We start from the raw sequence: 288,358 nt of genomic DNA, 5'->3' as shown, positions 1-288,358 counted from the left end.
ACTATCAGTAGCAATAGATACCAACTTAAAGTTTACTGATAAGACATTAGAAAAAATATATGGCTGACAATTTAAAAGGGAAAAAAGATCAAATTTAAATATCTATTTCAGGAGAAAAAAGATTTCTTCATACAAACTGGTATTTTTAGAGATGACATATAACACTAATGGGCATTCATTAAATATATTTGTACTGTAGTATTGAAGAAGTTTGACATTATGATTATGTCAACTAAGTAAAATATAGAAGGAGGTGTTAGAAAACATATAATTAGAAATGGTACTTTATAATCAAGAAGCCTAAAGTATACCTGATCAGAGGACTTACAGGAATGTATTAAAGATCTCTCTTACTATTGCTACAAGGAAATTTCAGATGCTCAGATGCATGCTACTGTTGCATTAAAATAAAAAAATACTAAAAAGTTAAAAAATTAAAATAATTAGAAGGGATGGAAGCAATCTTTCAGACTAACATGAATACCATGGAAAATATGGAAACACTAACATGGGAGTCAGTGTTCAAAAACTATAAGTATAAAAAAATATATTTACAAAATCACAGAATCACCAACATTGGAAAAGACCTACAAGATCATCCAGTCCAACCACCCACTGTCACCAATAATTCTGTTGTATATATACACATTATCAGTCATTTTTACAAAAATGGCATTCACTAACTTGCACGTTCTTTGTTGTTTAATTACATGGCTTTGTTAGTTGAAATTTCTGGTTTAGTTGATAAAACCAAACAGATGCAATAGCATCTGTATAGCATTTGAGTTAGTACTGTAAGGTAATCTGATAGGAAATTAATACAATATAATACCTGTAAGGCTTACACAAAATAGAACAAGAAATGTCTGACTGAAAGACTTTAAAACAAACCAAACTATTTCTGGTGGAGTTTATCTGTAGATCTAAACACAAATCCTGAAGCCATTCAGTACTTTCACTAATGAAGCAAATAAAAAATTGCTCCTGATAAAATCTGCAGATGAGGAAAAGCCTACAGAAGATAACTAATAAAAACAGCATTGCAATCATACATATCAATGCACAGATACTCTATTCATGATAAACTCTGAAGAATAAAATGAGAACTATCTGTTTTCAACTGATTCTGAAAAAAAAAAAAAAAAAAAAGATGAAAATGTTTGCATTTTTGCATACTGCCCCAAGTATGTTATTTTCAAATGTAGAAATGTCAGTTTCATTTTGATATGCATGGCATTTCAAATACTCAGTGCTTTGATGTTATATGGTTATGTGGAATTAAAAATTTAGAATATAAATTCAAAAACATTGATATGAAATTTGGGCTATATTTGAGAGAATAACCTATTATTATAATTTTTGAAAGGTTACCTACAGACCAAGAATTTATTTTTCATAAAATGCTCTAAAATTTCCTAGTAATGTATAACCAAGAAATTGGAAATCTTGGAGTTCAAGATTCATTCTTACAGCATTTCTATTCCATTACTTAAGGATCATAAATACTGCCTGTATTAAATATGAAACTGAAGTTTCTAGTGTAATTTCCACTGGGGACAGAAGCATAATTTGTCCCCACATTTATGTACATAATATACATATCAGCTTTGTCATCTAATACATCCTTCAAAAACTATGTATGTTATAAATTTTGATAGTGTCCATAGCTATCTATTCTGAACTTATCCTAGCTGCAGCATCCACGTGTACCAAATTTCCACTCCTTCCTCTTTTCAGAACTGAAAACCAAGAAGTCTTGTGCTTAGGAGTGAGAAGAAACCTGCCTGCTTCTTGTTACCTGCCAGCTTCCTAATATAATGAGAGAATATCTGAGTATACCATGGAAAATATGTACTTGTGAACCTGGAGGTCTATCTATTGGTCCTACGGTGTGTTAAAAAGGAACACCTGATAAGGAAATACTTTCTTTTGAGATACTTCACCTGAGTTTATATCGTTTGCAACATTCAAGCTTGAGTTACAGAACTGGTAGGCTGGTAAGGAACTTCCTCATTTTTTCCCCCTTTTACATTTAAGTTTACCTTCTACAACATATAAAGATACACAAATAAAATGCAGTCATTTTTAAACAAGAATACTTCTGTAAATCCTATCGCTGAGATAAACATAGATCTTGCATTTGCACCTCATGTGGAGCAGAGTTAAGAAAGAGTAACTATTTAAAAATAATAAGTAAAAACCATACCAAATCCCAAAGTAGAGAAAACTATCTGTGCGCAAGTACTGATGTGAAAAGAAATTAAACAGACGTTTTTCTCTCTTGCCTAGAAGAACTATGAAAAGTATATTGCTAAAGACTCTGACAAAATCTAGCATGTTATTCATACCCTGACAGCCTTATTATACTATTTCAGTTGTATTTTCCCAGATATCTGTCAGGAAAATCCCTCATCAACCATGCCTCTTCAAATCCCTGCTTCATCTCCCTTTACTGTCCTTACTTCTACCGCATGATCACAAAACTGCAGTGAAAGTGATGTTTCATGCTATTCATTTACCTTACAGACCCTACAGTTAAAAGTTGACCAACAATTTTGGAACAGAAAAACAAACTAAAGTGACTGCATACACTGTTAATTTTTTTGTGGCACAAAAACAAAAAAACTTGAAGGAGTAAACAGAACTATTTTGTTTTGGAAAATGTTCAGGTTTCATTTTGATAAACATTCGCTTTTTAAAAAACACTAATACTATAAAAGTACTTCTATTATTTGATTAATTTAAATGAACATGAACTGTTGATGGCCTAATTACCCCACATATCAAAAGTTGCTGTTTTAAGTGGGCAAGTTTCAACCAATCCAATAATACATTACTAAGTGCAACCACTGACCCTTGTATCCTGACAGAAACAGTAAAGAAAAATAAGATGCTGACTGATCAGCAATTGATTATTTGTGGATGCCTTACGTATTTTTGTTCATCACAAAATAAATTACATGTAGTTACATGGAACTGATACTGTTTACATGCTATAGATATGGGTACAAAATATCCATATTTTGTTCATCTATGGCTCTGTGCCTTCAAATCCTATTTCCTCATGACATACAATGCCTTTAAGGTTTTACTGATTCAAAAAACAGCAACCACCAGTTCACGAAAAAGTAGTGAAGAAACACTCCTCACAGGCTTTTTTCATCGATTTTGAAAATGGACAATTGGGCAAAATCCCTCCTTCTGGGAAGAAAAAGTCCCAGATTGTTGGCTTTGTTTTCTCTCCCCATTCTCTGAAAATAATGAAGTAGGAAAAAAATGAGGTAAGAAGTGGGTTAGGATAAACAAATCAATGTTGCCTCAAGAAACAAAGAAAAACAACACGAAAACTCCAAGATCCTTCAAAGCAGAAAACCAGAGGGCTTGTTGCCAAATGCAAGAGAAATTGTTCAGTAGTGCAGATTTAACACCCTGATGTACAGCACCAGCAGGAAAGAAAAGTAACAACCCTTACTAAAGTGTTAGTGAGTGATGACATTTTGCAACAGGTAGGAGTATTTTTGAAAGATCAAAAGTTAAAGAGCGAAATCAAATGCACCTTTCAAATATATTTTGCAGTGTACAGGTCTCTGTACAAGTCCATAAGTGAACAATTAAAAGTATTATTTAAGTAGAGTCTAAGGTCTTCATTGCTTTTTTTCCCCCCAGTTCACTGGATCATTTCCTATGTTAAAAACTGTAACTACTTACAGACAACTTTAATAAGGGATAGCTTTATCAGCCTACATAGAGTTCTGACTTACGTCCAGTTCTTCCTTGAAATTCTCACAGATTCCTGTCTTCCATCCTTCTTTTATCCAGCCAGGTAAAAAACACTAGGGATAAAAGAACTTACACAGATTCTTGAAACAGAATTCTTAATACTTACTGTGTACTTGTAGACAGCAATTCATAGCTGAGCACACCAATTCTCATGCCAGATGTGCAAGCTTAAAAATAATTTCAGGTAGTTTGCAAGTTAGCAGTAGGAAGACATATTCAACTAATTGTATATTCCATCTTGAGCTAATAATTGCTAATATTAACCTTTGTCAAAAATGTATGAGGGCCACATCAAAGTTAATGTCTTCCAGTTGATGGTCAGCCCACGACCCCAGAGGCAGATATTGGCAGTATGACAGTAGAAGCTGAATCTTCCCACCAATATTTCATTAGATTTTGTTGCCATGTGACAGATGGCAGCTGAGGGGCATTCTAACAGAATGACGGCTAAAATGTAAGTGTATATAAAGCAAAGGTGTGTTACTGAATTCCTCCATACAGAAAAAGTCGTACCATTAACATCCATTGACCATTGCTGAATGTTTATGGAGATCGAACAACAGATGTGAGCACAGTGATGCACTGGATCATATGTTTCAGCTGTGTTGACAGCAACATGAAAGACAAGCCACATTCTGGACAGCCATTCAGATGTTCAAGTGCAGCATGCAGGCTCTTGTTCATTGCTGGAAAAAATGTAAAGCTAATAGTGGTGACTATATTGAAAAATACTGTTTTGTAGCTGAGATTTTTTTTTCCATGTGAAATAGTGTTATTGTGCTCTTTTATCTGTTGTAGTTTCCGTGGAAATAAATAGGAAATATTTCTTTTCAAATGACTTATGTAAGTTACACAGGACAAACGACAACAAACTTGAATGATGAGAATGACAAACAATGAGAATGCAATCTATATTCCAATATATAACCTCCAATTATAACCTCCTTTAATTTTTGGTAATTGAGCTGAATTACACTTTTACTATATAATAGCATAGAATTAGTTGGCCAATATTAAAGAAAGGAATTAAATAAGCTGAGTACTTAAGATGATTCACATGGTGCTAATAGCATAGGCGCAAACAAGAAGCAGCGATGAACAATGAAATGGAAAGAGACAAGTAACATTTTGATAGCATGTGCTGAATATTATCCATAGCTATTACAGTGCTGCATGTAGCACATACAATAGATGCCTCAAATGTTATGAATTCCCTATCACTTAAATTGTTTGTGGGTATCCCACACTCTGAGATTTTAGCAGCAACTCAGCTGCTATCCTTTTGTTTATTTTGGGAAGAAAAAGTAGAAAGATATACATACAGATATACAACAGGGAGGTTGGTTGCATGTACTTGAATGTATTTACCATCAGCTTGACCAATTTTTGTGAGTCCAATGGGCATTAAAATTCCTTTAACATCACAATCAATTTGATACAAAGTTGATGAAACTCATAATACAAGATCTCAGTGTGATCTGACAGTAGCTCAAATTTGCAGATGGGTTACTGATTTTTTAGTTCAGTGTACAACCAGATCTGTCTCTGCCTCTAAGAATCCACACAGGCAGAGACTTTCATCTTCGGTCTGACTTCTGGGCATCATATCAGCAAAGGTAACTGTGTACACAGATCTCCCATGCTTCAGTAGCAAAGTTCCCAAAAGATAACTGGAGTATGGGGCTAAAGCCAGTAACACCATCATTACTACATTGTCTTCACATTGTACTCCAGCAGTAAAATTTTGAACAGAGTTAACTACTGAAAACATACACTGGTTTTTGCTCCTCAAGGGACAGTTATGACAGGTTAGAAATTATGTTCACCTTCTCAGCACTTCCTTATTGGATAATTTACTCATCACACTGGGATTTCAACTGGAGGCTTACACTATACACTTACATGAGAATGCTTGTAGACATCCCCTTTTCCAGATTCTGTCCTGAAGTCCAAGCATCCAAATGCCTACATCTGAATTGCAATTATAAGAGTCTACATACCTTGTGGCATATAGTTTGTGATTTGTTGGTGTGTTTATGGTAGATGGATCTTCTTTCCCTCATTCTATTTCTTCTTTCTCTGCTTTATTCTTTGTCAAATGAAAAGAAGAAAAAAAACACCCTCATTTTAGGGGTGTAACACTAGCTGTTGATTATACTACCCAAATCCCCACAAAGTTACCTAAATTAAATGGCTAAATAGCCAGAACCTGATAATAATTCATTGGGCAATCAGTTCCTTAACACCCATAAGCACAGATGCTTTATTTTCCGTTATAAATATACATGATATTTTCTGTGACATTCAGTTCTCAAGGTTCTATATATTTTCTTGTGCCATTATTGTTGTCTAAGACTGTGGTTAGTAATGCCATTTCACTGTTGATGGTGGCAACAAAAATTAACAACCATGCATTCACTATTTCAGATGTAAAGTAGTGAATATTTTCACCTGTGAAAGTCAATTTTGTAATCTCATTGCAATTAGTTGAAAACTAGGTCAACAGCCATTCTAGACAGTGATATGAAAAGGGAGAGGGAAGGAGATGTCACACAGAAATAATTAAGCACTTACTATATTAAATTGATTAAATTATAATACTATTCTTTCAACTGCACCTGCTGACATATTTGAAAGCAAATTCTTTTGCTTCATGTTATATCTCATTTCAGGACTGCAACGCATTAAAAACATCACTTCTCTTTGGAGCTTCTCTAATTGCTATGTGATAAACATGCAGGCATACTGAATGCTAATGAGTGGACTTATATATAGCAAGTAGTAATTAATGTAGTTTTTCCAGTGTTTTTTGTTGTTTTTTGTTTTTTTTTTTTAACTACTTTAATTGGTAGATAATTTATGCACCTGATTTTTTTCAGGTGCTTCTGTATATACTCATTAAAAATGACCTCCAAGAAAAGCAGGAAAACTGAAAAAGAAGACAGAATGACAGGTTAGCTGCTACCAAGTGTACTACTACCCTATGTCTGAGCTGAGAAGGGCTTTCTGTAGGAACTAATTATAAATGATGGAAATAATATAAGTTTAAGAAACTTTTCATATTCAATGAAATAACTGCACTTGTTACAGAGTTGTAAATATATTTTTTTCTAAGTTCCTGTTTACTAATTTGTTACCAAATTCACTATAGCCTGAAACCTGCTTTGTACTGTTAGGTCCTGGAAAAAGAACAGTTTTGTATTTTTTTTCCCCTGAATGTTAAGAAATTGCCTCTAATATTTTAATTTCATGGACCAAGCTAAAGATCCCCCATTATTCAATGCAAGTGGGCTAAAATTTGATTTTTAAAATAAAATGGTGAGGCTACATAAAACTAGTCATAGCACATGAGCACTAATTTCAAACCAGCACTTTAACAACCTTAAAGCTGCACACAGAATAGTAAACTGAGGTACTGGCTACCTTGCTAAACTAATTCATACTTTTCACATGAGAAGTGCATAAAAGTAAGTCTTAATTTTACACAATAAATCTTTAAGGTTTAAATATATGAATTGGAAGGGACCTTTAAAGGTCATTTAGCCCAACTCCCCTGCAATGAAAAGGAACACCTACAGATCCAACAGACTGCTCAGATCTAGAACAAAATATATAGCTGACACAGTGGCTTTACAAAAAATTCCAAAAGGTACAATGTTGTCTCTCAGCAACAAATATATTAACAGGCACATTAAAAATTCCCTGTGCATCTGATGTCAGGGGCAACCACTTCTCTCACCAATGATACTACTTAACAGCTACATAACTGCACCAACAGAGCTAACAGCTGCACATTCTGTCCAATCAGAAGTGCATACAGGAACTCCAAAACCTTAAATGATCTTCTCCAACCACTGCTCCATCCTTGCTTTGCCACGTGCATACTTCAAAGAGCTCTTTCCACATTAAAAGACATCTAGAGAGGCAATTGTGTGCTTGGTAAAAGGCAAACATCTACTATTAGTGTTTTGGTTTTTATCTAACTGTGGTTTAGTTCCTCACTGCTAAAGCAAGAATCTCAGTTCTGCAGAGAATGGCAATGACAATCTTTTTAAGCTGTATGAAATATTTCAATACTCTACTCTAACCCATCAAAAAGCCTTTGGAACAACTTCAAAAACATTAATTCCAATAGAATGATTTCTTAAGGTATTCTGCTATATGAGCTGACACAAGAATGCTAAGATCTTCATCTTCGAACGTGTTCAATGGTAACATAAGAACAAATAATAAATAGGCCACCCTAATATGTTTCACCTATTTTTTCCAAAGCTTAGTAAAGCATTATCATTCAAATACATGGTGAACTTTAGATAAAGGGCCATGCTTTCCAATGTACTTGTATGGCAGCTAATACAATGGCCTATAATCAGGGCCATATTGAAAACTAAATATTAAGTAGAAATAGCAATTCAATACCACCATCTCTTGAGTGCTGTATATTGATTGCCTTGTACACAGGATAATTTAAAAAGCAAAATAAAATGTACATGTAGAATCAAATATGTAATAACATTATGTACAGTACAAGCGTGGCAAAATGTTCTCTGAAGGAAAATGCATACTAATATCTAAAGCTTGCTCTGTTCTGATCCTTTTTTTCATTATAGCTGATGTTTCATTTTAACATATGTGTTTGAAACTCACTTTGTGTTTTAATGGAATGCTGTGGGCCAAATTGATCCCTTGTGTAATGTTGTGTGTGCATGTGAGACAATTATTACAATTTTTAATGGCATGAGTTTGGGGTGATTGCATTATTCATGCTGGGCATATCGAAGAGAAGGTCATACAGGTCACTGCAAGAATTTCAAATACTTCTACAGTTCAGATGTACTTTTTACAAACATACTTTTCAAGGTGTGAACTTACTTGTTTTGTTTTTATTGATAAGTACTAATATTATTTATTTCACCATCAGTCAATAAGGTCAAATTTCATTAGCTGCTATTTGCAGTCTCACAACAACTACAGTAATCCTAAAATTAGAAAATCCCAAAAGAAAATTCTGTTGTTGTTGCAGATTGTCACTCTCTTAGAAGATTAATGGAGCAGACTTGTACTACATTTTCTGTATCCTGTGGCTATCCGTTTAACATATTCATTATGCTGGACATCACATTACATTTGAACATTTGCAAGAACCTGATTTTCTTTCTTTTTTTCCCCTCCAAACAACAAAGCTCTGAACTTTCTTCATTATGGAAGTATTGTTAGGTTGTTCAGAGCTGTCTGTAAGAAATACATTAAACAGTTTGTTATATTCCAGACATAATTTATAACTATAGCCTGAAGATGTGTTTTATCTGTTGTAGTGACTCTGCACCCTTTCTTCTCTCAACTCGTGCCATAGGGGGTGCAGCTAAGAAAAAAGAATTATCACATCAATATTGCTCATAAGCAATTTCTACTCTCCTTAAAGCTATGGTTTTCATCTGTGAACCAGAGGAACCCAAATAGTTCTTCTGATTTACATCATGGATTAGAATACCCACAGGCAGCTACCAGTATTTGGGATGCAGAAACCTGGTATAGAAACCATGCCAAAATTTTATAAACTACAATCTGAGCAGAATAAATCTTACTTTGGGTGGAGATACACAGGAAACATCTTTCATTATACATAGTAGCACCATATGGCTTTGCCTTGACTGAAGGCTAGTTAACAATATGAGCCATAGTCAACAGACATTGCAAGCAATGCCTAAACATAATAAGTCAAGTGTAACATAGCAAGGCAAGCAGAATGTGAATGTAATGAGCCTTGATGCAAGACACAGATTGAGAAGTGACTGAGGAATGATATCTGAAACTGATGAAAGGGTTTTACTATCTGTTTGGCAGCATGTGTCAATGTCCATCTATAAGGATACTTGGTAGTAGAAGCTGGGGTTAGGGGAAACATTATCACAAGGACATCCAACACTGTGTAGAAGCAGAGTGCCTGAAATGGAACTTGCAGGTGCTGAGACCCTGACCAAATGCTTGAGACTGAACCTGGTCAGTGGGTGTGACACCAGCTTTAACTGTGCTGCTTTGCTGATAATTGGGGTGAGTTTCAGTTGTGTTTATATGTATTTGTCTTATAAGCTTTATCTGACACACTCTATTCACCACTTAGCCTGCTTAAGTTGACTTCAGCAACATCACAGTGTTCAGACTTCCTTTTTTCTTAGTGACATCGTTCCATTCCTGTTCGCAGTATTTGGGAATGGAACATACAATTTAGGCTTCAGTCACATCTAAGAAGCAATCATCATCCCTTGCAATGAACACCTCAAATCACATTAAGGAAGGACACTGGCCTATAGAGATTAAGTTCAAGTGCTCCAAGAATAGCTGGAGAAATTTGTTGTTTGGGGGCATTTTGTGACATTCAGATACAACAGTATGAAAAACTTAACATCAAACAGAAAATGAATTATAAAAAATCTTAGTGAAAGATATGGTTTATATACTTAAAGAAATGGAAGGACAAATAATAACACATTAATGCTGAAGAGCAAGAATTTAGAATTTTTTTTTTTAATTTTTTTTTTTTTTTTTTAATTTTTGACCATCTTAACTATGTTTTTTTCATTATTTATGTATACTTGCAAGCACTATACTAGGGCATACCAAAATAAGTTTTTTAACTAAATTACTCATCACTTCTTTACTCTTCCCTCTTAATATCCCCTGCATGTTCTTAATATTAATCATGAAAATCCTAAAGAGCAGCTCTTGTAAAAGATACAACTCAAGAATTCAGCAGTGCCCTTTTATATCTGGACACTGATTTAAAAGCCAACACAGCTAAGAGCATGATAGTATGCTGCTGTAGCACATTAAAAGGTCAAATATGAATGAGTTCAAGGTTGAGATGCCATTCTTCAGCTCAGGAAGGAATCAATTTTAAACTCCAGTTAAACACATATGCAATTAGAGAAAAATAAATAAATAAATAACCATGAGTCATACCGATTCATTTAAGTCATAATTATACCAGTATTAATAAACAACATCTAACTCCTAACCAATCATATCATAAATAAGAAAATTTAAGGTTTGCAAAACAAAGTGTACTTACTAGTGCTTGGAGGGCTGCCGTACAGTAAAGGTTTGATATAAGTGCAATAGTAGTTCCCAAACTATTTAGTCCAAAGTAGAATCCTGTTCTTAGTAAGCAGTGCAATTTTCCAATTACGATGATTTTAGTAGTTAGACACTATTAGATAGGAAGCTGTCAAAGGTAAGACTAGTAATTACTGTCACCGCTTCTGTTGTGGGCCAGGTCTCACTCTGATTATTGCATTTAGAAGCCTGTAAGGATAAGTGACAGCAGATATAGCTGGTTTAAACCACTTTTGGATCATCCAAGAAAGGTAAAGGTTACAATCAGACAATAAAAAAGGAATTGATTATCCCTTTCCAAGGATCAAGTCTCACCAAACACTCCAAAGGAGATGATCTCCAAGTACAGATGTTTCCCTTGTGGTTGACAGCCCTTAAATGAGGTTAGAGAGGAGTGGACCCTGGCTCCACCCCTTCATGTTGTGCAGATGAATTGCTTCCACCTGTGCTCCCAGGGCTACCTACTCCCCTTCACAAGGTTCTCAATGACTGGTTTAGCTGTTATGTAACAGTTCATATGCAAAGGCCATCCATTTTTCTTAGTTTCCTCCTGAGGGATCTGTGTTAGATGTAAAACTATCAGATTAAGAAGCCAGGTGGATTTTTTTTAGGAGATTTTTCCCCTGTTGCTGAGATTATTCATTTGTGGGGCAATCACAGAATCACTAAATTATAGGGATTGTATGTGACCTCTGGAGTTTGTGTAGTCCAAACACCCTGCTGAAGCAGCTTCCCTGTAGCAGGTTGCACAGGTAGGTGTCCAGGCAGGTCTTGATAATCTCCAGAGGATCAAACCAAATCTCTGTGACCCCTCTGGGCAGTCTTTCCAGTGCTCAGTCATTCTGACAGTAAAGAAGTTCTTCCTTGCATTAGAGTAAAACTTCCCTTGTTCCAGTTTCTTCCTGTTGGTCCTTGTTCCACTGCAGCATACCTCTGAAAAGATTCTGGCCCCATCAACTTGACTCCTACACTTTAGATTTTCATAAAGAGTGATGGGTTCCCCTCTCAACCTTCTCTTTTCCATATTGAAGAGACCCTTTTATCTTGTGTTGGAGATGCTCCAGGCCCTTAGTCATCTTTGTTGCCTTCCACTGGGCTTTTTCTTGCTATTTCCAGGGGATTCCTGATTTTTTTTGAACCAGGGAGCTCAGAACTAGACTCAGCATTTCAGAATGCCCTAATCAGATCTCATACTAGGGTCCACTGTGTCCATGGGTGTTCACAGCAAAGACAGCACATCTCTTTAGTAGTGATTCTCCAGGAAAGAATGAGTTCTGTATACATAAAGCTAAAATAAAAAATAAAAAATAAAAAAAAAAATCAACAACATATCTTACTTGTCTGCAAACTGCCATCTGTGTGTACATATATTTGTGTGCATTTCTTTATGTATATGTATGCATAGACATATAACTGCACACCAAGTAAGATAAAATATAAATAAAGTGAATAGGGGCTCTAAGTATTTCTTCAACTTGTTTATTCTGAACAGCAGCATCTTGCTCCAGTGGAATCTGTTGGACTTTTGCCATTGACTTCAAAGGAATCGGATTCAGGCCAGTAAGACCAGCAGTTTTTAAAAAACAACAATATTATAAAATCTTGGCTTTGAAAGTCATGATATGAAGCTCAGAGTTTACTCTCCCCTACACAGAAATAACCTGTAGGGGGGAGAATGGGATCTTTAGATAATTAACTATTCAGTAGTTCTTAAGCATCTCAATAGTGCTTTTAATCTTCAAAGTGCTTTATAAACATTAACTAAGTAATCCTTTCAATCCTCTGAAGTAAATAATTTAGTATTTATTATCCTGGTTAAGAACTTCTATTAAATAAAAGGAAATGCTGAAAATAGTATTTTTCATTTACAGTTTTTTTTCTTATGTAGGGAAAGGAAAAAAGTACAAAAAAAAAAAAAAAAAAAAAAAAAGCCAGACTCAGACTCTGAGTCTACAGTCCCTTGGTACTTACTCCATATTTCAGCAGCTACCACTTGAAACCAAAAATATAACCTGTATGACTTCACCCATTGCTAGAGATAGAAAACCCACTGTGAGAAGCAGCTGCCTCTGAACTCTTCTTCTTTCCCAAATAATTGTATTTTCTAAATGAATTTTCCTGGCACATGCTTCAAATAGATTGCTGCTATATAATCACTTAGGTTAGAAATGACCTTCAGGATCATCCTGATTTGTGGAAAGATTGTTGACTGAAAACTGTCATTGTAGATGAAATTTCATATAGAAAAGTGGGGAGTGATACAATCGGGGGTGGGGGGAAAGATCAGCTCGAAAGAGAATTTACCACTCAGGAGTAAGATCCCGTGACTGTGATGCACATGTCCATGAAAACATCACCTTGATGCTCAACAGCATTAAAAATAGCTAAGAACTATTAGGAAGGGTTCACTGGGGCTTACTTTTCAGCCTATGTTTCAGTTGATAATCTGGCCCTTCCCACATATTTACAATTACATATATAAGAGAAATGGAAAACAAACGTCTTATTTGTAATTTCAAGCAAACATTGTTTCTCTAACAATTGACAACCTACTACCTACACTCAAGCCTCCTAGATTTGTCACTCTATTAGAAAGACTGAGAGAAAGTAAGCTTATCTATCATCATCCAGTAGATATGTTTGCATTGCAAACATGAGCATCACATTAACTTACACTCCTACAAAATGCAAAATACCAAAATACTAGCTAATAGATTTCTAATTAGTATTACTGGGCATGTTAGTACTGCTATTCTGTTGATGCAGAAACAAAATACAAGAATAGGTATCACAGAATGAATTTATATAATATTTCTATAAAATTCTCTCATACTATATTAATATGGTAAGTCCGAACGTTATCTTAACACATATATGCATGGTAGGAAAAATGCAAACACAACCTTTTCCAATTATAATATTTCAGTCTGGCAAAATCATATCTTTCCACATTTCTGCTGAATTGCATACATATAAAATAAAACTAAGAAACAGTTGAAAAAAATCTTCTGATGTTGAATTTGTATTTTAATAGATATTCTCACAAGGAGAAAAATCGGGTATAATTATTTACACTGTAGCAATGAGAGCTGAGGCTTAGTACTAGTACAGTGAATGATAATGATTAGAAAGAACTTGTCCAACAATTGGGCAATTCATTCACCATGAAACTGAGATATAGAAGACACTTTAAGGGGATCTTCCCTGAGCAGTGTCATAAAATATTCACAGGGTGCCTCTACATCCAGTTGTAACTAGGATACCGTTTCTTGGAGATATCATTACAGAAATACAATATTCAAAATATGAACATCTGGTAATCAAATGCATGTCAGTGTAGTACTTACATATGAAACATGATTTATTCCCAAGGAAAGATATTAATTCTAAACAGAGGACTTCCAGACTTTCTGGAAGACTAAAATAGGAAAGCAGCGTGGAGAAAGTAGAGCTGTGTGTATCAGGAGAAAAATCAGAGCTGAAAAATTGTTATAGTGAGCCTCTGAGAAATATAATGAATTAATCTGGGATTAAGCAACAAGGTAAAAAAGAGAATAAGGATGGCACTAGGGAGGTTGTACAGACCTCCAGGGCAAGAAGAAACATGAGAATAAAATGTTGTTTAAAGATGAGGTGAGAGAAAGATGTATATATATAAAAAACTCCACAATGCCATAAAAATTGGTAATTCTGATCCTCTAATTAAAAAATAAAATAAAATAAAATTACCTCAGAGACACAGTAGAGGAGAAATATGGGAATAAGGATGTCGCAAATGACTACGTCTGTCTTAATTAAAGACACAAAGACCAACCTGAATGCAAACACTATTGTCAAACACTTGTTTAGCATTACGTAGTGACAAAGAGGGCATTAAAAGTTTTTCTTTTTGTTTTGTTGTTGTTGTTGTTTGTTTTTTAAAAAAGGAAGAAAATAATAAAAGAAAACAAAAATAGAGAATTTGGGATAATTTTGCAAAATAATTTTAGGAGACAAGGTGACAGGCTTTCTTCATCTCAGTATAGTAATATACTGGATAAAACCTTCAGAAATAAGCCACATGAATTCATACAGGCCAGCTGGAGAAAAAGAAAAAAGAAAAAGAAAAAAGAAAAAGAAAAAAAAAGGGAAAAAAGAAATAAAAGAAAGAAAAATGCTAAGGAATGGACACGAAAGACAAATTCTTTGTCTCTGTAAAATAGTGCAGCTCCATTAACTTTTTCATACAGTTCAAGGCAGTAAGGATCCATTAGATCATCTATTCTGACCCTGTATATCATAGGTCATTAAATTTCATTTTCGATTGTGCTCGGCTCAGTAGTTTATTGTTAACGTATTACAGAAAAACATCTAGTCTTGATTTGAAGTCAGAGAGATGGAGAATCAAGCAGTGCCCTTGGCTTTTTGCTCTGAAGGTTAAATACCTTTGCTGCTGTGAAATTGTGCCTTATTTCTCATTTGAATTTGTTTGGCTTCAGCTTCCAGCCAGGAGTTCTTATTACAAGACATTTTTTTTCCTTTCTTTTTTTTTTTTTCCTTTTTTTTTTTTTTTTTTTTTTCTGCTAGCTCAACTGATCTTTTAACTCTTAGTATGTTTCTTATTGTTATCTTTATATAGATTATATAGATCACAAGCAAGTCACCTTTCTTTTTGAAACCATATAGAAGATTTCTGTAAAGCTTTTTCTCCTGCTTTGGTAACGTATCCTTTTCTTTCTCTTCCAATTATTATTCAAAATGAATACAATTGTACTGGTCAACATTAAATTACCTTTTTATCCACATTCCTTCACCCTTAGTATATTCTATGCAATAATAATTTTGACAGCGTTATATTGAAGACTGATTTAAGCTGTGAATCTACTGTGTCTTTTGAGGGATCAAAGTTCAGTTTTCAATGGTCTACATTTCCTACATACTTAATACACAAAGACATTTTCCTTCAGGGGCCAAACGGCATTCTAAATGAGTTACCTCCATTGAGAGGAGAGGCTGACTGAGCTTCTTACGTGGAAACTCTCCAATACTAATAGGAAACTGTAGGATCAAGGATACAAATGTAATTCAGCCCTTTACAAATTATCTGAAAATTTATCTTTCCTGATGACTTCTACAGTCAGTAGGGTGAAAACAAATTCTAGTTTCTCCTCCTGATCAGTCTGCTCTCCATCATTTCCTCTGATACAGAAATGCCCATAAATTCTTGAAAGCAGGATGTCTGTAGTATCTGATGGAGAATTTAACAAAATATATGAACAATTTTTTAACCTCCATCTCTTCTATCAGGCACAGTTTCCTTTTTACTTGTATTAGTAATTAAAGTTTCAGGTACATTAGTGAAAACTACAACACAACCCTTTTTCTATGTGCACTTATTTCTTATATTCAAACTCCTTTCAGGATCTAGCACTCACACTTCAGCCAAAGTGCTAATTTTCCTTCAGGACTTACTATAAAACATTACAGTTCATCAGTGCACAATCTACACCAAAAAATTGTGTTCCATAAACAAAACATGTAGAGCACAATTTATTTCTACTGATGGCTTTCAATAATTTACTTCCAGTTCTGTTTTGTTTGCTTGATCACTCATGAATTATAACTATAACTCATGGAAATAAGTGTTGTATCATGACTCTTCCTTTTCTAAAATATTGTGATAATGTATTTAACTTTATCATTTGGATTAGTTTCCTTATAAGAGGGACACAAGGTTGTTGATGATGTATCAACATTTTAAATTATTGTAGACCATGATAAAGTAAAAATGAAGCATCTCCACTCCTATCCATTTCTATCACCAAATATGACTATGTAAATATTAAACTGTGAACACTACAATGTTGAACCCCAAAACAGAGTGCATCAAGAAATGTCTTACTGAATTGGAAAAGAGTTGCTACCTTAACCATTTTCCCCACATGAACTTCCCTTTAGAACTATACACTATAGCATGATATAGTTGGAAGGGATCTTCAAATACTGTCTAGTCCAACTGTCTGACCTTTTCAGAGGTAACAAAAATTGAAAGCATATCGGGGAAGGCATTGTCCTAATGCCTCTTCAATGGTTTTCTTAAATTCTGTTTTTTCTCCTCTTAGTCACTGAAGTAAATGATGCTGGGAAATAAATAAAGGAAAAGTCAGACTATTTTTCAATTTCTTCCCTTAAACCTCTCACACCTCATCTTAAGCAATCAGATGTTATTTACTTACAGACATAATTATAAGAGCCAAACACTATTAGCTTGCCATCTCATAAACTAAATAACAAGGCATTTACACACCCTGCAAACAATCTTTGATGTTACCTAGGAAAACTAGAGTTTTCCACTAAATTAATTACTGCAATGAGATCAGATGTCTAAGCTCCAGATGTTGAGTTTGTTTATTCTTTCAGATTTAGGGTCACTTTCTATTTTCTCACAATGCAATGTGAGAAAAAATTAAACAACCTGTGGATGATCAGAATTCCAGAGTGCCAATATAACAGGAAGGGTGATGAGAGTATATGTAAGCACTGGGCTGTCTGGTAGATGTTACCTTCTGTCAGTGCAGGATCCCAGCTCCACAGTTCAGACAACCCACATTTCACAAATGCTGCAAATCAATGTAGGTAAGAGGGAACTAATTTGTCTCAGAGTTTTAAAAATGTATTTAGTGATAATGACTGACCTCTGAACCTGAAAATCTCTGTCAAACCCTATGTAGTTCATCTCAGCTGATGTGACAGTAAAAGGAAAATATAATGTTGTGAAGATGACTTCTGTTAAATCAGATTGTAGAAATACAGTTTCCCAAGAAACAGCCTCTGCAAACTTCTCCAGTGATTCTGAAAGAAAGAAGTTGCAATCTTCTTAGAAAAATGCCCTTAAATTGATAAAGCAGGATATTTGTCTAAGTGTTAAGGCAAACATCATGAACAAGAATAAAAAATAAAGTTGCAGATAATTGTAAAATGAATTCACTTATTCTCAAATTTATAAATAAATTGAAATTCTTAAAGATAATTTTCTTAAAATGTATGGCAGATTAAATTAAGTAGCTTTGTACACTTGATACCTCACCAGTTTATATAAGCTTGCTCATTTTAATGAAATATTTCATTTTTGAATGCTTAACAAATGTTAGGTATTTAAATATTGTTTTTCAAAGTCATTAATGACACAGAGCAGCAGTATACAGCTCTAAAGGTCTCACTCTCAATTATTTTTCTGTCCTTGATCACACAGTAGAATTTTGAAGAGTGTTTAAATATTGTTGATTTATTTTCATTGGAGAAAAGCATCATTTCAAAATCAGAAAAAAAACAAAAACAAACAAACAAAAAAAACCTACGAACTGCTAGCTAAGACTATAAAATGTAAAACATGATTTTTGGTCAATTTTCTCAGTTTTTTTCCACATAAATTTTTTTATTAACTTTGCCTAGAGCACTTAGTTAGTTATCTGAAGAATTCTGAAGGCAAAGTACTGGAAATACTAACTTGGCAAAATAAAAAGGTGTTATTTTCATAGTGACAGTCTTTATCTTGAAGAGATGAATTGGTACAATGGGCTTCTATTTTTTAACAAAGAATGCAGCACTGGACAACATAGAAATTTTCACTTATCAAACTTATCAAACAATTCTTCTGTTATGCTTGCAAGCACAACTGGAGGAAGAGGATTTTTCAGAAATGTTTCTGCTGGAGGACTGAGGTTTCCACAAACTACCTTGTCTGCATGTCGGGGACATTTGTGAGTGACCTTGTTGTAGAGATGATATTACACTTCAGTGATATCTCATTAGTTATTCAAAGTTGTGTGGGCTGTTTCATTCTCTGTACACTGCAGACAGAGGAATTCACCCTTTACAACTTCCTCCCCCTTCAAATTGGAAAGTGACTGATTCTGTCTTATGTATAACATAAAATATACAACAATGAGAAGAAAGTCACAAGTTTCTTTTAAAATACCGAAAAACAGCTATTTTGTTCTTATGATTTGGGTCAGTTTTCACCTACATCTTTCCAGGTAATTAGCAATGAGATATAGCATTGAAAAAAAGTAGGTAGGAAGAATTTCAGAACATGCCTCTAAGGAATAGCAATAATTTAATAAGGGATAACTAGCATAGTGCAGCATAGGGAAAATTCTACCCATCTAACTTTGTGGATATTATAGTGGAACTTACAGGTTTTCACAGCAGATGAAATTACTTATTTATATTTTTAGAAACCCTTTGATGAAGTTCCTAACAACAGACTTCTATTAATTATAGAGTTTTAGAGTTGGATGGTGTGAATCAGAATTTAATTAAAACATATTTAAACACCCAGCATTCTAGCTCACTGGACACAGTATTTGTTCCTGTAAGGTCAATATTCAAGTCCCTTTTTAAGCAAACATACATTGGCAGAGGAAGGTTTTTCTTCCTCACTTAAATTTAGCAATATTATAAACAAGCTAACTGAGCTCATTGCCTGGGATTTCAATATAGGTACTTAACAGGGAAGCAGGGAACCTTCTGGTAGCTCCTATTTCTCTCTGCTGATTATCTCAGGAGTCTTGGTGACTAGCAGAGTGACAAATAAATATTAGTTGATTAAATTAGATTAGATAACTTATCCAGGCTTGGAAACCCTTCCTCTGAAAAATAGTTCTCAGTTACTCAACAGTAACTGAGTCTAAAGAGCATCAATAATCAACAAAATCAGGAATCAATAGGAATGGTTGTATAACTATTTGTCACATTCAAAGTGGGGGATTAATTTAACATAACGGTACAAAGTAATCAGTGTACAGCAAAATGCAACTGAATTTAGGTGAATAAGTAGTATATTCTGTCGAATTAGAACACATTCTGCTAATACTTGGATACATTTGAATTTAAAGGAAGGAAGTGAACTCTCCCTTGTTAAAAAAAGGTATATTTTGCTTTCAAGGAACTGATGCTTCTAGGAAGAAATTATGCAACTTGTAGACTAGAATAATCTAATTACAGAACATTCAAAACTGCAATTTTCCTTCTGAAGAAACAAAGATTATTCTTGAAAAAATCAAATTAATTGTATGGCAGCACTAAGAAACATCACAATGTTTTCAGTAAGTACATTCAACAAGTATAAAGAAACATAGAAGAAAAACTGAGCAACACTTCACCAATTATCCCAAGTACAATTTAAATAAACAAATTCTGATTACAAAGCATTTCACTTTGAATATGTTAACAGCATTTTGATTATTCTAAAAAATTAATTTAAAAAAGTTAGACTGCAAAAAAACCCCAAGTATATACAACTGAGATAAACAAGAAAAAGTATACTCTTCAAAAAATCTAAATTAATTATGGAAAGCACTGACATGGCTACTACCTATGAGTTGCACAAATCAATGGTTTTCATTGCAGGCAGATAAACTGAACAACAGGATTATTCTGGAGGGGAAAAAAAAAAAAAAAAAAAAAAAAAAAAAAGGCAGGGAGGGCAAATAAGGAGATAAGTACCATTACACAGAGGACAGAGCATCCTGTCTGAAAGCAATAAGTACTTTCTTCAATTATTTGTAGTCACTGATGAATGACATCTATATCATCTGAGGAAATTGGTTGGATTCTACTGTTAAATTTACTAATCATTGATGACAGTGGCAATTTCAAATTAGTCAGAAGGGAAAATTGATAATATCCTGAAAACTTTCTTCTTATATCCCAAATTATTTCACCTTTCTGAAAACCCAGAATTATTGAGAAGCTCAGGAGAGGTAATGTCAGCAAAAGCAAATTTCCAAATATGTAAATCAATTGAATGTCTGGGCAGTTATCTGACAAAGCTGTCTGAACATCAGCATTCTGATACTTTCTAGCTAAATTATCCCTTCCATACAGTTAAGCAAATAAAATCCACTTTCATCATTTGGTGCAGTTTCAAATTATATTAAAAACACCCAATGACAAGATGCTACAGAAAGGGGCAGTTCTGCCTGCACTTTTCTCATTCTTTGCAAAAAACAAAAACAAAAACAAAAACCCACAACCAAAACACTTCTATCCAGTCTATTCAACTTATGATTAAACAGAACTTCACTCTGCAACAAATTTAATACCAAAAATGTAAAATGAAAGTCCCCCAAATATTTGATTTTCATCTGATCTCAAATGTGTAAGAATGGAGGAAACGAACTGTCCACTTGGGGGAGAGACTATTGATAGGTAGGCATTAAAAACATCCTATGATTCCTTAGATAGGGTTAATCTTTCCCAGAGTTAATATTTAGATACACAAAGTAATCTGGGAATTTAAATTTTTTTCTGATATCTGCCACCACTTACTGAGCACCTTTCAACTCTCACTGAAGTTAATGAGGAATAAAGGAACTCGCTACCATAGAAAGCAAAACTCACAGTGGGTCAAAATCTGAGATCTGAGACGTCAGAAACAGCAGGCACTTGTGGACTTGCAGTCTCTAGCTGCTCTGATGCCATCACAAGTTTTGCCTGATTTAGGGATAAGCAGACTGAATTGGCTGGGACATCCTTTGACATACTGAGTATCTTTATCTCCTTGTAAACCTGATCCAAGTTGAAAGTACACATATTATTTCTGCATCCATACAAATTATTCACTTTAAAAAAGAAAAAAATATAATTTGAACCCTGAACCTTTCCTGTTTTAACAGACAGAGAATACTAAGGACTTGTTTGTATGAATATCGGAGTGAACACTGGTGCACAAAGAGAGGGAGAAATGTAACAGGAAATAATGGTAAAGTGACATTTTTACTAACCTTGTTAGCAAACTAAACACATGCTGTTACTTGCATCAAAATATATCTACAATCTAATGAGATCTAGAACATTATTTTACAGCGCCCAAGACTGCTAGCAGCTTGCAAAATAAATTAAGAGACAAAACTCACCCCAAAGGGAATTACAGTGTAATTTTAGATGCAGCACAGGGTAACACAATGACAAAGTAGAAAATTAGGGACAGGAATGATAAGTATTAGACGGTGTTGTGGTGATCAGTGATTACTTCAGATCTTTAAATACAATTATGTTCCTTCTCCTGTAGCTCTTTTAATGCTGCCACTCTTCTGTGGTGACATTGTGTGAAATAGAAGTTTTCTGTCATCAGTACTCAAAGAGGTGAGCCAGGCACCTTCAGCCTCATCATTTTTGATGGGATGCTTAGTTTCCAAAATTATTTCACCTTATTTTCCAAAAGTATTAATATCCCTCATCTAGACATAATAGAGTATCACATTAATACTATACCTGCACTTCGGTGTCTAATGGGAAACTGTTCTAGCAAAACAGCTAACAAAATATCTGAAATACTATATCTACTTAGTCTGAGGCAATAGAAACTTTTTATTTTTCTTTCGTGCATCTCCCTTCTTGAAAAGGACTGTAATGTTTTCCTTCTAGTCAGCCTTTCCTTCTTTCCTTGCACATAGTAATGTTTTTACTTTCTAAACATTTTTAGAACACATCAATTCCAATTATTTTTTAACCTTTTTTCCTTTTTTCCAAGCATATATCTCTACACTATTCCTGTCATTTATTCACAATCAGCTTTTTTTTTTTTTTTTTTTTTTTTTTTTTTCCTTCATGATGGTAAGGAATTTTCTCACTTAACTTCCTAGAACTTTAAATCTCACTAACATTTCCCACTCCTCAAATGAAAACAGTGGGTAGAAGAGTAGAAGTGGTTATATGTTCCCATTTCGAGACAAAACATGTTACAGAAATTGTGTTCAGAAAGGTACCTTTTCTCACTACTCAAGAACTATTATTTTATACAGATTGAGGAAATGCATATCATATTCTTAACACAAAAATTACTACTACATTCCCAACAATTTTTTTTCTTACATTATTTTCTAACTCTCAAATTAGTATAGAATAGAAATGTTCTTCCTTAAGTCAGTGAAATCACTTCAGATATGGAAAACAGTAAGGAAAACTGGAAAAAAGTTTAACATGTGTGTACTAGATAGAGCTTTCAAACTTTGCAAAATATACAATTCATACTAAATCAATACAAAAATATCAGTCTCTTGCAGAGATCTGTCTTTGTACACTATTAAATGACTATACAAATATGAAATAAAAATTACACTTCTGGCAACAACACATTGTAAGTAACTTGTAATGATACTAAACTTTTCAGTGACAATTCTAGACACAGTAGGTATCTTACATTATGCATTAACAGCATACGATGACCAGTAGTAGGGCTGTTGCATGGAGCAACATTAGGATATGTAATAACAATATGCAACAATGGAATCTTTTTTTTGATTCAGCAAGTTGTTTCAGGATTACAGGGGAATATTAAACACTTTTTTTCAGTGATCATTTATTGCCTGCATTTTTTATATGGTTGTTCACCATACAGAAAAGAAGGCCCCATGGTCACCTCATGTCTACCTTCCAGTACTTAAAGGGGCCTAAAAGAAAGATCGTGAAAGACAAAACAAGGGCTTTGGGCTACCTGATTTAATGGGTGGCAACCCTGGCAAGGGAATTGGAACTACTGGTCTTTAATGTATTTTCCAACCCAAATCATTCTATGGCTGTGTGATTCCATTGTACAAGTTCACTACATCTTCACCCCCCAGATAAAGAAGAGGAGGAAATAACAAAGATTTGACCAAAGCAAAACCATTGAAAATAAGTTACAAACTTTCTGTTACCATCAGTGTATTCTACATTATGTTTCTCCACAGCTTTGGTAAGAAAGGAGATTAAAAACAATACATGAAAAAAATCCACCAGAATTTAGGATAAAACCAGAAATTTGCATTGATACCTGACGGTACATTGATACCTGATACAGATGGAACTATACATATTAACAGCAGTGATTTCCAAGAATTGTTCATTTGTTTAAAACCAAACCAAACCAAAAAAGAAAAATAAAACCCACAAAAATATGAACTACTCATTCTTTAATCTTTAAATAGGATTCACATATGAGAATTAACCTTTAAGCATGTGAATATTTTCACATATCACTGTGTAATTACTCTCCATTTAGTAATGATGCTGTCATTTCATCCTTCAATACAGTATTACCATTGCTAATAGCCAGCAAAAGCTTTGTACTAAATTAGACAAGGTGTCAGCATCAAGGCTTGTCAGTCTTATTCTGTCTGAACTTTTCTTCTGTGCTCTGTGTCTTTCTTTTACTTTTGACAAGTAAAATACAAGTCATATTTAGCTGTAACATTATTGTCTCTAGTATACCATATCTATGGCTAATCAGTTTAATTATTCTTTTCTTATCTTCTTAAACACTGCAGTATGTGTAGCAGGTATATAATTCATGATACAATCCAGGCAATCCACATGCCCTTGAAATGAGATTAAAGTCAGCAGGTACAAGACAAAAATTGGTGCATGGGGTATCATTTAAAATAATCTGGAACATAATTTATAATGTCTGATTTCACTTATAAATGAAATTAGGGATGAATATTTAGCAGAAAATTAACTTGTTTGTATCTGTATATTGATGAAACATTAAATGCTAAATATGAGCTGCATCTTACAGGATTAATTCATAAAGCTTGCAGACAAGTGTAACTTACACATAACAGAATAGTGGTGATTTCACACTCTTGTAACTTCTACTAAACCAAATATTATTTCTTTTAAAGACCGTGCTGGGAAAAGCTTGAGTCATGTGCTATATCTAGTCAATTTATTGTGGTTCTCTGCAGCTGTACACTAGTATTTTTATGTTCTGAATTATTTAAGTATTTCAATATAATCTAATGTTATTTAGCTGTTGTTTTTTTTTGTTGTTGTTTTGTTTTGTTTTTTCCTTTATCTTTCTTAGGTGATATCAATCTCACACGTTGAAAAAAGTAAGGTCTATATTATTCTGGTGACAGACTGAAAAGAGTATCTCTGTGTACTCCAGATCTGTTGTTAAAAAGTTAATTGTTCAAAAATTGTTAGGTGGAATCTACTCATGGCCACAAAGGATTTCAATCCCACCAGATCTCCTTCTTGGGAATAGCAGTTTGGCTGAATTCAAAAGAACTCTGTCAGCTGAAGAAAACTGCAGTTTTGATTATACATAGGGACAACAACATAAATTCATGAATGCATCATTGATATTCATTCCAATTAAACAGAATACTTTTCCCACCATAAAATTAAGTATCATTCCATAAGTATTACATACATTGTATGTTTATATTACACAGTGATAGGAATTATTTACCTATTGATACAGCAACCAGTGGAGCAGCAACAAGGCTACATGCTATAAAGCTCAATCAAAAAAAAATTAAAAGCCATAGGTGGGTGAGCTGGGAATATATTCCACCTACTGCTCATATAACACTTCCTGTCATTTCAAGTTGCAAATAACGAAATGAATTTTCACAGGCAATTAGTTGCTAGAAATACCTGTGAAAGCAAGTCTACTCCCAGTGTCTCTAAGTAATTTAGACCAGCAGGTGTTGAGGAAGCAGAACATCCTCAATAACAAAGAAAAAAGTTTCATGGTACCATTTGTAAGACAAAAAGAAATTAATTTCAGAAGTATAAGGCCTATTCTTTCTATTTTGCATTTAGACAAAAACTAACCAACCGAACAAACTATTCTCACATAATCCATAACACTCTTTGAAATTCTGTAAATCATACTCCTCACTTGGAAGACTATTTCACTATGCAGTGCAATATTAATGACACCATATGAATAACCCAATGAATAAGTAAACAGAGCTCTTTTTCCAAGAGTAAAATAAAATAATAACACAGAGCCTTACTGCAAGAACCACTAAACATCAGAATATGGTTCTGACTAGTGTTAAGTATAAAAATCCCAGAGTATTTATTTGAAAATAGCAAACTGGCGTGGGCACATCATACAAAACTGGAAAACAAACAAACAAACAAAAAACAAACAAACAACAATAAAAAAACACTTATCAGTGTATGCTTACCCATTCAAAAATACGTGTGCTTAAATACAGAACATTTTAAGACAAGAACTGTGAATTTGTGATCTGGGAAGTAATGGATTCATGGCAAAATTCTTAAGTAGAGCTGACATCCTGTTTTCTGTTATAGCACCTATTTTAAAAAACAAAGGCTCATCAGTGTGCACCTAAAAGGTATCTGCTATTTTGTGATGAATTAAGTTAGAGTCCTGAACGGTACCCAGAAATATTTCTATCCCTCATACATAAGTATAGAGAATCTTTTGGAAGAGGTTTATCTCAAGGGTAAAAAGCTGATTCTCTAAAATCAGCCACCCTACAAAGATGATAGTTTTATTGAGAGAATCTTGATCTTCTGTTACAACTGGATCTAGCTGAGAAATATCTATAAAGTAATTTATGACAAAATGGTTGCTATAATATTTTACAAATGCTATAAGTATTAATTTGTAAATGGAAATTATAATAAATATAATATACAATTAGAAATATAAGTTTATGTCTATTGACTATTTCAATAAAAAATTTAAAGACGTTGGGTTTTCTTTGGAAAGTCTTATGACAATTTCCTTTGGATATTTAATGTGAATAAATGTAAAGCCTTCTAATATGGAAAAAGAAAACACTTTAAAATTTGATGTAGATTCTGTAGATTTCATTTACTTTGAGATAGAAATATCTACACAAATAATAGATGGAGATGGAATTATTAGTTTTTTATTTGAATGGAAATAGTCAAATATAATTTTGATGCAGCAGATGATCTGAAGAGAAATTACTGCTTCACTACATGACTCTGAAGTTCCCATGCAGTTTCATCATGGAAAATGTCCATAGTTTAATGTAAATAATGCATTAACTGATTTTTTTACATTATGCAAATAGTTTGAGATAAACTTCTATATAAACATTGAATTTTACTCAGTGATTTTAATATACATAAATCTGTAAGTCCTGCAAAAAGAAAGCGGCTTGTCTATAGGAAATTGAAGGTATGCAGGAAAGAAATACAGATTCCCCCAGTTGTTTTAAAGACAGGGAGAAGGCTTGTAAGCCTTGGCTCAGTCATATTTTGTTCTGTTTTGCTTTTGCCTATTATTAGCAAGTTTGTTTTAAATTTGAATAGAATAAGCAAACCTAACTGTTTCTGAAAAATACTCAAGAATTTTAGCATGTTCTAAAAGTCCTAATGATGTGATATTACTCCTGAATTAGTAACAATTTTTGGCACCTTTATCAAGCAATGTGTGTGACCTTGATATAGATAGTAAAGTTCTGGTCCAAACAATACTGAAAGGCCAATGAATATGTACTGTATTTCAATAGAGCATTTTTGTTACTAAGCTGAGATTAAGAACAGAATGCAGAAGAAAATCAGTTATGATTGTATGTAGTGATTGATATTAAAGCTCCACTGCAATTATCTGAAGAGATAGATCAATAGTCCAATACACTAAATAAGTAAGTTAATGTCATTAACCACCATAAATTCTTTTGAAAAATATTGGCAATTATATGTCAGGATCTGAACATTCATCATGAAGAATTGAAATCGATCTGAAATATTACTGAAGTGCTTTAGATTCTTCAAAAAACACAGTGCAAGATGATTACAATATGCTACATCTGAATATGAACAGTCATATCCATCTTATTTCATTTCTTTGTCTTAGCAGTCCTGTCCTGTTAATTTATTTTCTAAGGACTATAATTCATGCATTTGGTTTTGCTGTAATTTAGAAAATCAGCTAATTGTAAATATAGTCAAATTATTTCAGTTAATACTGAAAGTATTTATTCCATTGAATTATCTGACACTTGATCAAACAAAGTAGTAAAGGGATATTAAATGCAGAGTAAAATAACCACAGTAGAGCAGACTGTTTATGCTTAGCATTTGTCTGGTTGAGTCAAGAATGTCTCGAATGATTTCTCAACCTTTTTTTTGTCCACCTGGTGAGCCTGTTTACTCCCGAGCTGGCTGGAGTGATCTTTCAGGAGCACGTGACAAAAGCTTAGACAAAGTCAAGATAAATGTATCAGTGTCCCTCCCTCAACCACAAAGCCAGCTGACACGTTGTAGAAGGTGACTGGTTTAGTCAGGCAAGAACTTTTCTTGGGAAATCCACCTCAGATGTTTAGCATCCCTTTCCTGTCCTTCAGATGCTTTGACATGGCTTGCAGGGGAACCTGTTCCAGAATTTCTCTGTGATCTGAAGGCAGTATGTAATTCTTCACCTTCAGCTCTTTCACTTTGAAGGGTAGTGTGACACTTGCTTTTTCTCTAGTCCTGTGGATACCTTCCTTGATTGCCACAACCTTCCAAAGCTGATAATGAGTGGACAGCTGCCTCTGCAAATGGTGTTTTTGTTTGTTTGTCTTTTTAATTCCAAACTGAATAGTCCTATAAACTTGTATGTATGTCTTTTTAAAATACTTTGTGCCTGCTGTACTACAAAATCTTTATCATGAGAGCAAGAGTAACCTTTACTGACTAAAAAGGATTTGAATTGAAAAGGAGTTTCTAAAACTCCTTATCTGTCACTGTTGTATTACAGAATTTTGCCAGCATACATTCTATTACAGAAAATCAATTCAAAATATATGCAAAACTTTACTACTTCACACACTCTATTGAACTACAGATTTGCAGCTACAAAAATAAAGAAATCTATTGCAAATCAAAACAGTGAAGTGAAAGCTACAAAATAAGTGTAAAAATACAGGTTTTCAATATGAGCATATAAAAAATATATATATATATATACTAAGTATACAAACAGACTTATAAAAACAGTAGGCATTTATATTTTCCTACTATATCCTTGATCTTTCATATTTCATTGATGCTTTGTAGGTATCCAGCTTTATATATGAAAAAAATTATATCACGCTGCATAATATAAATGCATCTTATATTACAGTTATTGTTATCCCAAGTATTTATTTTATACAGATAGCCATGTGGACTTTCAGAAAAAAGAGTGAACAAGAAAGGTTTATAATCTACACCAAAAACCTGCAAAATTCTTGACCTAGACTCTGAGCAAGTATTGCAAAAAGGTGTGTAGTCAAGATGAAAATTGCCTTATTTCAGTCAACTGACTCAAAAGAAGGCAAACATAACATCTGCTTACGAATCTGTGCTTAATTTAGCATGGAATTACACTTAGATTCTGAAGAGGAAATCTGAGCATAAAGAGATGCAAAGGTACACAGAGTTTTCCTTTTATCCCTTTGCCTCCTCCTAAGACTTCATTAACACAGAGATCCAATATCCCTAAGATTAATATTGTCAGAATTCTTTAAGGATTTTTAACCTGACAGGCAAACTCTCCCTAGTTATTACCTTCAACATTGTTACATTTTCTGGGAAAAAAAAAAAAAAAAAAAAAAAAAAAAAAAAAAAAGTTATAAATCCCCAGAAATAACTCTGAAATAATTACATGGCACAAATGCTTTTCCCTAATGAAAAAGGAAATATGCCTCACATTGTAAATGGAAACCTCTTGCACTGATAGGAAAATGGCAGCCTAGTAGGTAATTTTCAGCTCTTCTCTACACAAAGATATAAAGAATCTTCTTTTCCACAGTAAAGAAAGCATCTTTGAACATATAAATTAAAATGAAATGCAAAATACTTTCTGTACTAGAGCAATAGCATTTCCAGTAATTGCAACTTCCATGCTTTTAGAATGTAGGTTGTAGAAGGAAAAACAGAACAGGTGCAACACCTATAAAATGAGCTGAGAACCAATGTTTTCCAAATCTCTTTAAAGAAATATAAAAAATCATATACCTTTTGTTTCTTTTTAAAATCATGCGCATAAGACTGCACCCTTTGTAAAACATGAAGATGACGTTCTAGTCAAGAAAATCCATTGTGGAACACAAAGATCAGGAAACAGAACTGTTTCATTGGAAGACTTTCATTGAAATTCTGATAAAATACTTTCTTTTTAACAGGAATATCTACAAATTGATTTCACATTAACTCAGTTTAAAGGGAAGAAGGGGGGGTGTTCCTATGTCAGCACGTTATCAGTTTTGTCATTTTGTGGATAGGACAGTTCTTTTCTATTATTATTTTTGAGCTTGTTCCATACCTAAAAATAAATAAATAAATGAAAGTCAAGATCAAAGAAAATTACTTAAAATTATCAAAGCATAGTGCTTTTATCCACATATGAATTTTCATAGGAAATCTGAACTGCTTTCATGCTATACTCCACAAAGAAAAGTCTGAAGTAATAGAAAAAGACTTGTATTTTCTATATTCTCTAGCTAGTGCCTTCCTCAGTAGTAACTTTGTATACAACCTTGGGAAAATTTTTTAATCTCACTCAATTCTGTCTGGGAGAGTAATAGTTCCTCAGATGAGTGCAGTGGATTGGAAATTAATTGGTTTTCTGAGACATTCTGGTAATACAGTGGTATCAGTACAGCATAGCAGAAATCATTTGAGGGTAATTCTTCAAGAATTGGAGTCTCACAATTTTTTAAGTAAAGCCATGTCATTTCTCCAGCAAGATTTAACAGGAATGTTCTCCTTCCATTGGCTTTCTGGGAAGAATGAGTTGGGCCCCTGGTGAATTTAACTGCTTTCTTCATGCTACTACATCCTTAAGAAAACATCACTATATAAAAGAAAAAAAAATACAAAAACATTTAATAGTATTTTCATTTGCAGATTACTAAGATGGTATTTGAAGATCTGCAAAAGCAACATCTTAATTCACAAGAGAAAGCAGGAAGCAAATTAAACAGGTTTATACTCTATGAAATACCACCTAAGGACTCATTAGTGTGATTTATATGATTCATTGACCTATTTAAGTATGAACATTATGAAATCCATGCCTTTCTATTTGTTTTTAAATGTAAATAGTTTAAGGGTTCTTCATATCTTGAGTCAAATTTGCTAGAAATACTGAACTTTATTTGTACATTGCAGTAACTGAGAAAGATCAGAGCTGGATAGTGAAGTTTAACATGCTTTCACTTCCTCATACTTATTTCAACTGAGCAACAAATCTTATGAATTCAGCGTATAGGTGCAGGTACTTGAGTATAATTTGTAGCTGTTCATCAGTAGCCTAGGATTTAAATAGCTGGAATACTCTAAATCTTAACTTAAATATCATAAGATATCTGTATCTTTAGTAAGTGTTATACCATGATATTTTATCTACTTTCCCCCTGTGGACAGACTTAGCAACTCTGAATAACATTTATGAATTTTAAAATCTTTTGCTGTTTAAGTAACTTAGAGTTAAATCAAGCAGACTACTCAGTGAGATTGCTGTTGAATGAACCCGAGCACAGAAAAAAATGGTTTGGTCAGTGACTGCTGTGGTTTAATGAATGTATACACTTTATCTACCTGAAAACCCTCCTCTTTTCAGCCAGGACTGTTGATACAGATGAGCAAACTCAACACTTCATTATCCACAAATAAGCAGATTGATACCCTTTCAGATGTATACAAGTCATACAATATTTGTTAAATATTGAATCGGGGATTGATAAACACGGATTTAGAACAGGAGCAATAGGCTCAGCACACACAGGTCTAAAAGGATAATACTCAAAATTAAAGTCTGTAATCTTTTGATGCTATCACAAGTTGCATTGTAAAAACATAAATATGTTATTAATCATAAAGGTAAGAATGAAGCATCATTGTCTTTTGTTGTGACCCACATCACTTAGCCCACAGTTTTGCACTAGTTGTATCAGCCTTGTAACTTTCTGAATTTTCTGTAACTTGTTAAAAACAACCAAACATAATAAAACCTCATCAAACCACCAAAGCCAAACACCCAAATAAAAAATACACCTTCCAGAATTAAATGCATGAAGAAGTGAAAAGCACACACACTGTATTGCTTTTCCAACTCTGATAAAGTATGCATTCTGTACCTAATCTAAATTCTCCTTGTTTCAGATTCCAGCCACCGGGTCTTTTTCATACATTTATCAGATGAATCTTGATAGATGAAATAAGAGCACAGACCAGTGCTATCAGCGTCCAGGTAATAAGAGTGGTCTGTCTTTTTTAGATTAAATAAATATAAGTTGATTGAATAGATACAAGCCTTAAATATCAGTCACCAGACTAGCAGTTCTCAATTCTCTCATATCTGGATTGAATGTTAGATAAAGGAATGACTGCGTACTAAGAAGAAAAACTGCAGAAATTATAGTCAAACAACCTTTCCTAGTAAGAATAACCTGCTCTTTTCCTTTTTTTCTCCCCCTACTCCATTTTTGGGGGGAATTGTTGTTTAATTTAGATGGACAGTGTTACGACCAATCCAGCAGTGAAGATAAGAAAAATTATATGAGAATAATAAAAATGCCTGAGGGACAGAAGATGTTGCATGAAGATATAGCTGAGTATCTGCATCCCTGTAGGGGTACGCAAATATTGTCAAAAAATTTGGCCTTTGAGGAACAGTACTGGGCCAAGGTGGGAGTGCTCTGAGGGATATCAGAGCTGAGCTTATGCTTTGTAGGAAATTAAAAATCCCAGAGCAGCCCAAGGTCAGAAACTGACCATCAGTGCGCAACTTGCAGCTAGACAAGACTAATATAGTCACTGTTGGAAAAAGACAGTACTTTTTCTGCTCATTAGAGTTCTGCAGTGCAGTGATGACTGAAAGGACATAAATGCATAAAGAATTAGAAACATTTTAAAATCTATTTATTTCCTCAGTTGCACAGTGCTGAAATGATAGCAGATTTAGATAGGGACTTTTTTGATGCAAATATGATTAGTCAAAAACTTACACAATACAGGAGAATTCTTAGTTGAGAAATTCTGCTGATAGTAAACCAAAACAGAATGGGAGTCAACAAAGAGACAAAAAATAAAGGTGTTTAAAAAAAATAAAAAAATAAAAAAAAAAAATCAACCACAATGTTTCGTAAGTGACTTCTGCAGTATTTCAGCTTGAGGAAACAAAATTGTAGGCATAACATACTTAATATAAGTTACCTTGTGAATCTAGCAGGAAACACTGAAGAACATGTAGAATAGAAGTTGTTAGAGACTGCAGTGCAGACTGCACAACAGAATTCAATAGTGAATTTGTCAGAAATCTTGTTTGACAGGCTATAAAATGAAGGAAAAAAAGTGTGAGAAAACAGACAAAGAAGTGAAATTCAAGAAGCAAAGGGGATTTGGGGAGTGAGGCAGTAATAGGATTTTCAGGAAGCTGCTCACCCCTGGGAGAGAGCGAAGGTGATGACATTGACAGGCTATGATGAAGGGTTGTCTTATATGCCTGACAACAGTGGGGAAAATGGGTGTGGAAAAACTGGAGCAATGTAAGTTTTAAAAATAAAGCTTTAGTAAATAAGGCCTGAAGACAGCAAGTTGCTATGAAGTTAAATAGAAATGGAAGTGCCATGTAAATGAAAGGCTCCTAAGGAATCAAATCTATGGCTGCGATAATCCACGTCTCAGTATCACTAGCAAGCAGCCTGTCTGTTTTTGGAGGGCTGCAATAGACAAGACAGTTGGGAAATTCTCTTCCATTGTAGGACAGATTTAAATATGGTGCAGGCTGCTTTGTCTCATAGGTAAGCTCCTCTCATGTAATCAGAGAAATCCTCTTTTCTGAATCTCTTTAAGATAAAAATGTGACATTGCAAAATCAAAACAGATGTAGGAAGCCTCCATTGCAAATATGGGTTTTAGTGGCTAAAATAGGATCAGAGAAATTAATGAACATTATACAATTTACTTCAAGTTATGGAGAAGTATTTTTCTGTATCTTTCATGCTAGTTATATTCTGTAGTTGAAAATGGTGCATTATTTATGGTATGCGTAAATCCCGATTCTCCAAAGTTTGTTAAGAGCTGCTTTTTATTAAAAAGATGTGCCAGCATGTTCTGTTTCTTGATATCATACCAAGAGCAAACACTGAATTCATGAGTGCTGTTACCCATATTGATTAGTATCAAGATTATATTTAAAATTTACATGTTTTTGTTCTTTTTTAAGATCATGATTTTAATAGTCTTTTGGATGTTTAAACTGTGAAGGAGGGCAGGATGGTTAGTTTTTGTTTGTAAAACTCTTAAAGCTAGGAACATAATATAAATAATACAGTGTGTTATTTTCAACTGTTTGAGAAACAGAACAGCAGCAGTTAAAGCAGAACATTAGTTTCTATTCATTACCAGGTTTTTAGGAGAAACTATGCTACTGCGATGAGAATATTACATACAAATTCAAACTATACATTTAACATAGCCAGTAGTTAAATTTAAAATAATATGAGGTATTTAATGTTCTTACTGTGGGAAATATATGGTTCATGGTTTTAACCATTAGGCAGAATGCATTTCTAATAAGGAATGATCTTGTAGTATGGTAAATTACTGTTTTAAGTTGGTGTCCACAAGATGTAATTTTGACCCTTCTGAAACATATGTACTTGTTTCCTCTCTGCTTGTGTTCCACTTCTTTCTACTTGCTTATCAGTTATAAACAAGGTGATTCTCATTTCATTTTCTTAAACATTGCCATTTTCAAGGAAGCCATAAAATAAGAATTCTCAATGAACTTGTAATGTGTAATATTAAATATCTTTTTGGTTTGCTTCTTGAATTCTCCTTTCTTCCAGTCCCTCACCCTTCATGCCTCAACTGCCTTGTCCTTCAAACTCCTCTTGTTTCATCAGCTACATGTATTTCATAATAATGTGACCAAAATAATTTTCTTGTTAACATCTTTACTATAAGTGCTGTGAACTCTGAAATATTTCATTTGTTGTAAAACGTGAAACTTTTAAATGACACTCAGATTATCAAAACTTCACTGAGTAAGCAAGTGACCTTTTAAAATAATGGACAACATCCAAAATCTTGCTAATACTTAAATGCTCTTTACAGTATAGGCTGGTATGATTACTTTCATTACATAGCTTAAAAAACTGAGGCATGGAACTATAACCCATTGATCAAGGTATGTGGCAGAAAAGTGGAACTGTCTTGAGAGTTAGTCCTAACTTTGATAAACAGGGCAACATCAAGAAAATATGAATTCTGAATATGCTAATACTTTATTATTTGGAACACATTACTAAGACTTTACCTATGTAGAAACTATTTGCATATATATATATATATATATATATATATATATATAAAACTATCTTGTCAGTTATATTACTGTTCATTGATACATATAACTTCAAGTTAAAACTTAAAGAATGCAAAGTCATTTTCTCTGTTAAGTAAATTCAGTAGTTAAGTAAAGTCAGTAATGGAGATTTTTGTCCCAAGATCCACTTCTGTTGCATAGTTTTTGAGTACTTTAAATCCATTGTATTTGCTGTTTTAGAGGAATCTTCTGTTAGTGCTCCAGAACAAAAGGCCAGAACAAAAACCCAGGGGTTGCCCTTGTGAGAAGTTCCAAATTCTTTCATCCTTTTACTGTAAGATTAAGGGATTTGTTCCCTAACATTGTCATTGAGTTGGAAGATCAAAGTTATGAGCAAGCACTAGCCTTTTTTTTTTTTTTTTTTCTTTTTTTTTTCCAATTGGAAAGAATACGTTCTGTTCTTTTAGAATAGCAACCTGAGACCTCTGCTTATGGAAGACAGGACGGTACTTGGGTTTAGTGTAATCATCAGACATGGAGAATATTAATTAATTCTAAAAGGATGAGTGGTCTCTGCAAAGCTTGTCTCAGATAACTGAACTGTCACAAATTAAATCCCCCACTGCAGTTTTCTGTGAGACAAATATTCTAGTTTTCCCTCTCAAAAATACTTTTGACATCCAGATGAGAAAGCTATCCAAGCAATGAAGAGCAATCAACCTCAGCACGTGTGTGTGTTTCCAGAACTCATCCAGTGGGGTGAGAATTTATACAGGAAAAAAAAAAATCTAAAAAGCTTCAAATAGCTGACATGATGTTGTTCAAACGTTCCCTACAATGTTCCTCCTTAACCTACAACAGGAGAAAATTACGCTTGTTCAATGATTGAACAGTATTTAAACTTGAATCAGTTTCCTGGTATGTGACAACCTGGAAGGCTAAAAGCTGGTGGACTATTGTGAGTAGAAATTGATGGCTGCAAGGCTCCTGGGAATCTCATTCATTACAAGTGATAATCAGCTTTTGTTTCTCTCTGTGATCCATAGCAAGGTTTTTAATAAAACATGAAAATAGTTCCAGACAAAGGATTTAGTGATCTTTAACTCATTGTTCAATTTGCTTTTCAGGAAGCCTCCATGTTCACAATTATAGGGCAAATAAAACATTACTTTTGTAGGTGAATGGACTGAAAGCAATTGACTGATGCTTTGAACATTAGTTTAAAAGAATAGTTTTTTTAAAAATAAAAATCTCTGTAACAGTTCTAAGAATTGTTTATTCCAAGTAATTGCCCAAGAGAAGTTTGATTATGCCAAATTTATCAATTTCTTGCTACACAGTTCTAGAACTTTTTACACTAAAATCTGTTTGATAATATAGTATGCACTATAGTAAAAAATAGCAAAAAGTAAAACACTGGTAGCTGCATAAATATGATACATCTCTGTAAATATTTAAATGAACATTTAAGTAACCTTTCTAGTTTTTATCAATAAACAGTGCAAGCTAACAAGTATTATTGCTCCAAATGTGTGGCTTTCTCAGTTCATTAGTTAACAGGAATATGATGGATTTTATTTTAAAAGAGGATTTATTTAAGTGTACTGTTTGTTTTCAGGGCACTCCAAGATACTAATTGGATGTTTCTGAAGCATTTGTAAGGAAATGTATCTCTACCCCCCACCCCTCCCCTGACACGCCCCTGGGAATTAAATAAGCATGCAATTATGTTAGTATACTTTTTGTCTTGGTTGCTAATAATTCTTGTAAGTCAACAAATTTCACATCTCCACCTTTCTACCAGCTTTCTCTCAGAACCAACATGTTGGTATCACACTCAAGCACAAACTACAAATATATGGAATCATGAGTTTGCTTTCTAGTGAAACCAGCTGAAATGGACTGATATTCTTTAAACTTGCACCAAAATTGCTGTACATATGCTTTCTGATATAAATAAATCCTAAATCTGAAGTGTTCAGAGAGTCTGAATGTACTAGAAACTAGTGAAGAACAGCTAAGAAGAGGAAATAAGGTGAAATTACTCAATTTGATACTGCTGTTTCTTAAAAAAACATATAAAGTAGAAAAAAGGGCCACATAAACAATTGCCCTAACATTGTTTTGCTTTAAGAATGTATTTATTATCTCCGAATATCTATTTGACTCCAAACTTGGGGTAAGCCATTCAATGATGAGGAAAGTATCATCAGGCTTATAAAAGATCAACCACCAATATGTTCTACCCTTAATTATTTCATCCACTAATGGACTGAGTACATTTCTCCTTTTTATAGTGCTCTTGCTTTGCTTTATTCTTCCAAACAAAACATGCCTGAGCCATTAATACTGGTTATTTATTTATATATTATTTTCTTTTCTTTAAGAACAGAGCTATCTTCTTTGAATCGATCCTCTCAGTTATTCAGTGATGATTCCTTCAAGTATATTTAAATGAGAGATGACAATACTGCGTAGCTACCCCCCAGTTTTCCACTCCATGTTCAAATTCCATTATAATGAATTCTGGTAGACCAAGACCCTTGAATGTAACACTTTAACAGTTTCATTACCATCTAGCATATTAGACCATGGCAAAAACACAGCTTAATGAAATGTATATCATTCACTGTTACACTGAATGATCACTTGGCAACACTGGTTATTTTAAAACTTTATCTAAGCTCTGTAAACTAAGCTTTCACCATCTGTTCTACCTGCTAATTATAAATGCAAAAAGAACATAAGTCACAAGTGTATCATAAAAGTGGATAATGCAATTGATTAAATTGTATTGCTTCGTGTATATGTGCTTGATAATTTGGTGCCTCTATTTCATCCTAATAATTTCACCCTAATTTCATCCAGCTTTCTTCTTATGACCTTTTGTATGACATCTGTGCATTGTTATGAGTTGAAATATTGAAGTTTCATTTTGGTATGTGATCTAGGTGCTTTTACAGCTTTCAAAGATAGTAGAAATAGAATTTATTTTAATATGTGCTAAGAGCAAATCTAACTTGGGCTGTGGTTGGAAAGAAGCACACACACACACACACACACACACACAGAACACACCTGTATAGTAAAGAAAAAAAGTTAATAAGTGGTAAGAAAAAGTAGTTGTAGCGTGTTACCTCACAAGGCAAATAACTGAGTTTACAGTTTTCAAATACTAGTAAAATCTGAAGAACAGTATAGCCTTTAAACTGATTAACTTCCTTGAAACTAAGAGGTTTTAAGGAATCTACAGAAAATTCACCTTGCAAACTGATACCCCAACCCACAGTCTGTCTTCATGAGAATTTGTTTATGCAGGATGAAATGAAAATTTGAAAAGATCCTGTAAAACTCTAGGAAAACTGTAAATTCTGTGTCACATGGCTGAAGGTGGCCCTGATACTAACTGCCCTTCCATTTTCAGTGTCTCTGTAGAATCTTTTCTCTAGTAATATGCATAAAAAAGCACATATTGTCACACAAGCTGTGGTCTAAGTGTGTACATACTGCAAAGGCATGCATTTGTATGAATGGATGACAGAAAATACTCATAATCCTATCTGCTTTGAAAAATGCTTGAAATTTAAGAAAATTTCATGTTTTTAAATAATTAATCTAGTTCATTCTATTTGTTCCCTAGTTCCTGTAGTTCTCAATTTTTAGCTTAATTCCTCCCAAACAGCTCTTCTGGATTGTTATTTTTGACCCTTGATTTAAGAAGATAGGAAGACAGATATTTATGACATTAACGTATATTTAATCCATATCATTATTTCTGAAGTTTGGCCTCAATCATTTTCCAAGCACTACAGTACACATCCCATCCTGTCATGTCTTCTGCTCTTTTTGTAATGTCTCCTTTCCTCATTGTGACAGGTAATTTAGAAAGCCTGCCACATACTTTCCTTGCATCTAATTCCACTTAATCTGAAGGGATTGAATGATGGAATTCAGTGGAACAAAACTATCTGTAGAATGCTTGAGTATTTTCATAAATATTTAAGAATATTTGTATTGACAGTGCAAGGATTTCCTAAGGACTAGCAATACAGACCACATACAGCAATAATGGGATTTTGCCAGAAAATAACATGGTTATTTCCTCAAGATTTTGTTAAATATCAATAAATAATGCTAGTATGTAAAATGTAATTTATGCTTACTGTGTATTTGATTCAAGGTAGCATAAATCTACAATTGAGAGGTAAACAAACAAACAAAAAAACAAAAACAGGAAACAGAGAAGCTTAAAAACCCTGCTAAATCCCTTGGTGGATGCATAACATGCTCAACCATAGTGCCAGTATTTTTGTTAGTTGTGAACTTTTCTGCAATGATGTACTGCTCAGTATAACAGACCAAACAGGCAGGTATCAAACTCGGTGTATATATAAAATACCAAAATTATACCACTATTATGCCTCCGGTGGCGCAGTGGTATAAGTTGCTGCTTGCAACACCAGAGGCCCGGGGTTTGAATCCCCCCTGTGGCGTAAGTGGCAGAAATGCTGCTCTACTACACAGAGGGCTCGAATCCCGGGAGTTGGACTCAATGATCTCTAAGGTCCCTTCCAACTCGCACGATACTGTGATACTGTGAGGTACTTCTCCTCATTTTACTTTTATTTCACAGAATCACCAGGTCATCTAGTCCAACCATCCTCCTGTTACCATTTCACACCCTCAGAAATGAGGATTTGAAAAATCAGCCTTCCTGAGGCATAGCTGGTGTCATCACACCTTCTGAAGTGTGGGTGGAAGTGCCACCGCCATAACTGAACCCCTGTATGGACCAAGACTATCATGGCTCTTCCTATGGAACCTGCTGCTCCTTCAGCCCTTCCAGACAAACTGCTCATGCATAGAAGCCAAGTGGTTTCTCATGATGCCAAGACAGGTTTGAAGGTATCCTGTGATAGGTTTCACCCTAAACGAGGTCTCCTTTTTAGGAATGATGTGGTCTGTATGGAGACCTGTGTAGTGATAAGCCACTGGAGTTGAGTTTCACATTTCTAAGTCACTTCTAAGTAGTCAGCAAATTTCAAAGTATCTCCCCCATTTAAGAAATACAAGTACACTTTTTATGTCAATTTGCCAGTTAAATTTAAATGGGTATGTAAATCACATGAGCTTTGATATACTTTATATATTTGACCGTTAGTACTCAAACTCACCATGAGTACTGAAAAGACTTTCTGAATAACATTCTGAGCATACAAGAGATTTTGCTTTCTGTGTACCAATTCTTCAATTGGAGTCATACATACTGATAATTAATTCTGACATACTTAATTTTCGGCAGAAGGAATCTGCAAAAACATCTTTAAAAAGAGAAGAAGAAATGGAGTTGGCTAGGAAATTGAAAGTACAGTATTTCTTTCTTTCCCAGCATCAGAAATGAGTAGTAAAATAGTTTGCTTCACCTACTTCTCACCATGCATTCAAAACTATGTTGTATTGTTTGAACTTGAATGACCTTGGCTGCAAGACCTGCACTGATACTTGAGATTTCTTAACAATACTTTTCAGTTATGTCAACATGATTCATCTATAGCTTCAAGTTCCATGAGGGTCATCTTGACCACTTTCTGAGTTTGATAATATATGAATAACCTTCTTAAAGTAATACTAATTAACTTTGTACAGTTTCTGCTGTAAATTATTTTCTGAGCCTCTTAGGATTGTTCTGAGCCAATTGCATACACGGCAAAAGGTTAATTGTTTGTGAATGACAAAGAAAAGGGCACCTCTGTGACTCTCAGTAGAAATTAAGAGAATAATGAAGTCTTCCTATGGGAATTCACCTGCTTTGTGAGGAGTACCAGCTGCAGAACTTCTCTGATATTGAAACATTCATTGTAAAAAAATTTCTAACAAAAAAAACAGAATGCCTATTTATATTAAAAAAATAGCATGGATTACTGCTTTGTTTAGAAACTTAGCTTGCAACGAATATGATAATTTAGGCTGTTCCATTTTGAGAGGAATGGTACTATGGATATACATAAATCTATGTAAAAATGCCCATGTATTTCCTTTGCTGATCAAGGCATGCTGGGTTATTAAAATTATCCTGCAGTGCACAGGAAAATAATACCTATGTATGTGGCAACCATTATCAGACAAATAAGAATTACATAATTATTGTCACATTAAATACGTATGGAGCATATAATTTTCAGAAAAGCGATGAATTGCTAGTTGTAACCAGTAAATGACAAAAGGAACAGCATGTGATGCCTCATAACAATGTAGAGTATTTTAACTTATTTTCAGCTCATTTCTGGTGAAGAATTTATGTAGATATCTTCACTTGTTTTAAGAATTTTTAATTTTTTTTTCTGACTTTTTTTTTTTTTTTTTTTTTTTTTTTTACAAAGAAACTCAGCTACAGTGGTATTTGTTGGATAATTCTGAAATCAGATAGAAAATGTTAAAGAAAATAATAAGTGCTAGTTGAGGGGAGGCAGAGGGTGATGGTGTGGGAGGGAATAAAAGAAATAATGTGAGCTTGTCAGGAAATTATTTCTTTATTCTTTACCCAAACAGCCTTTCTTCTGTTCAAGGAATGGTTGTTTTCTTCTCCCTCATGCTGCTATTTGGATTCATACTATCTCCTCTGCTAGTACTTATGGAATTGATTGTGTGAGGATAGCTGAGACATCTCAGCACTGATGTCTACATAACCTTTGTGCAGTTTCACATTCTCGGTTATCAGTTTGTGACTGTGTCTTCCATATCAGCATTAGTAAATTAAATATTTTTTTCCCCCTCTTTTCATTAAAATACCAAATTTTATGCTTGTATCTATTTACTTCATTATTAATGAAGATTAAGAATAAGAAAGCAAACAACCTTGTAATGAAAAACTACAATTTCTCTCTTGGCAGCTACTATTCCCAGCTGCTGCAATTTTTCTCTAAACCAGCAGACTTGCTGTTTCCTCAGCATATGCCAACAAATCCTCCTCTCACCTTTAGATGTTTCCAGCAAAATGAGTGCCTATAGAATCAGTAACACCAATCTACAGAACTTGTGAAACAACTTAATATGTGAGTAAAATTTGAGTAAACAACATTAACACTGGTGTATAGTTAAAATAATGAAGTATAGGCAATGTTATCCATTCTTAAGAGAGTATTTTTTCACATGGAACTTTGAAACCAGTCTTCCTTGGCTGGAAGGAAAAATTAATCATTCATAAGCTAGAGGCAGCAGAGAGAAACTGCAAAGCCAATGACTCCTACTGAAAATTTGATAATGAGACATACAATGTCAGTCTGAATTGAGAATGACAAAGGTATGGGCTTCTGGATAAAGTCTCATTTGAAAAACTAATTGGATAGTCAGTAAGTGTACAGAAGTTAGACTTATACAGTTGTTTGGTTGAGTAAGGTTATCACAATAGAATGATAAATATTAATAAATGAAAAAGACTTACCAACATTGAAGCCTCTCAGTAAAAGTCCACAAAAGAGCAATCTCCAGAGAAAAATACTTCCTTAATGGCAGTCAGTCCTTAAATGAGAGGTGCAGCTGGGCTCCACCACTTCCGGTAGCACAGCTGAACTGCCTTCACCTGTACTCCCAAGGCTGACTCATTGTTTGCCTCAGGTGATCAATCAGAGGTTTAGGCAGTGATCAACAGTTCCCATACACTAACTTAAGAAGATTCAGGAGTATCATATAGTGAATACCTTCTATGATCAAAAATGGGTTGCCTGATTTTGCTGATGTAAACCACACAAACACTGTTTCTTCTTTTTCTTCTCTATGGAGATCAATAAGTGAAGGTCTGATTACTAGAGGTTCTGAAATTTGTTTCTGGCCATATGGGAAAGTGCAATTTTCTGAGGAATGGGAAAATCACAATAGAATATTTAGAACTCTTACAGAAAAAGTTCAGAAATTTCTTCTTACTGAAATTGCACCTACCAACTCACTAGAACTGCAGGGTGGAATCTTTGGCAATTGCAATCTGTGCAGTTGTGCTGCAGAGAGTCAAAGGTGTACCTTTTGTCACTTAATTTTTACTTTTCACTACTTAATCATATCATATCATAGTATCATAGTATCGTGCGAGTTGGAAGGGACCTTAGAGATCATCGAGTCCAACTCCCGGGTTTCGAGCCCCCTGTGTAGCGAAGCGGCACTTCTACCCCTGCACCACAGGGGGGGGATTCGAACCCGGGCCGTCCAGTGCCGCAGGCAGCAGCTTAAACCACTTCGCCACTGGGGGCACACGATTAATCCCAATGTTTGATTCAGAAAGAGTTGCTTTTGTTTTTATTTTCCCTGAAAATGCCCCAAAACTTTATCAGCAAGTACCTAAAATATAGTTGCACTAATTTCCATGGAAGCTTATATCTGAAGCTTGGTTAAAAATAATATATTTCAAAGTTAGATGCCTGATTAGAAATAGGTTAGCTTAGGATATGGTTAAGGATACTGTGCTTCTCAAGTTAGGTGAAGTTCTTGGTGAACTGTTCGTATTACAAACTTGTATGTAATTCTACTGTTGGCTAAAACAGATGGGAACATGGCTTAATGTATCATTAATTAGACAGATTTTATTCTTTGAATTCTGCAGATATTAAATCCACATTACTCAAAACTTCTAAGGATTAAGCCTTCTTTCTAAAAATGATAAATATAATAACAGAATTCACTTGCAATTGGACAGATGTCTGTGTTTACTTACTGTTAGTATTTTTGTATTCCTTCTGTAATACCAAAGATAGCAGAGTGTTGCTGACTTTATTAGTTTCAAAACAGTGCAATTTGCTGCTGAACATACTGAGAAAATCACAGCTTTGATCATGAAAGATGGAAAGACAAATGCTGCAATTTTCAGTAACACATTTAGAGTTTGTATGTGGCAGAAATTTTAACACGTTACATTCTGACATTTTTGTTAGTGCTCTGTATATTAATATAAGCATATAAATCCTAAGTAGGAGTGGTTATGTGTATGTACATATAAGAAAATTGATTATCATTTCACATTTCATATTTTAACCACACTATGTTAAGTTATATGCAGAATATGAATCTCACCTAACTTCTTTACAAGCCTGTTGTTCTGCAGAAGTTAAAGCAGTGAGGTTGACAACCTGAGTAATCAAAGTCTCATATCATCTTTCTCCCTAGAATAAGACAGACCTCTGTTTAGGACCAGATCTAAAAATAGTGACTGCTTGGATACCTCTACTTCTTTTATGAGATTTTATTCCTAACGGTAGAAATCAGTTGTCATTTCATTTTAGGCTATGCTCAGAATAAAGCTGAATATTTGAATTTTAGTTCTGACTTGTGTATAACTGAACAATAAGATTAAGTTTTGATATGCAGGCTTGAATTCTTGCATGTCCCCTACTTTATCATCTCTAATTCACAAGCTGAATACATTTATCTGGCCTACACCTCTTTCCTCGTCTTCCTCCTTGGAGAGAGATTTATGCTTACATACAGCTTAATTACATCTGCTAAATCCATTCTTTGCAGCCTCTGAAACAATCTTAAAATAGAGGTCTTGTTTTTTCAACAAATAATGTTAATACATTTACAGAGGAAAAAGTCAACTATGATTTGTAAACAAATTTGATCTTTCAAAATATTATTCTTACTGTCTTTTATCATTTTCCATGTCAAAACAATCAGTCTGTTCAGGCCACAGAAGAAATGCTTTCCAGTTCACCCAAACTACAATCAGAAGCTACTGATGTGTGGCATCATTTAAAAACTTCTCAGAAACAAAAGCAATTGGGAGATTTTGCTTTCAAGTTCAAGATATTTCAAACAATGTTCTTTGTGCACTTTGTCTGAATCACTTTATGCTGGAGACAAAATTTTCCATGCATAAAAGTAGAAACTGCTTATCTCAGTGGTGAAGGAAGTCTGTGCCTCAAATACAAATGAATAAATAAACTGACTTCTGAAGAATGTTTCCTGGTGCTGTGAAGCTGAGTAAGTGGAAGCTGAGTTTTTGGAAGATTGTGAAAGGTGGTGTTATTAAAACCCTGTTTTTCCCTTTCATTTTTAGTGCAGATGGTGCAAACATTTAATCTAAGTTGAATGTATTGTTGGAGTAGTCTAGACAGGGTATGATCAAGAGGCTGCAAATGGGAACAATTTGATTTTCAAAACTTTTTATCTGATTACAGGGATAATGACTTGAAAATCAACCTGGCAATTTTGCGTGATTAGAAAAGTGATATTCATGTTGATTTCTCATCATGTTTCCAAATGGAAACAGATTTCTGCTACATATTACATATAATTTATCTCACAAATGACACAGTTCATATCAGCTGCAATCTCTCAAGTCTTAGTTGCTCCATGCTTGCAGCTATTCTGCTGTTCTGCCAGGCAAAGAAATATCAAAATCATACACTAGCTGCTTTTCCACGCTAAATTTTTATGAAGAGTTTAGGAGATTGAAACCAGATAAAGATATTTAATATTTAAAATATTCAGATTAAATCAACTTTGATGTTTCTGCAAAAACATACTTAGAGAGCTGGTTTATATTGACATAAATACATGTATTTATTTTAACCAATTGAATAACCTCTTAATTCAGAATCCTTTATTTCCACGTTGTGCAGTTGCATTTCTCTCATAAACATGTTTCTGGCCCTATGCACTGTTAAACTGAAAAGAAATAGAGACAATGCTGCTCATCTTGTTTGTTTTTTGTTTGTTTTTTTTTTCTTTTCCCCTGGATGACTTTCTTACAGAGTACAGTTGTGACATCTATTGATTCATAAAGTTTAATGTGCTATATGCAGGAGGGAGAATCTGGTATTAGTGTAGATCCATGAAAATGTCAGCTCGATATTCATACACACACTCACAAAAATTCCTAAAAAAAAAATAAGAGTACAAAACTTAGTACATAATGATGATAGAATATAAATCCATGCCTTCACTCCTTAACGGTTGACTGTTCTGCTCCTGTTATTTCAAAAACAATGTAGTCAGAAAGACAGGCAGAAGGATCAGAATGGTGGAACAGTCTCTACAGCAGTAAGCTCACAGAATTTGGTAAAGGGGGATGCTTAGAAATCCAGAACTGGTACATTCTCTGTTAAGGGCTCCCTATACTTTATTCTTGGATTGTTCTCCATTCTGTAAAGCTAATATATTTCTCATGGATTAATTAGTATTAAAATTTCCTCTGGAAATTTTCTGTTATTATTTCTATTACTATTACTCTTGTTATTTGATTTCATTTTCAGGAGCGTACAACCATCAGGTGTTTGAGAAAAGTTATCACTCATGCTTCCTGTTAATTAATTAAGAATGCATCCTAATTGCACTTTAAGTCTATGTTTCTATGTATTTTGCCTTGTTGTATTACTTTGCTCTGTGGAAATGAAAGAAAAAACCCGTACAGAGGGCCCAGAGCTGCTGGAGGTGGTGGCTTAAAAAGTGGTAATATACTTGTGGAACTAAAAGACGTTGAAGCAGTGTATAAAAAAATATAAAACTAGGAAACAGTTACAATTCTTGTACTATATTTGCAGGGTTTGGGTTTTGTTTGTTTGTTTGCTTGTCTTTGCTTGTTTGATTCCTTTTTCTTTTTTTTTTTTTTTTTTCAGTTCAAAAAAGACTGTGGATTCACACTGGGTGTTGGGTTCTAAAGATTAGGACAAGACCTACAAAATGATAAAAGTGTAATTTTTACATAGCAGAGACAGAGTTTAGTTAAAAATATTGCTCAAAGAATCATCTGAGGACAAAAAGGAATCTACTGTTCACTATATGTCAGACTTGGATCAAAGAACGTAAAATCAGAATGTGGTATCTCTGGAGTGAAAAATGAAGAAATCATTGCTCATCATACAATCATAGTAACTTCTTACTTTAACTGCGCTCATGATGAAGAAGATTTTCAATTGCTTGAGTTTGTATGAAATTACTTTGTAAATTCTCTACCACTGCAAACTGGAGCAAATAACCTGCAAGCCCAGTATCATATCTCTGTCATGGTGTATACTAGCTACTTCCTTTTCATGATGCAACTGAAGTAGAACATTTCTTCTGTCATATCTTCACTGATCCTTATACAAAATCACATACAAACCAACTTGTATGGCTTTACTATTAGTATGTTTTAGGATTTCCTTGGATATTTATTTATATTTGTTATTAGTTCATCTCTAAGTTTCATGCGTTCACTTTCTTAGCTGTATTTCTTCTTTCTGTGACTATTTGTTTTTGCTTAAAACTTGCATAAGAAGTAAGGCTTTTAAATCCAGTTGGGAAGGACTGTTGAGCTGTTAAGTTTATTGGCTTTATTATTCTATATTTTGGTTCACCTAAAAAAGGTCTGTGAATGATGACTAAGAAAATAAAAAAAAAAAACTGTTAGTACAAGAGTCTCCCTTTCTATTAGAGGGGGTACAATGTTGGGGATATAATTTGAAAATGGATGAAAATCACTGTTAGATTTAAATTCACAAGATTATTTCAAATGAAATAAATAAACAACAAAACCTCTATGCCTTTTTTTCCTCAACTTTTTTATGTCTAGAAAATAATTACATAGCTTTAGCCTGCGTATGTTGAAGTGAGAATGCAATGAAAAGCCCATGTATTCTTTTTCTATCTTCTGAAAAATGATAATTTTACAGTTGTTAGAATCCATCTTCTTTCAGAGATACTATGACATGTTTTCCTCTTATCTCTCCTTAAAACATTAAATCTTTTATATGAATTGGTTGACAGTTTTTGAAGGATAACCTTTTCAACATCATAAAATAAATGAAAGTGGTGAAGGATTTAGATTCAAAATGCTTTTCCAGTGCACTAATAATTTGATGAGCATCGCTATCATTTTTCTAAAATGGCATAAGATTAAATCTTATTCATCCAGCAAATTCTTTGAAGAGACTCGCCTTTAAAAGTTGATGACACAAACCAGCTCAAAGATGTTATTGTGGTATTTGAAATACCCTGTCTCTAGAGTCAATTATTTATGATGCATCATAAATGTTTCCTATTTTTCCTTACAAATTTTGTTACTGTAGTATTATTAATATGTAAACTAAACCTACAAGTACATGATATAGTTCTGTCCCAAAGTAAGATTTCATCTCTCATAACATAGCACGTTTTTCTCCTGACATTCATGTAAGCAGCACACAACCATGATGTGAAAGGAAATTGCTTCCAACGCCTCTAAAATTGCTTGCTTGGCTTGAATTAATCTTAATCGAATTTCTGTCTGAGACGTTTAAAAACCTTACAGAATCTCATAGTTTGAGCCCAGCCTTGCTAATTTGATTCTACATTCCAAAGTGGCAACAAATTCTGGAGCCCTGCGGGACTGCTGTTGCTGATAATGTTTCCATGCAGGTGGCATGAACTGCACTGTTCATTAATGTGACATAGCTTTATAATGAATGTCCTTATGCAATAGTTAGAGATGCAAGTTCATAGTTTTCATATTTAACTGTGTTGCCTACTTGTCAAAAGGTCCAGGTGCACAGTCTTGGAAATAGCAAGCAATATGCATGTGCTTACATTGAGAAGAAAGCCAAATTACTAGCTTATAAATGTCATTATCTTTTAGCCATGTTAATTTAAAAAAAAAAAAAAAAAAAAAAAAAAAAAAAAAAAAAAAAATTGATTTACCAGACTGTATGGTATCACCAAATGACATGGAACTGACATCACATTTTGTAACCCATCAAATCAATTTCAGAGATCTGATAAATTCACCTTTTCTCAGTTTCTATGTACCAAATTGTGTGCAATTATCTTATATAGTTCTAAATTCAAAGTATTTAATTGTACATTTATTTAACTTAATGTTTAAGATGTTCCTGAAGATATATTTTTTTAAAAGTTGACTTCTGTAATGAAAACTGTTCCTATTGATATCAAGTTGGTCACTGAGCTGCAAACAGTGTATGTTCCTTTTTGCCATAAAAATAAAATGTGGTTAGAAATAATAATCTGTCTCATTAGAACTCAGGGAAAAAGTTCACCTGAAATAGGCTGCTCTTATTTTAACACAGCACTAAGTGTTCTATCTAGTAATAAAGTATATAGAATCATCCATAAAGAAACAGCTGAGATATACTGAGAAATGAAGTATCTGGTCTAAATTTCAATTTTCTGTTCTCTGCACTGATTATAAGAGCAGGGAAAAACCTGTAGTATTCTTTCTGTGGAAGAGATTCTACTTGCTGTAATATCTAATATGAAATAAAGCTGACAGAAACATGCAGCATATTTTCCTTGACTTTGCCTGATTTTTTGTCACCTGTGGTATATCCTATCACTGATTAATACGATGTTGTGTAAGCATCCTAATTTAGCTAGGAAAGTCAGATGTGCAGTTGCAGCTAGAAAAACTTATCATTTTTTATTGTGATACTTACCTAGCTCTTAACTGTATGTAATACAAGTAGTTCTTAGCTTTTTAGGTAATTAAACTTTGACATACATCCGTGGGACTAAAAACAAATATATTTTTCGAGATTTTTTTTTATAACTCCCTTGAGCATGTGTCCATACACACACACACACACACACACATTTTTTAAATCACAGAGAAAAAGCCATACTGTTTAAAGGCAGACTTATACTTCAGTATGTGTTTTCCCATTATAATTGGTGAAAAGTGTCTCTGATTTTGACAGTGATAGAAGAGTTGTGGTTCCTGAAGTTGCTTTAATGGTTTTATAGTCCTATTTTCTCTGTTATGCTTGGATCCTTTTACATGAAGCAACCAGCTTTTCATCTACTGTGTTAGGCCGTATCCTGCTCTTCACCACACATCACTGCAATGAGATATTGTTCTGTAAAGCAATATCCAGTCTCTTCTTTCTATGTACTCCACGGGGATTCCTCAGTTTTGATGAGCTCATTATTTGGCTGTTATCTTTTTTTTTCAGTATGTTACTAAGCTAGCAGTCCCTAAGTGAGTGGGGAAAAAAAAAAAAAAAAAAAAAAAAGGAGCTGCTTATGTTTTATGACTTTATAACTTTTTAAATGTAATTTGTTCTAGACAATTTCTCTTTTAACTTTGTTGCTGTTGACCCTGCAAAGATAGAGTTGACACCATACAGCTTGACTGTGGTACTGTAGTTTTCCAGGAAGCCTGCATTGACTTCAATAGCCTGCCTTGACCCTGGTATCTGCAGAGAATGAATTGAGAAAACTGAGTAAATCTCCACTTGGCTTATCATACTGACTTCTCAGGCTTGAGAAAGTGGTTTAAAGGGCTTGGTAGTGATGTCTGGAGAAGAAGTGACCTTTGAGTACTGGAAAGTAAAAAGCCCAAAAAACACTTACCACATTGGTTTTCTTTTCCTCATTTCTTTATTCCATAGAAGGTGCAGATATGAAGCATGATAGTGTTAATTCCAGAGTGAAAGTCCTGTGTTTTAAAACTCCACTAAAAGATCTGTCTAAAGGCCCACCCACCTACCCCCCACCTCCCAAAATATAACCACCACTACACCATTCATCACTGTACAAGGGTTAATTATTAATTGCATAGGTCATATTTCCCAAAATTATATGAGTTGAGTGAAAGGGGCTAGCTACATGAGTTGTTTATGACTGCATTTGGAATCACTGCTAACCTTTTCTTGTGAAGTTGGCTTTGTGTTTCTTGCAACTCAAACCAACTGGATATGTTTAATTATTTGTAATTCCCCGCTGTGTTTGGCAACACTGACAAAATAACTTCACACAAACTGACTGATGATGATGATGATGGTAGCTCATTTATGACAAAACACATAGAAGACTGCTTTCCATAGCGAATGCACAAACTTAAGTATAATATGTTCTATGAGAGAAACTGCTATGGATTTAACTGTTTTAAATAAACAAACAAACAAACAAAAACACAAAAATGTCTAAATATCTTCAGGTTAGAACTGTCATTTTTACTGGGTAGAACAAAAAGCTGTTCGATTAGCATGAATAGCCAGTTCATCCCAGATAGTGAATTTCTGATGCTCGGCATAAAACATTATAAATTAAGAGGGATACCTAATTACAGTGGACATCTAGAGCCCTCCAGAACACAAAAAAAAGTCTGAGTAGTTAGATTTTTTTTTATTTTTATTTTTGTTTTTTCCATACTTCTAAAAAAATCTTCGTGACTTGCCCACACTCTACTAAACTTTTTAATGCAGATATTTAGGGAAGCCATGTTTCAGGTTGATAGCACATTTTTAAACAACAATGCTGTGTTATTCCAGTAGCACTAGCTCACGTGTCTTTGAAAATTGCCTTTATTGCTTGCTAAGATGCAGTAACTGGTTGGACCACGACAAATGGTATTGCTTCCTGCTGCTGTGAGTGAGTGCTTTGAAGATCCTTATGCCCTTTTAAAGCTGACAGACCCAATATTTTCTTTTCTTTTTTTTTTTTTTTTCTTTCCTTGTATTTTCAGAGGATAGTTGGATTTTACAGTATTTCACATTTAGCTCTAAATGCTTTCAGCCTAGCTGTGTCTTAGCCATTTCAGAAATCTGCACATTCTTCAGAACCTCTAAAATTCCGAAGGGCTACTACCAGTTTAGAACTGTATGTAGCTATTAGAAGACTTGTTGTCCATCTCACATCCCACATACCTCAGTGATGTAATTAGTCTAACTTGGTAGTGATCCTGTGAGCAAATGCAGAAAGGGACTCACACATAAGTTAGGATCTTCATAATCCCTTTTCAGTTTGCATTTCTTCTTTTCCCCTCTTATCTGATACTGGTTCTTTTACTAACTAAGCCTTTTTTATTTCTTCTGTCCATTCTGTTATGACAAGTACAGCCAGAAAAAATAAAATCAAACTGGTCTGTATTTGCTTGATATAACACAATATTTATAGAAGTCTGCTGTTCTGCTGTTTTCCTTTTTTTTTTTTTTTTTTTTTTTTTTTTTTCCTTTTTTTCTTGATTGGAGTATACATGAGGTACTAAGATATAAAATAAGTCATGACCTACCAGGGAGTAAAGTGTTCTGGCAGGTGAGCTGTGAGTCAAACTAAGTTTTAATGCGAAGTTAACCATTGTTTAGAAATTTCTTTTTTATCTGGCAGAAGGGAATAATAATTAAGCTTGAGCAGATTTGGGGATCTTTCCCACCTTTGGCTGTCTGGGCTAGTGAGCCTCAGAACTGCAATGCTCTGAACCTGTCACATTTTTTGTACCACAGTTGTGGGATAGTCAATGTACTCAATGTTTCTGCTTTTAGGAAAGAAAGGGACATCATAATCTCTTGATAAATAAAATAATAACTGTCATGAATTCTCAAAGCTGCTCTTCAAACTGCAAGCAGTTCATTTTTCTGTTGCTTATTTTCATTTCTTTTTATGGGGTTCTCTAGCTCTTTGCACAACCCATTCATATCTCATGAAAACAAGATTTAAGTAAAATTAGCGCAGTGAAATAAATGTTGAAATTCAACTATTGCTTTTTACTTGTCCCTGTATTAGTATGGCTTTTCACCCCCTACCATGCTCACATTATCTCTTTTTCTCATCGTGTTTTCATATCATCCCTTTCCAATGACAGACACAAAGACTTAAGTGGAAGAGCATCTGACAGATAAGTCATAGGAGATGAAGGATCCACTCTTGATCTAAACGAAGAAAGCTACTCTAAAACACTTGGATTTCATGGGAAAAGTTTTTTTTCTAAAAGGGCAAGTCCAACTCAGGTAAAAAGTTGGAAACTAAGGATGGAATATAGTGGGGGCAGAGGAGGGGCCAGGGTGCCACAGTAAACTCTGAATTATGGTCACTTCACCTGTTTCTGCATACCAGTGTTAGTCTGATAGGATCTCAGTTATACTTCATTGCTGCTTTTCACATGTTGCAATAAACCTCACTATCTCACATTAGCTCTTCCAGTTATGCTGATTTGAAGCATTTCCTCTGAGCTGATTTAATCAGCCAGAATCCTAACAAATAACCTGTTTCACCCAAAATTAAACTTAAAGAAAATAGAAGGGGAACAAAAGGGTGCATCAGAAGAAGACCCTAATTAACAAGGGGAACTATTCTAGGAAGTGTTAGTATGTTTGCTTATTTCAGTATTCTAATTTGCCCAATGTCTGGCTCCTACAAAATATTCATGTTCCCAGAGTCTCCTAAAGCTTACAAGAACAGAACATATGCACAAATCAGTGATGATATTTGTTCCCATGCCTTGCCCTGGCAATTGTTACATACGCTGAAGATGATGTGTCCTGTCCAACCGTGCAAAATACTTGTGCAAGGTGCTTGGCCACCCCTCTTAGCCTCTACATTTTTCACCTATGCTTCCCATTCAACACCATCAGATTACAGAATGAAGAGAATAAATTTCCGATACCACTAGTTCCAGACGTTGCATGTTTTACTTAACATCTTTCAAGTTTTCTCAGTAGAGAAGTAATCATTTTGTTCACCTGCAACTGAACATACTTGCCCCACCTTAGCAAACGGAGCCTGTATGCCTTGAATCCATGCAGATCTGTGTGTATACAAAGAGACTGAACTGAAGTAGATTTTACCACAGATGTTAGTGAGGCCCCTCTCTTTCTCTGATATGCATGGTGTTTTAGAAAAGGTTTGTCCTGTGTAATCTGTCTTGATGCACTTTATGAATGCTTTGGAACTTGTTGAAGGTCTCATGAGAGAACACATGGAAGTTTTATCAAGCTTCAGAAACTCTCCCAAGATTTTGTATTAAGAATCCAGCAAGAAGTAATAATTAAGAATTAACAAAGATTCTGTCGTGTTTGAGCAGAACAGATTTCAGAAGAGATTCTGACAGTAGTTGTCAGTACCTTTGACCATGTTTGGTAATTCTGCTTCTCAGCCACCATCACTTTTAATTGTAAATAAAGATACAGCTTTCCAATTCCCTTCCTGTTGTTGTGAATGGTTAATGTGTAGGAAATGAAAAGGAGGTGTGATTAATGCTACAGCTAAAGAATGCTTCACAGTCTGCTTCAGCTCTTCTATCACTTTTTATATAATTAAAACAATCCTATGATTTTCAGAGACAACAAACTTTGTCTTGTTAAATATATTCTGCTACTCAGCAGGAATCTCTGCAAGTTCTCTCGAGCTGAAGCAAACAAATTTAGGTATATCTGTGCAGATCTTTAAATTGCCTTCTTACCATTTATTTTTCCTACTATGCTGATTAGCGTTCATTTGGAATTTGAAAGAGAGAAATTATGTAATTAAATGGGAGTGGATTAAAACAACAATAAAATCTTTGTCCTAGAAGGTTTTTTGTTCTTCAGTTTTCTCCTGAAGTATATAAAAAAAGTAGGTAAATGGGAAGAACAGCCATTCCTGCTGTAATTTTGAGAGAATTCTATATGCAACTACTGAACTTAGGAAATTAAACCTATCATTTTCTCTACCACTGCCAAGAAGTGGCACACAAATATGAGGGCTAAATAGCAGATAAATGATTAATAGGATAAAATGAACATGGCTTGACTTATGCCTAATGAAAGGGTTTTTTTTTTTTTTAATAATCTACATTTTAGTCTGCAGGAAATAAACCACTACTACCAGAAAAACCCATAGCCTTCGATACTCTCTTCTAGTGCACAATCTGAGGGCAATTAGAAATAGTAAATGACTAAATTTGAATAAAGCTACAAATTGATTAGGCAGAAACAATTATATCTAACAGTGAGTTATTCTGACATGTTCTCTATAATTCTATTAAAGCAATGTTTCTGTTAATTGGCTGAAATTCAATTTCAATAAGAGAATGGAAGAAAAGTTAAGCTACCAGAAGGAATTCCCTGGTCATTATTTTCTTGTGATGTTTTATGTTACCAAGTCATTTACTTTGATTTATACAACATTCTGGGCTAGGACTTAGATACTTAAGAATTGGTGCCAGACCATACCTACCCCCAAAGCATTTAGGACATATTTGTTATTTGCATGTCTACTATAGAAACTAAAAGGCTAAAATAAATCTGTATTTCCAAAATCATAATAAAAATATAGTAAATAAAACAAATGTTTACAGAAATTCAGACTGTTCATTTCTCAACTGGTATAAGTAAATATATTCTAAAGCTATTCTTTCATGTAATCTAAAATAATGGACTGTTTATCTTCTGCTCTTTAGCATAAAATCTTGTATTATTTCTAATAACCTGAAATACAGCTCCATCTAACAGTCTTGCTGTCTGTAAGGTGGAGAATATAATAACTTCCACTTGTGATTTTCCACTTTGCATTACTGCAAAGCCTGAGATGATTGGTTTCCAGTTCAGAGCCAAAACCTGCAGAGAAAGCCTGAATCTCTTTGAGGTTATTTCAGATCACAGGTGTCTTAAACCTTATATTCAGACAAAAAGAAATACCACGCATAGGGCCAAAATCCACATTTACAGAAGTAGTGAATGAATTTATATCTAAATGCCAAACTCAATGTACACCTTGGTAACATATTTTTTTTTCTTCCCACTACCTTTGTCAGTAACTTTATGTATTGGAAAGCTTTGGCTTTTATCATTCTTCCTAATTAGGAGTTTTTACTGAGCTGAACTAAATACCATGTATAGTTACTGTATAGTTACTGCAAGAGCAAGTTTGCTGCCTGCAGGTTCTGTGGGGGCAGTAGGCTACTTTTAAGGAATTCACACAGGTAAATAATGAAAGCAAACTTACACATGCTAAATATCAATTGATATGGTACAAAATTAAATTACATATAAATGGGAAAACCATGGAGGTGAAAGGGTAGAGGAATGAGGTAGCACACATCTAATAATAAAGAGATTTTAAATGGTCTGCATTCATCTAGTCTATTATAAAACTTGTTCCTCTCAGTGCAGAGAATTCTGAAGTTCTAGAAGTGTGCCTGAGATTCCAAAGAATCTGAATAATTCCCCTGTACCATGCCAAACTTCCATAGAAATTTTTTTAACAGTAAGAATTCCTTTCTTTCACTTAGATATGTTAAGATAGTGCTTAAATGCTGACAGCAGTTCTTTAATGAATTTTACTGCTTTGTGTAAAAGCCATATAAAGGGAAGTGAGCTTTCCTCTAGCACTTACTGGCTTGTTTAATCATTTTGTTATTATGTGCTTAGTGAATATGAAGAACATTCCCCCTTTCACAGGGGTAGTGAGCTACCCATATTTCACCTTAGCACTACATTCTCAGAAATATCTTCCAAAAAAGGTAGAGTTGGCAACTCACAGAAATTAATGGAAAAGTATTCAGTTCCTGCTGAACACCCTTATTTCATATTTCTCTTTTCTGGGAAGAACCTATTCATCATCATAGACAAAGAAAGACATTTTGTCCAAACACTTTGTATAACCAGGAACAAATTTCTCTTCCTTTATCGAGTGTGTCATAGAGGATTTGTCCGTTATTGTAAAACATTTTTAATGCTATTTTTTCTTCCTTGAAATGCTGCCACATGGTTTGCTGATGCCAGCAATCTCTATGTGTAGACAGGTTTGCTTCAAACGTATTGCCTGAATGTATTCCTAATATTCCTTTCCTACTTTGAATTCACTTGGTAAATACTTATTAGCTTTTTATACTCTTTATTTTCAACATTCTCAATGAGTAGCATGTTTCAGTAGATGTGCCTCCTATTCATATTTTTCCCTTCATTTTTAAATTGTATTCTATGTATTACCCCACATTTTTAAGGATACTCTTTAGACGTGAAATGTGTTCTCAGTTTTATATATGTATTTTTGCATTGCACAAGTACCTTATTTCATACTTCATGGTTTATTAGATGATGCACAATCCTTTTGCATGATCGTTTTATTTCCTAGTTCACTTTGACTGTCTCCAGATACTGACAGTTAAGTCAAAATAATTGTGACAAAATATATTTGTAATTACAATAAATCTTGTAAAAAATAGTCCATTTTCTCTATTAAGCGTTATTTTATCATTATTTATGTTTGACTGTCATCTGACCTGGTATCTACTCAGTAAATAGCAGTATTCCACAAATAATAAGCTTTTGGTCACTAATTGTTTGGATACTCACTTTGAACAACTATGATGCCTTACTGGCCACTCGTCTATTATTTTATTGCACCATGAATGAAAGTTTTTGACCAGAGGGACAATGAAGAATGAACAACAAAAACTATGCATTCATTTATTGCCCCCTTCAAATGTACTGCTCAAAGAACAAATGCTAAATGAAGTTTTCACACTGGCTAACTTTATTTTTAATTGCATTTAATTGCAATGCTTATATTAGGAACTGTTCTTAGTAGTTTAAAATAGAATGGGGAGGCACAAGGGTTCATAATCACATTCTGGGCTTTTTATTGGAGCTATTAAACATTTATACTAAGAACTGAAAATGAAAAAATGCAGAGCTTATACAATGACCTTGAAGAGATATATTCAGTAAACTACCAAAACCTTTCATTGTTAGTGAGTTTAACAAGCTAGATCAAAGCTCTTTATCTGCAGTGTATAAAGCACTCAAGAAATTTCAGGCTGCTTACAAGCTTAGAAAATAACTCTCATTTCCTCTGTGCTGAAATTCAGTAGCCTTTAAGCAAGATCTTTATCTATCTCAACAACCCTTTACAAGATTCAGAGCAGAAGACAATTCACTAAATAATTACCTGAAACTAAGGTACAAAATGTATTTATTTTTATTGTATTTTGTAATACTCGCATTGAAAAAAAAATGGCACAGAATTTTCAGTAAGCATAAAGCACTTCAAATTTATTGGTGTTTTATTAACATAGCTGTAATCAATCTCTCCACTATTGCTCAAGCTGAGAGACTGTTATTATTGCTATGTTTTGAGTCAAGACATCTGGACCAGGATGAAAGGAGATGTCACTTTGGCTTACAGAGGGAGACTGGAGGGAATGGTCATATTGAGTACAGAGGAGTTGTGGGAAGGTGGGTGGTTTGCAGTGAAGCTGTAGAAAATTACAGCGCTGAATAGGCTTGCATCAGCTTTTCTCTGGGCTGTGGGAAGCTGGTGACAGGCAGGATACATCTTGAAGTGCAGAGCAGGAATCCTCTTGGTCCTAGCTCCATACCTGGGCTGTTTCAGAGCAAGAAAGCTCATCTAGCTTCCTACACTCTCTGAGCGCAGCTGTCTTGTTGAGTGTGGTAAACAGGATAGGGAGAAGGATCTGAGGCAGAGGTAGGATCCCTGCTGTATTTCACTTCTGATCTGCTCTCACCTCCCTAGTGATGTTACTTTTCTGTTCAAGTTCCTGGTTTATAACAAGGAGTATAATTAATGCATTAACTCCTGAAATTCTAACTCGGCACTCATGGGGAGAAAACTTGCTTAATCAATGAGAATTAAGGCAAAGGCTGAATTTGACCTGCTTAATGAGTATGAGAGAACACAGAACAATAATGCCAAGTTTATTCTTACAGATAGTGTTTCAGATTTTGGGGTGACAGTTCATGAAACATAGGCTTTCCCATGTTCGTGTATCAGAGAGAAATAAGCAGGGAAGGGCCTCTGAGAATTATCTGCATGAATATCTGTTTCTCACTGTGCTCCTCCTCTGGGGGTATGACACCTTCAGGTCTTGAGATGGTAATAGTTTGACATCCTAAGGGCATGGAAGGATGCCCAGAAAGAATATACAGATTTTCCATTTGGGTTAGATCCCTGCTGGATTTCAGTAAATCATTCTGTTTGTTCTTACTCCTTCATGTCTGCCACTAAGTATTTTAATAAGCAAGAATTTTGAGGCATGAAATTTCAAGTCTGCTTCCTTCTGGGCTTTTTTTGAGATGTATAAACCCACATACAAGCTTTTCCAACTTTCTTTTTCATCAGTTTCATAAAGAATAACTAATACACTTTGAAAGGATTAAACCCTTTAAAGGGTTTTCCCCAGCTACAATTAGAAAGGTGTATTTCTCCATTCTTAACTGCCCTCTTTCATATTTATGCTATTATTATTATTGCCCAGCAGTCAACGCATAACTTTTTCATGGCATTCCACTTTCCCAACTACATGAAGGGTTTCAATTAAAATCTCTGCCAAAGGCAATAGCCTTTTATTTTGCACCTCCATCACACATGTTATACAGTGTGTATTATTTAAAAAGGAGGAGGGAGAAAAAGTTCAAACAAATCTCCTTTCTCCTGTATCAACAAATTGTGTTACATACCCATAGCAATCACTGCTTTGGCCACATTTCAGTTCCCTACAATATTTTCTTTATTCAACTTTTTCATTAAGATATTTGTCATAAAGAAAATTCTGGTAATTCTGCAAAAATGTGCCAAGAAATAATGTGAAAGTACTTTTTTTTATATCTTACTAAGTATCCTCTTTAAATTATCCACCACATGACTGTTAAAATTTTCTTTCAGATGCAGTTGATTGTGTTTGGTAATGACCTTAAAAAGTTCTCATCCTAGTACATTTTAGTCAGTGCTTCTAATTCTCTAGAAAAAAAAATAAAAAAATAAAAAAATCTAAGCTAAAAATGGCGAGGTAAAAATACACCTAATAATATTACAAATAACATGAAAGATAACGCTGGCCTTTTTCAAAGCTGTTAACCTGTGAATCCATAAGCTGCATGTGGTATTACTGCTTAGGAACTCCAGAGTCCTTGCCAGAGTCCTTCAGGAAAATGAAGAAACTAAAGATCTGATATTCACAATGATCAAAATTTGGGTAAACCTGGACAGAGTACATTGCTTCTAACAGATGTCACCTCTTTATTAATCTCCTCTAACAGTGATAAACAATAATTTTTTCCCATTTTTCCTGTTTATATTATCTACTGATACAGTGTAACCTACAAGGTGTGCTCCAAAAGTAATGCCTCCAATTGTATTCTGTTGGCAGACTGGGTATTACACATGCAGTTCTCCTGCTTAGGGGAAAAGTGCTTGTAAGTCATGGGGTGATATAAAGAAAGACAAAATGTTTTAATACTTTATCCACAACTTTTATATGCAGTTTATTTATGTTTTTAACATTTGTTCCCTCTTCCCTTTGAAGACTTTTCCCTTCTCTGAAAAATCTGACCATTCTCCTCCTTTTGTCCTATGCATTGTTATTCCATTTTCTTTTGTACTAAACAGGATAGAAAGGATGATCTCTATCCTTTTTGCATTGTGCAGTTGCAAGGCTGTCTGAGGTGGAGGTTCTCTGTGAGAAGAGCACTGCTGCTAATTTCACATTGTATTATGCCCCTTGAAAACATAGCTCATACTCCTCAGGAGTACATGGAATAATTACATCTTGTTACTCCTTATACTATTACCAGACAATAATGTGTATGAACAGATACTGCACATGCTCCAAGTGGGAAAGTATAAGTGCTCTCCACATGGTCAAAGTATTTCCTTTAAGTTAAAACTCTATTAGTTTGGAAGCATAGAATTACATGATCTCAGTTCAAATCAAAGATGTGAATTACATCATGCAGTTTAAAATTCTTGTTTCTGACTACAGATTGAGTTTAGGTTAGGAGTGGAGTTTGCATCTCAGGAACATGTGGTCCTCCGGTTCCTGATTTGAACTGATTTTTGAACCAATAATGGAAAAGTGATTTCTACTGATAAAACTCTCAAATTGTCCTTCAGAAGGTTTTACTATAATTTCCTTTTTGGCCTTGGGCTTTCAGAACTATATATTAAACTGAGTGTAAATTACCTCCAGAGTAACGAACACAGTCTTACACTGAAATGTGATCCTGTAATAATTAACAAGTTGCCCCAAAGGGTTCCCTGTATTGTGATACACTTTCCTCCTCAGGCACATTAATGGTCCTTGTGATTCCTTGTAGACTACAGTGTTGTTTTTATGCAGATGACATTGCAATCTGCCTTACTGGGCCATCTGCCACAGACCTTCCAGTTGAAGTACAAGGTAATTTGAGCCTTGTGCAATTGATTGCCTGAAAAAGTGGATTTAACAAGCTGTTCCCATTTCATCTTGATTTTATCATCTGAATTCTGTAATGCTTTTTGTAAAATATGCCATTTGAACATTGTTCTTTTTGGAAAATACATTTTTCTTTTTCTACTAGATTATTATTTTCTTCTAGCTTTTTATGCATTTGGTCAGTTACTTTATCAATGACTACTGAATAAAGCTAGATGATTTCTCTATATTAGGAAGATGAAGTTCTTGTGAAAGTCATTTAGGGCAGGTTTCCTAACTTTCAATTCAACAAACTCATCCCAGTGATCCTATACACAGTGTAATTTTTTATTTTATTTTGGTCACCTTTACCTAAAAATCAAATTAGTGTCATATTTTGTTTATTCTCTTTGTTGTTCCCTGAAGGACCCGTATGTAGACTGAACTGATTAAACTGAAATGAAGATGTACTTTATGTTAGTTTCAGTTAACTCATTGATTCATTTATAGAGACATACTTATCAGTAAGATTCTAAAGCATTGCTTTTTACATGTCAGTATGCTAAAACCACTGATACCAAATGAAAACTTTCAAAGGTAGGATACCATTTATTTAAGCAGTAGACGCTGATATTCCAGTTTTATTCAGTTTTGACATTTAGTTTTTATTTTTATGTACCTAGATGTACCTAAATGGACATACAGTATTGCATATTCAATAGGCATTTTGAACTATTTATTTTGACTACTTATTTTAGGCCTTAACTTTTAGGATTGTCATTTAAATGAATGCATGAAAAAGGCCTCCTCGGGGTTTTTTTCTTATTTAAAAAAAAATTGAATTGGATTGATTTAGTGTTCCTATTACACTCCCTTAAACTTACTCAGGCTGCTAGAAGACATAATGTCATTGGGTTTTAGTATGAATTACAATGGAAAAAAAAAAAAAGCTATCTGCTCAGCATGTTGTTTTGACATTAATCCATCATTTATACAACATGCAGAAAGTGCTCCTTTCACAGCATAATTTTTGATCCTGTTTAATTATCTATTATGTTATATTATTGCAAAAAACAAATCAAATGAGAGATTTTCAAATTTATTTTACTTACATAGTTCTTAGTTTTATCTCAGGATAGCTCAAAATATGTTGTGGAATGATGAAAGAAGCTACATATAGTTATTTTAGTCAAGGAGAGAAAATAAAAGTAAAAAAATTTAAAAAGCAGCTATTTAAAATCCCTACTGGTATTCCCACGGAGAGATTGTATTAGCAAAGGGCTGGCTATACTTCCACATCTATTTGTTGACAAATTAGAGCTTATGAACAAAACAATAAAACAAACATAACCCCCAAGCCTCACCCCCCCAGTGAAAATAAAACCAAAAAACTGCTGCTTGCATCTTCTCTGGAATTTTCTAAGCCTCTTATGCTCAATAGCAGAGTTATTTATAGAGAGGATACCTGAATAAAAAAAAAAATCTCAACACCAAAGTTTTGTTTTTCAAATGGGGTACAGAATAAACTACATATTCCATGAAAGATTCACAGAAGGAAAAACTTTAAGCTAGGACTACTAAGACAAGACACATGACTCAGTTATGTCACAGATAATGGAGCAAAAGCAGATATTTGTGGAATGCTGGCAGAACAACTGGACAAACCATATATAGCAAGTGTTTAGACCATATACAGATCCCTTTCAGTACTGTGAATATCAATTTACTCAATATAACTCTTACAACATAGCAATATTTGGAAGCAATACAGTTTAAGAACTATTTGCTTCGCTTCTTTTTAAAAGTCTTTTATTTTTGCAAATGTTTTTCATCATGTGCTTGGACACTCACTACCACGGCAGGTGACTAAAGCTGCTCCCTGATGAGCACTGACACGCACAGATTTGTGAGACACTTCAGTTGCCATCCTTAAGGATAGATGCATTCCTCACATAGAAAACACATACAATAAGGAGTATCAAAGACATCAACAGTACTACAAAGAACAGCGGGGTGATGAGCTTGCTCTGAACAAATAGTTTAAACATATATATATATTTTGCCCCCTGCAGCACTCCTCCACTGATATCTGTGCCCTGAAAATGAATGTGAACATGTTGGAAAACTGAAGAAAAGAAACAGTGACATGCAAGGATGACACTGGAGTATAAAGCTTAAGAGCTGCATGAAAGCAATGGGGAGATTGACTCTGAAAGCCTCAGAAGTGTTCTTGCAGAGAATAATTACAGAAGCCCATATCTCCTTGAGCAAGGCTTTTCATTCTTCGGTACTATTCAGAGTAACATCAGCATTGTGCATAGCAAAGAATGGCTTTTATCACCTGGCTGACCAACATTTGCAGATTAAGGTGTTTAAACAAGTAGAACCAGCAAATCATTGCTAGCACAAGCATTATAGTTTCAGTTCTTTAGTAGCAAGTTTTAAGTTTTTCCTCACAATGTAGAAAAGAGAAGTTTAATCTGAAACAAAAATCCAGACTTCTAATGAGTTTCCTGCCTTTTAAAGTAGATGTTAAAGTACACATCTCTGCATACTTAACAGTTATACTCTCTGTGCTTTCCACAGGATGACAAGGAATAAACAGAAAGGTGTCACAGACACTCCTGAAATCCTGTAGTTGCCACTCAATTCTACAAGAAGAGTGCAGAGCAGTGACTTTCCAAGACTTTCCCCTCTGTCTCATCTGCCATTCAGTAACAAATAAGTAAACTTCATCTAAGCACTTAAAAAAATAAATAAAAATAATTAAAAAAATAAAATCAGTTGAATAAATGAATCTGAATACTCTAAATGGAGAAAAAGTAAAAGATAAAAAGCTTTAGATTTTACAGACTGGCATGGCCCATTTTATCCCTGAACTACTGTCATTTTCCATAAATGTTATGTATGTTTTTATATAAGACATAGTTATACTCATCCATTGATGCTATTTATCATTATTAAAAATACAACTGTGATTTTGTCATTGATAGAGATGAAAATAGATGTCAAAAATCATTATTTCCATTCAATAAATCAGAAAAGACTGCCAATTCCAACAGCATCACAAACTGCAGCATCATCACCACAACAAAAATTCAAGCAGAGAAACTCCTGCTGTAGAGACACACTTTCATCCATGCCTATACTATATCAAAGCAACCCATAACTGCAGATTGATGATTACAGAAGTCTGTAGCTGATTTAGCAAAAGCCATCTGGATGGGAGATGGAACAGTAATTTCCTTCGCCATTTCAAAAATACTTTCAGCTGAGCTTTTCCACTTTTCAACATAAGAAAATAGTTGAATGTCTCTAACACAAGATGTTGTCAATGTCTAATTTATTTATTCCATACAGTATCTTAACATATTACATATCACATAAGCTCCACAGTTTACATTTGCCAACAGATGTTTTTCTTTCTGGAGCAGATGGTATATTGAGTGTACTGTGACATAATTCACATTTACATTAGCAGTCATGAATGTTACTGTTTTCCATAAACTGAGTTTTCCTGATTTGCTAAGATATTTTTAATAGCCATAACATCAATACCTGGAGAAATTCCATTGGCAAAAAGGAGGTCTCATCACAGGAAGTAGTTTATACAACAATATTCTTATTCATTTTGTAGAACTGTGTCTACAGAAACTTACGTTCTTTTCTCTTAGCAAATTCAAATGCATTTTTAACATAATTTACTTTGTAATATAAACACTCTTCAAGTAAGTTCATTCATTACAGTAAGAACAAACAACAATATTATTTGCCTTTTTTGTAATGAAATGCTAAATTTATAGAATCTGGAATATTTTGAAGAGAACATTCCCCTTTTCCACTTGTAGACCCTTAATAATGATTAATACATTTTTTTTTCTTGAATTCTGTTAATATGGTTTTATTTATTCCAGCTCTCAAGAGGGCATATATTACTGTTTCACAAATACTTCAAACTTATCTTAAAATTTGTATATCGTAATAGCTCATCTCCACACACCTTCTCTATTGCTGCTTTTATACATGTAAAAATGAGCAACAGCTACGACTACCTTTGACTAATTTTCAGGCTAGAAAGTTATTTACAATACAGTAGCAAAGAAGGAATAACTTACCACTGTCTGAAGAACAGGACCAGCTAGAAATTCCAAAAGAAGCAACTTCCAAGCACAGATACTTTTACTTTGGTTGCCAGCCCTTAAATGAAAATAGGGAGGGCTGGATCCCATGCTCATTTCTTCCAGTCACACACTGAATTTCTCACACCTGTGCTCCCAGGGCTGGCCAAGCCCAGCCCCTTCACCAGGTGCTCAATCACTGGTTCAGGCCATAACCTAGTGGTTCCCTTACAGTACATCAACATTTGATTTAGCAGGATTTAGTCTGTACCTATGCTATTGCACAAGAGAAATCATGGCTTCTAAATGGCATTTACTGCATCTCATTGAGTTTCTGTTGATTTTTCAGGGGATGGAACTACAGCAATATTATCACTGACAGCTCTAATTATTATTTTTACCTCTCCTCCCTTACATTCAAAGAATACTTATTTTGTGTTTCTTCTATTTGTGATTCTTGATTTGTTAATAATTTTGTATGTTCATGAAAGCAGTTCAAAAGTTTCTTGGTTACATTTTTTTTTTTTTACTTACTGGTGGATTTTAGGCATTAAAGTATAATCATTTATCATCTCATTAGGATCGTCATGGCAGCCATCTGTCACACAAAACTCTTAGCGAAGCAGCTCACTCACCTACACTTTCATTTTCACTTGGTTACTTTTGAAAGACTTTCACTGTGTACGCTCATATAACAGAGTAGCTCATAGCATTATTTTTAAAACACTTGGTTAATTAAGCCCCAGCTATTTGGATTTGACAGAAATTTGCTCATTGATGTTCCATTTCCCAGTTTCTGATTTTACACAGAAAAGGAAACATCTGTATCGTGGTAAACAAAGGGATTGCTATTCCATTTCAGTAAGGGATGGGAGAACACTACAGTAGTTGCAAGTGATGTTCTTCAGATATAAGTCCTGTTAGATCCTGAAGTTGGATCTAACTGAGCTTAAGACAGGGTAAGAGAAAAGTGTCAGCATTCCCTCTGTAATACTGACATTTTGTCCAGTTAAAGTACTGGTACATGGATTTTTTTTTTTTTAGAATTGATATCGTGAGAGATTCAAATAGTATCTTCCACCAGTTATGAAGAGCCCTGAAACAGTTACAGCCATGCAACTAGACTGTTTCCAGGAAAAAAAAACAACACAACAACAACAACAACAAAAGCACATACCAATTCAAAAATAATATCCAGCAACCTTTAACCTACTTAGAATTACAGAACAAAGGGTCAAAAAACATTAAACTGTATCTCTTACAGTATAGTTGTATTTAAACCATAGAAAATCAATTTAATTGCCCCTTCCATGGAAGCATTCAAGGTTAGGCTGCATGGGTCTGTGAGTAACCTGGTCTGGAGGGAGTTTTCCCTGCCTGTAATGGGGGTTGGAAAGAGATGATCTTTAAGGTCTCTTCCAACCCAAACCATTCTATGATTCTATGTGTGTTCAAATTAAGGATCCCTAGAACCTGAAAATCTTAGCTATATTGCTCAATGTTGTTTTTGCATCTCAGAATACAAAAACAGTATTTTCTAGCCATTGCATAGTGAAGGGTGGAGTTCATAGAGTATATTTATGGAAGCCATAAGACCATATGGTCTTTCACACCATCCTTAAGCTACCAGAAAGTGATCACTTTTAGACTTGTTTCTAACTGCAGAAACACTCCTACCTAGCCAGACAACTGCTTAAACTTATCAAGCCTCATTTTGGAAGTTATATAAACTCCTCTGACTCTCTACCCTGCTGTGGCAATTTCAAACCACCTCTTTATTGATAGCTAGAAATGGACAAAGATTACAATTTTATCTTCAGAGTGCTGTGATAAGGTTTTTATTATTTGCCTTTTTTTCTCCAGATGTTGCAACCATCAATTTCTGGAATATAATCTACTCTTCTCCTGGCAGAGACATCTCCAATCCTATAAAAGTGGATACCTTCCTTGTTATTTTCTGTTACGTGGTAATGCATAGTTTCCTGAACAGAAAAACACATTGAAGCTGACAGAAAACATATAGCAATTTGTATATAGAATGTCTACATGTAGCTATAAATACATGTAATTATGCTACTTCTGCTCAAAAGGCTTTTTTTATTTAGTAGAAATGCTTACGAGACTGCTTTTGCCGTATAACTTCAAAAGTAATGAGAAAGGAACCGGAAAACTCAGTCATTTCCAAAAGTTCCTTTGAACTGATTTTGAAAAGGACAGAACACAGAAGGTAACAGAACACGTAGCAGCACTCTTTTTGCACAGTAACAAAGAGACTAGAATCTAATGCTCCCAACAATAAAAATTAAAAAAAAAAAAAATAGCTTGCTTTTCAAACAAACATTTTTACTTACTAGTAAAGTCTTAACACTGACGTATCACATAAGTTCTCAGAGTCAATCATCAGCTGCAAATTATCAGTGACACTGATCATCCAGGTTATGTAACATCAACCCACAGCACCTGTGATCTGTAGTTCAGTTGTCCTCACAATTCAAATCATATATCTTGTCTTTACTATCAATAGCATTTGATAATACTGGAGGCATTAGGTAAAAAAACAAGGTTAGATTTTATAGGTTACATATTTAACATGTATTAAGAAGCATTATTACCATTGATTCCAACAGCTCCATCACACGGGAGATTTCATTACTCTCATGGCTCCATATCTTTTCAGCTAAGGTTTTATTCCTTTAAGCTGTTCCTTCTCGGTTCTCCAATATGACTTCTGCCTTTTCTAGCATAGCCTCAGGCAACTATCACTATCAACCACTGAAATCACAACGGGCCTGAGATTGGTCAAAATCAATTTAACTATTGCAAGAAACACCGTGTTGTTATTTAGAATTCATTTACTAAAAAGACAGAAGTTCATACTTTTTTAAATTCCTTATCACTATATTTTACTTCTCCTGTAAGGAAATGTGCATGCATGTACACTGTATCTTTTCTTAAGTGTCATGTAATAGGATTTGAAAAATAGTCTTGACCTGAGGAACATTAGATTGGAGATTTAATAAGAGCTACTTCATAGATAGGTAGGAGAACTGGAACAGGCTGTGTGGGGAAGTGTTGGAATCTGCATCCCTGGAGGTATTTAAGAGATGCATGAACACGGCACTCAGGGACATGGTTCAGTGACAGGACAAGACCATCAGGTTGGTGTTTGGACATGATGACCTTGAAGTTATTTTCCAGCATCAATGATGCTTTGTTCCTACTGAGTCTTAAAATTTTCTTATTCCCATGTATACTTAATGCTAGCTATGTCTACTGTGTCTCTTGCTCTGCCATTGCTCAGTGAATTTGGCTAGTGCTATCAAGAGATTATAGTAACTGAGGTAGCAGCTTCTTCAGTGAAGATGCTCATAACAGCAGCAACATTCCTAATAGTCAGACCATCCTAGTCATCTAACCTGATCTTCAGTTTAATCCAACATCTCATTAAAGAGTTAGCAACCATTTTTTTCCTAACCCTGTCAAATATATTCTAAAGGAAGCTCATAAAAACTAAGTGAAAGAAAAGAATAACATGGTATGCTGTTTTCTTCCAATCTTGAAGCAACTGATAGAATTTATGTTTGGTATCTTCTCCCCTACAGGTGGTATAATTATAAGTGATGCATACACAGACAGGATGTGAGTTATGAATTTCAAATGTTTCTTTACATGGAAATCAGAATATTTCATATTTCCTCTGTGCCATGAAGTATGCAGAGACAGCACAGCTGGAATGTATAATTTCTGATAAATGTTGGTCAAGTAAAATGTATATTTAGGTAAGGCACTGTAGCTTTTGTTCTCTTCCACGAGGACTGAAAAATCTCATTGCTACTCAAGTGTCAGCATCCTGTTGCAAAACACACAGAAGGTACCTCATACATCACCATGTTAATGTAGGAAGTTATGCCAGTGCTTTCTAGTTAGAGCAATTTAGAAAGTGACATTGTATTTTCAGCTCAGCCAGCAAAACTACACTTTAAAAGGATTATTTTATTGGCACAGGCAAAAAATAAAATTCCATGCTGTTACTACAGTTTTCTACTTCTCTGATTTAGGTTTACAGTGCAGACTTTTTAAAAATTCATTCTCAGTTGAATGAAACCTGTAAACAGTCAGTATACTCTTTCTAGATGTCATATAACTATCTGGAATAAAACAAAAAATAAACAAAAACAGTCTTCAATACTTTTCTACTAATGACATAATATTTGTTTTAAATTACAGAATTTAATTTCATTGTACCATAAAATTAGGAATATCACAAATTATGGAATAGATCATACCATATAATGAATTTCAGGCAGTAAGCCTGATAGTACCATTCCCATTTAACTTTTGTTTCTTATTTGCTCAAGTTTAGGAATTCTTCTCACAACCCATCAGCCAGATGGTTGTGTTCAGTGAATAGTACAAGATCCTTGTTGGAAAAAAAAAAAAACAAACCTGTTAAGAAACATTTTTTAATTTACTACAGTCACTACCTCTGGAGCAGATCTTACATTTTACCCTGATGAATAACTATATTAAATTAGAGTATTTTTCAATAGTACACTAGAGGAGATGGAAAGTGGGATATATAAACTGTACCCTGAACAATCTGAGCATCAGCTCAGTGTTGGAATCTGCTTATCAAATAAATGGAATTTTTACAACCACTGATACAAGTGTTTTTAAAGTTGTGAATCCAGACAGTATAATGAATGAATTCATTTCACAAAAATGCAACTACTAACCATTTTAAAAACCAGAAATGTGTGTTTGCATTTAAAACTGTAAATAGGAACTTTTGTTAACTCTTGTACTATATTGACTACTATATAAATAAAGCATCCTTTGGAGAAGCGGCTTCTTAGATGTGCCTATTTAACCAGCAATAGCCTTGGCACTTGCTCTTTAAGTCATTCATCTTGTGGTTAAGCAATATAATTCTAAGTCTTGGCATATTTTATGCATGTGTTGAACCTTGATGTCTATGTTGCCATGGAATATTGCCATCATTTGAATATGAGATACCATTACTGTCAGTAATGATAGTTGTGAATGGCCTCATCAGTGCCATTCTGACCCTAGCATGGAATCAGCCTTAGCAGCAGAAAAAAGTTCAGCCTGTTAAGAAGAAATTTATTTTGACCAGTCATGGTGTTCTCAGTCATCTTTATTCTACAAATGACAAACAGATGGTCAGTAAGTAGCTTCAAGAACTAAAGCACTAAATGTCCTTGTTGATTAAAAGATGAATGCATTACAAATTCTCCATTATCATTACAGCCACAGGAGCCTCGGGGAAGTTTGTAAAAACAAAACATTTCAAAGCATTGCTTTCATCAGAAAAGAGCTCTCACACCAAAAACGAATTTTTGACTTTAAAAAAAAGAATACCATTTTAGAAAAGCCAATTGCCAAACTTCTCATACCAATGCATATGTAGGTACTAAGAAATAACTAATATTTCAGCTACATAAACTGAGCATTAATAATTCAAAGCTTTCACCCTACAGCAGCCACCAGTCTGACTGTTAAAACAGTTGTATTCATGTAGGTTATGATTCAAATTCCCAACTAAGGACAATCGCCTGAGTCTTCCTAAGTCAAAATTAGTTCTACAAATTTATAGTATTTTTCCACAAAACTGAAGATTGCTACCGAGTAAACTTTCATTCCATGGTCCCTTCCAGCATGTTTTTAAATCTGAATTCTCAGCTTGATTACAATTTTTGTAGAGTTCTGACCCCATGAGGTAAACATTATAGCTGAGGCTCACTTGGCTGAGACTGCCAGACTAAATCAGGTCTTTAAACTTTATAATCTTTATATAGCTCTATATGCTACAGATTTTGTATATGGATGTAGCAAAGTACTTAAAAATTCAGCTAACACTAAACATCTACTTTGGTAATTTTTGGACTCAGCTGAAATGTTTTCTATTATTTAGGTACTGCCATAGCTGACAGTATTTTAACAATCATGTATTATTCACAGAAATTTTAAATTCCTATTATAAGCAAAAATCTCATCAGATAGTTTTCCCCTGGAAGGGGAAAAAAAAAAAAAAAAAAAAAAAAAAAAAAAAAAAAAAAAAAAAAACATGCATATACCAAAAAAACAAAACAAACAAAAACAACAAAAATACTGCAACCAACACATCAAAGTTTAAAACAGATAAGACTGGAAAAGATTCTGAAGAACTCAAACTTTTCTTTTATAAGAACATCAATGTGTTTAAGGGATTCTAACAAAATATTTTTCCTAAATTTTAATTGTCACAGAGATATATGTAATGTACCAGACTGCGAGATAGTTAGAAGGATCACTGCTGTCAATTGATGAATGTACACTGGCAATCATTTTAAGCATTCCTTTCCCATGGTTCAACATAATCCAAGCCAAGATGTGCAAAGATTTCCTCCTCACTTCCAGCTTTGAGAAAGACCCTCTGTGAAAGAATTTTAAAAAAGAAAGTCAATAAGGGTGTTAGAAAGAAATTTCAATTGATGCTTTTGCTGTTAAAAAGGAGATAATTTTTGACAGTTTGACCCATTGTATACTCTACAGAATACATTCTCTTCATCAGTGTGCTCAAGGGTGACCTTGAAGCGTGAAAGCAAGTTAGAAAATAATTCTAATGCTACTTGATGCTTTCAGTTTTAATGACTTGTTTACAACACTTGGTTTTGATTGGTTTTTCAAGTCTCAGTGTGTTAGAACTCAAATAAAACCTGTTTCCCTTCAACAAGGGTCAATAACTTGACTTTGTTGAAATAATCATCAGTTTTTTATAAATTAACAATAGTAATATTCTCTATAAATGAATTTAAGATGATTCATAGGCTACAATTATTATGCATATCTAAACATTAAAAGTGTCAAAGCTTTCCAAATTTCTATTGCTTACAGAAGTATATCTGAAAACAAGAAAATCACATCTGTGAAAGCAGTGGAAAAATAAGGGTTCAACAATGGCATCTGAGGTATTAAATGCACTTTCTTAATGAATGTTTTACAATAAAAATAATTTTTTTTTCACATCTGCTGTTTTGATAACAGAGAAGAATATTTCTGCACAAGAACCATCCAGAAACTCTACCTCAATCATGAAAACTAATGTAGTAAAATATATTGTCTTACATATTCTTTTTATCACTGAAGTACAGTATTAATTACAAAAACAAAACAAAAAAAACAACAAAAGCCTGCTAAGGTAGATGAATATTCAGTCTGGAAACCTCAGTGTTCAGAGGATATTGGAAGCAAGACCAAGTTAATTATTGTTGGGGGAAAAAAAAAAAAAAAGTAATATTTCAGCAGTTCCTGGATAATTTTGAGTTAAGTCTTACTGTGTTCAGCTCTATAACATCTCCAACTCCTGTGCAATGAAAACTTCAGGGTTAAGGTTTCATAATCTTCTAGATTTAATTTCTACTATGAAAGAGGTGAATCTGAATAGAAAACTACTGACTGCTGAATCCTCTTTTGTTTGCAAAATCTCTGATTACAGTAAATATCTGTGCCAGCACATACAAGGCTCTGATTATTCTGTTCCAGAATTACCAACAAGCAAAGTAGGTAATTTGAGGGCAGTTGTGGCTGATATCCTCTTGAATCCATCCAAAGTTATGAATTCACTTCTTTCTCTTATCAAGTAATTTCTTCTCAGTAAAGTAATAAGGAATATCTTCATTATTTTATTTTGAGATAGATCATCTTCAATTAGACAAAAAGCTTAATAGGCAAATATTTAAAGTTAATGGTAATTATGGCAAATAAGTACTCTTTCAGTGCTATTAATGAGAAATACACAACAAATATCAGCAACTTTTAAAACGGCATCAGTTACTGTACTGTCCCAAACTAAAACAACAACATCAACAACAACAACAAAAACTCACTGAAAAATAATACTTCCTATTGAGATCAGTGGAAATTCTACTAAGTTCTACTACAGATACACTAATTTTGGTCAGTAAAATTTTCCATATGGATTAAATTTGCTTTAAAAGTGCAATGAAAAAGTACTTAACAAGGAAAATAAAATCATTTTTCCATAATGAATGCTAACTACATAAAACCTCTTTCATATTCAGGTACAGCTTATCATAAATTTGAGGGAATAATTTGGCCCACAGCTTCAGGATGTTATACTTTTTAAATCAAATTAGGACAAATGTTTTTGATTTTACACGTGTAAAGTAAAAGCAATCTTCTGCGCTCTTACACTTCTAGTCAGATATTACAGATACTTTCTAATAAAAGCTCTTCGTGTTTCTGGAACCCCAAAATATATCCCATTTCCTTTGTTCTGCCACTTTATGCTTTGATGCAAGCAAAAGTCATTTCATTTGCTTGACAAGGAAAATTTCTATTACAAATTATCTGATGCTGAATACCATTTTCAGTAGCTACAAGCCATGCTTTTAAATGAATCTCTAGTTGATATCTGCCAACTGCTTTAGCAGTATTAGTGTTGCTATGGTTAATCATAACTTACTATTTCACCTCTTTGTCAGTCCATGCAGAGCTTGGTGATGCAAATTTGATTGGTTCATTCAGTACTGTTCTTTATTTCATTTTCCTTTTGCTCAAGAGAAGTAACTAATGAATTTATTTCCCAGTTGCGATTTTTTTGCAGCTTCCTACTAGTATTCCACAGACCCAAGACACCCAATCAACATCAATCAGTCTTCCAAAAACAATGCTCTGGTGCAGCTGGTATCATTCTACTCTTATTCCACTTAATCAATTCTGTTATTTCAAATGATGTAAATATTACATTTGTGGTTGCAAACATGACTATTAACTACACATAATGTAGAACAGTTACCATCCAAATGTTTTCTTATGTGAACTGCTACCTCTTATTTTTCAATTTAACACTAATGCTCAGTGCTACTTTTGATTAAAGAGAAAGAGATAGTGAAGGCACAAAGTGAGCACTATTTGGCAGCTCCCTAACTAGCACTGACAAAGTTCAAATAGATCTTATACTACTATTGTCCTTTGGTTTCATCTCACATATAATTGAGACAAGCCAAAACTACTAGTCAATGAAGTAGAATTCTAGCTTTAGTTACACAGATTAGATTACATACATATTCCCTCTGGGGGCCAAATACTAATTTGATTAATTTTGTATGTATGTTATTTAAATAATAAAACAAATTGAAAGCACCTCAAGCCCCCTTCTCTCTTTCAAATACAGAGTACCTCCACCTGTCTAAAGTAATTCTTGTATAGCTCAGCCAAGGTAGGTTGATTCTAAACACCAAGATGGGAAAATGTAACAAAATATCATTAGCAATTAGTGCAATAAAGAAGAAAATTATTCAAAGAAACCAGAAATAAATGGAAATTACTGTGAAGAAATTCTAGATTTTTATGAGAAACATGGAGGATCTTACTATTATTGGAGCATTTTCACCACTGGATATGCACTGTTCTAGTTTATTAAGCAACCTGTACTTTCAGACTGGATAAATTAGGCTGTTAAAATGAAACTATATGGCTTGGACACCCAGTCCATACTCTACTGTGGCCATCCATCTTCTTTGGCACTGTTTGATTGGGAAGGAAAAAAACTACAATGATAGCAACACTGCACTGAACACTGAGCAAAGTAATGCACTGCTGAGGGTGCTTTATCAGGAGACAAGGAAGTTGCTGCTCTGCCAGCAGCTGCTCTGCACACTCCTGAAACCAGACACTACTCATGCTCTGCATCAGTTTCAACTCACCTTTCTTGAAAAGCAAGCATCTCAGCAGACTCTCCATAGCCCTGTATCTCACTATTTGTTGCTAAAAATCTTGGTGATAATAGCATACTGCAAAATACCAAATTGAGTAAACTATTATAATTAATACTATGAACAAGTCTCAGCCTGTTATTGTTGCATTTTCTTGCAATTTTCCCCATCTCAGGGTGAATATAGAAAGTTTGAACACAGGTACTTCAAAGTAGAAAGCCAGTAAAACAGTATAACTGATGAAATAATGATTATGGAAAGGAAAGTACTTCAGGTTGAAATATAGACAGCACATAACATGTGTAAGCCTCAGTCCTGAAGATAAGACATATGTTGGAAATTTTTTTTACACATTTCCTTAAGTCTTCATCTTTAGTATTAGCTGAGAAACTTGGCTATGAAGTTTCTTAGTTCTTTATTGGTCTGACTCTACTTTCTATATTATTTGCACATTTGTTCTTGAATAAGTCATAGCAAAATCATGCACTTTCAAAGACCACAGATTTTTTTTTTTCCTATGCCCTATTTTCCCTGCTCTTTTCATTGTGAAGAATTTTGGTTTCTGTACAGCAGCAATTCAGAAAGAATGCAGTCATACTCCAGTGGATTTCATTATCCTTTGGAAAACCATGACACTGTGTAGGAGGCAAACCCCCTCCTTTTGCAAAAGAGCCTTAGGGACAATCAAAATTAAAGACTGTCTATGCTTCCGACATAATGTTTCATCAAAGAAAATGTGGGGATGAGGATGAAGGAGTGAGGAGGCTGGAATACTGCCAACTATATATTGTTAATGAATTACAAATTACAAAACTGATGCAATGCTGCTTCTACGCAAGTATTTGGGAATGTCATTCACATACACATTTATTCTAACCTTTGCTTTATTTCCTGGTAATATTGCATATTATAAAAGAACAAACTTAAATAGAGCAATTAGTGATTTTGTCATTTAAATGTGGTCTGGTCTCACTAACTTCATATGGTGTCCGGCATGTGACATCTGTCTACATCAATTTAATTGCTTTGATATTTCCTTTCCTATTTAAAAAGTATTAAAATGGAGATATGAGGGCAGTATGATCATTTCTAACTCAGTAATGATTCCAGTATACAGAATGATAAATACCAAGCAGACTAAACTCCCATTGTTTTATATGTCTGGAAATGTTACAGTGGCAGTAAGCATGACAATGATAAATGAACAGTGGAAAAGAAGAGGACAGACTGTCATTTGCAGAGTTGGAACTTAACTGTTCACTGTGCTTGGAAGAGTCCACTCTAAAAATACATTTTGTGGGTAAAGTCTATTGTAGATGAATGACAGCAACAGCACTTGCTTAATCAACCATAGAAGAAAATATATCATGTAACTTATATTTATTTTACACATTTGTCACATCAGTGTTGGGTTTATCTTCACATGAAATAAGTTACATGAAGTCAGGTAAAGATTTTTTTATTTTTTTTTTAATAATTTTTTGAGACTAATGAAAAGATTATTTTAGCTACACTGGTTACAACATCTTAAAAGGTGTGAAACCACTTCTCTAGATATGAAAGCCCACTGTATTTAGTTGAACAGTACAGACTTAACATCAAAGACCTGCAACTTATAGAATGTGATAAGATCGCTTATTAGATAACCAAGATGTTAAAAATGGCTTAAACTTCCTTTTTTCCATGATTCTTCTTGCTCAAATGTCATTTGTACCCTGTAATAAATATTTAGATATCTGTGAATGAACGTATCTGTCATATGTGCATAAAGCAGGGCTGCTATTTGAATGATAATATGGTTCTTACATGAAATAAATCCTTGTTCTAATTAAAATAAATAAATAAATAAATAAATAAATAAATAAATAAATTAGATAGTTAAGAATGTCAACTGTGAAGAACATCTCTGCCAAACACTCAGCTGACAGCAAGTGAGATGAAATAAAGGCTGGATTGTGAGAAGTTATTTAGATTAATAAAATGAGCTACAGGAAAAAATAATGAAGGCAGAAACATAAGTAATCTATCAAATAGTTAATTGAAAGAGACCCATAAGGATCATCTAGTCCAACTCCTGGCTCCACAAAGAACCATCCAAAAGACCCAGAAGACTATTAAAACACAGGAAAAAAGAAATATAGCAAAGTGGAGGAGAATATTACTGAATTTGCTTGACACAACCTCCTGTTGTACCTCTTCTGCTAAAGCTAACACCAACATGATGATGAGTTTCTACAGTTTGGCACTTTTATAAGGAGGTGGAGTACAGCACATGCAAGAAGTCAAGGTGGTAAAACTAAAGAAAGGAGTGAAAAAAGTATGTCAGGGGAATTTTGATTCTCACCTTGGAATTTTAGTTCAGACATTTTGGAATTGCTTCAGGCAGATGCAAACTGAGACTAAAACCTCTAATCTCACTGACTCAGAGTTCTTCCTTCAACAAAATGCACAGGACAAAACAAATTTCCTCCACCAGCCAGCTAAGAAGCATGACTGAATGGGCACCTAGAACTGAATGTTATGAAAAGAGAAGATGGGGGAGAAGCAATAGTGTTGAGAAAGATCTTTCTTTGGGTCTTATGAGAGCCCTGTAGCATTCATAAACTAATGAATCTGTTTTGGTTTGATCTTAATGGATTTCTGGGAGAGTGAGTTTCCAAGGGGAAGGTGCAGGTGGTGTCTGAGAAGTAATTTAGCAAATACAGCAGTTGCTGGAAGGTTGAGGAATAACTGCAGTCTTCCAGTATTTCCATCATTTTCCATTCAAAACTTGTTTATTCATTCAGTTATTCCCTATGCACTCCCACTTTCCCTGCTGCCAAAAGCAATCACTTGCTGGAGTGATTTCTTCAACAGAGAGTTTGTGCATTAACTGGGTCAGCTTATAGCTCTGAATTGTATTATCCACATGGCTTAAGGAAACCTCAGAAAATACATGAAAACTCTCCAAAGCATAGATGGAGATGGAATAGATTTCCATTTCTGGTGGAAAACATAAATCAGCTCTGAACTTCAATGTAGCAAACAGCTTTACAGTTTTAAACCAAGATCCAGAATTATGTAAAGCAACTGTAGATAAAGTGTTACTGTAGATCTATAAATTCTTGCAGTACACTGAGTAATGCAAGATTGAATGCCTTTAATCTACAATGAAAGTATGGGAATACAATGCAACATCAACCTGTAAACTGGTGTCTACTTCTCCAAAGTCATTATCTGACTCATTCGGGCAGATAAATTGGTGGCAAGAAACACTGAAATCAGTAACATTCCATGGATAGCTAAACGATTTTTGTCAATTATGGATGAACAAGGGAAGGAGAGGAAGAGAAAAACATCTGAGCAAAGAAATTTCCAGAGGAAAATGTACAAAATTTTGTCATTGCAGAAAAGGTTTCAAGTCATTGCATTCAACATCTATCTGATGTATTACAGACTGTCATAAAGTAGCATGGAAAAATGAAACTTCTTCCTTGTCCTGATCCTTACACTGCTAACTGGCCTGAGCAGGACAGTGTTTTACTCCATCAGTAGTTGGTAAGGCAACATTCTCAAAATAAGGCTGCTTGATAATAAAAAAATTGTAAGAATCAGGCTCTATGGAATACCCATTAATATTTTTAATTCTTCACAATGATCATTGCCATTATAAACAATACAGATTTTTACATTTTTTAAACTGGTGTAATATGAAACATCTGATTCATAAGCACTGCATTGCTAAGCGATGCAGTTAACAGCTGTGAGTATGTGAGTTGGAGGTGTTTTTCCTTCCATGTTTTTCACCAGTTTTCTAATTATTTTATTTATTTATTTATTTATTTTTATAGTGGGTAGATAATGATAGGACAGGGAAGAAAGGTTGTGAACTAAAAGAGAGAAGATTTAGATTAGATGTTAGGGGGAAATAGCACTGCTGCCCAGATTGCTGTGGATGCACCATCACTGGAGGCATTCAGAGCCAGGTTGGATGGCCCCCTGGGCCCTGATCTCATGGTCAGAAACCCTGTCCAAAACAGTCAGTTGGAACTAGATGATATTTGATGTCCCTTCCAATCTAAGTCATTCTGTGATTTTGCAGGAGTTGCATCTAAGACAGGGTGCTGGTGATTTTTACTTTGTTCATAATTAGGCTTTTTGCTAAATATTTATGCTATGCTTATGAATGAGACTCAACATTACAAACAATTTCATGACAATTATAGAGGATAAATGTTGAAGTACTAATTGTGCTAGAAATGTGAAGTGTTTCATCAAGTTCAGTAACAATATTCCACAGCAGTGTTTGTTTTTCTTTGATGAAATCATAACAGATTTCAGTAGCAAATAACTTGAAGTCATTCTGACATTATATTATCTCCAAATGTAATTTTCATGTCAAATGTTTTCTATAATAATATTCATATCACAATGTCTGCTTTAAAATAAAAACTAATCTGTTCCTAATCCAGCTACAAATAGGATGATAAATAAATCAGAGAGAAAAAAAACAAAACAAAACAAAAACAAAAACAAACAAAAAAAACCAACGACACTTTGAAATGACATTATAACAAACCATGATTGAAAAAAAGCAGTATTACAAGCATTACGCATTCACTCAATAGCCTCAGGCAAAACTATGTGTAATGGTGTTGATGCAAAATACTGCAGTACAATTTATTCTAACAATTCTAGGGATTAATAAATTTTGAAGGCAAAATAAACAAAATTCATGACTCCTCATTTCATTTTACCACTGGAAATGTCCTGTACTTTTAATGAGAAATACTGTGCTCGGGTCTTTCTCTTACAGTTATTCTCTAATTATAAAATTATTCACATATCTGAATTTTTGAATATCCACAAGTGGATCCACTGAATACAATAAATTTCTCTTGTTAATATTAGTATATTCTAGGCAGCTATTCTATACAGTTTCATAACATGGAATAACAAAATCTTTTCAGTTTTTCTTTGTGCAAAGTACCTTTAACAGCTTAGGTAAAAGAAAAAAAAAAAAAAAGGAGAAACAAAGACTTGAGCTGAAGAGCTGACATTTTGTAAAATAACATTCTAAAGAAAATTATCAACTAAATTAACTGAATGAGCACTTTTTATTTGTCAGAAGTCAATTTGTAAACAGGACCGTGTTGAGCATTAAGTGCAACTATTCTCCATTTAAAATAACAGATGTGCTGTTATTTTGTTGCAAGACTCTGTAGTTAAGTGCTCAAACTTTCATTACAATTTTTAATAAATAAAGACATTCCACAGTACATAAGAACATCATATACAACCATGCAGACTACATTTTTAGTTTTGGGCACACAAAAAGAATACAAACTTGAAGTTTTTTGTCTGGCAACCCAGGTAAAAATTATCAATGCATTAAGTAGCATGTTACTGCAATTAAAACTGAAGCTTCCATAATGACAGGAGCTCTGTACCTATTGCCCTCTGTGGTTCTCTGACAATTTGCATCCAATCAAAAAGTCATTAAAATGATAGCTAGGATTATTTCCCAGCTTTGGCTAGAGTTCTTTTTGCTTTTAGACTATGACATTTGCAATAACTTTGCCTTGTACAATGCTTTCATCGCATTGTATTTGCCTTTATAAAGCTTCATATGAATAAACGAAACAAGAAAATGCTCAGAATCCTGAAAACACAGTTGAGTGCAATTTATAAACGAGTATTATAAAGTACTTTAGAAGCATACTATTGAGATTGCAAAAATCAAAGACTTGAGGTTTGAGAAATCCTGGAATGTGGTTAATTGCACTTTAACCTTAATTTGATTTTCTTCTGTATATACACTGAAAATTCTTTTTCTCCAAAGAAATATAACTTCCTTCAATTCCTGTAACAAACTTAGGCCTCTTTTACTAGAGGAGAAATATGCACTGCTACAGAGCTTTTTGCTGACATTGACAACTATCATAGGCTGCAGGCTAACATATTACTAACCAGCCTTTTCTTTGCAAGTTGGTCTTCTTCAGTCTCTGTTTTAGCTTCATCTCTTTCCTACCTCCCCATCTCTCTTTCTGATTTCTAATTTATCTTCAGGTTCCACTCATTTCATATTCCAGATCACAGTAAGATAAACACTGTTTACTCAATTATTTGGGGTGATTGGAAGTTTACTCATTTCTCATTGCCATTTTGAAGCATTAATGATGAATTTATTTATTGTTTTCTTTCATTCATCTCCTTCCCCATACATAGATTTTCATGTCCCTTTCCATCTGTTTCTGCAAACAACACATTCGCCCACCCCCAAAACATAGCAGATAGCCTTATATCCCCTTTCCTGGGGATTCTCATTTCACATTGCTTTATCCAGATACTCTTTATCAAATCTGTTTATCCACCACAGTTTTCCATTCTCACTTCCATTCTATTTTCTGATATCTCATTTTCCCCTCTGACACTTGAGTCTTCCCTCTTCCAGCTTCCTCTCTACCTTGCGTTTCAATGATTTCTTTTTATAAGAGGAAATCTGAGACTATGTCCTCTAATTTATAACTTATCCAAGCATACTGATTGCATAACTGAATCAAAACACATGGAAATTGTTAGCTCTCTAAAAATTAAAATGAAAAAGAAGATACGTTCAAAGTGTTTTGAATCTGCTCCTATCCATGCATTTATGTATCTCCCATTTCTTCAGCAATCCAGGTTTCACTGTTGTGTTCAGAAAACACACCAAGGAAAGGAAGCAGAAATTAGAGGCACTTATCTTTGTGCTGGATGTACAACTTGCTATTACAAAGGCATTGAATTTCGCTGCAAAATCTACAAAGATTACATGCAGCCTTTGTAAAAATGAACTCTCATATGCTGTTTGTGAAATATTTAAACTGCAAAGAGCACAGAGAAGAAGTACAGTGGATGAAAATGCATAACCATTTTTAATTTATTCAAAGGGTAAAAAAAGTTGATTACTTTAATTCTTAAATTTTATAAATAGAGCAGGTGCAAAAAGAACAAATCCCCCAGATCACATCTGCAATTGCCACTGTCCTCAGAGAGGAAGAACTGAAACATAAATGAAAGTGTGTACATCTGTTTACAGTGGCTCAGTTTTTAACTGTAGTAATGATTATGTGAACAATGGATCACCCAGGAAATCAATACCATAAACTTTGGATATCTATGTTTACTTTAGCTTTAATCCAGTCATTATTGCAGACATCTAAAGCAAACTCTGCAGCTGCAGCATGTTTAATTCATTGAGATGTTCTTCAGGGTGACTGTCTCACTGTTATAACTTCATAATTTTAGAGCAGCATCTGCCAAAATATGTCTATAACATCCCATTTTTTAGGAATCATAAAAATGTCTCTTTAACTGTGCAAGTAAACTTAGGCAGGCTTCTTCGAGTGATAGAGAGGAGTAAACACTCTCACATGACACAAGAAAACTGATTTTGAGACTCTAATTGTGAGACTATAGCTGTTGAATATACAATTAAACAGACACAACTATTATGTCTTTATGTAACAAAGCAAGGGTACAGAATCAGAGCCAGCTCTTCTTGCCAGCGTATTGGGTAGTGACAGAAAAGAATTGCTGCTGGGAAAGGAAACCCAGCTTTTTGTTAGAAGATCTGTTTATAAAGATGTGGGAAGTGCAGGCAACAATCCAGTCATCTGCAGTCTGTCTGGCTTCTTCAGTGTTGTCTCTACCTTCTGCAGTCCCAGCTTCTGTGCAGCAATAGCTTTCCTTGTAACCACTTACTCATCTTCAGTTTTACATCTGCATATATTAACAAGCCAACTCAGCATACAGATGCAGCCTTTCCTACCAGTATGACCAATGCCAGGTAAGTCTTCTCTCAAAAGATGTTACTGGCTGAGTGGTGTGACAGTACCACGGCCTTTGGCTTAGCCAGAGAAAAATGTGAATGCCATGGGAGAATCTAGAAGGCCGAGTATATTGCCAGGCAGAACAGGCTGGGCTGCCTGCTTGTACACCACGGCTGTCTGTGATGCAGCTACTTAGGCAAAAGACGGGCGGCAGCAGAACTCAGCATGTTTACAAACACTATGGAGCCTCATAATTACAGTCATATAAGTCATTTATCTGGGTTGCAATCATCTCTTCATTTGGACCTACACATATAAGCACAGAAAGCCAGGGCAAGCCCTCCTTGACAAGTTAGTTAAGGATTTCCATAAATAGGAATACTTTCTGCAGGTAAATAATAAAGAATTGTGCAATACTGTTGCATGGAAGTGATCTTCACAGTATGGAAGCAAATAAATACTCATAAATTACCCCCTTTATATGTTTACCACTTTCATTAGGAAAAATAATATTCTCTTTAAAAAAACTGGGATCATAGAGCTTTACTGTTTTCACCATAGCTCTATAGCATGTAGTGTTTTGCAAATCTGAATCCTGATATGAAGTTTTTAGGGCATCTTGTGACTTTACCACTCAAAGCAGTTACATAAACTTCCTCTCTAGCTATTCACCAACTAAGTAACATTTAATGTCATTCAAATCCACACAGTGGTTATTAAATGCAAAAATATCATCAGTCATATTCAGTCCTCAGCATAGTGTCAAACTTTTTTCCAGTGTTCATTTAACAACAGAAAACATTAAGACAACAATTTCCCATCTTAAATTTTCATAGGGCACAAAATTAATAACCTCTTTTGGCTCCAGTGGCTCTTCAAAATAACCCTGAGCTTGTGACCTTCCTCTTACAAAAAAAAAAAAAAAAAAAAAAAAAAAAAAAAAAAAAAAAAAACCAACCAAACAAACAAAAAACAAAACAACAACAAAAAAAACAACTTGCAATGTTAGTACAATAATACTAATATGCTAATAATTTAATCAATTTATTACACACTGGAAATGCCAAGAAATCTTTTTCTATTACAAAAAATAAAAGATAATTAAAAAATTAAAATAGCAATGCCAATCATTTACATCACTTCATTTTGCTGCTCTGAACTGCTTAAAGTAATACTTAGACTCAAGTGTTTTTCTTAAACACTCTTGTTAATATATCTGGATTTAGAAAAATCTAAATCTACAAGATCCAGTCCTCAGATTGCACAGTCAGTTTGAGGCTACAAGCAGGGAAATGGTTTGATGAAGGTACAGGAAAGAGACATTCCTACAAGGCTACAATCCAAACATGAAACTGTTGCACATGACATCTCTAGAAATTTCTCACCATGAAGCAGGTATACAGAAGAGTACCAGTGGCATCCTAATGTTTCTAGCTCATCCTCTTTTACCCCATCTCTCATTCAGCCCATTTCCCCAATGCTCACTCACATTCTCAAAAATACACTGATTGGGAAGATATAAAACTCAGAACTTCTGATATGAACCAGTTTTATCCAAGATCTTCTCTTATGAAATGGAAAATGATTATAGCTCAAATGTAGAGCACAGGAGACTTCTGCCAGGGTCATTGGCTTTTAAAAAACTGTCGAATGGAAAATGGCATCAAGAGCAACTAATATACCTTGAATGAAAGCAAAGAGAAATAAGAAATCCCACCACAGTTGAAATTATGTGAAAGAAGTTTTAAACACCCCTATTTGCTGTAGCAAATACAAGAAAACAAGGAATTGTTTCCTCCAAAATGTAAAAACAACTCACAAGTACCTCATTTTCTAACAGTGGTTTCCAAGTATTTGTTAATGGTACAAGTTTTCAATTAATTCAGACAAAGGAATTTATTTAGAAGTAATAGTAAGGTAAAGGTTGTGAAATTTTGCATTTCCTAAAACTCAAATTTATCCACAGTACAAGAGGTGGTGCTGGACTTTGCATAGTACAGTAGATCTTCCGGAAACATCTTCTGTACCTAAGAAGGCTTGGGCTTCCTCACACTCATCTCCACAGGGAAACCATTCATATGATTTCAGCTGTTTAAGAAGAGCTGGAATGCAGTTTCCTGTGTTTCCCAGGAAGACAGTTCTAGTGACCAAAATTTCTATTTAACAAGTATAGTTATAAAAATAAAATACGCCACTGTCATGTGAATGGACCTACTCAGTAAAATGCTAATAGATTTTATTTTGTTGGAACTATTCTACTCACTTAAACCTGGTACTTCTATAAAACATTGCTCTGAAATAAATAAATAAATAAATAAATAATCCAAGTTACCAAGCATTTTAAAAACTGTAAGCCTATTTGAGCTCCTGTCAGCTTGCCCATCTTCTCAACAACCTGCCTGACAGGCTACTGGGAGCCTGAGTTCAAATAAGTCATTCTAATTACATCAGAGCCAGTGTCCCCAGGGCTTCTTGGCTCCAAGAGCCTAGAGAAGCCAGCCAAGCTGAGTGCTTCAGAGCTGGCAGCCCCAAGAACTGTCTGATCTTTTGAGATTTAGAACTGTCTCATCTGTGGATTGTTTCCAAATTCAAATAGTATTTCCATTTGCAGAAAGTGTCAACTGATTAAGAGAATAGGCATTCTGAATGATCAAAAAATCTTCATTAAATAATTGCACTTTCTCCTAGTTTAGAGGAAAAGACAAAATGTTGAGTAATCAAAATCTTTCATTAAACAGAACTAGTTTCTTGCTACAGTGGTTAACTACTTATCCTTACTGTACTTCTACATCATGGGAATTTGGCCTTGCTGTTTTGAAATGAGATTAAGGAGCGTTAAAGGATTTGCTTAAGAGTATATAAATATATATGGCCACATATGGGATCCAAGTTGCAGGTTAATAGCCAAACCTCTGGACTACCTCCTCAGGCCATGTTATAGCAATTTTTGCTTTCTCCAGCTCATAAAATTCACTTATTTCCAAGTGTCAAAAATTCTTTTTCCTTTTCACAGCACTTCTTTGAGAGCCAAATCAGATTTAAGATGTGGTTCAGAAAATTTTCAAAGGACATGAAAATATGAAAGCTGTTTGACTATGTTTTTCAGCATCACTCACTCATCTGAACAGGTACGTGATCCATTGGCTGTCTCTAACTATATCAGTCTCTCAGCTCAGCACAATGCATTCCCTGTTACAAAGTGATACAATAGAAATGTGTACTGGGCAAGAACAAACATATCACATGGCAGAACAGACCTACTGCAGATGTAATTTTCAGCTTGCATATGACTGCCATCCCCCTGTACAGCTCTTCCTGGTTGTTTTCTCTTTTGATTCAAAAAACTAGCAACATGTGCAAAATTTTACACATAAGTTTCAGAGTGGTTTGAGTGCTCATTTATGGCATTTCTAAGTTCAAAGCAGCATATACAGCCTTGGAGATTCAAAGTGATAAAACTCCACATTGTATTCAGCTTGCTCATGCAACCTTTCCTTCAAATCTATACTGTCTTTCCTCAAAAGGAATAGAAGTTGGTGGGACAGCTGTCTTCACTGTCATCACCATAGGCAGGCACATCAGATATCAGTGACAGGCACAGTATCAAAATAACCATGTGTGTCAAGTCTTTTGGAAGCTGAAGAAGGACCTTTTACACCCAGTGACTGCAAAGGGAACAGAAAGAGCATCATACAGATAGACTGCAACAAATCTAAGAATGTTTATAACAAAGATTGAGTATCTGAGTTTGACCTCCAAATGGACAAGCCATGATAAAGAACAGGATTGGAACAACCTACGATTTATGAACTGCAAGATGCAGCTTCAGATAACATTCAGGGACACGTGGAGGGAAAAAAAGAATCCAACATATTCATGTTCCTGTGGATTATTAAAAGTAATAACTGACAAAAAGATTTTTCGGTAACGTCATGAAACAGCTAATAGGAAATGTCAGAATATTAGAATTTAAGAAAAATAAACAACAAAACAAACAAAATGCAATAAGCAAACAAAAAAGCCAATCAATGTAAAGAAAGAAAAACAGCTTTTCTTGATGATGAAATTTTTGGAACTTGAATTCCAGTTTGTTGCTTACAGTCTGGAACCTCAGCAATGTATGAACTTCTGATTTCATCAGGAAGACATCATGGGTTACATCTTGCAGTGTTACAGCAGCTTTCTTGGTCACACCCAAAAGTCTGTCCAATTTTTCTTATATGAAGACAAGTAAAGTCACTTCTCAAGCTGACCTCTTACACACATGGCAAGTTGCTGCCTTCTCTATTACAATCATTCCCATTACCGTTAAGTGATGTTAATAGCACATATGGGAAAGTAAACAGCATCGGAATCTACAAAACCAGCCCGTCAGTAGAATTTCATATTATGGAGAATGAGAAAGATTTTCTTTAAGGAATATTCTTTCTGAAGTAGAGCACATACTCCTCTCAAGAGTGATTTCAAGGGAGAACAGTAATTTCAGTAGAACTGTAAGCCTGATCCACATTAAAAAATGTAAATGTAAAAATCCCAAACCATGAAGCCCAGCTTCAGACACCCCTCTCATGTACCTCTCCACATGTCAAGAGTACTCTAGCTAACATCTTCAGAGGTTGGTAAAGGGGCAACTAACAAAATCTGCTGTTCCTGAATCTTATTCTAGGTTGCTGAAACTATTTAAGTGGAGAAACATTCATACTTCAAGGATAGCTATTGCTTTAAGGACAAAAAGCCTGTGGCTTGCCAGCCACTCTAAAAATCACTTCAAAATCAGCAAACATTGTAAGTGAAAGTAAGTCATACATTTGTTCTCTCTCTCATGCAAGCAAATGATACTCCTCTTATGTGCTTAGAAATAAAGCAGGGATTAGAGCAGTATCTTCTTTAGTTTGATCCACTAGGATCACCTAAAGAGCTGCCACGATGCTGTCAAAACTTGCCAATGACTGCCATAGTACATCACAAATTTTAATCACTGCAAAGAAATGTCTTTCAAATCTCAGGATGTAGCAAACTGTGCTATACATATGCAAGCTAAAATCTGAAGTTCAGACAGTGATCTGATGACCGCACTACATAAATACATAAATATGTGTTTAAGTACTGGTTTCTATTGCTTCTGATTACATCTAGATGTAATGTGTGTTCTAACAAAAAATCCTCTGTGGTGGGTTACCAGTGTGCCTGAATCCAAGATACAGGGGTATAAAAACAATGAGTTATGCCATAATTTTCAGCTAAAAGACCTGAAGAGCTTTCAGATTTTCTCAGGAAAATCAGTGTCAGTTGACCTGACTTACAGTTTACTTACAAAACCAAATTCTCTTTGGAATTGGAAATGGCTTGGCAACAAAATCATATCTACTTTACTGATAGAGCAGATGATTGATTCATAAATCAGGAAAGCTTTACCCTGAGAATTTTAGTGGCCCTATAAATGTGTCAAGCCATTTGTAATCAGTGTAACAGCAGTAATAATATTGTAAGACACTGAGTGCATACAAGTTCTCTTTCTTCCTGATTGCTGATCAATGAATTCCTTAATTCCCTGAGCATGGAAATCAGCATAACATTTGACCACTAGCAGTTGTAAATCACAGACACTTCATACTTCAGGTTGGAATAAACAAATGCTGATTTGTAAAATGTATGGGTAGAATCCTACAGAAGCATAGATTTGGACATCTAATCACCTCATTGTGATAGAAGAGGCTCTTTGATAATTAATAGTGAAATTTCAATTTTTTGCATTACAATTTTCCTACCGACTTTTATGCAATGCCATCTTATTTTAGAAAACAAACAAATCGTCAGTTTGATAGCTGCACACTGTCTTCTGAAATCTACAACAGTAAGAAAATTATTCACAGTAGAAGGGGGAGGAATATAATAATCAAGGCTGAGGAATAATATCAGAGTGTAACTTTGTAACGAGTCCCTGGAGGAAATACCTGTTCATTTTGTTCCCCTCTGCAAAGCTATGTAATTGATGTCTAACTGCTATGCTAATGTTCCCTGCTTCTGTCAGAATCCCTTTGGAAACACACCAAAGTAACCAGGGTTCTCTCCTTGTGCTACTCCATCAGCAAGAGAATATGGGATTCTCTGACACATCATACTTCAGGCAGTAGGACACAGTAGAAGCTCCAGTGCCAAAGGGCTAGTATTAATATAAAAGAATGAAATATCCTAACTAATTTTCAGAATGTAGAGCAAACCAGTAAACTGTTTCCTTTTATAGTGAAGGAGTCTTACTTACTCTTACTGCTACATTCCATTAAAAATAATAATTTTTTGAAAAATGAACAAAGCATTATCTGCTATAGTGTGGTTTATTAACTTCTTATAGCAGACATCAAAATTTTAAAATGATGACAGTTAACTGCAACCAAAAAAAAAAAAAAGGATTTGGTCCTCATTAGAAGGCACAGCTCATTTCACTTCCTGACTTTCCTATCCCTTTCACTTTACACACACACACACGCAGACACACATGCAGTCAGCAATGGAAAAACAAAGCAGAAGTGATTTGTCCCAGATCCTGAACCACACAAACCACGTCTGTTACTGGGCCATGCATGACAGTTGGTCTGGACAGAACAGCGACCCCAACTAACTCTGCCAGTTTGCTGGAGAGTCATAATTTGGAAAAGATGTGATTCAGTTTTTATTTATTCATTTATTTAATTATCATTTATTCATTTATTTAATGTTACCTAGTGGAATCCTAAGCAACCTTCATAAGCCTGCATGTTTGCTTTCTGATTGTTTTTAGCTTTGTGAAAGCTTTAATTTGAGAAAGGAAGATTTCCTCCTCAAAGGAAAGTGTCATTGTGACACTGGATCAATTTTAGCAGCCACACATCCCAGACATACAATTACTGCAAATGTCTCCTCCTGTACCATGGGTGGTCATCTCAAGTTTTACAGCTGCAAACACCATTGCTCAATTATGCAGACTCCTGGCTTTAATACACACCGGATGAAACTGTGGAAGGCTTTTTGTCCAGAATGTATTTTATGTGAACAACTTCACACAGAATTGCAAAGTTAAAAATCAGAAAAAAATATCCTGTGAATTCAACACATTTGATTGTAATAGTGGAACACTTAGGCAAGGAGGGAGTATCTCTCTTTCTGCTTATTGTTAGAATGACACTACATGATAAATGGTCCTGTTTTAAAAAGGTTATGTGTTCAGTGCTTCTTAGTACAAATTTTTCATATTGTGTATCTGTCTCAAAGAAGGCTTTATTTTGTGGAAAACTTAGGGTACTTCTGAGAATGCAGGAGAGAAAAGAACAGTATTGTATTGTTTCAAAAGACTGTCATTACTTCTTGTTTCTGGAGTGTGCCCGTATCTTGCAGTAGAAAATAAAATTTGGAAGCAAACTGGCTATGTCTGGGATTAAACAAGAAAATAAAGATGTAGGAATTATTTTGATGGAAAATAATAATAATAATAATAATAATAATAATAATCCAAATCAAGAAGAGCCCAGCCAGAAAGGAACATTTGATCAATTTGTGCCATTCACTTGATCCTAGATTAAGGATTTCACATTCGGGTCATTGAAATTGCCCATCTAGGCTTGGATTTTCTTTTCCTTGCTCTTGTCAAATAATTACTGCATAACAGTAAGGAAAAAAAAAATAAAAAAAATTGTAAATCTAGCTTGTAGGTCCCACCACTGATTTTATTTCTTCATCTTTGGGCAGTACAATGAAGAATCATGACTTGAGAGTCAGACATAAAGAAACTCTGGAGATACAGCTATATCTTATAGTCTTGAGAAACATGCCATGGAAATATACAGTTCTATGTTTTTTCAAAGTCTTGAAGAAGATACCCCATAGGATAAAATCCAAGACATATGCTGACAATACAGAACTCTTACAATCAATGTTTTTCTAGGGCCTTAAATCTCATTATGCCTCATCTGAAAATTTGGGAATCCAAAAGCAGCTTTCTTCCCAGATGCCATTGTGAAGATAATCTAATCATTTTCCTGTGCAATGTCCTCATTAGACCACTAAAATTCCCATGGAAACATGTATCACATAATGATATATACTTGTATCCTACATGTACAATTTTTGCAGGACATTGTGAGTAACACTGGCGTTTCTTTGTAATTCACAAGGTTAGTCATCTGTCACACTGAAAAAGTTATCTAAGAGAGCACATATGAATCTACAGACAAGAATATTTGCTACACTGTGTTGCTGCAATGAGTTTATATTTTCAAATCATTTAGGATATAAAAGGAAAGCAAGTAGTGACATCACCCCTGAGTTCACAAAGAAAGTTCTCCCTTAGACATGTATTTGCATATTTATCTACTATGCAATTTTGTATTATCTTCTGAAGCATCTAGTATTGACAACTGTTGGCGACAGAACATTTGACTAAATGGATCATTAGTCTGATAGTGTCCCTGGGTTTCTGTGTGAGCTGAGGATTCTCTAGCATCTGAGCCTTACTAGCACATATACATACAGCTGAAATGGACTGAGTGCTTAGATCACTGCTGCATCTCATAAACAATGAGCAAATGCTGTATGTAAGTAGAAATGCTAAAAGCAACCTCCTTTGTATAAGCAACACAGAGGAAAGATTAATGTAAAAACTTGACATGGTACTTTTGCCTTCCTCTATAATGACATCAATAAACATCTTCAACATTGATTTTGCTTCTTATTAAAATGGCCTATTAGAAATACAGACATTAAACCAGATAAATGCAGAGATCAGTATACATGCAGCCAAAAGCATTTAGACTAAAATTATTACCGTTTCTCCAACACGCCTGGTAAAACAACTGCATGTAGAGTTCTGAAAACAGATCTTTAGAAGTTTGATGATCACTGATTTCCTCTTGGTGTCATTCTGCTCTGAACCAAAATTTCCTGAGGCCAGTAGTTGAGCAAATACTAGTCAGAATCTCTTTTTTCCTCCAAAATGTTAGTACAGTCCCCACTGAAATTGTGACTATGGCAGAAAAATGACCTTTCTTTCTGAAACCAGACTATAAACTGAACAATAAATGTTTGCAGATGCATTGTTCTCAATTTTGTGAAGGCTTCATTCCATTCATTACCTCAGCTAGGCCAAAGATTTTCAGATTTACTGGTTCAGAGTGAATCAGGCTGTTTTAGTAAAACTAAATCTTGTGAAGATGGGACTATTATACAGATATAGATTCAAGCTAAAATATTTTATATATCTGAATATAAAAATTGATCTGAAAATACAAGCTCAGAAATAAAAATCCAGTAACTTATTTTTGAGGGCAAACAGTACCTTTCTCTTATCATATAAGGCATGGTTATCCAACATCATCTTCTTTTCATGAGTAGCATACCTCCGCAAATCACGTCCAAATTGCTGTAAAAAAAAAAAAAAAAACAAAAAAAAAAAAACAAGAACAGAACAGAACTAACTGTGACAAAACGAAACTGTTACCTCTCTATTAGAATCCTAACAGCATACCAAATACTAAATGAAAATGGAAAAATTACCTCTATTAAAAGATAGCATCCTGAACAAATGAATCATCTGAAAGGACAATGATTGGAAATGAGCCAGGAGTTGGTTGGTTTGAGAATTGCTGGATGCTACAAGAGAAAGTAAGGCTACACACAGCATACTACAGACTCCCACAGTCACTAGGTGAATTATCTCATCAGGTAGCTGGAGCTAAGCAAGGTAGAGAAAGATGAACTCCTTGATAACAAAGAGCCTCTCAAACTACATTTTCAGAGCCCACATCCACCCGCAGAGTTGAGCGCTTTTCAGTAGCCAGACACCTACTGGATATGATGGACCCCAAAATTTGCAGCACTTAATCCAATATCCAAGTAAATACATTTTATCATCTCAAAATAGAAAAGTGGCTGAAGTAACTCATCAGCTCAGCAAGGGAACATATCAATAGCAGTAACTAGCCTCATATAAAACACTCTGCTTCCAATTAACTTAAGTAGAATAGAGTGGTAATGCTTCTAGCACATAAAAAAGCTCATTCAGAGCAGGTTTAGGAGCTCTTGGTGACACCATGTAATATCAGAGGGAAAGAATGTAAATTATGTACTAATTTTGTCTGGAGAAAGATTAATTGTTTGAATTTTGAGGTTGCAATTCTATATAGAATTTATCTTGAAAATATTTAGCAATTTTATGTTACACTCACTACAACAACTACTCATTACAATGTCTATTATGAAAGTACCTATCATTTGAACATTTCATTATGAGAGTACCTAACATATGAACCTATCATATTAGAATGCTAATGAAAAAAATATATTTTAGTTCAAAACTAACAAGTAAATTTTAAAGTTTTATTATTTTTAACAATACACAAAATAAAACTGACACAAAACAATTTCATTAATCCAAAGAGAAAAGAGTCAAACTGTTTTCAATTTCCTATGAAACAAATTAAGTTCCAAATCAGAACATTTTTTTCCCCAATAGTAAATGTCCCATAACATGCTTATGATAATTCTGTAACACTTTCCTGATCACCTCTTTACTCAGTAACAATTTAAGCTGCTTGTTAACGCTAGCATGATGTAAAATTCAGTCATGTAGGAGACTGAAAACAAGCTTTTGATTCAATAAACCTAAACACTGTGCTTCAAGGAAAGTGCATGTTAGCTACAAACATCAGTGATGAGTTCAACAGCTCCAACCTAAGATCACTGATTTTGAGATGTGGAGAACTGGAATATTTTTTAAAATTCCACGAATTCAGAGTAGTCCTTCAAAAGCAAAACTATCTTAGCAGTGCTATGATAAATAGACTGTCATGGTTACTTACCCTGGAGCCTGTCCAGCCTAACAGAGCATATGCATATTGCTCAAAGGGGGTTATGACCAGATCCACACGGATTGCCTTCCAGTCTTTGACTTCTGCCATGTCACATTTTTTTGACATATTGTAACTGCTGTTGACTACTCCTGGCTGGTATAATTTTAAAATTGCAAAACACTTCTGAAAATGATCCATGGCATCAACATGCCTGCTTGGGATCTGTTCTTTAACAAATGTTGATTCAACTATATCGCAATACAGAAGTAAGCCCTAAAAAGAAAGCATTGCTTGCATTAAATTATTGCATTGAAATGACAGACTTTCTAGATAGCTATTAAAATTTTTTGTAAAATGCAATGTCAGTAAACACAGAACTATGAATTGCCAAGTCTGGACAAAATTTAGACAATAAACCAAGTATAACTTTTGGAAAAATATTATCTGAATCTTGAAGGTAAATTTACAGTGGTAGTCATATAATAGAGACAATATCCTGTCTTATACTAAGAAGACAATATTTATGATTCTTCCCCTCCTTGCCTTCCCTCCCCTTAAGGCTTTTGTGATTGATGTCAAGAAAAATTCTGGAGTAGCAACTGATGCTTTCTCACAAGGCAGACATCTAGTAAAACACATTAGGGGAGAGAACAATCTTGGTGACAGCTTCCAAACAAAGAATTTGGACTATCTGTTGTGTGAGATTTCCTTGAGACACAGCCCTGATCATGACTTTTGTTTGAGGGGAGTGAACCATAAAACGTGCTGAACCAAAATAGTCAGAAGTTATTAAAATATAAATGCAATTTAAATAGTAAAGGCAGGTCAGAGTAAGAATAAAAATAGAAGTAATAGAGTGTTGTGAATGAATTCCTAGTAATCCAGCATTGCAGGAAAGGCTGGGCAGAAGAGACAGTGAAAGCTCTGTAGCCAGCAACCTTACAACAGTTAGTAGGGTTGCAGTAAATTCTGCACTATTCTCTTTAAGGTCTTTAGGAAAAGCATCTTTCTGACATATCTCAGCCCTGTTTCTGTGTCTTTTGTTTGCATTTCTAGGCAACTTCCAAGGCTACTGATTTCCCAGGCTTTTCAGACTTACCCTGTACTCCCAAAGGTTCTTAAATCAATCCATGTTCAGTCACCCTCAACTGAAGAGCAATCTCCCCCTCTCCCTGCAGCCAGAAAACTTTTCCTCACCTAAAGCAGAGCACCTGGGATGTGAGAAAGACCAGCCTCCCTTTCTCTGCTACCCAGCACATCATTATTAGCAAATACAAAACATCAAATACACAACAGCAAAGTAATAAAGTAGATATTGACCATAACTCTGCTTCCTTCAGTCATGGTTGGGATTTCAGAATAGAAATGGGGCCTGATATGCAGTAATATAGCAATGTGCAGGATCACAGACTCTATGTCTATCAGAAGGGCTCAGATGGCAAAAAGATTCCACTTTCTGTGCACGGTTCCAACATAATGAAAACACTCAGATGTGTGCTTGACTCCTGGTACTCAACCTTAATTGAGATTTTATAGATTCATAAAATACAGGAGACCACTCCAATTGCATCTCTCTGCACTGCTACACAAGAAGTAGAGAATGCTGAGATTTGTCTTTGCAAAAGAAATGTGTTTTTATCATAAAGGTTAGCAACAGTAGTGCAGAAACTGTTTCCTCCATAGATTAACACGTTTAACTATTATTAAGTAAAATTACTAAGCTGAATTTACTAACCATACTCAAGTTAAATGAGCCTGTTAGTTTTTCCTTCAAGATCAACAGGCCAAACAGTAATTTTGAGCTTATCATAGTTGTTTCTCAGTTCTTTAAATCTACATATAGGTCAAACACACTTCTCACAATTCTGTGGTAAGATGAACAAACTGATTTTTAAAGTTTCCATCCTCAGGATTGTTTTATGTCCTTGGATTAAATTTTCTCTCTCCTCTAAATTCCCATAAATGTGTATATATACTCCTTCCTATTCTCTAGGAATTTTTATATTAGTGTCACCACAAAAAACAAACAACAACAACAAAAACAAACAAACAAACAAAAAAAACCCACAAACCTGACTTTTAGTTAACATATTGATTATTTTATGGTAAAGAAGAAAGAATCACATCAGCTTTTATTATAGGGTTATTCGTTTTAACTTTTATTTTAAAATCTGCAATGTTGAACTGAAGTCATTTAGAAGTCGTTTTCTTAGATGATAATACATGGTTAACGACAACATTCTCTACATCAGACCTCTTATAAACCCAGCTGATAATGAATAGATTTTTGGAAGGATACCTCTATTAAAAGTAATAGCAATAATTTTATATATATATATATATATATATATATATGTATGTATGTATATATATATATATATTTTAGCATAGTGAAATTATGATGACTTTATGGGTTTTTTTGTTAAATATCTTATAAAATACTTCACAGCAATAAAGTTACTTCCATTACTCAGAGCTAGTGCATGGGGGAAAAAAAAAAACTTAACAGAAACACTTAGGAAGCTGTGAATTCCAATTCTCTAAAGAGACACTGATAGGTCTAATTAGATTTTCAGCCTTCATGTTTTTGTTGAAGATGGTTCCAAATTAACAATCCCATTATTTTATTAGGGATCAATCATAGGCCATTCTATGAGTCACTGGTCCAGCCCTTTTAATGAAAACTATTTGCCTTGGATCAACAATCTTTTACTTCTTTGGAATTTTTCCTGATTTTTAAAATTGTCTTAAACCAAACTAAGAAAACTCCTTATGTAGCTCCCACTCTGGGATTAATAGTTTCCAAGTCTGCTGATTTTAAAAAGTTTATTTTTAGCAGGTGCTCTCCCACATCCATCATTAAAAGTGATTATAATTTTCACTTGGTTTTCCCCAATGTCAAGGGCACTGATGCTTGCTACTTCAAAATTTAAAAATATAGTTGTAAATGTAAACAGAGTAAATCTGACATGTAAGTCTTCGCTGTACTGTACACACTAAAAATAATTATGTTCCCTCTGCCTAAAGTCACCCAGGCTATCACATCTACTGAAGGTTCTGGCCTCTAAGTCTCCCAGCTGCTTTAAAGTACAGCATTTAAAGATACAACCCACCCATTTGTTTGCTGGTGAGTTGGTTGTTTTTTGCCCTCTCTAACTCTCACTATTCTTCTGTTTAGGGTCTTCAAAGGAATGCTTCTTGTGCATCTGAAATCAAGTAATTACGTCGCAATTATAGACTCAGTACTGGAGTGAGTATTCATATGTTCACATGTTAAAGATACTTAGAAAAAAATATTTCAGAACTAGATATCTCTGGGTTATTTTTTAGTGCTTTTTCATAATTTTTTGGTTGGGCAATTTCTAAAGCTGGTAGGAAATGCATAAAATAATATATCCTGCTGTAAAAATTTATTTCAACTTCAAAATAATTCACTTAGGCAATAATTACATAAGTGCTGAGTTCAAAAACCAGACTGAAGGCCAGAATATCATCTCTAAACAGGAGCCAAAGCCTAGCTCATATCCACTGGGATGTTTACATTTACCTGATTTGACTAGGCACTGGGCTTCACCATCTCCCCATAAAGTACAACTGAAATGGCATTTCTGTACATTTTGAAAAAGTATGACTTGAAGGGCAGTCAGCTATAAAGACTGCACTAAGTTCTGTCCACTGCTGGCTGAAGAACAGCAGCCTTTGCATTAGTCTATGTCAAAGAATCTGCAGCAGTTTGCAAATTTCAGTTTGATCTTCAAACCATACCTTGCGGTAGAACTTGTTTATGCAATCAAGTTTTAAAACGTGGGTATTTTCATGTCTCAAATTTACAACACCATCAAAATCAGATATATTTTTAGGGCTATTATGCCAATAATCACAACAATTTGCCCTTTTAAAAGCAATTATGCACACTTAAATAGTCTGAGTGCTGGCACACCAATAGTATTGGAGACAACTCATGATCAAATTGGGGAAAAATGTGAATCAATAGCTAAAGAATCAATCTAAATACAGTCTTTACCACTCTTAATTAAATGAAATTCCCATTTTTAACAGTACAGTTATTATTCCTAATAATGGTAGGTGAATTAATTCTGTTAAAGCTAAGTAATATACTGTTTTATGCCATCTGAAAATGTAATCCCACATGTTCTTCTGAAATAAAGATATGCTTTTGTTCTAAATTACCTTTTCAGTTTACTGAAATAGAACAGAATTATTTTCAGTGAAATATCTACAACTAATCCAAAGTAGGTTGTAGGCATGTTAGTTCAAGGTTGTAACACAGAAAAATCCCTACTTAGGTGAGGCAAATGGAGTTCTATATATTGGAACAGCTCAAGGAACTGATGCCTGGGAGCAATCAATGCAGCTAGAGTGAAGAATCATTAGGAAATGGCATCAAAGGCTCAATCAGCAATACAAAACTTTACAGCTGCTGCCTAATCACGCAGCTGCCTTTGTCCCTTTTATGCCAGTTTTACCAACTTGAAGAACTTGAAATTCCCTATGCAGAAAAATGGTCTGAAATTCCATGCATTTCCTGAACAGCTTGGTTTTGACAGGAATGTCCAGCCCAGCATCAGAGTTCAGGAACAAAGATGTTTCCCTCTATGCCATAAGCATTTCTACTGGTGGGCAAGAAAGACTGATGGAATTGCACACATTATATGGGGGACCTCTCAGGTGACCAAGTGTTGGAGAAGGTAGTCCAGAAAGCTATGAAGTTACCTAGAATTGAGGAAGAGATTCAATTCTATGCATCTGACAATTAATATATACATAACTTTGTCCATACACAGGTTATATATACATAAGGGAAATATACATACATGCATACATACTAAACCACATATAGATATACGGAGTACATACCAGAAATATCAGACTTCGTAAGAACTGCCACTGCTGCTGGGACCTTTATGTAAAACATAACAGGAAGAGGAACACTTCTGCCTATTTTATACAATAATTTCAGAGGCTGGACATTCACACTCAGCCCCATTCTCTGCACAAATAAATTTAAGCCAAATTCTCTTATGTCCCTCTGCTGTGCTCCACTCACCATTCACTAGTCTATTTTAGTTAAGAATGCCCTCAACTTCTTCTGAAGCTGAGCCAAAATGCTCAGTCTAAAATTCAGTATGTAAAAGGCGAGGCAACATTTGTTTACATGGAGTGAATACAGTTCTGCACAAGTTTGTTCTGGCTTCGTAACTGTTTCTGTATCTTGTCTCAAAAACGGTTTTTATTGCTACTGAAATCCAGCTGTCACTCAATAATCCATGCACTGCTGTTCTGTAAACCCTGTTTACAAAAAACCTTCTCCAGTAATGAAAAAGCTAAATCACTCACTTTTTCACTCACTTTTTCCGCTCCACCCACCCCAATGGGACATCAGGCCTTTCTTTCCCCGACCTGTTCACTGCAGCAAAGGTGAATGACAGAGTCTAAACCAGACCACAAAGTGCTGGAATATGTATACACAGGAAGGCATCCATATTCTCCATTTTTTTAAAAGCCAAAAGAAAATGGAAATGGCAATGTGAGCTAATGCAATATTATACTTACATAAATAAAAAATAAAAATAAAAAATTTTTAAAAAGTAGAGCATAGCAATGCCTGCAGTAATGCCATCTCTTCTTCCTCTATTCATGGTACATACCTAACAACAGTAACAGTGCTAAATATAGCTCCATAGGTTTTTAGCAAAAAATAAAATACTCTTTGCACAGAATGAGAATGAAGCCATATTGACACAGATGGCTCAGCCTGTTTGCCTACAAATTTCCATGAAGCTCTATCCCACAGACAACTTAATTTCTTAATTCGTTGAAGAAGTTTCCTGGAACCATTAAAACCATAACCTGTGTACTGCATTGCAGCTTTTCCATTTAGCCTTTGAAGTTCAGCAGAGATTCTGTGTTCTCTGTTCTTCAGCCCATTCATCCCTGATGATGCTGCATCAAAAGCATAATGATATTGACTTAACCACTCAGTTCCCAGCAGTTTCCAAAAGAAGAATCTAAACTAAACTTTCCAGCTAAGAAAAAGGTCCTTTTAAACTATTCAGATAAGGGTGGGGTTCATAGTTTAGGAGTTAAACATTGCAGAATCCTTCACTAAGTGTTGCTGAAAAGAAGGCAACATCATGACCTCCATGACATTCTTTGATGAATCTGGGCTTTGAAGCAGTAGCACAAAACTGGAAAGCTGTGAAACAACCGACAGGTGTACTGTCAAAAAGTATTACAGCGTTTTAGGTTTCTTCTTTTTACTTTTTTTATTTTTTCCCTCTTCAAAATCAAAGCTAATAAAAAAGCAAGAAGAGTATAATTCCTCTCTTTCTTTTTGTATTCTGATTTTGCTGGCAGCTATTTTTTCTCAGTAGTGATGGTAAAAGCCTGTATATTGCAACTACCACAGTAGAGGGTATATAGAGTGTTGAAAGCCACAGAAATTCTAGGGGAAAAAAAACAAAAAAAAAAAAAAACAAAAAAAAAAAAAAAAAAACAGAGCATTGAAAATGTCTGTCCATAGGTTTAAACAATCTTATTTAGGTTTGATTTCTACAACCACTGTGCATTCCTCTTCTGATATTTTCTTCATGCTGGGATCTCTAGAGAAATCCTAATCTTTACACCAAACCCTTGACCTCCTGCTCTCTCACTGCACTCATTTCTGACAAATTTCATCCTTCAAAAAATATATAAATAAAAAAATAAAAATCAACAGGAACAATTTATTTTCTATGTCTTTCCTCTCAATTCCATTTAATGAAAACACCTTGGGGTGACCTGAAAATCTTCTACCATTGACAGACTTCTCAGACAACCACTGCTCTCGTTAAGGTAAGTGGAATATGATGGAATGGGAGAAGGGATGAAAGCCTGCACTTGGGGACAGACCCAAGAGCCACAGGAGTTTTTGGAGGACTGAGGCACATAGCTTCCCAGAAGCTCAAGTCTGCTTAAGAAGGTGAAAGCACAACCTACAAGAAGAAATTAAGCTTTGCTTGGCATTAAGGAAGTGGGATAACTGAAGAAGATTTACATAAATAATAAAGAGATAAAAATAGAGTTGCTCCTCAACAGTCATTAATTGCCACCACTTCATTACTTTTCAGTGCAGCATAAAGTCTATCTGTAAGTAGTCTACTTCAATACATACACTTTCCATTTATGACAAAATTAGTGACAAAACTAGTAATATTCTTTTAGCATTTTGAAGACCAGAAGTCAGCTAAAGGAAGTGAAATCCCACTAGAGCTGTATTAAGAAAGATCAAGTTTGATGCCCTGCCATTAAATCCAGTGGAAAGGCTTTAAAACATAACACTTATACCACCAGATAAATTTTTGTTTGTTTGAGGAATGTTTATTAAATCACTTAACCCGTTATACATTAATTAAAGTCCATGGGTCAAGAATCAGTTCAAACGCATTCTGTCTAAGCTATCTGCACTGAAAGCTGACTTTGCTTAGCAGTAGGACATTTGATGATTCACTTCAGACGGAGTGCTGCTCTTTGACATGTTGAAATGCACTCAGTTCCTTTGAACAGTACAAGTAGTAAATGTCAAAAATGTCTTAGCTGGACAGAAAGGAAGAAAAAGAAACAAAACTTATTATTTCCAACATGCTGTATTTCTGACCCAGGAACATTTTGAGGTACCTCAACCTATTATAATTTAATATCTTCCGAGTTTAAAGCTGCTTAGAAATGAAGAGAACTGAACAGAAAAAAATCTTAGATGAACAATCTATCTGTGAAATGTGTGCAGTCAAAAAAATACAGACATAATAAAGGGCTACAACAATTCTCACGATGGAAGCCAGAAAAACTGCTAATCTATGGGCTGATAGGAAGCCAGAATTCCTGGAACTGTATACCCAAACTTTCAGATTAGCTCCTATCACACCATATGGTAACAGAAGGCCACTATAGTTAAAGTAAAAATCCCTGAAGTAAAAACAGTAACCTGGGAGAAACTACTTCCATTTCAAGGAGAAAAATAAATAAATAAATAAACACACACACACACACACACACGTATACATGATTTTATATATATATACAGTAAATAATAATAATATGTTTTTTTGAAGTATAAGAACAGTTTTACTGTGCCACCCAAACCTCCATGTAGCCTAACTTCTTACCTCTGACCAACTTCAGATTCTTATGGGAAGATATAACAGTGTAGAGTACCCCTGATATAGCCTTCAACTGCAACATTCTGAGCTGAAGGACATATCTAGATAATCGTGATTAATAAACACCTAGAGTAACATCAGATTTCAAAACAGTGAAATAATATGGGATAAAGAGCCAACTTAAGTACTGCATAGGCTTAATTCAGTGCTTTTAGAACACACACACACATATGTATATATAGCTAAATGTTATTATGTTCATACCTGCTTTTTCCATAAGTTAACAACCTTATGCAGAAGTTCATCATCTTCTCTTTGTCCTGGACTGGTGATCAAAAAATCAATATCATGCCCAATCTTCTTACCCCTGAAAGCAATAAATAACAAGAAGAATAAAAGAGCTAAATTCTTGTTGAATTTCACACTACTTTCAAAGAGAATATATGTATACTTTTCCTGAAACACAATCAAAATTGAATCTTCTCTTTCTTTTATCAGGTCTCTATCAGTTTTCTCTGTTAAATAATAATTTAAAGTTTTGATGCATTTTCTCTGCTGTTCAATTAGATACTGCAGATCTATTTAATGATCTTAAATCTCTTTCTTCCCCTTAACTCTCAGAAGCAAAAGTTTCAATCATTGCTGGAAAAAAAAAAAAAAAAAAAAAAAAAAAAAAAAAAAAAATAAATCATAGTCAAAATACCATAATATATCTTAGGAATCCAGAATACTAACAGCTGAAAAAACTTGCCAATCTAAACAATGCAGTCTTAAACATTCTTATTTTGCTTTTGATGCACATTTTAATGCAAAAAGAGTGATTTTTTTTTTTTTTTTTTTTTTTTAATGACAGGTATAAAGGTATAATCCCTGAATATTTTAGATTTCTTCTCTTCTAAGTATAATGTTGCGTTTTGCAGGGATTGATCTTGGTTTGAATTTTTATTATTCAATTGTCCTTTTTTGGGGGTTTTTTTTCTTAGAACAATTCAGCCCTAATGTGACTAAGGCCTTTTACCAGACTTAATAGGAATTTAGAATTATATCCATATGCACAGTTTAATCATAAATGCTCTTAAAGAAAAATGATGTCATAACCTTTCTTTCCCAGATTTAAATCTAGACATTCAACTTGCTTTTCATCTAGTTAAAAATAATGTTATGTATAAATCGTAATAAGATGCAGTTATCACTGGAAAACAGGAAATAGCAAACTATCTGGATTGTTTTCTTTCAGAATCATAGCATACTTGAGAAAGACTTAAAATTTATCCTGGATCGCAGAATATCTGAGGACTGCAGGACCAATACAAACTATTCATTGTGTTTGAAAAATTGCAATAAGGACAGTGCACACATTTATTGGCTGTAATCAGGCCAGCCTATGGAGAAAGCAGAGTCACTTCTGTAGAGCAGATGTTTCTGAAAATAGGTGCAGTATGCAGGAGATGGAGTAGACAGATAGAATCTGAAGTAGTAGCACTTGAACTTAGCATAGCTCCAAAATCTGCTATGTTACTTAGAAAGCCTGCTTGTGAAGCTATTCACAAGGGTAAGTGATGTCATAGCTCAGATATGTTTCAGTTCAATTTTGTTTCCAGTATCAGAGAAGTTGTAAACTGTTACACAAAGAGTGAAAGTTGGAACTATCCAAAACAAAATATTCGCTACTTTGTATTTACTGAAATGATTCCTTCTCTTGAAGTGGTGTATAAAACTGAACTTGATTTCTTAGACTTGGAAGTCTGTAGGAATAGAACTGATTGGCAGATGTCTACTACCATTTATGTGACAGAAATCATCCAACTGATGGATAGTAGAACAGTGTTAGCAGCAAAATATAAGGAAATGAAAACCTAGGTTTCACATTTGACAAGCAGTCTAACTCACTATAATGAAACTATTGTGCCACGTCTGCAGCAAAGTCAAAACTGCTTAAAGAGGTGGAAATGATTTCAAAAGAAGTTTCAAACAAAGCATCAGTCTAGCCTTAGAATCTGAACAGCAATTCAAACTCGTGAAGTCAGTATTCCAAGTAACAATTTCTAAGATGTTTCTGTAGGATGACATTCATTATCTCATATATTACCATAATAATTCAAAATTCTTACATAGCACTTTTTATTTAGCATCTCAATTTTTTTTATTTATTTTTTTTCAAAGGGAAGAATCTTCATGTTCCTATCTCAAAGATGCAGAAAGTGGTATAAGAAAACTTGCCTAAATTATTATAAAGGACAATAATCAAAAGAACTTGAAAACTGAGGGAATCAGGAGTTGATTCCTAATTCTTCCTCTGGTACTCAACATATATGCAATACATGCATATTTTAATCTTGTCTACAGCTGCCTGCCTTAAGCAGGCTGTAATAAACCCAAGGTGTCCAACTTGCCATCTATTCTGCAGAACAGAGAGCTGAAGTTACAATATTTAGAACTGATTCAAAACCATGCAATATAAAATCACTGTTACTGTCAACCATATTTCATATTTCTCTCCTCAGGCAGTCCAACACTCCCTCCCAACTTGGTGTCGTCTGCAAACAAAATATACTACTCATGGCTTGTAAGTTGTGTAGAAAATTGCATGTTGGTTTAGACCTTCGTTCTGATGAATTTGAAGGGGACATGGTCATTGACTACAACAGAGTAGAGCTTTTCCTCGCATATACTATTTTTGTATAAGTTTGTATATTTTTGTATTTATGTATATAAACATATGGCCACGGATACATGTAAAATCATGAAAAGAGCATTTAGGATCAGATAGAGCCAAGCTCCTCTGTCCAAGCTCAAAAAGCATACGTATATGTTTATCAACAATTATCTCCATATGCATGCCAAGTTTTACTGAAGTTGAAGCAAACTGTATACCCTGATATAATAAAGAACTTGAGTTAAATACTATGGTGCTGATATCTGATCCTCAAATCAAACTTTGGAGCACTATGTATGCAGAGTATTTTGAAACCTCAGGACATTCTACAGCAGCTAACCAATACCGGTAGAAAATCTGATAAACTGGTTTTTGCTGAAGAAAGACAGACAGACATTTCTCTACCACTAACAAAGCTTTCCTATTGGAAGAGCTTGAAGCACCTTTTATAGAGCAACGAGTAGTGTGTCAAAACCCAGAAAATCAATTAGAAAGCTTTGAGCTTATAAAGTGTTCAAGAAGATGCCTTATTCTCATGTCTTCTTGCATTACTTAAAAGTGCAGTCTTTTCTTAACCTTGCAAGTCCTTGAAGCATGTGAAGTAGAAAACGAACATCAACAGCCTGTGTTCATAAGAATAACTGCATTTCATGCTCAGTATTTTCTTGGAAACATAAGCATCAAAGAAAAATCACAGGAAGCACAATACCTCTGGAAGGACCTGGAATAACAATGATTTATTATTGCCTTTACTATTGATGCTATGTTAAGCATAGAAAAATTACATCACAGTGTTGCAGCCTTGCCTGCAAACCAAGGAAAGAAATGTCTTCTTCAAAATGCTGCAGTTTGTTCACCACCACTTTCTATATCTGCTCCTTTCAGTTGTGAAAACCACCTGCAGTAGCAGCTCATTTCTTCAACTGTGGTCAGATGGTATCTCCAATATCTGCTTACAGCAGTACTTCCAGCAGTTACCATTTACCGGTATATTCTGTCCTCAGTTCCCTGTCAGGTTCTTGTCATATTGACCTACAATATGCTTAATATGCTTTTCCTCTCTCTCTCTCTCTCTCTTTCCCCCCCCCCCCCCCCCCCCCCCCCCCCCCCCACATTATTTTGTGCTCTGTTACTATGATCTCACTCTCGTATATTTGCTTGGAGCCCACAGAAATGCCAAGGAAGAATACAAGAATACTCACATACAGGTATTTCTGTTCAACCTGGAACCTCCTAGCTTGATTTTATAGTCTCTGCATTGTGATGATCTGATGACCTTAGAGGTCTTTTCCAGCCTTAATGACTCTATGATGGAACTGGATTATATTTATTAAATAAACAGAAAATTCCCAATAATATTAACTATCAGATTTAGTAGATTGAAATAATATTAAAAATATTAATGGATGTTTTACCTGTCTGAATTGCAGCATTTACACTGAATAAGCAAAAATCTACTGCTTCAAAATAGCTGTGTGAAAAATGATGGCTATTGGGAAAGATAGCAAAAATACAGGTCACTGGGGACTTCTATGCAACCAGTAAAAGTGGTAAAAATTTTAAACTCTTACTTCCTTGATCATTTTAGTATTTAAACACATTTTGGTACAGAAGAACAGGAAAATCAGTAAAAAAACTCGAATCAGTACTACATGTAGTAGATTGTGTATGAAGAGTGTAAACAAAATATCATGAGTTATAAATCTCCCTTTCTTCTAAAGAGCTGAGTTCAAAAGGAATCCAGATGAAATTCATCCATAGAACAAGCTGGACACTGGACAAATGCTGAAAGCCAAATCTGAAAACTAAGACAAATCCTTTATAAATAAAGGATATATATATATATATATATATATTCTTCCTATAAATAGGAAGAAATACAGGAATTCATTGTATGTTAAACTGAGTGCTGTCTTTGCATTCTTGTTTTGGAAAATGCAGTGAGGACAGCTTCTAAACAGACATTCCCGGGTGATTTGAAAATGTGAGTCCATTTGAATATTTCCTTGAATTTAGATGAGCAACATGCATAAACATCTAGGAAGACCAAATGAAATTGCTGAAGCAACGGTTGTGCAACAATGGAAAAGGAATTAAATGTTGCAGAACATTATACATAGCTGCAAGAACAAACTACAGAACAGCACAATGAACTTTTGCTTAGGTAGCAGAGAGACCTAGGATAAGAAGTACGATCACCTCTTTAAGACATAGCAAACATATGTACCATAAAAATATATGATCCTCAGGGAGATGTACATTATTATTAGCATGCATGCATAGTCAAACATACAAGTACAGCTATATTGAAACACCCACACATACACAGTTCAAATATTTCTGACTCTTCCAATATTTATGTCATATTTTTACACTAGGGAGGCATCCTCTGCATTGGGTCTGATCAAACTCCCACTGTAACAACAAATTTCTGTGCGGTATAAACTGAGTTTGACCACAGGGAAATAGCATGGTAATTCCGTCTCTATTAACCACAGACCTGCTTAAGGTACCACTACCAGTCTTCCACCAGCATAAGCTTTCTCAGAAAAGGAGGGAAAGAAATTCCAAATCCTGGGTACTTTGCATGTTTGTGAGTTTGCTTATTAAGCAGACTTTGATGAGACATGAAACCAGAGAAGAATAATTTCTTACAGTCAGATATGAAAACAATTCTGAATTATTTTCATTCAAACTACAAATAGCTATGCTCTTCTGGTGAACCCCACCATAAGGGAAAAAAAAAAACAAACAAACACTAGGACACTAAAGGTAACATCCTGGACAGCTTAAAATTGAGAAGAATGAAAAAAATCAGTTCATTACAAAGTAATCAGAAATAACATTCATGAGTTTTTCTTGAATGAAACACTACAGATTTTAATGCCATTATGAACAACTACGCTAGTGCTCCCATTCAGGGGTAAGTTACAAGCAGTTTAATTAAAAAAATTCAAAGTAGATTAATAAATAAAACTGACAGATTTTACATAAGTTAATTTACTGAATATTAATAATTAGAATAATTAGAAATTATTGCAATACACTGCCTTCTGAGATATTTTTCAGAACTGAAATCTGGACCTAGAGTCGGCATCATGGATGCAAAGGGTCATTGACCTCTGTGAGGTATATAGATAACACAGTTCTGAGGAATAGAATAGAAGCAGATCTGTAAAAGGGCTTCTGCAATGGTGATTTCATGGTGAAAGATTTTGCTGAATAGAAGAAATGACAATGTTTCTGAGCATTTGCAACAACAAAATCTGGGTAAACAGCTAAAGAAAAGTTTTAAAATTGTCTTTTTTGTGACAGAAATGTTCTTCCTGTTTACAAGAAAATGCTGTAACATTTGTTTGAGGTTTTTTCCTCATAAACTCTCTATTATGTATTCTGATCAATACTATACAGAGTATCAACAGCCTGAATAAATGATATTAGCCAGTTGCTATCATAAGTGAACCCAGTATGCCCCACATGAACTGCTCTTAAAATCACAGTCAGCTTTAGCTTTAGTTCTTAATATTCAGGTCAGCTTCACGTTTTCAAAACAGCGTTTAGATTCAAGTGTCAGTGCAACACTGATTCACATACATATAGAACAGATAGCAAGAAAAGAAATGCTCACTGAAGTGCAAAAGCAGCTCAACCAAAGTTAACAGTCCAAAAACACTGACACAGAGAAAACAGAATGCAGAGAGTAACTGTTCACAGGTCTAACTTGCAACGTGAACCCATTACTTTGTCAGCAGAAGGAGGGTGGAAGAGAAGCATTCAGCCAGAATAAACTAAGGGCACTTGACCATGTCAAACTCTACCAACAACTTATTTTGCTCTCTAGGCTCATGATCTTTATACTTCCATCTTATGTGACAGAGATGCAAGACTGCAGAAGACACTAGTGGCAATATTTCATTTTATAGTTCATCGAATTTGATGAGTCGGAAGTCACAGTGTACATCTTCCACCAAAGTGGAGAGGTAGTAAGATTACCCACAGCTTGGGGTAGTTACACATACATTTTACATCTGTATTCTGATTTGAGTGCCTGACATTTCAGACACCATGGTGGACTGAAGAGAAAAATGATTTCAATATTTTAGATCTAAACCCAAGCTGACCCAAATGCTGTGTTCAGTATCAAAATAAAATGTTGGAACCTCTGTCCTCAGGGATAATTTTTCCCTGGTTGTACATCACAGGGCTCCTTGGAGGCTTAGTTAATAGCTGTAAGATGTTTTAATAGGATGCTGATTAATGGCTGAAATGGCAATAATCAAATCAAATTAACTGAAATAAATTCTGCCACCAGCAATGACAATTAAAAGCAAATTTGACTTCACAATACATCTAACTAAAAAAATAACATACAGTTATGAGGTATACTATGACTTCCTTGTAGGCAATTTTCCGGTAAAAACAGAATGCTGTAGCTTTTCTTACAAAATAAAGCATTGTAGCTCATTCTGAAGAATTATTTTTACATCAATTTATGAATAAAGTAATTTTGGATTAGGCTGCCTCCAAAATGAAAACAACAGAAACTGAGCCAGTATTCTCCTGGACAGCTACAAATCAGGTTTTTGTTCTACAAAGGTTTAAATTGACAAAGATAGTATTTAGAAGCTTTTTCACACAGGCAAGTTGTCCAACACAGACTCAGCTGAGCTGTGTTAAGTATTTGGCAAAGGTTAACAGGTGTCCTCTTTGGATTATGTGAGGATGGACACTTCATTAAAATGTTACTTTTCTTGCCCAGTGTATAACTAATTCTAATTAATCAGAGGCAGAACTCTATTTTCTATAGCTGTGGAAGCCATTTATTTTATTTTTGAAGTCAATTCAACTCTGTGCTGAAGCAGCTGTGGAAAAATCCTTTTCACTCTAGGAGCAGAAAGTTTATTTATAAAACATAAGGGAATATAGTTTTAATATAGCATACACAAAACCAGCACTTTCACTTCTCTTTATTCAGCAGGATATGAATGCTATGGAGCATTATTATCTGCTGTCCAAAGAGAACTTTAGGAAACACCTAACAACACAGACAATGCATTAATTGTGATCATCTTTCTTGTCTCAGCTTGGGGTAATGCGTCACCCACTGTAGCAGAATGGATCACATCTTGGCATATTTCTGTGAGTTGGGGTCTGACAGGTAAAAAATCACAGAGGCATGGAGGCTTAGTGCAAAACCTGTGCAGTACCAGTTAAATCTTACATAAAATCTAATTTCACCCTCAGTGACTACACTGCCTCAAAGAAGTATAGCAACATGTGCCTGATCTCTCATTAAATACACTTTCAAAGACCAAGTGTATGCTATGCCTGACTGTGTGTGCCTTTTAATTTTCTGACCCATAGACAATATTCCTCAGAACACAAGACACCTGGGTACTCCTCTTCATGTCGTGTTGATGTCTTTTTTCAAGTTTACTTTAGCAGATATTTGATGTTACTTTCTCACAGTAAGGAGAAAAAAAAAAAAAAAAAAAAAAAAAAGGAAAAAAAAGAATACAAAGAATGGTTATTCGCTGAAAGACTTAAATAACTTATTGTATTACTAAAAGCAAATTATCCACTGATATCATTAAGCTACAACACATCATCTGTATTAAAGGTGACTTAATATGATGAATAGTGACACTGATTACAAACCCAGTCCATACCAGCTTTGTTACTCCTGAGAGGCTGCAAAATATGTGAATGGCCACGCAAGAATTTAACGATTTGCTTCTTAATTAGAAAGTATGGCTATTTCTAGGTTTTTTAACAGTTGTACTACTTAAATGACACAACTGTCTTCCAGCTTTCAGCAACACAAACATCTGAATGTGGTTGTCATCAATTATACCCTGATGATGAATATTTGTCTCTGGCTTGTGCACAACACTTCTTGCGACTAACAGCTCTAGACTGCCTGAATTCTGTATTTCACATAAATTCACCAACCAAAACAAAGCTATGCTTAAAGCTTTGATTCACCAAGAGTGCTGTCTCAATTTATGTAAATATTGCAAATGTACCTGGAAGCTCTCCATACAGTTTCAAACTTTTAAAGCTTATGAAATGTACCATACTAATCTGTCACAATTTTTTTAAAGTAATAAAATGCCTTGCTTAATTTTTGTTGTTGCTTTCTTGGCAATTCCTTTAAATTATACTCCATTCCAATCAAGAATTTTAAATGACATCATAGAAACTTCCTGCATGCATAAATCAATGCTGAAGCAAAACCCTTTCAACTATTTGAAAAACATATTCACTGATGTGGTTTTGAGAGTTCATATATTCTGCTCAAAGCTAAGGGCATAGAGATGACGCTTTAGTCTTAAGCCATCAATCTAGTTTGCAAGTGCAAATTCCACTGTCACCATTTTCTATGACAACATGCAGCAACTCTCTATGGCAGAAATACAGTAACTTTGGTTACCAAGAACAGAAAATTTTAATTATTCTGGTATCTGAAGTAGGAAAATGGAATTCCGATACGTATGAAGTATTAAGGAGAAGGTGCACACTAGGCTTTCTTAGATACCTTGAAATACCTAGTGTCTTCTGGCTTAATTCAAAGGCTTAAAGACTGGAATTATGCAGACTGAGAACCAAGGAAATAAAACTACTTCGTCTTATAAGGAATACAACAAAGAGATTAGTGTACCCCAAAACACTACTTGTCTCCAAGAACACTATGACCTTTTTTAAAAAATAATAATGATAATAATGTAAAGGAAATGACTTCTCCCTCTCTCTGCCAAGAAACATGAGATAATTAAAAGGCAGCACTGAGATTTTTAGGACTTCATCTGGTCTTCCTCAAGAAGAATTCAGAATGAACATATGTGAACATTTATGCTCCCTGACTTCTTTGGAGATAGATGTTTTGCACTTCTCAGGACAAGGTCCCAAAATCTGGGATAGTTGGAATCTTCCAGATGTGGATTGACTATTGTATAGAGATACTGCTCTGATTCAAGTGCTACATTCACTTTTTCATGGTGTTCTGCCACAAAGTTGAATTTACCATCATAATGTATTTAGATGTGGGAAATCAGGCTGGCTATAGATAGCACATGCACTCCAACTGCCTGCAGGTGGAATCAAACAGACAGAATACATTGATATTCTGGGTTTGTAAGTCATAAAATTTTCTTTGTTTGGTGTTTTTGTTGTTGTTGTTGTTTGTTTGTTTCCATCTCAGCTGTTACACAATCTACTGAGGTGACACATTTTAAATAGCATTAGCTGCAAACTGCAAACTCAAACCTCAGCTAAACAATATATATATTGCTAGAACAATAATCCAGTGACATCCAGAATCATTAATAATTCAGGAAGGAAAACAGAAAGGTCAGCTGCATTCAAATTATTTACTGAAATAAGTAGACAACAGTCTGTAATATTAATTACAAAAGCTGTATATTTTAAAAAATGCATTTATGAAGCTATCTGTCGTATTTATTTATTTTTTTTAACAGGAAATAAATGATTTTGCAACTAAGGAAATTTCCATTTACTAGTTTAGATTTCATTGTCTAAAACAGAATTGGCTATTTACCTAGAATCTTATCATTAAGACATATAATTTTTAAGACATTATATATTCTTTTGAAAGAAGAAAGAAAAAGGGTGTTATAATGTCACTATAAGAAAATTAACAAAGTTTTATCTCAATATTTTTGTTGTGTCGAACTTCTGGTTGTTTGAATTAAAATTCTGCTTTCAAATCCACACGAGTTTGATTCTCTCTAGCTAACTCCCTCAAGAGTTTCAAATGGATTACTTACCTTTGCTATACTCCTTTTACTCCTTTGTTACATAAACTTTTGTCAAAATGTTCTTTACTATGCATGACTGCTTTGGCATTTCCAAAAATCAAAATGTTCACTTTGCATGATTTAAAAGACAAATATTAGTACTTAGGAAGGAAATGAGCTTATTTTCAGGATGTCTGAATTATAATAGATGTTAAGCCTGGATTTCACTTATTTGGAAGTGATGGAAAATTCTATAGAATCAACCCACCATAAAAAGAAAGGTTTCTATGTGCTTCCTGCTCAGCTGTACTGGAAGTTATATAAACATGACAGATTTTCTATTAAAATTCCTTGAACTGAGAAATAAATTACTTGCATCCACCTCAAGGAGAAAAATAAAATAAAAAAATGACAGTAACATCTCACCCCATTCCAACTCCTAAAGTAAAATAAGACTGAGACTTCTGTTTGAGCTAGTAATACGATTGCTGTTGGGTTCGAGTAATTGTTCATGTATGTGAATCAGTCTCAAAGACAGGACAACCTAATTCATGAAGTCAAATTCCACTTAGTTGTGATTGTTTTAAGGTATTTTAATAATCCATTCCATATAATGGCACAAAATATCTGTTAATTTAAAATTTGAATAGTATTATCATAGTATATACAGCCACAGGCTGATGAGGTTGAGTCTAGACTTCCTGTCTATCATGAAAATGATTACAAAAGTACTTCTGAAAAAATATTACACAAAGTGTAAACCTGTTGCATATGAAGTACAACTTTGGTTTTAATGACTCTGCTATCTTCCTAGAAATTTTCAAGTGAACAGTTTGTTATTTTCAGGCTGACATTTTCTATAACTACACTTACATATTCCTGTTGCAAGTAAGGTACATGGGAACCATCTAGAGAAAATGAACTAGCTGTCTTTTGAGACATAATTTGGACTGTGTAATCTACTAATTTGGACTGAGGAAAGCAGAGCTTATTCTTAACCTTTGGGATTAATTTAGAAAAATGAACTGTTACAGGAAAAAATAAAATCCACACAAAAAAACAATATTTACAATTTAAGGGAACATACTTTACACCAGAATCAAGAAATACAACAAATATGCTTATTTCCCCATAATTTTTTCAAATATAAACTGAAATTAAAAACTTGTCAGCTGGTCTGCATCAGTGTTTTGCCAAGATAGCCACATTGTGTGATTTCACTGTATCAGTCAGCAGTTTCCTGGAGCTGAAACGGTTATACTTTTTGGGCTGAAGGAGGTTATTCCATTTTAGAAAACCATTTAAAGAGCAGAGGCAAAGGAACAAAGGAATACTCCATCTCCGCAGAGAAAGGTTACTAATATACTCTTAAAGTATAAGCATACTGGAAAACTCTTTTAAAGTGCAAAGAAGGCTGTCATTAAATCTACCTCCTACCTTAAATAAATCGCACCACAGTGAAATCTTGTTACTCTCCTTTATAAAAGTCCCTTGCTCTGCTTCAAGGCTTAGTTGATCTAATACTAAACTGAAATCTTCTGTGATTATTCTTAACCAAGTTTTTTAACTCCTAAACTATGTCAATGAGGTATTCTGTATAAACCTTTTGAGAGTTCTCTCTGCGGCCTTTTTCCTGATCCAGACATCATAGAGTTCTACCCACATATTTGTAGAGACTCTCTGAAAGAGTCAGTCATGTCATATTTCTCTAAAAAATTTGATCTGATTTCTTTCTGAATATAATCTTTTTAAATCTGCACTGGGTTGCAGTAAGCCCAAAACAACAGGACACCCTGAGAGTGTCTTCATGTTCAGACTGTAACTATATTTGTCTATTTCTTTAGGTGAAATATGAAGATATATTTCCTGGGCCACTACTTCTTGCCATGCAAATCATCATTCACATAAAAAAAACACCTTTTTTTTTTTTTTTTTCCTGTTATGATACAACTGAGATCAAGGCTAAGACTCTCACTGACATTTTAAATAGAAGATATCAATAAGTTTTCAGATTTAATTTATGATATTTAAATGACATTTACTGATTTGGGATGCAGTACTCTTAATACTAGAGACACAAACATACAGTACAAAACCAATACTGAGACATTTCATTACAGTTTGATGAGGATATTGTCACCAATGCAGACAATCTGCAGGCAACTGGATGCAGGAACCTATACAATGGGATCAAGTAACAAAGAGTATTTGCTCTGATTACTCACTTGAACTACGTCTAGATATAAGATGCCAAAACAAAACACATTTTCTGCACTTTGACTATTAACGTAAAATAAAAGATTTAAGGCTATTATTTTATGAAATAATTTATGAGGTTATTAGTTTGTAAACTAAGATTTTAAAAACTTGCATCTAAGAGACATTTCATTAGGTTTCAATGGCTTTTGCTTTCTTCTCCACAATAATTCTTTATGAATTCTACAAAATGTCTATCATAGCCATTGAGTATAATTGAGCCTATCTTATCAGGTTCTGCTGCTCTCTATTTAGTGCAGATTTTTTCATTCTTCTATAATATATCCTGATACATATCCATGCAACTCCCCCACAACATAGCAACAATTCATGATAAATTCCACCATCCTCAAATTAAAAGCAACAAAAAGGACTATTTCTGACTACCTCCTGTAGCAGACATTTCCTATATGATTTATTTTTAACCTTTTTAATCTTATCCTTGTTACATGACATGTAGAAAATGTCTTTTCTGACTCACATCCTAACCAAAAACATTTTGCCAGCAGTTACCTCCTCATTATCATATCCACACACTACTAGCATGATCATGTCACACTTAATTACAGTGTTAGGGCTGTTCTTGCTCACGGGGATCTGTGAAACATACCCTCTGGTTGCTCTAAGCATAATACAAGGTCACTGATGCTTGCACCTTTCCTCACGATTATCTGTCAGGAAAACGTCATTCTTTGTGCTGTCAGCTGTCTTCACAGAAGCTAATCAGTCTTCAATAAATTTTGACTTCTACCAAGCAGTAAACATGCAGTGAGTAGGCTGTGCTACAAATAGCCTGCTCTCAAGCCAGCTTTCTAGGAATAAAATCATAGTAAAAACAATGCAGCATATTACATATTTTAATTAGAACCATGTTCTAATCTCTTTACTCCTAACAACAGGCATTTGATCCTGCAAACACTGACCTGCCTGGCATCTAAGGCTGCCAAATCTCTTTGACAAACAGTGAATCATAGCACAACATTAGTCAGTTTAGTAACTTCTCACTAACAAAGACCAAAATATTCTGAACAACTTCATCTCTAGTATATGTGCCTTCAGACATTAATGAGTAAAACATACTAATAAATCGAAATATCTTACCATTTGAACAATATACTTGGAGACATATGATGCAACAGAAAGCTCTCTGTGTAAGGAATGCCCATTGAAGGAGAACCACAAAGACAAAACATAATAAATTGTTTTCACTTCTGTCCTGAACTGCTTAGGGGCACACTCCAGCTTTTATAAGCAGAACAGATGCTTAAGTACTGTTGTCAAAGTAAGTGAATACATAAATAAATAGATAGACACTTGCTTTCTGTTAAATCTATACATCTGATTGCAAACTAAGCATCATTAAGACTGCTTCTTTTGAAATCTCTTATTTAGTGCTACAAATTAAAACTGCTATGTTTTATTGCTGGGAACTTAGCGTGGGACAGCTGGCAGTTTTTGTCTGATTTCTGTTGAACGAAAGTATCAGTTTCTTCTGCAGGTCTCTCGATCTTACAAAGATCCATGCCGCAAGAACAGAGAAGAGACAAAATTCAGTGGGATCTTTCTAGTTGCTGTCACATTTGCACAGGAACTTTAGAGCACAACACATGCACCAAGCACTCATTCAGAGAAGTCAAAGAAGGCAAAAAAAAAAAAAAAAAAAAAAAAAAAAAAAAGCATTCAGCATTTGAACTTGATTTGCCAGACTTCCTCAGAGACTCTATGTTGGACTTGGTTACTGAGACATTTACTCTGTTGTAGCAGGTCTTCTTTTCCTGCTTTCCTAAGCAGCATCCTATATCCTTCAGGTGCATATGGACAAGAGCCTAGGGACAGCCACAAAGGGGAAAAATGATGACAAAGGAACTGCTAAGCAGAGCTCAGAATAAACCAAAGGTGAATCAAAGTCCCATAAACAGTATATCTCAAAGAAATCTTCCTGCTTCTTTGGACAAATGTTCATATACCAAAATAGAACTTTCAGCTTTTACTAGCACTTGGACCCTTCATGATCTAAGTGAGAAAATAAAGTTCAGAAACGGTAATGAGGCCACATAGAGCATTTTCCACCATCTCCACTTGGTTAAAGGATGAGCTCATTAAGGATTCTAAGTGTGAACTAGATTTTCTCCAAGTTGTCTGTGTGGTCTGCTGAAAGAGAAGGGATCATTTTCAATTGCTCTAAACAACTTTTTAATTACTATCTGTCCCCTTTCATTGCATCCCCACCACAAGTTGCTGGGATTTTGGAAGGCATCTCTTCTAGCAAGCTACCCCAAGGAAATTATTTTATAGTGGAATCTCTAAGAAATAGAATTATCCAGCAACCCACACACCCCATCTCATCAAAGTCATGCACATCTTGGCTTTAACCCCTGTTTTTTATGGTTTTCTCTTATGTTGTCACTTTTTCTGACATCTATTTTTCTTTTTAGCATCCTATTTCGTTTTTCCCTGAATACATTCCACTCTCCCCACTATCAGAAGTCCTTCTTGAACCTAGAGGTCTATAGCATTAAGATTTTTCAAATGCCATTGCTTCACAGAGGTTTCTGTACCTCTGACCACAGTTTGCAGACTGTATATGAGCACAATTTTATGAACTTCAAATTAACTGCAACACAAATAACACAACTCTGCTACAGAGTAGCTCTAAGGTTATCGTCACTGATCTTGCATGAGATTTTCTTATAAAGTGATACTTTTTGTTCTCACTACAGATTTTGAAAATTAAATTTATTCAGTCTGTGAATAACATCTCTGTTCATAGTAACATCGGGTACCAATTATTTGTACTACTTCCTTTTAATCAGAAGAGCTTTTATGCCCACATGGCATATTGTACTAACGTACTCCCAAATAACCAAAATATTCAAAGAGAAACAATTCACTTTTAGCATAGGAAAGAGATTTTTCAGATAATAAAATTAAACTAATAAATCAAGTTTAGCACAATCAGTATGCTCCGTAACATGCAACACCTGCCTCCTCTCCACACCCCATCTCTAGACAGTAACAGTAACAGTGCCTGTGGACACTGGTTCTGATTGGAATTTTTTTGAAACAAAATGGTACCCTATTCAAACTGTATCAGCACAATGCTGTATCCCATGGAAAAGACAATTTGTGAACTTATTTAATAAATGAGTGTCCTGAAAAAGGACACTATCTGGGAGAAACCTGTTCAAGAAAATGCAGAGGACATTCCCTTCCAGAATGTACCTCTTTGTATAAGTCGTCTTGGAATTTTGTTATTTACATCTTTTATTTTCCTTATAATAGAAGTAACTAGTACTGCATATGCCAGTTGTTCTAACATGCTGAATAATTTTAACATGAACCTAACCTAATAAATTTAATCTAATAAAAGCACAATCATTTTTACTGCTACTTGTATTAAAATGGGAATGATCAGTAGAATATAGGTTATTAAGTATACTTATAAGTACACTGGAACGATATGTAGGTGTATAATGTCTTCTCATAACTTCAAACCATTCACTTTGGCAAACACACAGAAAATTGTCTAAATAATGGAAAACCTGTTTTAACATTTTGGAATACTTTACAGCATATTATCTTAAAGAGTGCCACTGCAATACACAGCTGGAGTTTGGAGTTCAGACTGCTATTATTTGTACTGACAGCCGTCACTGCTTCTTTACACTTAGGTGATTCTAATGAGCCAGCCATCAGGATAGATTGGTATTTGTTTCAGAGCTAGGACTTCACATCAGGAGGAAGCAAGGTACTTGTGTGCATGCTTATAACTTGATATTCCTACAAGCATCTAAAGGGCAAAACTGAGGTCAGGACTGAAATCTTCTCTAGTGGATGACATTAACATTCTCTTACACTTTGACAACCGAAGCAAATGGAAATGATACATCTACAGTACAAATCTTCCTCATCCCAGCTCTTTTAAATAGCAGACAGCCTAGACTGCTTTTGTTGTATCCCATGCTGAGCATTTAACCCAAAGGCCTCCTTCCCCATGCTTGCCCCCACATACAGTGAAGGTTTTATCACAGTGGGTAGCCTCTCTTACACAGTGAAGGTTTTGAGGAACCGTCTTCCAAAAACAAGAACAATTACACAGCTACAGAAGCATAAAAGATGCTTTTCAATGAGCTATAGTAAATTTCTAAACATAGAATAACCATACACATTTTAGAGATTATTTGCTAGGTGTCAGAATAAATTCAGTATGGAATTCAGCACTTTAGCTAATTTTTTTCCTGTGATACCTTCTGTCTCATCTCCACAAAATCTTCACCAGCACTGGACAAAGAAATTGTTGTTCATTTGACTTTTACATCTCAGTAGATAGGCTAAATGAGCTGTGAATATCAACATTTAACCAATAAAGTGAAATCTTTGTTTATTTAAAATCTATCAGATCTGCTTCATCTATAAGGCTAATTGAAAAGGCTATTCAGGTCAGCTGTGATATTAGAAGACAACTGAATCACATTCAATGCTATTTAAAGGACATGAATGGACTAAAAGAAAAATTAAACCACGGCCATTAAGATTTAATTTGACTTAGTAAAGACATTAACATTTTGATTTTATGCAGCAGTAAGCATTCTGAACATATTTGCATGTAATTCAGAAACCAAGAATTGTCAAATCCTTGACCCTTACGTAACAAAAATTATTGAAAATACCTTAAAGGGCAAATAAAAAAAGCAAAAAGGAGAAAATCTCTTTGAACACTGTGGTTATGTCATTCTGCATTTTCTTTACACATAAGCAGTCATAGTATGTATGTTTAAAACTACGTGTATACACTTACATCCAGAAATTATCTACTCATAGTGAGTCTCAGTTATTCTGGCTCACTCTTCTTTTGTTATAGCTACTTTCAAACTCTTATATCTTACCTTATCTATCAGCAAGATTTTCTGTAACTGAGCAATTCTGCCATGGATAATGGCCAAATTGATCTATGTAGTTACTTTAACAACCTCATCTCAACTGGAATTTTTCTTTCGTACACTAGTTTATGTAACTTCTTATAGGATACAGTAAAGCAATCTACCTGCTATTTCTTATCAAGCCAGTTAAAGTCCTATAAAATTTAACTTTGTATTAATTGCATATGTGGATTGATATGTGGATTGAGCAGTGCAGCTGACACCATAGAGGGAAAGAATGCTATCCAGAGGGACTGGGACAGGCAGAAGTGGGTCCATGTGAACCTCATGAAGATCAACAAGGCTAAGTGTAAGGTCTTGTATCGGGGCCAGGACAATCTCAAAAACAGAGACAGGTTGGGGAGGAGCTTTCTGTGAGGGCATATGGTGACAGGACAAGAGAAAGGGTTTAAAACTGAAAAAGGGTAGATTTAGACTTGATATTAGTATGCAAATCTTTACTGTGAGGGCGGTGAGACACTAGAACTGGTTCCTCAGTGAGGTTGTAGATGCTCCCCTCCCTGGAAGCATTCAAGCATGGGCTGCACAGGGCTCTGAGCAACCTGGTCTGGAGGAAGGTATCCCTGCCTGTAACTGCAAGGCTAGCCAAGGGAGTCTATGACAATGAAGTAAAAACTCCACTGTCACACTGGCACTGCCATTTCTGCTCTGGACCCAGCCCTTGAAAAAGCTTTGGAAAGAATAGCTACAACTAAATAGCATCCTTCTTATAACCTGATAAACCTCTGAAAATGGCAATTGTTTGAGTAGAATAGAGTAGGGCATGTGAAAAGCTTAGATCAACAGAAAAGCTTCCTGAGATAGATTTTGAGAGAAATAACTGTAGTGAGTAATCAACCATATAATCAATCCACATAACTTATAACATATAACTCCTAAGTAACTTATTCACTGGTTTCTACTTCATGGTTCATCATTGCTAATAATAAATGAAATGAGTGGGAAAAATAATGAAAGTTCTAATGACAAAATGAAGTTACTAAATTATTCCAATAGATTGCTTCTAAATTGGCTTGGTAAGCCATTAATTTGGAAAGAATTCTCAGCTTCTGTCTTAGAATATTTTTATTCAGGACACCCCAGTGTCTGAAGGACAAACATTTCTAAACTTCTGGAGTGCAGCATGGTAAAACTGTTCTACTAAGCTTTTGGACAGACCAGATGAGATTACAGCATCTCTGGGTGAAAAGCCTCATCCAGTGTGGACTATATTTTCTACAGATACATGAATGACTCCACCCATGAATTATGTCCAATCTCTTCTGAAGAAATGCCTGGAGCTGCTGGAGCTGAGTGCATGGAAAAGGAAGATGAGCTTCCTCAACAGGCAGATGATCTGTCTTTTAGTCTGGATGAACTAAATGTTGCATCATCACCTGAGTCCTCCACTGTCTGTCCAAATCAAGATTATCATTTAGTGAATTCTCTACTAAATCTCACCAAAAGTCCGGTGAGTGATTTTTATTTTGTGCAGTGTGATAAAATGAAGTTGTTTGGATGCAGTTTGAAATAGGTTTTTGAAACTGGAAGAACTGCTAGATTCTTCCAGGATGCGCTTAAATTAGAGAGCACACCAACAACTATCTCAGCTCAAATTTTCAGTGAGCAACCTGTCTCAAAGCTCTCAGATTTGTCTCAGACAAAATGGAATAACAGCAGATAAAATGTTACTTCTTATAACTGCAACAAAAAAAGCAATCAGAAACTACATTATTTGTACAGCCATTATTACAGTTTGTGCTTTGGTGTAAAAAGCATGGAAATACATCTAAATATTGAGTAAATTTAGGTGCTAAGCTTATGCATGTAAAGAGATACTACAATACCAGGCAGTGAGTGGAACAAGGGAACTGCTATTGGGTTAGTCTAAAATGTTAACGAAAGAAATATTTGCAAGATTAATTAAAGTAAGTTGAAGTCTGGTACTATTTTAATCCTAAATTTGAGCAGAATAGAAAAAAAAAAAAAAAATAAAGTGTCATAAGCTTTGAAATATATTTATTTCTCAGAATCTTATAAAGATTTGGAGTCACATCAAGGGCTTTGGCTTCTACTTCTGCTGCCTGCTGTAGCTACTGAACAGTTTTATTAGAACGATCCCAATATGACAAGGTCAAATGAAGCCTTTTATCAAGACTTATCAAGGAATTCATGCAGAGGCCACATGCCTATCTCAGATAAAACAAACTCTGGAGCGTAGTACCAAGAGCTTAGTAAATACAATACACTTCACATATTCCATCCATAATTCCGCATTTTCTGATATATGAGCATGTGTCTGTAGAGCCAAAGATATACCACCAAAATAAAATTTTTAAAAAGTGGCAGATTTAATATACGGACTAAGGTACTTTTTTATGAACATGTCATGCTCTAAGTAGTGACATATCAAGGGATTGAGTTCAGAACAAGAAACTTAATAATAATAATAAAGGCAATTCCTAGTCACACCACTTTGCAGTGTAGCTTTAGGAAAACTCTCCAGGAGGTACTGGAATAAGTCATTTATGTGCTGAGCAACAGTCCCAGAGGTTTAGTTTTACAGAGCAAACCGAACAGCTTTAGGAGAAGTAATCAGAAAGAAAAAAATGAAAAAAAAAAAAAAAAGAAAAAAAAAAAGAAATCCTCCAAGACCTTCCTATCTATTCAAAGATTGTAATACATTCAGCTTAGTCAGTACTTACTGCAGCATATACTTCAAACACTACCAGCTGCATTTCAATCTCACATGACAAAGCTACCCCCAAAAAAGCCCTAAAGCTATTGCATCATTGTTTAAAGCATGCTTTACAATAGACTCCGCATTGGGAATTCAGATGTACCAAAAAAGAAAAAAACAGGCTGAAGCACAGTAAGTAATCTCAATATCATTTTTCTAGCAAGCTGGTCTTAGATGGATTTTGTTCTGACAAACCAAGCAGTAATAATAAAGAAGAACCTAGGAAAACAAAAGATTGCTTTCCTATTAAAATTTTAAACAAACAAAACAACAACAACAAAAACACAAATTCTGATACTTTTCCACTGGGTTTCTTTGATTTATGAGACAAAGATATTATTTTCTGCATATCCAAATGAAACAAGTGAGCTCATTTGTTTTCACTCACCTTCTGAAACCACCAGTTATGGTAACTAAAGCATCTGGTAGAAACATACACACAGTATTCTTGACAATCAAGCTTACTGCATCCGCTTCTGCCTTAGATACACAGCTAACAAGGTCCTCATAGTAGAGAAACCCTGGAAATCAAAGGTTAAAAAGTGCTGATCACTCTGTGAAATCATCAGAATCTATGTAGTGTTATTTAAGCCCAGTGTGAAATATATAGTCACCTCTCACCAGGAAGTCAAATCACTTAATTTGTACTAAGGACAAGGAAATCCTAGCTAATTAAAAAAATAAAGAAATATGTGACCGTGAATCAGAATCTATAGGTTTGTTTTAGAACATGTTATGTAAAGGAACAGATTTCTATCTTCACACCATTCCTACAGTCAGCCTCCTACCTTGGATTTGATGGAATCACATGCAGAAGTTTATTCCTTGGTTCATCTTCATTGTTGTAATTTTTATAAATTTCATTGTTCTTACAAGCAGCAGTTATAATAACATAGCAGTCGGAGTAATAGTATGTGTTCCCACTTGATGAGATCCTGAATTAGGAACCTGAATTATTCTTGCTTACCTACCAGTTCCCATCAGTGGCATTTCTGTATGTACCACTTTAAAGGGAACTCTTCCTGAAATGATGGGCTCCTACCCAATTATGGCCCCAGAGGATTAGTGGGTATGTAAAATATTGCAGCTTTCTTCATGTCTGAACAAAGTCCTTGTATGAAAAGAGCCCAATTCTACAGCTTTCTTCAACAATCTGAGATAACGTATGAGTAAAAGAAGAAAGAAAAGAAAGAGCATGCCAATCTAAGCTACAAAATTTAAGTGACATGATGATAATGTAATATTTTGTTTTCTTAATTTAATGGATTTTTTTTTTCTTTAAAGGAGTTCCTTTACTTAGAGAAATGGCACAAAAAAAAATGGCACAAATTTTTTTTTTTTTTTTTTTTTTTTGGACCAGCAACACTGTTCATCTATGTTGAAACTCTGAAGATATACTAGGATTATAAAGGCAATAAAGGCAATTATTTCATCACAGATCTTAATTTGTCACTAGAGTAGAGCTGCACTGAACAACACAGGCCACCTCTTGAAAAGCAGTTCTGTTCTTTTCTATTGTTGGAGTTCTTTTTCCACAGCCTGTGCAATAATGATGCATTAATGGTTTTGTGTATAGAAACATTTCATTGTGTACCTGTGCAGGTTATTTAAAAAAACACATTCACAGCTATTGAATGACATCATTTTTAGAGGGTCCTAATATACTAAATATTGTTTTAATCTAATAAGTTAATATTCAAAGGATTCTGTGTCAAGAAATTGAACTCACAAATGAACTGTGCTACCACCACCTCCTTCTCTCACATTGTCACAGTACAGAGATACTGAGTTTTTAATGGCACTTGCACCTTACCTGCTTTCTGCATTTTTGACAGCTTCAGAGTCTTGTCAGCTTTTACCTCTTCCACAGTTCGTAAACCCATTCTGAACCATTTCTCAGATGTCTTGACTCCCACTCCAAAGACTGAAGTAAATTGCTAAAGTCAGTGAAAGAAAACACATTTCAGGTATGTCTGAAAGAGAAGTAAATTATCAATGAGTTGCTAACAAGGTGGTTTCACAGTGAAAAGAGTGGGCAGATTGTATCCTAATCTGAAGTTTAAAAAAAAAAAAAAAAAAAAAAAAAAGGAGAGAGTGTACTGCAAATACACGGATAGAGCTTCCTTTCTTTGTATAGTTATATTCAGCAGAGAATTGTTTTTAAGTGTAGGTAGTTCTCATTAAAGTGAAATCTACACAACAATAAGGTAGCGCCCAGCATCTTTATGTAATTTAGCTAAACTATGCACTCAGAGGTTCAAAAAAAAAAAAAAAAAAAAAAAACTTTGTTTCCCTGGAAATTGAGACGTACAAACAGAATCATAAGGTAGCTGGATAACCTCAAACCAACTTTATATGTTAGGAGGTGTCTCAACTCTGTTCACCCAATTTGACTGAAATTACAATTTATTTTTTTGTATTTTATGCACTACAAGATATCACTTGCACACATGAAGGTGGCATCACTGCACTCCCGAGATATAGGGTAAGCTATCACTGATGTAAACCATTGATGTATGCAGTAGATCAACATCACAGATAAACAGCAGTATGAAAACATGAGGAAAAGCCCTCATCCCTGCTGAATGCATGCTCTTTTTCTTCACTTTGTCTGTACAGAAACTCTCAGTAGTTTCTTTTATGTAATTTAAAGAATAGCTATGCAAGATGTGAATAGCTGCTATTTTCCACTGAATCTACAATCCCTGAATTCCAACCTTGCTATTTTGTGTTTTTCTAATTATACTAATTCTTTGGAAATAATTAAAGAAAAGAGTTAAAATCTTGGGTAATATTAAGTATACATTTTGAACATAGTGGATGAAATTACCTATTCTTTGTCTGAATCATGGTCATTTATGAAAGAATGATTCTAAATGCTTTGATCACTATCTTTTAATTTGTCTGCCTATATTTCCTCCTCAAAAGGGCCTACTACTGGATTCAGAACTATTCCAAGAAACTTAATTAATATGGAGAGAGAGAACTTAAGAAAGTGGACTTCAATGCTGCTGCTTAAATTTTTAGGGAAAAAAAAAAAAAAAAAAAAAAAAAAAAAAAAAAAAAAAGTATTTCTTCCATAATAAAATCCATTAATATTCATTATCAATTTGAAGACACTGCTGAGTGCAGTGTATAATAGGCAGAACACTTCTTCAGTGGCATACACAGGAATTCCAATTTTCGTCTGGTAAAAGTGAATTCTGTCAAGTTGTTCTCTGCAACACTTCCATAAGGAGGAGAACTGACCATGTCATTCATGTACCCTATATCTAAAACACAGACTGCATAATTTATTTCTGTGGATTAACAACTGCAACATTGTGACCAACCGTGATCATTAAAGTCATAACGAGTAATTAGCAATAGTTACTAGAATCATGTTAAAAACTGAAAATTAGGAAATTGCTAATACTGTGAGATTCACCTTCACTTGCCTAGATACACATTCAAAAAAATAGTTGAGATAAACTAGCCACAGCCAGTTTAGACAAATGGTCAAGGTTGCACTCAGCTTTAAAAAAAAAAAAAAAAAAAAAAAAAAAAAAAAAGATCCACATTGTTTTTTTGTAATTCGGCACATGAAAAAAGGCATAAAACATATTCTCTTGCAGGTTTTGTTCTACACTCCAAAGACATTTTCCTTAACTCTGATGTACAATATAAAATTGTTGATCTTCAATTTTTACTACCATTAATAAGTAGTTCTGGTTCCTGAATCCTGCTACACATGAGAAACTACACCTCTGTTCTGATCATTATAACTGTATCTGAATGTCCTTTCATACCACTGTTATGATTCAGAAAGAATGGAAGTGCCTTTAAATAGCTGAAGCAAATAATACAGAATTAACTAGCCCCACTCCTTTTATTCCCCTTATGATTTTTTTTTTTTTTCTGAAAACACAGAGGATATTTTTAGAAATTAAAACTTCAGATAAAATTGAAAATATGTATTTCCATTGGAGAATATTTAAGAAATGGGAATTGCAGTATTTATTTTCTAGATTTCCTGTAACTATGCAGAAATGTGGCCATGACTGAATCAACAAGATGCCTGACAAAGAAATATCACCAAGGCCTCTTTCTTTTGCTACACACAAAAGAGAATTAAAATAGATATGAATAATCTATTTCATCTGGTATTCTCTTAATACCAGAATGAAATGGTATGGTACTATCGCAATAACACAACAGGGGAGGGAGTAATGCTAAAACAAACATTGTATTACAGATAAATCAAAGAGAATGCATTAAATATGTTTTAAGGAAAAAAAGAAATTGCTCACTTCAAGCTTAAGAGCAGCTATGCATGCATCATATTGACTATAAAGGTTGCTGATTTCACAGTTATTCCATGCTCTCTTTATTCAATATCTATTCTTTATTTATATTTGATGTTTCTTAATTATACAACAGAAGGTTGTAAGGAATTTACTAATCAGAAGGAAATATATTCAATTTTCAACAACAGTAACAAACCTCAAAGATTTACCTTAAATGATTTGTATCGTTCATCATTTAATACATCTTTAGCCCTAGAACTTTCTCCTTCTTCGATAATCTCCTAAACAGATAAAAGTATTATTTTTAAAATCAAGATGTAATAAAATAATCTAACGAAAAGTCTTATCGACCTGTAGAAACATTGAGAGCAAGTTTAACAAGTACATTGTTTTATTCCATCAGGCTGAAAAGCTGTAGTCCTTTCTGAGACAGAAAATTACTGAAGGATGAAGGAGAAACTGAGACCACAGAATGAATTTCACAGTACTTATTTACTCATATATTTACTCAAAGATGAAGTAGAAACTGAGACCATGGAATATATTTCACACTGCTTATTTGCTCATAAATTCACAGCCAGAAATTAGATATTTATCGTAAGCTACCATTGTGTTTCTATGAAAATTAAATTTCATTATTTGCTTGAGTTTCCTTCTCTTAACAGTAAAAGTATTTTAAAACCAGATTTTTTTTTTCTTGAATGTACGGTTTCTCAATCTCTCTGATAAAAAGAGGAAAAAATAAAACAACAACAAAAAATAATAATGAAAAAACCAAGACATTTTTATAACAACAAGTCATTCTACTTTCTGTAGGGTCATAACTGAATTCCCAGCCCTCAGGAAGCAGGTACAAAAAGCTCTTCAGAGGCTACATTCTTAACTGGTGGAGTGAGGCAGAACAGAAAACAGAGTGTATCACAGTACCCAGCAATGACCTCTGCAGGCACTGGAGACACACTGATCAGCGCCTGTTGCAATAACAGTACCTGAGATTTGGGGTCCTGAAAAGGCCAAGAATAAAAGAAAAATGCAGGGAATTCTCACAGTTCCTATAAGAATGTAAAATTAATCCTTCATCTAGATAAAAGGCTCTGATGTGATTTAGAGCAAGTTAGGATTTAACATTAAAGTACTAAAATATTTACCAGTTTGGCAAAATTTGTATTTCCAATATAGCATTCAGGTGAGAAAAGCGATGTTCCCATGGGTAGATGCTATATAAGCAATAATATTACTACTAAACCATCACGCTTAAATCAGAGCAGGTCCTTAAAAATTGCATACAACTCTCACACTGCATTATTTGTTTGTATTTATTCATAATTTAACTTTTATTCATAAGAGAATGCATTCTGTTTCAGAACTTTATGTTATTATAAAAGGATTCAAGGAATCACTGAATTCCTTGTATCAAGGATAACATATTGCTACTAAAGTAAATATACAGTTGAGTAAATGCATACAAATATCAATGCTGCATTCTTTGACCTCTAAAATTAGATCTGAAACAATAACTGGCTGCGAATGCAGAGGTACGTTACCTCAATAACATCTCTGACTCTGTCTCCCATACAGGGCAACCCCTGTATATCTTTCATTCTTGTTACTGGAAATGGAAGAGATTTCAGCACAGAAGCTGCTCTCAGAAATTCCAGGCAGAATATTTCATTTTCTTTGAATTCATAATTTTCTGCTATTACCTCAAAGGCATCCTGGGAGAAGGGAAAGAGTGGGGTAGAAACAAAGTTAGTGAAAGCTATTCAATACACTCCTTAGAAGGGTTACTTTGTATGCTAATTAAAGAAAGACTTATTTATAATAGTGTGAATAGATGGAGTTCATCACTAAAATTCAGCATCATTATATAATCACTCTAAGATAAAAAAAACTTCTGAAGGCTTCCAGCTGACTAGAATCTGGAAGACTGAGTTCTTAATGAAGCCTTCCAAAGCTGCAAAATTAAGTGCTTTCTTCTGAGATTTTCAGAGAGTTCTGGTTGTTCAAAATACATATCATACAAATCCCACACCTCGTGCTTAGGGATGACCCTGTGCATCATTCAGATGGCACTGGACAGGCTAATTACAGACCACAAACAAACACTATTAGGAAGCCTTCTGAAGCTCCTGCGTGGCAGTCTTGCATCCCAACAGGAGATCCCATTCTTACTCATCAGATTCTAAAGAGTCGCAAGCTGATCCAAATCTTGAAAGCACCACACATCCTGCTATATTTACGAGCTGCTGAGTATCCTTCCTGCCTTCCAGCTTACTCCTGCTCATTCTTTAACCAATAAGACATTACAAAACAATAAAGAAGTGTCTGTCAGTGTGCATCTGCCTGCAATTACATTTCACTGAGATGTATTTCAAGAAGCTTGTCAGAAAAGTTTTAAGAATAACCATGAGTAATCATCCTGTGATACAGATACCAGGAGAGAGCAGATGAATTACTAAAACAATGACTAAAATGAACAGTATGAATGGAAAAGATTAAATGGATTTTTCCAACCCTCAGGTAAGTAAACAGTAATTAAATTCACCTTTCTACTGTTTTAAAAGTCTTACATTTTACTTTGAATTTTATTGTTGCAATAACATGCTTTGTATCAGAAAATAAATTCACAGGCCCTGGACATCCAAAATACTACGTGCATACTACTACCAGGTGAATTGGAGTCAGTTCCAACCCCACACACTGCCATGATGGCAAACACAGTGAAGCGATTCATTACATCCACAGGGTTGAGAATAGGATTTCACACCATCAAAAGAATGCAGCCTGATCTATACACCACCACCACACTTGAGCTACTATCTCTTAGATCATAAAAACAGAAAACTTATTAAAATTGAATATGCTTTTCACAGTGAGTGTAGATTGTTTACTTGTTATTTTTAATTCAGTTTTGTGAGTTCTAGAAAAACAGATCATCTGACACATAATGTTTTTCAGACTATTAATAGTATGGTCTCAAAGTAAAAGAAAGTCTTCGCTTTGAAGAAAATGCATCTACTTGACCCTAGAATCCACAGTGCTTTCCTCTTTTTATTTATTTATTTTTTTTCCATGCTACCATGATAAAGCACTCTGCATTTTTCTCTTCACATCTGTAGAAAATGCTATGAAAATACTGAAGCAGGTATTTTACTAAAAGTTTGCATTCCCTTTATGGGTAATTTATTTTTATTGTTCTCTGGATCTTTTTGTATTCCCAGTTAGTACACAGTCAACCAATGGTACTTTTGTATCCAATTTATCAACTAATTCATGTGATAGCTATTAATAGAACATTAATGAATAAGCTGATCGGTTCTCAGGCTCCCCTGTTGAAATAGACCTTTTAATCTTTTCTCCTATAGAATATTCCAGACAAACCTATTTATCTTCTAAGGAGAGCTCTTACGTGCAGTTCTGTTCAGCTGGTTGGTTCTAATGAAGACTTCCCTTCAACAGGGTTCTGTTTTCTGAGTGAACTCTCAATAATAAAGATTGTTAAAGAAACAATTCAGACTTTGTGATTAAAGAATTAAGTAGTCAAGAATCTCTAAAGATTGTTCATCAGTTGTCCATCTCACCTAAGGAATCCTCCATTTACCTGCATTCTTATTTAGCAGCTTAATAAGTGCAGTACAATTCAATTTTCGTAACAATTCATGACAGACATCTTGGGAAAGAGAGCTGTTTAGTAAGATGCAAAATGAGGGAGTCTCTTTGGCTATCCCTCTGCAGTGCAGAATCAAAGGCATGCAGTGTTTCCTGTGCTGTTGTGTTTATTTTGTTTGGGTCTTCTTTCAAGATCTTAATCTTTTTAATCTTTACCAGTTTTAAAGAATCTTTCCTACCATTTTGGAAAATATATTTGTAGACACTAGTACTCCTAACACTAAAGTCACTACTTTTCTTCAAGTAAGGTTTACATTTCCACTCACAAAATTGGTTGTTTTTCTTCCTGTTCTCTCTTGACAATGCATGCTCAAAAGCACATGAACACTGAAGAAAGGAGTGACTTGAAACAAGTATCTCAGTATAGGTTGACACTATCATCAACCAGGGATAGATCCAAAAAGTTATAGTAGCCACCTCCTTTTAAAATAATCTATATAAACACACAAACAGAAAACAACTCTTGTAAGTACTTGTTCAGCAGGATGCAGTAATAACAGACTAGGAAAGTCATCTTCTAGATTAGGAAACCTGAAAAGTCTATGGAAGTGTCTTCGCACTCCCAGTAGTAGTACTAAAAGAGTGGGCATTTAAACAAACATATTCTACACAAAAGAATCAGCCATAATGATAAATTTGTCTGCATATACTAGCAACACTATTTTATAGAAGTACTAGGCCTTTTCTACTGGTGTGTGGACAGTTTTTCTGTAAATAAACTGTTATTGAAAAGTGCATCCACATGTAGCATTTTACTCAAAGACTGTTGACAGTCAGTCAGTGTGAAAACATAATCAAAGCATTTTTATTATTCTAGTTTTCATTATTGAATGTTTTCATGCCTTCGCAAAGCTCATTAGGCTATTTTAAATCAGCAATTAAATAGTACTGAATATGCATTATTCCCTGTACAAAACACTGAAAGTACTGCAATTAATTACAAATCTGCCTTTTTACATAAAACTGCTTTTGAGATTCTTTTTGATAAAATCTTTCTGCTTTAAAAAAAATATATATAAAATACAAGTAACTGATCTCCAAGTGGAGTTACAGCCAATTCAGTGCTTTAATACACACTGCATAATATTCCTGGCGGGGAAACCACATGCAATTCTTACATAAACTGAGACAAAGCTTGCAATATCGCAGAATGGCACAGGTTGGAAGGGATCTCAAGGATATATTATTTAACTCATGTATAATATATATTTTATATATATAACTCAATATATAACTCATTAAGTCTATCTGTGGTGATATAAAAAAGAATGCCATTTACCCCTAATGTTATTCTAAGCTTCAGTACTTTAAACAGAAAGCACCTTGTCAGCTTCTTGATCAGTTAGTTGCATACTCAGATTAACAAATACTAGTTTAAAAAGGAAAATAAATTTCCAAGACTTCTAATGTGGAGAATTTTCATAAGCTCTGCAGTATTCTGTAGAGATTTCTTTAATTAAATGTGAAAGATAGCTAAGCTACCTTTCAGTTTTTTATTATTTTGAAAGCTATTTATCAAAAATCCATCTGTGCCTGCAGCTGAAGCATGTGTGAATGAGACTTTGGCTATGGAAATATTTTGGGACAGAATGGGCTTCCAGATAAATACTGGTCAGATGCAAAAGTACAAAAAGATCTTGATGAATTACATTAAAAGAGGCTGGATGTGTTGAAATTTTGAAGCTTATTTATTACTTAATTCTTAAATATTAAAAATTCCATAACATGAGTAAGAAACTGGCACAAGTAAATAGGCACCAAAAAATATTAGATTATAAAAGCTAGAAATTACAGTGAAATCAGAATACAGAACAATGTTGCCAACTAATAGATTAGAATGATTCTAAAAGAACAAAACAAACAAACAAAAAAAAACCAACAACAAACAAAAAAAAACAAACAACTTTTAGTGTGTTGCTGTTTTCTGTCTCCAGAAGCATTTTCAGTATGAATATCAGAGTGCACGAGACCACTCACATTTCAGGAAAGTAAAACATTTAATAGTTCCAGGTTATGCTTCATAATATCCTTCTTCTAATGTTAAGACTTCCAGATCAGTTCCATTGCTACTTGCAAAATTTTTTAAGAACCCGTCTAAAATCTTTGTAAAAAGAGACATTTCCATTACTAAATTGAAAAATATCAGAGGGAAGATAAATATAAATTAAACAATACATTTTCTTTCAATCTGAATTCTTCTGATTTTTCTGAATTGAATAGAAAAGCTCAATACTTGCTCAAGTCCGAAGATTTTACCATGTCATTCTATACATCAACTGGATAAACAAAGGAAATGAGAAACACAGAATAACAGAAAAACCATTATGTGCATTATAACGTTCATGATATTACTTCATTGAAGTTAGCTATGTCAGTAAGTCAGTATGTGTTATTTAGTGTGTATTCAGTTAGTTGGTTTTCTACCTACAGATATCTCAAGTTCATTAGACTCTCCTGAGGTTTGACTTAAAATGGAATAATAGCAAGTGCTTGATTTACTGGTATATACTTTTTTAGGTACAAAAAGAAGAGAAAATAAAATACAGATAACTTTTTTCTCTAGCAAAATGGAAAGAAAGCCAAGCATCTTTTCCATGCTAAATATTTACATTCTCATTACAATGAGTAACAGCCTATGCAGAGTAACACTCGGAAGCATTAGCAATAAGCCTCAGAATCACAGAACCATTTGCCTTTGGCTTAATTAGTTTCTTCTGTAAGAATTTGATTGCATTTTCTTCACAGAAGAATTTCTTTATGAATTTTGTTGCTTCCTGGTATTAATTTTCAAATCCAACAAACCCCCTTGGGTGAAGCAGAATGACTTCATTTATTTTACCAGGAGAAAATACAGCACAGCCACCAAGTGTATATTTTCAGCAGGACAGGAGAAGAATGGCTAGCTATTTACAAAAGAAGCAGAGAAGAATGTTATAATAATATTACCAGAGAACAGCATTAATGTTTAAGGCAAACCTAAAATAAACATGCTATGGTACAAACTCTGGGTGAAATTATTTGCACTTTTGTTTTACATGTTTATTCATCTGAACAGCTACAGTCCAAGCTACATACTCAGGTGCACCCCTGAATCATGCGGATCAGTAACGCCATGGCAATATGTTCCAAGCTGCAGATCATGAGGCCATAGTATGTGTGGCACAGTGACAAAAAAATGCATGAGACTCACAAATTAGAGGGAGTTTGCTTTCCATAAGCTGCCACACAGTGCCACATTCTAGTCCTTCACATGTAATTTGACATATTTGATCTACTTTTTATACAAACAATGGGATTTAAAAATAATTTGGGTTGGGATTTGCTTCAAGCAGAGCATAGTCATGAAAACCTGCACCATTTTTTGCCAACCACTCTGTAGCTCCTTCCATGACATAAAATTGATTTGCTGCAACATTCTGTATGTTCTTCCCTGGCTCTTACACTATAATGAAACATGAAACAGCTGAACATTGAAAATTAACGTGTACTAAATCATGTCTTTGTCCTCGTTTCTCATCAAATCTCACTGTCATTTGATTTTCATAAATGATATTTTATTCTGAAATATATATAGTATTTACTTCCAATAAAAACTTATCACTAATGGCAGTTTTATCTCCAGAATTAGTCTCCAGCATGTTTCTCCCAAGAAATTCAGTGCCCCTCTGTATACATGTCACTGCTATATTAGTGACTGTTCTCTTGCCCTTAAAAAGACGTCAAAATAAATACTAGTCGTTCTCAAACTTAACTGTCGCTCATTCAAAACAACTTGATAGAGAGCACCAGGACAAAGTCCAGAAAAAGAAAAATCAGTGAGTTCACCCAATAATGCATAAGCAAATAATACCTTTGTGCCCCTCTACTAGGCAATATCAAAACCCAGAATTTTCCAGCTAACAGAAGAAAACAGAAAATCTCTAAGAAAATTGAACTCTCTCTCTCAATTCTGTCTCACAATATGAAGTTGTTATAACAAAATACTATCATCAAAACATAATTCAAGACTGATTGGATCTAATTTTCAGGATGTACAGCACTGAGCCAAGAAAAATCTGTCATTTAATGGTTGGCTGCCCACAGCATATACAAGTGAATTATACCAACGCTTCAGTGCATTTGCTGAGAGCTTCCACTGAAAAATCTTTTGGAACAATTTTACTCAAGAATATGAATCACAGGTTTAATACAAAATCCACAAAATAACAGGAAAAAAATGGAAGCCAAAATCCTGTGACATTATGCAGACAAACTGGCAAGTCTCTAGGGAATGGGCAGACTGCTGCAGTCCATAAACACCTAGGACTTCAGCTGCCATTGCAAGCTTTGGTGGTGAAGAAAAAGAACAACAGTCCTAACGAGTTGCGCTATGACTCTCAAGATACAGATGCTAGACAGGTATTCAGACATTATCAACTTGTCCAGAGCCACTTCCAGAAATAAAATACTGCATGAACTCAGAACAGTTTATCTCAAAGTATAAGATTGAAAAACTGCCATCTTTGTCACTGCAAAACCTAATTTCCACTCAGATTCAGAAATGTTTGATATCTTGGATATCTGAAGGAAGTCTCAGCTTATTAGTTATTGAACGGAATTAAAGGGATAATGTATTCAGCTAAATTTATTCATCAAATACAAGTTATAATCTGACATTAAAGTTGCTGAAATTATAAACCTGGAAGTAATTTTGGGACTGCCTCTCTATTGAAACACAAGTGTAACAGAAATTGTTCAGTTTGAACTGAATCTTGGACTACATTCAGGAATTCAACAATGTAAAGATAAGCCCTATAACTCACCAGAGTTATAGTACTCAATATTGGGAAACTGAAAAAAGCAATGTAAAAACTTGCAAGTAAATTTCCTTTTAGAACCCAATCTCTTAATTTTTAAATGTATCCTCATAAAATGAATGTCATTTTCCAGATCCTTTTGTGACCAATATCTTAAAGAAGTAAATATCACTTCACCTTCATATCTTATAGGAGTGGCCATTGTACATGGTTATTATTCATCACAATTACATTTTTCATCTTCTGAATGAAATGACAATGTCCCACTACAGAAACTTCAACAAAAAGCCATTCACTTTCAGAAGGACTACTGCATTCCACCATTTTAAGCAAGCGTAGAAATAAGGCACTCTTCATGATTGCCATGTTTTACAGAACCTTTAGGCCATATTACATCTTCTGCTACAGAGGCATGAACCTAATTTTTGTAATTAGAATTAGGAATGACTACTTTCAGAACGTTAAACAATAACAATAATACACAACTTTGTCTTTTCAAGCAGGAGGCAAAACACACTAACCAATGGCAGCAGTTTTGGTAATGTTGGAATCATAGAAGTTGGAGGGGACCCCAGTAGGGTTTATAGTCCAAGATCATAATCAAAGTATGATCAAATTCTGATCAAGTTTCTAAAAAAGGAAAAATTTTGATGAAACAGCTTAGTTTACTTGTGTGCTATAAGTGCTATTATATAACTGGTATACTTGATTATTACTTCAAAGAAATGCTAGAATGTAAAATTCAGGTCAAATTTGAACTGTGCATTCCAGATCAAGACAATTTGGAATCATTCCTAGATTTAGCGTTAGTTCCAAATTCCCTGGGCTCTTCAGTATTTGCATCATAAATGTTATTTATTCTCAAATAACTGTTACGTGGTGCTATTCTTTTTATCCAAATCTTATAAATATTACTAATTTGTATGATTTGTATGTACACATAGTCACAAAATATATATATATAAATTCTAGCATGACAGTTATAAACAATAACTAAACAAATAATAAAACTAAGGGAGGTTGAGAGGAGTTTTGTATTACTGTTGAAGCATGTGCCAGATCTATTCAGACTAAATTACACTAAAGACTCTGTGAAAAATGTTTCCTACTGACTAGTCGTCACCAACTGTTTAGAGACAGACAAGAGGAGCCATTACACACAATAACTTACGAGGAATTTAGACCACACGACCCAGATTCTTCGTGCCTACTGAACAGTGTAATGGTAAGAACATTAAATAAGATATATAGCAGTTTTTAAATTTCCATTTAAATGAACAAGGTATTTATTTTCTTTCACGTAAAAGTAATTATACCGGTCTGTTTTCATAACTAAGTAACTGTGGAAATCTGAAGCATACACTTAAAATTACTGAATATTTAGGTAAAAGAGAAGAGAACAAAGAAGTTATGAAGTACTGTGAATTGACCAAAAGCAATATTTGCTTATCACCACTTCCATCTTATCAAATAACATGATATTTTCAGAACATCATTCTATCATTTGTTTTAAAATATATATATATGCACTTACAAGCCATTTGTATATTTAAAGATCCACAATATTTTCAAAAACTCCCAAAGAATGAAATCAAGCTAGCATTCAATTTTAATCTAAATATGGCAGATTTATAACTTCTTTTATTGCTACAATCATATTTTATAACTCATGAATTTGATGAGGGTATCATAGATAGCAGGGATGTATTAATTATTTTACTTAATGTTTTTTTTTTCTTTCATGGAAGAAACATGACTTACTGTGAATTTCTTGTTGCAGTTATTTAATGTTGTCTTCCTTTGACACGAGTACTGGGATACTTTGCTTGCTGTAAATGATGACACTTCAGATTCAGGTGTTTTCAGACTAGGATACTGCCCTTCTTGTTCCTATTAAGAAAATAGTCAAATAGCTTAAAATGCCAAAAAAAAAAAAAAAAAAAAAAAAAAAACTAACACCACATTAACTGAGCCTGAAATATATAGCTTTTAATGCAGCTAGAGAATAATAATGCTCTTACCATCTTCCTAGGAAAAATATTTAGTATCAGTGTCTGCTCCACAGACATTAAAAGTTTGTCTGTTGATTACCTGAATTTTTCATTTTCTGTGGTCTTGCAGAGAGTTTTCAATGGCACTGCCATTCATTGCAGTAAAACTGAAAAACTACAAAAGTTGAGAAGTAGATAACGTTGTAAGAAAAGAGGTATTTTTTGAGAAAAAAAAAACTAGATTATTTGAGAGAAAATCAGGAATGTTACTCAGAGAAGGAAAAAAATGTAGATAGTTGACTTTTTGATCTATATCTATATTCAGTGGTTGGAAAAAGACATACTGACCCAACTCGGACATTATTTTCAGGTGTCCATCTGAGCAAAGAAAAGGTGCCAGGTGTGAAATTTTATATGGGAGGGTTTTTAACTGCCAGGCCAACGTGTTCATTCTCTTTTGCCTTAATTTTGTGTCATGCAAAATGGACCAGGGTCAACAAAAAGTCTGTGGGCGAGTCACCTCAGGAGACTCTGTAGGAAGATGCAAAGGGAATTCTGCTGAAAGTTAGGATATGCAGAGTCACATCCCCATTGGCAAAAGAGAGTCCTCAGTGTGCAAGCATCCTGATCTGTGTGCAACTGGAAAAAGACAACCTGGCAGCAGCTTTTCTGATGCTTTATGTGACCAGTATTTCAATTCCTTTGCTTTCATAAGAAGTACTGAAATCTCAAATATTTTGAAAACTCCCAAAGTGTTCTTAGGACTTCTATGGGTTTCTTGCTATTTGTCATTTTGTCTAAAAAGATTTGGCAGATCTGTCAGAAATATATTGTATTGTATTATCCAAAAACCACAGGGAAATGGTTCAATGAAAAAAAAAAAAATTCACACAGATACACTGAGAAAATTTTCACCCCAACAATTGAATGATGGCCCCTTTCTTCCCTTTATCAAAAGAAATGCAGGCATAAGGATAACATCTATGCTAGGCAAACCTTTAAATATGTGCATGTGCGCTATACACACAGAACATATAATTTCACGCTAAATTGCCTTTGTATTTGATTCAGAGCACTGAAATAATAGTATTCACACACACAAAAGGCACATGCTTGCACAGTTGAAGGAGTACTGAATTATATGGCAGTTTTCATAGTAAACACTGAAAGGAAGTTATTTTGTGTGTAAGACCAAGATGGGTTTCAGTCAGAATCAACAAGACTACTCATCTACTCCTGCACACCTTCATGAATTATACTTCACAATTGATTTTAAGTCATGTAAACTACGACTGATTACTGCTTGAAATGACAGCACCAAATGAAAAGACTGAACAGCATTTTACTGAATTGAAAATATAATAAGCTATTATTTTCATTAAGACCTAGACACACTAGCTAAGAACAATAGGCCTACATGTAACATTACCTGGCTAATATGAATTGAGGATTGACAAATTAATGCAGTAACTATGTATTTAAGCACGAACATCTTGCACCTGCCCTAGCAAAGATATCCAAGCATTTTTCCTACTTAGCAGTCATTATGATTCTTGATTATATGAGATACTCAAGCTAGAAACCAACATAAAAAAGGTTTAGCAAACTGTAATTACTATAGTTTGATTTGTAAGAAATATTATGATGCCTGGATGAGGACCACAGAGATGATCTCCTATCACCAGCAAACTAGGATGTATATTGCTTATTGGTGGGAAGAACAGATGGGAGAATACAATTTGTACAGATTATAGGACAACCCTAAAATTTAGTCCAGGGGAAACTATAGCCTAGTAGAAGCAATCTTGGAAACCCACATTACCTCAAAATAATTGGTAGTATGGATGAGAAAAATACAAGCTTAAAAAAATCATTTTTATATTTTTTCAAATATCTTCAGTATGTCAAAGAGATATTTATGGTAAATTACAAAGGGACAGACACTGAAAAAAAAATCCAAACAGGTAGGCAGATTTCTTGCTAGATGTAGTCATTGTTTACACCCCATGTCTGGGCTGCTATAACTGTGGACACCACTGCCATTCCTGAACAGTGACATTTCCCGCATGGCAGAGGCAAGAAAGTCAGCATTAATTTTTTACAGCAGACAGGCATAGGTGCAAAATTAATCTTATAGGGGATTACTTTACTCTTTGTCAACAAAATTTAAAAACAAACAAACCAACCAAATAGCAATTGAAATATAACAGAAATAACGAGGGAAAATGCAGCAGCAGTGAATAAGTCATGCATATACTACAGGCTGCATCAGGCCACATTATTCAAGAGCCAGCAGCTTTGTGAAGTCCACACAGCATTGATCAAATAATAAAGTCTGCTGATATCCAACATTTTATGAAGAGAAGGCAGCTAGTTGATAAGTTTCTTTTTATTTTCTGGAAACCCAAACTTGTCAGTATGAAGGATTTCTTCCATTAGTTACAGCTTCTTCTCTTTCACAGGGCGATAGAGTGAGACACACAGGAAAATGTTAAATGTGAATAGCCTGACACATGATGCAGCAGGGGATCAAAATACATGGTACCTTTTCCTAATAGGTAGGGAGATCCTTTGTTAAAGGAAATAAATCTGTTTGCCTTCCAAATGAAATGAAAGGGGGGGGGGGGGGGGGGGGGGGAGAGGGGAAGCTGAAGAGAAAAGAACAAATTTTTGGGGTTCTGAGTGAGGAAAAGGCAAGGAGAGTTTAGCACAGAACAGCCCCCAAGGCTGGTGTGGGTGCCCATCACTGGGTTTTGTGGGTTTTTTTGTTTTGTTTTGTTTTTAAATCAGTCTGAAAGCTTCCCCTCTACCTCTTCCTTTTCTATAACCTAGGAAGCCGCACTACCTTCTAATACTGGAATGACCTCACAAAGCCTTTGTTTCCTTTCAGGTTATTGACCAGAATACCCACCTGCTGGATTTTACACTGAAGATTAAAAAAAAAAAAAAAAAAAAAAAAAAAAAGCACTTTTTGCTCAGTGGGACAAAGACATTTCTCAAGTAGAGAAATATTTTTATTTCCCTTTGAAGAAGATGGTCAGATACCACAACATGGGGCCTGAAAAATTAAGTGGTGGCTATTGACTATAAAAGTCAACTGTTACCGAATGAACCACCAAAGATTCAGACCAGCCTACATTTGGTCACCCAGCCTTTTATACTATATGAACCATTTAAACACCAGAGCACTATTCACAATCAGAGAAAGGTGTACTATAATGACAATTATAATTAATATATTAGTTAATGGTCTGTAACACTGACTTCATTCCCCTTGCTTTGCATGGAGAAGGACATGTCTTCTCCACAGTGCATTAAAATTAGTGTCTTGAAGAAAAAAAATACCTTCCAAGTACTCTACTACAAGATCTGATAAAATCTCATTGCTATTGATATTAATGGAAATTTTTGCCTCCAACCTACCTGTAATGAAACTTCATCCAACACATTCACTAACTGCAATTCATTTCTTTTACTTCTAAACCTTCAAGACAACTTGAATTAAAGGTTTGTTAATTTACTTTCATTTCACGTTGTACTAAACTGACAAAATGGACCAGATTTGTCTTCAGTGAAAATCCAGTTAAGTTAAATTATGAATAAGCTTAGCCTGGTATTAAAAAGAAAATTAAAATTTACTTCAGTCCTTCCATCTTGAAGCAGAAAAATAAAATCATTGTGTTAAAAATTATTTAAAGTTTGCTGAAATTCTAGAATCTTTTCTATTCCTTCCTTGATTGCTTTACAAAATTGTTTATTACTTGACAGCTACTATATAATTAAGACTTGTTTTAAAGTTCACATTATAGCTGTTAACTTGCTTATTGAACCACATATTTACCAATATTTAATCTTAATATTTTAATAAAAATAAAAGCTTACAGTTGCAGAGCCAGAGTTAAAGTATAACAATGGTCTTCTCTAGTAGTATTCCAAAAGGACATTTTTCTATAAAAGAAAACCTATCTCATTTATTTAAATAAAATAAAAATAAAAATAAAGGACAAAGAAGAAGAAGCAGCAGCTTTGGGATAATTTGAGACATTCTGGAGAGAGACAAAGGGAAAAGGATATTCAAAAAGGGATAACGATATTTCCTGAGAAATCCAAATCTATAGGTATTTAAGAAGGTGTTTTAGATTACTTTTAAGTCCTGATGTAAAACTTTCAACAAAAAACACAACATTCCATTCACATTTAGGATTTGTTTCTTGTCTTTTCATTCCCAGTATTTGTATTTTTACGAACTTATTCTGTGAGATTACATAGATTTGTTTTTGTGTGTTTTTTCCTGCTCTGTGGTAATTACCTGAGTATATTCTCCCTTCAGCAGATTCACAGGAAATACTGCAAACATACTGCAAGAATACTTAATTGGAAGGATTGCAAAAAATAAACATATACTCTGTCTTATGGAATTACGTTGCATCTGAGTGCAACAGTTCCATCTCATGTATTATTTATTTTTAAAATGTTATTAAACAGTAACTCTTAATTGGAAGATGCTGGGGAATATTTCATGGCAATTAAAACTGATTGAAGAATAATTCAGAAACTACATTTTTTATTGGTGAAAGGTGATGCCTATAAATCATATTTCATATTTTAAACATTAGGATGAAGAAGAAAACAGGGGGATATTGTTGCTTAATATTCAAGCATTCTATGCCTAACAATAAGATACACTGTACATGCTTCTCTGGTTCCAGCATTCACAAGTGTTCCCATTATTATTTGCAACAGGGTCAACATTCACATAGCGCCTAATCTAGATCCTCTAAAATCAGCAATAACCCTTCACTTCAGAGTTAGATCATACTTGCAACTCTTCTGATGCATAAGGTACCCTTCTTTGCCAGTACATCTCCATTGGTGTGAGGCTCAAGTGCTTGTAGAACAGTGGAAGGCATCCATCCTGGCACAGCACAGGGCCTATTTCACAGCCCAGTGGCAACTTGATATTGTCATGCTGTGCACAGCATTCATGGGCATCACTGGACACAGTTATTTACAGTCTGTACTGGGGATATTGAATATCACAATTTTTCACACTATCCTGCAGTTTGAGAAATTAGAACACAATTTGGTCAGATATAGATCAGAGTAAAATGTATTGTCATTCAATGCTTCAAGGTCAAACACTACCAAATAAGCAGCCTCATATTTGCAATAATCTCCAAATTGCAGCTCAAATTGACAGATAATGCAATATAATGATACCTTTATTACTTATCACAGTTTTATTCTATGCTGCCAACTTTTGAATACATATGTCTGCGAACTGCTGCAGCCCTCACGGGTCCCTAAACAACCACAGTTAACTGATCATTTCAAACAGCAAAGGTTTTCTTGTTTTCCTACCATTTTGAAGATGCAAAGTATTCTACCAGGAGGCCATGAGAATTAGAATACATTCCTCTCAGAGGGACATTTACAGTGATGTTAAAGTGTTTGTGGAAATACCACAAGCACCACAACAAAGCACGCACTCTATTGATGGATGTTTCCCCTTTCATTGCACCCTTGTTACAGGGATGATGGATATAATTTCAGTTTGTAACACATGAGAGCAAGTAACTCAGCATTGCCAGACAGAGGCTTGGATGCTAGAAAAGGCATGGTGGGTCTTCCTCTTAATTTGCTAAAGCAGTGTCATTTAAATAACTCTATGAAAAATGTACTTAAATTCTAAAATTGCATTGCAATTCAATTGTTTATGTATATATGTTAAATAAATAAATCACAGTCATTCACTTTGAACAACACTGCATTCACGCTACAGTTACACCAATCTTACCACAAGGCGATACTTCATTTCTGAATCAACTGGTCTTCCCATTTCCATGCAGGCTGTGAGCCAGGAAATATCCAATATTTCAAATCTGGAGCTGTCACCCACATCTTGCCTTTTCAGCCAGTCCAGCACCTCTGAGTAAGAGTTGTTTTCAGCCACAATATGAGTGACAGAGTCACTGTCAAGAAATACAGAAAAAGTAGTTTTCTTCCTGGATCCAGCAAAATACTGCTACGGAAATGCTATTTCCATGTTTACCTACCATGCATTTCCTAAAAATTGCTGTATACATTTTATGTTAGGTTGTGGGAAGCAGATGCATTTTCATATCACAATATGTCTATTGCAGTTACTGAGTCTCCTTTGAGGAAAGACTTTATCCTGACAACTCCTATAAGTGCAGCATTTTCTTTCTTTAGGCACTACAGTAAGATACCATCTTATTACTCGTTTTTGCAACTCTGAAAATATTTTGCTTGCACAAGCATCATTATAATGAAAAGGCTTCTTTACCGTACCTGACAACCTTCCTCTCAAGATTTCCAAACAATGAAAGAAAGCTTCGCACAGTATTAAAAAGGCTGTTAACAATCATTCTTTAAAGCTTTGCAGCTGGTAATATTTCTTTGAAATCTATCTTTTATGTACTTGCATTAAGCTCTTTACACATAACAAAGTTAAATCTTACAAATTATGTGCTCACTCTTCTTTGCTACTAAGATGTCAGACTCTTACAAATTTGATATCCAAGATTTGTATAACATTTTCAGTTTGAGTTACTGTTCAATAAATTACAAAGCAGTTATGTGGACACTGACTAAAAATATAGTAGGACAAAGGTTTTTACACTATGTTCATTTAGTTGTATCAGAGTATCTTTGGAAAGAATACCATCATAGTTTATTATTAAAATGACATTGCTCTGTGCTTTCTACCAAGAAAGAATGAGAGGGTCTAAGTTCATATTCCATGAAAAAATTACATATATAGAGTGAACTCTAAATTTCTACCCAGCCTGCTGATGTTCCTCATGGAGTTAAGAAAACTACTAATTTGGCAGGAAATTTTAAGAGTGCACTTCCTGATGATCCCCTCCAGAAACTTGTAGGATATCAATATCTGAAATCTCCATGAAAAATAACTCAATCGTCAAGAGATTCCTGGAATTTTTGGAGGAAATTGGCAGACAAGTACATCATTATTTCACCTTGCTTTTACAGAAATAAGCTTTGACTTTGAATATAACTATTCCAACAGCAACAGCCTCCACTTGCAGGACTTTGTTATCTGCCTGCAAAGCTGATGCTAGTGACAGTTTCATCCACATGCAGGAATTTTCAAAGGGACCTCGAGCCCAATCCTCACGCACCTAATGGACTGCTTTACAACCTTTCCACAAAGGCCTGGAGAAGTTAAGCCATCAACCACACCAAGAAAACAGAGCACCACTACAGAGATGGCTGGTGAGTATGGACTTGCAGTACAGAGTTACAACACCTGTGCTAACTGCTAGAGAAGAGGCAGGTTGCCTGCAGAACTTTTCCAAGCATAATACATTCTGGAAACCAACAAAATGTCTTAGTCTGCCCCTGTGATAATCACTAACTTTATTAAACATCTAGACACAGCTGTAGATCTATACCAAGAAAAGCGTTACCATATAACTCTCTCTGATGTAAAGATAAATAATTTGTTGACTATGCAATGCTTTAGAAATAAGAAAAATGTCATGGCATAGCAAAATCTCTCTCTTCTGCCCAATGTATTTTGATGTGAAAGACAGCAGATCTAGGTTATATTACTTGCTATTAAATACATTTTTTAATTATTATTTAACCCTACAAGGTTCTACATCAATTAAACTGTCATATCCTTACTTAAGTAGTAGGGGGGGGAATCAGTTAGAGACATAAAACTTCTGCTTCCTGTGGTTTATTTCATTTTATATAAAATATTCATATGTAATGTATTTGTACCAAGCTACAGATCTGGGAACTTTGCCATCACTATGCTTGCAACAGCTGTTTAGCTGAGATGCACCAGTTTCCTCTGGTACCTGCACAGCTGTGCTTTCCTCTTGGCACAGAATGTAATAAATTTAGCATTTCCTCTTGCATTTTTAAAAACAAAAATCAAGAGTTAAATAGTTCTGGTTTACCTATTAGCAACTAAGTTGAAATTAAACACAGCACCTGAGTTGCATACAATTTGCAGAATGTCTTAAGCACTAGCAATAAATAACTGTGCCAAAGCAGCCCAGATAAACCCTCTACTCAGTCCTCAGATTATTAATAAAGGATATAGAATAAACCAGTTCATTTTATTTCCTGAAAATTCAATTAATTTTGTATCAGATGCTAATTGCCTATTTCTGTTTAATACCAACTTGAAACTTGCTTTACAAATTATTTCTTCCTTCCTCAGTCATTCTAAGTTGATGAGACTGAAAAATCTGTGGTAATGACTTCTTATAGGAAAAACCTAGATATATACTATGTACAAACAGATGCAGAGATATGATCAATACTCTGTTTTCTTTCAGCTTTTCAGAAAGCCTATATAAGGATGCAGATTTCAGAAAACTGCATAACGATATAACTAGTGCTCATGAAAAGCACTACATGGAGGAAGGCTTCCTTCAAAACAAGTAGGGTTTATCTAAGCACCACCATATAAACCTATCACTGAATTATATCTTCAAACTGGAATGCAACACTTACAGTGTTTTATTCCTAGGCCTTTCCTTTGTAGTCTCCCAAATTGTACTAAAGCCTGAGCCAGTAACCACAAACCTCACTGGAAGGTATTACTAAGAGGAAGATCGGATAATAGAATTCTAGAGATGTTGTAGGGAAATGCCCCTACAACAACTGCATTTTTCGTCCCATATATTTATTTTTATTTCAGGAACTGGACATTGAATTTATAATAAAAATAACCTGAATTCAAGGGGTAAACATAGCAGCTGATTTAGGTCAAGTAGAGAGATTTCATTGTTTGCTTGAAATTACACAAATGCACAAAAACAAATCCCATGAGAAACATTCTCATGCTCAAAATTTACATTTTTTATTTTCCTCATGAGAAACAGCAGACTGAGAGGGGCAAACATGTTAAAATTGACAGCCCTGAGATAAATCAGAACAATTAATTTTTTGAAGTATAAACAAGAATTTTTGTTAGTGTTTGTGTTCTTCTAAATCTCTATCCAGAAAATAGCAAAAATGAATCATGCTTTAGTAATATAGACTGAAAACTGAAGCATCACTATAGTGGGAAGAGCAAAGTACATCCACAAAAATATATAGGCAAAGACTTCAACTGCAGTCATTTGAATTATTGCATTTACTGCATTCAGACGTTTCAAGCAGCATCACTACATGTTATTTCTAAGAATATAAACATTTTCCTACCTTAGCTCACTTTCTACTCTGAAACCTTTGCTCCTTGCCAATTCCATCAAAAATGTCCTTCTGGTCATCCCCATCTTCCTCTGCATAATAAAAATGACAAGCTTACTGAATTTTATTTCATAACCGCAGGAAAGTTTTGGGGAATACATTCCCTTCTTCCTTTTCCTCTGGGAGACTAGAGTTGGAAGTCTGATCCTCTCCATGGTGCAAAGTAGAAGTGTTTTCACTTCGGTAAAAGGAAACTTGCAAGCTTTCAGCCAGACAGCACCTGTATCTAAGGTTGCCACCCACTGAAGTCATTTTACTTTGTTTCCCCTCTGAAACCAAAAACAAATGCTACATAAGCAGGAACACTGACAACTATCATCTAAAACTACTTGGACAGAGCAACTCCAGAGAGATGAAAACTATGGTTTAATTCCTTAAAACAGACATTAATCTGTGAAGGCTTCATCCAAATAATAATATTCATGGAAAAAGACTGTTCAAAATAACAGGCAAGATCTTCTGGTCATTTAATTGCACAATTCCATTAGTTCTGCTTTCAATGTTTTTCCAAGCCTTACTTTTCTAAACTTCCTAACTGCAGGGAACACTGATTTTCAACATATTAATAAAATCTTCCTATCATTTCTTATGAGCCATGTCTTAGAATACATCCTAATAACAGTATACAAATATGTTTTAGAACATTAAGTCTGTATAGTTGTTGTATCTATGTAATGAAGGCTTTACGGCCACTGATGACTTTACTATCTTGACTCCCTAGAAGCCCACAGCCAGGCCAATTACCGAAGTGACACCAAGAGAAGGGTTTAAACATAGCTTTGGCACACACTGCTGTCAATGCTTTCTACTACCTGATCTAGAATGCATTGCTATCTGTGCCAGGAACAGTAGAGAAAATTAATTCCTGCTTTTAAGCACCCAGTGACCCCCTAAGTACAGAGAAGATTATGAAGGCTACATACCTGTGCACCCTATTCTAGAGCAAGCAGTATTGGTCATCAGAAAACTTCATTAAAATTTATTGCAGACATGCTTCTTCAAGTTGGATCCATTTAGATACGACCCTGAATTTCCAACAGAACAAAGTGAGTGCAAACAACCAAGTTTAGAGTATGTGCATCTATTTCAGCACAAATGCTACTTCAGTGGTAAATAGCCCCATTTCTATGTCAAGTTGGATTTTTATTTTTACTGTAGCAGAGAATTTAGATTTTGCCAGTCCTTCAGAATGTGTCAGAAATGTTATATCTTGCAATTCTCATTGCTCATGTTCAGCGGAGAAGCTAGGTGAAAAATCCTGCCTAAGTCAAATCTATCAACTTTATTTTCAGTCATTTTATCATGGATGGATATAAAACCTGAGTTGTGGAAAAATGACTCAAAACCTGTTTCCTGCAATTACGGCCACAAGTTTAAAATTAAGTTATAAAAAGTACTACTGACATTCTCCCAGCCCTATAGCTGATGCAGTTTCAACTGTTATATCACTGATATAAAGAAACAGTTTTCATCAGAGTAGAAATTAGCCACCAAAAATTAATACAGAGCTTTTACCTCTGAGGTCTTCTTCCTGAGGCCATGAAAAAAACATATGTAGTTCTGTACATACACTAGATTCCGTTCATTTCTCTAATTGCCTAAGGATAACCCAGAAGCCAAAATATCTGTTCCTCTTTCTGGTTCATAACATTAAGATTGTCAAAATAAATCATTTCAAGGTTATTTTTTAAATTATGTGAGATATTTTCATAGGAACTAGAAAATGAACAAGCAGACTAAGAGGCTTAAGCAAAAGAAGCGCAACAAAGAAATAAATTAGTATTGATGGGTTTGGCATTAAGGTTGAACAATCTGTTGTCGTTGTTCCGTGTCTGTTTTCTAGACAACTGATCAACCATTGAAACTGGCCATTTCCTATCTACATCCTCCCTGTGCTTAAAAAATAGTTTATCTTGGACCCTACAAGGAATAATGTATTTGAGAACAGATTCCTTACATATGTTAAACAAAGTCTTATTTTATGTTATAATTAATTCAGGGCTCTCAAACATGCAAATCTAATTTCCCCCAGTGTAACATCAAGATGCTCATTGCCAGTAAAACCCTTCTGGCATGAAAAACATAAGCTACTATTCCTTTGTGTTATCCTTATAACTCTTGAGCTGGATTTTCAAGGATATTTAGGTGCAAAAAAGATGCAAATGGAAGCCTACTGAGATTTTCAAAACCAAAGCCAGTTAGGTATCCAGCTCCTTTGGAAATCAATTTCTTTCTTTGAACCTAATGAAAAAGGTCTTCTTTGTCTAATAAGTACAGCATAATGTCATGGAAATGTCTCTGCCGGTGATGCAATTTTATTAAGCATAACTTCTAAAATTAACAGCATTTCCATATCCCAACTGAGCGAATAATCTGCTCTCCTACAACTGCGCATTATAATATTTTTTCAGTAACACTGAAAATAGAACAAGCTTTAGGGAAAGAGCAAATACAGCAGAGAAAAAAAGCATCTGTCGTTTATGATGCAGCATTCTGTTGCCTGAGTCACGGCACCACACATAACACTTCACATTCTCTGTGTGGGATCAACAGCCTAAAGCCACAAGCAACACCCCATCCCCACTATACATGATAAGTGGCCTAAAACTACAAGCTTTCTCTAGCTCGGTGCAACTTTTCCAGACTCCTGACCTTTAGGGCGGCTCAAGTCCCTAAAGGGAAATCCAGAGCATGTTTCTCCATTCAGATGTTGTTGCTGCAGATCAGTGTCATGAACTATCAAAGGCACAGATTAAGAAAGAGATGTTTCAGTGTGAAGCAGCAGCCAGCCAAGCAGCCTGCAGGCACTGCCTGTTGCAGGGCTCAGCCTTAGCCCTCAGTGCTGATCCAACTCCAAAGGGAGTTGCTCAGGGGAAAAGAGCAGTTTCTGGGAAGCACAGTACAGCTGCTCTCAATGTCCGTACTCACACATGCTTTCACTGCACCTTCCGGATTTCTATCAGATAATCTTTTAGTGCCCTGCTTTCATATGAACTGCACTGTAAATATTTTATAAAATGTTACTTACCCATTTTATATAGCTTTCCTGTGAAGAGTCAGAAGTGGTGGCAGGTGCTTTTAATGCAGCACAACAGGATATCAACCTTCAGGAAAGCACCTCTTCAGCACTATCAGTGAAAACTAGAGAAGTGATTGCACACCTCTTTGGGTTTTGATTTAACATCAGTTTAATACTGCCTCACACAATCGTTTCACAGATTTACTTTTCCTTAACTTTTTCTGTTCTAGAATCATTGTCTGACACAACACATTGTCTGATGTGGAAGTGCAAAGGCTTGTCAATGAACTCCTCCATGTGGAAAGAATTGCACCTATTCACATATTTTGAAGCATATATGCTTGAGCAAACACTGTAATGCATCCAGGTGACCAATCATTTTGAGAAACTGATGATGGGATGCTTTGAGTGTGATTACTTGGCTGTATCATAGTATTTGGCAAGAAAAACAGAGCAGGCGTAGGGAGGACATGAAATCTAGAAGACGTTGCCGTCAAATGTATAAAATTTCTGATGCACATGGTTAGAATAGATACTTATCTCTTCTTTTTCTTCCCGTACTGGGAATGAAAACCTGAATAAGAAGAATGAATTTAGTGACATATCTCAGAAATTGTCCATGTAGAAATAATATTAGGAGCTGACAGCTTTTTTAAACTGCTTCTATGCGTAGCTGTGCATAGGGAAGATTTTGTTCCTATAAGCCCTTTCTGAGGAAAACAGGGAAGAGTGATATCACAGTGATAAACAAAGCAAGGGAATAGGGTACCCCCTTGCAACATGGAAAAAGTGATTGGTGACAAACCTTGGCAGGTGACTTCTTGGCAGGAGTTAACTTTCTGTTCATGCCTGTAATTCCTGGAAGCATTTCCACTTTGTCTGCAGTAACAGACAATTGAAATCTTTGATTGCTCTGCTAATGGTAGCTGCTGCTCCTTGTTGAGGTTGTTATTGGACTACCCTTCGATTTTTGTACCGGTGCATCAGTAATTTTCTTTATGCTGTACTCTCATGAGAGCCTTGAGAACCTCTCAACAATAAAAAGGCGTATCTGTGTAATCCCATTCACATGCATGTTCAGGTAGGCCCTTAAACAGTTACACACACAGTTTACAAGGGTACAGGTATTCTGGCTTGTTTCATTTTAGATTCAGTGTCTTTTCTGAGAATTAACAGACATACAACAAACGTTTGCAGATTAGGTATTACATGAATGGCATTGCATGGCCTGTACTTGAACTGAAAAGGTTATTTCTCTTTCTTGGTGATGACTAAATAATGCTTCTGGACATTTCATAAACTTTTTATATAAAGGTAATACTATAAATGCAAAAATTCTTATCCTATGAATTTATTTCTTTCTCAGCTCCTATAGTATCATACTGCCAAGAAAGCAGCTGTTTTGGCCATGCATCCTCCTTTAATTCATTGCTACAATAGTTTGTACAGTAGGCATCTTGCAGTAACACTGCAAATAACGCAGTGGTGTTTACACTACAAAAATATGTAAACAGCACTGAGTGGGATTTACATATAAGTACATATTTACTTTCTAACCTCAGTTGGCTCATTCCAAGGTATTTCAGGCTGCTCTTCTACAAGCTTGATTCAAGCACTACATCTGAAATGCCACCCAGCTTTCACCACCCAAAGCAAATGATTCAATAGAATGATTTAGAGAAATCCGTAGAACTCAGTGGTTAGGCCAAACTACTCATTTGCTTACATGAGGCACTGAGAAAAATACTCTAACAAATACAGATAGTGCTCTTGTAATCTTACCCATCTGACTGTGCAGTGCAGCCTTACTGAATAGAGCCCCTGAATATCCCCACGTAACACACCCAGCAATGGCACAGTGAGCTTCAGTACATCCTGGTTTCTTCACAGACTGTAGCTTTGACAGCTGAAAGTGAGTGCCTATCAAAATTGTGTCACAAAGAATATGTCTGCAGAGGAAGATAATTCAACAGCATTAAACTACTAACATGAAAATAATGGTGTAGTCATGTTTTTAGACATGTGGGAATGCAGTCCAAGATACCTTCCAGGTAATTACTAAGAAAAATCTTACTTACATAAGCAAAATGGGACTCAATATAAAAACCAAATATGCAGATTTAACTAAAAAAAGTTACACATTGCATATAGGTGTCATAATCCATACAGTGAACACCAATACAATTATAAAAGTCAAAAGGTTTTAGCAAATTATATCTACAGAAGTTTGTCAGCCTCTCCATTATCTTGCATAAGCATCAAAAAAGGTGCACAACCTGCAGAGCATGTACACTGTCATCCATAATAAATTCAGAAAATTCCCTGTCAAAAGTAATTCCATCTTCCCCTTTGTGCAGATTCATTGGCTTCCTGGTTACTTTTTCAAGTGTTATATAGGTTACATGAGGTAAAATATCTTCATCTTTTCCTCTCTGTTGTGCAGGTGTTGAAAAATCAAGTATGAGGTAGAAAATGGTGAGCAATGGAGCTCAGCTCAGCAGACCAGAAGAAAATATAAATACCAGCTATGCAGTAGCCTTTGCTTTGCTGGTTGCATCTGACTTTCTGAAAGGGAACAGAATCTAAGTATTTATTGATGAATTCTAATAGAGGAAAGATAAAGGAACTACCCAAACCAGACCATAAAAGCATGTGTTTCTGAGACAGAATTAAAAGCTTCAAATTTGAGGGAAGGAATGTTAGCGGAAACAATATACCTCACCAACATACTGTCAGCGGAAAAAGATGGCTCTATTCAGGAAAAAAGGGTTTTGAGTAGGAAGGGTTTGATAAAGACAAGAATACAGGGACATTGCAAGGACAGGTGATACAGGCCATTAACAAATGTCCTAAATAAATATTCTCTAGTAGACACAGCAGAACAAAGTGTAATGTATCAAAAATATAATTTGCAATTAACTGCAGAAGTTCTAAAGATATGTGTGTGTATATGTATATATATAGACATGCAGAATTTGCTGGGAGAAACATTAGTAACCATTTATACATATTTTCCTTGCTACTCGCCAATCAAATCCAAAAGACAGCAAAACACAGAACCCATGAGCTTTTGTGGTGAGATACAAGATTGTGGGGCACTCTCCCTGCTGTTTCACAGGAAACCACCACTACATCACCTCATGTTGCCTCTGCAGCTGTGCTGCCCACAGATATGATATACAGCACCAACACCAGCATAAACATAAGGTAGAAGGGTGAAAGTGAGAACTAGAAATTGAGGATAAGTGGTTGTTTTAAAGGATTAACAAGGGAAGGAAAAGTAACTGACAACTTCAGCTGTATTCAGATCTATTCAAAGAGTAGGTTGTTCTCAAGGTTCTGTTATACTACTTAGCACAACTACTTAGAAGACTCACTGAGTAATAATAATTAGAAAAAATGGTAGCACGTTACAGTCAAAAATTAAACTACTGTAAATATGTAGTAGGTGTATCAGGTGAAGTTACAAACACCTTGTCACTCACAATTCCATGCTGTACAGTGGGGAGTTTAAACGTACAGCTCAGCCTCTCCATAGCATACCTGAGCCAAAAGAAGTCAGCCACCACACCTGACTTTGAACCAGAGCAGAACTTGGAAAACTTGAAAATTCTGAGCAACCAGACACGGGCTTGTGGGTAAAAGAGGTCAGAGGTGTCAGATTATCTACCTACACTACCAAACAGGCTTATGGTTTTCTGTGCCAATTAAGAGTCTTTAAGAGTGTTAGATGTGGGGAGGTTACAGCTGTCTCTGGGCTAACAGTGTTTGCCAGGCTACAGTCAGACCTAACTCCAAAGAAGCCACCTGGTCTGGTTTCGTGGTGAAATGATAAAAGTTTCACAGAACTCTAAGCTGAGTTTTGCATATTCCCTCTTTAAATTAAACACCCTTTCTTCATCCTGTAAAATGACCTCACTAGGCTGTAGTGTGAAGTTCTCAAGCAAATTTGTGTATTCATGTTGGCAAGTAGGTTATATTAAATCCAAAAAATACACGTAGTACAGGAGCACAAGCAGCTAAACAAGATGTTAACAGTTCATTTGCTGAGCAATTGCTGAAAGAAGTATGTTTGTATAGTGATTGGAAAAGGCAGAACTAAATGAAAACAAAATGCTTCTCAGTAACTGAAAGTGACTGTTCAACCAGAAATGAAACTCCTTTCATCATTTATACGAAAATGCTAAATTTCACTTTAAGTTAAACAAAGGGTTTGGCATGAAGTGAAGCCAGGCAACCTGAAAATGTCTAAGTATGTTTTGTTTCTCCTAATTCCTTATTTTACAATAAAATTTAGAGTTACACTTAAGGCTATTGTTATTTGTAAATACGTCTTTTAAATAAAAAGAAAAAAAAAACACTAAACTTTAAGTTTTTAACACTGTAACATGATAGGAAAATGTAATATTAGCACAGTAACAAAGTCTGTGGTACAGCAAATGAGGTTATGCCCAAATACAGCAGCCACAAATATAGAAACAAACAGAAAATTTGCTTACGTTTGGAAGGCCTCATATAAGCAGGGATCTCCAGCAAGACATTCTCACCTCCAATGTGAACCCTTAAATGGACCCTGGCTCCACTCCTTCCGGTCACTCAGGGGGCACTGTTTGCACCTGAGCTCCCCTGGGTTAGCCCTGCCTTCCCACCAGGTGCTCCATCATCACTGCTTCAAAGCCTAACTCAGCATTTACTCTAAAACATGTTTTCATTTTTCTTCTTCTAGAGCTATTTTTCAGATTTTTCTGTACAGGTTTCAGACCCTCTACAAAAGCTAGTGCTGTTGTGTAGCTAGAATTTACTAAAAAGAAACGCCTCTGTTCTCCAAAGGATCATTAAAAGACTTATGTAAGCAGAGACATCCCTGCCTTAGCTAAACATCTCAGAGGAAATCCTGCTGAATTTAACAAAATGGTGGCACTGTTGGAGAAAAGTTATTGGGTGCAATGCCTATAAGGATATGATATTGCTACTGTATCTCACCTCATTCTGCTGATGATATTAAGTTTCTGTAAAATCTGAGTCCTAAATGAGCATAAGTAATATGAACCTCAGAACAAGTAGTGAGACAGAACACTGATAAGCTGGGAAAGCAACCTGAAACTATCCGCGTGTAATAAATTTTGGATCTCTGACTTTTGCTAGGTTTTCATAACAGCACTGAAGAGAGCATTTGGAGTGGCAGCTGGGAGAGTTGCTGTCCTTCTCTCTAACATAAGAAAGTTAAGGAAGGTGCAACAATTTCTTTAGATGTGATCTTAATTTTTTTTTTAATCAATCATACTTAGTATATCAAGATAACTCATATTGGGATTTACTTGTATTCAAATTGACAGGGGATAACATATCTGTACTGACAAATTTAAGCTACCACCAGAAGCACATGGCAGATATGACCCCTTCCCTCCATCAGTTTCTGCGCAGCTGGGCTGTGGCATCCTTGCAAACACTGGCAAACATTTATAAAGGCTGGATCACTTTATGACCTATATACTCTAGTTCAATCATAGTCATAGAGTATAATACAGGAATTTATTTTCAGAAATCATAATTTCTGTGATGTAGAAGGTCACTCTCTATAGCAACTGTAAGTCACTTGTAACCTTAACATCTGTGAATCTACAAATCTCTATTTCAAGACTTTGGGAAAAAGGCAAATAAGGTGAATATTCTGGTCTCCATGCTGAGTTGTTTCCACTTTCATTCCTGATTTAAGGCCAGCTTCTGGATTATTTCTGCTTCAGAAAGTTTAACTAACTCAAATGGAAGAGGGGAAAAAAAAAAAAAAAAAAAAAAAAACCAACCTTTTGCATTAATGTGGGATTCATTTAAGATTTTTGTAAGTCTAAAGAAGTAAGCAAACTAAGAGTGATTGCTCATATGCTGGTTGCAATAAAAAGGAGCTATTGGAAATATCTTTTGGAGTTACCACAATATTTTTCTTATAAAATACAGCAAGAGGTCATTACACTACCAAGAAGAGTAAACCTCTGCAGCACTGAATTTGGTGCATTCACTTACAAACTAGGCAACATAAGAATTCTATCTTAGTCCAGTAACTATGACTTGCTTGATTAGATGTTGTTGAGAATATAAAGATCTTTGAATTTAACACGGAGTATAAAATTTTCTTTAGAATGTGTGGTACTACTCCAGCACTGTGTTCCTCTGCTATTGTCTTCCACATAAGATTTCCTAGGATAAATTAGCAGACAGCTGTCACATTAAGCCCTCTTGATACCAAATGTCAGTTAGCAAAAAACAAAAACCCCAAAAAAACAGTACTAAAAGTACTCTCTTATATCTTGCCTTTAGTCTGCACTGTTGGTTTTTTTCCTCCACAGATCTCATAACAAGTCAATGAACTGCCAACTACCCTACAGCTGCGAGTGTCTTCTGCATGAATGTGTACTGTGGGCTAGATTCCTATCTCAGTTACAGTGGTAAGAACAAAGCTCCTTTTTTGCAAACAACAATAATATAAAAGAGTCTCTGTTGATAGCTGATATTAGTGATAGATAGATGATAGTTACAGGCAGACTATATGTTTTGAGCATCGATATGGGAAAGAAAATGAATTTGTAAATTTCTGTATGTACATATCCCCAAATTTACCCTTAATAAATTGACCATCCAGTCAAAGAATCAATATTCAGACATCTTTCCAAGCAACCAAAAACCATTTTGTTTATGTAAACACCATTCTGTTTATGTAGTTCTATCTGCTCCGGTTCAGTAGGTCATTTACTGGTTGATTTCATATATACACAGAGTGACTTGATTGTTCTGAGTCTAAAGATATGAGGCCTTCTCTTAGGTACTATATTGTCATGGCCCATAAGAATCGTAGGGATTACTTACATTCAGCTCCTGCATTCAGGTTTTCTATTCCCAACACCTTAACATAAGGTGTTAAGTACTCCCCCTTACGGTCTGTTAAAGAATGGCATTGTAATGCTTTATATTTCTCTTGATTGATCTCTAACTGCACTTACGTTATCAGAATTTAGTTAGACCTATACCATTACAATTTATCCTAGAAACAGTTTCAGTGAGTCATTCTGTGACAGCAGATATTTGCACCTGCAAACTGTCTGCGATTGCAGATTATTATGTGTTGTTCTGCTTTGAAATTTTTTTCTTGAATGTCACTGTTAAGTTTCAGAAAGAAATATAATAAATAGGCTCATTAAAAGTTGCTAACCAATGTCTTTCTCTTTTTGGGATTTATTCTGGACTATAATCCACTCTGTTGATAGGAACTTTGCTACTGACATGAAGTAGTTCAAACTGCATTTGTTAGTTTTCTGAGAAACAAATTCAGCACAGTTAAGTATCTTTAATGCAATAAATGTTTTGAAGAAGTGTGAAGAGGTAACACACATATGTAGCCTCAGCCACCTTTACTCTCTACCTGAAGGAGTATCTTCAGTGATGAGAAAAAATTCAGTCTAAGTTCACTACTCTCCTTCCAAATCAATCATTCTATTTAAAAGACACTTTCATAGCATATAGAATTGATTTTCAACATCACTGTACTACTTTTTTAGAATAAAGCTTTAGTATGATCAGCTGAAGTAGGTTAAAAAGCCTTTCAACATAAAATGATTTTCACTATTCAGAAAATCTTCTGATGTTCCTATCTTTATCACAGCACTGACATAAAACACAGGGTATCTCACCTACTGTAACCAAATATATCTTATTCCTTGGTGTATTCTGTGTTACATCGTAGAACAATGAATGTATTGGAATATACTTTCAAAATTAGTTCAGGCTATACTTTCCATGTTCTACAGCATTCCCATCATGTACCAGAAGTTGTAAAAAGTCTATGTGGATATCCTTATCTGAAGTGTTATTCAACACGTGAAATCTGTAGTTACTATCAATCCATTTTTCCTTCCTGTTTGCTGCAACTCTTAATTTCAAACCTGAAAAGCATTCATTAACAGCACTGTGATGTGCTCCTTTGTGCTCTTGGCCCAGGAAATCACTCTGCTCTCTTGCAAAGTCTTCAGAATTCAGCTGACAACTTCAAAGACAGGCAATCACTAACTCTTCCCAGAAGACCCTGTAATGTTAAGCAAAGCACATAAATATCAATTCATTTGATTTAAGTTCTTCTCCCTGATGTTTAACTTGGTAGTTTGGGGATTATTTTGATAAAACAGCTTGCTAAAGGCATCCTTTTTGATAAGGCTTTTATCTTTGTTTATCTAGTATATAAGAAGCGGTTTTGTCCATAGTAGATTTGCAATTTAGATTTCTAAACAAAATAATCAGATTAATTGTCTGAAGTATATTTTATGAGAGATCATGTAATATATACAAATATATATATATTTAGAACATTTATCAGAACACTGCCAGCGTGCAAATAATCCCATAGATACTATCCACTGGGGAATTAGGCAAAAACCTCTTAAGATCCCTTCACAAAAGTTAAGTCTCAATAGCAATATTCCCACAGGTCATTTGATAAATAGTTTCTAATACAGCTTGTTTCCTAATACATTTTTAATCTTCTTTGGGATCTTAAGGGAGAGCCTAGAAAACCGTTGTCTACATGTGCATTTAAGGATGCAAAAGAATCTAACAGGGCTTCAGAGGGTAAACTCTATTCAATAAGTTAACTTGTTAACTAAATAAAATAATTTGTTTTGCAGGACTGTCTTTAAGTATATATTTTACGAATGGGTCTTAAAGAATCTGGCTACTTTCTGAAGTAGGAAGGCCTATTCCTGCCAAGTTTTCTCCTGCTGTCATGCTCTGAACATCTACGAAATACACTCTTCACCTTTAAATTGTTCTATTGCTATGAAACTATCTAATAACAGTGAGAAATTTTATGTAAGATGCTACCTTTTCACCTTGTTCTTTTTAATATTGCATTTGAACAGTCTACTATTTTAGGATGAGTGCTCTCAAATTAAAATATACACAGTTGCACAGAAAGATAGTAAAAATATTTTAGAATTGGAGTTAATAGAAGGAGTTAACTGGAGAGTTCTTACCCTTAACAGGAACGGTGCAGTTTGCCCTACTTTCATTTCAAAAAGGCTCTTGACAAGAACCTATGTGCACTCTCTGGAATATAGATAGGGAACCTGAAGGTGATTAATCTGAGAGAAACTCCCTTAGGAAGTACTGCATCCCTTCTGGCCCAGCTCTCCTGCTGTTCTGCTCTTGCAGAGTGCTGACTCAGGCTTTCACAAACCATGAAAGAGTCAGTGAGAGGAAAGAGCTCATTGCAATACATCTGTGGTGAGAATAGGAAACATTATCTTGAGCTTCCTGAGCTTGGTCAATCCAGAGTGGAATCTCCACTGACTCTTTTTCTATGCAAAGCAGTTTTCAGTACTTTAGCTTTCCAGCATTCCAATTTAAGCACTGCTTGGGGCTGCATTTATTTATTAAGATTTGTTCAGTGGGAAAAAAAAGAGGGAAAAAAAAACAGAAAGGTTTTAATAAAATTTTGTACAAGATCTAGAAACTATTTGGTTGTTATCTCTAAGAAGTTATTGAAATTTCTTTAAAAACGGAAACTAAAACATGACTCTAGAAACTAGATGTAAGCCCTTTGCAAATTGCCAGGAGAAATACAAAAGCTGATGAGTCAACACTGATGGCATCATCTCAGTGCTGTGATAAGGAGCACTAGCACATGCAGGGATTCAGAGCTCACTTTACATGATAAAATTACTCCTTTGCCTCTAAGTCAAAATAAACTAAGGTCAGATATCCATATCAACAGATAGGAGGAGATATGAACTATAGTTAAGAGTGACCATTTTACAAAGACATTAAATGATCTGCCATCACTGATAAACGATGGGCCATTCTGTTTCATGTTGCTGGTACAGGTATATAGGGCTGGTGTATGCCCCAAGATCTGCTCTTACATTTATGCCAGTCACACCTACAGCACATTAAATGCTTTGGTAATGAACTGAAGCACTGCTAACTAAAAGGTGGGAACTGCCAGAGAATTCAATTGTTTGCTGTAGTCTGCCAATAATGGAAAGGTACAAAATCACAAACAGAAATAACAGATGATGCACAGGACAGTGGAAACAACGTGGCAAATGAGGCATGGGATGTTGTGCAGAACACAAAAACTGCAGAAGATTAAATGCATTTGTTTCATCTGATTTGTAACTTCTGACCTCAGAAGATAATCACATTATTGTCAAATCTCACTGCTCTGAAGGTCAGTGCTGAAGTTTTAATCAGCCTGACATTTATTGTGGGGGGGAAAAAAAAGTTTAAGTTCTCATTTCATTTATTTTTAACAAAGGAATGAGCTCATGAAGGTTACGCATAAACAACTCCCACTGACTTTTCATAAACTGCTTGAATCAAAATAGAATTCAGTTTATCAGGAATGCAGGTAACATTATCAAAATCCTATTCACATCATGCATCCAATCAACCTTTGAAAATAGGCACAGATTTCTGAGGTAGGGCTGCTTCTGAGGCACTTTCAAAAACATAGCACTAGTATATAAAAAATAGCACTAGTGGGCAAAAACCTATATTCACTTCTTCTCACATCATATGGTTTAGAACAAAAAAAAAAAAAAAAAAAAAAAAAAAACTTCTATTCCCATTGGTATGCAGTTTAATGTCTTGTAAAGCTCAGTCTCCCTATCACCTCCAGTCTCAATTTTGCAGTCCTTCCCCTCTGAAGTTGTATGCTCAATGGAAGATATATCCCACTCACAACAGAAGAAATTCTATTTTCTGTGAGGTAACTTAAATTTCTTCTTACCATACTGTCCTAAAAATAACTGACAGTTACAACTCCAGAGCCTATTGTCAATGAATTTTTTCTGGTTTGTGCTTCTAACAGCTTGGTGACCTCAATCCTAATCCACTGTGGAAAGCAACATAACTGCTATTTGTTACCTGGGTGTATGAAAATATCAAAAGCTGTTCCAGAGACTACTAAGAAGGTGTAAAATGCAAGCTTTTGCAAGTGCCTGCATCTGGGAAGCAGATGCAACATAAAACACTGGGTCTTATACTAACTTCGTGGCAAGTCATTAATGCAAACAGGGTCAACCGTTTGTCAAGATCTTCCACTGTAAAGCACCATGTGATGATACATTAGTATGCTCACTGGGAGTTCAAGTATTAATTTAACATTTTTTTCCATTTATCAAGCTATGAAATATCTACATATATCAAGGTACAAACCTCAAATAAATTAAAAGTATTCAAGAATTCTGTATACTAACAAAATTCATTAAAAAACAAAACAATTTAAAATAAGCATCAGCTGCAGCTTTTCAAATATAAGCTGCCTGGGTATATTATTTAAATAATAATATGCTAACATAATTTTGTATTTCTGTTTTGAAAGTTACTCACTAGATTTTAATGCATATAAATGTTGCCAGATGGAAATATGTTCACACATCATTTCCTATATTTTATCAGAATAGTCAGCACACAGACAAATTTCCAAGTAGGGCATGTTCTACAAAGAAATCATATAAAATGTAAAGGCAAACAGTACAAGCCAGACTGTGATCCTAGAGGAGTCGACAGCGAATCTGCCAAGGTGTTCAAACAAATACAATTATAAAAAGTGTCGCAGTTGAACTGAGAAGAACACTGCATACTTGGGAAGAGTTTCACAACCAAGCACTATAGCATCAATAGCAGCCTTCAGAAAAAAAAAAAATAAATAAAATCAAAGGGAATTTCTAGTGAACAGTGTCACTTTTGTAGCAGGTTGGATTTTTATTACTGCTATATTTTATTGTACCAATTACAAACATGAATTTCCAAAAAGATGAAGAAACTTAGCTGTAATATTCTGGTTACAAATAAATAGATATGGGAATAGGTGCAGTCTGTCTAGAATAACAGTTAAAACTTATGCTAAATTCAAAGGGAAGGTTAAACCAACAATCATAGTTTTAGAAGTATACACAATAACACAAAGCACAGCTGTCCATTAGACAATGACCTTCATGCTGTACATCCACCCTGAGCTACAAAGGAAGCAAACAAAAGAAAAATAAGCATTTGTTAATAATTATTATTCAGATGAAATAACAGGGAATACATACCAGGAACAGGTTAAAAAGCAAGTGAAATTTCAAAAATAATAAAGTATTTTTTCTTAAAGACGTATTTTTGTAGCTAACTGCATACAACAGAAGCATTTTATAAGTGGTAGGTTTCAAATCATTGTACAAAAATAGCCTCCTTGATATTGCAGTGGTATTAACCATTCTTAGGAAAGTCTGGGGGGCTTGGTTTTCTTGGTTGTCATCAAGCTCCAAGATAGGCTTCACCACTGTATCTGGGAACCCTTTTCAAGCAGGATCCCATAGGAATTTGTTCAGTCCTTTGTCAATTACATGGATGTTTTAGTAATGAGGACACTTCTAAAGTACACTGAGACAGAAGCATTTGCAGCATGATTAAGAACAGTATCCTGGGAGCAGTAAATCCACCCTAACTTTCAATTGAGATGGAGCCAAACTGAAAAGAATGCTGAGAATGAAAAGGCTAAGCAAGTTTATAAACTAAAGTACTACTTAGGAAGGACCGTTTAAGAAACTGTGTTTGTTTCCTCAGGAGAGAGAGGACCAAGTCCAGTCCCATCTAATGCTTGGACAGAAAATATTATTCCTATTGATGGGCTTTTCTCTTGCAGCCTCTAGTCTAGCATAGAATATAAATATGTCCTCCTTCTTTGCCACCTAAAAATGTGATGGACCTGCTCCTACCTTACGACCTCACAAATAGAAAAAGGAGATTACCCAACTGATTTCTAGGACTGAATCAATAAGTCCTAATTATTCTCAATCCTGCCTCTCAACTGAAGCCCTGACTGGATCTCCAGAGGTTTCTTGCAGACCCTGTGATTTCTGTTGATTCTGTTATTTTATCAGACAAAACCGATCAGCAACATTTTATCAAACTTCTAGGCAGATAGCTGTAAATAGACCTTTATCCGCCAGCTGTGAACTTGCTCAGTCTATCATAGTATTCTAGCTTTTCACTTTAAGAATATGTTCCTCCCACCCACCACAAATGTCAAGCCTGTCCATCACATTAATAAAAACAAAAAACATATGGAAGCATTTAAGGGAGAAGAGTAGACATGAGAAACTGCTCCTCCAACTTATTTGGAATCAACTTCAACATGTATTCCTGACAGAAGAAGAATGCAGAGTGTACGGTAAGTCATATTCCTCTCATTATTCTTGTATAAAATGGGTATAAAATATATCAGTGATAAGGGTTTCTATTTTATACAAATTACTATACCACTGAGCTAAGATTTTTCTCAAGTATATTTTCCTGAGAGCAGTTTTCCAGTAAAATAAGTTGCATGTGACTGCTACAAGCTTTTTCCAAAGCAGATCTTCACTTTGAAAGTTCTAAACTAAGCTTAACACATTTAGTGCTTATGTTCTTGAAAATACATAGCTGTATTTAGCAAGAAACGCCAGTGGTATGATCTAAGAAACAGTTTCTATACTACTTATTAGCAATTTCTATAAAACTGCAAATTGAGAACTCATTTTATGAAACTCTAAGGAGCTGCAGAACTATAAAAACATGCCTCTTTTGTGGCTAACACATTCCAGACTAAAGGAAAAAGAAAGCCTTCAGCTTACAAAAAATGTATACTGTAACACTGCATTAACTCTGCTTTTTGTAGGAGTTATGTATGAGAATGACTTTATGTTGAATGGTCAAATTATGAGGTGTTTAAAATGTGTTAATTAACTAAGATCCCCCTAGAATGTTATGCTTCCCAAGGGATAGCAAGATAGAGACTTGTATTAGATGTCATTTTCACCAAGGGCTTCAGAAAAAGATAAAACTTCTTAATGTAGAAAAATCAAATTATTGACATAAAATGTTAATGTCTCCAATTAGACACAAGCTTAAAATAGCAGACTCTCTCTCTGCACATATAACCAAAACCTTTTGTTATGTCAGCTAGTGTCCATGCCAGATCGAGTACTCAGCATTGAGCAAACTTGACCTGCCCAGGGTTGGTCTCGGTTCTCAGTCAAGTTTGCTTGGAAGTTGCATATAGGGTCCTGGCCATTTCAAAAGTAACTGCATGGCTATCCTTTAGCTGGTGAAATCTGAAAGCCAAGATATCCCCATCACAGCCAGTATGTGTTCAATGTGCACATATTTACTTATATGGCTATGAAATTTGGTATGCTGCATAAGATAATATGAGATCACTAAAGAGAATTAGTAAAAAGATATAGAGTCCTCTATATTCTTGAAGTAATCCCCTTGGAGGTAACGGAAAGTAAGTAGAAGCAAATGATAACATTCTCCATTTCCATTTTATGCACTTGAGGAAAGAAAACTACAGCACTGATCAAACTAATGCTAAGTGTCATCATCAAAGAATAGCTACAGATTCTCAGATGAGCATCCCCATATCCCTGCTTCTTTTAAGTTTCTATTGTTGACATTGTTTTTAATTGGATTGAAACACAAATGGAAAAATATTTCTGGCAAGCTGTAGTCTTAGTGTTTCAGCCACCTCTGCTACAGCTCCTGTGGGACCCCAAAGCTGTGCACAACTCTCCCAAATAGATGTCCCTCTCACCCAGAGAGAGGAGAACTGCAGAATTACTGGCCTCAGGAGAGTACTAGCCTGAAAGCCCAGAATACATAGTCCTGGCAGTATCAATAAACACAATGGCAGGAGAGTTAGCCAAATGTCACTATTTTAGGGCTCAGAGCAATAAGAAAGAAGTAGGGTGGGAGAAGAGTTGGATGTGGCAGGGTGTATGAGCTGACAGCACAAGGCTTCAGCTCACACTGCAGACTGGGATACAGCATATGAGCACAGCAGTGGTTGATCACTGGAGGTAATTAACATCTACCCATGTGCCAAGATTTCTGAAAATGCTACTGGCATACTGAGCCATAGTAGAGATGAGGGCAGGTACTGCTAGCAACATGCACTGAATTGCAACATCCTCTATACCCTTAAAATCCATATTTAGCCTGCCTCTAAAATATTCTGAACTAGAACTACATACTCAGTAAACAAACTGTACTGTGGACATAACATTGCTGCACTTCACTTTACTCATGTTTTGCACCTGATACCATCTTATCTTGTTTCCCCCAAACAACCATTGAACCTTTAATTCACAAGTCTCCCACCCAGCTGCTCCCTACCTCCTCCAGACATGAAGGCCCTTCTACTGACACAGTCACTTTTGCACTGAAATTCAGCAGGCAAAATCTCTGAAGGGGATGGCCCTGCACACCATGGAAGAAAGCATCACTACCCCCCAGCAGTTAGGGCAATGTCTCCACCCTGGAACCACTCACAAGCAAAACACTATAAAATGCAATTGAATTTCTCTTATGGAGGACACAGTAAGGCACTTGTACTTTCTATTCTCTGGAGACAAAGTTTAAGATGCAATGGTGATCTATCTTAATTCTGCATTTCTGAAATTCCAGCTGCTGAGTTTTTGCCAAATTCAATGTTCTGTAAAGACACAGGGCAGGAAGGAGTTAAGAGCATTCAGTGGCAACTAATGACCCATTTAAATCCATCTTAACCTTTGAACATGTGCCCAAAATCCATTTTGCAAAGGGAAATAAAACAGAAATAATAATTGGAAAGCAGAAAATAATATTCCTTGGCCTCCAGTCTTTTATTTGTCCTCTTGAGGTGACTCATATCTGCTGAGCAAAATAACCTGAGTTTGTTTCAGCAGCTGCACCTTTGCAATTGTATTACCTAATCTATAAAGTAATGTCTCTCAAAATGTTTCACTTTGCTCCCATTTTAGATTATGAACTCTGCCCCTCCTCTTTAAGAGCTGCTTGTGCTGCTGCTCCACAACTGGAAGTGCAGCTGCTGCAGAGGTAAGGAGGCACAGAAGTGCTGCCAGTTGGGCAGGAATTCAGCTCCTGGAGGTGGCTAGGCTGGGACAGTTTCAGACCATTCATTGCATATTGATACAGATTTATGGTGCCCAGGCTTGAGACAAATAATTGAATTACATTATATAGATACAATGTAATTATAGATACTGTATTATAGATTACAGTATAGATGCAAACTTTGAGTAAATAAGCTCTATTTTTCCCATGTAAACAACGCAGAACAATGTGTCAAAATACACAGGCCAAATGCAGTCTGAAAGTGCATTCAAGCTATTTACTAAGGAGTCCAAGGTAGGTGAGGCATAGCTATCATTAATACTTTCTTCAATGGACATGAAAAACCATTTCCATATTTAAAACCATAAACATGCTGACAACTCAGAAATATTTAACATGCTGAAACTCAGCAGAATTTGCTTACCCAATTTCAGCAATAACTGATATTTGCATATGCTGATAATACGCAACAAAGCTTTCTTATACTGAGAAGTTACTCATTTTTTAGGAAGTTGATACTTCCTAAACTGCTCTTTAAAGGCGTTCACTTTAAGCAAGCAAACAGGAAAAAAAGTTGCAGAAAGGACTTCCTCTTAGGATTTCTACAGCAGCTCAAAGACCAGTGAAGCAGCTCAGTGTTATTCACACAGATCAAGTCTCCCTCTCTGGATAGCAACATGGCCACAAAACTGCCATCTCAAGAGGAATGTGAGAGCTGGACAGCTTTTCAAGTTGCAGACCTCCTAAGACAGGTACAGAATGTCAATGTAACGCTTTAGACAGTTCAGTCTATATTCAGCTAGCAGAAAGTCTTACCAGATACCGTGTACAGATAAACTAGTCAGCAATTGCAATCCATGAGAACTTACCACAGTTTTCTTGGTGCTCTCCTACTTTTTTAATAGAAAACTAATTTGTGGCAGAAGCTGTTAACTATGATCTCCTACATGGCCAGTCAAACTAATATGCTTGCTCGCAGCAATATCTTTTAGGGTACAAGAGGTATTTCATACCCCTGTTTATACATTGAGAATAAATATCCAGTTTAGTGAAGATGAGCATAGATCTTAGATTTCAATTTTGCTTTAAAATCTGCAGCTTGTGAGTAAGAGTTCAACTCTTCATCATTTCTTCTCAGTGTATATATAGCTACTGTAGCTGTTAGGTGTTTCCTTAAGGTAGTTTGGCCTTTTTCTTCAGTCTTTCCTTTGACTACTTGTAGCTTTTTCTACCTGTCCATTCCAATGCATGCAAAACAACCTGAGTTGCAGTAAGAATTTCAAGGTTGTCTCTATTTAATACTATGACTCAGCTTTTAGATTTCTACATGTAATTGTACAATCTGTCTATTGACTGCATTTTGATAAATTTCATCTCCTTTTATTTTTATTTATTCAAAGGAAATTTCTCTATATTGATGGAGTTCATCCTACCTCTAACTGCTGAAGTACCAATCTTTGCAATGTTTGCTTCACTCAGAATGTAATGTTACTAGGCTTTTATCCTTCTCAACTGAAGGAGCATACAACATCTTTTGAGGGGAAAACTGTGATATCAGGTGTTTCTACAATTGGTTCCACTTGTAACCACAAAAGAAAATAGGACAAAGTTTAAAATGTTCATGTATTTATCTTTCCACATTTGCCTTGTGCATAAATGCATACTCTTATGCATGTACAGCCTTTAAAAATAAAAAAGTTGCCTGATGCAGATGGACCACAAGTGGACCACAGTCCCCACACTGAGAAAGCAGACTTGTTACGTGGAATTAATTCATACCATATGATAATGTGACAACTAAACTCTTGAACTTATTACTGTGAACAGTTAGTTGGAGAATTAGCTCAAGGCTCTACAGCTTAAAGGAAATCAGACTAATTGAAAGATGATACAGTGATTCTAATTACCAAGACAGAAAATTAATAATAATTGTTTAACAGCTCATAGCCTCAAAAGGAAATGCCAGCATGCACAGCATAGCTGCTGATTTGTTAGGTGGAAGACTTAAAACCCTCCTCTTCTACCTTTATGAAAAGCTATTAATTCACACCACAAATTAAAGCAGACAAGTGATCCTGTCACTGCAGCATAGCCAACAGTGAGTGCTTGGCTGTTCTGCATACCAAGGACCAGTGCTGGGAGCTCATACAGTGCCTCATCACACATCCCCAGGAGATGCAGTGCCACTGCCCCCACAGCCAGTACCACATGGCTGCTAGAGACTCCCCCAGAGATCAGCTGTACCCATACATGAGCCCTAAAATCATGCTGCTCAGGTAGTAGGACCAAGCACTCAGAATTGAAAAATGCCATAAATGGGATTACCTCTACAATCTGAGCTTGCTCCATTTTATATATTCATGATAACCTGTAACTGCTTCTGCGTGCACTATCTTATCCACTCAGGAAAAAATCTGCCTCTTTCAGTGCAGAGAAAACTGTATGTTTTGTGCACTATCCTGGGCCGTTACTGATATTGTAAAAAAGGCAAGGCCAGGTCTTGCTGAAAAAGAGGGAACAAATTCATGGTGATATCAAGTTAATTTTGCCTTGAAACATCAGATCCTGTCAGTGCTCTACACACTATTTTTACCTGAATCCATGCAAGTCACATAGCAGGGTGCAGAGGTGATGGGAGAGCAAAACACATTTCCTGAGTGTTTATGTTGAAATTCCAGGCTCTAATTTGCATCAGTGGTGAGAGCTGAACTGCAACAACAGTGGGAGCTCTGCACGGAAGCTAAAAATTATTGAATACATACACATATACCTTAGATCCTGCCTAGCTTTAATTAGATGTCCTAAACCACTGAATTCTGTGAGGGCTGTTCCAAAAGTAATGCCTCTTACTTCATTAAGTTAGCTCATAACAGATGCTCGCTGATGTTGGTGGTATAGCAGTACATTTTGACCTTTCCCACCAACATTCCACTATATTTTATTGCAGTCTGACAGATGGCAGCAGAGGGGCAGTCTGACAAAATGGCATCTGACATGGAAGTATGTATGAAACAAAGGTGTGCCGTTGAATTCCTTCATGTAAAAAAAATATCACCCATTGACCATTACTGAAAGTTTATGGAGACCAAACAGTGAATGTGAGCACAGTGAAGCTGCACATTTCTTTCATCAGTGGTGATAGCAATAGTGGATCATCTTTTTTGTGTAGATTTTTACGAACGTATCACTCAGGCTCTTGTTCATCACTGGTGAAAATGCAGAGTTTATGGTGTTTGTTATGGTTTAAAAAAAAAAAAAAAAAAAGGTTTTTAGTTGAAAATTTGTCAAATTTTGTCAATTAGTGTTATTGTCCTTTTTGTATCTGTTGCAGTTTCCATGACATTACTTTCAGAACAACCTACATATCTAAGTTTTATTTCTCAGGCACCTAAATTCCTCTTACTCATGCAGGTTTCATCTCAGAAGGTGGTCAAAGAAAACACAGTGGGTTAATATTTCTGAAGCATTTGGACAATTAAATGGCTTCTGTATAACAGCTCAAAACAAAACTACTCCAGGTTCAGAGAAAGTTTTGAATATTCATCTGTATGCGTATATAAGATGAGAAGTGAGCATTGGACAGAACATAATCCACTGAACATCTGTTTCATTACTGTCACATCAGCCCTTACATCCTGTGGCTGATGCTGAGGTTATAGATTAAATGAATGACAATGATAGTGGAAACTTGGTAGACAAATGCACATACTTATTCCCATTGTCTTGCATCTATGCTATAACTGCAACTACACAGATATTCAACGTTAGGCGTAAGCTGTATCTATTTTGTGTCCATTTTCTATGTGGCCTAGCCCTTCTCCTCAGTACAGGGGAATTACTTTAGAAAATATATGCAAATATTTCTGATTATAACCTATTTTCACTGATGTTCTCTGTTAGTGTCTGAGCTGGTCATTACTGTCACAAAATTTACAGTTATAATATAGGAAACAGACACCAAGAACTGATACATATGTGACAGTTATGGCAATTTTAACCCATGATTTACATTCCATGATGAACAGAATTCCAGCTTAAATACTAAGTTTACCTAATTACAACAAATGATTGTTTAAACCATTACAGGCCTAGTCCTCCAAAAACCTGAATACTGTCTGTAAGCTTAAATAATAATAATAAAATAAAAAAATAATAATAATAATAAAATAAAAAAACATGTTACAGAAGAAAGATCCTGTTTCTGAACCTAATTTTTTTTTCCAGGCAATGCTCATCTTGCCCAGTGTCTTTCTCCTGGTACATGCACAGTTGTTGGTTACAGGCATGTAACATGAGAGCTCACTCTCTCAAACAGCCTCATCTTCCAGCAGTCAGAGTATAACCATTTCCTCAGATTACAGTTACTTATGGGCTATGTCATAGAATCATAGAATCCTCTTGTCATAACCAATCTTTTTCACCTGTGTCTAATTTTGTCCTCTTCTTATCCTACTGCAATTAAATCTCCATCTTGTATTTTTGTTGGGCTCTTTGTTCTCTTTGTTACATTTTCTGCTCCTTAATTCCATCTCCTCCACTGGATTCATTATTTCGTCAGTCCTTATCCCTTTCTTCCAAAGAAAGAGATAATACTATGCCTTATCTTTTCTAATATAGAAGTCACTACCTATTCCTAATCATTGCTATTATCCTTCCCAGTATTCTTAATTATCCATACCAACTATTTTTGCAGCTGCAATATTTGAGTGTGGAAATATTAATAACATCTTCATAAATGTCAAGTTTAACAATCAACTCTACTTTTTCTTACCTCAGTTTGGAATGCCTGAATCTGCCGTGCTTGTAGAAAAACTGGGTATGGATGGATCTCATTTCTTGGTAAGCATATATTATATAAGAGGTACCAGTCAAATGTATTTCAAGTAAGGCTTGTATTCCTTGCAGTGCCAAGCATTACTCTGACATTTTCATTCTACATACGCACTTCTTCATCAACTGCTCTAGCTTCCCATTTTGATACATTGATTTACTTCCCTGACTGGAGCACTGTAAATCCCAGCCACCGTTTCCTTCCCTCCAGAGAGAGCACAGATGCATAGCACCCATTCTCTCTGTATTCACACCTATGTTCTACAGTAGCCAGGAATGTCATGTATGAAATAGGACTTCCAGGATTGGTGATTTTGTTGTTCGGTCGTTTCTTGGTGTTTTTAAGAAAAAATATATTTTAAAGCCATTGCTTATTTTGAAAATTTCCCTAAAACTTGCATGATTACTAGTACACAATGCCACAAATTTTGCATGAGATGTGTAGAGAATTCTGGGAATCTCTGAAAAATTCTGACAGCCTCTTTTGTTGAGTTCTGTTATTGTGTGTTTTTTTTGATTGCTTGTGGTTTGTTGTTGTTGTTGTTTTTTGTTTTGCTTTTTTTTTCATTTTTGCATGACTGTGGTTCTATTGATTTCAACTAATATGTAGATATAGGAATAGAATAATTCCTTGACCTTGAGCAATTCCTCTGCACTTACTGCATTTGAGTAGCTTCTGAAGTAAAATAATCTTAAGACCTATTTTAATGAAAAAATAATTGTTACAATAAGAGATATAATCTTTGCTTGGCACTTTCGTTCTTAACAAAGCTGTTTGCTGGAAGCACCTGAAGGTGTTTGTGTTAACAGAGGATCCCATCCTGTAAAGTGATTTGTTAGACCACAATTACTTAGCTGCATGCAGGTTTAGTTTAATACTTCATGGCCACAAAATAAAATAGTTTTCTAACAGTTTATGGTAGGCTGACAAAGGTGTCCAATATAGGCTGGATTCTGTCCCTTTCATGTTTTATAAATCAAACTACAAAAGATGCCACAGTCACAGAAAGTCTACTGCTGGAAAAGGAAAGAGGATAAAGCTGAATGGATTGGCTCTTCATGCCTGCCGCAAGTAGCAATGTGCAGCAGAGTGAAAAAGGATATAAGAAGTATTTTCAGACATTAGTGGTAAATAAAGCACAAGTGAAAAAAGCAAGAGGAACCATGGGAGGTCTGTGGTGATGATGAGTGAAAGAGATTTTTTTAAAAAGCAATATGACTAAAATGAAAGTATTTTCTAGTATGCTTTTCTACCTACACATTCTCAAACACTTCTTTAAGGACTATTTTGCATTGCAGAAACCATAGCAATGTGCATGATACAATGAGAACATCAATTTTTGAAGGCATTGTGCAAAAACTGAAGTAGGGCAAACACCTGTAGTAACACTCCTACAGATTTCTTATCTTCTTTCATTGAATTATTCAGAAGCTTTGTCAACATAATGAATCTGTAATAAGTTTGAAATAATTAAATACAACAATACTAAAAAAAAATAAAGAACCTATGTTTTGGTATTAATTATAGCATTATTTGAATAATTGCAAGATGCAATTCACCTATGCACAAGCTAATATGTAAATTAACTTATAAATAATTAAACAAATGGCCCACTTATTTCAAGCTCCTATTTTACAAGAAAATTAAAATACTCCAGGAATAAGAAGTTCCTCCTCTATTACACAGTGTCTGATTTAGAATGTAACCCCTTAGCAAATCACCTTTGGTAACTTCTCCTGTGATGGAAAAAACTATTAATATTAAAGATTTGAGAGATCTGGTAGAGGAGCTTTTCCAAAGAAAAGGAACATTCCTTTAGACCAAAAGCAACAATCTAATATCCAGCCCCCGATTTTGATAATGCTGGATGTGGTGCCACTCCTAGAGGCATCACAGCACCAATTGTAACAGTTAGCAAGATACTTGAGTCCATCCCTCCCAGGCATGGGCACAATGCCCTACTAACATATAAATGGGTGTCTGGAATACCTGCTTCACAAGAATGCACACTCTGCTTTGCTAACAATAGAATGATGTTCCTTACATTTTCAGATAAATGAAAGATGTAGGTAAGTAGGGGCTCTGCGGCCTCCAGAAAGAGGAGGCTGCCCACACCTTCTCTCATTAATGATCACAGTTCAGTTTCTCTCTCACCTGGCTTAAACAGTGCCTATATAATAATACAAGTACACACAATCCTGGTATTCTCTGACACAACATATAATAGAATAATAAGTTTGATATGGTACATACTATAATTACATATTAAAAAGCTGCATCTCTACTCTATCCACTTAAAACGTGATTTCTTAACTTTATCAACTGGTGTGTAAGCAGAGGCTAGAAATCCAAAATACTTAAGTCCTCAATATTTTATTTTATTTGTTTTAACCTTTGGCAGGTGCCTTAGGTTTTGCATCTCACTTTATCATACAGTTCCAAGTGCCATATGATTTACATCACTACACTCCACAATGCCTTAACAGATGTCCAGTACTACCTTTGAACACTGAGCTAAAGTCACTGGAGAATAGCTGGTCATCAGTGGAGACTAGACAGAAATGTACACACACAAAAAAGTAGAAAGTACATCAAGTCTGATACCATCTTCTAGTTAGGAGTTACAGGTTTACCTACACAAATTCATTATTTATAATAAGCAAATACAAGTCTGCCTTGGTATGTGTGCATAGAAACACTATTAAGATAGGTTGATCTCTTATGATGTACGTACAACACTGCTGTGCATCTACATAACTTCAGATGGATGTTAAGATGAGGCCTGATTTTAATATAAGCTCTGTTAGGCATTACTGAAAATTCTGTCTAGACTAGCAGATGAATAAAGAAACTCTGTGGTGCTTCCCATGTGAGCTGAGTGAACTTTGCCCTCTACATTTAGAGAAGAGCAATTTTCTGCTTTACCTATGCATGTTCTGAAAAAGATCTTCTGCCTTAAGTATTGTTACAGAAAGCAAATCAGAGAGCCTGCACAGGTTGGAGACAGTCTGACAGGAACCAACCAAATGCCTACCAGCTCTTCACAAGCCTTGTACAAGCTCTTGTTCCCTCAGCCTGCCCCAAACCACCTGTTTCCCTGCCATGATATCAATACCTGAAGCCCATGCAGAGAAAGCTTTTTGCACCTGTGAGGGATGCTCAAATCAAAGCTGCAATGCCCCTCCAGTGAAGGCCCCTTGGTTGGCCTTGTTGGAACCACCAGCATACCAGATGTGTTGGTTTCCTGTGTGGTTTCAGCACAAACAACTATCATTTCAATTTTTATCCAAAGAAAGGATACTACCAGAACTTAAGAAATGCTGCAGGAGATAATTATCATAGAATCAGGACAGTTTGGGTTGGAAAGGACCTTTAAAGATCATCTCATTCCAAGCCCCCTCCCTTCTGTAGGCATGGACACCTCCCTCTAGACCAGGTTGCTCTAAGCCCTATTCAGCCTGGCCTTGAATGCTTCTGAGGAGGGAACATCCACAACCATACCGGACAACCTGTGTCTCACCATCTTCTGAAGCTTACCATACAACTAACACAAAATCACTGAGGGGGATTTCTCACACAACATGTAATTCATGCCAAATGCAAACAGCAGTTTACTCAACAGTGAATCAAAATGGTTTATTAATACTAATGTCTTTTTGAAGTTTAAGACATTCAGACCCAAAACATGCAGGTACCATAGCCACACACTATTTAGTAAGTTGGCCATAACATCTTAAATCCATTTTTCCTGGATTCAGAACAGAAATAACCAATACCCATATGATCAAGGTTGCAGGGAGGGAGTGTTTTGGAGTCATTCTTTGGGTGTTTAAAACACAATTGCTTCATAGCAATATTACATTCTGTTTTATAAACATGCTGGGTGCCAGGCAGATCTTTTATATGGAACAGAATTGCATGCATTTTATAAAAGTTTAGAAGGAATAATTCTTCCTTTTCTCATCTGTAGAATCTAAAACCACAGAACGGTGGTATATTAACTCTGAAATGCACTGTGCAGTTTCATTTTCTTTTTTTATCTATAATACTCTGCATGTGATAGCTATTCAGTATGCAGGTCATATCTGAATGATGCTAATCTCATCCCAATGTGCAAATCAGCATTTAGCCACAGCTGCATTGCACAGAGCATATTATATTCTCTTGCTTTTTTAATGTCTGAATTTGCTACACTATACTCTTCTTTTCTGTTCTAAGAGTAGGTTGCTTGTTTGAAGTTGTCTTTTTTTAAAACTTTAGGTTTGAATTTCCAGTGACAGACCAAAAAGGATATAAAAAACAGTGAAATCTGAGTTGAACTTCAGAACACAAATAGGTCAATTTTATTACACGGATTGCTTATAGAAATCTACTGAGAAGTCTCAAACATAGAATCAGTATTTGACCATTTTTCTAAACAACCTTTATGTATTTCTCCTCTATTTTGCTGTTTCAAAATATGTATCAGATCACATGGAACACGAGCACTCTGGAGAAAAGCAGTCCTATTTCCATCGCTAGCAGTTTTGTTGAGTAATACTTAAAAAAGGGAACTTGCATTTTCCTGTGGGAGATTTCTGCCTCTCTGCCAGTGCAAAAAACTGCCAGAGCTATCCACGTTTGGCTCACTGAGGCTGTACTTTCACATTCATTTGTGTCAGACGTTACAGAGAAAAGGCAAGGATTGTCTCACTCGGATGCCCTCCCATCCCCACCGTACAGAAACAGCAGACAGAAAAGCACAGGCATGAAGGTCCTCTGCTGGTACACAAACCCTGCAAGGTCCCTCAAGACCTGAACTACTTCCCCAGATTCAGCTAAGAGGGTGTTTCCCAATACCAGGAGTGGCATTTTAGCAGCATGAGGTGGGGGCAGATGAAAGCTGAGGTTTGGTTTTTGTTAGCTGTCAGAAAAGTTCTAAGCTGCATCAGGCTCTGTTCAATCAGATCTGACATACAGCCATGTATACTCTGTTTCAGAAATAAAGTTTGGACCACAAATATCCTGAGGAAAACAATGTCTTACTGAGTCCTGTGTAAACAAGAAATTGGCTAATTCATTATTAAATCTGCTCCAAAAGGCCAAGAAACTCTTTACCATGTTTTCCCCACATATCAGTCAAGAATAGAAATTCTCCTATGAGTGAGGTCCAGAGAAACATAATGACAGAAGTTACAGCTACTGGTCAGTAATGCTCTTGTGACAGATAAATGCTGCAATTCCATTACCAGTGTGATATAATGGTAAACCACTCATCTCAGAAAACCAGAAAAAGCTTTCACACAATCACACAAAACTTCAGTACTGGTATTTTGGGGGTCCCATTATTTTTTTTTTCCGTGCAAGTAGAAGTGATCTTTGCAATCTTGTCCTGCCTTCAGCAAGCACACAAGCTTCCCCTGACAAAAGTCAGCAATTGCTCTTCATAGGAAAGTGACAGTACAAAAAAATTAGCATTTCCAGCTGAAAAACACAGATACATCATACAATTGCATTAAATTACTTGTTACTGTGCATTATTTCTACTCCACTAATGTTAATTTCTTCTATTCACATTTACCTACATCTGACACATTTCCCCTCTCCTTTCCCCAACACACTTTGCTAGGGTGAGTTCCTGTATCCTCCCCTTATCACAGCCTTCTTTTGGGTACTTTCTACCCACCCAATGCTTTCCTTCTTGTCAGCTTCAAGCCAAGCTCTTCCTTTCATTTTCTCCACACTTAGTTCCTTGTTTATGAAAGGACATTACTCCTGGCTGATTAATTTGCAGTTCTCAAGGCTTTCCTCATTGCCATTCCCCCCTAGCTGTAGAGGTTCCCCAGATGCAGTGAGACAGCTTGGATATGAAAAGTATACTTTCAGAAACAGCTTCATTTCAGGTATTCCTGCAGGCTCTGAGCTCACAGAGTCAGTGAGGAGCCTAGAAGCTGGTAGGAGCCAGACACATTCAGACCTTGAACTCTTCTGCACTAAGACGAGCAATCTTGGCATCTCTCCCTGTAGCAAGTCCCTTATGGACTCGGAAAACACTTAAAACAAAGCTGTTTGAAATTAAAGTTTCTCAGGGTAGATGGAAACTGAAAATAGTTCCTCCTCCAGGGAGATGGAAGGAAAGCATTAAAAATGAGGGCAAAGGGTATAACAGAGAGCAGAGGAGCACAGTCTTTGCCTCTCAGCCATTCTTGCAGACAGCAACAGTGGAGCTACCTATGAGTGCAGGAACAGCTTTCTGGGTCACTCTGAGCATCCTCCACTCTAAGCAAGAGGAGGGGTACTGGGTCAGCTTTTAGCTGCTTCTAACCAAATAGGAAACAGTGCCTAAAATGATAGGAGCAGAGCATAGACAGGAGCTGAATGTAAAAACAAATAACTAAATAGAAACTAAGAGTGATCTTAAAGTGATCTTAAGATTAGGGCTAAAAAGGAGACATTTTACAGTCTGTCACTTCTGCTGCCTGTCAGTCATCTTTTTAAGTAATAATGTATAAGGACAATATTTATTCATATTCCTTCAACAAAGCAGAAGGCATCTGTAAAGTAAAAATATCCGTATTCCTCAAAAATCGAAAAAACAAAAGGTATGTAGATATATCTCAGACATATCTACAGTCAGTAAACCATGACACTGAAGTTGTACAACTTTCTCTGGTTAGAGAACACGAGTTAATTTAGCAATCAATTCATTAATTCATTACACTGAGGTAATATTAGTAAAGAAAACAAGAGAATAAAATGGCCATAACCTATCAGTGCAATCCTGTAGTAAAAATCCTGAGTCAGTGCAAATGTATTCAGTTCAGGGCTGACTCCCTTTTTCTGTGACAGAATCACATTTCTATTCATATTCCAAATGCTGCTGCCAAAAGTGATTTGAGCATAAATTTGTTTGTTTTATTCAGTGGCTGCAAGTGTTGGGAAGTGCTTCTCTGCTTTCTAGTTTTTAATGCTCTGGCATACAACAACCCAATCAAATTCTATATGTCAAATTATTCATAATTATATTAAATATGGATTAAAGGAATACCTTTTGGCCCCGAATTCTTTGTTCTTAAAGTTCACTGATAATTTTAAACAGTTTTTAATAATATCCTTCAAGTCCTGTGGACCTCTCAAATTCAAGGAACATTAAAAAAAAAAAAAGTTGTGGAAATTTAAGCTACTGTGTCATGATGTTTCCGACACTCACTTTGTAAGCTCTGAACTAAACAACAGAAAAACTCCACACAGTCTCAATATTTCCAGCTTTGAACTTCCCATTTCTAGTTTATTCAAATATTCCAGTTATATAAATGAGCCCCTTCCGAGAAGAGAACATGTTAGGAAATTGTCTTTAGAGATCTCTTGTGATTTTAAGAATCTTCATTTTGGGTGCTTTTGTACTGCTTCCTTCCTGCAAATTGGGAGATTTTTTTTTTTTTTTTTTTTTTTTTACAATGCTTGCAAGTTGGAACTTAATAACATTAATGCCAGATTTTTAAAAATCTGTCCAGAAACTATAATCACTCTCCCACAGTCAAATACCAGCTGCTAAGCATTTCAGAAGACTTCTACTGAAGTCTTTAGTACTTCTACTTTCCAATTAACAGTTTCCTGTACAGGGCTACAAATTTCTATTTCTCTTCTCTCTATTTTATGCTTGAAGAAGCAGATGAATGTGGGAAACAGACACTAAAATAACAAGTTCCATTTTTCTTTGTCTTCTATTCAAGGCTCTGATCTTAAAATAAAATAAAATAAAAAATCAGTTGGCAGAGGCACATTGTAAGTTACAGAAAGATTATTAAATGAATTAATTATAGGTTTCAGTGAGTAAGTCCTACAGGAGGTTAGCAAAGTCACCCAAGCCAAGAAGACAGCAGGTCTCAATACTTTTCTTATTGATAATATTTATACCGATGAGTCTTTTGCACTGCACAACTACTGAACAATTATATCTCATTTTATGTCTCTTTGCCTGGATGTCATTCAGGCCACACAGCATTGGATGACTGCAGCTTGCGGAAACACTAGAAGCAGCAGCATTTTATGTTTCTCTACTAACCAGGAACTAAAGTGAAACAGCTGGTAACAATTTCCTAAAGATACAGATTTAGATAAAGCCAAGGTTATAAAATGGGTACTCCAACTTTCTTGCCAAGGGTGGAAGAAAAAACTCAGGAATTGAAGTTCCACAGGAGAACCTGGCATTTAAAAGGTAAAAAGATGGGTTTTATAGAAGAGTGAGAGACCTGAACTAATTGAAGGAGGGAGTATCAACCAGCTTGCAGTAGTGTTTCCTATGGTAAACCAGAGCTTCCTATCCCAAATGACTGAAAGATTACAGACTTTTAAAAGTCTTTTTTACTCATAGTATATCTACAGCAACTTCATCAATGCTGCCTATGCCAGCTCTATGAAAGGACGTTACACCAAAACCTACAGGAGTAAGAACACTGAAGGAAAAGCTGAAAATAAATCTGTAGATCACTGAGGTATCTACAAGAAGGGAAAGCTTAAGACCAGATGATTTTACTGCCCTTACATCTATATGAAATTTCACACATATCTTTAATACAGTTAAAGGAACTGCAAGGAACTTGTGTTCATTTTTGGGTCCAATTTCTTTTGATGATTTTATTATAAGAAATTCTAATAATTGGAAAAATTAAACTCTCAACTGTACAGTTTCCCTAGAAAATGCTTTTTATAAGAATAAAAACAAAAGCTGAGTATTCTGTAATCCTGTAATGGAAAAACAGCAGAAAGAACGTTAAAATAAAAACACAGATCTCACAAAGGAGGCTGAACTCATAACTCTAGTTCCTTGACACCATGAAAATGAAAAGAAACTGAGCAGTAGTCAAAGTAGAAGCAACATCAACCCAGCTGAACCAGGCATTCAGTAGGCACTGTACTGTTTTAAGCATCTTCTTGGGGTTCAGGGAACCATGGTACTCAGCCTGGAAGATATTTCTGGAGGTTTCTGGGAAAATGCCTCTTCCTGCAGCAAGGACTAAGGCCAGTTTATTTATTTATTTATTTTTAAATTCCTTTGAGGAAAGATGAACAAGATTAAAAATCAGTGTCATGATGGAGTTTTTCTAAGACTGGGCCAGTCTTATGGCTCTATTCTGGTTTGAAAAGAGCAATACATATGACTCAACCTAAAACCAGGATATCCTGAGAGAAGCAGAGAGAATGGGAATCACAGGGGCCAGAGTATGAATACTCTGAAGATGTAAAATTATTCATTTCCATTGGGTTCAGAAAGGACTTGAATTTTCTGTGTGCATACAAGATCACATAATGTAGCAATCAGTACAGAAGTTTTAGCATGAGTTTCTCTTCCAAACAGGGCACATACAAAGGCTCCAAAAGTTGTCATGCAGCTTGGGCTGGTGAGTGGTACTAGTCCTAAAGCAACAAAGTATTCCCAGGGAGTTACACTGAGCTCATATTCCTACAGAATCAAAGCAGAACAATTTGGAGTCTCGACTGCAAAAATATGTCAATAAAAAAATAAAATAATAGACCCAATTTAATTTCCCAGAAGAGCAGAGAAAGAAATGCTTTTTTGTTGAAGTACCTTCCAAACCTGTCTGGATGCCATCTACTGCTACCAAGTTAAAAACTCAACAAAAGTACAGTTATCCCCTGCAAGATATCCAGGGGATGTGACAGAAGGATGATTATGATTACACCAGCATCATCCTGCAGGTAGATTTCAAAGATATGCTTATGGCCTAGGAAGAAGATGAACAATAACCTGAACATATTTTCCTAATGCCATCTGAAATTTTATGGCTCTTTTACAGGTCCTAAGACAGCTAAAATGAAATCCATGCAGCCTACAGTGCAAGTTTAGAAACAGATAAATAAAGACCAAAATGCAAAGTTTTGTGGAAGTTCTCATTTGTAAAATGAAACTACCCTGTTCCCTTGCACATTATACCCTTTGTTCTAATTAAGAACAATGCTAAGAAAAAGAGAGAAGGGAAATTCAAATACAGTGACTGATAATTTTCAGTGTAATGCTGTCTTTACTTTAAAATCATCAGGATGTGGCTTGCACAGCCTGTTAGCTGCTGATGTGCTATTACAAGTAACAAAAGCTTTCAACCATTCCTAGGATGGTTCAATGGGTATTTAAAACATTTATCACTCTTCCCACATCTGAAGTCTCACAGAATTTTCCCACCTTATAAAAAGCATACAATACAACTGCAGAGGTCTCTCTTCACTAGTGACATTACCCGGTGCCAACTCACAGTCAAATCACAGACTTCAATAGCAGGGAATCTGGCTTTAAGTTCTAGCTGAACTGCTAAAAAGCCACATGCTTGGGAAAGACTATGCTGGAAGTAAATTAGAACTCCATCAGTACCTACAGATCCGGAACTTAGAAGAATTTCAATTGTTTTATGTTTTCTAGGCCTCCAGAATACTGAAGAATAAAATCTTTGGAAAATTCACATCATTGTGGCAAATGTGTAATTTCTGCTTACAGGTTTGATTTTCTGTAGGTACTAATGAATTCAGTATTTCAGTTTGCATCCAAAGAAATCTTTAAAATAGGCACAGAATTCTCACCATTTAGTGCAATACTGTTAGTATCCATGAGGCATGCTGTAGAACACTTTTGTTTCTGGGCTTTGCTTTCTACTTCCTTCCTAGTTCCTGTGTGACTGGCTTTTTGGCTCAACATTTTGCCCCTTGCTACTTGGACACAATCTACATTTTTAAAACATGTCATTGCCTGCTTCCCTTTTGACACTGTCCTTGAAAAGCATAAGATTAATCACTATTAAAAGTACTAATGGCCTTGCACGTGCCCTGAGTTCATCATAGCATAGCTCTGACAATAGCATAAACACTTGATTTTGCATTAAAGTTACTTAGAAGTCCTGATGTACTAAAAACATCCACTGTGTCTAGCCACTTGAATGTGATTATATTTTTTGAAACAAACAAAAAAACACAGATAGTAAATTACAAATGTGTATTTGATATTCTTAGCTGATAAACGATTACCCTTTCATTGCAATGCAAGGAATATGTTAATGCTTGGCCCTAGTTTCCTATGAAGAGGGAAAAAGCAGTACTTCATTTGCACATTACATTGTCAGGCTAGTATAAAAAGCAGATTAGAGAACTTCTGTATGTACCAGCACTATGTTGTGAGAGAGGGAGGCTCTTCACAGCTTTTCAAAAAATAAAAATGAGATAAAAAATAAAATAAAAAACCTAACCACTTCAGCCTGAGTGGTACACAGGATATCTGAAAGATATCTGTGGAAACATTAACACTAAATTTCAAAGAGACATCAGGAAGAAAAGTAAATAAAAATCTGTTAGTATAAAGATATGACCAGTTATAACAGAGGGCTTTTTGGGTTATAGCCTGTACACTTCCCTAAATGAAAGTCCTCTGCTAACAACCTTTCAATCTTTGTTAAACCTGTGCTATGCTTTATTTATGGCATTATCACTCCTTTTTCCCTGTCCAGTTAGATGCTCTTAAACTTTATAAATACATTTTCTGTTTGGTCTTCAAGTATATTTATGATTATACTCATGAAGATGTTCAGGAATGTGAGGAACTGGAAGCTTTGTCAAACAGGTCATTGAAGACCCTTGATAATTTCCTATCACAACCCAAAGCATCGCACTGGTTCCAAACAGGAAAAATATCCTTTCAGCTTCACAGGTAAAATGGACATAAACTGGTATTTACAGACAATAGCTGCATTTTCACAAATTAGTATAGAAAATGATTCTGAGGAAAAGAAATTCTTGAACATGGTTTTGTATTTGCTGAGCTCCAGTTTGACATAGCCCATATTCATAAAACGTTGGGTATGAATTTGAATCAGCTAAAGCCACTTTCGTTAAGCTCAGTGGTACCCAAATCTACAAACTCTCATTAAAAGTGGGGCCAATCCAGAGGTCAACCACCATCCCACCACTCACCTCTGAACACATACATGCCCACATAAATATACAGATATATTCCCACATACACAGCAGTGGGAAGCAGCGTTCTCTTTCAAATACATAGCAACATGTAATGCCTCTTTTACTTGACAGGTGATACGGTATAAGAAAACAAAATAGAAATAAAAACTACTTCTAGTTACCTTCATCTGTTTATACTGTATACGTTACATGGGTGAGTGGTTAGTCTCGCATGAAAAGGAGTTTGAGAGTACTAAGGGACAAGATAGTTGAATTCTTTCTATAATGCTTTATTATTTTTTTTTTTAAGTAGAAATATGATACTGCTGTTCAGCTTTATGAAGGAGGTGCACACCACTGTTGATTATTTTAATAATTTATAAGGAGTCACCTGTAACTGGATTTTGGTTAAGCCTACCTGCCTGAAGTTTACAATAAATTAGTTCCCCATCAACAGTACTGAGGAAAAGTAAGCTATTATAAAACACAAATATAACAGTCATATAACAGTCATTCTGTGGCCATCTTAATTCATTAAAAAAAAAAAAAAGTTTTATTTCCTATTTTAATAAAAGCACAGCTTTTCAAAGGCATTTTAACATTTTAATTGTATTAGAAGTAGCGACAAGTGTTTTTGTCCTGTAATTAATTGATACATTTCTAGTATTTATAGTTACCTAATTCAGTGTGAAAAGCCATACTGATTGTTGGTATTTACAATATTTATTGAAGCATGAAGAAAACTCATGTAATCAAAATTGACTATTTTTATCCAATTAGGTGGTTTAGTGGTTTTGTTTGGGTTTTTTTAATGTACCTTGGATTCACATTGCTACAAGACTTAATAGAAAAGCTTATAACACCATGCCATATTATTTTATAATATCTAATAACTAATACACAACCATTGTCCATTAGTGCTTCTGGAGATTCATGATCATTCAGAGCATAGCACATGATTTTGTGTTAGAGCTCAATGCTTATCCAATTTCTAGTTTGCTTTTGTGTTGACAATAGCATATGACAGTTACTCTGCACTATAAGTTGTCCTAAAATCCTGATTAAAATTTTTAAATGGCACACAAGCAAAAAAAAACATTTATCACTCTTCCCACAAAGTTTAATTTCTATATTAGTCAACAGTAGAGGGGTGAGAAAGGGAGAGCAAAGTCAACAAGTGATAACTTTTTTCTACAAAGCAATCACTTCCATATACTGTGCCCCTGGGAGACTAATTTAAGATGTGCTTGCAACCAGCCTATTTTGTCCCAGCATAAACCACCACTCATTTTCAGGTACTATCATAATGACAGAATTATAGAGTGGATTGCAAATATGTGCACCATATTCCTGGAATGGATTTATTCTTGAAGCTGCAGGAATCTTAGATGCTCAGATGTGAAAGCACATTTGCATGCACAGCTTTGACCTCTACTCTTGCTCTTTGCCCATTAATGTGTCTCAGCTGGTTTGTCTTTCAGCATTCAAAAAAAACTTGCAGTAGTTTTCAAATCTCAACTTTTGACAAAGAAAAGATGTTTCTGTTCCTTTCTACTCACACATTAAATTCTGCACAAGATTGATTCAAAGGTATACTGCTTCAAATGGTCAGATGGTAATCTGACTAAAATTTAAATGTCAGGTCATTGCCTTGTAAAGATATATATATATCTTTACAAATTTTACATAAATATTCCATTTTTTTCACTGCAAAAACCACAGTTCCTAACCACTGTAACTTGGCCAGTTAGTCAATAGAATAGTTGTTTAAGTAGGTAGAAATAGATTGTTGTATTACTTTTTGCCCTAAAGGAGATACATGTATGATTACACATATTGGAACAGTAAATGCAGTATTTGGCATTATTTTTAAAACTTTTAAAATCACTGTCAACAGATTAGTTGCTTCAAGAAAGAAACAAATGTATATATTTCCTATTAAATCCAAAACAGCATCTAATTCCACTCAAGCAGTGCAGAACATACTAAGAGTAGAGTCATATACTTCCAATACTAACACACTTTGAGAACTTCAGGTGTAGAGATGGCCATCATTGTCTGACGTGAAGTGTCAAAGAGAAAAGACTGGTATTCACATTTCTAAAGACTCACAGTGTTGAAAGGGAAGAGGCAAATACTGGGTGCCCCAGGAGCTCAATAAGTAAATAAAGCCTGTGCATTAAGATCAAGCAGCAATATGGAAGTAGAGAAGACAGACACCACGTTTATTCTACCAAGAAAAATCTATGCATAAACGTATATGGAACCTAACATGTTTCCTGAATCCAAAAGTAGATCTCAACTTTTTCTTCTGAAATGCAACTAATAGCTTAACACATACCAAATAAGTATAGCAATTCATTTGCCAGTGACATAGACTGTTAAATTTCCACAGAACAGAAGAAATAAGAAACTTTCAAAGTACATTTTCCCTTGCTTCTAACTGGCATTATCTGTCTAGTTTATAATACCCAAAGAAAAAGGAAATCAAAATTCAGTTGCTCTTCACCTTTGTAGCTGTCCCCACAACAATCCATCATCCAGAAGCATCATTAGCATCAGACATGGTGCACTGATATAAAACATTGTTTACTGCATTAGAGCAGAAAAGGTTTTAATTAAACCACTGAAGTACACTAACATATCTAATGACATTACAGAAAGTCAGCAGGGATACAACATGTATAAGAGCATTATATTTACAAGCTGTCTTTCAGATTTCCACACTTAGAAGAAATAAAGATGTTGCTTATATCAAAGTCCTTAACCCTTTTGTAGCCAAGTACTTCAAGAAAGTTTCCATAGCTCTGTGGTAAGCATGGGTTAATACTGCAGTATTCATCTTCAGTTTTGCCCCTTCAAGAGGTGGCTGTCATCTGTTGGAGCTGCTGTTGCCATAACACACTAAACAGCACTCACCACATCATCACAGAGAAGGAAAGGTGTTGCCACTCCACAACAGACATGTCTTCCAACAAACATGCACCCTTAGAAGTCTATATCTACACTCCCCATGCTGTCACCCAATTCAGTCAAAGTGTGAACCTTCTCTGTAGACACCTACAAGCATTTTTTTCCAGTGGCAGAAATAGTTTTTTTCAGTCTGAACCAGTACCACAGGATTTAAGAAGTATTGCCAGATGGTCTGTTCAAAATTGTCATGAAGGTAGTTATTTTAGCAGTCTCAGTCTGGTATGTAAGCCTTACATACTAGCAGTGGATCTTCATTATAAAAACTACAATGTAATACTGCTGTTTACCTACATTACCACAATTGTGTATGGTGCTCCTTCTCAAACTTGCAATGAGCTGCAATTACCTTAAAGTCTATCTTTTTACAAAGTTATTCTATCTACTGTTGAAACACAGCAGCCATGGTGTTGCTAATGGACACAGTAATTATTCATTATTTATAAAGCTCCTTACTGTGACTGAGGCAACAAGGCTGAAGAAAGCTGTTATTTTTCAAGATGCCTATACATACACAACGTTTTTGTTACTGTATGAATTGAAGACATATCTATAACCACTGTGATTATTAAAATGAAGCTACACAGAGGAACTAAAACACTGCACTCAGAGTGTAAGATACTATCAAAGAAGATATAGCAAATCTATCCTACTACCTAGGGATGCATGCTCAAAGCTAAAATGCTCCTTAGATTTGTGAATGAGCATACGAAATTGTTAGCTCAATGTGAAAGAACAGGCAGCTTATGATGTGGCTTATTTCCAAAGAAGGTGGCCAGCCATGGGAATATTTACAGCTGTCAGATACACACAAAGTCACTGTTCAGTTTCCAATTGAGCAAGAGCATTCATTTCTTACATTAATATTAGCTACTTCTGGTTCTCTTCATCAAACTTACTTTGCTTACAACTACACATATGGTCTTTCTTGATCTTTCAAGTCTACTTTCACACAAATGTTTTGCTTTCATGCTGGCTGTTGCAGTTTTAAGATTGCTGACTGCCTCTACTGCATTTACACTGAGTGGTGACATGAGTCCCACAGTTTCTGTAGAGTCTTCTCAGGCTCAGCTGTTTCCCAGCACTTCTTGTAATAATTACTACTTGTGTCCAGATGCAGGAAAGCGGAAGGCAGCTGCTCTTGCAGGCAGTGTCAGCTGGGAGCACTTCTGCTCAGTTCCCAGACCCTTAGCCAGCAGGGGCAAGCTGAGGACTCAAAGCTCCCCCACTTTCTGGGATTCTCCAGGACTGATCCCATTGCCTCCAACTGGCCAAGAGACCTGTGAAGTCTCCACAGTCATTTAATTGTTCTGTACAGCAGCCTTTAAGTAGGACTATGACTTAACTCTCTAGTAAAAAGGGTCCTTGCTGGTCTCGCCTATCAGTCACCTGAGAATTGATTTCTGCTGTGCTATTTCCCGTTGTCATTTTCAGCCTCCCTTGTGAAAGCATGATGAAAACTCTTAATCTTCTCTCCAGAGAAGAGAGAGAGCTCTTGCTCTACTCACTGCACGATGAAACATTTTCCACTGAGCCTCTGCCATCTTCACAGGATAGCACACTTCCTTTTTTTAAGATCAATATTCAGATACTGAAAAATATCACCTCCACACCCAGTTCAGCTCATCTTCCTTGATGTCCTCAGTAAGCAAGTTAGATTAATTAAAGCAACAGTCTCATAACTGGTTATGGGGCAGTGCTTCCCATTCCACCTTCCCTATGTTTCCCCACACCTAAGAGGACAACTTTTCCTCCAGGGTTACTTTTCAGCCACACTAGTTCCCTAATTCAGTTTATCACACAACTGCTGGTGACAGCATGGGGAAAATAGAGGAAGCAACATCCAGAGAACTTCTCTAAGTGGTTCTAATGACTGAAAACACAGCTTCAGTGCCTGATTTCATAGAAACCAAGATAGCTGAAGGTACTGTGCCAGGTCTGGGTCTTCCCAATGACAGTTTTCTTATTTACCCTCTCACCTCTCTCCCCAACCAGAAGCTTTCAGGGCAGTTCCTTTGTTTAACTTGCAGCTGATTCAAGCCCCAAAAGGGTCAGAAACACCAAAGCCAGCACAGGGTGGAAGATGTACCATTGAGCCAGAAGCTGAGATAGAAAGAAAGAAGAAGGACTGGGCCTTCCACTAGCCACAAGCAATGGGATGTACTGCTGCCTCATGCAGTTTCCACTCCCAGAAGTAGCTTGTTCATGTCAGGAATGAAGCATCAAGAGGATTGTATATCAGACATATTTCAGAATATGAAACAATTAAAAGACTTGCGCAAGTTATCTAGGGGAGACTGATTGATGGAGGCAAGGAGTCTGCTGGAAGAACTGCCATCATCTCAGCTGCAGACTGGTAGACCAGAAGAGGGAGAAGGGCTTGCAAACTTCAGGAAAGACCAGGTAGAAAAGCAGACCACTTAAACAGAAAAAGATAGGCTGAAAAGAAATAGCACAAGTAGGCCAGATTTCACAACAGTTATAAAGGTCAGCACATGACCCAAGTCATTTGCATGCAGATATTGGAAAGGAACTCAGGTAGTTGCAGGTAGCAACTGGGCTCAGATGTTATCTGACCTTGATGAAAGGATGATTATTAAGAGAAGTTAACAGTTCCTTACAAGGTGCCATTATTAAACTAGGTCCAAAACCAACTGACGACTCAGTGTGCTTCCAAGGAAGGAGTCCTGGTCAGCCCCTAAGACGACAATCCTGCATCCAGCAGGATCCCCTCTGATAACATTGCTGCAGTGTGCCCTGCTACTTGAAACATTCCAGCTCACCAGCATTTTGACTAAGACAAAAAGCATTCGCCAGGTCAATAATTCCTAGAGCTGGCCAAAAATGAAACTTCTCAATTTCAATATTTTCCCCCATTCACTCATTTAGAATGAGTGCTTGCAGACTTCCCATAGAAGTAAAAATAAAATTAATCAGATCCACTAAAGCAGTAGCGTTGACATGCTTCATTTGAGACTTTTACCTTCTATTAAAAACATTAAAACAGAGCAATTCAACTTCACCATTCTTTTTTCCTACATTCTTAATAACTGATGAACCTGAGTCCTTCAAAACAGTTTATTTAATTGATAAAGTATCTTTAGTTACAAATGATTCTGCTAGAAGTCTGGCTTTTCTGAATTCTGAGTAGATGTACTTAAAAAAAAAAAAAAAAGATTTCCTAATCTTGCAGTCCACATTGGCACCAGACTCTGCCAGCTTTTTCTGAGGCTGAAATTCAGAGTCATAGTATTTTTCCGTATGTGGGGTTTGTTTCCCTTTTCAAACACTGAAACCTAACTTAATTTGCTTAAGCATTTAGTGGTTCATGACTAAAAATAAGGGAACCGGAAACTGGTTTAATTTTCTGTGTTCCAGTAAGTATCCTTTCAGTAAAGACTTATAAATACAGAACATCACTGTTAGTGAAAAAGGCAGTATATTTTTTGTTGCAGAACTTCAGAAACTTATCTCTTCATCCAGAAAGCCTAAGACTACTCAGAACTTCTATGTTTGAGGAAAAAATAACATGAAATTTCCCATCTCACATGCTAGAAAGATTTATATTGCAGACCAGGCCTTACTGCCACAGACCACAGCAGTTCTCTGCAAGCAGCTCTCAGGGAGGACACTATTCATTCAGCATACAAGATTTGATAGGTTCAAAAAGTCTTGGATGCCAAATGCGATTAGTTCTGGGTGTAGAATGGGCTGAAAATGCTAGATCATACCAGATAAATCACAGAAAGATCCACCCTTAGCGTGTAGAAGAATAGAGGATCAACTAGTTTAATCTTCACTGTGACTCCTTCAGCACCAAAAACATAAATAAATGCGTATGCTTTAAGTACTCTTGCAGAGCATATTTCCCTCAAAATAATGTAAACCATGGGGATTCACTGAAGTACTACTGCAGGAAGATCACTCTTGAAGGAAAAACAAATTTACGATATCTCAGCAGTCAAGTATGGCAAGCTATGCAATGCAGACTCCTCAGCCTTGGAGTTCTGGCAAAACAATGCATATTATATGTATTATGTATATGTATTACATATTAAAGGTAAAATTTTAATATGCATTGAGCATAATCAGATCATCCATGGGGGAAATAACTTGTTTTCACTTAAAATGTTAAAGCAGCATTGCTACAAAACAGATCCCCAGTGGTGCTAAGTTTATCCTAAAAACATCAAGTACTCTGTTTCTTCTGGCATGTCAGAAAACCAGACCTCAAGCTCCCACAATGCTTTAAGCACAGCCCTTAAACAGTGGTAGAACAATGGCAGCAGCAGTTCCCAATGGCTGTCAAATACACAGAGCCTGTCCCCATTGGTCCTATTTACACCAAGTTTTCCTGAGTATATTCCCTACCAATACAACTTCATTTGTACTCTGGGAGTACTTTTCTTCAAGCCAAATACAGAGGTGGCTACTGTGAAATCATAGAAATAGTACATGTATCAACTCCAGCATCATTTGTGTGACTGATGATTTCACTGCTGGAGGACCACCAGCACCCAAGCAGTGAGGAAACTCCCTGGCTCCGAGTGCAGACTAAACCTCCACACTGCAGCCAGCCTCGTGTTATTGCAACCTCTTCCACATGCAGACCTGAAAGGTCAGAAGTGTATCAACACAGTTAAATGTCTGTACCAGGATTAGCTGCTGGCATAGATAAGCACATCACCCAGCTCTGGCTGGCATGAACTTAACTAATCTTGTCCTTACTGAGCAGCTCTGTGACTAACAGGACTGCTGATCATCTCTGCTTTATGTTCAAGCAGTAGGCTCACCTCTCCTAAATCACAGCAGCAGTTTCTTATACCACATCTATAACTGTGACTTCAGTTTCATTGCAGCCTATCAACCATTAATTGTCAATTAACATCATTCATTGTGTTTTGAAAGTAATAGTAGCAGTCTGTCATGATTCACTTGAAACCACACAGATCTGTTTCACTGGAATTATGTTAACTACACTTAAACATACACCTCAGGTATTTATAAAACTTGTTATGGACTGAAAACAGACTTCAAGCAAAAAAAAACAAAACAAAAAAAAAAAAAAAATACTGAACGGTTCTTGCCATAAATTGTCAACCTTGGAAAAATAAACCACAATTTCTTACTTATTTTTTCTCTCTTCTAAATATGCTTCTACTGAAGCATATTTCCTTTCCTTCTGATTTGTGCTTGTCTTCACCAAGCCTTCTCCTGATATCTTTTGTTTTAGACAGACTTGAACAGTAAATGTTCAATTTAAATTGCATCCCTTAACCACAAAGATGGCATCTGGAGCACAATTTTAAGGTATTTAATACCTTATTTTTGCATCATTTTGTTCTTTTTCCTGTTTATTAGTCCTTTATCTACTGTACATACAATGGCAGAGGAGGTAAAAATGAATAAAAGCTTAATTGGGGTAGATGCCATGCAGAGTTTTAGCAAGAGATGTATAAAATCAAATGCTGTTTGAGTAATATTATGAATGACAAATGAGATTATCAGTTATGATTCAGGAAAAAAAAAAAAAAAAAAAAACAAACAAAAAAAACACTTGAGCACAGACTTCAGCAAATGAACATATTCTTATCTTCAGTAGGAACAACAGAGGCATGTGCCCACATGCTTTCTTAATTCATACCACTTGTATCTTGCTTGAACTCGTGTGAGGCTTGGCACTTCACCATGACATCCTGATTCTCCTCCCAGAAAAGCCTGCATATCTCAGCAACACTACAGCTCTGAAGACTTCTCTGTTCATAAGTAGTTTAAAATTGGGAGCTACCACACAACATCCTTCAGCGACTGCTGAGATTAATTCTCCTCAACTTTTTGGATGGGAATATATTAATCCTAACATCCCTTCGAACCCTCTCCTCTTTTAATGAAGCCATTCATCAGGATGACAACATTTTAGTAATATTTCACTTAAAACAATACACCAAATATCACTTACAAGCAGACCAAAGAAGCATCTACTGAAACAGCAGTTCCTAACAACAGTCTCAACCTGTTAGTATGCTACTGAAGCTCATATTAATAAAGCCTCTTCAGACACAAAGTGCTTCTGCTACCACTAGATGTCAGCTTTACACACTTTAAAATGGACATATACATTAGGAATAGTAATTCTACTATTGTCACAAAAGGAAATTTCATTATTTCTGGATGAAGGTTTAATTTTAAGGATTCTACCTCTAGTGTACTACTTTCCCTTCTGCTCTTTTCCCTGTGTTTCACAGATTTCCTTAATCTAAGGAGGATATTTACATCATACATTTGTCCCATGATTTTCTCAGTTTGAGGAACCCTGACAGATTCTGCCAGATCTCTCCAATAGAATTCTATAGCTTAGATTGTGTTTCCAGAAGACAGGACTGAGATCTTATTCTATAAAAGATTTTTTTACTAAGAAACATTGCATCTCCTCTAGCCACTTACAGATCATCTTCTATGCTAGTTAATAGGGGATATCATTAGCACTCCCTATTACAGCTCTATGGCTGTTCAGACTTCCACATTCAGGCAGTCAATGAAAGTGGATCACATATTTATACTCCAAATTTGTCTCTCAGTATTGGAAAAAAAGTGTAGCTGTTCAATGACCAAATCCCTCCTATGCCTGGCTTAAGGCAGGTCTCCATCATGCCAAGTGATTCTATAAACAAATCTTGACATAAAGAAGTTGTTCATATTTAATATAGAGCCTTTATAAAGTATAGAGCTTTTACTTTGCTGTAACAGCATGAGATTGCATTGCAGCAAATGAATCTGGGCCAAAAAAAAAAAAAAAATTAAAAAAAAAAATTAGAAGGAATTTGCATTTGTTATAGTGTATCATATTCAAATGCAGATATACTCACAATGAAACAACCTCATTTTATAGCAAGGTTCTCTGGAAGGACCAATGCCCAGAGATAGCAGTCTTACAGAATGTAATTCAGACCTATTGGAATTTAATGACAACTCTGGCACCTTACATAAAGCTTTATTGCACAGATATTGACAGCTTATCTAGCCACATGAATGGGAATATTTTTGTTCATTTGTTTCACAAAAATCAAGGGAATCTCCTCATCCTAATTCACATCAGAAATGACCTTTTCAGAATCTTACTTATACTGTTGGGTTCTCCTGGATTGTTTAAGACATTATTTGTAAACACAGCTATATTTATCTTATACAGTCACATATTTACAAGGAGGGGCTGAGAAGAAATAGAAATACATATCAGTGAAGTTCAAAATATAGTGAAAAAGATTGTACCCCATCAACAACCTCCTCCAAAAGCCTTTTTGAAGCAAAGCCTCTATTTAAAATACACCTTTTGCACGATCTCATTTAAGAGCTGTGAAAGCATGACAAAAAACGCACCAAGAAAACAGCCACATTTACAACTTACGGAAGCCTTCCTCAGAGAACACAAGGTTTTTCTACTTCCAACTACTAGAGGGAGCACATGCTCCTTAGGTTATGCGCTACTTGGGTAGGTAAGGATCCCAAATGATATTAGGTTTTACTATGCACAAGTCCACTTAATCTTCCTTCCCCCGCCCTCAAAAAAAAAGCTTTGAACCTATTTGAACCTACTTACAGCTCCACAGCTTGGGTTTGTGCAGAAGTTTAAATTCTCTACTTTTATGCTAAACTTCTGTTTCCTCAGTATCCATGCTGGCAAACAACTGCAGCAGCACAGGCTCGCATCCAAAACATGCCTCTGCAAGTAAAGGAGTGGCACACCTGGAACATTTGCACCAGAGCAGCATTTCTCATCTAGCACAATATTATCTACTGAACAAAGCTGGTTGACTTGATTTGCAAGCTATCTTCTGAGATAACTAAGTGACCTGCTGTACAAGTTGATGTCTGGCCAATGAAAGAGCCAACAGAAAATGGCAAATCAGTACATCATTTGAAAAGAATATAACATATAAGCTTTCTAAATTGCTCTCTAACATTATTTATAGTAGACAACACAACGAGGAATTAAAGACACAACCTGGAGGGTATGTACCACAACTCAGATCCCTCCAGGAAAGAAATTACTTCAACTCCTTCTGTACCATATATATCAATTTGCAGTATATTTAACCATATTAATATGAATCACTGGCAAAGTATATTATAAGCAACTACAACAGGAGTAATTAACAGTTTAAACCTGGAAGTATTAGTCATCTCCCACAAGCTACTATGTAGTTTCATGAAAGTTGATTATGCAAGATATTTTTGTACTCTTCCTTAAGATCAGAATTTTGTTGGGGGAAAAAAATAAATTGGGGGAAATAAATAAATAGACATATGATCTTCCTAAATAAGACAAGACAGCTTTCAGTTAGGCCCACAGATGCCAATTTCCTCAGACTCAAGAGGAATTAGTAGTTTAATCCTCTTACTATAGCATGTCTTTAGAGGGGAGAAGAGGAAAGAACCAAGCTAAAACCTTCTGTAGAAAATATTAACCACTATAAGAAAGTTCAGGTCTACAGTTTCATCAACTAACACACTCAAATGATATTTAAACGTGCTTCATCTGACCACAGAGATAAACTGTGCCTATGCAGGAAGCAATACTTACAGGAGAACACTACCTAAAAATTCTCTGGATTTTAGACAATAGCAGTTTGGAAGAATAGCAAACAATAGGGCTGAAATCACCAAGCACTAAAGGTTTAAATATACTTTTTTTTTTTTTTTTTCCCTTTGGGGGGAAAAGAAAAAGTCCTCATCATAAAAAGGATAGTTTCTTCCTCTTATTTACAAGATTAAATAATAGGAGTGTAAATGGCCTTTCCATTGTTGGTCATTGATCTGCAGAGACAATTTGGTGACTCATTATCACTTGATGAAGTCTGAATGAGCCCAGATGGGCCTGTATGACAATCAGTCAGCTGGATATAGCTTGAAATTTCCACAGGAATTCGGTGATTTCTAGACCTGCTAGATCATCTGCTAATTATCATATATTCTTCATGTAGATATGCAGCTGGTTTTTGTTATATTTACAGGCTAAGTATTAAAAGCAAGAAGTTCTCTAGGGTCTGAAATGCTGTATTTTCACAACAAATACATAAAAGATTTTTTCCCCCCATTCAAGAGTTTCTTGAATTTAAATACAGGCTGAGGAAATGTATTTTTTTCTTATTGAAATCATATGCACGTACTCCACTTAATCTCCCTGTCTTATGCTGCTGTTGCTAGTTTGCCCAATGCAAACTCATCTATCATGCTGATGAGAGAAGATACAAAGGAGTTCAGTATCAGTCCCAATAATTTTGGATTATTCAGAGAGATAGAGATGGGCTTACATCAAAGTATCATGAATTCAGGATCATAGAAGTCGCTAGAAACCATCATTTTTCAGGCCTTCCTGTTCTCTCTAGCCATTCCTAGGAAGTCCCAGGAAACAAAATAAAATGTGATCTCTATTTCCTCTTTCTGACACAAAAAGAGGAGGTTTAGAATTCCATATACTAAATGGCCATATCTTCCACTGAAACACCTATGTTGAAAAAGAGTATTTTAGTGCTAGTACAAGGCTTCTAGACTGAAACCACACAATAACATATTTAGACTTTGTGCAATCCTGAGAATTTACTGCAAACTTCACAGCAAACAAAAACCCATAGAATATCAGCAGCAACAAACAGTTTTAATTTAGTCTAAGCTTAAAGGTCTGACATGAATTTCATCAGTAAGGTGTGCACCAGCCAGAGGTACTTCCTCTGCCTTAAAGCATTACCTGGACTCTTAGATGTGAGGACAAGGGGTGTTTGGAGCTGCATGGACTATTGAAATGTTTTGGTTAAACTGCTTCAGGCAACAGAGTTAGTTTGCTCAGTGCTAGAATGCATGTTGACTCAGCACTTTGTGTGCCAACGTGACACACATTAAATTTCTCTCATTTTTCATCCTCCCCCCCGCCTTTTGGAGACATGCAGAAGAACAGAGCAGATAGGGACTGTAATGTCTCCCATTCACTGCTGAAGCCACCTTCCACTCAACCACTGATCTACTGATCTTTGGTAACCACTCCCAGAGAAACTCTGTAGCAGAATTGGAAGAAGTCCACAGCAGCCTGCTTATCACTTTCCTCATGATTCATTAACCAGCATTGCTTGGCCTGCCACATGCCTGGTTAAATTCCAGTTAGTTTAACAATACTCCGTGCTACCTGCTTCCCAGAAATCTTAGAGAAGGTAAGTAACAAATCGTTAAGCATTAACCATTATTACACAAACATGTAGCTACAGAACAGAAAACTTTTTTCTGATCTTTGCTGATTTCTCTTTTTTGAAACATTATGAACTTTAAAATACAAAAACTGTTTTCTCTTTTTTCAGAATTTATCAGACTATGAGCTGAGCCGATTCAAAATAATGCATCAGCCGTAAGTTCTCTATTCTTTTCTGCTTTTCCATGAACTGACTAATGCTCTGTTGCCCTTTGACAGTTTCTCTGCCAATTAATAGGGAAAAATGAGAATAGAAACTTTCTCTTCATGTGAAGGCCTTTAATTGATTGGAAACAAGTTCCTGGAAAGTTTACATGACTGTGGTTCAGATCAGCTGACAAAAAAGCCTATTCTGCAGCAGCTGCAGGATGATAGCCATCCTCAAAACAGGCAGTGATAACCTCAATATTAGGAAAAAAGTACAAGTTCAACCTTTCCTGGAATACATAAGCTCTTCTCTTGCAGTGTGTGGAGTAAGCTTTTCAGAAATGATTAATCTGCTGCTTGGATACCAATTTCAGTGATCAGACTGTCAATTCAGAGCACCAAAGCCTTTGAGCTTTTGAGAGGTAATAATCTGTCTAGCAAAACGAGTGGGGTATAACAGGAGGGCATTGTATATTGCCACATATGACAAAACAGAAACAAAGCAATAACTGCTTGCCCAAATACCTTTGTGCTCCATGGTTAAAGTTAAGAAAAAAAAAAATAAAAAAAAATCAGGGTCTAACTCCAAAACACTTAAGTTTCTGCTGTTGATTCAGGATAACTTTCCTAATATTAGCTGACTCATAAATTGCTGTAACAATATTCTAAAACTTTGAGTAACCCGATAATACTGGTTGCAGGTGCCAATAACAACAAGCTATTGCTACTCATTGATTACATCAATTGAGTAAAAGATCCGTATATACATGGGTGATGTATTCCATCTACTGCTATAATTACAGGCAGTTTCATGCCTGTAATTTTACCTGTCACTTTAATAAAATATTGACTAAATGAACACATATGCAACAGATAAGAAAATATTCCAATAGCATGTGACAAATCAGGTTATTCAAGATATCCTTGAGGTTCAAGTATATTATTTCTCTTATATTTATTTTCTATGCAGTAATACAAGGGTGTTTCCTGAACTCAGGAAGAGTTCAGTCTAATACAAAGTGAACTGCTCTCTTTCACCTAAGGGTTGTTATATACTCCACATGCAACATTTTCCTTGCTGGGAAAATGCCAAATCTATTTACAAAATAAGATTTTTTTTTTTTCTTCAAGTCCCACTCTATTAGTAAGAAGCAAGAAGAACTTGGAGGCTTTTTTAAATCATTAAAATCATATTCCTATTGATAAGAATTTGATGAGAGTATAAGTTAATATTCTTCTGGGTTTGTTTTAATAATTAAATAGATGAATAAAGAAAATGTCAGAGAAGCTTCTGGTTAGGTAATTAAGTCTAGTGGGATATCATTTTGACAGGAAAAGTAGAGAATATGAATATAAAGTTAACCAAGAACATGACCTCTGTTTCAGTGAGATACATGACTACTACGATATTGGAGCCCACAGAAATCTACTGAACTGAGTCCAAGAGCTGTGCTTGTACTAATTGTTGCATTCAAGCTTTGAATTACAAAATTGTAAACAGGAATCACAAAGATGTTTCATAATAGGAATTCTACTATCGTATATAAAATAAAAGGCTAGCACAGGTCAGTCCAGCATAACAAAGCAAAATGTATAATGTGTGCGTCAAGTCCCCAGCACTGTTTCACACTAAATTCAGTTGCTATTGCATCTTATAAAAAGCTAAGGCAAAGTTTGCCAGTTTCCAGCAAGCAAAGAGTTTACATGTTTTAGCTTGAGGTCCACATTAATCCATCTGATCCAGATCAGCAGATCTGTTCATATAGCAGGTTCTCCACAACCAACCAAAATACTACAGATAAACAGAAAAAATACAATTGCTAGATAAGACTAAAATCCTGTATTTTCTTCTGTCAATGACCAGTTTTCTACCTGTTATGAAAGATTCTTTATGGGGTTTCAATAGAGAGAAGTTGGTTTTTCTGAAGTGCTCCCATTTCCCAATCTAATTCTCACTAATGCAACAATGGAGTGAAAAAAAAAATAACCACCAAAATACTTTCTCTGGAAAGAGTGCATTCATAGTAATTCAGTTTTGATACTCCAAAATAAACTGCTGCACACCAGACTTTTTGTAAATCCTTTAACTATATCCTGTTATTTCCATTAACCTCGGCTTTGACAGCCTAACAAGAACATAATATAAGCTGATTCTCTTCAACACTGAAAGCCACAGTCAGCTTCTGAGCAGCTTCTCAGTACAGAAGCAAAAGAGCTGATCTCTACTAGTGTCCTACCAGTGAAAAGCAATACTGGAAGATTTCCTTTCATACATCACAAGACTCTACTTTGGAATGAGGCAGCAGAGCAAGGAGAGGCTTGGTCCAAATATGTTCTGGATCTGACTGCTAAGATTGCACAAGAAACTGCTTTCACGCATACATGTTTTTAACAGCCCTGAATTCATGCTGAAATCTTGAGTCTTGCTCCAAGTCCTTCCTCTCACTTCTACCCCTCTTCTAGTTTTCACTCTGTACTCAGACACAACTGAAGTCCTCACAATGAAAGCCTGGAGTCACTCAAGACACTGGCACAGTCCCCTCTCAAGATTACCAGTACAACTCCACTTTAAAGATATTTCCCATTGGAGAAGTCAACATCCCACTGACTATGGTCATAGGCTGATTTATTCAGTATAAAAATTAATCTCATGAACAGTGGTCTCTAGAATATTACTCTACATTCAGGAACACTCTTTAAGAGGGAGCAGATATCAAAATCAACTTCATACCACTAATACCTTAAAATACTGGAACTTCAGTACCTTAAAGACATGTTGTCTTGCCATCTTTATTTCCCATTTTAATAAGCAGTGCACATAAGGCCAGGGCTTATAACTGTATACAGCAAAACTGACACAGAAGATGCAACTTAGTTAAATGCATCCATAAATTGGAAGTGCATCTTGAGAAAGGAACATAATTACAGCTCAGTCAACTCACTGTAGATAGTCCAAGTGCATCAGATACATCAACAGAAGTTACTTCACAATGCCCTCAAGTTACTCAAGTTTCACCTTCCCAGGAAAATAAAAGGCCTCCTTTACAGCTAATGTGATAAGAAGTACATCCAAACCAAGCTTAAAAATCAATTTTATTCTAAGCCTATGAGTCCTAGGAACAGTTTTCCAAAGTCAGGATGAATTCTTTTACCACAAGATCAGCTCTCTCTATCACATGTGCAAATACAGAAGCCTGTTCTGGCCGTGTCAAATTGTGAAGCAAGTGAGAAATCTTCACCATCAAATCTGACACAGGACATCAAGACCTGAGTTTATCATTTTTACATATATATATATATATATATATACACATATATATATATACCTCAACATGCTGTTCTAGAAGATCTTGGGTGAACTGTGATATGATCACATAAGCTTTGCTTAATTGTTGTGTAGAAAGCATTTGAATTCTTTTTCTTCAAATAAATATCTACCAATTTTAATGGCAGACAAGAAACGTTACTTAATTTATCAGGAATTTATAGTATATGATGAAAAAAATTGCTATTCATGAATCAAGTAAACATCATGTAGTTAAGACTGATGTCCTGATTACATTCTACCATCTATTTTTCATTTTTTTTCATTCATTTAATGAGATAACTTCACACTGAAATTTTTCATCCTTGCCTTCCATGCCAGGGAAATCTTTTTTCTGACACATATGAATAAATTTTGAAGTGTAAGAGATGTTACAAACCAAAAAAGTGCTTTCATAATACTGAGATATTTCACTTGAACTGGATGCACTTGCATAATTCAAACAGCAAGAGCTAGAAACATTCTACATTAACTTCACCTTCTCTCCTCCACCTGCATTCTTCTGTTTCTTCATTAAGGCAGACAACCTGATGCTGAAAACTCACTTCTCAGCCTTTTTTGTTATTACAGCTGTCAACATTTAAGCTCCAGAAACAAGTTACACTACCCATGCTCCAGGCCAATGCATTAGATAAAAAAGCCTGGATCCACTTTGGAGCTAACTCAGGAGAGTGTATGTGGAAAAATCTCTAGGAGCAAGGGACTCTGATAATAATGATTAAATCTGAATTATTAGAAATGTGGAATTGAGAGCTTGCTTTGCCACAGGCTTCCTAAGCAAAGCCAGGCGAACTGCTGCAGCATTTCTTGCTTCCTTTCCCACCTGCAGAATGGAAATAACAGCATTTCCCTATCTCACAGTGGAGTTATAAAGGAGAAGCATCCATTGTTGTGATGACCTTACATAATATGATAGGGAGAACTATAAAGCTGCACTGCAGATGAAAACTCTAAATTGCTTTCTAAAGGCCCTATTTCCAAGCAGCGTTGCCACAGAGCCACAAGAGATGCACACACTGAAGACATCAGTGTGCATTATGCATAACAACATGAGAGTGGTCAGTATTCCCACAGCTGCAACTGCCAACAGATTTCTGTACTGCCAGGACCACTGCAGGCTAGCAGTACAGAGAGGTGCAAGCAGTCAAAAGGGGCTCCACTGGCAGCGCTGGCTCAAGTTTGCATGTAATAGAGAGCTTCCCATCTCTATGTTCCACTGCCTAGTCAGATGCCTAAGTGCATTTTTTTTTTTTTAAACTTGTCCATGCTTCCCTAGAATCATTGCTTCAAATGCATGCATAATGTACTTCTGTTACATTTTTACTTCAAAAACACAAGAAAATGGAAGGCATAAACATTAAGGCAATAGTTAATCTTAAGAACAAAGAGAAAGTCTGTATATAAAAGAATAGGCTTCAGACAGAGTGCAAGGTGAAATTAGAATGACATAGAGAATTTTCTAATTTTTGGTGGGGGGGGTACTTGCATTATTGTTTAATGCATTCTTTGTTAGTAAATGTAGGGCATACAATATTTCGATTTGAAATATATATTTTTTTTTATTTCTATGAATTAGTTTGAGTAACCAAAATATTTCATATTAAGGGACAAGTACCAATAAAACCAATGAGATTTCTATGAGAAGTGGGCTGTATCCTTAGCAAATAAAGAGACAATAACAGTGTTTTGTTTTTGTTAAGTGAGATGCAGCAGTACCAAAAAATAAATAAATAAATAAAAAATCTCCAGATATTGTACATTCAGACTTCTCCCATCCCAGAGAGAGCTTCAAGCTGAAAAACTATTTGTGGTAGTTGACTTCTGTCCCAATATTTAACAAGAAGGACAAGTTTGCCCCTCTCCTTGGGATATGTAATGGGTTTTTAATTGCTCTGTTGTCTTTAAATACCAGTTCTGAGTCAGGCTGAATGTTTTATGTCTAAATACACAGGTTTATCTCCTTGCTTTCACTAGTTCTTGGTATAGCTTAAATGCCAGTTTAAAAAACTCAAATTATTCTCAAACTGGAAGAGCCAGGGCTGCAAGGTCAGAAAATAAGTATTCATAAAATAATCTCTTCATAAAAATGATAACTAAAGGAGTCCAAAAGAGATTCCCAGAATCTAACCATTCCAGCATCATATTCATTGTAGCCATACATACTCCAAGAAGAGAAAAATACTATATAGTTACACATGCTATACATATGTGAATTTGACTTTAAGCCACATTTTTAGCTTTTCTGTAAATAATAGACAAATGCTGAAGGTGTCACTTTCACTCTTGTAACAAGACTTTTCAACATGCTGTCTTGAATCCAAAGCCAGGCAAAACTCTTAAATGATTTTTGAAGTGTTTTGCCAGAATTTAACAGCGGAAGAATAGAAAGATTAAGATCATGGTATTAAAAACCTTGTGGCACCACCATTGGCAGCATGGTTTTGAGCCTGAGATCACAGTCTCCTCCAACTCAAGTGCCCCATTCATATCAGTAGAAGTACATAATCGAACACAAGCAGTCCCGTGAATATATAACTGGGTGTTTTTCCTCATTCCAAGAAATTCCAACCCAGTCTTCTAGCCAAACTAGACCATATTCCTGAGATTTGCTAGAAGTTCATATTAGTTCCACTTGCAAAATATGCTGCTGAGCATCTAAGTACAAAAGCATTTGATATTTTTAGATGAATAGTGAATTCATTTCATGCAACTGTTCTGTATTACAAACAATGTATCAAGAAAGTGACACATGGGAGAAAATATTTATCTATATCTCATTCTCCTAAGTCTGCAACCACACAGAATTCTTATACAAATCTTCTTCCTAATAAAGACAGAAAGACATGAGCTGAAGTACAATAATGGTGTTCTAGGCTGGACAAAAGCTAAACCCAGTAAAGAAGCCATTATGTCTAGTAATGAATCCAGCTATAGAGTAGTACGTATCACCTTACACTCAGCCTTGCTCTATATGGCTTTTAGATACTGACCAACTTCCCTCCTGCTAGCCCAGAATTTGCTTGCAGTTTACAAACAGACTCAGAGCAGCAGTATTTAGGTAGCAGCCTCACCCACCCTGCAGCATTCCTTTAAGTTCTAAATGAAGAATGTTTTAAGCAAATGTGATGTCTAAAATCCCTTACTGCAGTGGTCTTCCTCACAACACAATTTCATCAGCTGTATTTGTATTAGGGATACTAAATAAAGCTCACGGGAAGTAAGCATCATTACAAATTAGTCTCTGTTACCAAAGACAAAGATGTAGCTTGAAACTACTTATAGAGGGGGAAAAAAAAGTGACACCTGAACTGGCAATTCAGAACCTGCAAATGAAATGCAATTCAGTCTTTCAAAAACAGGCACACATAGTAGCAATGCTGTTCTCTCACAAGTTCAAAATATAGAAGATCATATTAGAGATCCAATATCCAGATATTTGCTGGAATATTGCAGTTTTCCAAATAGCAATGGAAGTAATTGCCATGGTACAAAGTTAGAGTAGAAATAGCCTGGGAACGCTTTTGTTTTTGTTTTTTTGGTTTTGTGGCTCATATTCCTGCCCTTTGGACACTGTAACCATAAAAAGAAGATACAATGAAGGCTTTCCTGATGTATTCACTGCCATTAGATGGAAATAGTTATGTTACAATGATGTGTATCTCAAGGTTATAGATCTGTTGCACCACCGAGGAGGAAACATTAATTTAAAATCAACGTTGGAGTTCTTCCTGTGTAATGAAAAATGCACCCAAAAAAATTCAATGAAATAAAATAATTGAGAAAGGGTAGGAAAACAACAATGAAAATTACATTTCTAATCAAATAATAAATGTAGACTAATTGATGTCAGTTGATATCACCTGCAGCTCATCAGAGATCTACCTAACAGGATAAGAATGTCAGAGGAAACTTTTTTTCTCTCCTGACACCCCAATGCCTGCCATAGAAAACAGTCTGAAGTTGTGTGCATATTTTGTGTGGCACATTTTTCCCCTCCCAGTGCCAGTTAAGAAAATCCAGAGGGGTGCACATGTTATAGACACAGCTGACACTATACAGAAAATATATAAAGCAGCATAATCCTAGAATGGTTTCCAGAGTCTCCCCTCATGCCCCGCCCCGCCCCCCCCACCATCCCCCGCTATGGTTCTCCACTACTTTCTTTTCAAGAACCTGTTCAGGACAACTTCCAAATTAAAAGTAAATAAATCAATTTAGTAAACCTTGGACAATTTCCCTGCATAGTGCCCTCCCATGATGTCCAGCCATCTATGAGACGCCATTTCTGATGGAGTTACAGTAACATGATAACAGTTCCTTTGGGACTGGAAACGGTCATATTTAGGGAAGTTAAGCAAGACAAATCATAGGTTTTTTTTTTTATTTTTATAAAGGGGTGACATGTTGATGCTAAATAATACTATGCATCTGTTAACTCTCAAGAGGGAGAGTTAATCAGCCTACTAGGAAAGAAGGGAGAGTCTGGCAGCTCATTCTCACCAGGCTGTGGTGTGAGTAGAGATCTTTTTGTACTCTCAACCAGAAACAAAGTATCAGTTGCAGAGCAATTAAAGTTGAATATTAGAAAAAATAATAAGAAGAAAGCAAAGCAAAACAAACAAACAAAAAAAGCAACAACAACAGTGCAAAGTCACCTTTTGAATGCAGTGAATGAGTTTTGCATGTTTGTATACAAAGGCAAAAGCAGAACCAATTGTGGAAGCTGTTGCCTGACTCACAAACCAGTTCTTCATGGTCAGTGTGTGCCTGGACAAGATCTTCTGCCTCCACCCTGGCCGTTAATTTGCTTTGCTCTTCTCTATTACAAGGCTGTACTCAGACCACACAGAACAGGTTGTTGTAGTTTCGATTCACTGCTTTCTTCCCTTTCAGAAAATCATATTTGGTAGTCAGAAGGCACGGCACCTGGGACTCTAAACTCAGAAGAAAATAACTCCTGGCTCACTCAAGCAATGAAGTGTGAAAAAACGCTTATATATAATCTCATTTAAGTAGGATTCCACATGTGCCCAAGCTCAAATGCTGCACAGAAATCAGAGCAGATATCTTGTCTCAGTCTTCTCTAAGTCTCCAAAAACAGGAATCTGCTTTTTTTTTTTAACTATATATTTCTTTTTTTCATTTATAGTGTGCTATCAACATATACCTGTGCTGACTATAGGAGAAACGTTCTGTTCTTATTTTAGAGTAGCCTCTATGAAAACAAAGGAAAATATTTTCTTTCTTCTGTGCAAGCACAAAGAGCTTCATTCTCAGTTTTCCTGCTTATGCTGTGATTGCAGGTGGTCTATGCAGTACTTCTAAGGTGATGAAGACATGTATTAAACCCAGTCATTCAGACTCTAATACATTCAGAAATGAGAAGATAACTAAAAAGTTGAGATAAAAATACTAGGCCATGAAAACTGCACTATATCAAAACAGAGTGAGCTAGACAAACAGGGTAGAGAAGTAACAAGATAAGCAGCAAGGAGAAGTCACTGACAAGAGGGCCTGTTGCAGCTGCAAGCCAGACAGTTGGTGCCTGCAGCAACCAGTCACTTGGAACAGTCTCAGGAAGGTCAGTACAACACAGCTGGGCTGGCAAAAGATGAAGTGCAAGTGGTAGGAATCACACCACAGTCCTTTATGCAATATAAATGCAAGACCTGAAACCCAGTAGACAGCACAGCAACTTATAGAGGCTCAATAGAATTACTAAATTTGGCCAAAACATACATCTCAGTTTGCTCCAGGCAAATTTACAAATCACATAAACAAACACCTCTCTACCAGCACCTTCCTCAAACTCTCCAACAGTGAAGCTGATGTGAAGAATAAAGAAACACCATAGGAACAACAAGAACATGTGTATGAGTGTATAGATGCATATGATAGATGGCATTGACTCTCCTTCAACACCTGATTCATAGCAAACAGGGTGTCTCTAGAGATAAATCCCGTGTGGCCACTTATATACAGGCAGTGCCACACTGCACATATAGAGGAAATTCAGATTGATTCCCAGACAACAACCATGCTAGCTTTCTATAGCATCTAGTGCTTCAGAGAAGCTGTAAACCCACAGTGTAGGTACTGAAGATCCAACACAAAACAAAGAAGCTACTTGCTGCCAAAGCAGGAAAGCAACATTGCTAGATGCAGCACATGACCTGAAGTGCCTCAGCTACTCCTTTTTCCAGAGAGGGATCAGTTGCTAACACCTCTGGCACTGTCCTCCCCCACAGAGTGTAAACACACTTAGATATTATACTCTTGGTGCTTGTTTGTAAATCTTTAAAGTAAAACTTAGTTATGCTATGATTTCTTGAAGAGGTGAAGTGCCTTCAGGCCAAAGTACAGCCAGTCATTGCACAATAGCACAACCTTCTCTATGAAGTGTTACTGTTTTAGACTATCCAGACTACCTCTTTCAGAGGATTTCCAACCATCTTTTGGAGGGCAGGTGGAAAAGACATTCCCCTGAGCTGAGAGAGGCTCCAGTCTCCTGTCCAAAGCTATGTTGGTCTGGGCTGAGCCTGCTGTTAAAAATGATCATGGAACAGAACTGTTCTCCTGCACCTGATATCACTGTACATTTTAGATGACCTTCCTTAACGTAGCATTAAGTCTTGGTTTCCTCTTCATAATTCTTAGCTTCTTCAGGCACCTGCTACCACAGCTCTGCCATTTCTCCTATTTAGTTCCTTACTGATTAGTTTCACAGCTTTTAATTATTTTACAAAGCTCATAGAGTACTGAGAGTAATCTAAAAATGTCTCATCATTACAGTTAATTTGCCCTACCAGACGCTCCATAAAAGTCATCAAATCCTCCTCTAAATCCCTGATCTAGCTGATATAATTAAGTAAATTTAGCAGTAAATACCTCATCATATGCCTTTGCCTTCAAGCAATGATATTCAGAAGAAATACGAGGAAATACAAGGCACATCCTTGCTTTTGCAAGGATTTATCAGTAGATAGATTACAGAAGTAACAGGACTGTTCATATTGCTTGAAATACTGTTACATTCCTTTTATATTACAGGTATAAATAAAATTTAAGAAATAATGCATAGCTAAATGTTTACCTAGCAAATCTCTCTTTTTTTAAAGCAACCTACAAGCCCACAGATAGGTAGGCTTAAATATAATCTGGAAAAAAAAAAAAAACAACAAAGCAATCTCTACCTATACATGTTACTGTAGTATATACCTAGCCAGGCATACAGAACAGAACACTGATGTCTGGGAAAGCAGCACTTCACATACATACAGACTTGAAGCACTGCTCATTCACAACAAATGTGCCAAAGTAATCTTGAATTAGATCTGTACAACATTGCTCCAATAGATGCCTGGGTAGGTTTAGAATCTTTTCTACAACATTAAAATCCTAATATTCCTATATGGCATCCTTTTCCAGTCTAGTATTCTTGTGTATTGGTTACTTCCATTTAAAGTAAAGCAACCTTAAGTCAGATAGAAGGTCTAAGTCAGATGACTTTCATGGCATTAGACCAGTGGCCTAAGAAAAAATAAAATAATGGAGTAAACAAGTGTGGGTGACTTCATCTGCATACATATATAAATAACTGGTACCTCAATAACTGTTGCTGCAACAACCTAATGGAAAATACTGAAGCAAATAAATCAACACTTTGACCTTCAATTCAGGAAAGCATTGATAGAATCAGTCCTACCAGCAAAAAAAGAGAGTTACATACATATATCCTGTAGTTCCTTCCTTTAGTAGTTCACAATACTTTGAGGAACTGGGTTTTTTTCTTCCCACTAAAGGGGAAATTCTCGGGTGAATAAATCAGGCTTAAACTTAAAAGGAATCAAAATCCCTAAGAAAGTGATACCTTAAAAATGTATATTTACCCCCCAGAATACTTTACTAAAACACTATTTGTTCTTATAACTAAAAGAAAAGACCTTCAGCATAAAATATATAAACAATATATTCTTTGACAATAGCTTATAGTTACAAACAGTACATTGGAATCTAGTTTATGCTCATCCACCTAGTTAATACTAATTTGTTGATAAATACGCCGCATTCTCAAAATTACTGCAGCAATTGCAAAAAAGACAATTTCAGTTGTGTAACATTCTTACACTCCTGGTGTAACACTATAACATAATAGGAAATACAGTGGTAACAGCAGGGTAGCAAAGGCCCAGGCTGCAGCAAGTGAGGACAAACCCAAAAGCAACAACCATATGCACAAAAACAAAGTCTGCTTACCTTTGGAAGTCCTTCAATGGGTAGAGATCTCTAACAAGACCTTCCCACCTCCACTGCCAACCCTAAAATGAAGTCTGGGAAGGGGTGGATCCTGGCTCCACTTCTTCTGATCACTCAGGTACATTGCTTGCACCTGATCTCTCCCAGGTTGGTCCTGCCTTCCCACCAGGTGCTCCATCACTGCTTCAGGCCTGGGCAGAGCTTTACAACATAGGGAAGGTTTAGGTACCCAAGTTTATACTGCAGGCACTGGTAAAATCTACTAGTGTTCAGAAATGGAAAACCTCATAAAATTATCACCTGCATGTATTATTTCTAAAATACCCAGCTAGAAATTATCTTTCATCCCCCCAAAGTGTTTATACTGTCATTTCCTAATGTAGTAACCTTTATTAAAACAAGATGGGTTGATATTTGGATTGGATGACCTTAGTGGTTCTTTTCCATCCTTAATGACTCCATGAAACTATTCTATGAATGTCAAATAATGAAAAATGATAAATGTATATGAATAAGACTATTATGTGCAATATAACAAATATGTATATAAATAGATGTATTTATATACATGCCTCTTTAGATGTAGATTTCTATCATGTTTTTATTCCACTGTAACATCTCATTGTGTTCTGTCTCCAGGTTTCAAATCCAAAGGGATAACCACAAACTGTAGGAAAAGTTATTCTGTTTCTGAAACTTTTATAAGTAATTTAGAGATACTCCAAATATTTTCCCTTGCTGTATGCACTACAGGCCAATGCAGGAGAGAAGTAGTTGAAAAGAAAAGCTATTGCTTTTTCAGCATCTTCCAAGTGCCAAAGACAACATGATATATTAGCATTATCAGCACTATACAAAAGTAACTTCATTTTCAGGCACTCCTTTAGGGAAAACTTTTGTCTGTGCAATTATATGGAGTGATTTTTTTTTTGTCAGCAGAGATGCAAGCATATTTAGGCCAATAACAGCAAATATGTAAACTCTGACTTGTGCTTTAGGAGACCTGAAGGAAGGACTGCTGGGCTGCCATGGAGCCTATACCACTGTGGCTTCAGTTCCATGGTGACACTTAGAGCCAAGGGAAAGCTCTTCAGCTGTGAGCATCTCCACTGCAGTCACTCGTTAGTTAAGGTTGGAGGAGGAAAAGATTTGCAGACCAAGCAGCTGCACTGCTCTTCAGAGGCACTTTTCTTCCCCAGAGTTGGACTCGATGATCTCTAAGGTCCCTTCCAACTCGCACGATACTATGATACTACAGCTACAGCACAGGTCACTCCTATGAGGTATTCTGGCCTCCAGCACTTTCAGTTTAACATGAGACAATTTGTCTGAAGGAGCAAGTTTTGTTTCTGTGCATGTGGAACAGATGATGTTAAAACAGAAAAGCAGAAGTGCAGCTTTTCACACAGTGAGTTTGTCCCCAGGGAAATAATACATGTTCCCCACAGGTGCTAAAATAAATTTGCTAAGAAGCCCCTTCATGAGAAAATCCTACTGAATTAACTGATTTCACAACTTTGCCTACTCCACAGTATGTCTGTTTCCTCCACTGAGTTAAAAGGCAAATCCAAATCCATTCAATTAAACTTATAGTTGCATTTTCAAATGCATACTCTACTAATGTAATAATTTGAAAAACTTCAGTATTGGCTTCAGTATTCAGTATCTAAAGTGATAACAAACTGTTAGGAATCTTTCAAAATTAACACTGTGGTATTGAGCTATTTGACCCACAGCAAAGGAATTGAAATCTATGAAAATGAATGTTATTTAAAAATTCTTGGAACAGAAGTGTTCCTCCCTCTCATCTGCTAAGACACAACTAACTGTTAGTATCCTTCCTGCATAAGAAGTAGCATTCTCTAGCTTAAAACAGTTTAGCAGTGTTCTGGAATTAGAAAAAATAAATAAATAAATAAATAAAATAATCATTCAAATTGTCTAGATAGCAAGAGCCTGAGAGCAATGCTTGGAAAAAACAGAGATGTATTATTTTAAGCATGAAGCAGTAGAGTGTTCAACTGATTATAGCCATCAGAAAGTAATAAATACATAGAAAGTCATGAGAAATCATGTTCCATAAACTCATGGTTTCCAAACACCAGCCAGAGGACACTAAACAGTAAGTTAAGTAGGCAGTGCAACAGCTGAAATGGAAATCAAGGGGAAACAAAACTATGTCTAACGTGGCACCATTTTAGACAATAGGGTTTGAGTAGTCTTCTGGCACAGCATCAAGTACCACAAATTTGCATTCAGACCCAGATGATCAAGCACAAAACCCACCAGGGCAGCATGTGACAGTCCAGTGCTAAAGGATTATTTCCCCTTCTTTCTCCATCCCTACTGCGTGTTGCTGGCACAGCTTGCTAAGGATATTCTGAAAGCAGAAGAGATCAAATTTGTATAGAATTCTTTAAAATAACAAGCCTGCAACATTGCTACAGATTCCAGCTCAGAATCTGGTTTTATGAATTTGGATTATTTTCCAGTTCAGACGGAGATGGGAGCAACTTGGGCTATTTTCACTCACTTTCACAGCCTTTAAGGGGAAAAAAAAAAAAAAAAAAAAAAAAAAAAAAAAAGTAGTTATTTTCTGACTTTCATGTGAGCACAAACTGACTGAGCCAAATTCCTGCCTCTTACTGTCCACATTTACATTCACATACACTGTTCCAATGACTGGACCTTTAATGCTATCCCAGTAGTTGCACAGAGCTCAAATAGATTCAGATTTTAAATAGAGGTCTTTACATATGAATAAACACTCTTTCTGAAGCAATTATCAGAGTTTGAGGGAGATACAGGAAGTGAGAATTGCCTCTAAGACATCAAAACAGTAACATCAGGCAGAGATTTTGAAGTGGATTCTCCTTCATTTTACATATTATTTACATATTATTCAGGAAAGGTTACATTGTTGCTCTTTTATCAAGAATTCCTAAAGGAAAAGCCAAGCAAAAACTCAATAGGTTGTCCTTTAACGAGTCAAATAATAGAATCACGCAATCATAAATGTGCAATATTTTCTGGTTCCCCATAAGTGGTAAAGTCAATATGAGGAAAAGCACTACTGAAGAATTTAATCTGAAGAATTCTTTTCTACAAACAGCAATTGACTTCTTGACTTCTGAGTATCTCTGAGAATACTGTTTGGCACAATCTTCTTTATTAATGTTGGAGACAAGATTTTACTAATTGAGAATGGGTTAAGAAACAGGTTTTCAAACAAGACTGAGAGAAAAAGTGAGTCATATATGGTCGTGTTACAAATAAAATTGAAACCCGATTATCAGATTGATTGCTTACTTCAAATTGGGTTTCTCAGCTATTTAGTATACATCAAAGGCACTAGACTATCTGTGAGCATTAATATCATCTGAAAAATATTTTCCTCTTGAAATAGTCATGCATAGCTCATTGAGATTCTTTGAGGCAGCACTGTCTTCTTAAAGCATTAAAAATAAATATTAAGATTTTCTGCAAATTGATGTCTAAAATTAATCTATTTGCAGTTACTTTTATTCACCTTCCAATTGCTGTTTTATATGCTACATTATACAGTTTACAGTACTCTGCTTGTTCTTTTAACTATGTGAAATCATAGATGAACAGAAATGGCAGCTTACAGCTAAGGCTTTTATCTGTATACTGGCTTGGATTTCTCATGCTACCTCTGTGGCCTGATTGCCCACCTGTCCTGTATGCCACAGCTCCTGCGGGGAACACACTCCTAGGGTTTCTCACCACAGAGACAAAGCTTTGGGTAGATGCTGCTGCATCACTGAGCTTCATCCCATTATGCAGTCAGGATGTGGCTTCAGATGCAGACCAAGATCAGGAACTCAAACAGACTCCTGGGTTCCCTAGGATAAACGTAGTCATAATCTGTAATCCACACAAAAACAATGACTTGAATGGTCTCCCTAAAACTGTTACCGTCAAAGTTTGAGAATTAAAAAGGAAGAAATGTAGAGCTAATATTTTATGTACTGTTTATTAGTATATCAGCAGCTTCAGCAGGAATCCTGTCACTTTGCAGAGAGCAGAGCTCAGCGCTGACCCTCCACTTCCTGTAAGGAGCTATGGGCCACTGGGACCCCCCCTCCACCTCCCCTCCTCTGGGCTGAACAAACCCAGGGCCCTCACCAGCTCCTCATACACCTTGCCCTCCAGACCCTTCATCATCTTCATAGACCTCCTTTGGATGCTATCTAACAGTGTTACATCTGTTTTATTGCGTTGCCTAAAACTGTACACACCACTGGAGGTATTCAAGTACAATAGGGTACATAAAGCTGGAACTCAGTGTAAACAGGAAATATCAGTCCATTTACAAATTTTGACCAAACGAAGATACAATACTCATAGTTCCAAAGTCCATTGTACCAACTCTGGATGGGACTATGCTTTCATTGTCTCATGGGTCCTAAATAGAAAGCAGAACATTCCGCCAGTGAGGCAGCATGTACAAGGAATGAGCAGGGGGAAAACAAGCAGCAGAAAATAGCACAAAAATATAAAAGATAAAAAAGCTGGTCTTTGAAATCTTTTCATTTTAGAGCATAAGAGGAGAAGTGTACAGTCATACTGTAAGAGGATGAAAGAGACAAACCCAGACTAAGCCACAACACTTGCAGTGATGAGGAAATGATGTTGCAACAGTCAGTAGCACTTAAATAATCTACCCCAGCATTAAGAAGGTTTTCCCCAAAGTTTTATTTGTATTTTGAGCATCAGGAGTAAAAAATTATGCATGTTCTCTGAGCCATCTTGCCATGGGAATTTACTAGTGAATCTTACATTATCTGTGTTCAGAAATGGAGCTAAGAATTTACCCTGTACATTTGCAGCTGTACACAGGAAAATGAAGATACTTCTAATTACCTAACTACAAAAAATGGCCAATCCATGTGAATGCAGGTTCTTAAAATATTAAAATACCATTGAGCTGAAGAGCTTGAGGTGGCTGTGACACCCTACTGTCCTCATTAGCCCCATATATGCCAGGAAACATGGAGATGGCATATGCATCCTTCAAAATAACCCTCTGCCACAACCACAGTAATGGCTGGTAAGGAGGGTTTCATGTTAACCACCATTATGGCCAAAATGCCATTCACGCGGTAAAAGAAATTCCAGTTCCTCTTTGGCATTCTCCAAATGAACATTTTGGCTCAAAGAAGTACAGTTGCTGGGGTTACAACTACAAAAATAGAATGACTTCAGGCCTTGCAGGTTCCTGGAGCCAAGGTGAGAGTGGTCCTGCCTCCCTGTTTCAAGGTGACATGCAACCTTGAAAGGAGAGAAGAGCTGCCCTGTCCCAGTGGTCTGCAGAAAAGGTTGGATCTGTGAGGACTATGTAGAAAACCTCACAACCACAAATATTGTCAGTCCCCGTCTGGCCTTGGAAAACATCAGCTGGGCAAAAATAGAAGCCTGTGGCTGTTTGGAGGAGTCTGGGTGTGTTCATTATTTAGGAATTTTCTCCAGTGTTTGTCATATCTTGTTCCACCTTGAGAATCCTTCCAGCACTGGGGTAGGTGGCCAGGTAGGCTGATCAGGAGGCAGAAATAGCTAAGTAGGCTATAGCCATTTCCTGGTGAGGTTACAGAGTTTAAATCCAAAGGTTTTTGATGCATACATACATATGAATTGGGGAAGATGAGGAATTTCACTGTAGCTAGAAAGGCTTCCTTTGACATTTAGGGGTGGGTGACTTCCTTCTCTTAGTTTCAGAACTTAACTTGCACTTGGCTCTCCCTTAGTTTCCCTGGAAAAGCATATTCCAAGATTGCCAGGAGAAAGTGCATTTTCTCAGTTGCCATGGGTTTGAGATAACTATGTGCTAACATGTGCTTTCTCAGGAGGAATAGGGTAATTCTTTGTCTATGTTCTGCATGAGCAAAGGGGCAGCCTAGACCACAGTGCCCAGTACTAGAGGCTTATGCTAAATCTAGGGCAGGACTTTTCTCACCAAGAATGCGTCAGTACATCTTGGTGGGAGTGGATGTAAAAGGAAATAAGATGTGCCCTGAGTGAGTTATTCAGAGGGACATGCCTTGGGAGACTAGTAGGAAATAATAACTAGTAGGTTGTTTTGGGTTTTTATTGCTGTTAGGCTTTTCTGTGAGTTCTTTGCAGACATTAAAGTGAAGCAGAGCTGTGTGTTGGGCCAGGTGGGGACAGAATAAACAAACCAGCTGAGGTACTGATCCACAGACAGGCCACAAAAATGATGCTACAAAATCTCATGAATAAAAATTGTGTAATAGGGACTTCCTCGGGAGTAACGTCTTGGCAGAAGTACCATTTTAAACAGTCACGCACCCTCCTTCTCCTGCCCTGTGCTGCAGCTTGACAAACATCTGTGCACTGAACCATATCAAGGAACAGAATGCAGCTAAAACCACCCTTTTTGTTACATTTTGCTAGATCATTTGTAGAAGACATCTTCCCACTCCATTTCACTGTGCAGCTACACAGACATTTGTGCCAACAGAAGGTAGGGATGAGAGATAAGGGATGAGGGTCAGACCTGAGGGTTGCCCTGGGATGAGACTTTAGCAGCAGCACCTTCACAGGATCAGTGCTGCCAAGATAAGAGGGAAAGAACTGAGCACCATTGAGCATTAAAACTAAACCCATGAACTGATGAGTCATAGAAGACTCATAGAAGACATAGTCAGGAAGAGATGAGGTGAAAGCAGTTCACTGAGTGACTGAATGGCAGGGATCCATAAGGGGAAGGACCCCAGTTTGGGATCTCTATGATAGTCATTTGCCTCCTGAGCATGCTTGTATTTCCATACATGTTTAGATATAACAGGAAAATTATATAAGCAAGAAGTAAAGTGACACTGCAACTGATATACATCTATTTTTTCTCGTTACCAGAGTGCAACCTTGATTTCCAAAACAACTTATAGAGAGTAAAAAGGAATCCAGTAAAGGTATTGAATTTGTAAACAGACATAATGCAGGGTGGAATTCCACAGACACATGTAGTGAACAATTTCAATATTATTGTTATTACTTAAAGCCCAACAAGTCTGCAAGATACTCCAAAGAGTAATTTGTTCATTAAGGGCTCTCCCAAGAGAAGTACCACATGCAAATGTCTAGAGACACTGTGTTGAGGGCTCAGACACCAAAAACATCAGCCATGTCAAGATCAGAACAATGTTGCTAGCAATGACACAGCTCATGGCAGGCTGTTTCCCTGCAGTCACCTGCGCCAACCAGGAAAGAACATTTTGTCACTACATCATTCACAAGAAAAAAATAATAATGATTAGTTCAGTCTGGTCCAGACAGGAAACACATCCAAGTGAACATCTGGCTCAAGTATTAGGAGAATCTCCCCAAGAAATACCTCCCAGTGTCATCAAAACATATTGTGCTGACCAAAACATATTAATGTAATTCGATGTACATTTAAGAAATAACAAGAATCATAGATAAAAGATAAATAAATAAGTTGGTTTCCTAAGGCCTAGAATAGCCTAAGCTTTTCAACTGAGCCACAGAGGCCAAAGATACAGAAAGAATGAGTGGCAACAGTACAGAATTCAAGAAGTCCATTCATCATGGTTTCAGACAGAGCCTGAGCATGACTACCTGCTTATGCTGACCCTCAAAAATAAATCAACTGCCTATAACATCACTTTTAAAGAGGAAAAAATAGCTGAATCAAATTCAGATTAAATCCAGGCTGAGCTATATCAGACCATCTGCTTATATTTTGGGTGGGAGCTGGCTTCACCCTGAGCTGCTAGAAGGATCAGGGTTAAGTTTAGAAGGAGAGAGAAGAAAAGTCTCTATTTTCCTGCCAGTGATATCCAAAAGGATGGAAGCCACACGGTGACCTCTAGTTTTGTTCGGGAAGGGACAAATCCCCACAGCAGCACCTGGGGTGCATCTCGGCTGGGACGAGTGGTGAGGAGCAGAGGGGAGCCAGGTCCCCGCAGCCCCAGTTCCCACGCCCGGCCGGCCAGGCTCGCGGGAGGAGCGGTGCCCGTCTCCGGAGGAATTCCCACCTGTGCGCGCCGCGGGCCTGGCGGGGGCGGGCCGGGAGGGGCCGGGCCAGGCGCCCCGGTACCGGGTCTGTCCTCTGCGTGCGCCTGCGGCTGGGACAGGGAGAGGCTTCAATACCCGAGCACGGCCGCGATTCGGCCCTGCGTGTGTTCTGCGGGTAGGGAAGTTCCCGCTGTGCTTACTGCGGGGCATCGGGAAGAGCGTGGCCGCGCCCTGCGGGAGCAGCGCAAAACATGGACAAGCTGAACAAGCTCGCGGTGCCGGCTGGGGAAAAGTTCAGGTAGGGGTCGGTCCCGGCTCGCCGCCCTCCGAGCGCTGGGGGGCGGTGCGGGGGCTCCTGCGGGCACGGGGCGCGGATCGCCGGGGCCATCGGGGCACTGGCGGAGGTCCCGGAGCAGCCCCGGGTGCTGACGGCTGCCGGGTGGTGCGGGGAAGTGGAGTGGGGGGTGGGGGTGTAAATACGTTTCTGTGGCCGTTGGTCGGCCGTAGGTTTCAGGGCAACAACGCGTCTGGTCTGCTCCGTCTGCAAGGAACAAGGAAACGTTTTAAAAGTTTCTGTTTTCAGTGCTTTGAGAAAATAGTTTGTGACTCATGAAGGTGTACGATCCCGATGGGCATTAGGAAAGTTGGATTCTTTGCTTAATAGTTTAATCAGCGTTGCGTGAATTTGACTCTGACTGCTGAGTTCTTTGATGTTTCCTGGTCTTCGAAAGATCAGGTAGAACAGGGGGAACTGAAAAGCGGGGAAAGCTCCCATGAAAAGAAGGATAACTTTAAGTACGGGATTTGGGAGGGGAAAAAATGCAGAAGCCAATCATTACTGGAGTATTTTTAGTGTGCCTGCTTTGATGCGCTGGTGGAGCTGGTACCTCAAGGCTCTTTCATCATGACTGTTTTCCTGAGTAATTAAAGAAGTCCTGTTTCAGTTTAAGGTCACAGGAACTTTTTCCTTTTTCTCTTTTTTCTTTTTTCCAAGAAAGAAATACTAAAAACGTGTTTGTTTGTTTTCTGAAACAACTCCTATTTAAGCACTGAATATTATTTTGTTAACTGTTTGTAAGTGTGTCTCCCTAGAAAACTCTGTGCAAGTTCATATATTCCCTTGTAAAGCTAATCTTGATACATTTCTAGTTATGTGCTTTCTCCATAGTATTGAAATATTGGGGAGAGTACCTGTAGACCTACAGCTGTCCTATGTTCCTCAGCCTGGCAGACTGCACCCTACAGCCTGAGCAAGGTCTCCTGGTGACCCAAAGGATGGAGGAAATAAGATAGTTACCTTTCTCAATGTTCATGATTTATCAGTGATCTGAAATAGTTTAAATGGTGCCATGGCCCAGTATTGGTCTCATTTAGCTATCTCAAAACAGTGAGCCATTTGATGGAAAGTCTGATACCATCAAGGCTGTTACCAGTATTTAAAGAAATTGAACACCCACTTTCCTCTGTGATAAAACTGTAGCTAGCTGTATCTTCTGCACGTTTTGTACATGCTTAAAATAAGATTAACAGGGTTACTTCCAAGTATATGGAGGAGGTTCTATGTATGAAGGTTACAACAGTTCCATTTCTCGGTGTGCTAATCCAAAAGCCTTGAGCCAGAAAGGTGCCACTGTGTCCCTTTGGTACCAGCCTGTCAGTGTTCTCACAGCAGAAATACACATGCACTTTAGACTTTAGTTTGGGCATGTTTAAGAGCATCTCTTTCATGAGGCAAAGATCTGGATATATGGTTACTTGACTTTACTACACGAGGATTTTAATAACTAATGGCAGAAATTTCCTTAAGCACATATTCACAGTACAAATGTAGAAGAGATGTGTGAAAATAGAAAGAGATCAGTGTAACACACCTTTGCTTTCTACTGCAAAACAACCATATGCCCCTGCTCTATGTAACTTGCAATTGGCTTCCGAATACAGCCTCCTACCTACACAGAAGAGACATAGGTAGCTGAGAGTTTGTGCTAGATATTACATGAATGAAAGAGTTACATTAAAAGTCAGCCTTCCTCCACGTGCCAAGAAGTAATCGTGGAGAACTATCCCTATGAAATGTAGTTTCAATGGATATAATTATAGTCCACATCTTTTTCTAAAGACAGCTTTCTTAAAATTTCCACTTTGTAGAAGCAAAAACTGAAGCAGTGCTGCTGATGAGTCAGTGCCTGAGCTTTTGATGTATTTTAAGTGTAGACCTGAAAACCTAGATGTTCTGCTTCTTTGATAATCTCATCTGTTCTCCATGGGCATATCTGATCCTAACAGACAAGGCCTTTTGTTGAATTAGCAAGTATTGTATCAGATCAGAATTCTTAACATACTCAACTTGTGTATCGCAACACCAAAAGTTCTTATGTGCCTAACTATGTGTCTAACTATCATGTTGTGGTATGAGTGTTGTTTGCATTTGCAGTTAAGTCACTCAATTAACTTAAATATCAGTTGGACAGGAATGCTGGAACTTCATGGAATTCCAATATTATTTTAATATAGTGTTTGTTGTAAGATATGCACAGTACTATACAACTATTCCCCCAGAGTACACTGTATTCTAATGTTTCCAAATAGTCAGACTTGAAGTCTAGAGCTTAGTTGTTTATCATGAGACAAATTTATGTGGTGCGTACAAAGACTTTGTAACTTTGAATAGCCTTCTAGTGCATGGAGTGAAATATAACTGTGCTGACACAGCAGGCTTTAGTGTGCCTTGATTTCAGAAGAAAATGTTATGCTTCAGACAAAGCTATATATAAGATATGCTCATAATCGAGGATGGTAGCTGGCAAAAGTAACATGAAGTTAGCAGTTAAAGCAATATAGCACCAAACTTGTACTCTTTTGTGGTTTGGCTTCCTTAGACAATGTACCTCAAATTTCTCCTCTTTAAATGATTCCTAGCTGCTACATACAACTACTCTTCATCTCTTCAGAATTGCTGCATCTTGTATTATGACCACAAACCTTAATAACGCCCCTTTGCTCCTTTTGCAAATGCCTTCATTTTCAAAGTTATTTTCAAAGGCATCATTACCACTCCCACTGCAATGACAGACAAACCATGGCATGAACTGGAAGTGTACCACATGCTTTCACTTGCCCAAGGTTGTACAGCCAACATCTTCCAGACTGCAAACAGAAGATTACTTTTCCAAGAACACAACTTCACAATGACTTCAGATAACTTCATTCATCTGCAGTGGATTTCTCCCTCTACAAAACCCTTCAAAATCACTATCTCAAACCATAACTGACAAATAACTCTCCCTACCCCACTCCCTCCTCAGGCTGGACATGCATCAATTTAAATGTAGTCCAAACACAATCCTTCTGTGTCAACATCTCCTATTAAACAGAGAGTTTAAGTACTAATTCTGTCAAAATCAAGAGGGAGTTTCCTTAGGGCCCAAATGGCTGCTTCAAATTTATTAGGAGTTTATGGTCTTCACTAACATTCTGCTGATAAAGATAGCTTCACTATTTGGTCTTTCCTTTGCTAGGACATTTGTTGGTGCAGTTTGCTCTTAAAAGCATGTAGACTGAAAATAAACCCATCTGGGGGGAAATGATATGAAATAGTAAACTGATACTTTCTACGTGTAGTATATTTTATCATAGGGAGTATCTCCTTTTTGAGAAAATAAATTGGAGGTACCTGAACATTAGTTATGCCTTGTTAGTAGAACTAGTGTAATAAAAATATTTTCTAATTAATTCTTATTGGTAGTGAAAAGAAGGAATTAGAAACTTCATCTCCTTTTTTCTTGAAGTCAAATTTTACAGTTTATTTCAGAATAAAAGCTCATCAAGGAAAGAAACTGGATTTTCAAAGCAAGTTATGGGATTCTCCCTGTGATAGAAGTGGGCATCAGAGTCCATACCAAGCTCTTTTTCCCCTTTTAGTTACATAGCCTCCAGAGGAAAGCCTATGCAATCATACTCTGCTTAGCAATCCAAGGACCCATATCAGAAGAACTGTCTCAGGCTAAGAGGTTTCCAGACTGATGACACCTACTCGTGGCTATTTCTTCTCAAGTCACAACCTCTCACATCTGCTCTCTTACCTGCTCTGTTGCCTTTTAGCACAAGCCTCAGCTGCCTTTAGCCTCAGGTGCTCAGCCAGAAATGACATTGAAGTCCTCCAGCAGCCCTCTGTCTCAGCTTCCATTTTCTCCTAATAAATTTCTACTGTGTGTTAACTGTCACAGCAGTAGTTCTTTAGTGCACCCATATTTTGGTTGAACTTGATGTGAAGTCACAGTGATGGCTGCATGCAGCCTCTGAAGTTAAAATTGACAGGAATGGGGGAAAAAAGGAGGATACCAGCTATGTTTACAGTGCTGGTGAGTACCAATAAGAGTTTTTTGTATGGGTTTATTAGGCCCAGTTTGCCATTGAAAGCATAGAGCTGTAATTAAACAAAGAAGCTATGTAATCTCTATTTCCTCCTGCTTTCAGTTAAACAGTTTCTGAATCTGACTCACCTCTGGACTTTGGAATGGAGCTAGATATGAAATGCACATGTCCCCAGATACCTCTGTAAAATTCCCTTCTTTCAGCCCCAGTGTGACTTCCCCAGCCAAATGCTCTTCCTGTTTCTTTCTCTCTGCCCTTGCTTCAGCCCCCACCCCATATCTATTGTCCTTACTTCTCAATTTCTCTCTGCACAAGCATTTCGTGAGAACAGTTCCTTGAAAGCTTTGGCCTTTTTTTCTTGGTCATCTTCCTTTCTGACTGTGCCATTTTGCTTGGACCAGTCTTTGTCAGTCTGCCAAGCTACCTTACTGGTTTTTAAACCTAAACCACTGTGTAGTGCGTTATTCAGAATAATCCTGCCTATGAAGCTGTGTATAGAAAACTGAGCTTAAGTGTGATTGTGGTCTACCCATGTTTTAAGAGATAATATAGCATTACAGACAAGAGGGTGTCATGTAATACTGAAACCGTACCAAAGACTCCTTGTCTAATGTAGGTAGTAGTACAGCAGTACAATCTAGGTTTGCACCAATCCTGTTTACGAGATCAGCTGTGCTGATTACCTTTAGTATCATTCTACTATGCTGGCAAAATTGCTGGCGTAGCTTATCCTAACACTGCCTTACATGCATATTCTTCCAAATAAAATTAGGTCTTCTAGAGACACTTTAGTTCTGTCAAAATAACTGTCAACAATAGTGGAATTTGCCAAAACAACAAGACTCATAGATCACACCATCTGTGGCCTCTTTGTAAGAGTTATTTGGTAAAAGCTAGTAATGAAGATTTGATCTAAATATTTGCTGTTCTTTATTTCAGAAAATTCATGGCCAATTGCCAGCAAAGTAATCCAATAAATTTCTAGGTCATAGAAAAAATGAAAATACTTAAGTAAATTTTACATAGCCTTTTTTATAATTAGCTTAAAACTATACCCCATGTAGCTTGTGTAGAGGGGTGAATATTAAGACACAACGTGACACTGCAAGTACCCAGCTTGATATGTTGATGCCAGGGATAAAAGTTTTGTGTTACAGAATCATTCTAAACTTATACACTGCTCACTACATTAGAATGTGATAGTTGCTTTTCTTTTCGGAGAAAAATATGACAATAAAACCTTGAAAAAAAAAAATATTTTAAAAAATCCACACTGTTAAGGCTTGAGAAAGGAAAACAGAATCATCAAAATGGGGAAAAGGCATTCCCATGTTGTTGAAAATTACTGGAAGTACTTCTTTATTTGAAAATAAGTATTGCCTTTAGTGGCTCTCTTTTTCTCCCCTTGGAAAATTCCTCTTTGATCTCTTTTATTTGATTATCTTTTTTTCAGTGTTATCAAATATATTTTGGAAGTAAAGCTTTTGTTAGAAAGTAGCTGAAAAGTTAATCAACAATAATGGAGTCAAGTTCTAGCTCTGCTTGGTAAAGTTAGTTTTGGAAGAAAATATTTAATGTGATCAAAAGTCCCAGTTGACTATATTCAAGATTGTAATGGACCATAAAAGATGTAACTGAAACATTTTTAAACATTGTAAGAACTCCAGCACTTTTGCATTCTGCTTAAAGGATGAGTATATTCTGGAGTTCCAATGCTGCAGGCAGTTCTAACCTTTGGACCAAACCTAGAGGGGGGAAAAAATAAGGTTTCGATTTCTTGTGGAACAGAAACTGAAAAAAATGATGACGCTTGGAGTTCAGATTATCTTACGTCAATACAGTGTAATATTAACTGCAATGATATTTTTGACATTTAAAAAATTTGAATGTTTCCTTTCAATCTGTTGTATCAGTATGGTTCAGGATTATAGTGTAGCAGGTTACTGTGTAAGGAAAACTTGTAATCCACTCTATTAGATGTATTTCATGGAAATGCTTTAAAACTACTTATTAAATAGGTAACGCTAAAGGTACTCAGTTTAAAACTTTATGATAATCTAAAGTTGAGGGAACAAAAAAAAAAAAAAAAAAAATCTGATTTTTCCTATAAATATTGCATGACTTGACCAAAAGTGATGACTTGACCAAAAGTGCACAGATGGAACTAATTGCTACACTTTAGTTGCTAATACGTAAGTGAAAGATTGGAAGTCCAAAAAATTGTTATGCTTTAGAGAAGAACGATGGAATTTCAGTCTCTTTCCAGCTCAGGCAGTTCTGTAGAGGAAACTGCTTGAGAGGGGACAAATTTTCTTAGGGAACAGTAAAAACTACAGGGCCATAAAGAACAAGATGAAAGTCCAGCTACAGGCTTTTTCTTCATGCTGAGCAAGTATGAATACAATCAGTATCAATATACATCTACCCAGCTTAACTAGCACATTTTTATATAAAATCTACTCTTGGAACAAGTCTCAGTGATTTATAAATACTAGGGAGCATTAAGATATCTGGGCATGCTCTGTCATTAGTAGTAGACTAATTGGACACTGTTTAATGCCATATGTAGGAGATCTGCTCTGTTTTGTTTGGTTGTCAGAGCACTATTTGTTAGAGCAAATGCAACCCATTATACTTATAAATGCACTCTGCTTCAAGAAGAGTCAAGAGGCTGTTCAGAAAAGCCTCCCTTTCTTCGAGTGCACACCAAATACCTTGCTTTCAAACTATAGAGACCATAAAGTTTCCAGTACATAGGAAATGCACAACATGTTTTATTCTTTCACAATCTCTGAACTTTCAAGATTAAAATAAGTAAATTAGAAAATATATTTTGTTACAGTGCTGATGAAGACTGCACACAAGTTATGAAGTCAATTTATTCATCTCATGTCAGTGCTTATGTGCCCCATGTTAACAAGACCTCTAAACAAAATTAAAGTACATAACTAACATTATGGAAGTGGAATTAATCTACAATCCATGCATACTCAGAACAAGATTCAGCCTTGATCTGAAAGGAGGAAGCAGTTCTGCCAAAGTCAGTACCATTGAGAGGGTTTCCATTGTAGATAAATCTGTATATGCCTGTAGAGAACCAGCACTCCTTGACTGTGTCCCAGTAAGGTCTTTTCATTGTGCAGAATTCCCAGTCACCTCAAATTAGTTACGTTATTCAATTTCATGTTAGGATTAATTGTGTCAGAGATGTATTATCATAGAATCACCAAGGTTGGAAAAGACCTTCAGGATCACCCAGTCCAGCCATCTACCTTCCACCAATATCTCCTCATTAAACTATGTCTCTTAGTACGATATCTAAGCATTTCTAGTACTCCTCCAGGGACAGTGACCCCATCACCTTTCTGGGCAGCCTGTTCCAGTGCCTGACCAGTCATTTGGAGAAGGAATTTTTCCTTATATTCAGCCTGAACCTCCCCTGGTGCAACTTGAGACTATTCCCTCTAGTCCTGTTGTTGGATACACAGAAGAGACTGACACCCACTTCACCACAACCTCCCTTTGGGTAGTTGTAGAGAGCAATAAGGTCTCCCCTGAGCCGCCTCTTCTCCAGACTGAACAATGCCAGTTTCCTCAGCCACTCCTCATAAAACTTGTTCTCCAGAACCCCTTAATATGCCTTTACATGCTTTGAATTCTCATTTATCTTGTGCTGGTACTTACTACTAGAAGACAGATAGAAAGCTTCTTTGTGAAGATTACCTAGAGGGCATATGAAGATTAAGAGTATAATCAATATTTAGCCTTTCTGTGCCTCTTTGTGTACTGTGTAAACATACACCTGCTCTAATTACTGTTTTTGCCTTTAGACAAAATAGTGGATGATTGAAAAGTGAGCAGAATAGGATGTTCAGATGTTTTGTCAAGTGGCTTTTTTTTAAACTAAAATTAGTCATTTCCTCATGTGCAACTTACAAACACAGCAGTAGACAATTGTAGTTTGTGCTTCCTCTCAGAAGTCTGTAATTGACCTCTCACAGTAAGCAAGCCTCTCACATTTTCCTTGTAGCTTTGAGATAGCATTAGAGATAAAGATCAAAGTGCCTTCTCTTGATAGCTTGCTGTTGCAGGTTGCCTCCTCTGCCATCATGAAAGGCATTGCAGGGGGTGGGCAGTGACAAGTACGGATATGGGGCAATAACACACTATCCCAGACCAGCAGCAACTGGAGCAGCCTTACAGTGCCTCATACAGCAATATTTGTTTGCACTGTACACACATCACAGCCATAGAAAACACCAGCTGCTGCCTATCCAGCTGCAGCCAGTCTGCATTTCTATGCAAGGAAATTGCACTCTCACTTTTCTAGGTGGCATGTGACATTGTAGCATGTGCATGAAGTACCTGGAGGAGGCCTAAAGAGCAGAATTAGATGATTTCTGTAGTTGGGAATTTTCTTTTGCTTTCTACTGAATAACTAGAAGGAAAGTAAAAAGGAAGAACCATTTTATGTGGTTGAGTTGGTTTAGATGCATACAACTTGAAAGTAATTAAAAAAAAAAAAACCCTACATCATATGAAGCTCTCACCCAGCTCACTGAGGTCTGTGTTCTTCCACAAAGACCATGTGTTGGTGGAAGATTCTGTATTTAGTTCAGGATGACAGTCCAAGAGAAGAGCCTTAAGCTTTCCAAAATCTCAAGTGATCCTCTTACAAATTCCCTACTATGTGAGAAAGTTTTCCCCCAAGCAAAAGCAGGCTTCTTTCCTTCTTTTCAGAAAGACTGTCTCAATTTTGTCAGCTTCGCACCTGTTTATAAAACTAAAAGGTAATAGAAACATAAAATAGTGATCAGCTGGGGAGATCACAGTGGAAAAAATGAGCAGCGGGGAGCAGTGAAGGTGGAGGCTGAGCATGCTGTTCTTTATCTAGCTTCACACTTTTTTTTTTTTTTTCCTAAATATTGAGAGTAACTGTAGTTGTTTCGAATTTTTTTGTCCTTTTGTTTTTTGCTTTTCTTCTTGTGGTAACTTAGTTTTTATTGTCCAGATTCCATTATACTTTTCCATGCTTTATTGTTGCTTTTTTGTTTAATGGATCTTTGCTGTAAAGCTTTGTAGCTAAAGCAGGTAGGAGTTTGTTGGGAGTGTTGTTTTGTTGTGTTAGGGTTGTTTTTGTTTTTTTTTTTTTTCTTGTTTTTTAATTTAGGTCTAAGACTGCACTTACTAAATTCTGTTCATTCAGGTTCCTGATGGTAAGCATTTGAATTTGTCTGGGAAAGTAGAAATAACTACTTTGTTTTGCTTGATCTGTTATGTTGTCTTTCTCAAGACAACGAGGCAGATAAGTGCTACACCCAAAGTGTATTTTCTTACCTGAAATGACTGGAGGTAGTAACTATCTTCAGAAAATTAGACTTTCTAGACACAGAACAGAGTGCCCTGGCAGTGAGAAACAGCTGTACCCAAAGGATCGTAAGAACTTAACTCAGAGAGCAAGCTGACTGATTTATAGTGTGACTTCTCCATCAATATTCTGAAGCCAGTTCAACTTTATCTGTTAAAAATCTAACTGAAGTTAGGAGAAGAAAGAATATGCAGGTCAGTTAATATCTGATGCATCAATATTGCTTAAAGTTTTTCCTAATACAACCTCTGTCTGAACACATCCATTCACAGTGCTGCCCTTTCTTTAACTAAAGTAATTTCTCACAGAGTACAGGATTTTTCAAGAGGCACAACAGATAAGTCAGACAGTCCTGTAAGTGCTAGGAATCTAAGAAGGTTTAATTCTTGCCCGCCAAATAACAGAAGTGTGCATGCTTGTAATATTGAAGACTTCCTGTGAGTGATTTAAAACTTGTTTTTGTTTTTCTCCTGCTCCCTACTGATGCTGCAATCAGTGCTGTTTGCAAAATCATCAGTACCACACCCAACAGCAAATTCACACATCTGCACAAAAGCAATGTGTGTCCACTACCCCCACCCAGGACACCACATAGTGTGTTCTTGCAGTAGAGTGGTTTCCATTTGCCATTGGCATTCCATTGCCATGTGACAGAGACTGAGCCAGCAGCACAAATAAATTGCTGACACCCGGAGTGTGTGCTGGAGATCTGGTGTAATGGATTCACAGCCTACAAAGAAGTGGAGCTTACTGCTTCACACACAGCAGGGCCTTCTCTGCTCCCAGCAGCACATGGCGGCCATGGCCACCACCAAGGCCACACTCTTTTCTCAGGCTTCTGAAATATTCATGGCTTTAATTTTTCCTAACAGCATGTTATGGCAAGGTCTCCCCTGGAAACTCCCTGTGCCACAGGGTGACACAAGTCTTGCTTAGAATACCAACACCCAGTGCACAGACAAGGGGTTCTTTAGGCTGGATATTAGGAAAAACTTATCTGAAAGAGTGGTTGGGTAGTGGAACCAGGATGCCCATGGAGGTGTTCAAGAAGAATGTAGATATGGTACATAGGGAAATGGTTTAGTGGGCAGTGTTGGTATTTGGATGGTTGGACTGGATTATCTTAGAAATTTTTTCCAACCTTAATGGTTCTATGATTCTAAAGAGAAGTTCCCAGGTGTAGATTATCCCCAGTCTTTCTAAATATGTCTATTTGCAGATGCATGAAGACACTTAATATACAAATAGATACAATTTCTCAAAAATTACTCATTGCAGAGTTGAAAACAAGATACTCCTCAGGTCTGTGGGCTCTGTACATTGTTGCACATCTGAGTCAAAAGTTCATTGCATGCTTTATTCTTCAGATCACTTTTATTTTCTTTCAGATTATTTTGAATTTAGAAAGCTTTTGTGGTATAGCTAACATGCAAGAACATCAAAAGCTTCCATCTAATTTCCAAGAAGGTGGATGTGTCACAAGCTGGGCCTATCCACTGCCTTTCACTTCACATACATTCCTCATATTCTGAGCTGTGACCAGATCAAAGAGAGGGTGGGTTTGCTCCAATCTGCTTTTATCTCAAGGCAGCTCTGCCACTCCTTGAGCGCAGCTAGGCATTTCGTGACAAGGCAAGCCCTCTTTTCAGGCTACACTGTATTGGCAAAGATAAACCTTTCTGGCTTCCTTTATATGTGTATCACAGGTAGTGACATTTTCTGAATACATTAGATAATCCTTAATTGCTAGAGGTCAAAACTGATAATGAAGCAACACAGGGCTACAAAAGCATCCCCTTTTGGAAAGGTTTACTCCTAAACTTAAAAAGGAAATGCCCTTTCTCCTCCTCTTTCAGGCATTCTTTCTAGTAAACTATATTCTTGATCTTATCTCCATGATGGACTAACATACAGTAAAATAATCTTTTTTTTCTCAGTACCTTTGTTGCTTTAGGTAGGTAAAATAAAGCTTCATGTTTGGTAGTTTGATATGTTTTAATATGTAAGGAGTTCAGAAATAAGAAACCTGGGCTTGATCTCCCATGGACTTTCTTATACTAATCAGTGACTATACTAATCCTTACTAAAATATGGGAATTTCTCTATGTCAAAAGGGTAGAGCAGGAATAAAGTAGTATGTTGGTGGACTTCTCTGAACCCAGAAAGCCAGAGGAGAGCATGAAGACATCATGAACAGGCCCAGACTAGGGTAACTGCTCTTCAGCAAGTAATACTTCAGTTATGTTCACAAAGTTCAAAACAAAAACAGGAAAACATGCCAAGTTTATTTGAATGCTTTCCCCCCCCCCCCCCCCCCCCCCCCCCCCCCCCCCCCATTTTCCCCTGTTAGCAGAAAATTCCCTTTTCAGAGCAGAGAGCTAACCATTTGTTGGGAAATGTTGTCTGCTAACTACTTCATAAATACCTGTTGTTTCACTTGACACCTTGCTATCAATTACTAGCACTTCCTGTTAGGCTCCAACAACGAAGATAAAAGATCTCTACCTTCAGCATCCTAACAAAGTCATTCCAGAACTATTTAAAGAGAAACTAAAATCTGAGAGACTCCATCCAGTAACTAGTGTAGCAGGAATTGTAGTTGTCAGGGAGTTATTACTTGGAACAGGCCCAACCTGTCCACTGAACTAACTACTTCACTGCCCACTGTTGTGCAACTGTAAAATAGAAACGTAAGTGAAGGGAAAAAAGTACAGCTGAAGGATTTATTTAATAGTCTTATTTGTTGTCCCTCCAACATACCTAATATATTTTCCAGAAACAAAGTTTTTAGATACGCTTAGAGCCAAGACTCTTTAACTCCTCATTTGTGTGCCAACAATAATCAGCAGAAGTTCGAAAATGTGTTTTATGTGCGTTGAGTCCCTGATCAAAGGGTCCCATCTAACCATAATTGAATTGGATCTCAGAACAGCTATTGCTGAAAAGTGTTTTCAGAGATGAACAGACACAATACACCTTTACAAGCCTATCTTTATATAAGAAGGTCTCAGCCCTAGTTGAATAAAGAGTTGGTGATTATAGTTAAGAAATAACTCTTAAGTTTGGCCTCTTAATTATCTTTACTTAACTGCGGTGCAGTTAATTGCTGCTCTGTTCAGTTTTTCCCTCAAGGAACCTCTTGAACTATTTTCCTAAGTATTTGAGAGACAGACAAGAAGTGTAAGAGAGCCAATCAGATGCAGAGATCCATGCAAAATATTGAGTGCATAAATGACCTTCCATGCTTTGTTTTCTTCATTTTTTCTGGAATGATTTTGCAACCTGATCCTCATCTTTTCTACTGTCCCTCTAAAACCACCAGGCAGACAGACTGTTGTAAAACCTACAATAAGTTTGTATCAGCTTTCATGTCAAGAAAACTCAGCTTTTGCTCACTAACTGAACAGACTAGTTTTTGCAATTTGTTCAACTTAATGATTCAAGTGGGCTCCCGCTTGAACTGTAGATCATCCACATCTGATGACTTACTACACTCACGACTGTAATACTGCATTGATTATCTGCTTGTGCTCACAGGCTCAATTTAAGTCGAGCTGTCCAGGGGCAACAAATTAAGTGTTGCAGCAATTCATGTCAGCTATGCAACTATAAGAAATGAAGAAATCACAAACATGTTTTAGACATTCCCTAAATTATCACAATTTTTTACTTACAAAATTAAATGACTTCAGGAATTTGAATAAGCAAATCTAGACAAGCTTTTGTTTCAGTTCAGCTGCATGAGAAAACACCTTTTCTCTTTTCCCAGAATAATGACATAACTTTTTTTTTCTTAGAGTCATGAATGTGAGAGATGACCAATAAGCAGCATTCAGAATTAAATCTAGAGAATGGGCCAAACCAAAAATCTATCTCTATCAAGCTATGTATACTGTAAGAAAAATAACAGATTTTTATATGCATTTCTCCTGAAAGGCTGCCAAGACTTTTCAAAAAGGACACAAACACCTGCAAGCATCTATTCTCTCCAAACTAGAACTAACCCATTTAAATCTCCTCTCGTTCTTTTCATTCCTCATTACTTTTCATTTATAGTCACTGCCAGGTGCCAGCTGGGGCACAAAACAGAAACAGTCAACTGTAGAAGATGGTTATTTGTGATATTTCAAGCATGACCAGAAACTGAATTTATTAGGGAGGGAAGAAAAAAACAAACGACACACAGAGAAAAGCAGAAGATCTGAGATTTGCAGATTTAATGAATTTTGTTGTATCACCCAGGTTTTCTCACAGATGTGTAGTGCCTTATTGCATTAAATTACTCTAAGTATTTTTGCTGGGCACTGTTTTTCAACATCTGTAAGTAATTTAATACTATTATTTTTAATATCGGCACTTAACATTGTATCTTTTTGCTGCAAGTTAATAGTGTGAGCTTTGAACTAAAGTTACAGGTGTGTTAGTAAATTACTTTTCAGTTGTTCTCTATTTAATAGTTGAGAATCTAAAATTAATATGTTGAATTGCTCTTCAAGGAAAGTCATGCAAATATTTTGGCTCTAGAAATACTCTTATGTATCAAAGCCTTGACATTATCTTTTAAATCCAATTTCCTTTGGAAAAAAAAAATAATAATAATAATAATATTTTAGAGCTCCAATTACCGAAGACAAAGATGGAAGGTACCTTTTCTTTTTTTAACCAAAGCTTGACTTGTTACTCAACCTTCTGCATATTTTGGTTTCAAGTTTAAAGAAAGCTTTAAATAAAGGCAAGAGAACTTTGATTTTTATTTGTCTTTGTAAGGAATATTTCCAACATTCATCTGGTAGCCTAATTTTGCATCAAAGATGAGAAAGGCAAGACAGTAAAATTGGCATAGGCAATTCATAACGGAAAGAATAGAAAGCAGAATTTTTAAATGTCCATTTTGCTTCTCTTTGTTGGCTGAGATGAAACTTTCATCTTGGGTCTAATGCAGGATACCTTAATTTAGGTGACAGGACAAACAAACTGTATGAAGAAACTAAAAACAAAAAGCAATAGGAGTTTTTCTAAGGTGTTCAGCCCTCTAATAGGTTTTACTATAAAAATCAGTCTTTGCAATAAATTGTACCAGTGCTCCTTGAAACTGCCTTGATTTCAGTGTCTTTCTTCCCTAAATGAAAAGGGTGAGAGGCATTAAAAACTACTACCTGTGTACTAAAAAACAAAAACGAGATATTAACTTTAAATTGACCTGATTACAAATTTTCAGTGAGGTCAGTGCAGCTGATGAGTAAAAGCTATATTTGATTCCAGATATCAGTTCATATAATTGGAGTACTGAGATCGTGAGTTTCCACAGCTGAGAACTGGAGGTACTCCAATGGCTTTTCAGATTCTGAGGCTGGGGGAATATGTCATATTCTGTCCCCTGTCCCCCCTGTTTCCCCTCCCCCCCCTTAGATATTCAAGCATTGTGGGAATTTGGTAAATGTCCATTGATTTAAATAATAATAATAAAAAATGACTTATAAATTGGAAAATGTTCCCATTATTGCTGTGGAATGCTGTAAAGTCAGTTCTGAACAACGTGCTAATATTGAAATATTCTTAGCTTAGGCAATTGTGTCCTTTCTTGATGCATTTGCTTAGATTAATGATTTAAACCACTATTAACTGTATAAAGGAGAGGGATAACAGAAATCATGCCAAAAAGCTCAGTTAAAAATGGAGGAAAACTTCATACACAAACAATTTTAGCAACTGAACTACTTACTGTGTATACATAAAGCAGTTTTGATGCACAAAAAGTTATTGCTTATGTTTCCTGTATTTTCCTTAATATATATTAGTATTCAACTACATGGTAATCTTAATACTGGTTTTGTTTAACATTTTACAGGAAGCTTCAAAAGATGGTGCACGATATCAAGAAAAATGAAAGTGGGATAATAAACAAATTCAAAAAGTAAGTTTGAAATGTTACTCCTAGTTTTCTCTATTTGCCAAAGTCAGACTAAAGTGCTGTAATGTTATACTAGTGATGGGACCATATTATCCTAGAATAATGTATTTCAGTGTATGTGAAGAAATTCAGTCCAGGCTGTGGCACGCAGTATTGTCATCATTATTAGTAGTCTCCCACAGTAGCTGAAGAACTGGCCCCCAAAGGTAGGCTGTGTTGTAGCATTGAAAAACAGTATTTAGGTAAAATGCATTTTTGTTGTCTGTGTTTTGAGAATTATTGTAGTTTTTCCCTTAGGCCACTGTTTAATTTACCTGCTGCAATTAAGCTTTAATTGGTGCTTCATCTTGAACCAACTGATCAGACATCATAGAATTCCCATTAAAATGTTATGTTCTCCCATATATCGGTTATCTAAAACAAAAACCACCTAAATTACCTAACATTCTTATCTCAGTAAGAAGTGCTAAACAGCATAAATATTGATGTCACGTACACGGAGGTATCATAAAATATTCATGTGTTTCATACATAGAAATTCCATCAATTCAAATGAATAGCCCACTCACTGTTTCCAGTCAAACATCTGTTTAAGCTGTTTAGCACACTTGATGCAAAACTCACTTGAAAACTTCCACTTCAACTCGATTTTCCCATTCAGATGTCTTTCTTCACATGAGTCATTGTGTATGAAGGACTTCTAAGTTAATTAGTGCGTAGTATCTACAATGCTTTGGGATGACCACATTAAATTCTAGAAATGCAGTTCTTGTACATGAAAGGCATGCGTGAACATTTCTTAAAACTGTTCTTAGAGTGACTGTGATAGTTCAGTTTGAGGAGAAGGGGAAAAAAAAATAAAAAGATTTTAACAATTCTAGGTATATATGAGGCAGTTGAGAGTAGCCTAGTTTGGCTGTGCAAGAGCTCTGGAAAACTGTTGGTGTCTGTGGGGCATCTCCTGAGCAGAGGAGGTGAGATGTGCTTCCAGAAGCAGCACTCAGCCCCCAACAGAAACCTCAGGTTGCAATCCTCCTTGTGGCCTGTTTACCTCAGCTCTGCCTCTGTCCACAGGTATCCTCTGATTGTATCACCAGATATATCAGAAGGATTCTTGAGACATCTTTCCCTCTCATTAGCCATCCTCTTTTGTTCATTTCAATCACTGTCATGTGATGTGAATACTTGATTGTCTTTAGTTGCCTGGACATTAATTGAGCTGTTCATCAGTACTTCTCTGACTAAATGTCCTTCCTCTCTTACACTCTGGTAAGGACAAGGGAAAAATAACAAGAACTAAATGTAGCTGAAGCTGGGAAGGTCAGAGGTGCCATTGTTGAATGCCAGATATGAGGTAGTTGGTATAATGCTACAATTCTTTGATTCTCGAAAGATTTAAAAAAATAAAAAAAAAAAAAAAAAAAAAATCCACAAAAAGAACAGACTTAAAAACTCTTAATATATGACTGCAGCACAGAGTTCACATTCCACCTCTTCTAGCTGTGAGAATACAAATTGAGACTTAAAAAAAGAAGAATATATAATAATCTTACTGAATCCTCTACAGTGCATCTGAGTCCTATTAATCCCATCTGCAATTATGAAATTCTAAACTTACTGAGGGGGGAAAAAAAAAAGAATCTCACATTTGCACATGACTTAAGAACTCAAAAACTCAACTCTAACCCAGTACATAATGAGACTTAGAATAAAGCCATTATTTGGTAACACTGATAAGGGTATGTGTAAAGAGACACCAGGCTTTGCAGAACAAGAATTGGCTGCATTCCTCTGTATCCTCTGGGGGCTTTTTGTTTAGTTTAGATTACTTTTCTATTTAAAAAATAAATAAACTGGATAACCACAGTTTTTATTTATTTATCACTTTCTCTCTTGTCAGTTATGTGATTTTAATTTTTTTTTCATTACACGTCAAAGACACAAATATGACTGAAGTAGGAGAAATTGTATTAAGAACTGCTTTATTAATGCAGAATTGGTCTTTGGCTATGAATTGGAAGAACATAAATTGCTTTGACTAAAATTCAAACCTTAGTAGTGGAGAAAATTTGGAAGAAGTCAAGCAGTGTACTTGGTTATTGCAAACCCAAAGCTGCCATGGGCAACTTATAACACCCTAAGTCTTTTCTTTTGAATTGGGAAGAACAAGTGGTCTTGAAAGCTGATTAATTTATTAACATTTGTTAAGATGCTTCTGAAATCCCAGTTGACCCTTGATTATCAAGAGAGGTAATAGAAGTTCCTGCATCAAAAGTCTCACACTGCAATCTAGTTCAGCTCTAAGGTACAGGAGAGCAACAGTCTACCTGTCTACCATGGATATCTACCACTGATGCTGCTTAAAGTTTTGTGGGAAGCTACCTGAACAGATGCGGTAACAAGAAAGAAAACTGCAGATAATTCCTTAATTGCTTTAAAAGTCCCGTTGTTGATTCCCCAGTCAAACTCAAAATGTTCCAAGAGCAGCAATACAAATACTGCTCACAAGCTGCCATTCACCTGCTTGCCATGTTTACAGTACTGGAACCCCAGCTGTATTATGTCAAAGAGAATTATTATGTTCAAGCTGAAGAAGAAGCAATAGGTTTTAGCTAAAGTTGGATAAAGAATGGGGCACACCACAATACAATTTTAAGTCCTATCTGGAAAAAACATTTCCTATGGAGTGGGTAGGCTCTGTGCTAACAGCAGGAGAAATGAAAGGCTCTTGTAAATGAGCAGGCTGTAGTCACTTCTTATAAGCAGGGGTAGTAAGCAAATGCTCCAATGAGTAATTACCTCTGGAGGAGAATTTAGTCCTTTACATAAATTGCTACTGCTATGTATTTTTTGGCTGCTTTTCTGATTGTACTCTGTAAGAAAGCACTGCTAGAGTAGAAAACTCAAACTTTTACTACAGACAGCTTTAAAATTCTCCATATAGTACAGGAAATCATAAAAATGTGTGATTAACCTGAAAGTGTGTAAATAAGACTTACCATTCCCATACTATTCCTTACATGAGTAAAAATTAAGCATGTGCCTATATACTATGCTGGATCAATCTTGGCATGCTGCAAAGGGGAAATCTCAGAATATATTTTGCTTTCAAAATAATTCATTTGCTAAAAATCAGTGTGCAGTGCTATCTGCTTTTGTGTGAGTAGCATTCAGACCTAGTTACATGAAATGCCTCAAATTCTACCATTATTGGTTGAAGCTAATGTAGTAATATAGTAAGATGTTACATTGTTTTTAAAACATCTGATAATATATTGTCAAAAATGCACTTGGATTTTATGTAGATCTTTGGAACTGAAATTTTTCATATTTATATATATAATTCTGTAGATAACTTATTTGCTATTGAATTTTAGGGAAATACTGGCCATATTAAGGTCAATGGAAATTTGAATTAATAGTTTTCTATTAGAGTCCACGCAGAGATGGTCCACCATTTGTAACTGAAGTGCAGATCTGGGTACCACCAGAATATTTCACTTGGAAACTGCATTTACTGCAACTTGTTATATAACCATTACAAGATTTGTTAGGAAATCATCCTTTTCCACTTAAAAGTGTATTCTCAGATGGATGGCATTTGGTTCTCTCAGTCCTTTGTTAAAATCAGAGGAACAGGACAGAGTAATTCATTTGCTGCTCTGCAAGCATTTGTGTATAAATGCATCAGTACCTGAAATAGCAAGGTATCTGCTCCTTGGCATAGGGATTTTCTCTTCTCAGCTTGCACTGTGGTTTGCTCAGTGGGTGCAATGCTGGCTCCCACAAAGTGAAGCTCCAGTCAACTTCAAAAGAAATCTAGATTTCAGTTCTGGCACTTAATAGTCCATTCTGGTTTGGTGGGAATAATCAAAATGGATTTGAATTTGAGAATAAATAATGAGTTTGAAATGATTCTAAAACATATAGATGTGGCTATAAACTATCTCAGCACTGTGACAGAAACATGATTTCTTTTCTTCTATTGACATTCAGGTTCCAAAATGAACAAGTGGCCTTAATTTGCAAAACTGGGAAAGATACTTGGGATCGGTATGCTAATTCAGATCTGAACAATGGCATGTTAGGTTGCTGAGATACACAGCTCCGTTCTGTGCTTTGTATGCTTTCATTGTAACATATTTACATTTTCCATCAGGGTCATTGCCAGGATTTGCAGGGCCTGGGACACAGTGCTGAAGTTTTCTGCTTAGCAGTTTGGAAATATATAATGTGGCTTTGGCCAATTGCTTCACACTGTGACCCACGGAGCCTCTTTCTTGCCATTGCCTTAGTTCCATTATTTTCCAAGCATCCACTGTCTCTGAACAACTTAGAATAGACACATCACAAGGTACTTAATTAGATTTTGATCTGCCCTCTTGAAGACCCGAGATCTGCCCTGGCAGTGGCCCTGGATTTTTTCTTCTAACATGCCTGTGCTAACCTGGACAAACACAGCAGCAGTGCTGTTGAGAATGCTTTCTCATAGACTGTTTGTACACTAAGTTTATTCATGCTGTGGGAGCTAAAGACTAGGAGGAGGAAGAGATCTTCCATTAGTGTTGATGGTAATGAGCAAAGATGGACAAACACTTTGAAATAATGCGCTGGGATCTTATATATATGCTTATATAATATATAATTTTTTTTTTAGCTTTAGTCATGCCTGTACCATTCATTCATTGATTCATGCATGAGCATTTTTTGTGACCATCTGAGCATCTGAGTCCCATGTATTCAAGGCAACAGCCAAAGCTCTTCTGATAAAAGATGGTAAGAGTTTTGTAAGTGGATGCATTAGTGCTGGTGTGCCACCACTCCGAGATAGCATGGTCATCTTGGTCAAGCTAGGCACCATGCTTGAGACTTGAATATTGACTGTTAAATTCTCTCAGTAAAATATATAGATATCACTATTGCACAGAGGTCACAAGAAAACATTAAGTTCTTTGTGGAGGTTGGTCTTTTTGTAAATTTGTCTGGTTTTGCATATATGTAACATCAAAGAAATTCCTTGTTGGGATCTGATTAAAGAATAATTAAAGCTACCGAGGAAGATGCAGTAATATGGTGAGGTCTCATCAGGGAAGCTGTCAGTGTTCAGAAGTCACTTTGAAGAGTCCTTATAATGCAAATTGTATTAATGTTTTATATTGCTACAAAGGCAGAGTTGTTTTGCTTCAGATGCATCAGTTTGGCCTGTAACATCATACATGCATCATCTGTTTTGATTGTGAATAAGAATTCTTTATTTTTATTTTTATTTTTGAGTAATGGTAGACCACTAATGAAATAAATGATATACTGACTGACTACGTAATCTGGTTTCCTCTCTGGGCAGCTGCAATTGGGCAAACACAAATAGACATGTACATATATGTATAGCCACAAAAATACTCTCATAATTTCTACAAAGTATCTTTGGGGTCCCTTGGTACTGCAAATACCACTGTAATAGTATTTACCTAAATAGGAGCATAGCACCATACTGTAATAGCAACTGGAACCAGAAGCTGGGCCTGAGAGACCTGGTATACATTTTAACGTGAGTCAGAAAATAAAGTTAATGCACAGTGGTATTTATAAAACATAGCTGGGGAGTAATCACCACTTTCTTATGCCTTAGTTTTAGCAAAGTCTGTGAGCTTAAACAGATTTTGATCTTGAGATAGGTGTCGGATGCATGCACTTCTGTGTTATCAGTTTCTGCCTGGAAATGGAGAGGAGGGTGGGTGGTCAAGGAAACTGTTCTTTTAAAACATGTTTTTAAGAAAAGAATCTCAGATTAGATTCTAATTTCTTATCTGTTTCTAGCTGCTCAAAGCATTCTCCTGTAGCTGTTTGCTAAGCATCTCTGACAATAATCTGTATTTCTGCAGGTATCTTTTGTTACTGACTTTCTTTGTTTGCCTGGCTAATATTTCCTTCTAGTGAGTATTGCTTACTAGAACATAACTTTAATTTATTTAAATTTAATTTACAGCCTAAAAAAAAAAACTCCTCCAAGTCTACCACAAAGGGATTATGCTTCAGGTAAGTCTGGATTACTGGGAATTTAAATTGCGTGTCTGTGTACACTTGGTACCTATATACCGAGCAGCATCTCAGTTATACGTGCCCTTTTTTTCTTTAAGAAAAGAGCAGTGTACTGTTACCAACAGTTCTGAAAGTAGCTCACACATATAAAATGAGAGACAAGAAAGGCATGAGAAGTTTTTCCAATACGAGTTAAAAGTAACAAGCATCTGCTCTTTCAAAATTGACATTTATCAGTGTTCTACATGTAGGCTGCTCTATAGACAAGAGAAATCAGAACTAGTGTGTCTCTAACAGTAACATAAAAGTAAGTAGGGGGGGAAATGAATGAACAGCAGAATCTCTTGATGCTATTAATGTGATATATGAACCACTTAAGAAAATGTCAGCTCTTAGTTTTTTTAATTGAATATGTAGATTCTGGGTTGGTTTTTTTTTTTGTTTTTTTTTTTTTGTTTTTTTTTTTTGTTTTTTTTTTTTTGTTGTTGTTTGTTTGTTTGTTTTGTTTTGTTTTTTTCTATCTGTGCTTAAGATAAGCTTTTATGTTCGTTTTTCCACCTCCTTACGTAACTCTATGTTTGGTTTAGAACATGCAGACAATGAAGAGGAACAATGGTCAGATGACTTTGTAAGTACGTCTCTTGGGGTAGTGTAGGAGGTTACTGTAGCTACCAGTTCAGCACAAGCAATAATAATAAATATTTAGTTTTGAGTCATCTAATTCTGATCTAACTTAAACAAGATAACATTTCAGTAGTATTGTTACATCTGTGTTATTTACACTCTTGACTACCTTAGTTTTTTCAGATTCAATTTAGGTACATATGAGAAATGCTGTCAGTCATAGCCATGAACAAATAAACTAATATTATAAGTGTGAGAGATTTCTCGAAGTGAACTATTCTGAAACTGTTATCTTGTATTTTAAAGAGGTAGAAAAATGTACTTCTTTCTAAAAATGAGAATTTTATGATAAAGTTTCAGAGTATGTTAGAATGAAGCAAGTCATAGTCATGTGCCACATAAAGTAATTGCCATACCATATAAGTGTCACCCTGAGGTGACCTATTTCCTTCTTGAGAGTGAGAACAAGCTGAGGTGCCTACTTGTTCAGAGGATAACTTGACCTTTCAAGGATGTGTTCTCATAATTTAGTTAATTGCACTTCTGCAAGGATATTTTGTCATATTGTGTCATATTCCGCTATGAAGCAGTATGTTATGAAGTGAGAAATAGGAAGTTCTGTTTTTTTAGGACAGTGATTATGAAAATCCAGATGGCCACTCTGACTCTGAGATGTATGTGGTCCCCAGTGAGGAGAATCCTGATGACAGCTATGAACCACCTCCAAGTGAGCAGGAAAATAAGAAGATTTCCTCTGCATTCCCTATTTCTAGAGGTGAATATGCAGGTAGGTATGGAAAAGTTGGCTACACCAGCTTGATAACTGCTTATTTACTTGTACTAAGAGAGAAGTAGCTTCAAGTGGAATAACCTATCCTTTCAGCAAAAGTTTGCTTTTAATTCTGACGATCAGATCTTTGGCTTTCAGATGATATGATTTGTTATTACAGCATGAAACAGGTTAGTATTGCTTCTAGAAATGCTTAGAGTTTTAATATAATGTCGTAGAGAATTTGATAAGCAACTAATAACCACAAAATTCAAGCAAAAGTGAGACATGTCACTAACTGAACTCCATGCTCCTCTGCATTTTTAGTATGAGAGTTCATTTTCAAAGTTAAGAACATAAGACTTAACCTGAGACCATTCTTTATCCTTAGTGTAGTCATTCCAAAATCAGTTAAAAATTAAAAAAATAAAAAAATAAAAAAATTACATAAATGGAACCAGTTCAAATATTTGTTCCCTATTGGCCTTCAAGATTATTACTGAGGATAAATATCTTGAAACAAACAGGATGAAGCAAGGTTTTATTTAAATCTATCTATCATAAAAGCTTTCTTTCTTTCTACTTGGAATTTTTTTGTAGGCGGGTGGCACTGACGTGAATAGAAGTGACCTTTTGTTAGGTGAAGATTTGGGCCACTAGGAGAAGAAGCATCAGCATGATGGCTGCTTTCGGTTCTGAGACTGTCATTGGATACAGAAAAGTCACTAAAGTTCTGTAGTGAAATACATAGGCTTCCAGAAGCTCATAAACAGCTTTCATGTTTCTTGAGCAGGAAAGAGGTTTCTAAAATGACACCTTAGCGGACCTGACATAATTTGTTTCAGTCCCACCCTTTGTGCTATTATTTCCTGTATGACAGATAAGTTCTTTTGCACACCTTTTCACCATCTGGCACAGGATATATTAACTAACAAGTCATAACATCTGGCTACCACTTTCTCTCCAAGAGTTAAGCAGTTATTTGTACAACAGTCGGTGTCTAGGCACACTGCAACCTGTTCTGGAGTACTGGGTCACTACCCGGAGCAATAAACGGGACCCATTGGTACACAGATCTTGCTGTCAGGACCTGCAGATGCTTAGTTTTGCTATTTTCCTTAAGTTTCAACAACAGTACAGACCTATTTGCATAGGTAGCAGAATACTGTTCAGAGGCTAATGAGCAATTTCAACTAAAATTATTTTTTTCCACATTTAAAAGACAATCGCACCAGTCACCATCAGCTTCCTCCTATCAACAAACCTCTTCCAAGCACACCCAGCTCAGCCTTGCCCAGACCAAAGAAACCATCCAAGCCATCTCTGCCATCTCCTGCTGCAAAACCAAAATTACCACCAAAGCCAAGGGAGTGCAGTGATGATGAGGTAATGTTTGTATGCGTATGTCTGCATTTACATAGTCTGACAGTTTAAATGACTGACCCTGGTAGACAACTTTGCAATGCCAAAGACTGGTGTCTTTATTAGCCTCTATGGTACAAAATATTTGATACATCACAAGCAGTGATCTGCAAGTACCATGCAGGTTACTAACGGATAATCATCCACAAGTTGCAGGCAATGAGGAGAGAAGACAACCTCAAACGCTACACTGGGACCAAAGGGAAATGAGGACTTTATCAAACAGTCCAGAACTGGGGCTGTTTGCCAAAAGGTTTTCCGTCTTGGGGATTCCCATCCATAAACAATGATAAATGTCTGTAGGAACAGACACTGTGAAATAGCAACTACTGTGGGCAATAGATCAATAATGGGATGGAGGTTTAACTGGTAGATATTTATTTATTTATTTATTTATTTGTCCTGTGTTTCTTATAGGACAATTACATTGTGCCAGTCGACAATGATGATAACTATATTGAACCCACAGAAGGCAGTGCACCGCTACCTGTAAAACGTGAGTTTTAGATGTTTAAGCCAGTTGTTTATTACTTTGTTAGGAATAACAGTGGGGAAAAAATGAATCAGATTTATGACTGTTTCTAGCATTCAGAGAGTGGAGGTGCAGCTGTTAAAGAACTTGGAAAGAGGCAGTTGGCTCCTTTGGCCTGTGACAAGGCCACAGAAGTTACATATATTTCTTGCCCCTCTCACTCAGTGAGTTCAAAGTCCATCCCTGGTACAATCAGGAAGCTTTTTGTGGTGTGTGATCTCTCTCCTCAACCAAGGGAGCCACAGCATTAAAATTCTGTCAGCTGAATTGCCATGGGAAACAAGTAAAAGCCTTTTAGATCTGCAGTAAATAAAGACACTTTGATTAATTTTTTACTTCTGTATTTTAAGTATATTTAGATGGATAGTTAAATTATCACAGTCCAAAGGTGAAAGTAAACAGAAGTGTTTAATTCTGCTCTCTGACATAACTGGCAGTATCAAACCTATTTATCAAGGCATGAATACTGAGCGATGTTTCCTTTATAAAATAATAACTGCATCCTGACTCAGTTAATTTGTTCAGGGCCATCACTTGCACCTGCTTAATGTCTGTTCTTATTGTAATAATAACTTATTTTTAAATTCTATATGTAATATGTATATACACACATATATGTATTTATAATGTAAATTATGTTGTCAGCTCCTGTGAATAGATTCACGAAGCCACCCTCAAAACCAGCCCTCCCTACTCCTGCAAAGCCCTCTCTTGCCTCTGACATGCAAGGTATGTGGAGTTTGTATTGGTACTGAAACAAAATAACTTAAGACTGAGCAATATTAAGTTATGATTGATGTATTCCCAACAGAAACCATGTAACACACATAAAACATTTGCCTTTCAATTTTTCAGTGTTATAGCATTTATTTTGCCTAGATTGGTTGGTAAGTCTGCTTTAAGCACAAATAAAACTAGAACAAGTTTGCCCCAACCTAATGTATTCTTAGTCATCTTGTCTATAGAGGAACACAAATTGATCAATACGGCAAAAACAATTATAGGACTTGGAATGCTATTAATCTCACTTCACCAGAGGAAACAAGATTCAATATTTTAAAATCGCACCAAGATTCTATATGTGAGAAATTCCATGTAGGCTGATGTGTTGCATGCCCTGGGATGTTTCTAAGTTCTGTAAAAAGCAATTTATTTGGAAAAAGGGGGGAAAAAAAAGAAGCAAACGTGAGAATCATGTTTGCTTTTCTAAGTATGTGCATTTTTGCTTAATCTTCCTTAGCTGTGCTAACTCCAAGTTGTTTTGTATCCTTGAATGTGTCAGTAATTGCTTGGCATTAAACAGAATGTGTTAAAGGCATAAACTATAAAAGTTTCTTACGAATGGCCTGAGGATTTGTGACATGTTTCTTGGATATTTTGAATGCTATTTTCTATCTTAGACTTTCTATAAATCAGCGTTAAACAACAGCCAACTCCAGACAGATGTTTCTAAAAAAAAATAAAACATCTCCCCCTGGTGGGAATGTGGATAGTTTTCAGAGCAATAAAAACAATGAAAACTGACATAAAATTGAATTTCCATTGAATAAAGTGGGCATGAGTAAGGATGATAGTGATCTTGTCTTTTAGTATCTGTGAATTAAAATACTTCTGTGGGATGGAGCTCAGGGATGGACATGAAACAGAAAGGGATCTATCTGGATTTATGGTTCACCTGATCTTTTCTTCCCTGAGAGTCATGGAAAGGCTGACTGTTACCACAGGTGTGATAATGCACCTTTCCAAACTGTCCCAGGTTTGCAAGACACGGGATTTGTCTTGCTTTTTGAGAGGCTGGGCTGGGGGGAGTTAGTAAGGTGGAGAAAAGTCTCCTTTATACAGTGACTGTTTATCACACTTCCTGGAGTTCTCTGTTCTTTCAAGAGCAGCAGAGCTGTGGCTTCTTGAGGGTTTAGGAGGCAGAACCAGGCAGGGACATCTTTACAAGTTAGATTTCCAGAGGCAAAATACATTTGATACAAATTCTGTTCAGTTTTTCTGGTAACATGTAGTGCACTTTTGCTAACTAAAGGCTTTGCTTTTTCTACCCTGTCCTCCAGAAGTGTACGAGGTTCCTGAAGAAGAGGTAAGACTTTCCTGTAGTTTGATTCTTGTACCCTGTCTGTGAGTAACATAGGTGATTATAGAGTGTATATGCATATAAAATCAGTCTTTGAAAGGGGAAAAATGGAGCAAATCTGTTTTCACTTAGCACTTTGACACTTCCTTCACAGAAAAGTTGGCAAAGCAATTCAAGATATCTGCCAAATAGAATAACTGGGAAGGGGTTGAAATTTCTAGTCCTGTGTGATAGCAGTTGGGTCTGGGAAGTAGCAGCTTAAGAGAATGCTCGCTATAGATGCACAGTTGCAGGCAAAGGAGTAATGACAGTTCTGACACAGTAAATTTCTCCCTGCTTGCTGGTTCTGATACGACACACAACCACACCAGTGTGCCCAGGGCTCCCAAGACTACTGGTGGTGGTTTCCTACCATCCTCAAGCACATCACCAGGCAGAATTCTACCAGAAGCAACACAAAAATAAGATATTGCTATGATAACATAAATATGATCACAGAAATATTTTTATGAAATCAAAATGACCAAAAAATTCTGTTCCTTTTCTCTTAAAGGAAGAACTTTCACCACCACCCGTAACCAGGTAATCTCTTGCTATGAGTGTTTGTATACTATTTAAAGTTTGTAAGAAAGTGTATTTTCTCATCTGGATGTGATATGCTTAATAATTCTCTTTAAAATATCTATGCAAAGATTGTCATCCATTTCTATGTTAATTTCAATTGCCCTAATAAAAAGATATACTACTTACACAAGGGTAATTTTTAGGACTTTTAAGGGGCAGAGTGGGAGTAGGGTGGGTCATCTTTTCTATTCATCATTGCTAAATGTTATTTTCTTTCCTCAATTCACATTTTACTGTTAGATTCACTAAGCCACTTCCTGCTACACGTGCTCAGAATGCAGAGCACTCGCACATGCACAGCATGACTAGAGAGTCACCTAAGCTGGACACTTCCAGGTAAGTTGGCAGCAGTTTATATTAATAACAAATAAGAGTGGAGACAAAATTTTCTAATCTCTACTTATTGTAAAGACTTTGGACAATAAGTAGTAGTCAGGATTTGCAAATAGCTAGGAATGTTGGAGTACACTGAGAACAAAAGTTCATCCTCAACTCCTGTATTGAAGCCAGTTTGCCAAATAGGCACTGTTTTCTTGAATATTCCCTCAGGAATTAATGCAGGGGTAAAACATCTCTGCAAATCACATTGAAGTCCTATTATTGGCTTCTGTGCCCTTGCAAACAAGACATTTTTGTAGTGGAGGGGGTACAAGATTGCTTGTATAAATGCAGTTGGTAAATCTGTGATTAAATTCCAAGTCCCTAGAGGAAAATTAATGTTTAAAAAAAAAAAAAAAAGGCATGCAGTTTCTTTTATTCCTGTGTATCCACAAATATAGGAAGCTGCTTGGAAACCAAGACATTGTCTCATTCCTAGGTCATCACTCTACCAAGCAGGACATATGCCCCAGGAAGAGCAGGTGGCATGCACAACACTGTGTTAAAGTGTTTAGGTCCCCTGTGCACAGCTGCAGGGGAACCAAAGCTCAAAACTAGAAGCTCTCCTAAATGGGTTCCTCTATATGGCAGAGCATCACAAGCACTGTGGTGGAGTATACTTGTAACGAAAACCATTTTCTTCAGGGCTCTCTAAATCTTGAAATGTATATCTAAGTCAAACATTCAAACAAAATAAATAAAAATCCTACTTATCTTGACTGACTTTCTGTATTTTTCCAGAAACATTTTGCCTCTCCCCAGAAATCGCCTTCATCCAAAAACAGTGAGTAATGTGCCCATTTAAAGAGTGTGCAAAACTCTTTTTTTTAATTATTCTTTCTGTTTTATTATCTGAATTAAACAACAGGAACTGATAACTTTGGATGCTAGATTGACCTAATATTGTAATTGTGGCTACTAATCTTTGGGACTGAAGAGGTATACTGGACATCTGTATTGGTCTAAGAAAAAATTTCAAATGGCTTGAAGTCCACGAAAATACCATCCCGTAGTTAAAATAAATAAATAAGTAAATAATTTAAAAATTGACTACACTCCATGAACTTGACTTTCAGTAGCAGTTAGTTATTTTGCCCAATCTGGAGTACCTTCATTGACTGGGTAGTGTGAGTAAACACTATTGCTTGAAAATGCTGTCCCCAAAGGAACTGCATTTAAGAGGATTGGGAGGATCACACCACTCCAACCAGGAAATGGATGTGTTTGTAACCAACATTAGTGAAAAGCCATTAACCTGGTGGGTGAAAATGGAAAAAAGAGTAGCTGGTTCCTTTTTAAATTGTACTCTTCAGAGCAAAGTCTCCCCTAAAGAACAATATCTGGGTGCCAACAGAAAGCATCTACAAAAGAAACTACGAAACAAATTGAATTGCTTCAGTTCTAGGAAGGTGGAAAGTCTGCTTACTACTGTCAGTTCAGTGCAAAATGTCTGCTGCAAAATTTGAGCTTTCAATTTCAGAAATGAAATATGAACTAATAGATCTCACTAAAAAATTCAGGGTCAATTTTATCCATACTCTATGAAAGCCTATGTTTATTATAATGTTCAAAATTAATTGGCTATTTTTTTCAAATACCCTCGCAGAAACTATGAAAAATGTCCTGGATGCTGTATGCTCTCTATACAAATATATAGTTAAAAACTAGTACAGACTGCAACCACAGATAATTTATGCACTTCCCACTTAATTAAACTGCTTCTTGTCAAATCTAACATACTTTTCCATTACAGGACCATGAAGCAAACAATAATGATGAAAGTAAGTATTCTGTACTGTAAACATGGTGGTATGAGCAGAATTTGTTGTCAGTATGTCACTGGTGACCTTAACGTACCATTCAGAGGAGTGTGTCAGTGTAAATGTTATCTGTATCAGCCAGCAACCTAATATTACATGCTAAATATTTTATATCTGTTTCTAGATCATAGCTTCAATAATACACAAGAATCTAAATTTCCTACAGGAGCAGCTCCATCTCCGTTACCAAGGGCCCTGTGAGTAAAAATAATAAGAAAGCTGCTTCTTTGAGGGTGGGGCAAATTAATATTGGCTGTACTGGGAAACAACTCCTAACCTGGTCTGTGGCAATCAATTCAGCAATAACATTTTTTTGCAGTTAATGAAGAATACTGTGACTTTAGGGGAAGGCAAGCTATTCTTTCATTATTTCTTGAGGAATGCTGTTTGTATTCCAGTGACACTGCCTTTCACTGTGCTGCTGATGGCAAATGCTGGCTGGATTGCTTAATTTACCCAATAGCATGCACGCGCTTGGTTGCTAAATGAATTCCGTGTATCAGCTAAGTAACTATGTTCCTTTTCTCCCTCCAATTTACAGAAAGAAAACTTCTAATGCAGTAAATCCAGCAGTAAGTTGATCTATAATTGCATAATTAAGTGATAACTCTGTGTGATCAAATTTGATCATCAATTTGGTTACAACGTAAAGGCACAGAAAAAGTAGAAGAGAGACTAGAAAAATAAGTGTGGATGCAGTTACATGAAATAAGGAGAGAAAGGGAGAAAGTTCAAGTAGAAAAATGTTTAGATTAAATGAATGCTTGTATCTAATACCCTACAGTCATAGAATCATTAAGGTTGGAAAAAAGAAATAAGGTCATCCAGCCCAACCACAAGTCCATGTGTGTGACCGGTCTACACCATGTCACTCAGAGGGATGTCTATCCTTCTCTTAAACACCTCCAGAGACAGTAACTCCACCACCTCCCTGGGCAGCCTGTGCCAATACATTACTTTTTCTGAGAAGAAACACTTCTTTATGTCCAGTCTGAACATCCACTGATGAAGCTCAAGTCCGTTACCTCTCATCCTACCACTGTTATCTGGGAGCAGAGGCCAACACCCAGTTTGCTACAGCATTTGAGGAAGCTGTAGAAAGTGATAAGTATCCCCTGAATGTAACAATGAGCACATACTGCAATGACTGAATTAAAATGAGAAATAAGAAGGAACATGGGCCACTAAGAAGCACCCCTGAAATAAAGAGGGCCTACATACAAAGCACATGCATTTATTTTCAGAATGATAGCTCAAGAAAGATGTGGGATTTTACCAGGATTAGTCAGTTTTTTTCAACAAGCGTTTCATCTTTAAAAATATCCCAAAACTTCCAGTGGGAAAAAAAGAGAGAAATTGTTGAAAATTCCTACTAAATTAAATAGGAAACATATTTTGAAACTGACTGTTTATTATCATCAATTTAAAATAGGAAGGAGTTAAAAAATAACTTAAGTAGAAGGCTGAGAGGGATTTTACTGATGGCTAAACTGGCAGCCTGAGCTTCAGTAAAGAAAGAGAAATGGGTTCAGACATCTGTATGTACAGATCAAAAAAGAAGAAAATATTCAAATATTGATTCAAAAGTATTTGGGATGAACTCTTCATTTCTGGACTTGAGGTCAGAAGGAACTGGAAATTACTGATGGGAATGAAAATTAAAAGAAAAAAAAGCCTTGAAGTACTTATTTCTGAATTTTTCTTCTGTCCATCCATTCATTCCCGCAAACTGGGATTCTTTCCAAATCTACTTCACAAAACTCCAAGCTGCACTGCCATACAGCCAGAGGCTCTTCTCAGAATAGCCATGCCCCTGCCTCCTGATCCCCACAGGATGCCATCAGTTCTAAATGTAAACTAGTTAACAACAACTGTAAAAAGATATTTGCTGTGTAAATGATGTAGTGACATGTCATTTAGTATTGTAATTCTGTGTTTAATTACAGAAACCATGCTTGCCTTCCAGAGACAACTTGACTGTAAATGAAGGTAAATTTTCTCCAGTAGTTTGGAAAAGTTGACATTATCAAAGTTATTTATTTTTCTTATTAGAAACAAACAATATCACATCCAATTTTCTTTGTTATTTTAGGAGAGGCTGGTTTTAGCAGTTTAGAACTGGATCTGGCCAGCCTTAGTTGCACTGAGTATCATTGTTCTCTAAAAGCAGTTGCAATAAAACTTCTGAGGTTACTGGCAGCGTAAGGCACGACATAATGCAGCAGCAATGTGCCCATATAGTCCTCAAAGCAGAGACGGGAAGCACATCGTTTTGAGCTCAGCAAGGAGCATCTCATGTAGAGATGGCTCCTGGCAAGAGCCAGTCCCTCACACAGGCAGAAAATCTGTGCCAGGCAGCAGCGCCTCGAGGCAAAAGCTCAGCTGGGGCTGCTGCCTGACACAGGGTAACTGCAGCCCCACTGCTGCACCTCTGGCTGAGCAGCCAGCATTGTCCTCTGTGTCACTCAGCTTGCCTCCCAGAAGGCAAGGCTCCCACAGAGTTCTGTGGGCACTCAGAGTGCAGCTATTTGCCTATAAACTTTAGTAGAGTGCCACTAGTCAGTAATGACAGTAGCAGGATGGCAAGCCTCCATGCGAGAAAATCCTCCAAAAAGATGATAACAAGTAAAGAAGCCCTCCTTCATCTACTGAGACTGTCTTACCAGGAACAATGTGTTTCTAAAGAAACGCTGACTCTGATTTGTCTTTTCCAAACTACAGATAAACCTACAGCAGCAGAACGACGACGAGTTTCCAGCCACGAGTTCCCACTTCCACCTCTTCCAAGTGGTACCCCAAAGTAAAAGCCTTTTTCATCATCTTTTGAATACTTCAGTGCACCAACTCCTATTTCTTAGTCTGAACACAGATGGGGAAAGTTCAAAGGAAAGTTTTTCTTTTTCTTTGTAGCCTTTTGTTTTTTAAAGCTCAGATTTCTTAAAAACCCCCAGCAGCAAAAAAAAAAAAAAAAAAAAAAAAAAAAAAAAAAAAAATCAAATATGGCAAATGCATTGAAACACTATAACTGCCACCAAAAATCAGGGAAGGCTATAAACCTGATTAAACATCTGGTTTAAACCTCTATTGCTTAAATTACTGATTGTCACTACTAGCAGGACCTGTATCTGGGTCTTATCTCTCAATGGACAAAGGCAATCTGGAACACATTCTACCATTACCAGCTACATAAAAATATTTAAGTATTTTTAGAAAAAGGTTTCCCTCAGACCTTTTTGTAATCTCTCTGTTTATTTCAGGTCTTCGCTCCAAAAGCCCTTAGTTCTGCCAAGTAAGTATTGTTCAGATTATGATTTAAGATGTGATTGATATATAACTTCCAATTCATCTTTGAGATATATTAACTGGTATATATTACACATATATTGACTGGTTCAGAATTAACAGTCTGCATAATGCATAAGAAGATGAGATCAGGTGTAATTCAGCTAGTAAAATTAAGGGATTCTTTTAGAGTTATTATGAAAATTACTGGAGATTGGGTGCCTTAGTCCCATTTGTTAGAACTGAAATAAGGCAGACAGGTCAGTCCCCAACATAAGATTCTATCTGTCTTTCTTGCCTTAATGGTTCATGTTTGTGCAATAGTCTGATGCCCTCAAGGTATGTCTGTTTCTGTCACACAACTGATATGCTTGAATGTGTAGCATGAGTTCTTTCTGAAGAGTAACACTCTCTCTCTCTCTGTGTATATTTATTTATTTATTTATTAAGTCATTTGGTACTAAAAGATGCTCTAACTAACAACATTTCTTTAACATGCTCTTGCTTGGTGCTTGTTTGGTCCCTAACAGACTTATCACAGACACAACTGGGCCCAACAGCCAATAACTCCTCAGCATGCCCTGCCATCTCTTCCTCATCATCATACCAGCCTTGTGCTAACTTGTATTCTCTTCATCAAAAGTACTGATTCCCATATAGCACATCATCAAATGTTCTACTTAAGTCCAGAGTGAATAGAGTAAGATATTTCCTTTTTGTAGAAATCCATTATTTTATGAAAGAGCTTTAACATTTATCTACTTGAGTAAATCTCAGATTATTTTCCTGCTAATTGGACCCATACCTCCACATCTTAAAATACCCTTCACTTCAAGTTCTCTTCTCTGTGCTTTCTTCAGTTAAGACAAAAAGGCTTATAGTTATTCAAGTCATTTTTTCCACTTAAAGTATAGCAATTTATTTGGTATTTGAATCTTACAGTACCACTCTCACTTGAAATTAGTTTAAAGCACTTGTTACTAGCCAATTTCATGTGCCAGTTCTTCAGGGTTCTGGGATAAAGACCTGTCATTCCCCCCAGTTCAATTATACTAATCTATATGAGTTTCACTTCCAATTTGGTTGCGGAATTCTCCATTTCTATACGAAAACTCCTATTGATTTAGTACCTGCAATATCTTTAAAATCAGTACAGTTCTTACTGCAGACAACCTCCTTTTCTGCTTTTGTGATGTTTTTTTTTAAACAGCTAAGGAATTTCTAATTTTTTCTTGTAAAGTCTAATCAGCCTGACTACTGACCACTCTCACTATATTCATACAATGAATTTTTCACCTGCAGCTTTTGTAGTTGGTCAGTCAAAATTTGACAGAAGTAAAATTCTTTTTTCCAAGTGATTATTAATTCACTGAGAGCTGCTGTTGTTCCTTTCCACTTAGAGTGCAACTTCCAGATGGCTGCACCTTTACTATAAAGAAATTCTAAAGCCATTTCACACACATCTTTCAGCTTTCCAATCTAACTTTTTTAAATTTTATTTATTTATTTATTTTGAGTCACAGCGTGACCATTACTATGAGGTCTTCTGTAACACCACTTTCTGAAACCAAAATCTAAGTGAGAATTCTATGAGTGAAGATTAAACAGTCCACAAAATATTATGGCCAGGAACAGGAAAGTGCTAACAATCTCAGTCATGTTTTTTTTTCCCAGGTGAAATGAACAGGATACAAACCTCCCATTATGACAGAATATTTTCTATAATTATCTTCACTAGCATAATAATCTGTCTCTGTATGTACCTAACTGTGATCACAAGTCCCAAGTTGGACTCAGTGATCCTTATGAGTTGGACTCAGGATATCCTATGAGAAGATTCTATTTAATCAGAACAGTTACTTCCCATTTCTCTATCATGTCATTAATTTGCAACAGTACTCAACCAATTTCCTTGTAATTTCTGTATTTCTTTAATTCTTCAACACTTGTATTTCAGCCATAATAACTATTTTCTACTCTGCTTTTCCACCACACTTTTAATTAAGCTTCATAATCTTTCCTACCAGATCTGACTCTGTTTTGCCACTTGGTTTTCTTGCACACGTGTACAAACATGCAAGTTGGATTAAATCAGTAAAAAATATCTGAGCTATATTAGTTTTGCTGACTCCTTCACCATGTGACTGCCTCTTACCCTGGGCTGGGTGCTTTTTGCACTTTCTGCCTTTTCATTGTCCTTTGCTACAGAATCATAGGGTAAAAACTATACTGGTTTACTTAATTGTTTTCTTCTCTTTTTTTATTTAATGTTTGTGGGGGTTTTTTTGTTTGTCTGTTTTAGGCATTTTTCTTACACAGTTAATAACCAGAGCTAGATTTAACAAGTCATTTCCAAACTATTTCTCTCTTTAGAAGGAAGGACTCATCTTGTAAGCAGGCTGGTGTCCCAGGCATCAGCACAGAGCCCATGTATTTACAGTGGCTTTCCTGAATAATACCAAAGGTCAAACTTGTCCAGATCTCTGATAGCCATTGTGACATACCAGTTTCTTACAGGAAAACAAAACTTACTTTGAAAAATTCCCTATGTTGTTCTCTCTTTTGCAGAGGTGCCAGAAGCCCCAAGCCGTGCCCTGGGTACTTCTCCTCATAGCAGCATTTCATCCATTTCAAGTACTGCAGACCAGGTATAACATCAGCTAAGTTCATGGTACAGAAATTTTATCCTTCACTTTCAAATAGCATTTTCACCCCTCTCTAAAAATTACACTCCTTTGCTGGGGATATCCATGTACCTGTTTGCAATGAAGACCTTTCTATGATACAGATCATCTAAATGTTTGCTTAAGGTCAGAATTGTTTAGAACATGTAGCATAGAAGAGTTTCAACAAACCATGGAAAAATGCGTAAATGGCATTATATACCTTTGCTTTGTGCCACTCAGCCACTCATTTTTAAGTCTTCCTGGCTTCCCAGTCCATAATAATCTGACATCATTTGAAACAAGAAAATCATCTAGATCTATGTGCATACGTACATAGATCTAGATGGCTGTGATGAGCTTCTGTTTTCCTGTTTTCTACTGTTTAGTGTATATACTGAGTTCTGAAGTGATTATGCAACCAAGACATCTGCCTCTATTAGCTGCTTTTTGTTGCAACTTTAAGCTTTGAGTGACCTGAGCAAATGCAAAGTTATTTTCATGTCACTGCTATTCCCTTTACTCACATTTTGGAGGAATGGAAACTACAGAATGCACAAAACCATTCTCGTTAGCCCAGTAGTCACAAGCAAGGTAAAAATAGTTCTGCTGATTGCAAAACAAAAGCTCTATTGTGCAGAGCCAATAACATTAAGTGTTCTAAAGTCTGACATGACAATGATAATACAACAGTGAGGAACACAAAGGACTTGAACTTCTGGAACAATTTTAACAATGCCATACTGGAAATTTATTACAAGAATCGCTTTCAAAAAAACAATCCACTGGACACTAAAACAGCTTGTAGCAATTATGCTTTCATATAACAGCCCTGGGCAAAACCACAGTTTAATGAAACATCCATTTTATTATTATTCTTTTAAAATTAACTGTTGAAGTCAGTGGTGTTTTCCCACCAATTAGCTATAATGGAGCAGTAGAATACCTCACAATGCAGGTGCTTATGGCCTTGATTTTTGCCCTAAAGGTTCATTGTTCGGTTCCCATCCAAACTTTGGTGGTGGGTCTCTGGGGACAGATTAAAGCCCATAGAGAGGGCTAGGAAGGAAGGTTTTAGAGCAGCTGACTTTCTTGTTCTGCTGAACAAAGATTGGTTTGCTGAAGTCATTACTTAAGTGTCTGAGTACTTTACATACTTGTGATTCTTGTCTTTTTACAATTAATAGTGTGACTAGAAAAATACTTGGAAGAATCTTGGAGATAGAATTGCATGTTATGGCTCTAGCCAACATACAAATTCAGCGCAGTGCCCACAGCGAGGAGGCCCTGCTCTCTCCTCCATCTCCCCTCCCAGCCATGTGCTTCCCTGGTGTTCTGAACCTGCACCAAGCTGAGCCAAGTTAAACTCACAGAAAAACAACCTGCCAAACACACACACACACACACACACACACACACACACACAAAGGCAAAAACACAGAAAGGCAGAAAGGTGATTTTGGTTTTTTTGTTGTTGTTGTTGTTTTCCCTTATGATATTACTAAAGCAAACTATCTCATTGTGAAGCAAGAAAATGAGCACGAGAGAGGGACCAAAGCATTCCATTATCAGCAGCAAGGAAACAGCCATAACATGCAACTTCATCTTTTTTTTTTTTTTTTTTTTCCTACTGAGATAACAGATTACTTTCATAAATCTTCCATGAAAAATGAGTTTTATTATTAACTTCCTTACTGTAAAGTTGGAACAAAACCATTCAAATGACCCTGAGGGTTAATACCCAGAAGCATTGATTATGAAATACTCTCAGCATTATTTTTATAGCCTTCTACACTCTTGAGTCAGTTTTGGCATCAAACTTCTCAGTAAGAACTCGATTTTTGTGATTGCTGGTTAGATAACCTGTTAAGTTCATCTTCTAGCCATTAGAACCTGATAACTATAGGTCTTGTAATGCTTCTAATTCTTCATTCCCATCCTTCCCCAGGTTTTTCCACACCTCTCTAAAATCTCCATACATTTTCTTAAGCAGTGCTTCTGTTCACAAACTTGCATTCAATCCTCCATCTTTGTATTACCACTGTTTCTCTTACGCAAATCATTATCTCGTTTCATGCTCCCAGCTGCCCTCCCCTCCTCCATCTTCATCTGGACACTTCCTCTGCAATTAGAGTTTTTATGTTCTAAACCTGAATCCACCTATTTTTAGGGGTGCCAATAATCCTACCTTGTATCTGTACCCATGTCCCCATCCATGAAGTCCTTTGGCCCATGTCTTTCCCTAGAAGAAAAGGTTCTGGTTAGGTTGTGTTACTGTACAGAGCACTGCCAAGCATTGAAAAGACTGGAAAGAAGAATGATGTTAGTGAGGTGTTCACAGGGAACACTACACATAAATGGGACTCCCAGTAATTTATATTAAATACAAGCCACTCTTGTATTCCATCACAGATATAATCCTTCCCTATAGGAAACATATGGTGTTTTATGCCTTTTAGTCAAGAGCTGTATTTTTAAATACAAAGATATGTTCATACTGAGTCCAACAGGGAACCTGAACTGGGCTTGTGTCTCAGGTGTTGACCTGCAGTATAAGTAGAGGAGATATATTAATTCTGTGTTTTGCAGTACAGCATACATTTCTGTGCTCATTTAATAACATCAGGAAGCCAAAAGGTGCACTTTTCCTATCATGTTATCCAGATGCAGGTAATGCTGACCATGTTCACAGACATATATGGGAAGCTTCATTCCTGAAGTTAGATACCTACCTCCACTGCATATTGTATGGGCTAGGTCACAGCCAAGCAACATCAAAATTGTTAAGGGTCAAGCTATTCCACAACAAGTCCTGAATGCTATCTATAAATTCTACTAGAATATCTTAATGTTTTAAAAATGCCAGATCATGCTCAAGTCAAACCTGTAGAATACTATCAGGGTTTATTCTGGTGCACGTGAGCCTTCTATCAGATGTTAGCACTGTTTAAACACAACAGTTTTCCTTTGTTCTTCCTCTGGTCAATAAAAATGGTCAGCTCCTGGCAAAGAATTTTCTGAATTCAGTGTTTCTTGCATCTGAATTTTTCTCAGTTATTACTATTGAATAGTAACACTCCTACAGACCAAATTCTTTATTATTATTATTTTTCAGGTGAAACTCACTCTCTTATTCTTTTTAGGATGCTGGTGTTCATAGTAAAGCATGGTATGCTGCAACCTGTGATCGGAAAACAGCAGAAGATGCACTGTATCGATCTAACAAGGTAGGTCACTTTTAAGGAATGTCTGTTCTAGGAATAACGTCAGGTGTTTAAAAAAAAATAGATAAAGACAACCAGAAATATTCTAAGAACTTCAGTTGTACGACAAACAGATCAAAATACTCTGCTGTGCAAATAGTGCCAACTATAAAATTCTTGTGGTGAAACTCTTTCACTCATTGTAGGAGTGTAACTGAAGTTGCCTCAGTTTAGTTCAAAGATTACTGCACTGCAAAGAATGGTGTTATAGAGATTTTCCTTGTTGCATGTGCTAAAAGAGAAGGCAAAGCCCTGTTACTTCTAAATCCAATGGATATGTGAAAGTGTTAGTATTTGGAAAGACAGATGCTGCAATGTATTTTGATGTGACAACACTGAGCATTTTAGTTATTTGGAGAATGAGTCCTCTTCTGAGCTAGTCTGTCTACAAGGAATTAGTGTCACTGAAGAGCACAGTAACATGCAGAGGTGTATCCCCAGCAACAGGTACGCTTCCACTGTTGAGCTTTCTTCTCCCTCTCTTCACAAAGCAGGATAGAGCACAGGGGCTGTCACCAGCATAGGCTGCTGTCAGCTAGTGAGCAATGGGCTACACTGCCAGTAGCTATAGCTCTGGAGAAACACCTCTGCTGTCCCCTTTTCTACAGCAACTTCATTTCTTAATAATGTATGAAATCCTACAGGCTGCTGTCACTGCATGTTTATTTTAATCCCTTTCTCTGTACAGGCAGAGAAAGGATGCAAAGAGCACTCGTAAACCTTTCAAAGCTATCATTAGACAGCAGAAATACATGCTACTTCCTGCTGTGTGGATTTTCCTAATGAAAGGATTAAATGCTATTGCAATTAAAAAAGACAAAACCACAACCTATTAAGCTTTTTTTTTTAAAAAAAAAAAAAAAAGTTTTTAAAAAGTTATATATTTTCTTTCTTTAGGATGGATCTTTTCTAATAAGAAAAAGTTCTGGACAGGATTCAAGGCAACCGTACACGCTGGTTGTGTTTTATAACAGAAGAGTATACAACATTCCTATACGTTTTATTGAATCAACAGGACAGTATGCATTAGGAAGAGAAAAATGTGGTGAAGAGGTGAGATTTTCTTCTCCCCCCTGCTCTTCTCCCCCAAACACTGTTCAATTATCTACCTTAAATAAGCAAGGACTGAAGTATGTTGCAGTATGACTGAAAGGATTCTTCATGCGTTGTGATTGAAGTATACCAAACTAGAGAAAACAAGTGTTAACATCAGCTCCTGCATGTTGAAACTAATTAAAGCCACAGATCAAGTTGGAAGCATGCTCATAACTATTCTGAAAAGCCACCAGGATCAGAACTGCAGCTACTAGATAAACCCCCCAGCTATTTCTAGTCAGCTTCTACCTAGGACTCTAGTTCTAAAGTTTCTTGGAAAATTGTAAAGGACCTCTATCAAAATGAAAAATAATTGTACTTTTAATTCTGTTTTCAAATAAAGAATATTTAGAGTGCAGAAATCACAGAAAATTATTCTAACAGTGGCATAGAGAATTGGAACTCATATACCAATAAATCTGTGTGTCATCACCACACAGGAGGGGGCTTTTCAGGCATGTGAAAGTAGACTTGCCTCAGCCTAATTATCTGCCTCACAGGAAACAGTTCTTAGGTTACAGAATAGCTCAGAAGCCTGAAGTTTATCTGGCCTTCCACAAAGAGTAGGAAATAACCTGAAGGCAAAAAGAAAGATAATTCCATTTGGATGGAAACCAAAAGGAATATCAACAGGCCTAGTAGATTCAGAATGTTAATTTACAGTGGTTGACATTAAAATGGCATAGCTAAAACAGGGCTCATTGACAGCCATCTTCACCATGTTACTTCTTAAGAGTCCTCTGCTCTTACTGAGGTGGCCGAACTGCAAATAAAGCAGATTCCAAACTGACACACAGTGTGTAGCTTGACAGATTAAGGGTAGCTGTAAGTGGTGTCTGTTTAATACACTAGGTAATAAACTCTGTGGTTCAGCTTGTGCAAGCAGCTATCACCAATGAAAAGGATATTACCACTGTCTCTATCTTACATTATCCAAATTTAATATGTCTGCTATTAGAATTGGGACTGAGAACAGGATTGGTGCTCTTACCAAAAGGCAGAACATCTCACTAAGAGTCATAGTTCTAATCTCCTCCATGCTGGAAGACAAAAATGATGCTATAATTACTATCAATGTTAAAACGTTAAAGGATACCACTAATTGTTTCTTGTTTTCTCTATACAGCGTTTTGACAGTGTTGCTGAAATAGTAGAAAATCACCAGCATACCTCCTTGGTTCTAATTGACAGCCAAAACAACACAAAAGACTCAACAAAACTGAAATATATTGTAAGAGTTTCTTAACTGTATTGAAATGCTGAGATGAAGACTGTTTTTAATCATTTGCTTCAACACCCCAAAATGTGTGGACCCGGTGTTTACAAGAAGAACATCCACAATGATGGAAAATACTCTTTGACATCTACTGAGCAGTAAGAGATGCAGTTCAAGCCCAGCTCTCTCTTTACCAGACACAAAGTGGATACACAGAATCACAGTCATCTGTGACAACGTGGGTATTGAAAGTCAGGTGAACAGCTGCGTACCACAGCCTTGTCCTCTGACTGCTGTTTAAAGATGTATTTCCTATAGGAAATTCCCACTTGAAAAGTGAGAATAGCCACAGTGGTCTATTTGTTCCATTTGTTAAGTTTACCACGTATCACTGCTCTCAGTAATTTCTTTGTAAAGTGCACAGCCCTAGAAACAAGAGCAGCTGAATTTAATGTACTGCTGTGTACAAGCTGGAAATAGGGCTGTGCTTTACATGAATAAAGCTTCACAGCAATAAAGCTGTCAATGTTTTAGATTAATGTTGTCCTTTTCTTCAGCTTTACTCTCATTAATATTTTTGTTTGTTTTTTCAAATGTGCACATAAAGTATTGTAAAGGCAACTGTGTACAGAGGCAGTGCTAAATGACTTTTGTTAGCATCCTTCTAGTGAGAAAGCAGCAACTCACTGTCATGGCTGACTCTTATATACATTTTTTGAGCTCCTTCACAAGCCTCCTGTTGTTACAAAAACTGTTTTTACAGCTTTAACACAGATATCTGACTTAATAGCTCTCACTCTTTTGTCTTTAAATAATCTATTGTTGGAGGCCCAAAAAACACACTGCCAAACTAAATACCAACTCAATTATTGCAGAATTGATTTAGAGACAACAAAAAAAAGCCTGTTCTATCATAGCATTTTACTCCTTGCATTAGTGACAGCACTGTCATTTTCACAAAAGATCAAGTAGCTAAAATGAAATTTAACAATACATAATTGCTCCAATAAAAAAACAAACAAACAAACAAAAAAAACTAGCAATAGTGGTTAATTAGTTGCAAAGGTGTTTGATTTCTTTGGACCTGAAAATTTATCTACCATGAAGATATTTTCCAAAATTGACACACTAAACATGTTTGCTTGTTTTGCTTTTCCAAATGAGGCAGTGTTCTCTAAGATCACCCACAAGGCATTTGAGGCAAAATTCAGCCTGGACTTGCAAGGTCTCAGAAAGTCACCTGTGGGGAGGCTGTTACACAGCTGGTTCTCTGAAGCTTTGAGCAACAGCTTTGTGTAATGCACCAATCTTCTAGAAATAACTGCTTTCTAACACAATGATGTTCAGCACACACACATGGTTATGTTCTTCTTTTGCAACACAGAAAATACTTATCCTGTCTGTGATGCAAATGAAAGGTAAGAAATGATGCATACAGACTTGAACACTTGTTTTACAGTGTTACATACATACTGTGTTCAGTATACTGCTCAGGTGATAGTAATTAAATTAGTATAACTAGTATATTCTTTAAAACATTTAAGACTGCAAAGTCAGACCTCAGAATTAACAAAAGACAAACATATTGGTCTCTGCAAGCTTAATTTACTCCTTGTAGGTGTTTACTCTGAGAGTATTTAATGATATGGATCATCACTTTAGAATGTTACTATACGAAGCAGTACTAACAGTGCAAAATATTCTGTGAAAAAGCACCCCTTCAGTGATTAGCTTTGTGTTCAGGGAGGGTCCTTGCCTTACTCATTCATCTACTGCACAACATTTATACCATTCTTAACACATCGGTTTGTATGTATGTATGTATATATATATATATATATATATATATATATATATATAATGCTCCTCACAAAAGTGCCTAGGTACTTCCTACACTTCTTTCCAATTAGAAGGTGTAACATCACCATTGTTCTAGAAAGGAGGAAAAAATGGATATAAAAAAAAGTGAAACTATAGGCTTCCATTTGAGAGGCTAAGATTTTTGCTAAAATGACAATTTTTCAGAGTAATTAGTAGTAGAGTCCTTCCTATACTCAAAGCAGTGCTTCTACTGCCCATCAGCTCCAAGCAGTCAGCACTACTTAGAAATGTTGTGGGTGATCTAAACATAGTAAGTATGCTATGGATAAACATTCAATTCTATGTTTATCTCCAAACCCTTTTTTATTCTTAGCTATTTTCTACATCGTTACAGAGGTTACTTACATTTTCAGCAGGAAGATGAGGTAGGCAGTCAGTAGGCAACATCTTCTTCCACAAAGTAACTGATGATGAAGTTTGCTATCCTAAAAATTCTGGTGAAATGGATTCAGCAACCACTGCTGAATCTTGAAAGTGGCAACTCAAATGGAATCCTGCCCTAGAAAACTTCCCCTATAGTTGGTGAAGTGCCCACAGCTGATGCTAGTTAGTGCTGGCAGGTGTTTCATCAAGCAGCAGGTGTTAGCCTGACTCCTGGCAGACACAGCAACATACTTCTCTCCATCTTTGATTTAACTATATAATTTTTCTTCCAAAAAATTGACGTTATCTGACCAGTGAAGAAAACAAAAAGGAAGAGCTAAAAGTGTTGTCTGCCAACCTGATACAAAAAGGAGAGTACTGCAAATTATTCCTATCAATGTTATTCCATGAAAGGAGAACTTGCATCCTCCAAAATCCAAATGTTCAGACATGCAACTTACAAAACTACATTCTTCCTTTAATCTAAACCTCCACCAGCAGGCACAGATTCTTGGAAAATGTTAAAATAATAAAAGTAAAACATCTCACATGACAACAGCCCCAGAACAAACACTGAACTCAAGTTTTTTGTTAAAAAAACTAAAATTTCTGAAGGAGAGAAGCCATGATCTGCTAATGAGCACACATCTTGCAAACAATACACAAGGGACTAGACTTGAGGCTAAGTATATATTTACAAAGCATTTCCTCAAAGGGAAAAACACTGACCTTGGACTTGCATTCATTTATGTTTCAAAATACTGTATCCAAGTTAAGGCTTTCTTATGTTGATATATGTTGCAATCAAAACATTTTAAGATAGCTTGTAACGTCCAGCAGCAAAAAGCAGCACTCTTCAAATCAGGTTACCTGCAACCTTAATTTGACAAAACTGGCATACACATTATGAGCATTAAATATGCAATGGTTTACTATTTTACTATATGGAATTTTGTATTTCATTTGGTTCCTGCATGGTACTTCAAGATAAATCACAGTTGTATAAGGAAGTAACGTTGCTTGTAGGACAGCTGTAGGATACCCTTCCCATTTAATGAAGATAATGTGGAAAGAAACTCTGCAGGAGTCAGCCAGCTGAAAGGTAGCCTTGTATTATTAAGGCAGTTAAGCAAGTTTTTGGAGAACCTACTGCTGCATCACCCAGTGCAATTCTCAGATTGCTTAAGCCAACTTTCTGCTGATGATCTTTGTGATCATAATTTCATGGAAGCTTGTCTTGAGATTCCTTGAAATCAGATCTGCAGAAGTGCCAAACTCTTAGGACCTCAAATGAAGAACTATAGAAAAAAATCATAAGACAGCTCTATATTCAGAATACTTGAGCAACATGCATTAAATAATACAAAGACATAACTAAGAGTGGGGAAGCAAAATATTAATCACAGTTCTCTGCAATGAATGAGATGGGTGGCCATGGATAAAGTGACACATGACAATGAATTAAGATTGTATAAACCAAGCTTATTTCAGCATTTTTAACATCACAGTATTAAAGTTCTCCAGAAAAACAAAATCCAATCACAGTTGTCACTCTCATGATTAATCAGTTTAAACAACCCTCTAATTCTAGAGCAGAATTTCTACCTCGATGTTATGCAATTATTAACAAAAAATTGCTTACCCTTGGTGAAATTGCAGTTAATACATCTTAGAAACAAAATTCTCAGATATTTATTCCAGAAAGGCAACGGCAAAGCTCAGAATTCAGAGGTTCAATGTGAAGACTCTCCTACAGGAGAGCAAGCTGAGGCAGCCAGTAGCTTCTTTTTTTTGTGTTATCCTGTTGCTGTTTATTTCTAACACACTTCCATAACAGTAAAACAGACTTCTAAAAGCTCCTTGCTAAATTCACATCAGAACTCAAGCCCACCGTGCAGCACAAGACAAGCCCACTTTGATACAGGAAACACACCAACTGCACCCAACCTGTGCTGTCTCATGTACTTCAGCTGACTCCCATATAAATCTCACATGCTACAAAGCTATAGTAGATCTTCCTGCCAACACACAGCAAGAATATCTACTTAGGTAATACTTTCAAAATCATTTTCACTATAACCTTTTAAAATGCAGAGAAACTTTAATTCTGCTGCCACTGACATCCCTAAGAGACTTGTCATTATTTCACTGGTAACACAATCCATCTTGACTTTTACCTTAAGGAACAGCCACAGAAAACTGCAGTTGCACTTGCATAAAATCTAAAGCCTCTGTGATTTCAATGACCCAGCCTTCTCCAAGACCCATACTCAATTTTGACTTCAGTTTTTCCATCAGTGCTTTGGATAGCTGACTTACATATACAACATGTAACCTTGCAGTCCTTGGGCAGAATTTTGTGACTATGCTTTTGCTGCTGTTCAGCACAGCACTCAGCTACACAGCCAGAACAACCACTGCCTACACCATTTACCTGCTGACAGCCATAAAGCTTGCTTTAATTAAACACTGCCTGTATTCTTTAAGAAGGGAAAATGTGGACCACACTGGGTATATAAAAGTACCTTCCACAGCATGTTTAGTTCAACTATATAGGTGGGTCCCTAAGCAACCTCAAGATCATCCATCTGACATTGCAGATGTTATCTGTAAGAGTTATTCTAGCTTTTCCTTTATCACATCCTAAGGGCTTCATGAGGAGTGATGCCATCACATACAAGGGAAGATGGGAATTGTAAACTGCCCCATCTCTGAACTAAATTGCTTGAAAAGGCTAACACAAACACCAGGTGCCATATGCTAAGGGCACTCCCACAGAAGAATGAATTTTGCCTCTAAAAGTAGTAAACACCATGAGTAATAAGAACCCTCATTTGTATGCTCTCCATCACCACAGATTAGAAGCATATTCTCCTTCTTTTATCTCTAAAACAATACAAATGAAGCAATGAGGTTCCTGGGAACATTATTGCTCTACTGACCACTGAAACAAGGACAGAATAAGTGAAGCATTGGTTTTGCCAAATCTCCAGCACCACAAAAGGCAGCTCATCTGAATAAGCAACAGTAGAAAAATACTACATAATCATTATGGGGATAAATTATACCCACATGGAATAAAACTACAGTGTCTACAGGCCTGAAATGGTGCTTTGCACTAAGGGCCTTCCTACAAGGTCTGTGACAGACACAGAATAAAATAGAAGTATTTTTTATAAATGCTCAGTCATACTCTGTAAACACAAATTATAGCAAATTTAATAGTGACAGAGTCAATACAGATTAGGAATGTTCACCATTCTGAAACACCATATACATTAAGAATACTGTATTTTTTCAACTGATTTCATTCTCAGGCTCACTGTATTAACACAATTGTAATGTTTTATTAATTTATATGAAAAATACTTCACTAAGAAAGTAGACAAACTGCACAGAAATAGTACAAGTGTCATGTGCATAGCAATATAGTTTAAAGCATTCACATATGGCTTTGTTTAAACGAAACTATTGGGGAAGTGGCCCTGTTTGGGCCTATGATTACACAGTTCACATAATGTTAACTGCTTCACATCTTCCAGGCACTTGCTAAAAATAGTGTTCAATCCCTGAAAAACAAAATCAGGAGTTAACAAGTGAAACTAACAACAAAAAATCCCAGGATAACAGCTGTGTGTAGCTGAATATTTTTTTTTCAAATTCTTTTTAGTAGTGCATGCACAGATCTGGAAAAAAAAAAAAAGAGGGGGGAGGGGAAGAAGGAATAATTTCTGTGCAAGAATTATACCAAATACCTGAAAAGTATAAAAATATTTACAAGTTTACATCTTTTAAAATATGTACAGAACAAAAGCCCTGAAAACTCATTCCATAGAATAAAAATATAGGACAGGATAGTAGTAACAAAAAATAGTATGTATTTGTACGGAATTGTATTTGCAGTTAGTTACAAGTTATCTAAACCACAAAGTTCCTCCATCTTTCTAAAAGCCTGATTGCAACTGCTTTTCCTTTTAAAATACAAGCACTTTGCATTATTTTTGAACTTGTTACAATACTGAAATACAAAATAACCTGTGTATCACAATTTGATTCTCTTTCTAAAAAGGCGTAATGCGTGATATTTTATTTGTATGGGTCATCATCACACTAACAAATTCCAGTCTCGAGTAGCCTCCATCAGATGCCTCTGTCCATGTCCTACCCAATTATCCTGATTGTCAAATATTCTACCACAAAACCAGCAGCTAAACTTAGCTTTCAAGGTATTATCAGAGGTAGTTTTCACAATCTGATAATTGTTTTTGCTAGTCTTTTTCAGCGTCAATTTTAACACAAACCTTTCTTTTACAGGACTAATAGGTTTTACTGTCCTGTGCCTCTTTTGAAAAAGATTATCAGTAGTTAAGTCCAAATGATTGCAGAAGGCTGACTCCAGAGCTTCAACAGTTCTTTTTGACAATGAAACCTTAAGAACATGTCCCTTAAATTTAGCAATAGTTTTCATTACATTTACAACTTCTGGAACATCTGCATCAGGATGGTTAAGCACAACAACTGGCTGATTTCTCCGAGGGCATTTTACAAGCTGTTTAGAATTAAAAGGAAGTAGTTTCAGAGTCCTCACAGTATCTTTTGATGCCCTCTGTTTATAAGGGCCACCGGATTCACTAACAACTTCACTTCGGTTCTTTTCCTTGCACTTGCTGTGCAACACTACTTTCTTTCTTGAAGGTTCTTTGCGGTTATTCTTATTTTTCCGTTTGAAATTCTTGTTTCTTTGCAAAACTACATTTTCTGAACTTTTAGGCCCACTTAAATGAGGTTTTACTTTGGCAATTCTGCTTCGGGTGCTCCATGAGGACTTCTGACTACTGAAGTTATTCCTGCTGTTAGCAGTTATTACTTGCGTACTCTCATCAAAACCTTTTTGCAACCATGACCCTGCAGTTCTGGAATACACAGGTTCTACAGAAGGAATACAACACGCTGGATTAGAACTTGCCAAAGAGGCATTTGCTGGCATTAACCTACCCGGTAAGATTAAGGCATCATTAGAATTAGAATCAGTCTGTTTCTGTGCTAGTGCAGGAGTAAGGGACTGTAAGCTGTCCAACTGTAGTGAGGGCACTGAGTTGTTTACTGACTGGTTAGTTTCAGCCAGCATATCTGAAGTCTTAAGTTTCAGCAAAAGCTTTTGTTGCATGACTCCAGTTTTCTTTGGTTGACAATTTGGATAATGAGCATTATCCTGAAAAACACTACATTTATGTACTACAGGCTTGTTTGGTGTCATGTATTTCAGAAATACTGCCTGCTGTCCATCAGGCAAAAATGCATAAACATGCTGTTTCTGTTTCATTTCCTGCTGTTCTGTTGACTCTTCAGAACCAAAGACAACATCCTGATTCTCTGATAATGCTTTCACAGAAGAAATTCCTTTTGCAGATGACTCTGATGATAAGTTTGTAATTACAAGTGGTCCTTTGGATGACATGCTATTTAATGAGTCACTTGCTGCACTACATATTCTCCTATTACAGCAACTTCTTACACTTCCGAAACTGCCATTTTTCCCCTCCACTTTTGAAGATGGTATGGTTACTTTACCATATTCTCTGGATGCAACTCTACCTAAAACCTGAGGACTATCACTAGGGACATTTGCAACCGCTCCAATTGACTCACTATAAGTCAGAATCATCCCAGATTCTTTACTTAAAGTAAAAGACGAAGGCACACCTTTCGTTGTGTGACCATCTGATGAACTACTTGACAACAGAGATTTTCCTGAAACAACCTGTAGTCCAGGCTGGTTAGCAAGGTGCAAAGGGACAAAAAATCTTGATGGAGGTGGCTGAACTAAAGGAGTTTTCTCCTGTTCCCGAAGGATTGGTAAAAAGCTGGTATGATTTGAGGTTGTATACTGCATTTCATCTTTTACCAGTCTCTGTGTTGTAATTGCATCTGTATCATCTTTAAGCATTGCACCATCTGCAGTTCTGCATAAAATATCCATTCCCTGGGAATCAAGGTGTGTTCTGGGTGTCTTTCTCTCTTCTCCACAGTGTATACCCTCATGTGTGCTACATCTTGTATTCAACTCTCTCTTACGTAAATGAAAGTCAACATTAGTAGAAGGCCTCTGAAAACTACATGTGGTTGCTGAGTTTTTTAAATGTGTAAAGGCTCTATTCCCTTTCTCTTGACTGGAAAGCAGCTTGTGAGAAGGCAGTTCTACAGAGTTATTCAGCTTGCTGTAGGAGTCTTGCTGAGGAGCTGCTTTCTCTTTTAAAAAATCTTGCAGTAATTGGTTTATTTCAGGTGATAAATAATTAGCTGCCTGTTCACTCTGCAGTGAGAAAACGGATGTGATTTTAGGCATTAGAACTGAATTAACACAATCAGATCCATTTTCTTGGAATTCCTCAGCTGTGTTCATGAAGTCTTGATGCAAATTAGTATCCAAATACTGCTGACCATTATGCTGGTCTTCCACAAAATATTCCCTGTCAGTAACACATTTAGACTGACTGCGAGGAGACATACCATTATTCTTAGTGTTTATGTATTCATAAGTTTTAATATTCGATTGGGCTGATACAGTGCTCTCCAGTTTTAAGTCTTTGATTGAATATGAAGATGCAGATTCATCACTGTTTTGAAAATTAACTGTTTGGCTGGATACAAATTCTTTAGATTTGTCATCTGTCGACATCCAAACGCTACACGGATTATCCAAAGCGTCCATTTTAGAATAATTATGAAAAGACAGCAATCCTTCATTAAAAGAATCAACTGAAGGTGAATAATACAGATTATTAGTCCTATGATTATTGTTCAGGCCACCATTTTGTATTTTCAGTTCGGGAAAGAAGGGCATTTTCCAAGGGTCACAGCACAGTGTATTTGTAACAGGAGGTGATAATACCTGAGGATGACTTGGAGGACCATAATTTCTCCGTGAGATATTACTCTGAGTTCCAATTTTTGTCACCTCATCACACGGAGATACAGATGAGTCCAACTTCACTGGCAAATTACATGATTTTCTTCCTACAGCTACATTAGAAGGTGCTACAGTTTGAGAAAAACTGCTACCATCCAATAAGGAGTTATTTTGTTTTTCCACATTTGCTCTTCTTGAACGAGGAGCAGAAGAAAACACAGAAGTTAACGGGTGAATGGAATTGTTCTTAAAGGTTGACTGATCAGTTACATGGGGTATAGCACCTGAAGACAAACTACAAGGATCTGCAGTCTGTGGCAAAGAGGGCGTAGAGCCATCTTTAATAGGATCAACTTTCTGACCCAACAAATGCAATTTTTGCTTATTTGTAGGCAATAGTTTTATAACAATATGTTGTTTCCCATCTACAATTTTAAATCCCATAAATTTAGCACTGTAATTTGCTGGAACTGATATTTTATTGTTCTTGATCATCAATACTGCAGGCCCATGAACAGTATTTTTCAATGATTCAAGGCTGAAACATGTTCCATCATCTGCTCTATTATACTGTGCGGTAGTAGCTGCATGCATTCCATATGTTAAATTCTTCTCATTATATATATGTTGATCCTTTTCTTCATTTGCTTCCACAACTTTCATATACTGGTTCAACTCATCCAATTTTGGTTGAATTTTGTTCACAATTCTTAGCACTTGTGAATTTTTTTCTCCAGTTTTCTCACTCCCACCAATTATTTTTTTTCGTCTCCAGAGAGGCTTTTTCGATGTTCCTGTTTTATACCTCCTTAACACAAGCTTTAGTGCTGCTGGAGTCTTCAGCGTTCTTTTTTCACATTTATCCCTTTCCGGTTTTTCTTTTGCACATACGTGGTCTCTATGCTTAGCTGAAAGGTGTCTTAAAATATATTTTTTCCGTGGTGTGCTGTAGCTGCAAAACTGACACCTAAAAATAATCATATTGCTATGGACAAGATGATGTCTCTGGAATTCCTCTTCTGTATAGCTTAAGTGGTGACATTTTTCACATTCATATGGAATCCCATTATGTCTGTGAATGTGCTGAACAAATGTGCCCACATCTTGGGTGGCAAACCCACAGTTTTCACATTGGAAGTGACCATTCACACAGTGCTTTGATGTAAAATGTTTTATCAAATCCAACAAACTGTACATCTGGTCATCAAGACAGAGCTCACACTTTACTTTAGTAGCGCTGCGATGGGTGAGCCTATGCTGATTAAAAGCCTGAAAGTCATTAGCTGAGAAGTTACACATTTCACAAGGATACACAGGCAACTCTCCAGAGTGTAACAGCTGAAAATGTTTTCGTAGATCACTTGGGCTGTATCTAACATTGTCCTCACACTTGGTACAAGCAAAATGCAGTATCTTAGCTGTAGTTTTCAGCCCTTTTCCAAATTGCACTTCTATTTTATTCTGCACATAGCTTCCCCTTGAACAATCAGGATTGCTTATGTTTACTTTCTCCAGAGTTAAGGACTTCCTTGCAGTTTGCTGTTTACACTGAAAAAGTTTTCTGAACTTATCAATTTCATGGTTCATTAATACTTCATTTGGAATGTTCACCTTGGGTAAATCAATCTTCACATTTTTTAGTTCACAGGAGAAACTGACATCCAAAACTGCTGGTTGAGTCATCATATTTAAAGGGTCATTCACTAGTGCATTTTCCAAACTAGGATCCATACAAAGATTATTTGCAGCACCATGTTTCAACAGCTTAATTTGCTTTTTATCATGAGAAAACTGGTCCTGTTCGGATAGCATGATTTCATATGTACTCCTCTTCTTCAAGTGAGTTCTTGAGATTAGGCTTATTTCCTGTAGTAAACAAGTTTATTGTGCTGAGTTATCCTCAGTGTTTTACAACTTTCCCATTTTATTCTCCTGAAATTAGAAAACAAACACAGAGAAAGTTACTTTTAAAAGCAATGTACTAATGGAGTTGTGACCTCTATCAACATACACACAAATAAATAAATAAATCTCAGTCATCCACAATTAACACTTCACATGGCTACTTTTGGCATCACAAAGTCTGTAGCAATCAATGGATAGAGTCAGCTTTTGTTTCTCACCATATGTTTTGGAACAGGAGTATTACTGACAACAGCACCTTCCCATGGATTAAGAGGCTCAAATCAGTATGGTGAGCATCATTCTCTCTTTATAAGCTACACTCACAGTTAATAACAGCACAAGTTTCCACACAAACAACACTCCCACATGGTGACATAAAATTGGGAGAAACAGACTAGCATAAAAAAAAAAAATCAGCCAGACTTTGTAAAGGAACAAGAACTGTTCTTTCCCTACCGATATAGTATTTTCTTACTAAATGGTTTTCCATAATAAAGAACTAATAGTAACACTTTTCTCTACTAGCAAAAGTTAGTAAAGTGTTGGCTGAAATCTGATCAGCAGCTTTCTCTCTGCTATTCCCTTGCCCACCCTTAAGCAACACAAACTTGGAACTCTTTAGATCATCCTGTTTATTCACATTCAAACTGAAAGAATGATCACATCATCTCCCTCATTGTGATGGAGTGCAAGAGCTGTCTCTAGAGCTCCAGGCCATCATCACCACCGAGGTCTTCCAAATATTTTCCCATATCCCTGTGAGAAGGAAGAATCTAACATTCAGCATGTAAGTACCCAACTGAAACAAAGTGGAGACTGAAAAATTTTCCAGGTCACGCTCACATATCATGGCAGCAATAAAAGTAAAACACGTTTAGTGTTTTTGTTTTAGCATAAGCTTTATCACATGCCTTCAAAAAGCATACTGGTATTTCTACAGAATTTTTGAATACGACAGGCAAAACATATCTACATTTTATGCAGACTTCAACATGAATATATTTATATCTGTGTGTATGTATATTAATATATATATATGTGTGTGTGTGTGTATAAATAAATAAATGGCATTTCCAGTCTTCCACATGGGAGATTAAAACATGGGATATGCCTGAACCATCACAACAGAACAACTCACCCACATTATACTCAATTTTCACAGAAAAAGTACTGCGTTATAATGCCTTCTTCCTGCCAGCAGTAAATCTGTTATTTGAACAGGAACAAGCCAAACTCCCACGTAAAGAGTGGACCAGAAAGAGAGACCAAAACACAGCCTGGACTTCCTGGATGAAGAACTTCTCAAATACAGATGCAATGCATGAAGATTACAGGCTGCATCATACAATGTACCATCCTGATGGTAGCCATCTATCATTCTGTTCTACTGTCATATACTGAAATTTGAAATGTTTATACAATTGACACTATAAAAAAAATCACAAGTAAATGCAGCTGTTGCAGGAATACACTCCAGGCTTTTAACACAGAGCCAATGAGGTCTCTCCTAAGTGAGTAAAACATTGATGTTCAGCAAGGAGGCTCAAGTGAACAGATTCAAACCTGACTCAAGATCATATTAAGCTAACCAACCACAGAAATTAAAATCAAAGTTGGTTATTATTGGGAAGGACGCAGTTACTGACAAACACCGGCAATACAGAAAATAAATTAATCCACCAGGGATATCTAATTAGTAAATATCAATCAGCGATTCACAGAGATCTTTAAATTTATGTTATGAAAATAGAAGTCCGACTTACTCGTTTAGAAAAAAAGGCTTCAATTCTTCATCAGCCTTTTAGACATTTTTCCACGCACACAGTAGAGGTGAGACTCAGAGAAGGCCACAGTCAGGAGGAATACTGAAAAGAGGTCTGGAAACAAAAGGACAGATATTTTAGAGGGCAGAAACATAAGCACGGCTGAAAGAATATGCTGAAAAGCTCGAATCCTTCCCAATGGCACAGAAAGCGCATTTTTTAATACACTGAAGAAAAACTGTAAATATGTACTATGTTCTCTGCCAGGAGAGAACAGCATCAAATACAGAACAAATCCTAAAGCTATAGCTAGAAATCCATGGCTAGCAAACTACTGATGAGGTGCATTATAACATTAGCTTTAAAAATACTTCTCAAATGTTTCTAACTGTGCTAAGTATAAACAAGGTCATTTAAAAAAGGCAAAAAGCAGCAATTACTATTTCATTACTTCAAACTAAAAAAAAAAAACAAAAACAAAAAAACAAAAAAACAACACTACCTTTTTCTTAAGCCAAAAGCCTTGTAAAAAACATACAGAATTTGTAAAAAAAAAAAAAAAACAACCAAAAACAAACAAAAAAAAACCTACAGAATTTATTACAGTTTTCTAGGCAGTACTGCAAAAGACGAAAAGAAAAAATAGCTATTATCTGCCTAATATATGGAACATGTAGATAATTAAGCATCTATAATAAATTCCAAACTTTAAAATACATAAGCATGAACCAAAGGTAACAGATATGGAAAGAAACCACCAGGCAGTAGCAGAAGTAACCACGTGAGACCCAAGCCTCAACTTTCTTCCCCCAAAACTGCTCGAATACATCAGTATTTCACTAGTTTGTTCTTAAAAGGAGGCAAGGCTTTAGCTGCACACTTTAACCTAACAGAACATGACAGTGAGAGCACTCCCGCGTTGGGTACTTGTTACCTCTAGTTTTACTACCTAGAAATACAAACCCCGCAGTCCCACACACTGCACACAGTGCAGCCAGCACTGCCCGGAGCTCTGTAAGTCTGCGCACACCAGTGTGTCACGGCCAGGTATCGCCCTGCCCAGCAATAGTCCCACCCGTGCCCGCCGCGCATCCACCTGCGGGGAGCGGGACCGCACCCGGACGCGGCCCGCTCGGCTCTGCCCCGGCGCCCCCGAGCCGCCGGCACCGCGCACCCACCTGCGGGCAGCCGCCACGCCACGCCGAGGGGACGCTCCCCCAGCCCCGGGACGAAGCTCTCGGCAGCCGGTCCCGCCTCAGGACCGCACCGCCGGCTCCACCCGACCGCGCTCCCACTCACGCAACAGGCAACCCCGGGGCAGCTCCGCTCCTGGCCGCCGAGGGGCGCGCGCACGACCCCGGGGGCACGGCGCCGCCGCTCGGCGGAGGGACACGGCGCCACCGGCCGCGCTGCCATGCGGTATTCCGGTGCGCGAGCTACACGCAGCCCCGCCGCCGGCCCAAGCGCCGCAGCACCGCCAACTTCTCACGGCTGCGGGGGGCGCGGGACTATTTAACAAGTCAACACAAGCGCGGGGCAGCTTTCTGCTCTACGAGGACTCCCGTCGCCCGCTCCTCTCCGCCCCTCGGCTGGCCCTCCTCCGCCCGGCGCCCCCTGCGGAGTTACCTCGCCCGTCTCCATAGCCCGGCGGTTCGCAGTTGGCGGCCATCACAGTTTTCATCCGGGAACTGCGGAGCTGAGAGCCCAGCGCTGGGGGCGGCCGCCGCGGAGGGATACGCGTTCACCTGGTGCGGGCGGACGGCGGCCGACGAGGCCCACGGGAGGGAGCGCTGGGGGAGGAAGCACCGCCCGGGGGCGGGAGCCCTGCCGGCCTCTCCTCCTCTTGGGCCGAAGCTTCCTGTATCCCAGCGTTGGGCCGCGTGGGCCTGATGCCGGCCCGAGGCGTGTAGGCCAGGTGGCACCGAGCTGCCCGGAGCCACGGGCATCTCCTGACACGGACGCGCGGGCTGCGTGTCCCCCAGCGCCCACAGCCGTTTTCCGACAGCCTCAAGTCATAAGTGAATCACCGGAGTGCAAAGGCTTGGCCCTGCTCCCTTGGCTTTTCAATGATCTTATGCCAAGTTTGTGTGAAATCCAATGGCTGCTCACGTGGCTGGGCCGGGAGGGATGGTACCCTGCCAAAAAACAAAGGGCCCTGCCTAGAGTCCAGTGCGGGCAAAGCCTTGCTGACCTGTACCTGGAAACAGACAGCAACTAGAGTGTTCTGAGCATTATATACATGGTTTACATTAATGGATTTGTTGTCACATGCCCAAAATGGTGGAGGAAAAATAAATAAAAACAGAACAGAGCTGAAAGTCACCACAAAAGGAATGTTTCTTTATTAGACCCAATGGCACGTGCTCAGAAGAGCTGCTGGTAGCAGAGCACTCTGACCACTTGGGCTAAGGCTTACAGCCTGTAGAAGGGTAATAACCACCACCAAAGTACCATGACCAAAAAGGGGCCAACAGCTCTGGCAGAAATGAACTGTTAAGGCAAATGGTCAGTTAAAAGTATTTGTGTACGTGCATATAATAAGGATCCACTTAAAAATGAACATACTTCTAATTCTTCATTCAACGTGACATCACTTATTTCCCTTGTGTCCTTTGACTAAAATAAATTGAATAGAATCCAATTTGGGGTGGGGTTTTTTGGCCCTAAAGAATAGCTTCAGGAACAGAACTATATCGCTGATGATTCTACTACACCCAAATGAAACAGCCTGTGCTAAAAGCACAAAATGTACTCATGGTTTTTGTGCAAATCTGCAAATTTTTTTTTATTTTTTTTTATTTTTTTTATTTTTTTGGTCTAAATGGAAGCGATTAGTCAAATTGCAAATATGGGCTTATACTGTTTTGGAAGAACAGTCTAATTCTGTCTACAGCCCTGAAGTTGCAAAAGATAACAAGGAAGAATTAGCATGACAATTGACAAACAACTGTCCAAATGTTAATTTTCCTTATCAGAAAGTGAAAATATGAATTGTATTGTCAGTTACACATCCCAACAAAACATATGAAGACATAAATATTTAATCTGTGGTGTATCACTTTGTGATATAACTTCAGACCACATATGGATGTCGACCACAGGAGAGAAAAAAAGACACTACCCATGAGGTGACACAAGAGAAAGAAAGACTTCTGTCCAATCTGTCATTTGTATTAGGGATAAAGGAGGAGCCAGATAAACTGAATTCAAAACACATGGTTGTAACAATAAATTCATATAGTAACATCTGGAATAATGAAAGATAACAATCTGATGAGAAACAAAAAATGGCTGAACACATCAAAAAGATTGACAGTATTCAAATGTTTCTCCCAAAATCAATGAAAGGGCTTTTTAGTCCTATGAGTTAGTATCCAAAAAACTGCCTCCAGAATTCCTAAGTATTAGTCTACAAGTTTCCCATTTTGTAGAAGTGTTAAGAACACCCTACAAACCACAACATGAGCGCCTGCTTGAGAGAAGGCACTCATGTTGTGCCTTCATTCTAAATCCATATGCTCAGTATTTAAATCCATATGCTCAGTATTGAGGATATGACCGATGAATGAAACTGCCATCCTCAGAATAAAACTAAACTAAAAGCCACTAACAAACCAAGCTCAACTGAAGTCTAAACTGCAGTCTTAAGTGGTTCAGAAGGATATGCCCAGAGCTGTATAGCACACACATTTTCCAAATATCTTAATGCTGGCAATCAAACCTCATGTGGCCTTCTTTTAAGGCCTGCACTGTTCCATATGTGGAGCAGAAAAGTGAAACAGCACCATGATAAAGTATTATGATGACAATGTTATTCAATTCACAATCTTCTGCAAAGAGCTGCAAACAGTGTTTGTGATGCTGAAGAAATGGACAATAAACTTAAAAGTGAAATTCAGTACAATGTCAATATTTATATACCAAAAGCAATAGTAATTTTATGTAGAAAATGATGGATTCCAGGATGGCTAATACAATCCAGAAGAAACATCTTTGAAATGTAATAGACTTTGACAATAGTGTGTGTATACCCAGTAATAATCAGAGAAGAAAACAGAATATTAAGAGCTGTTAGAAGGAGTAGAGAATGAAACATTAAACATCACTATGTTACCACATATAGTCTTGCTATGGAGCCAGCATGATAGAAATGTTATAAAAATGAACAAAGGCTGATGTATCACAATTTCTCATTAAAAAGAGAGAGAGAGAGAGAGAGAGAGAGTTAAAAAGCATGAAATTAAGTTATAAAAATCCCAGTTCAAAACAAACAAGCAAACAATGTGCAACTGAGGGCTAAGTAGGAAATATATTCTCACAAGCAGCTATGGATACCAAAATTTACATGCATTTAAAAAGCTACGAGACAAACTCACAAAAGAAAAAGTCAAATTATTTAAAAGAAAAGTACAGCTTCTGAATCAAGATGACCCCGAGCCTTACTTGCTGTGCACAAAGAGAGCAAGCTGGTAAAATAGCACAAAACATGTGCTCTGTTCTTCCACAGCTCTGCTGAAATATGCTTTATGCCAGAGAATGCTCTGTTAAACAGACTCAGTACATCAGTTCACCTTTTTAATTATTTTAATATACTCACCAAACAGACATATCCAGTTAAGAGGCTCTGTTATAACAGAGTATTCCACATACACTTACTCTTACCATAGAATTTCTGATTGCTTGTATCCAAAGGAACTGTAATATGACTAAGGCAAAGCTCTGGAGGATTTGGATCTTCCTTTGAAACCTATGGAGAAGTCCTCTCTCTGTCTTCACATTATGTAAAATAAGAGATTTTTTTTATTATTACCATATGGGCATGAGGGAATCTTACCAGACAACAGATGGAAGAGGCACTCTTAGGAACATGGAAAAAAAACAAAACAAAACAAAACATAGTTTATCACTTTGTTTACAGCTCTATCACAAGTACCTCAATCAAGATTAATCTGCTCAAAGATAAGATTGCCTGTAATAAGCAGTTTGCCTTGGTACCAGAAGTTGAACTTCCACATATCTGTTTTTTTGACTAGGCAGTACTAATACTACTGAATCATTCTCAGTACTCTGTCTTCAGCTAACTTTAGTCATTTGAAAACTAAAGAGTTTGCATTGTTAAGTGAAGACCAGACATGGTTCATTGTAATTTTAGTTTCAATGTATGCAAGTGTCTTTAGGATGAGTAGCAGTTACAGCTGAAATACAGCCAGACAGGGTAACTCAAAGCAGAAATCCGGGCCAGAAAAAAAGTGGCAAGAGCTGGGAAGCAAGGCTGAGCAGATCAAGGGTAGGATTAGGAACCAGCACTCAAAGGAAGAACGATGATGAGGTACAGAAAAGCAACATATTGGATCAAGACTTTAGGGAACCAACACTCAAGACAAAGAATCTAGAAAGAGCATCATTACAACTAGAAAGCATCCAGCCACCAACATGTCCTGTCTTATCTCCCACATGTTGAGACAAGTTACACTGAGCTAACTCAGTCAGGCCATAACCTTCTGAAAAAACAAGTTATGGACAAACAACTGAGAAAGTGATGCCAAACTGACTGTGGGAGATATTGTGACTTTGTGGCTTTCAGTGACAGCACTGAGCTAGCAAGATTAGCTGTGTAACACAAGAGCATCTTCTGCATCAGTAGATACTAATGGAGGACCCCAAGGCAATTTTTGTCAGTAATGAAGCAACACATAAGCAGGAAAATACGATCTCAAATGCCTGGGTGAGACATGAGAGGGCCTAGCAAACAGAAATGTTTAACGCACAGAGAAGCTGAGGGAACAAGGCAATCCCCATGCCTTTCTCAAGATGGGGAAGATTTTAATCTTGGTGGGCAAACCAACTAGAAACCACAGATCATTGCATAAACTGTCTTTCTGATGCAACATTGCAAAATACTTCCTGACTACTGATCTTGCTTTATTTAGCAAGATGGGTGTTAATTTTCACTTCAAAAGGTACAAACCAAAACATTCCAAATCACCAAGTTATTCTAAGCCACAACATAGCTTCTTTGATATTTACTAGGAAATACCTGAATGTCTTTTCCAATGTCTTTTCTACTTTATCTACTCTTAATCTGTTTTACCGTCTCCCATTAAGGCTTAAAATGGAATTTAAGGCATTATTGTAAGACTGATATCTAGTAATCTGTTGGTTTTATATGTTCAGCAGGTCTTTGAGTCATCTTGCATTTTGTGTCTTTAGCTGGTGAATTCTTGCAGTTCAAGCCTGGCAAAGGTGGTAGCACAATAGAAGTTTCTCTACCTAGTCCCACAGCAATGTCATTGCATCAAGTCACACTGCAAATGACTCCAATTTCCACCTTCATTCATTCACTTTTGGCACTTTCACTGAGATTATTAGTACCAAGTGGAGAGTTTTGAAAAGTGTGGGTGGATAAAGACCAAGCTTGTTTTACGCAGCATTCCTGGTCATATAGCACTGGACTAATTTTGAAGCAGGAACATACAATGAAAAACCTTTCAATCCTTTGATAAAATGTGTTGTCTCTTTTTGGGTATTTCAGAAGATGTATTGGAAACAGCAGGTATCAGGTTGCTTTTTAATTGTGCCCCGTGGCTTTGAATTTCACTGCCTAATGACTGGAGATAAGTTACCCTATGTTGATGCAGTTCACAACAGGCTCAATAAAGACTTTTTTTTCCACTCCTTAATCCATGCGATATGTGTAAACTATTATTCTAGTTCTGTATCCCACAAGGCTTTCCAAGCAATTCTCCAGACAAGCATGTTGTACCCATCCCTGTTTACAGAAACAGAGAAGACTATTGGTGTGAACATGTTTGTTGTTCTGTTATGAAGTGTCTTTTTGCAGGAGAAAATAAGCCTTTAATTAAAACCAGCTGGCACTAATGTTTCATAATACTGGTTCCAATTTTCAGATACAGATAGGGAAAATCAGGGATTTTCCTCATTCTAACTAAAAATCTGTTGCTAGTTTACCTCATAAAGTCGGAGTACCTCATCCCTCACAACAGATCAAGAAAACAACTTAATTGTAACAATTAACAAAAAACCTTAAATGCTCAGTGTTCATATCAAAGGGACAAAGAAACCAAGGAACAGCCACTTTGTTACCATTTCCTTCTGCATATCCACTCAATCAATTGATCCCATAATCTTTAGTAGCCTATATACTGGCAGGTGATAAGGGTGAGTAGCCAGATGCACATGTGTTTGAGAAATATGAGATCAAAGAGGGAAGTATAATATTGCCATTTAAACAATAATTCCCATAAGCAAAATCTTGTCTTAATTATTTTCCATTTCAGTTTTGAGTTAGCTTTACCAATGCTATTTCATTATCTGTCATTTCATGAAATCCATTCCCTCAATTGAGTTTGACCATAACATTTTGTTTGTAAATCTACAAACATGAACTTGCTAGTTATTTGTAGAAAGAGACTGCAGTGATTAATACGGCAAAAGATTAGGAGTAAAGACAGTCTGAGTCCTAATCCCAGTTGAGCCATTTATGGCATAACCTTGGAGAAGTTACTTGACCTTCACGTTTCTCATAAAACTCTATTGGAAACTGGATACCTGCTGGACCTCAGAGAATACCAGGCACATCTGTTGAGCTCCTCTCAATTAGCAACCTCAGAATAATGGTAAGTGGGCTTACATTATGACTGTGGAGTGCTATGTACATAAATGCAGTTGAGGATTAATAACCTTTCTTTCCTTTCCTGGCAGGGCAAAACTGAAGTTAGAAGGTGGACTACACACCACACTTCATGTCCAATTGGTGGACATGTTATTTAAAAAAAAAAAAAAAAAAAAAAAAAAAAAAAAAAAAAAAAAAAAGGAGGCAGTTAAGCTTAAAAGGATTCCAGCTGTTCCCTTCCACCCAGCATTCTCTTGCACTTCCAGCAAGGACATCTATCAGATTATCTGATTAGAAAGATTAGATTTATGTAGCCAGGCTCTGAACTGCCTCCATGATGAACATGATGTTGCAGTTCATCAATATGGGATCAGTTCCATGCGACTGGAAGAGGCAAGTCCAATGGCTGGTAATCCCTAAAACAAAGTCATTCCAGAACATTCACACAGAACATGCCTGACAATGATTCTATGCCAGTAGCTTTAGAATATCAAGAAATTCTTCATGTTCAGTGCATCCCAAATTCCTTTCATGTTCCTAGAGGATTTCCCTGAATTAGACCTAAATTTTCTTCTATCAACATTTGTTCCATTCTTTACCAATAAAGAAAAGAAGAAAGAAAGAAAACAACAAAATAACAACAAAATTCAAGCACATATGCAATAACGTTATATAATCCCATATAATCCACAAAGTTTACAGTTCACTGAAAGGAGGACAGTGGGAAGAAAGATAGGTTCATATAATACTGCCATTAATGGAAATACCAATACATAACATTACTTACAGAACTGCCATGGAAGTAATTCAAGCAACAAAATTAAACAAGCAGGACCAGAAGCATATTTTCTATAAAACAAACTAATTCTTAGTAGCAGTAGCTAATATGGTACATTAGTGTAGAAACTAATGTAGTATTTCAGAATAATCAAATTACAATGAAGCAGTGAAGTGCAACCTTAAGTAAAACATCTTTTACTTACTATGACTCTACAGAGTCAGCATGTTTATTTATTCACTAGCCTATAGAGCTGTACTTTCCAAAGAAAATGTGCAGTTTACATACAAATATCTTTAAAACTCCTGCTCCATTTAGCCTAGTGTGGAGAAGTGAGGATTTTTTTAACAGATAACTGCTAACTGACTGCAAAGTTCTGTACAATGCTTGTAATTCAAGTATTCTCCAGCAGAGCCATGGAGACACATTCGCACGCCCTTTTCAGTATTGTGAAAGTCTCAGCAAAATGTAACCAAGCAAAGTTTAGGACAAGAGGCATAACAGGAAAAATGAGAAAGAAGAGGAGGGACCATCTTGGCAAGGAGATTTTGTTAAGGAGCTACTGAGGACAGGTTAGATTAGGATTGGAAATTTTTGAAGAAAATTCAGGAGGGGAACAGCAAGCCATGGGCAGGAGTAACAGGACAAAATGACTAGATAAATTACTGAGACAAGCAGTCATAGCTAAGGAAAATGAGAGAGGAAGGAAAATCTTACTGACCAGAACCAGAAGGGGTAGAGAAAAAACTGGAATTGGTACTGTGAAGAAGCTGAGGCAGAAAAGCGGTGAGAGTCTGAGACACAGGCAAGTGTTTGTAAGCAAGAATAAAACCACAGGCCAATGACAGAAGTTGCTGGTAGAATGACTCTCATTTGGAGCACTTTTATTGAAGTTTGGAAATCCTGTTTTAAAATGAGTCTTTAAGACTCAAAGAATAACATTCACTAAAGTGCCTCTAAAACCCCTGATGTCACCTGATGTACAGATGTCCTGTGATGCCATCTTCATTCCAGTTTCAGAGAATAGATCACTGTGGATTTGAAATAGGCTGTGTAATGAAGGACACTGTCTGTGAGACAGGAAATGTGAAGTGGATAGGACGGGATTACGATAATAGGGACAGTTAATGCAGCTGCATATGATGCTGGAGAACACAGCTGTATTCCTGCCTTTTCTAGCAGTCCCCTGGTATGCTAACCAATCCACCAAAACACCATCTTATATGTGTTCAAAATTTCAGTCCTTTGATTTCTGAATAAGACAGAATCAGTCTCAATGCTGGCAAGTACACAACAGTTTAGTCTGTTATCCATGCCACATTAATTGTTAGTACGTACAGCTGAGATATCATGCAGTTCTGGGAAGAACTACTTTCCAATTTTCTTAAACTGGACACGCAACAACAGTTCCAATTGTATCTCCTTTTTGCCCTCATTCCACTTCTGTAAGTGAAAGGCAACACAACCTCAGAGACTTTGATAAGACAAGTATTAATGAAGAGATCCCGTAAACATCACAAACACATAAGAACATTCACACTCGTATCTTCATAAAGATTTAACTAAAGTGCAGTGAACAAGGTACAGGTAAAAGCTTTGTGCAGAACAATGAGAAAGAAACAGCACAAGGAATAGCTGTAAACACTGCTCTTCCCATGTGCTGAATGAGGCAAAAATCCCGTGAGAAAGCAAGCCAATCTGTTAACAAGGTTTGATCAATCCTGTTCCAGGTCATCATACAAATAACATATAACAACATAACATATAACAAAATAGAAGAGTAGCTAGTAAATCTACCTACAGTCTTAATTAACAAGTAGGGTGAAATTTTATAGAGCAAGTGCCTCTGGTGTATGGCTGGATTTCCTCTTGAAAAGAAGAATAGGAAAGTTAAAGCTCCTACTCCTGCTGGGGTTACTCAGTCCCTGTGGCTGAGCCACTAGTCCTAATGAACAGACACTCATTTCTGTCAGCGCATTCTGGCACTTAATTCTAGAAGTGAAACCTCTAGGAAAGAAGCAGGAATGGAATTAAGTACAGTAAGAGAAAGTGTGTCTATGCCTTAAATCTGAATATTAAATATTATTACAGTGCTTCAGAGCCTGGCCTATTAATTTTATAGGAAATGAAGTATTTGCATACCTTTAAGGTTATAGCGCTCAGAGCCATGGCCACTGGGCCTAGTTTTAAGACCCAATCTGTTCTTGCATACTAGACACACTCTGCACAACAACAGATTATTATGAGTTTGGAACATGGTTCAGACACCCAGACAGCTCTCAGCCCTACCAATGACCAATTTGAAATATACTGGAAATTTCAGTAGTAAACTGTAACAATAGCTAGAAACGTTAGAAACTTCCCCACAGCACAGGTGACCAACAGCTGCTGAGATCCCCAAGACAAGCTACTGCATCTCTGCAGCTTCCCAATACTGTTATTTACCATTCCCTTTAACATCTTCAAAGCAGGTAGATCAGTTTTTCCCTCACTCTGGAGCAGCATGGACTGCATTTCTCAATCTAACAGCTAAATCCTCTAGGAATCAGTCTTGCTTCCTTGTTTTGATGGACAAGAAAAGCAGAAAAAAAAGGAAGATGCTAAGAAAGCACATTGCATCATCAGTAAATATATCAGGGGCTTGAGACATGCAACATTCAGATAAGCTCTAAATACACAATGGATATTTGCCTGAGCAGAAGCCAAGGAATAGTTGAGGTAAGCATGCCAATTCTTATAACATTTCTGCCAAGGAAGAAGAAAAAGAAGTCTGAGAATGTTGACAGGATATATGAGGCTGCCAGATCGAAGCTGCTTCATTTTAGAAGGAGGCAGCAAGGATACTTGTGGAAAGTTAAAAGAGAATGATGCAACCTGTCAGTATAAGGTTCATTCTATTCCTTGCTCAAGAATTTAGGGTTAGCCTTTTATAGGAAGAATAAATTATGGTCAATAAGTTAACGTGGAAGGACATGTTCACAGCAGTAACAGGTTTACTCACCATGGATGTGGGAACCAAGTTATCAGGTACTTTTGTATTTGCACTCTGAATTAAAGAACAATCAAAACCACACACATATGAGACACAAATCCAGAAATATTTCAGAGTAAAGGAAAAATAAGTTAAATATAGAAAAAGAGGTATAGCAAAAATATGGTATTCATTAAGAAATACCTAATCTCTCTGAAGAAGTCTATGTATTCAGAGAGGAAATGCTAAAGATGGAAGATCAGTACAGCAATATAGAATAGGTAGTTCTTGTGAGCTGTGATTTTAGCATTCTGGAGTTCAGAAATCCAAGCAGAAAAAATAACTTATATACATTGTTCTTAAAAAGAAAATCATTAATAAAAAAGCAATAACAATAACATGCTTACATATTTTTCCTCCACAGTAGCAATGAGAAATCACATCTTTGTGAACATTTAGCCGATCCAGAACCCAATTATGCAAAAGCTTCTAAGAGCAGTCCTGACTTGCACAAGTAAAAGCTTGCACGAATTGCACATTCTGTAATGTAGGTAACAAATTCAGTGTATAATAATGAAGACTACAACCCTGTTGAGCAGTAGAACAGGTTATTTTGGCATCCTCAGCATCGATTCTATTTTGATATGTTGCCAACAATGCAGTTGCAAGCAACTTTCCAAATCTACAGGTTGTGATACCCATGTTGCACTCAGCTGAGCATAATGTCCCTTTGTTTAAAATACTTGAAACAATGGAAAACCAATGGTTCCAGAACAGGTCACAGGAAAAACTGGGACAGCCACAATGTGTGTACAGTTTTACAAGAGTTTAATGAAAGTGGTGAATGTCAAAGACTTTGACAGCATAATATAGTATGAGAGAAAAACAAAAACACCAAGGAGTGTTTATCAGATTCCTGCAAAACGCTACAGACAGCATGGCTGCAGAACACCTAAGCCACTATATATGGCTGTTTGCTTTTGTTGTTGCTGTTGTGTTGTTTTGTTTGTTTGTTTGGTCGGTTGTTGTTGTTTTGTTTCGTTTTATTTTTTAAATTAAAAGAAAACAGAATTTTGGGACAAAGCCTTAGCTCAAAACAGGCATATAATTGTTGCCATGAAACTGCTTCCTGCTACTTAGTAACTCTATATCTATTGGGTGCAAAAGCAGGAAGGCACCAAAACAAACAAACAAAAAAACACCAAAAAACAAAAATAAACAGCCTTTACCACCACTGTCTTCTAAGAGTGACAAACTGCAACTGACTTGATTGCAAGTCAACTGCCAGAACATGAAATGGTAGTATGGGGAAGGGATGAAGTGGTTTTCCAGAAATAAAACTGTGAGCTCTGCCATGGGCATTATGATCAGAAGAAATGAAACTGTTAGCTGAATACTTCATAGAAGGGATTAATCAATATCAAAGTTTTCCTGGAAAACAAATCCTGTACCACGATGGCATCTCTTGCTGGAAAGGAACTGCATCTACACAGGCACACAGAAAAGCCAAGTTGCATCTGCCATGGTTTGAAATGGCATAGCAGGACCAGCAGGGTGAACAGTAATCAGCCTGTACGGAGTGAAAGAATTTCTATAAAATAAGCAAAGTTAAATAAGTAAGAAGTTTTTGCCAGCTTGAAACTCACTACATCTGCCATCCTCAGCTACAGAGGTAGTTAAACTAACCAGGAGTTCAGCATTTCCCTGCCCCATGTGTAATGCTCAGATATGCTCATGGTCAAGAACAAACCATGCAAAAATGCAGGAGTCCATTCTCTAAGTCTTTTACTTCAGGTCACATTGCAAGACTTTCAGCAGGCAATTCAAGACTAAAATCCAAATGAATAGCTTTGGAGATGGAAAAAATAAAAATAAAAATCAGGAGAGATTCATTTATGAAGCCACCTGTTCTTTGTTAGTGCCACAAAACATGTTGTCGGAAGAGAGGACTGTTCCCCCATCAGTCTGAGCAAGCCAGGGTGGCAGTGGGAGAGGGATTCTCTCTCCAAACTGATGGGGGTCAAACAAGATTTTGCCTTGGGTATATTCAGATTCAGCAGAAATTCTGAAGACTAACCAAAGTAGGCCAATTTATTATTTCACATAGGGCTTAGATTTGCAGGTGAACAGAGACTGTAATGAAGTATAAAGAACGGCTTTGCCCTGAAATAATACTTTGCATTGTAACTATGAGTTGAAAGCAGCTACATTCAGTTCAAGCTACAAAAAAAGATGAAAGCCAATGCTGGAAAAAAATAACTATGAAAACATTAACACCCTGTCCTAAAAAGCAATAAAAAAGAGCACCCTGCAAAATGGGCTAGAAACAGAGCTTTCAGTGCACCAAGATGTCAGTGCACCAAGTGCAAGGACACTTGGCACTTTCCTTCCTATAGTCTTTATTCTTCATCTTGTATTTCACTATCAGAGGAAAAAAGAACCTAATTGCTCTTCAATTACTTATGTACATGCTGCATTTTCCTTAAGCATCTTGACCTTTTTCTTCCTGTTTACTAAACACACAGGAAAATGTGCTGAGTCCCTGTTGATTGAAACTGCTTTATTGCTGCAACTACTGTTCTATATTTCTAAAGCAGACAAAATTCTTCAGTTCTCCCAGTGTATTTATTCCAAGGAAACTTGACATGGACTGTGATAAACATGCAGACATCTAAGTGTAACGTTTTAATTCTGGTGAGATATTGATTCCAGCCTGAAGCCTCGTTTTCTTCTTGAAGGACTGCATGATTTCTTCTCACCATCATCAGATAATCTTCATGAAGAACATTCAGTCTCCTGATGAAATCTATATGCTTTTTTAATCCAACTAGGGAACTTTCAGATTATAAAGCTTAAAATGTAGCCAAAGCATTTAGCTGTAAATATTAAAAAGTAAATAAACTGGAAACTTACTGGAGATGCGTTTGGTTACGAGTAGATGAAACTACACAAAATTTTGCTTGAAGGAGTGTAGTTATGATGAAGAGCAAGCTCAGACTAATTCTGAGATATGGAATCAAGGAGATCATGTTTGTCTTGATTTGTACTAAACAAGAAGCCAGTGAGCAATTTCCCATTTTTAGTGAAAGCACTATGTTTTCTACCCTAGCTGGACATGGAAGAAATTCCATAGTGCAAGCATTTAAAGCAGAGATGCAGGAAAAATATATATACATACATAAGAAGGCACAGGCAATGTGTAAACCATATTTTTCTGAGGGTTTACCCAGCCTGAACTGCAGTAGAAGAGTTCAGACTGGAGAGGGATGGTGGTTCAAAGTGGCTTGAACCACAGCTACAATAAGGGGTCATAACCCTAAGGAGTAGAATGTTCTGTCTGCATTCCCCTCTGAGTGTGGAACAGGATATGCAGGAGACATCAGCACGGCAGGAAAGAACTTCTCATCGTCCCAGCACTCTGCCCATCTAATTCAAGTCAAAATTTCACTTCCCACAGTTCCCCTCTTTTCACTAGTTAGATCTGGCAGAATGCTTTCTTCTGACAGAGCAGGTAATGAGGGGAAGCAGGGGGCTAAGCTGCTTGCTAGCCTATAGCATGCTTCATCTCTGGTCCTGGGGTTCCCCCTAGGGGTCAAAAAAATAATTATTTCCAAATCTATTCCCATACATGCCTGCCAAGATGACAAACTGAAATGGGAGTGTGAGTTCTGAGGCACCAGCACGTATGCAAGCTGGTCTTAGGCTGAGATTCACCTACTACAAATTCAGGTTGTCATGCACGACCATTTTCTCCAGTTTAACATATCTATCAGCTGAGCATAAGCTCGAGACAGAACTCAGCTCTGACAAATTTCCAGATCCTCAAACCTCAGATGGAAGACTTTGCAGTATGCTCAGCACACTCATCCTCTACAGGTTTCTTTCTCTTTTTCCATACATTCATGCCCCTCTCCCACAACATCCACATTTTCATGTTCAGGCACTGAAGAAAAAACTAAAAGCAAGTACTGTTAACTCAGTAATTTTTTTAAAACAAAAATTTATATTATCAACATGCATTGATATTTATTATTATTATCCAGCTTAAATTTCACTATATTTAGGAAAACTACCCAGCTCTGTTACTAAGTAAATGCATAAATTCCGGGAGGACCAAATCTTCTGCTCCTTTCTCACAGTGATTATATATTGATTATAATGAGATTTTCAAGAGAAGAGATAGCAACAGAAGCTCCCTGTTTGATTGTTCTGTTGCTGCTTGGCAGCATTTCACTGTGTGCATACCCAATTTCACACACATCCACACACAAGTACATATGCCTTCTGTTCCACAGACTCAGTCAGTGGGGCCCTAAGCCACCAGCTTGTCAGCTACTGTGACCAGATGAACTGCGCAGCTTAAATAAGCAGACATCAAAGGGAGTTCCAAAGGAGTTCACCTTAAAATCTCATGGCAACTGAGTTAGATCCTTGGTGACTGGGACTGAAAAAAAAAAGTACACGTACAAATCCAGAAGGCAGAGCCAACAGAAACCTGAGAGTAGAGTCTCATACAGCGCTTTCCCAAGCTTTTGGCAATCTACCTGGGAGTGTAGCTATTTAGTCACAGGCTGCATCATTCCACGATGATACTGGCACCGGCACTAGTTTCCCACTATGGCTTTTCACTAGATCTCACTCAATCTGGGCATCACAGGAGACTTTCCAGGATAAGTGTTTTAGAGCCAACAGTGGTTTACAGCAACACCAGCCTTTTCAAGCCAAGACATGATTCATTAGGAACAAAATCAAATATTTAAGCCCATAAATTCAGTGTTCAAAAAAAAAAAAAGTCCTCATAGTCTCGCCTGCCAGGTTTCCCTGGTTCAGTGTGGCTCCCTAAACTGCCTGGAATGCAGATGCAAGTCTTCAGGGGCAGCCCCATGCCCTGAGGTCTGATGGACTCACCCAGCTCTTAAGAGTCTCTCTGATCAGTGCCTATTAGATTTAAAGTGACAGAGATGTTATTCTCCAGAACATACCACGGCCTCCCTGCTCACATACTGGCAGCTCTTGCTCAGTCATTCCTGCCAAATTAGGTGTGATTCAGTGATTCTCAACCAGCCCATTCAACTACGTGGGGAGAGGCCAAACCACTGAGACCAAGAGTCAGCAATTTTTCATTTAGTGGGTATTTGAGTCACACACCACTTTCCAAAAACAGTTCTCCCTGCTCTCAGACAGCTGCCCCAACCTATTAATTTTATTTTATTTTAATTGAAGATGATAATGAGTCAATAAGGAAAAGAAATGTCTTCAAAGCTTTTAGGTGTAAAAAGAACTCTGGCTTAAAGTAAATAAATAAATCTGGCTAGTATTAGGTATTAGAATAATACCAGTGAATGCACATTCTTGCCATCCTTCTGTTAGCTCTGAAGAATCCCAAATTATCAAGACTCCAAAACAACCTTGACAGCTTCTAAAAATGTATTTGGTAAAGTGCTCCTTGATTTCGCAATTTAGAAGGCAGATACATATCATAGTTTCAACAGAGGCAAGAGTATCAAAATCACAGGTGACAAATGAATAGATGATGTAATCATAAAAGCTAAATCCATGAAAAACTGAAAATTCTCCACTGCTCTTTAGTTGAAATGAATAATCACAATGGTGCACTCAAAATAGCCATAATTGTTAGTAAGGTTCAGTTGCCAGAGTAACCACAAGATTAAAGAATCTACCACTCCACTCATATATGAAGATGATCCAGAACTTAAGGCACTTCTATACATTCTCAGAATTGAAAGCACTTTCAACTTGGGAAAATTCAATCATTTCCATTTCTTTCAAGATATTGTTCTGTATATTGTAACTCAGTTTCAAGTGAGGTACTTTAAAAATACTTTGTGCATAAACAAACCTAACAGGCTTCTTCATAGCAACCACTCTGTTGCATTCTTGCCCGCAGTAGGTAGAAGATTCCTGACTTTTCTTTCACACTGGGGCAAACAGTTTCATACCACATTATACTTTGCAATACTAAGAGCCCACAGAGTTGTTATTGCAAATGACCTGTTATCTATTACAGATGCCTATTCAGCATCTCTAAGCTGACACTTGGAACTTAACTCCCTAAGAAGCATACATACATTTTGTCTTCAGTTTTTGCGCAAAGGGCAGTTAACATCAACATCCCGTGAAGTAAAACCTGCCTGCTTTTACTTCATTCCAATTATTCTTAGTACTACAATCTCTGAGACAGTGTGACTTTGTTTTCTGCACATAACTTCTTCATTTAAAAGAAACTTCATTGGTTGCTCCAAAAGTAACACCTACTACGTATATCCATAGAAGCTACAGCAGATTCAAAGAGCACGATACTACTGCTTGACAGAGCAAATTCCCAGCTACAAAACAGTATTTTTCAACATAATCACCACCATTAGCTATGCATTTTTGCCACTAATGAACAAGAGCCTACATGCTGCACTATATACACCTGCAAGAGCAGAGGTAACCAGCTGTTGCTACCACTGAAACCCACCACACACAGCCTCGCTGTGCTCACATCCACTGTTTGATCTACATAAATATTCAGCAAGAATCAGTGAATGTCAATGGGTGCAGTTTTTTTCTGCATAGAGGAATTCAGTGACACACTGTTGTTTCACACACACTTCCACATCAAATGCTGTTGTGTCAGATTGCCCCTCTGCTGACATCTGTCACATGGAAACAACATGTAATGGAATATTGGCAGTAAGGTTCAGCTTCTACTGCCATACCACCAACATAAGCCTCTGATGTCATAGGCCAATAACATTGGAGGCATTACTTGCAGAGCAGCCCTTGTACAATATGCATGTATTCATTTACCCAAATATTTTAGCTAACAATACCCAGTGTCTCCTTTTAAGATACACAAACATGGTTAGACTCTGAGATAAAATATAATTCTAGACATAGGCCTAGAAGCTTTCCATTAGTGGGAATAAATCTTTATCAATGAACAGAGTTAGGAAGAGGGCTGTTTTTGTTTTTTTGTTTTTGCATTTCTATATGTTGTTTCCTCCTTCTGTATAAACCAGAATGTCCTTTGAATACTACTGAAAGAGGAAAATCACTAGATGTGACTACAAAATTAAAGGGCAAGTGGTAGTACTAGATTTGAGAGCTCTATAAACAGAAACACTTCATTGATCAGGAAAAGGGCCATAGCAAGTACAGCAGATTTCAGCTCAGTGCCTCCATTGCTCCCAGGCAGAGCGTCACACACAGAAATCACATCAGTTCTGGCAGCAGCCTATAATCATGCTCTTCTGAAATGCTGGTCCTCACAGCAGCCAGGAGCATGATGTTCTCCTATATCCATAGGCTTCATATTGCAAACAGCCTATGGCTGTTAGTATAAGTGCAGTTGGTAACTTACTGAGGATATCAGAATATTAATGCGATGCAGAGCTGTAAGCTACATGGAGGAAAGCAGCATCATTTGTCTTTTCAGTGATAGCTCCTATCCTGCATCATTTCTGATGCTGGTGGTGCCTGATTACTCAGACAGTGAATATAGTCTCTGTATGCTCAAAATAGCATGCGTGTATAACCATTCACTCTTCAGTTTTGGAAGGAATTTGTTTTCCTCAACTATATAATTAATATCCTAGATAAACACTTTCTGTCTGATAGACAGCTACCCACATGACAGCTACTCTCACAGCAGGGAACAAGAATGGTACCAGAACTATTCCTGGTACATGAGGCACTGAAAGTAACAAATCATTCAGTAAAGACTGTACAGATTTTGATAGCTTAGAAACAAATTGTTCTGTCAGATTTTTCAGCAACTGCGGTAGGAACAGAACTGTTATGGTAACCAACATCAAACTCTAAAATCTGGATTATTATTATCAAATTAAACCTTGGCAATGACACGTTCATGACATGTTTAAAGTATGGCAATACAGACTTAGAATATATTGGTTTTTATTAATTCCACTCTTTTCCAGCCAGTTGGCAGAAGGACAAAGTTAAGCAATGCTTTCAGGGCTGGCCCTTGACAGACATGAGCAATTACACTGGAATGTTACTCCTGAGAACTCTTTCTAAATGACTTGAACAATAACGTGTTACACTGCATTTTCCAGAATGACATCTTCTCCTTATATCAAGCTGCTAGTGAAGTAGGTTGGTTGTTCACAAGAAAATCCTCATTCAGAATTACATCATTTATTCTGCTACTTCAGAAAGAAGCTACAAAAAGAAAGGCAGGACAAACACTGGTCTTTTGCAGTACTCTTCAGCTCATTCAGCTGCTCCTTAAGATGCAAAGAAATAAACCAATTCCGTAACACT

The 288,358-nt window shown here is 36.2% G+C and overlaps 3 protein-coding genes and 1 long non-coding RNA gene across 8 annotated transcripts; 1 reads left to right on the top strand and 3 right to left on the bottom strand.

The window, feature by feature from the left end:
• Window positions 1-29,770: 29,770 nt before the first annotated feature.
• On the bottom strand, window positions 29,771-42,495 carry LOC140253711 (uncharacterized). The gene is made up of 3 exons (XR_011903961.1): window positions 42,396-42,495; window positions 32,839-32,955; window positions 29,771-29,944 (listed from the first exon to the last, which is right to left on the bottom strand). It is a non-coding gene; the product is annotated as an uncharacterized lncRNA (long non-coding RNA).
• Window positions 42,496-71,169: 28,674 nt separating this feature from the next.
• On the bottom strand, window positions 71,170-145,907 carry DNTT (DNA nucleotidylexotransferase). Its single transcript, XM_072340127.1, has 11 exons — window positions 145,705-145,907; window positions 142,295-142,469; window positions 136,268-136,396; window positions 127,586-127,756; window positions 126,251-126,322; window positions 123,569-123,692; window positions 122,144-122,276; window positions 101,692-101,794; window positions 93,278-93,541; window positions 91,756-91,839; window positions 71,170-71,354 (listed from the first exon to the last, which is right to left on the bottom strand). The coding sequence occupies exons 1-11, from the start codon at window positions 145,905-145,907 to the stop codon at window positions 71,268-71,270; spliced, it is 1,545 nt and encodes a 514-aa protein (XP_072196228.1). The 3' UTR covers window positions 71,170-71,267.
• Window positions 145,908-165,297: 19,390 nt separating this feature from the next.
• On the top strand, window positions 165,298-256,456 carry BLNK (B cell linker). Of its 4 annotated transcripts, XM_072340123.1 has the most exons (25): window positions 165,298-165,432; window positions 169,457-169,519; window positions 194,765-194,811; window positions 229,993-230,058; window positions 234,052-234,108; window positions 236,042-236,091; window positions 236,682-236,722; window positions 237,349-237,505; window positions 238,710-238,873; window positions 239,327-239,405; window positions 240,087-240,170; window positions 241,502-241,527; window positions 242,075-242,103; window positions 242,386-242,481; window positions 243,265-243,307; window positions 244,277-244,304; window positions 244,468-244,540; window positions 244,885-244,915; window positions 246,290-246,332; window positions 247,065-247,143; window positions 247,601-247,632; window positions 250,194-250,273; window positions 253,432-253,515; window positions 254,449-254,604; window positions 255,773-256,456. In XM_072340123.1, exons 1-25 carry the CDS (start codon window positions 165,358-165,360, stop codon window positions 255,890-255,892), a joined length of 1,803 nt encoding a protein of 600 aa, XP_072196224.1. In that variant the 5' UTR covers window positions 165,298-165,357; the 3' UTR covers window positions 255,893-256,456. The 4 variants fall into 4 exon arrangements, with proteins under 4 accessions (XP_072196224.1, XP_072196225.1, XP_072196226.1 ...); XM_072340124.1 differs by lacking the exon at window positions 234,052-234,108 and having other exon boundaries at window positions 165,336-165,432; XM_072340125.1 differs by lacking the exons at window positions 165,298-165,432; window positions 169,457-169,519; window positions 194,765-194,811 and adding an exon at window positions 214,478-214,700.
• Window positions 256,457-261,304: 4,848 nt separating this feature from the next.
• On the bottom strand, window positions 261,305-270,454 carry ZNF518A (zinc finger protein 518A). Of its 2 annotated transcripts, none has more exons than XM_072340926.1 (3): window positions 270,311-270,454; window positions 268,685-268,798; window positions 261,305-266,948 (listed from the first exon to the last, which is right to left on the bottom strand). In XM_072340926.1, exon 3 carries the CDS (start codon window positions 266,826-266,828, stop codon window positions 262,212-262,214), a length of 4,617 nt encoding a protein of 1,538 aa, XP_072197027.1. In that variant the 5' UTR covers window positions 266,829-266,948; window positions 268,685-268,798; window positions 270,311-270,454; the 3' UTR covers window positions 261,305-262,211. The 2 variants fall into 2 exon arrangements, with proteins under 2 accessions (XP_072197027.1, XP_072197028.1); XM_072340927.1 differs by lacking the exon at window positions 270,311-270,454 and adding an exon at window positions 269,863-270,231 and having other exon boundaries at window positions 261,312-266,948.
• Between the last annotated feature and the right edge of the window lie 17,904 nt (window positions 270,455-288,358).

Source organism: Excalfactoria chinensis, chromosome 6 (genome assembly GCF_039878825.1).
Source record: "Excalfactoria chinensis isolate bCotChi1 chromosome 6, bCotChi1.hap2, whole genome shotgun sequence".
Classification (NCBI taxonomy): Eukaryota; Metazoa; Chordata; class Aves; order Galliformes; family Phasianidae; genus Excalfactoria; species Excalfactoria chinensis.
This window is presented reverse-complemented; position numbering and strand designations above follow the sequence as displayed.

Excerpts from the sequence above, each read along its gene's own strand:
- DNTT (XM_072340127.1), bottom strand. The coding sequence starts at position 145,907 with ATGGAGAGGATCAGACTTCCAACTCTAGTCTCCCAGAGGAAAAGGAAG. Across the intron at positions 142,470-145,704 it reads AGAGTAGAAAGTGAGCTAAG|TGACTCTGTCACTCATATTG; the intron begins GTAGGAAAATGT and ends ATTTCTTGACAG. Across the intron at positions 71,355-91,755 it reads CCTTATATGATAAGAGAAAG|AGGGTCTTTCTCAAAGCTGG; the intron begins GTACTGTTTGCC and ends ATTCTTTCACAG.
- BLNK (XM_072340123.1), top strand. The coding sequence starts at position 165,358 with ATGGCCACAAAACTGCCATCTCAAGAGGAATGTGAGAGCTGGACAGCT. Across the intron at positions 234,109-236,041 it reads GGGAAAGATACTTGGGATCG|CCTAAAAAAAAAAACTCCTC; the intron begins GTATGCTAATTC and ends TTTAATTTACAG. Across the intron at positions 246,333-247,064 it reads CAACTTGACTGTAAATGAAG|ATAAACCTACAGCAGCAGAA; the intron begins GTAAATTTTCTC and ends TCCAAACTACAG.
- ZNF518A (XM_072340926.1), bottom strand. The coding sequence starts at position 266,828 with ATGCTATCCGAACAGGACCAGTTTTCTCATGATAAAAAGCAAATTAAG.